This window comes from Cryptomeria japonica, chromosome 3 (assembly GCF_030272615.1).
Source record: "Cryptomeria japonica chromosome 3, Sugi_1.0, whole genome shotgun sequence".
NCBI classification, from domain to species: domain Eukaryota; kingdom Viridiplantae; phylum Streptophyta; class Pinopsida; order Cupressales; family Cupressaceae; genus Cryptomeria; species Cryptomeria japonica.
Window position 1 is genome coordinate 54,748,158 of NC_081407.1, and position 288,358 is coordinate 55,036,515.

Consider the following 288,358-nt stretch of genomic DNA (forward strand, 5'->3'; position numbering starts at 1 on the left):
CAATCCATGATGTTTGCTTCTTTTCTCCATTTCTCTGGATGTGACAATGTTTGATTAAACTTGACCAACTTGTTTGAGTTGAGGTTGAGTTTGATTGATCCTTTGATTGTGCTTTGGACGTTTGGGGTATGACTTTCTAGGATGATTATGCAAATGATGATGAACTAAGACAGACATATATGAGGTCTAGACAAGGATGTATATGATAATGTAGGACTATGTAACTAATATAGATGATAATGAGGACGTAAATGAAGACCTATGCAAGGACTTAGGATGATAATGAGGACGTAAGTGGGGACTATGCAAGGACTTAGGATGATAATGAGGACGTAGGTGGAGACCATGCAAGGAATTAGGATGATAATGAGGACATAGGTGGGAACATATGCAAGGACTTATGATGATGATGAAGACGTAAGTGGGACTATGCAAAGATTTAGGACTTCCTAGGGTCACAAGTATGTTAAACTTTTGAGTTTTTGGTTTCAAAATGGACTTTGTTTACTGTAACTTCGTGTGTGGGACAAGTTTTGTAGTTTTCCAAATTTGAGAACAATTGCTTTGGAGGTAGGTATAGCTGACTGACTCAATTTTCATACAATCTCAGAAAAATCGGAGATACGTGGGATAGGGCCTGAAATAGCCCACGGGACTGACTCAATACTAGTCTAGCACAATGATACATAAAAAAGCATGGAATACAATCTTAGGCTGGATAGTGGAAACCATTCAAATGAGGCCCTTACAATTAAATACCGAAACAAAATGAACAAATAGAGAGTCTGGTAGCGCTGGCTCCACTCCACGGCACACACTTCTCGGGCATGCCAGTCTCTCTTACCCTAAAGATCTGAAGATCTTATTCGAGGTATTTCTATATCATAGTGTAAGGTACATGAAGGGTATCTATGGGGTACGATCCACACTCCCGGAATCACTGAATGTAGAATTTTTGGCAACTAAATTGGCTCGTAGTATTAGGTTTTGAGGGGTCCTGATCCAATGACAGATTCTCAGAGAAAGCCACTTAAGAATTTAGTTGAGCTTATCGGTGCAGGGAAGGCCCCCACATACGTCGAACTCACTCAACACTCTAGCCGCCTGACCAGAATATTTATATAGCGGCTCAAAAAAACTCGCTCAAGAGTACGCTAGGAGAGATGACATCCCCAACGCATCCCAATTCGAAGCACCTCTATGGGGTGATGAAATCCCTATTCAAAGATACCCCTCACTACATAGAATAAAATAAAAATTTGGATGTCATTGTCACCTTCCTCCTTTCTCCCAAGACCTCGAAGGCAGGTGCAAAGTTAGTTAGTGCAATAGTAGGTCCACCCTAGACACAATAAAAATTCTTTACCTTAAAAAAAAAAGAAAAATGATTTAATCTAATGCAGCCTGATTCACGTTCGTTTTATAACCCAAATTTAGGTGTTACATACGCATGTGCATGTCCATTTTAAACACCAAATCAAAAAATGAAGGCATACATGTCAATTTTAACCATTTGTTAATTTTAAGCACCAAAAGACCAAGTGTGAGATACATGCATGTCATTTTTATCCCATGTTCATTTTAAGCACCAACAATGAAGTGTGAGATTATCCATGCATGTCCATTTTAACTGTTATTGATTTTATGCACCAAAAAATGAATTGTGAGGTGATGCTTACAAAAATACTAATCTAATCCTCTCTGCAAATCCGCCATAGGCTGTAAACAGAAGATTAGTAGTAAAGTCCAACCAACAGAAAATAGAAACTCAAAATTTGACAGAAACGAATGCGTAATTCTACCTGTGCGATTGTGTGATACTTACAGATCAAATGCATGAACCTGACAGAGTGAATGCGTAATTCTGATAGAGCGAATGTGTGATGATGACTGATCGATTGCATAGAATTAACAAGTCAATTGCGTGACAGACATGCAGACAACAACAAAAGTTAAAAAATAAAAAATAAAAGAAAACTAAACCCGATCAGGAACCTGCAAAAGCAATTGTGAAGCCCTATCCAAATCTCTCATCATCCATTCAATATTGATTAGATCATATTTAACTTGATAAGAAAGAACTAAGATATTATATCTATCAAAGGCCAATTGCTCTTCCGAGTCTTGTATCAATTTTTCTACCTAGAGAACCTTTTGATAGTGTTTGGCTTCTCTTCTTTGTTGTTTCGTCCTTCTTGCACCTGAAATCCTAAATTGTACTTTTCTTGCAATAAACTGTTATAATCAAATCATGAAATAGAAGCAATTTGATCCTAGATTAACCCAATTTGAGATAGAATTAGACAGACGGAATAAAAAAATTAGACAAAATTTTTCCTTGCGAATGCGTAATTTGGAAAGGGCGATTGCGTGATCTGAACAGGGCGATTGCGTGTTCTATTTTTCCTTTCTACAACTCCATTTTTCTATGGTGTCCGAGGTGCTAATAACTGTCTTCTAATTCCATTCACTTCATAGAATGTATTAAATTCCTTAGATGTGAATTCACCTCCTTGATCTGATCTCAGACATTTGATTTTCTTACCGATTTCATTTTCTACCATTACCTTGAATAGTTTGAACTTCCCAAGTGCTTCTGATTTTTCTCTGAGAAAAGTAATCCAACACATTCTAGAATAGTCATCAATGATTAGCATGAAATATCTATCACCTTGTAAGCTTTTAGTTCTAGTTGGACCACATAAATCAGTGTGAATTAAGTCAAGAGAATTATTGGATTTTTCTAGAATACTTTTAAAAGATGCTCTAACTTGTTTTCCAAATTGACATTCCTTAAATACCGAATTGTGAGGTTTAACAATCTTAGGTAAGTCTCTAACTGCATTAGTAGCACTGATTTTTACCATGCAATCAAAATTTACATGATAGAGTCTCTTATGCCATAGCCAACTTTCATCAATATGTGCAATCAAGCATGTCTTTTCATTGTTATTCAAATGAAAGATATTACCTCTAGTTTGATTACCGATTGCAATTTCCAAACTAGAGTTGTTCATAATTTTGCATTTTCCATTCTTGAATTGTAACTGAAATCCTTTCTCAACTTATTGACCAACACTCAAAAAATTATGCTTTAAACCTTCTACATAGTAAACATTGTCTGTATTATGCTTACCATCAAGAGATATAGTACCTTTTCCTTTGATCAAACAAGCTTTATCATCTCCAAATCATATGAGACATCCATTATACTCCTGAAAGTTCAAGAATTTACCTTTATCACCAGTCATATGATGTGAACATCCTGAATCAATGATCCATTCATCCTTAACTTCAACTTTAACTGCCAGGGCCTGCTCTACTGGTTGAACAGTAGGTGTCGGTTGATCTTCTGTTATAGCAACAAAAACCCATCCATTATCTGTTGGATCCTCATCAAAATCATCAGTGACTCCTTCATCAACAAGATAACAAGATTTATCTTTATTCTTCTTAAATCTGTATCTCTGATATTCAAGGTTAGGCTTTTATGTTCTTCTAGCTTCTTCTCTTAGTCTAGCATGTCTATTAGGGCATCTTAAATCCATATGACCAATCTTATTACAGTTAAAATATTTAAAAGGTGCTTTACCTTCATACTTACTTCCAACTGGACCTTTAGGCATTTTCCTTGCAAATAGTGCTTCAAGTTCTTCAAGTTCTTCATTTTCTCTCCTGCTTTCTTCAAGTTCTCTTGCATAAAAGGCTTTCCAATCAGATTTGTCAAATGATGGTGCAGATGATGTTGATGCCTTAAAAGCTAAATCTATCTTTATAGTAGCAACATGACCAAATTCCTCAATTTCAAAAGCTGAAAGTTTTCCAATCAGTGTGTCCCTAGTTACTGATGTATTAGGCATTATTCTTTACTCATTTATAGTAGTAACTTTCATTTTATATGCCGGTGACAATCCTCTTAAAACTTTTGAAACAATTTCATCTTCACTTAAGGTTCCTCCACAACATTTAATACCCAAAACAATTTCATTAACTCTTTCCATAAAAGCAGAAATCCTTTCATCCTCTTCCATTTTCAGATTTTCATACCTGACCTGGAAGCTTTCAAGTTTTGCAATTTTGACTGTGGAATCTCCTTCATTCATTGTTTCCAAATGATGCCAAATAGCTTTAGCAGTAGACCTATCTGATAATCCCATGATTTGCTGATCTGATTGTTGCTTTGCAATCATTTTCCCCATCTTTTCCTAAGGTAGGTGGATTAGGCTGACTTTGAGTAGGAGCGATATAGTCATTCTTTGTAACATCCTAGATGTCCTTTCCAATGCAATTTAGATGTGTCTCCATTTTGATCTTCCATATGCCATAGCTGGTTCCATCAAGTTTAGGACTGTCCTTCCTGAAATAGTTAGTAGACATTGGATCTTCTCAAGCTGTTAAACTTCTGCAAGAAGAGGACTAAGCTCTGATACCAATTGTTAGGTCCCGGAGACAACTGAGAGGGAGGGTGAATCAATTGTCAAATAAATTCAAACCAAAACAACTTAACCAACCTTAATGCTTAATACCGGTAAACCAAACATTATGTCGGTAGACAGTTTATCAGTTAATTATAGTACTAGTAAAGATTAATGTATGAAACAGAAAGACAATAACATCCACAACACATAACACCAATATTTGTATGTGGAAACCCTATAAGGGGAAAAACCACGGTGGGAAACCTTACCCACAATCAGATGATACTACTACAGATAGTATGTGTATACAAATGGGGTCTACACATACAAAAATGCCAAGTGCCTAGAGCTCACTTCTCAAACACGAATAGGAGTCACATTGACTACAATTGGATGGTTAAATCCAATAATGATGTACTGCTCAAAATAGCATCTTCATATGTTGGATTCAGTACCAGTGTAGTTCTGATATGCATTCACAAAAACCTTGCTTCACCTTCAAATGATGTATGTGTGTATAGCTCTGCTTATTCTCGCATACACCTTCTTACAATTCCTTTTCCCAATTGCATATCGATCTTACAAATAAGATCTAATATATATACCATATCCTAAGACCAATTTTAGTAGGTCAGCTCTAAAAGATATTACAATAAAATCAATTACAAGTAAATCAATAACCGATGTAATATCTGATTCAACATGTTGGCTTAATCCATTTATAATAACAACAAAATCATCTCCAAAGTGTGTCGTGCTGATCTAGAATAGATAAGCTTGTCGGTGCTTATTCTGGACATATTTGTCGGTAATAGAAAATATGCAAATACGAATATATCAATGAACAAATCTCGAAGACAAAGTGTCGAAACGATGCCTTCAACATAACAAAGTGTTTTCTATGTCATTCCAAGTGTCAGTGAACCAGATACCGGTGATTGTGCATATAGTCACTTGCTTGCCGGTGAACATTGTCAATCCTCCAAAGTGCCAGAGTTGATAAGTGTTAATAGGTGTTGACATCAATGACAAAACCATATCAACATAACCAAAATACCAACATTAATTGAGTCAACTGATTGAGAAAAAGCTAACTAAAAGAAGAAAAAAGAATGATTGGAGGAAATTAAGAAGATGACAAAGAAAGCTTAATTTAGAAAAAGCTAACTGAAAGATGGAAATAGAGATTGGAGAGATAAATGATTTAATTAATTAATTTAGCATGTGCTTGCATTTAGATTTAGATTTTTAATTTAATCTTTGCATGAAATTTATTCAAATAATTGAATTTATTTAATTCAATTTAGTATTTGAATATATTTAGAACTTGATTTTGATTTTCAATTTGGTGTTTGAAATCATGCACATGTAAGTGAATTTGGAAGAAATTAGAAGAATATGAAATTAGAATTTGGGGATTTAGAAATGGAAGAATTAGTTAGCTAATTAAATAATTTAAAGAAACTATTTAATTATGCAGAAATATAATTTAATTAAATAAAAAAGATTATTTAATTTAAAAGATTAAATCATAATTAATTAAATAATAAACATTTAATTAATATTTAGAAGAGGGTTGAATGATTAAATGATTAGAGATAGAAATTGAGAATTAATTTATTTAAATAATGAAGATTATTTAAATTGGGGAATTAATCATAATTAATTAAATAATAAATATTTAATTAACATTCAGAAAATGCTTAAAATGATTAAATGATGATAGAATAAGAAATAGAATAATTAGTAAGATTATGAGGAAATATGAAATAGAAGAATAAGATTAATTAACTTAATTAAATAATTAAAGAATTATTTAATCAATTAGAGGAATAATTAGTACATGATCAATGAGACATTTTTAGGTGTCTACAGTAACCATATGAGTACTTGCCGGTTTAGAGTCTCCCATACCAAAAAATTTCAAAAATTCTCTAGCATACTTAGTTTTATAGATGAAAATACCTTTATCAATTTGAGTAATCTGCAAACCATTGATCCTAGAACACAAACTTTGCACCATTGATCCTAAACCGACAAATCTTTATTTTAAACCCTTACACCCTAGACCAAGTTTTAGGTTTCAATGTCTGAATTCTGAAATTTGGGATTGTTAGCCCCATTTTTTTAATTTGCCAAATTTTAAAGTTTTGCACTAAAACACATGTTTTAAGCATCTCCTAAACAAAAAGGTCCTCAATCATCTTCAAAATTAAAAAATTGTTGTCATTTTAGAATAAATGATTCATTGTATCAATTAAAATCTTGGGAATAGCTATTCAGCTCATCAAGATTTTCAAAAAATATTAAATCTTAAAATCCCCAATAGATGGTATATAATCTTTTTATGGGAATGTTTCTAGTGCTAGTTTACCAAATTTGGCAAATTTTTAACGTCAAAATATAATTTCTGCACTGGGAGATTTTAAAATTTCAATTCTTTATCAAGAGATTTATGAAAATAATCAATGTGACAGTTTTATTAAATTTGGAGTTGAATTGTTTGACAAGGATATTTATACAACCATCATATACAATCTGGTAAGGTTTGACAAATACACATGCATCTAGATGAAAGTTATTTGATAATCTTCACTTTCTCAAGTGACAAATTTATTTGGTAAATTTTATAAGATTTTAGTTTTATTTGTCAAACCTTACAAGATTGTATATGATGGTTGTATAAATATCCTTGTCAAACAATTCAACTCCAAATTTAATAAAACTGTCACATTGATTATTTTCATAAATCTCTTGATAAAGAATTGAAATTTTAAAATCTCCCAGTGCAGAAATTATATTTTGACGTTAAAAATTTGCCAAATTTGGTAAACTAGCACTAGAAACATTCCCATAAAAAGATTATATACCATCTATTGGGGATTTTAAGATTTAATATTTTTTGAAAATCTTGATGAGCTGGATAGCTATTCCCAATATTTTAATTGATACAATGAATTATTTATTCTAAAATGACAACACTTTTTTAATTTTGAAGATGATTGAGGACCTTTTTGTTTAGGAGATGCTCAAAACATGTGTTTTAGTGCAAAACTTTAAAATTTGGCAACTTAAAAAAATGGGGCTAACAATCCCAAATTTCAGAATTCAGACATTGAAACCTAAAATTTGGTCTAGGGTGTAAGGGTTTAAGATAAAGATTTGTCGGTTTAGGATCAATGGTGCAAAGTTCGTGTTCTAGGGATCTGATCATTGCTAAGTTGAAATCAAAGTTTGTGCTGGTGAATTATTAACTGGATCTGTTCCAAAAGTTGCACAATTTGAGACAAAAGGAATCTAGTGTGAAGGAGTGCACTGAAGCATTTTACAAGTTGAATATCATATCTAAACATGTTGATGATGAAGTTGAACAACTTGCAAGATATTTGAATGGATTACGGATGTCTAAAAAAGATGAACTCAGTTTGATCAAGTCTTCAAGTAGAATCCAACTCCACAAGATCTAGTGAGTCGAAACCGAGACACACAAAAAAGAAAACTGAAACTGCAAACAGAAAAGAAAATCCTTTTGGTTGATGCAAGATTTCTATGAACCGAGGATGCTCCTCCATCAGACATATGGGGTTATTCAAAAAGTGAGCCTCTCACTTTGTTGGGGTCAGAGGGAAACCAAGGCGGTCTACCTCTTCCTAAAAAATCTAAGATGAATCTTCCACTGGTCTGTCCTTCTACTTCAAAAGATATTTCTTATACTAGTTGCTCTGGGTACTAAGCCCAATCCTACTATCCAAAATCTCTTCAATCTTATCCGATTCCTTCGGGGGCAACTGTTTCTCCAAGTATGCAACATTGTCCTTACTGAATTTTGGTTCATGATACTCATGAAGATCTGCAATGTTAAACACAGGTGAAATACTTAGACTATCCGGTAACTCCACTTCATATGCATTCCAGAACTGAACTTCCTCAAAATTCTCCAAGGTCCAAACTTCTTCATCTGCAACTTGTTATAAGTTCCGACCGAGAATCTCTTTTTTCTCAAATATACCATCACTTCATCACCAACTTTAAATTCCTTATGTCTCCTCTTCTCATCTTCCTTCTCCTTATATTTTTTGTTCATGTCTTCCAAATGCTGCTTAACCTGAATATGCAATGCTGCCATGTGATCTGCAAAGTCTTCTGCTTCTGAACTTCTCCAATCTTTACTGCTAATGTCTCTTAATTCTGATATACCTCTATGATGCACTCTGGTAACAATCTCAAAAGGTGTTTTTCTAGTACTTCTATAAACTGAATTGTTGTAGGAAAGCTTTGCTTGTCCAAGGATTAAATCCCAGCTTTCGGTTAACAACTTTTGCCTATCCATCAATCTGTGGATGAAAAGTAGAACTGAACTTCAAATTTGTCTTCATCTTCTTCCAAAGTGTTGATGTTGTTAGAATAACCGGTGGACAAATAAGAGGGGGGGTGAATCAGTAGTCAACATATTGTTGGTATTTTGGTATGGTTTTGTCATTGATGTCAACACCTACTCTGAAGATCTAGCAGCATTCACCGGTAAGCAAGTAAACTGTGCAATAGTTATTGGTATATGGTTCACCGGCAGGATATATTGTTCACCGATACCTGGAGTGATATGGAAGACACTTGGTAATGTTGAAGACATCATGTGGACACTTTGTTTTGAAGAATTAATCATTCGTATATTCATATTTGCATATTTGCTTTTACCGGCAAATAGGTCCAGGTTATCTAGGGTTACACCGGCAGGTTTATCTTTTCCAGATCAGCATGGCACGCTATGGAGATGATTTATTATTGTTGTAAATGCATTAAGCCAACATGTTCAATCAGTTATTGCATCATATATTATATTGTTTGTAAAATGTTTTTATTGTAATATCTTATAGAGCCGACCTACTAAAATTGGTCTTAGAGTATGGTATAAATGTAAGATCAAGTGTGGAATGTGAAAAAGAATTAAGTGAAGGTATATGCGAGTTCAAGCAGGGATATACAAGAAGACAACATTTTAAGGTGAAGTTAGGTTTTCGTAAAAGCATATCAACATTACACCAGTACTGAATCCAGCATATGAAGATGCTATTTTGTGCAGTACATTCTTATTGGATTTAACCATCCAACTGTAGTCAGTGTGACTCCCATTTTGTGATTGAGCAGTGAGCTCTAGGCTGTTGGCCTTTCTGCATGTACAGACCCCATTTATGTACACTTACTATCTGGAGTAGTATCATTTGATTGTGGGTAAGGTTTCTCACCATGGTTTTTCCCCTTACAGGGTTTCCATGTACAAATATTGGTGTCATGTGTTGTGGATGACTTTGTGTCTATGTTTCATGCATTAATCCTTACTGGTATAGCAATTTACTGTTAACACTGTCTACCCGCATACTTAACTAGGTTTATCGGTATTAAGCATTAAGTTGGTTAATTAGTTTTTGGTTTGAATTTATTAGACAACTGATTCACCCCCTGCTCTCAATTGTCTCTGGGACGTAACAATTGGTTTCAGAGCTTAGTCCTCTTTTGCAGAAGTTTAACAGCTTGAGGAGATCCAATGTCTACTAATTATTTTAGGAAGGACGGTCCTAAACTTGATGGAACCAACTATGGGATATGGAAGATCAGAATGGAGACACATCTGAATTGCATTGGTAAAGACATCTAGGAAGTTACTAAGAATGGTTATACTGCTATTGTAGCTGGTCAGACTGCTCCAACTACTTTAGCTAAAGATGAAGAGAATGATTACAAAGCAAGAGAAGCACTTTTGAGCGCATTATCAGATCAACAAATCATGGGATTATCAGATAGGTCTACTACTAAAGCTATTTGGGATCACTTGGAAACACTGAATGAAGGAGATTCCACAGTCAAAATTGCAAAACTTGAAAGCTTCCGAGTCAGGTATGAACATCTAAAAATGGAAGAAGATGAAAGGATTTCTCCTTTTATGGAAAGAGTAAATCAAATTGTTTTGGTTATTAAATGTTGTGGAGGAACTCTGAGTGAGGATGAAATTGTTTCAAAAATATTAAGAGGTTTGCCACCGGCATATAAAATGAAGGTTACTGCTATAAATGAGTTGAGAACAATGCCTAATACATTAGTAACTAGGGATACATTGATTGGAAAACTTTCAGCCTTTGAAATTGAGGAATTTGGTCATGTTGCTACTATAAAGACTGATTTGGCCTTTAAAGCACCAACATCATCTGCTCCATCATTTGACAAATCAGATTGGAGAGCCTTTTATGCAAGAGAACTTGAAGAATCCAGAAAGGAGAATGAAGAGCTTGAAGAACTTGAAGCACTATTTGCAAGGAAAATGCCAAAAGGTCCAATTGGAAGTAAGTATGAAGGTAAAGCACCCTTTAAATGTTTTAACTGCAATAAGATTGGTCATATGGCTTCAAGATGCCCTGATAGACATGCTAGACTAAGAGAAGAAGCTAGAAGAACATACAAGCCTAATCCTGAATATCAGAGATACATATTTAAGAAGAACAAAGATAAATCTTGTTACATTGTTGATGAAGGTGTGACTGATGATTCTGATGAGGATCCAGCAGACAATGGATGGGTTTTTGTTGCTATAACGGAAGATCAACCGGCACCTACTGCTCAACCAGTAGAACAAGCCCTAGCAACTAAAGTTGAAGCAAATGATGAATGGATCATTGACTCGGGATGCTCACATCATATGACTGGAGACAAAGGTAAATTCTTGAACTTTCAAGAATACAATGGAGGTTTAGTAAGATTTGGAGATGACAAAGCCTGTTCAATCAAAGGTAAGGGTTCAATATCTCTTGATGGTAAACATAACACTGACAATGTCTACTATGTTGAAGGATTAAAGCATAATCTTTTAAGTGTTGGTCAATTAGTTGAGAAGGGATTTCAGTTACAATTTAAAAATGGAAAATGTAAAATCATGAATAGAATTGGTTTAGAAATTGCAACTGGTAATCAGACTAGAGGCAATATCTTTCATTTGAATAATAGTGAAGAGGCATGCTTAATTGCACATATAGATGAAAGTTGGTTATGGCATAAGAGACTATGTCATGTAAACTTTGATTGCATGGTAAAAATTAGTACTTCTAAGGCAGTTAGAGATCTACCTAAAATTGTGAAACCTCAGAATACAATTTGTAAGGAATGTCAATTTGGAAAACAAGTTAGAGCTAGTTTCAAAAGTATTCCAGAAAAATCAAATAATGCTCTTGATTTAATTCACACTGATTTATGTGGTCCAGCTAGTACTAGAAGCTTACAAGGTGATAGATATTTCATGCTAATTATTGATGATTATTCCAGAATGTGTTGGGTTACTTTTCTTAGAGAGAAATCAGAAGCACTTGGAAAGTTCAAACTATTCAAAGCAATGGTTGAAAATGAACCGGTAAGAAAATCAAATGTTTAAGATCAGATCAAGGAGGAGAATTCACATCTAAGGACTTTAATACATTCTTTGAAGTGAATGGAATCAAAATACAGTTATCAACACCTCTGACACCACAGTAGAATGGAGTTGTTGAAAGGAAAAATAGAACTATCTTGGATGTGGCAAGAAGTATGTTATCAGAAGCAAATATACCACATGTGTATTGGAGAGAGGTAGTTAGCACTGTTGTCTATACATTCAACAAAGTTCACATCAAAGGTGAAACCGGTAAGACCCCTCATGAACTATGGTTTGGTAATACTACTACTCTTAAGTATTTCATAATTTTTAGAAGTAAATGTTATATTAGAAGAGATGAGTATATTGGCAAATTTGATCCTAGAAGTGATGAAGGAATATTTCTTGGTTATTCATCTAAGAGCAAGGCATATAGATGTTTTAATAAAAGATTGCAGAAAATTGTTGAGAGTACAAATGTAAAGATTGATGAACAACTCAGAGGAACTTCAAGATATATAGACTCTGAACCGGCAACAGAAATTGTGACAAATGAACCTATGTTGAATCCACCAGTACAGAATGAAGATCCAGTTACCCCGGTATCATCAGAAGATTCCACAATAATTGAAGAATAACAGCAAACTAAGAAACCCCGGTATGTAAGATTGAATCATTCTGAAGATCAGATAATTGGAAACAAATTTAATGGAGTTATGACAAGAGGAAGATTGGAAAATAAAGAGGTATGTCTTATTTCTCAAATTGAACCATTATCTATCAATGAGGCATGTGAAGATAAATTTTGGATTAAAGCTATGGAAGAAGAATTAGGACAAATTGAGAAAAATAATACTTGGACATTAGTTCCCCAGTCTAAAGATAAAAATGTAATTGGAACTAAATGGGTATTTAGAAACAAATTGAATGAAGATGGTAAGGTTGTCAAAAATAAAGCAAGACTAGTGTGTAAGGGATATTCTCAGAAAGAAGGAGTTGATTACAATGAAACCTTTGCACCGGTAGCCAGAATTGAGGCAGTTAAATTATTCTTGGCTTTTGCAGCTCACAAGGACTACAAAGTTTATCAAATGGATATTAAATGTGCATTTTTGAATGGAGACCTTGAAGAAGAAGTATATATTGAATAACTTGATGGATTTTCTTTAACAGATGACAATGATATGGTTTGCAGGTTAAGAAAAGCTTTGTATGGATTGAAACAAGCCCCAAGAGCTTGGTATGCAAGGTTGGATAAGTATCTTTTGAAGATTGATTTTACTAAAGGAAATGCAGATAGCAATTTATATTACAAAATAACTAACGATGACATCTTGATTATTTAAGTATTTATTGATGATATAATCTTTGGAGGAGAAGATGGATTATGTAAGGAAAATTCTCTTGAAATGCAGCAAGAATTTGAAATGTCTATGATTGGAGAAATAAAATTCTTTTTAGGTTTGCAGATTTCTCAGACTGATAAAGGTATATTTTTGAGTCAATCCAAGCACTTGAAAGAATTATTAAAGAATTTTTTGATGGAGAACTCTAAACCGGTAAGCACACCTATGACTAGAAATGACAAATTATCTCAAAGGGATGAATCTACACTTGTTAATCCAACTAGATACAAATCTATGATACGAGGTTTACTGTATTTGACACAAACCAAGCCTGATATTATGAATGCAGTATGTATTGTTTCTAGATTTCAGAGTATATTGAATTGGTTGGTATTTTGTATGAACTTGACTTTTTTGTGACTTTGGCATTTGATGTCAAAGGGGGAGAGATATCTGTGGAAAAACACATTATCTTTTTGGGGAGAGATTTTTAAAAACACATTTAAGGAGAAATTGGCATGAGAGATTGGTATTAAATCTTAGGATAAACACATGTTACTCCCAGGGGGAGAAATGGAGATTGTTGGTTTTTGTATTTGGCATTTTTGTTTTGGCACTTTGATGGTTTTTCCATCTTGTGTTTTCATCTATGCCAAAGGGGGAGATTGTTGGTATTTTGGTATGGTATTGTCATTGATGTCAACACCTATTTTGGAGATCCAGCAACATTCATCGGCAAGCAAGTAAACTATGCAACAGTTACTGGTATATGGTTCACCGGCAGGATATATTGTTCACCGGTACCTGGAATGATATGGAAGACACTTGGTAATTTCGAAGACATCATGTGGACACTTTGTTTTGAATAATTAATCATTGGTATATTCATATTTGCATATTTGTCTTTACTGGCAAATAGGTCCAGGTTATCTAGGGTTACACCGGTAGGTTTATCTTTTCCAGATCAGCATGGCACGCTATGGAGATGATTTATTATTTTTGTAAATGCATTAAGTCGACATGTTCAATCGGTTATTGCATTGGATATTATATTGTTTGTAAAATATTTTTATTGTAATATCTTGTAGAGACGACCTACTAAAATTGGTCTTAGGGTATGGTATAAATGTAAGATCTTATTCGTAATATCAAGTGTGGAATGCGAAAAAGAATTGAGTGAGAGTATATGTGAGATCAAGTAGGGATATACATGAAGACATCATTTGAAGGGGAAGTTAGGTTTTTGTAGAAGCATATCAGCATTACACCGATACTGAATCCAGCATATGAAGATGCTATTTTGTGCAATACATTCTTATTGGATTTAACCCTCCAACTATAGTCAGTGTGACTCCCATTTTGTGATTGAGCAATGAGCTCTAGGCTGTTGGCCTTTTTGCATGTGCAGACCCCATTTATGTACACTTACTATCTGCAGTAGTATCATCTGATTGTGGGTAAGGTTTCCCACCGTGGTTTTTCGCCTTACAGGGTTTCCACGTACAAATATTGGTGTCATGTGTTGTGGATGACTTTATGTTTATGTTTCATGCATTAATCCTTACCGGTATAGCAATTTATTGTTAACACTGTCTACCAACATACTTAACTGGTTTACCGGTATTAAGCATTAAGTTGGTTAATTAGTTATTGGTTTGAATTTATTAGGCAACTGATTCACCCCCCCTCTCAGTTGTCTCTGGGACCTAACAGATATTACCTCTAGTCTGAGTACCGGTTGCAATCTCCAAACTAGTTCTGTTAATGATTTTGCATTTTCTATCTTTGAACTGAAGTTGGAATCCCTTAGCCACCAATTGGCCAACACTTAAAAAGATTATTCTTTAAACCTTCTATATAATAGACATTATCAGTATTATGTTTTCCATCCAGAGAAATAATACCTTTACCTTTGATCACACATGCTTAGTCATCACCAAATCTGACTTGACCACCATTGTATTCTTGCATGGACATAAATTTTATTTTATCTCCAGTCATATGATGTGAGAATCCGCTATCAATTACCCATTCATCCTTGTCTTTAACATTTTTTGTCAAGGCCTTTTCTTCATTCTTGATAGCTGGTTCTGGTTCATCTTCCTTTAAAGCATAGAACACTCATTCCTTTTCATTTTCCGATCCACTAGCAGAGTCTCCTGTTGGTTCATCCTCTGAGTCATCACTTCCTCCTTCCTCATCCGCTATTAGCATAGTTTTTTTTTCTTGAATCTATATTTGTTTTGATTAGGCTTGAATGATTTCTTAACTCTTTCTTCAAATCTTGTATTCCTTTCAAGACATCTAGATGCAAAATGACCAATCTTATTAGATGCAAAACATTTAAAAGGTGTTTTTCCTTCATACTTACTTCCTGTCAGTCCTTTAGGTACTCTTCTAGCAAATAAGACTTCAAGTTGCTCAAATTTTTCATCCTCTTTCCTCATATCTTCCAACTCTTTTGCATATAGGGCTTTCCAATCACATTTTTCGATAGATGATGATGCATGAAAAGTAGGTTCAGACTTTGCAGCTCCAGAGGGTCCAAATTCTCCAAGCTCAAAAGCAGATAATTTCCCAATCAGAATGTCTCTGTTAACTGAAGTGTTTGCCATTGTTCTCAATTCATTAATTGCAGTAGCCTTCATCTTGTAAGCCAATGGTAGGGCTCTCAAGACTTTTGAAACTATTTCATCTTCACTCAAAGGTCCTCCACAATACTAAATTCCCATGACAATCTCATTTACTCTTTCCATAAATGTAGCAATTATTTCATTATCTTCCATCTTCAAGTTCTCATATCTTACCTGGTAACCATCAAGTTTAGCAATTTTGACAGTAGGGTCACCTTCATTTAGGGTTTGCAATTTATCCCACATAACCTTTTTAGATGATTTATCAATCAATCCCATGATTTGTTGATCAGTGAGTGCACATAGGAGGGCTTATCTTGCTCTACAATCATTTTCAATATTTTTGTCCAAGTCTACAGGAGCAAGATTACCAGATTCTGAATCATAAGGTGTATATCATTTCTCAGTGGTCTCCCAAATAGCCTTGTCAAGACATCTAAGATGAGTCTCCATTTGGATTTTCCATATCCCATACTTTGTTCCATCAAGCTTAGGGATTTCTCTTCTGAAAATAGTTGCCAGTGGATTTGAAGTATTAGTTGACATAGGATCTACCTCAAGTGGTTAAGCTTCTGCAAAAGAGGACCAAACCTCTGATACCAACTGTTAGAATAACCAATAGAAAATTGAGAGGGAGGGGGGGGTGAATTAGTTGTCAACAAATTATATTAATCAAACCACTTTATAACCTTTAACCGACGCACATAAACATTGAATACCAGAATAGCAAAAACAAATATCCGTAAGCAATGAAACTTAAGAATGAAACAGAAAATTAACACAATGCAACCACACCACATCAAACCAGGATTTGTACGTGGAAAACTAGGTAAAGGGAAAAACCACAGTGGGAAGCCTACCCACAGTCAGATGATACTTCCATAGAAAGTATGTGATACAATAAGAGGCATGCACATGCAAGAAGGCACACTGCCTAGAGTGTACTGCTCATTACAAAGGAGTCTCACTAAATATAGAGAGGTTATAACCACCTCAATATAATTGGACAACAATCCAAAAGAATGAACTGCCAGTGATAGCATCTACCATGCCTGATTAGAGTCTCGATTAAGCTCAATACCGAAGGCTTTTGACCTCTTACATAAACCCAATTTGATCACCTATGATCGACCGAATCTCCTTCGCATATGATATTTCATTCCACAACCATGACTATGATCTACAATGAGATCTTACATAAATTTATACAAACCCTAAGGCCTAAACCAATTAGGTCGGCCACCTAAAAGATATTTCAATAAGATGATTACATACATCCATATTACAATGATATGTCATGTCGGCTTTAGACCAAAACAACATTAACCAATCCATAAATCATCCTGGTAATGTGTAGAGAACACGTAACATGATACTGATCCATAACCTAGATAGGTAGTGGACCTAATTTTGGTCCACCACGCTAAAGCGATGTCTCCAATCAGTCAAGGCATGATCAAGGATCACCTTCTACATCTTGAATTCCATCTAGAAGCTGCACCAACACCACTTATGCATCCTATCAAAGATTCTTAGTAAAAGCTTTGTCGGTAAAACCTTAAACCCTTATTGGTATAGGCTTACTAGAGTGTATAATAGCATCTGATCATCAAGTCAATACCAACTAACCAAAACATACTCCAGAAACATCAAACCAAACATATTTCATTGATCCAAACATGTCGGTACTATCCAACTGATAGTCCCTTCTGTCAGTAACACTAGTTCTTCTACCGGTAACCAAAATCTATCTGTCGATAACCAACCATAACAAATAGTGTTGGCATCAATGACAAAACATCAATGCAACACATAATCAATTCCTTCATATTACCAAGAGATGCAGGAGCATCCTCGGTTCACAACAATCTTGCATCAACCAAAAATATTCTCTTTTCTATTTTGTTTTTTGTTTGCTTCTTTAGTTTTCCTTTCTATGTGTCCCGGTTATGGCTCACCGGATCCTATGGAGTTGCATTCTACTTGAAGACTTTGTCATCTTTCTTGCTTTCAAACCGTATCTCTCTTGGATCACTTTTCGGCAAGATAACACTACCAGTTTCCTTGACAGTTTCTTGTTACTAGTTGTTCCTTTGTGACTGGTTGCCTGAGACCTATTCTGGTGATCTACCAAAACCTATTCCGAAGCTTGCGGAGCCTTGAACATTGATCTCGATGTTCTTGGCATGTGGCCAACCTTCTACATTTCATCCTTTGGATTTTTCAGAGGAATCTCTTGGCGGAGGCCGACCTTGTTCATTTTGCACGTTAGGTCTTGTTGTTCGGGTTTTGATCCCTTTTGGGTCAACTGGATCCTTTGGATCGATATATATATTTGTAATCATTCTTTAGAATTTAATCAATTAGAGAATCGAGAAGTATTAGATAGATAGACTGTGCCTAGAAGATAGATCTTTCAATTCAAGGTCCTAGTGTGACCTATTCTACCAGGCATGTGTGTCGGTATGTTGTAACTCAGTTGTTAGCGGTTCAATGTAATCAAATTTCATGCAATAAAATTACCTGTTCCACATTGCCTCCATCATATCTGTGTGTTTTCATTGTGTTTACTCTTATTGACCAGTTTGGACTTATCTCCTTGAGGTCTCTCCTCACTAGTGACTACTTCAAGTGGTATCAGAGCGAAGTTTTGTTCCAAAGGTTGCGTGTCCTGAAATTTTGTTGTAGGGTGGCGGATTTCGGATCCAACCTGCAATTGTAGAGGACTAGTGTGAATCAATGGTGCAAAGAGGAACTAAGAATGGTGGAGCGCGTGGGAATGCAGACCCTATTGTAATGGAGATGTTGTGAGGAATAGCATCCCAGTTAGAAGCCATGGAGACAACCCAAAGAAGAGGCCGACATATTGAATATGTGAGTGAAGATGAAGGAGAAGAAGCCCCGATGGAACAAGTGAACCTACTAGCAGTTGATCCAGAGGAGGAAAGGTTTTTAAGAGTTTTGAGTAGGGAAAACAGTAAACCTCATTTTACCCCACTGGAATATGATGGGAAGTTAGATTCAGATGAATTGATGGATTGGATCTTGAAGATGGAGAAGTATTTTGATTTTGAAAACACTAGAGAAGAGAGGAAGGTGAAATATGCTTGTACCTGGTTGAAAGGTCATGCATCTCTTTGGTGGGAGCATTTGCAAGCTAATAGGCAAAGAAGAGGTAAGGAAAACATTAAGACATGGGATAGGATGATTGTTAAGTTAAAATCAAAGTTTGTCTCAGGGAATTGTAAAGTAGACTTGTTCCCGAAGTTGCAGAATCTGAGACAAAGAATCTAGTGTGAAGGAGTACACCGAAGCATTTTACAAGTTGAACATCAGATCCAAATATGTTGATGATGAAGTTGAATATATTACAAGATATTTGAACAGATTGCAGATGCCTATACAAGATGAACTCGGTATGATCAAATTGGAGAGTGTTGAAGAGGCTTATCATTTTGCAATAAAGGCTGAAGAGAAATTGAACAAAAAGACATGAGCAGAGATAGAGAGGTGGAGGTGGAAGGTTTACCGAAGGAAGATTTCAAGGAGGAAGAGGAACTAGTATAGATCGAAACAAGGACAAGGAAGTGAGAAAAGAAGGTAATTCATACCAGAAGGATGATAGACGGAGGAGATAACCAGATGGTTACTAGAATGAGAACTTTGGAAGACAAGACAAGAGGACATTTAGAGGAACCTACTTTAAGGGTTGAGGAGAAGGACATCATGCATTTGAATGTAAGAAGATATAGACTACCGAAAGAGCAGTAGTGGTGGAAGAAAACCCCACTAGATTAGACAATAAATCAGAAGATGGATAATTGTTGATGATGAGGAGATATTTGTGTTATACCAGAGGAGATGAAGAACCCTTGCAGAGGAAGAACCTATTCAAGGCCAGATGTAAGGTATCCGGTAAGTGTTGTAAAGTTGTTATTGATAGTGGTAGTTCAGATAACCTTGTTTCAGAAAAGATGGTGAATAAGTTTAAATTGGAGAGATTGAGACACCCTAAGCCTTAACATATAGCATGGATTCAGGATGAACATAATTTGTTAGTAAGTGAACAGTGTTTGGTAAAATTGAAAATTGGGAATTATCATGATGAAGTTTTGTGTGATATTATGCCTATGGATATTTGTCATCTTTTGTTGGGAAGACCTTGGCAGTTTGATAGGCTGACAATACATAATGAGAGGAATAATACATACAATATTGTGGACAATGGAATGAAGCAAACCTTGTTACCCTTGGAGGAACCTGTGAAGAATGAAGTTTGTTCGAATGCCAGAATCTATTAAGTAGATGGAAGGAAATTCATGGATGGACATAGACATGAGAATGTGTGTTTTGCCTTAATTCCTAAGAAGATTGAGAGACCAGAACCAGAAGGAGAAGACCTGACAGAGATAAGAGATTTTTTGATAGAATATGAGGACATCATTTCAGATAATGTACCTAATGGATTGCCACCTGTTAGAAATATTAGTCATTGCATGGACTTGATTCCTGGAGCTAGTTTTCCTAACAAATGTGTACACCTATTGACACCAACAGAGAATGAAGAATTAAATAGACAAGTGCAGGAGCTATTGAAGAAAGGTTTGATCAGGGAAAGTCTGAGACCTTGTGCAGTACCAATTGTATTAGCACCTAAGAAGAATGGAGAATGGAGGATGTGTACCGACTCAAGAGCAATAAACAAGATCACAATGAAATATCGGTTTCCTTTTCGTTAGGATGGATGACATAATGGACTGTTTGAATGGAGCAAAATACTTTATAAAGATAGATTTGAAGAGTGGATATCATTATATTAGGATCAAAGAAGGTGATGAGTGGAAGACAATATTTAAGACAAATGAAGGACTATATGAATGGTAATGATGCCTTTTGGATTGAATAATGTACTGAGCACTTTCATGAGACTGATGAATGAGGTATTGAAGAAATTCTTGGGTAAGTTTGTTATTGTGTATTTGGATGACATTCTGATTTTTAGTTAGACAAAAGAGGAGCATTTGTTGCAGTTAAGACAAGTTTTGCAGAGGTTGAGAGAAGAAAAGTTGTTGATCAATATTAAGAAGTGTGCTTTCATGAAGAATGAGTTAGTCTATTTGGGCTTTATGATATCTGAGGATGGCTTGAAGATGGAGCCTGAGAAAGTGAAAGCCATTGTCGAGTGGCCTACATTGGAAAGCATTGGAGAGGTAAGATCATTTCATGGATTGGCTAGCTTTTACTGGAAGTTTATCAGAAATTTCAATTCAGTTTGTAACGCTATGACTAAGATCATGAGAGGAGATTAGAAGGAATTCAAGTGGACCATGGGAGCAAACAAAAGTTTTGAATTGTTGAAGCAGAAAGTGACTGAGCAACCTAGGTTGGCTTTACTGGATTTCAATAAGGTATTTCAAGTGGATTTTGATGCAAGTGGAACAACAATAGGAGCAATTTTGAGTCAAGAAGGGAGAGCAATAGCCCATTTCAGTGAGAAATTGAATGATGCCCGAAAGAGATATTCAGTGTATGATCAAGAATTTTATGTCATAGTTCAAGCCTTGAAGATATGGAGACATTACTTGTTGCCTAACGAGTTTGTGTTGTATACAGATCATCAAGGTTTGCATTATTTAAATAGTCGGAGTAAGCTGAATCAAAGACATATGAGATGGGTAGAATTCTTGCAGAGTTACACCTTTTTGTTGAAGCATAAAAGTGGTAAATCTAACAAAGTTGTTGATGCATTGAGTAGGAGAAGGAATTTGCTGACAGAGATGAGAATGATAGCATTAGGTTTTGAGGATTTGAAGACCTTGTATGATGAATACCCAGATTTTGCAGAACCTTGGAAAGCATGTAGACAACCGATTATGGTTGATAGAAGCAAATGGTTAGATTATTTCATTCAGGATCGGATGTTTCATAGTGGAGGTTCAGTTGGACATTTTGGCATTGATAAAGCAATTGCATTGGTGAGTAAGCAATACTTTTGGCCCCAAATTCATAAGCAAGTTAAGAGATATGTGCAGAGTTGTAGAGTTTTTCAAGTTGCAAAAGGTAGTAGTCAGAATGTGGGATTGTATAAACCTTTGACAGTACCGATAAGACCTTGGGAAGATATACGCATGGATTTTGTACTTGGATTGCCTAAGACACCAAGAGGGAATGATTCTATATTTTTGGTAGTGGATAGATTTTCAATGATGGATCATTTAATACCTTGTAAGAAGACATCAAATGAATTGTATGTAGTAGACCTACTTTTCAAGGAAGTGGTGACATTGCATTGACTCTCTAAGAGCATAGTTTCAAGCAGAGACACTAAGTTTGTTGGCTATTTTTTTAGAACACTTTGGAAGAAGATGAAGAAAGATTTGAACTTCAATTCTACTTTTCATCAACAGATTAATGGAGAGACAGAAGTAGTTAACCAGAGTTTGGGAAACTTGTTGAGATGTTTAGTGGGAGATAAAACTGGAAGTTGGGATTTGATCCTTGCACAAGTAGAGTTTGCCTACAACAATTCAGTAAATAGAAATACCGGAAAACCACCTTTTGAGATTATTACCGGAGTGCATCTTAGAGAAATAGTAGAATTGAGAGACCTTAGCAATGAAGACCGGAAGAGTTTAGAAGTAGAAGATTTTACAAATCACATGGCAGCATTGCATATTCAGGTTAAACAACATTTGGAAGACATGAATAGAAAATGCAAGGAGAAGGCAGATGAAAAGAAGATACATAAGGAATTTTAAGTTGGCGGTGAAGTGATGGTATACTTAAGAAAAGAGAGATTCCTAGTTGGAACTTATAATAAATTGTAGATGAAGAAGTTTGGACCCTGTAAGATTTTGAGGAAGTTCAGTTCTAGAAATGCATATGAAGTAGAGCTACCAAATAGTATAAGTATTTCACCTATATTCAACATTACAGATCTTCATGAGTACTATGAACTAGAATTCAGTGAGGACAGTGTTGCAGACTTGGAGAAACAATTGCCCCAGAAGGAACTGGATCAGATTGAAGAGATTTTTGATAGTAGGATTGGGCATAGTACCCAGAACAATCACTACAAAGAATATCTTGTGAAGTGGACTTGAGCAGACCGGTTGAAGATTCATCTTGGATTTATCAGGAAGAGGTAGATTGCCTTGGTTTCCCTCTGACCCCAGCAAAGTGATTGGCTCACTTTTTCATTAACCTCGTATGTCTGATGCAGGAGCATCCTCATTTCACATCAATCTTGCATCAACCAAAAACATTCTCTTTTATGTTTTGTTTTCTGTTTGCAGTTTCAGTTTTCCTTTCTGTGTGTCTCAGTTTTGGCTCACCAAATCCTGTGGACTTGGATTCTACTTGAAGACTTGATCATCTTTATTGCTTCCAGACTGTATCACATTTGGATCATTTTCTGACAATATATTGTTACTGATTTCGATGAGAGTTTCCTATTACCGAATGACAGTTCTTGTTACCGGTTCCCTAGACCTATTTTGGTAATCTACCGAAACCCCTTCCAAAGCTTGCAGAGCCTTGGGCATTGATTATTATATTCCTTGGCATGTGGCCGACCTTTTCCTGTGATCTACATTTCATCCTTTGGATTTTCTGGAGGAATGTCTTGGCGGAGAACGACCTTGTTTATTTTAATTTGCAAGTTAGGTCTTATTCTTTGGGTTTTGATCCCTTTTAGGCTGACTGGATCCTTTGGATCTATATTTATAATTGTAACTACACATTATAATGTAATCAATCTAAGAATCAAGAAGCTAGATTGTGCATAGAAGATAGATATCAAGATTCAAGGTCCCGGTTGTGACCTATTTTGAATATTCTACCAGGCTTGCCTCGATCATATCTTTGTGTTTTCATTGTGTTTACTCTTGCTGATCGGTCCAGATTGATCTCTTTGAGGTCCCTCCTCATTGGTGACTAGTTCAAACTGAGATAGCAAAACCATATCCAACCGGGATACAGTGTTGACATCAATGACAACACTTAACAAAATCCAGCATATTGCCAACATTTTTTTATGTGCATGGGCATATTCATGTCTCCCTTTAGGTCAAGGGGTGCAAACACTAAGGCAAAGACTCAAATGCAGTCAAAAATTGCAAGGGGTGCAATTTTAAAATGTTACATTCAACACCCACTTTAGTGGGAGTACGAGCTTACACAAATACTGCTGGTAAAGTACAAGTAATTCAGATTGAAAGACTTTCACCACATCAATGATGGGGAGGTATACTCAAAGAGAGTTAATTCCTTGTCTAAGGGCAGTCAAGTGTTGTCCTAGTGGGATCCCTTCATTCTTCATCTAATCTACTAGTCAATTTAGACATCTCAACTCTCTAGGAGTGCTCCCAATCAAGATGTGCTCACTGGTTGCTAAGGCATGGTTGGGATTCACAAGGGTAAATCGAACATCACACTCTCAATCCCCTAACAAATGCTTGCAGATGTTGTAGTAGGTATTTATAATGTTTTCCAAGGGTAATCAACTAGTTTCGAGTATGGGTTTGATTCATTTCCCCATCGCTCCTTCCTTTCCCTATTTTCTAGGCCTAGTAGCCCTAGAGCCCCAATTAGTCCTACCTAACCAGTTTTTATGGATTTGCTCACAATTTCGCCAAAGACCCACACAAATCTTTGATGATCAAGATACCCTTTTTGGAGTAATTTCCAATTTATGACATGAGAAATCTTAGTATTACTGTACAGGTATGAAACACGAGAAATGCTTGTTTTAGGTGGTTTTTGGCTTGTTTTGGTCTCTTTCTAATGGTTTGGTGTCTTCCTTGATCTTGCACACCTCCAAACTCACACATATGCTCTACCACACCTCACTTGCTCATGCCAAACACTTTGCACTTCCAACCCTGCTCATCCCTGCAAGCACTTGCATAATTTGATTCATTTCCTAACCAAGCTATGACTGAGCTCTCCTAGGAAATGATGCTCATTGCACTTTCAATGAACTCCAAAGGAAAATAAAGAATATGTACATTATACAAAGGTTCCATGGCTCGAGTCCTAAGGGTTATGTTGGCATTTTTTATGATTATGTTGTGATTATCATTGATGGACACACACTTGCTTTGAGATCATTTTTGTATGTATGAGTTATGCTCAACCGACAATTGTTCCAACCGGTATGATGCATTATAGTCCTTACACCATTAGTGTTTTGCAGAAAGTAATTACCGATTTGAAGCTATATGTTGACCCCAAGCGGTTCGAGGATCTCAAGCGGCATGAAGGATCAAAGTGACAGAACACATATTTCCCAGTCTTCATTTTGTCAAAACGGCAACCAGCATTTTGCTTGAACCAGTATTTTGTATGAATCGGTAATACTCTGTGATGAGTTACCGACCAGCATTTTGTGATGAGTTACCATTCACCGATTGTTTGATGGTGCCGACACTTTAACGGTGCTTTTTGTGTCATGTTACCAGATATGTCTAGATGCATTGAACCTAGGAAATTGTATTGTAATCCTATTGGACCAACATGAAATCAAATTCCTTTATAAGGACATCATGTCTAGGGTTTTAGGTTGTTGTTGAAGTTGATGTTGTTGCTAGGGTTTAAGGTGGTTGAGGAATCAGAGAGTGTATGAATGTATAGAAGACTGAAGTAATGCTGAAATGCATTAGGAACGAGCTATCAAGGATCTAACCAAGCAATCTATGCTATTTGCTAGATCACTCACTTGTTGATTACTCACATCTTCGACAAGTATGCAGCCCTTAACTGGGTAGGCCCAAAAGCATTTTGTAAATCCTCTAACAAGGTGGTTCACATTTGTGGATCTAAAATCCTCTAGCAAGGTAGTCTTTAATTAGACTTATCTCCTAACAGAGATTGAGATTCCTAACAGGATCTATTATGGTAAAGAACATTGTAAGACCTTAACCGGTCTGGTTCCTATTCTGCAGATAGTTACTTTTGAGCTCCATCTCACCATGGTTTTTCCCATTTGGGTTTCCACATCAAATATCTTGTGTTATGGTGGTATTGCTTCTGTGGGTGAATGTCTTAATTGCATTTTGGTTTGCATGTGTGTTAACTGGTTTGTCTATTAAACTATTTTACTGGTTTATCACTAGACTATTTAAGTGTTTGAATATAGTGTTTTCGGCATACTAATTCACCCCCCCTCTTAGTATTCATCAATTGGTATCAGAGCCTACCTTTCTTTAAGTTTAACTACTTGGAAATAGATATGAGGGAATACACATTGAGGGAACTTACTCATTGGCTCACTTAGTCTGAGCAAGCCTATGATGATCTTATGGTCAAATACAAGGCATCTCAAGCAAAGAGGAGAGAACATGCTGAAAAGTTGATGGAGCTATCTGAAAATAGTTCCTCTGATGAAGCGAACATGGAAGACCTGATTCAAGAAGTAGAAAAGCTAAATGAATCCAATTCCAACCTAAGAAAAGAATTGGAAGGACTGACTATCCAAATGTGCCAAGAACTTGAGAACCAGAGGAAAGTTGAAGATCTGGTCAACGACAAAGATCATGAAAACTCCAAGTTGAAGCAAGAGATCAGTGCCCTAACTGCTCAACTCCATGTGAGCAAAGTGGAAAAGGAAGAAATGCAAGGAGAACTAAACACTGCCATCTCTGAGAATGAAAACCTGATGGAAACGAATGCTGCTATTTCCAAAGAACTCTCTGAGTCAAAGGAAATACTTGCTAAGTTCAACAAGAGTACTGTCAAGCTAGAGCAAAAGCTTGAATCTGCCAAACCTGTCAAGAATACCAATGGACCTGGTTATTCCGATCGTGAGGAAGGTGAAACCTCTGGTACAAATGTTGAAGCATCAAAGAAACAACTGGCATCAAAGGATAAAAGTAAGCAAAATTTTTAACCTGTTTGCTTTAACTGTCTGAAAGAAGGACATACTGCAAATGTGTGTAGAAGTAAGGCTTACAATAATTTTCCTTATTTCCTAAATGATAAGCCTAGATCCTATAAATTCAATGGTAATTGTTATGCATGCAACAAGTTTGGGCATAAAGCATCTGAATGCAGGTCTATTATGAATAACAGTGGAAGATATCCTCAAAGGACCCAAGGAGTTGGTCCTGAACCTTTTGTGAATCAGAATCACAACCAGTTTAATGCCTTCAATCATCAACCAAGAAGCGGTGGCTATCAAGCGGCAACGGGATGGAGAGCAAACTGTTGGATTTGTCATGGTCATGGTCACACTGCTGCAACATGCAGAAGGAAGAATGGAAACATGAACAATGGACCTTGGAGAGCACCTGGATTGGTCTACTATCACTGCAACAAACCGGGTCACATTGCCAGATTCTGCAGATCAAGAAAGAACATATTGGATGACATACCGGTCACTCCGGAAGAAAAAATTGATGTTGACACTATTCAAGTAGATATGAACAAGACCTGGAAGAAGAAACCAGCAATGTTACAAGAGGAACCGGTTTTTGTACCTAGTGTGGAAATCACAGAACCGAAAAAATAAGCTTCAAAAAACCTTAGGGGGAGCAAACGGCGAAATGTTTCGAACCCTCGGTTTACACTGGTAAAAGACCTTAACCGGTATGCAATACCTATCATTTGGTAGAAGACCAAAAATAGTAAAAGACAAATTAGGGTTTTAGCCCTAATGGTGGAGCACTAATTGTGGTAGGTGAGGAATATGTTTAAGAGGATTTTTCAAATCATTTCTCACTATCAATTTTTGAGCGAAGAAGGTTTTCAAGTGCAGAGCGAAGAAAAGCGATTTGTGCTACGATTCTGAGAAATTAAGGAACCTTGAAGGAGATTCTAATTCAAATTGCAAATGGTCAAGTGAACAACGCAAAGCGGTGATTTTGCAACCAACAGAGTGTGAGGTGGAGAAGAATCTGAAAGCCCTAAATTCATGATTTTCGAAAGGTATTTTTTGAGTTTTCAGTTTCTATCATGGCTTCTGCATCCCATACTAGCTCTAGTACATCTGTAGATTCAGCAAGCTTTATCTAATGCAAGTCTAGATATAATGCCCTATCACAAGTTCCAGCTGGTGTGATAGTAGAAGAGGGAATCTTAGATTACATAGATTGTAAAATCAAAGACCTAGGGCCTCTAGCAATTCACTCGCAGCTAGGTTTATTTTGTGGACAAGATAAAAAGATCAAACCAGAGTATAGTATTTTGGAGAAGAAGAAGCTCCACAATGTTGTTTATTTCCTGGAGGATTTCATATATGATCACATTAGGATCATTCTGAGTAGAGTTCATGGTGACAAAACGTACCTAGAAAGAACGCATGATATAACACCACAAGAAATTCTTGTCGTCACTAGTTTCTGCAATACAGGGGAAGTGCCAACCCTAAGGACTGTAAGCAAGACGGAAATGTCCAAGCTCAACGGTTCAGTGAGTGACTCATGAGGAATGACTGTTAATTCCATCAAGGATGACCTCATCAAATATGCATGTATGGTGATTGGATACCGAATGTTCTTAGCCAGCAAAATTAACTCTATATCTGCTGCAGCGGTAAATGCTGCTTACCGGATGATCAAGGAAGATGCATTATTCGACCTATGCACCGGTATGCAAAGGCAACTCCTATTGAATCTTAAATCGATCAAACAGGATAATGCATTGAGGTTCAAGTTTGGACAACTACTGGTTGGATTATTCTTTGACTTCCAAGGCTACTTTCCAGGAGTAGGTGATGTTCAGTGGTCTGCTGACCAACCGGTAACCAAGCAAATCAAGGAAAGCCTTCAAGCAGTTGGAACCAGCTACCCTGAAGTTATGAATAAGTACTTTGATGAGTTTAGATGCAAAATGAGTCAGAGGATGAGAATATCAGGTGATATTGTCAAGAAATATGAAGATGATATCTATTTCACCATTAAAGTGGATCAATGCATAATGGAGGTTGTTGAGCCCAGACAAGAGGAAGTGGAGCCTATGGGCTATGAGGTAATGAATGATATGCTGGAAGGATATGCCTCTACCCTTATTGCCTCACCGCTTGATCCAAAGGCAAAGAGAACCGGCACCTACCTAGAAAGGTCAACACCGGTTGAGGAACCCTCAGAAAAGAAAGGAAAATAACCTTCAATGAAGAAGGCAAAAGCAGTGTCGTCAGCATCGGCACCGGCTACTATAGCCAGTCCTACAGTGACCAAGCGATCACAGGCTAAAAATAAACCTGAAGCAGCACCTGCTAAAGTGTTCAAGAGAAAGAGGAAGACAAGGAATGCCTCACCAGACTCAGAAGAAACTGCGTTTGAGGAAAAACCTAAGAAGACACGTCAAGCAAAGAAAAAGACAAAGAATGAACTGGCATCATCGGCACTGGTAAATATTGACATCTCCTCCTACAAAAATTTGACACATTGTCAAAGAACTATCAAAAACATTAGGAGAAAAGTGTTGAATGATTTGATTGATTGTTTTGATGACTTTAATGATGATGAAAAGGGAGCAGTTGAAAAAGAAATAATTCAGTATTTATGTGTTAATGACCGGTCACCTTTAGAAATTAAATCTGAGACACTGGATTCTTTGTATAAGTCCTTAGACAATAAGTGGCGCATTGCCATAAAGCAAGAACAGGAAATGAGAGAGAAAAAATTTGTTGAACACTTTCCTAATGTATCAAATTCAAAACTACTTGAAGTAATGAATAAATACAAAGGCCTCTTCTTCATGAGAAGAAGAAGACTCCTGTTACTAGAAGGGAAGGGTAAAGAAGTGCTCAAGAATACACACACCCTTTCTCTAGAAGCCTTGAAGATGCATAGAGTGGCTAAAGCCAATAGGAAGGCTAAACAAGGACCGGCAATAACTAAACTGGATGAAGTGTTTGATGATGAAGGAAATCCAGTTGTTGAACCTATCGACACTATTGATGTCGATACTCTAGATGGAGAAGATATTGCTAAGGGTACACCATCAGAAGCTACAGGATAGGTGAAGCAGGAAGAACAAGAAATAAAGCAAAAGGAAACTGAGGATAAAAAGGAGGAAGCAAAGAAGCAAGCGGAGAAGAAAAAAGCAGAAGACGAGAAGAAGAAGAAGGATGAAGAGGAGCAGAAGAAGAAGAAGGATGAAGAGTAGAAGAAGAAGAAGGATGAAGAGGAGCAAAAGAAAAAGGAAGAGGACAAGAAGAAGAAGGAAGAAGATGAGGAGAATTAGAAATAGAAAGAGAAGAGAAAAGAGGATGAGAACAAAAGAAGAGAAGAAGATGAAGAGAAAAAGAAATAAGAAGATGCAAAGAAGAAGAAGATAAGGAAGAGGACAAGTGGAAGGAAATAGAGAAAAGGAAGAAGGAAGAGGAAGAGAAGGAAGAGGAAAAGAGAAGAGAAGTGGCAAAGAAGAAAACAGAGGACAAGACAGGAGAAACGACAAAGAGCACGCAGATGGAGACACCTAAGGCAACCGGTAGTCAATCCAAACCGGCTGACCTCACCAGTCCCATTGACCTCTAGTCTGCAAGTGAAATGGAGCTATTGCAAAGCATCAAGGTTGCTCAAGAACACCTTGAGGTGTTAAGGAGGAAGAAGGAGGAAGATGTGATCCAAGCTGCGGTGGACACTCTTACCGGTTTGTTACCCAATACAAACCTCCCTAGTACCGACTCATCATTGGCCCAACTGAAGCTCCTATGCATAGTAGTAGATGATCAAGTGCAGAGCTTAGAGGAGGTAGCAGAGGCAAATTCCAAGAAAGAGCATCAAAAGGCTCACAACATTGCCCTGGTGAAGAAGCTTAATGAGCTCCGGTCTGAACTGCAAAAAGCACAGAAGGATGTAAGGAATGCTCTAGATGAGGGGAATCTTCTACTCAGCAAGATTTTCCAACCCCATCTATTTTGTGATGATGTGATTGCACAGAAGAAAAAGCTTCAATATGATTTGTACTTGTATATGAGTAGCTTCAAGCTGCCATATGACTCCTTTACAACTTATTGACAAACCGTTCACCGATTTCACATCCAGTCTGCCAAATTAGAGTTGGAAATAAACAATCGGACTCGAGATTTGCAAGAGCTACAACTGGTTCTACTCCCACATCTGCAAATACTTCAGAAGTGCTATCATAATCTAGATGCCTTAACAGCGATACGGGAGATGAGCACATTAGACACCATGGAAGAACAGGCCTCCCAGATGCAGACAGAGAAAGAAGTGGCAACCTCCCTACTTGAGTCCTGGTCCTTATCTATGAAACAATTTTTGCAGGACTTCAAATCTGTTTTTGACAAGTTTTATTCCTTATTGTCATGAACTCTTATTCTTTTAATGACACAGGTGTTAATCTGTAATATTTTGTTGTCATTGTTGGCAAAGGGGGAGAAGTATAAATTTTGAATGTTTTGATGTATACTTTCATGTTATTTTTGTTAAGAAGTAGTATACATTGTATTTTCTGCAAAAGGGATAGTGTATATGTTTCGGGGGAGTAATTTTGATTATGGCATATTTTGGTTGTAAAACACTTAGATGTCAAAATTTCCTAAGTGTTGCCATCAATGCCAAAGGGGGAGATTGTTGGCATTTTTTATGATTATGTTGTGATTGTCATTGATGGACACACACTTGCTTTGAGATCATTTTTGTATGTATGAGTTATGCTCAACCGGTAATTGTTCCAACCAGTATGATGCATTATAGTCCTTACAGTATTAGTGTTTTGCAGAAAGTAATTACCGATCTGAAGCGGTATGTTGACCCCAAGTGGTTTGAGGATCTCAAGCAGCATGAAGGATCAAAGCGATAGAACACATATTTCCCAGTCTTCATTTTGTCAAACCGGCAACTGGCATTTTGCTTGAACCAGTATTTTGTATGAACTGGTAATACTCTGTGATGAGTTACCAACCGACATTTTGTGATGAGTTACCATCCACTGATTGTTTGATGGTGCTGACACTTTAACGGTGCTTTTTGTGTCGTGTTGCCAGATATGTCTAGATGCATTGAACCTAGGAAATTGTATTGTAATCCTATTGGACCAACATGAAATCAGATTCTTTTATAAGGACATCATGTCTAGGGATTTAGGTTGTTGTTGAAGTTGATGTTGTTGCTAGGGTTTAAGGTGGTTGAGGAGTTAGAGAGAGTATGAATGTATAGAAGACTGAAGTAATGCTAGAATGCATTAGGAACGAGCTATCAAGGATCTAACCAAGCAATCTATGCTATTTGCTAGATCACTCACTTGTTGATTACTCACATCTTCGACAAGTTTGTAGCCCTTAACCGGGTAGGCCCAAAAGCCTTCTATAAATCCTCTAAAAAGGTGTTTCACATCTGTGGATCTAAATCCTCTAGCAAGGTGGTCTTTAATCGGACTTATCTCCTAACAGAGATTGAGATTCCTAATAGGATTTTTTCTGGTAAAGAACATTGTAAGACCTTAACCGGTCTGGTTCCTATTCTGCAGATAGTTACTTGTGAGTTCCATCTCACCATGGTTTTTCCCATTTGGGTTTCCACGTCAAATATCTTGTGTTATGGTGGTATTGCTTCTATGGGTGAATGTCTTAATTGCATTTTGGTTTGCATGTGTGTTAACTGGTTTGTCTGTTAAACTGTTTTACCAGTTTATCACTAGACTGTTTGAGTGTTTGAATATAATTTTTTTAAGCATACTAATTCACCCCCCTCTTAGTATTCATCAGGTTATTGAGAAGAACTCAAAGGACTTCAAGCTGGAACCATGTTTGGGCCTCTCAAACCCTTACTCAGGCCGAGAGCTTGCAAAATTGAAAACTCAATTTAAACTTGCAATAAAACTAACCAAAATGCTTCTTGAGAACTAAAAGAACATGTAAAAAACAACAAGAAAAGAACAACAATGCAATCAATCCATTAAGTACATATTGTTGCTCTAATTCTTGAAAAATGCAACATAAAACTCAAATATAGTCTCCAATTTGTATTCCAATCTACTCCAAGCGTTCAAAAACCTCATTAAATTTATTCTCAAGGAATTTATATGAAATTTTTGTCCTAACTAAGTCTCCATCAGTTTCCTAACCAACCCTTTTCTCATAAATGCAAAAAGTTGTCAAACAACTTTGACAACTTTTGCCAAAAAGTGCATTTTTGCCTTACATGATTTGTTTTCTCCTCCAAACCATCTAGGATGAATAAATACCATTACAATAAAATTTCCCAATTCCAAACAAGGCTATTCAAGTCATTTTTCATCAAAATGCAAGATTGTGCCATTTTAGGCTTACAAGGGCTTACAAGCCAAAATTGAACAAATGCATTGTCCTAAGGACATTCAACCTACCAAAACTTTTTAAAAACATATGAGGACCTAAGAGGAGACTCTTATTCACCATCTCAAACTAGAATATGAACAAACACACCCAAATGAATAAGTTGAACTCAAAACGACAACTCAAAACTAGGTGCTCCTGCACCATACTCCCCCAAAGAAAAGAAGTCAAGTGACTCCTTGAGTAAGAAAAGAAAGTGGAACTCCATTCTTAGAGAAGTTTTCCTCAAGTATCCAAGTAGCCTCTGATGTTGTAAGGTCATTCCACTTGACCAAGTGCTCTATGTAGGCGGTATGCCTTATTTTCTTCAAAATTCTAGAATCTAACACCTTCTCAGCTTGGGGAATAGGTGCAGCTGGTAAAGGCGGGTCTAAAAGTTCTTGAGAGACCTCTAAAACTCTTCTATCTTCTACTAGAAAAGTGCCCTTATACTACACCAAATCCACCACATTGAAAATGGGTGACAAAGCCATATCACCAGGTAAGTCTACCTTGTATGCATTATTGCAATACTTGGCCAAAACTTTGCAAGGACCTATCCTCCTCATCCGAAGCTTGCTAGGGACACCTTTTTGAAGTCTTGCCTTGTTCAAATGTACCATCACCATGTCACCAATAGAAAATTGGATGTCTTTTCTTTTCTCATCCACTTTGTCCTTGATCTTTTGAGTAGTGTCCAATAGGGTTGTGCTAACCTGCTCATGAACCTCTTGCATTGATTGGGACATGTCCAAGGCATATCCACTCTTCTGCCCCATATTTCCCACATCTTTGAGCTCCAAAAATCCTCTAGGATGAATGCCATACACCACCTCAAAAGGACTTTTACCCATTGACCTATTCACACTATCATTGTAGGCAAACTCAGCTTGATGGATGATCTGATACCAAGCTTGACCATACTCTTTTGTTAGGCATCTAAGTAGATTCCCAAGTGTTCTATTGACCACCTTAGTTTCGCCATTCGTTTAGGGATGATAGGCTGAATTGAAAGACAAATTAGTACCTAATCTTTGCCACAAAGTTTTCCAAAAATGACCAATAAACTTTGATCCCTATTTGACACAATGCTGATAGGTAAACCATGAATCCTAATAACCTCTTTGAAAAACAAGTGAGCAATGTGGCTAGCATCATGAGTGACCTTGCATGGAATAAAATGAGCCATCTTACTAAACCTATCTACCACAACATAGATTTTATCAAAATCTAATTTTGTTTTAGGCAAACCAACCACAAAGTCTATACTTACACACTCCCATGGCCGGTTGGGGATAGGTAAAGGTTGATAAAGACCAGCATTGGAATATGTACCCTTATCTCTTTGGAAAACCACACGTTTCTCCACATATCTTCTAATATCTCTTTGCAATTTAGGCCAAAAGTAGAACCTTTGGACAAGTTCCCAAGTCTTGTTCAAACCAAAATGTCCACTCAAGCATCCATTATGCTTCTCTTGCATCACGTTTTCTCCCATAGACCCTTTAGGCACACATAGTTGTCCTCCTTTGAACAAAAGGCCATCTTGCAAGGTGTAATCTGCATATTCACTATGAAAATGGTTTCCAAACCCTTGGTAAACCTTGTAGGCAGCAGCAAAGTCTTCAACTTCTTCATACAATTCCTTGAAACGATCCACTCAAATGCTTTTAAGCTGCACTTCTTGTACTGTTTGTAACCTCCTACTCAATGCATAAACTACCTTATTACATTGTCTTTTCTTGTGTTTAATGGTAAAGGTATATGACTGCAAATACTCTACCCATTTAATATGCCTATGGTTTAACTTTTCTTGAGAATTAAGAAAGCTAAGAGCTTGATTATCAGTGTAAACCACAAATTCCTTAAGTAGCAAATAATGCCTCCATTTCCTAAGAGATTGGACAAGTGCATACAATTCCAAATCATAGGAGGAATACATTTTCTTTGCATCATTGATTTTCTCACTGAAAAAGGCAACTAGTATATTGTCTTGACTCAAAAATGCTCCAACTGCTATGTTGCTTGCATCACATTCAATTGTGAAGAGCTTGTCAAAGCTTGGTAGGATAAGTACCCGTTGAGTAGCCACCTTTGTCTTCGAGATCTCAAAACCTCTTTGTGATTCCTTTGTCCATACAAACTTGGTTCTCATACCTCCCTTGATTGTCTCAAGCATGGGTGTACATATTTCACTAAACCCTCTCATGAACTTCCTATAAAACTGAGCCAAGCCATGGAAACTTCTCACTTCACTTTTTGTCCTAGGTGTGGGCCAACTAATTATGGCTTCCACCATAGAGGTATCCATCTTCAAATAACCTCTTGAGACTACAAACCCAAGATACACCAACTCCTGTTTCATAAACTCACATTTCTTCAAATTGATGGTTAGTTGTTCATCACATAGTTTAGTCAAGACAATTTCTATATGATTAAGATGCTCATCTTTAAACTTGCTAAAAATTAAGATGTCATCTAAGTTGACAACAACAAATTTACCAATGTAGTCCTTGATTACTTCATTCATGAGTCTCATGAATGTGCTAGGGGCATTTGTGAGTCCAAATGGCATAACAAGCCATTCATAGAGTCCTTTTATAGTCTCGAAGGTTGTCTTCCATTCCTCACCCTCCTTTATTCTGATTTGGTGGTAAGTACTCTTGAGATCTATCTTGGTGAAGTATTTAGCACCTCCCAAACAATCCATCAAGTCTTCAATTCTTGGGGTGGGAAATATATATCTGTAGACACCTAAAAATGGTCAACGCTTGTGGAGTCATACTTTAACATTTGCGCATTGCCTCATTTTAGGTTTTTGCGTAGCATTAACATTTCTCCTATGTCACGCACTTGGTCTTTATCATTTGCGAGCATCAAGTCTTTCTTCTGCATTCTTCATTTGTCTCGCTTTCAAATTTGGTCTTGTCGATAACAATCTTTAATCATGATTTTGGTTGATCTTGTCAATCTCTTATCAACTTGTCAATCTCGTCGTTTTACGATTGATTTGTCATCGATCCTTGTTCTCTTCAATCATGTCAATTTGGATCAATTAGTCATTGTTCCTCGTCAATTGGTGCATTTATCAATCAAATCATTTATCACATTGGTCCTTTGTCAATTCAAAATCATTTAATCAGAATCATGATCAAATCGATATCAACTATCCTTCATCAAGACCTAATTGTCGTCCTTGCATTTCTAATTTATCTTCTAGGGTTTCATGATTTAATCATTTAACCTTGTGTGTTATTTCTTCCTCTAGGATTAAATAATTTATTTATTTATCCTAAGTCTTCTTGTCACAATTAAATGTTCATTTAACTGGCTAATTATTCCTCTTTTGTGAATTAATTAATAAATGACAAATTATTAATTAATTTACCTAATTTCTAATTTTCATCAATTTCTTAATTCCTAATTTCTTATTTCCTCTTTTTCCAATTTTTCTAATTTCTTAATTCTTAATTTCAATTTCTTCCTATTTCTCTCCTAAATTCATGGGAATGACATAGAAATTTGTCATAATTTGTCATAATTGACAATCAATCAATTCTTGACATAGAAATTTGTCATAATTTGTCATAAATTATCAATCAACAAATTTTCCATAGAAGGTGCATAATTTGTCATAAGTTTGTCATATTGATTTGCAATTTCCATTTGAATTGAATCATGCTAATCTTGTCTTTTCTCCAATTCTTCTATAAATTGGATGAATTTCTTCAATCCAATCCCTAATAATCCCCTAATCAGACTATCAAATTTACGCTTCTAGTACTCTTGATCAAAATCCCGTCTACTTGCTTTCAATTGTGTGTGCACTTGTAGGTGAGATCCACAACCAAACCATTTGGAGAGGAAAGAAGAACAATGGAGCCGCATGAAGGAGCATTCAAATCGTGTCTATGGTTTGCATAATTTCTTTGCTTTTGAATGTTTTTGTTTCATGTCTCTATTGAGTGTGTCTTAGGATAGACTCATTGCAATGAATGCATTTGTAATTGAGCTATTACATTTATCTTGTTTTGTGATGATAGTAATTTGGTTTATGGCTCTAGAGTAAGTGCAAAGTCTCCAAGTACCTCCTTTCTTTGGAGCCAAAATAGTGGGTACTACACATGGGTTGATGTTCTTCCTGATTAGTTCATTGTCTAGGAGTTCTTGTATTTGTTTGGCTATCTCCTTGTTCTGATCCGGAGTCATTTTATAAGTTGCCTTATTGGGAAAAGAATCTCTGGGTATAAAGTCAATTTGATGACTTATGGCACATTGAGGAGGCAATGTAGCTAGTGTTCCATCACTAATGATGTCCTCAAACTGATTTAGGACTTGTTGCACTTCTTTAGGAATGCTCACCTTCTTCTCCTTGATGTCCTCTTTTGGCTTCACAACAATGGAAAACCCCACTCCTTCTCCCTCCTTGAGGGTGTTAATGAACTCTTTCTCACCAATCAACAACACATTAGGACCTTTGGATCTACCCTCTACTTGGTCTCCTATGGACTGGATTTTGTAGGTGGTTCCATCCTTTTGGAAGGTATAAGCTTTCTTCTCCCCATGGTGTATTGCCTTTCTATCAAACTGCCATGGCCTACCTAGGAGTAGGTGGCAAGCATCCATGGGCAAGATATCACACAATTTTTTGTCTTTGTAGCCTCCTATAGTGAACTCCACCCAATTTTATTCATTTACAAGAACATTTTGCCCTTTGTTGAGCCATGTAACTCTATAAGGATCACTATGTGGTATTCTTAGCAAATTGAGCGTACTCATCGTTGTTAGGCCCAATATGGAAAGCTAATGTACTGAGAGGGGAGGGGTGAATCAGTACTCCAAAACTTTTCTTCAATAATAACCTTACTATTACGCATAAACAAAATAGTGCAGTAACATAAAATAAAGTTAAAGCAAATAGATAACAATCATACATGATTCACTCCATAACACATATATTTTGGTTACTCAAAAACTCTTGGTTAGAGAGAAAAACTGCAGTGGGGATGGCACCCACAACTTCACTACTGCAATAATAAAGAATGCTTGGTTAGAGCTACATTTAGCTATTTCTGATAGCTTACCCTGTTAGGAGTAACAAGATGTGTTAGATCTACCTTGCTAAAGGATTTTACAACATTTATTCTAAATGTTGCACCTGGTTAGAGGCTTTACAATTGATAGACTTGGTTAGAGTCTTTTACCCTGTTAAAGGTTTCTCTTTCAATCTTCACAATATTACAACTAAAATCATTACAAATATCTACAACTTTACATCTGAAATATTATAGCAGATTCTATGTGCTCAGAATAAGATTACCTTGCTTATAGCATACCTCGGTAACCCATATAGTAACTCGGTAAACCCTTCTATTTACTCTGTTCTTCGACTATTCTCTGAAAACCTTCTCAGTGACCTCTGTGTCTCTGTAACAGTCTTCCTTCATGCATACATGCACTTAACTCATGCTGTATAAATAGATCTCTTAAAATAGTGATCCAATTCATTGCTTCGATCTTACAAACAAGATTCCTCGAATGAATAACTAAACAAAATATTTCATTGGTTAGATTGTTCTTGTAATCATACACAATCTTCTAGTGCAATTTCCAATATAATAACGGTTAGATGTGCCTCGATCTTGTAACACATTTTCATATGCATGTCCAGGTTCAATGTATCTGGTAACACATTTCACTCGGTGAATATCAACTCGGTGTGTCATCTTTACTACTCAGTAGTCTCAAAAAGATACTTGGTAGACAGCTCGGTGTATACTGCATTCTTGTGACTGCTTTCTTCTGTAACCGACTAGACTGTGCATATCGACTTCTCTGTGTATACCGACTGCATGATTCGGTAGTGCTAACTGACTAGAATATATAGTATGACTTTGAATATAAAAACTAATGGCAATTTGATAAGTAGTAACAATCTCCCCTTTTGACATTAGTTGAGATGTTTGACAAAAACTACTTTCAAAGTCATAACTCAAAAATCTATATACTTTGCAAAATGACTATACTTGACAATATATACAATAGTCAATGAAATAGTATATTCAGATATACTCCCCTTATCATTATACTGTACACAACTCTAATTTTGTGTTCGGTTCTGTGCTTGAGTGCATTGCTTTCTCTGCATACTCTGTATACTCTGCTCGGTATACTCCCCTGTATACAATACTCAAAACTATTTTCTCAAAACTATATCACTCCCTAAATATAGTATATTACTCCCCTTATTTAGTATTACTCCCCTTTTTTTGACAAACATCAAAAACTTAATTTCCATCCGAGGGCAGTAACTGATCAAAAATGGATTTATACTTCTTCCGGGCGTCGGTGAGTGCGACAGAGAGTGCATCCTTTACACTTTCCATTAAAAAAAATTGTGCTTGAATATCAACCAATAGTGATATTAAGCCATCAAGAGTGCTTCCCTCTTGTGTAGTAGATAGGCGTGTAGCTCTATTAATCTGTTCTTGAACTAATGAGAGATGAGGAAGGAATAATGTCTAGAGGGTCATTATATCCATCTTGATCTTATGTTCTTCATTTCTGAGTTCTAATTGTTGAGCCATGAGCTATTGAAGCTTGGTATAAAAATTCTGAACAGAATTGGGCTATGTGGTCAACTTATTTGAGAGATCGGTGATCTCTTTCTCAATTGAATCAGTTTTATTCTTGATATCTTTAATGAATAAGGAAAATGTACAAAGTTTCTAAAATAAATAAAGAACATGCTTGAGTTGAGGGGACAACTCAGCAATGAATTTGACAAGCTTGACTTTTCCTATAGCTAGAGCTTTTTGTACCTCTTCTATCATTTTTGTAGTAAGCTCTTTATCTTTTAGCTTGCTCAAGTACTCAGATGCATCAACTCTAGATGTTTCTATTTGAGTAAGGAGTTCATCTAGTTGAATGTGGATGGCGGCATCGGTTGACATTGTAGCTAATAATAGCATTTATGTTAGCAGTGTCTTTACCTTCCGTAGTACTTTATTCTTCTTTTGAATGGCCAATTGTTTTTCTTGTTCGGCCTTTGCTTTGCATAGTTCATCGAAATCAATAAGTGCTTGCCCCTTTAATTTTGAAATATCCACATTGGGCAACACTATCGGTTTAGTTAAATCAACTTTAAAACTATGCTTTTTCACTTTCTTCTCTTTACCTTTGGTTGGTTGTACCAAGACAATAGCTTGTGAGGCTTGCTGACCCTCGGGAGGTTGCTCGGTAGATGCAACACTTTGGTCTATTCCTGTAGCCGTTGTGGTGTCCTTGGGTGTCTCGATACTGGGGGTCTCAACTGCTACATTTTCAGTGCTTGGCGGTGCTTGAGAGGTCTTTTCTTGAGTTGTACCTTTTGCTGCTTCAGATTGGTGACCTTTGGTTCCTTGTGTTGTATCCTTAGGTGCTTTGGTAGAGACAGGTGGCTTGACTGGCGGATAAGGCTGAACTTGTACTATCATAGATTCACTAGATACAAGTTTTGCATAGGTAGTGCCTTCTATCATTTCCTGCTCCAGTGCTTCTGCATCCATGACATCTTCATCAATTTGAATAGTGTCAGCCGAGTCTTGCTCGGTAGCATCAGGACCTTGCTCGATGACATCAGGATCTTGCTCGGTGACATCAACAATTTCAACTTGAGATTGTTCGCCAACATCTTTAGTTTGAAGATTTCCTGCCACTTGGATTTTGTCTCATTTTCTACATCAATATATAGCCCATTCATCAATTTTAAGGCTCTCTGTTTGATAAGAAATTTAGAATTGTAGGTTGTCAAATGCTCCTTTATTTCTGCTACAGACATATCAGGAAATAGATGGACTAGAATTCTTTCTCTAATTTGCTTCTCTGAGTCCATTGCATATTTCCACTTGTTATCAATATGTAAGTACAATTCACTCGGAAGTGACTTTACTAGTTCTAATGGAGCTAGCCAAAACTTTAGAAGTGTGCAAATGACAGCTTCTTCAATTTGTCGCTTCTCATCATTATTCCTAGTCTCATACTTGACATATGTAAATCCTGCAAATCCACCATATTCTTTAAGATTGGCACAAAAGTTTTCAACACTGTGAATATTTACCTTTTTGCTCTTTACAATCTGGAATTTGTTGGCATCTTCAGATTCTATATCACTAGACTCTTTTGCCAAAATGAGTCTCCGAGTAGATTTCTTGTAGGTCTTGGTTACCTTGGGAGCAGTAACACTCTTTTGTTTCTTACTCGGTGATGCAGTTGATGCTCTTGTATTAGGTCTCTTTGTTGGTGGAGTCGGTAGGGCCTTTGAAGTGTCCAGTTTCTTTCTTTTTAACACTTTACCCTTAGGCAATTCGGTACTTAATGTTATTGCTGCCACTTGAGCTTCTAATTCCTCTTTGGTAATGGCAAGAGTGCCTTTGACAGGTGTGGAGGAAGATTCTTCTCCGAATTTCTCAGATAAAACCTTTATCATCTTTGTAGCCTTACTTGTAGCTTTAGGTACTACAATGCTCATTTTAACTTTTTCTTTCACTTCTTCATAAGTTCCATATCTTAGCTCGGTAGCATGCCTTGGCAATGATAGATAGGCATCAATTTGTTGTTGTGTGATATCATAGTCAATCTCGTAACCCATTGGTGGCAAAGATTGAATCCTTAGTTCTACAGCATTCACATAACAGTAATTGGTGTCTACCTCAAAACATATATCATCCTTGTATTTCTCTACCAGCTTGGTGGAATCCTGTACATGTTGTGCATCTTCTCTTGAAATTTGCTGAAGTAGTCATCCATGATATCATTAAAATTATCTCCCAACTTCTTGATAAAATCATTAATTTGATGGGTGATAGGTCGGTGTAGCTCCCAAACTACTTTACCGACTGAGGGAAAGAACTTCTCAAAGTAGAAAAACATGCATACAAGAAGTGAACCAAACTTCAGTGTATTTGCCAAGTTGTTCTTTTTTGGCTTCCTTATTGTGTTCAGGTTCTCAAACAAGTTCTTTAGTAGCACTTCACATAAATGAACTTTCATTCCCTTTTTCACTATTTTATAGGCTAAGTCAACTGCGGCATAGGGTACACTGTTTTCCCTTGCTGATTGGAAGAAACAGTAACCAATTGCTCTAATTGCAAATTTAAGTTCTGCATCTGTGACATTGTTTAGTTTTAGTCCTCGGTAATCAGATTCTACTCCAGTTAAACTAATTAACTCCTTCTATGATATCATCTTCTGTGCTCGTGCATGATCATAGATAGGATACCCGATGATCACATGAATGATTTCCTTGGTGATTTTGAATGGTTTCTCTTCTAGCCACATAAAATCATCATGAAGTCTGCTTAAAACAAACTTAACCCACTGGGGTTTGAACACACGGGGATAGGCTAGGGCTTCAGTTAATCCCTTGATTCTGATATGCTCGTACTTGCTATCCATTTTGCCATTGGTACATAGCTCATCATATGTGTCACTAATCTCAACATGACCGAGTTCTTCAACATGACATTTGGTGAAGAATCTAACATCTTCGACTAACAAGACTCAATCCGGGATGAGTGAAAAGGTAGTTTTGTCATCCGGTTTAGAGGCGACTTTAGGAGTCAAAGTGTATTTTAGTGAGGGCTTCTCCACTTTCTTGACAACTACGAGATCTTGGATCTTGGGCGCCATTGTAGATTTCAGGTAAAAACTAGCAAACTATCCTTAGGGTTTGATGGTTTACAAACAACAGACGCTTCACACTCGGTAGATAAATAGCAATTTGACAAGATCAGAAAACCAACTTAACAGTGTGATGAGATTTGATGTAAATACCTTGGATTCACTTTGAATGAAGTTTGATCGCATTGATTTGCTCTGCTCTACTCTTTTGAAAACTTGGTGAATGTAAATGACTGCGAAAATACCTTTAAGTACACAAAATACCTTATTGGGCTCCGTGCGGGTTAGGTCAAAACATTAAATGCACTCGGTTTACCTTTAACCGATTTACTCTCTTTTCTTCTGTTTTAACCAAGTAACCAAATTTCCTTTGTTTACCGACTTGACAGGCTTCCTGTATTCACCGACTTGACAGGTTTCCTGTAAAGTACTTTTGATAGAATTTCAAACTTACTAATGCATCTTAACTATGCAAATTTTGGATTTTGTACATAATAGAATAGGAACTGTTATGATTTAATCCTTTAGAGAATGCAGTCCCTTCATACCTTTGCTAATTAATTTGGAATAGGTGCACCTAACTCGGTAGGTAAGGTGCTTTCTTCATCTGACATGATTTCCTTCTTTTTCCAAATCATCTTGAATTTTTCTTTTAGCTCTTCAGTGTCTCTTCTAGGTTGATCTCTGCAATCTCCAGCTAAATGTCCAACTTTGTGACAATGAAAACATGCCATACCAGGATTTGTCCATGATCTTCAGTTGTTCATTCCAAACCTTATAAAATAGTTGGCACTTATATGTCCATATCTTCCACAACATTCGCACCATATCCTTGTATTGTAATCCCATGGTACTGCTGCATATTGTCGATAAGGATCTGTGTGAGTTTAGTAACCTCAAGTGTTTACTCGGTGTGCAGACCACATGTGGCTCTTTTGCTTAAGCTAACACTTCTCGGTACTATGTCCATATCTATTGTAGTTTCTACAAAACACTTTGAATTTTGCCTTCTGATAATTGTTAACAGACTTTGTCCTACATTGATTAGATGTATGACCATATTTATTGCAATTGTAACAATAACCATTTGACTTAGTGATATTCGGTTGCTTACCTTTTCTGATTTGGCATATGTTGGCAGTATGACCTTGAGTTCCACAGTAGTAGCAAATAGGCTACTTTCTTTTGATGTTATTCCTGTTTCCAGCTTGCTTTGATGATTCTCCTCTCTCGGTAGTATGAATTCCTTTCTTAGTAGAGTCTTTTCCTTTGTAACCGAGTCCTGCATCTTTGTTGGGTCTTCTTGTATTCAGTTGCTCATCCAACATCTTTTATGCTTCATAACTCTTCTTCAATGTTTCTTTGGATTTCTTCTATGTTTCAAGTTCATCAATCAACCTTGATAATTCAAGTTTCAATGCTTGATTTTCATCATTCTTCATAATTGCTTCATGATGTGCATACCCTAGTTGATCTGTCATATTTTGTTGAATCCTAGTTAACCTTGTGATTTCATCATTTTTATCAGATACTAAGACTTCAAGTTGTTGTTTCTCTCTCTTTTGATCTCTTGCTTTATCCTCAGCTATCCTCAATGCATCTAGATTACTAAGACTTCAAGTTGTTGTTTCTCTCTCTTTAGATCTCTTGCTTTATCCTCAGCTGTCTTCAATGCATCTAGATTTTCAGTCATTTGTGTACTGAAATGTTCATGTTCTCTTTTCATTGCTTTTAGTTGATTAGCTAATGCTTTGTTCTTTTCTTTCAACACTCCAATCATTTCTTCAGTTTCTTCAAATATACTATTCTCTAGATGATGTTTCAATTTGTTCCACTAACTCTTGAGAATCCTGCAAGTCATTAGATAATCTTCTTCTTACTTTCAAAGATTTTTGCATTTGCCTTTGCATGTCTGCAATCACTTGATTAGCACGATCCAGCTCTTCTTGCAGATACACAATCCTCCAAGATTGTTTATAGCCTTCCATTGATAAGATCTTTCTCTTTATGCAGTTAAACCCTTTTCCAAGATTCAAGCTCTGATACCAATTGTTAGGCCCAATATGGAAAGCTAATGTACTGAGAGGGGAGGGGTGAATCAGTACTCCAAAACTTTTCTTCAATAATAACCTTACTGTTATGCATAATTAGAATAGTGCAGTAACATAAAATAAAGTTAAAGCAAATAGATAACAATCATACATGATTCACTCGATAACACATATATTTTGGTTACGCAAAAACTCTTGGTTAGAGAGAAAAATTGTGGTAGAGATGGCACCCACAAATTCACTACTGCAATAATAAAGAATGCTCGGTTAGAGCTACATTTAGCTATTTATGATAGCTTACCCTGGTAGGAGTAACAAGATCTGTTAGATCTACCTTGCTAAAGGATTTTACAACATTTATTCTGAATAATGCACCTGGTTAGAGGCTTTACAATTTATAGACTTGGTTAGAGTCTTTTACCCTATTAAAGGTTTCTCTTTCAATCTTCACAATATTACAATTAAAATCATTACAAATATCTGCAACTTTACATCTATAATATTATAGCAGATTCTATGTGCTTAGAATAAGATTACTCTGCTTATAGCATACCTTGGTAACCCATATAGTAACTCGGTAAACCCTTCTGTTTACTTTGTTCTTCGACTATTCTCTGAAAACCTTCTCGGTGACCTCTGTGTCTCTGTAACAGTCTTCCTTCATGCATACATGCACTTAACTCATGCTATATAAATAGATCTCTTAAAACGGTGATCCAATTCATTGCTTCGATCTTACAAACAAGATTCCTCAAGTGAATAACTAAACAAAATATTTCATTAGTTAGATTGTCCTTGTAATCATACACAATCTTCTAGTGCAATTTCCAATGTAATAATGGTTAGATGTGCCTCGATCTTGTAACACATTTTCATATGCATGTCCAGGTTCAATGTATCTGGTAACACATTTCACTTGGTGAATATCAACTTGGTGTGTCATCTTTACTACTCGGTAGTCTCAAAAAGATACTCGATAGACAGCTCGGTGTATACTGCGTTCTTATGACTGCTTTCTTCTGTAACTGACTAGACTGTGCATACCAACTTCTCTATGTATACCGACTGCATGATTTGGTAGTGCTAACCAACTAGAATATATATTATGACTTTGAATATAAAAACTAATGGCAATTTGATAAGTAGTAACAACCGCTTCCTCTGACACTATGTTGTCTGTGGATCCTAAATCCACTACCACTCTACATACCTTTCCCATGATCTTGCATTTTATTCTGAACAAGTATCTCCTTTGGTTAGATTCCTCCTTAACCGGTTCTTTGATCAAGACTCTTCTTATCATGAGGTTCTCTCCAGCCTCTGAATCCAAACTTACTTCTGATGCTTTCATTTTTGTTGCATTCTCTTGAGCATAATTTACTCTCCTCTCACCTCCTTGGGATGAAGAAGACTTCTCAAGGTATCTATAGGCTGGGTGTCCAAGTTGATGGCAATTGTAGCACTTCATGGTGGCAAAATAGGACCCTCTTCCTTATCCACTAGACCTTCCTCTATTAGAGTTGCTAGATCCCTTTCCTCTATAGATGCTCTTGCTATTGGAATCCCCACTTTGCTCAACCAACTTGGATTCCCCTTGGGATGTTTGGTCTAAACTTCTTCCACCAAAATTACCTCTCTGACCTCTGCCATCTCTTCCCTTACCTCTTCCTCTATAGCTTTGTTCTGGTTTCTTCTTTCTCTTTTCCTCCACTTTTAGTGCCAACTGATAGCACTTGTGCATGGTGTTGGGGCATAACAAGCTTAATTCCTCTTGAATATTCCATCTTAAGCCATTTAAGTATCTTTCTACCTTGATGCTCTCATCCTGTACCACCTTAGATCTCAGACAAAACTTCTAAAATTCCTCAGTGTAGCTACTCACATCCAAGTCTCTTTGTCTCAAATTTTGTCTCCTCTTATGCAACTGGATCTCATAATCTTGAGGGATGTATGCCTCTTTCACCTTGGCTAACATGCCCTTCCAAGTAGCTATGGGGTTCTTGCCCTCTTTTTGCCTCTCTTCTTGAATAAATTTCCACTAAGTCAATGTTGTCCCTCTCAATCTGGACTTGGCCACCTCCACATTTTGTGCCTCATTGATTCTATCACATTCAAAGTGATCCTCCAATCCCTCTATCCATTCTAGGACTACCTTAGGCTTCATTTTTCCACAAAAAAGTAGCACTCCTTTTAGGGATTTTCCTCCCAAGGATTTTATTTCTTTAAGGAAAGGTTCTTCAGGTAGAATAGGGTCTATTTCAGGAGTCCTATCCTCTTCTACAACTTCTTTACCCTTCCCCTCATTGACCTTGGTTGTCACTTTCTCAGTTTTATCTTCAACTACATCTAGTTTGCTCTCCAGTTGTAGTAATCTTTCTTTGAGGAGCCTATTTTCTTCCTCTTGGTCTTCTACCTTCTTGGCTAGTTTTGCATTGGTCACTATTCTTAGAATATTCTCTCCTACTGATTCAGTGTCTGGCATGTATTGGCTTCTTCCCAAATCTTGGTTTCTTTGATACCACTATGATGGGGAGGTATACTCAAAGAGAGTTAATTCCTTGTCTAAGGGAAGTCAAGTGTTGTCCTAGTGGGATCCCTTCATTTTTCATCTGATCTACTAGTCAATTTAGATATCTCAACTCTCTACGAGTGCTCCCAATCAAGATGTGCTCAATGGTTGCTCAAGCATGGTTGGGATTCACAAGGGTAAATCCAACATCACACTCTCAATCTCCTAACAAATGCTTGCAGAGGTTATAGTAGGTGTTTATGATGTTTTCCAAAGGTAATCAGCTAGTTTTGAGTATGGGTTTGATTCATTTCCCCATCGCTCCTTCCTTTCCCTATTTTCTACGCATAGTAGCTCTAGAGCCCCAATTAGCCCTACCTAACTAGTTTTTATGGATTTTCTCACAATTTCCCCAAAGACCCACACAAAATACTTGATGATCAGGATACCCTTTTTGGAGTACTTTCCAATTTATGACATGAGAAATCTCATTATGACCGTACATGTACTGAACCCGAGAAATGCTTGTTTTAGGTGGTTTTTGGCTTGTTTTGGTCTTTTTCTAAGGGTTTGGTGTCTTCATTGATCTGCCACACCTCCAAACTCACACATATGCTCTAACACACCTCACTTGTTCATGCCAAACACTCTGCACTTCCAACCCTGCTCATCCCTACAAGCACTTGCATAATTTCATTTATTTCCTAACCGGACTATGACTGAGCTCGCCTAGGAAACAATGCTCATTGGCCTTTCAATGACCTCCAAAGGAAAATAAAGAATATGTACACTGTACAAAGGTTCCATGGATTGAGTCCCAAGGTTTATTGAGAAGAACTCAAAGGACTTCAAGATGGAACCATGTTTGGGCCTCTCAAACCCTTACTCAGGCCGAGAGCTTGCAAAATTAAAAACTCAATTCAAACCTGCAATATAACTAACCAAAATGATTCCTGAGCACTACAAGAACATGTAAAAAACAACAATATAATAGCAACAATGCAATCAATCCATTAAGTACAGATTGCTGCTCTAATTCTTGAAAAATGCAAGGTAAAACTCAAAAATGGTCTCCAATTTGTATTTCAATCTACTCTAGGCGTTCAAAAACCTCATTACATTCATTTTCAAGGAATTTATATGCCATTTTTGTCTTAAATAGCTCTCCATCGGCTTCCTAACCAACCCTTTGCTCAAAAATGCAAAAAGTTGCTCAACGTTGCAAAAAGTTGTCAAGCAACTTTGACAACTTTTGCCAAAAAGTGCATTTTTTCCTTACATGCTTTTTTTTCTCTTCCAAACTATCTAGGATGACTAAAGACCATTAAATTAACATGTCCCCATTCCAAAAAAGGCTATTCAAAGCATTTTTCATCAAAATGCAAGATTATGCCATTTTAGGCTTACAAGGGCTTACAGGCCAAAATTGAACAAATGCATTGTCTTAAGGACATTCAACCTACCAAAACTTTTCAAAAACATATGATGACCTAAGATAATACTCTTATTCACCATTTCAAACCAAACTATGAGCAAACACACCAAAATGAAGCAGTTGAACTCAAAACTAGGTGCTCCTACACCAATCAAGTAGGCAAGATCCACCAAGCTCCCTAGTGGATTTTAGAATCTTATGAATTCAATGATAAGTTAAAAGGGACAATCATGAGAGAAAGAGATAACCATGGATACAACTAGTAAGGTTCTCTTACTATGAGTCATGAAAAGAAGCACCAAAAATTACAAAGCAAAGACAAAGTTCACTAAGTAACTTATAGTATCAAAAGAGAGAATCATGAGTGAAGTGTATGCCCACACTTTAAATCAATGGTGTATGCTTTATCGGGAGCAATTTATCTAAGGTAGGATACACCCAAAGAAGAAAAGCACATTATCGCAATAATTTAGCCCCCAATAGAGGATAAATCAAAGGATAATTAACACAAAACACAAAGCACAAGGTGGTTTCACCTAACTTTGGAGTTAGTATGCTTTTTATGATAACTCATGTATATCATGTATATATATGCATAAAATCATCCTCATCCCCCAAAGAGAGGAGACCACCATGGAAGAAGGGAACATGTGTATCTTTTGAGTCAACATGGGAGAGACCAAAAGAGATCTCAATGCTTTGCATCATCTTCAAGTAAACAACACTAGGGACAACAAATAGAAGAAAAGAGAGAATAAATAGAAGAATATCACAAAAAAGAAAGAGAGGATAGAGAGAGAGTATATAGTGCTAATGAAGATAATAAAGCACATCATCCTCCCTCGATCTTGCTGATCATTATTTTGGAAAGGTGGATAACACACAAGAGGAAGGTGGGCTACTTATCTATAGGTTTGGGTGCTTGACGAAGGTTAGGTTGACAAGGTGGCAAAGAAGTAGTATTTCGATCTACATTTTTCTTTTTCCTTCTTGTATTATAAGTATGTGCAAAAAATTTGTAAGAAGCATTCTGAGATTGAGTAAATCTAGAGATGTTGCTTCAAAGATTTTATTATATCATATAGACTTACTCTTCTTCGATGAGGGAGAAGTAGTTGTCACAACCGGTCTCTTAGGCTTCTGAGCAGTAGAGACTACGATAACTTTCACAGACTTATCATTTTCCAAGGAAGCATAATTTAAATATGGGTTGACCTTACAAGGCTTTCAATCAAAAGGGGATACCTCTAGGAAATCATTCATGGCATCATCCAACATATCAAAATCATCTTTCGAAAACACCTTGTGAAATGTGGCAAACTCAAAGAGAAAGAGATCTGACATGAGGAATTCACATTGGGTATACCAAAATGTGGAGGAGGGGATTTTCTACCCTCAAAGTGATGAACCTCAAAAAACAAATCTTCCTTCGCTACCTCACTAAACTGGCGCTTTGGTGAGCCAGGACAATATAAAGGGAATAAAATAAGACTACACTAATATGAAAATAATAGAGGCATATTAAAAATACAAGAAATAAATTTAGCTATACAAGAGTAAGTACTTAACAAAGAATAAGTTTTATTAGCAGTTGGCCTAGGTTTCAGACTTAGGACGTCATCGCGTGGCAAAGATGTAGATGTGAACCGCACTGTCGTATGCATGGACAAAGAAAGAGAAAATTGCCACAATCACTTTAGACCTACTCCATGCTTCTTGGATTTGTTCAACACCTACAAATACTTAAACATGGGAAAAATGTTGGGGTTGTATAGGACTTTGCCTTAGTCAAACCCCTTCTTTGGTGTGTCCATCTCCATAGCTAGCTAGATAGATTCAGATAAAAGATAACTGATAACGTAATAGAAATAAAGCCCGCTAAATGGCAGAAAACCCCTATTACAAAAGATGAAAGATATTTTGTAAGGTGTGCACCCTTGGTCTCCTTTTATTGTGCAATACAACACTCAGGTTTGTGACATGGCTTAATCGCCTCTTGTGGATTCCATAAGTCTAGTGGTTGTATCGGGCATTAATAGGTCAATCTTTTGGTGCAACGCCAACCGCACTTGTAACAAGTGGTAGTAGAGCTTGGTCATAGGTTCAAAACCATCGCTTGCGTTGGGGGGATTGTTGCAAGGTGTGCGCTCTTGGTCTCCTTGTGCTATGCAACACAGTGCTTGGGTTTGTGACATGGCTTAACTGCCTCCTATGGATTCTATAAGTCTAGTGGTTGTATCGGGTATTAATAGGTCGATCTTTTGGTACAATGACAACCACACTTGTAACAAGATACAAGAGAAACAAACCTCTCTTAATCGAGGAAAATTCCTATGATGAAATGATATGATAGAAACAAACCCAACTAATGGAGGAAAACCCCTATCATGAAGATAAATGATATTGATACAAATGCACTTAGATAATATATACATTGAAAGCTTAGAAAGTATGATCATATAATGATATAATGGATAAGAAAGAGGAAGAAGTGTTACATAGCCAAGACCCCTCTCTTGAGATGATAGTGTGGTTGTATTATGAGAGAAGACTGATTTGTTGCAGTATTGAGTGTGTATTTTGATAGATTCACTTAGAGTATTAGAGCAAGGGAGCCAAGAGTGAGTTCTTTTTCAAAATGAGGAAGAATGAATGGTTTTGTTGTTCTTGCAAGAGTGACCATTTTGGACATGCACAAGACAAGGGACACGTGTGGGCAAGGGCCTAATGTAGAATATGCCAATTTGAATTTGGGACATTCTTTGGATGTTAGTGTGTCACACAGACGTTTATGCTTCACACTGTTGTCTAACCAAGATAACCTTTAATTGAGCTTAGGGGTGGATAGTGTTCTTCCATTTTTAGAATCCGATGTCAGAATGGTTAAATATTGATCACAAATTGCCATCATAAATACATCGAACACAATGCAAAAGTGTAATAAATGTACTAGGTGCAATTTGTGACACAACAGTTCTTTACTTCAATGGAGTTTGAATTTTTATAATAATAATTTTTTATGTAAAATTTATAGGTAATATCCCCATGTCCCCATGCAACTTTTCTCTTAAATTTAAGTAGTTAGAGTGTTCCCAAGCATTAATTGTGAAAAAAGGACAATTTTGACTCTTTTGCTATTTAAATGGATATTGAAAAATAACTATGCAAAAAAGAGGGACTCAAAATAAGTAACAATTTCATATTGTAAGAAATGTTATGTGAATAAACAAATTTCCTATCCTCTTTTTTAACATTTGTTTTAATTTTTTTATTTGAAAATTTTAACTACACTATCAGTTGCACCAAAAAGAGGTTCAATGGTTATATTCATAGTGTAGACGTATAAATATAACCACTTTTCTAAATGAATATTTAATATTTATTTTAACCCCATTCCCCCAATTAATTAAATTTTATTTAATTAATTTCTTCATTTTCATCCATTTGATTAAATGAATTACTCAATTTATTTAATTAAATTCACCTAAACCTTTTCTAACCTTTGATTAAATAAATCACTTTATTTAATTAAATCCCCTTTCTCTCTTTTTAATTAAAATTACATTTAATTAAATTAGCCCTTGCAAATAAATAAATCTAATTTATTTATTAAATCCCCCACTTGTATTTATGCAAGTTGCATCTATTTTGTTGAAATAAAGTAATTTTATTTTAATTAAAATCCTCCTCCATCCACTTGCATTTTCCTACATCTCCCACTTGTCTCCTAAACCCCTTCTAAATTCTTCTAATCACTTCCAATTTAGCTTAATTCATCTCCTAATTATTGTCACATTCCTAAGCAAAGAGAAGTCACTTCTCAAAGCCTCCAAAGTCTTTGAAATGCAGTAAAGGCTTTACGTCTTCAACAAGTTAACCCTCAAAGTCTTCCTAACCATTAATGGTTAACTCAACCTTCTTGCATGATTAGAGATTGTCTCTCTAACTTAACCCTCATCTAACCCATGGGTCTCATCAAGAATTCATGGCTTAACCTTGGTTATCCCTTTAACCCTTGCACAAGAGTTTACCCCTTGGGTAAAAGCTTTATCCATTGGATAACCCTAACCTAACCTTAATCCTTACCTCCTAAGGTAACCTTCATGTCTTCTCAAACATTTAATGCTTCTTACATCTCCTCGAAAGCAACCTCTTGTTGACAATTTTCACCATTTCATTGGTAAGAATTGTAAACATGGATTGATTAACTTTCAATCCTGGCCCTTGTTAAGATTATGCAATCTTGACCATCCATTTCCCTATGTTCCCTATAAATAGAGCTCTCATTCATCATTTTCATAATCTCCAAGTTTTTATGTATCTACATTATAGCCTAAATTACTAAACATTTAATCTCTCTTTGTTAAATCATCATAATAGCATTTAGAAGCATTTTTATATATCATAAAATATTCATGTTAGGATAATATATCATTTGCTAGGATAATTTGCTAATCTTTTATCATATTATCATCTTTATGATAGCTTGATCATCATAGTTTCAATATCATATATCTTAGAATGCATTCATGCATATAAATCAAACATCACTTGTTCTTGGAGTTGTCATTCCTAAGTCACTTTGCTCAGTGATCTGAGAGCAAAACATTGAATTTAGGGATCCTGTGAGATAGAGAACAATGGGACACACCTTGGGAAGTTGAATTGATTGAATCAGTTCATATACTTGCACCACGAGTCTCATTGGTATGTGGGTATTCTGGATTTGAGTTATTCATTTTCGTCACCACATTTCCCCGCATACACATAGTAAAATATATTTTAATGGTATATTGGAGGGTGAAATAGATGCATTTATTTTTTGTTTGGTATTCATCAGTGTCCATTTCATTATTTAACATCACTTTTTCTTCGCTAGTTTCAATAGTGTGAAGTATGTTCAAATTTTTTTCTTGTTTTATTTGTTCAAAATAATTACATAAGTAGGTCATATTTGCTAAGACTCTTTTATAGGCCAGTGAGAACTTACAATAACATCCAAACATACCTTTAAATATTGTAAGTCAATTAAAAAAAACTATCATTAAAATATTATAAACTATTATAATATTGATATTGAATTTATAAGAACCAAAAAGAATGGTCATTAAAAAAACGAAAAAGAAAAAAAACCCACAAAGAACATGTCAAACATAACAATTAAAATATATAACAATATAATTTAAAAAATATGATCATATAAGCATTATTAATCTTTGTAAAAGGTATTTAATTTTTTTAGTGATAATACTAAAAAATAAAATAATTTTCAAATGATTTAATTTTTCAATGGCTGCCTATTCATCAAGAAAAATATTTTAAAAAATAAATATTTTTTAATTGCATAATATTAATAAATATAACATATAAATATAGAATTTTGTAAAATGACAACAACCGAAACAATAAAATAAAAAATAAAAGACAAAATAGAATTAAATCAAAATTGCAAATCAAATTTGGTAACAATAGAAATACACAATAATAAAAAATTATTTTTTAAATAAATGTTGTCAAGTTTATTTAGAAGACACTAATCCAAATTAATATTTATTTAAAACAATTCAGATATTGTAAAAATGGAAAAAAAAAAAAAGGGAATATGGGAAGCCTAAGGGAGATTTGGTAAGGACGAGGCTTCGCAACAGCTCGAATTTTAGGGTTTTGTGGTGCGTGGAGGGGTTCTCGACCTTCTGACATGAAGGAGCGCATTCGACCTCCTCCACATAGGTAAGCACTCTATTTCTTTCTTTTTGCCTTCACATTTATTGTATTGCTTTTACTTCAGTCATCATTTGTTTCTCCTGCGTGTGGTGGGCGTCTATGTGGGCATCTGAATATCAGCTTATTGATTGCAAGTGATCTGAATGGAGGTCCTCCAACCGAGGGCACAAATATCTCCAAGTCTTTTAAATCCGCTCTCCTCGACCTTGACTCCTCACTGATCTTAGACATTGCCAAATTCAAAACTACGGATTTGAAGGCACTCATGGGTATTGATGGGGTTGAAGAAGGAGAAGGTAAGAACCCTACCCCCTCTGCTTTTACCCCTTACTATGGCTCCTAATTCTAAAATGCATAATGCCATTAACACTGAAAAAGCTAGACTTAAAGATATTGTGCTTTTCTTGGTGGCCACAGACATAACCAACTATTCGCCCCCCAAGTTTATGGATGAATGGTTAAAAAATATCTGGATTAAAAAATTGGGTTTTCATTTTTCGTTTTGCCGCATGATTCAAAAGGGTTTGTTTATAATTTTTTTTAAAGATGTTAAATCGCATGAGCAAGACATTAATAAACAATTCTGGTCTGTTGGCAAATGCACATTTAGGGCTATTAAATGGTCCCTCGACATGGTTAATGATGAAATCTTTACTCTTTCCTGCTCTAGATGGGTAGTTATCAAGAATCTCCCCCCTTTATTTTGGAAGTTTGTTCCGCAATTACTTGAACCTATGGACAGGGTCATTAGAGTTGATAATTCCCACTCACTGGTCCCCCATCTCGACACTCGGGTTCTTATAACCCTAGAACCAAGGAAAGATATCCTTAATTCTATCGAAATAATGGTGGACGATGATCCTGTGTACTGCCTTATTAAATTTTTAGGTAGCTTAAATGCCTGTTTTCTTTGTAGGTGTGAAGCGAATGGTCAAAAGAATTGCCCTATCCATGGTAAATGCAAACCAAACTCTGCATCTAAAGATACTTTAGACGATGGTACCAATAAAGCCACTCCTTCTAATCCTAGGGCTTCACATACCCCTATCATTGAGAAGTTAAATGTTCTCAAGAATATCGTCTCATAGGCTATGCACAAGCCCTCCGACATTCTCCCTCCCTTTGATGAGGTTGTGACTTTTGGGAGTTTTAATGCAGATCCTCCCTCACACTCTTCTATTAAAATCTATCCTTCTCAAATGAGGGATAGGAGGAGTAACCCTACTCCTCCTCCCAAGGTTGGTAAGGTCAAGAAGAAACATGCTCAACAACTTGCTCTTGATAAATTAAGGAATTCGTCTAGCCCCATGGTTGTTGATAACATGACAGATGAATTACCCATGGTTATTGCTTCTAATAATAAAAATTCCCTTGTTGAATCTATGATAAAGGATATTGATAATAGAACCATTTCTAATTATATAATTGATGAGGATTATGGTAATAATAATCTTAATAGAGAAACTAATTTTGTTTGTGTTGATGACTGAGTTGATGGTCAGAATTATTCTACTAATAAGGATAGCCATGGTGATGGAAATATGCCCCCTTTATCTGATCCTCATCCCATTGTTTGTGATATTGATGTTGCCAGTATTGAGGTTATCAAAGCGGATCCCAATGTTAGCAATCGGGCCTTTAGTATTTCCTAGGCTCAAGCCACTTCCAATTATGACCTTATTAGGACCAATCCTCTATTTGAGGACACTGATGGGGATAAAAAATCCTTGACCGGTGACTTGGTCATCACTAAGGAGCATCCGGATTAACAACATCTTCCTAAGTCCATGGATAGTGAAGTTGGAGATTTCTTAAACACTGATGGAGAGGGCCCTTTCACCAAAGTGAAAAGGAAGAGGATAAGGTCGTTGGGCAGGAAGAATGTCTCTCCCCTTCCAAAAACCCCTATGTATAAGGTGTGATGTGGATTTGAAACTTATCTCTTGGAACATAAGGGGATTAGAATCCCTTGACATAAAACATATTATACGAAGGTTCCTCAACCAACATAAGAATCTAAACATTCTTCTCCTCCAAGAAGTGAAAGCCTCAAAATTTTTGCTAGAGGTCAGTCTCAGGTTCAAATGGAAGGATCCTTTACATTTTTCCACTAAACATGATAAGGGCAAAGGAGGTGTTGTTGTTATGGTGAGTAGGAGATGGTCATCTAAAATTATTGATAGCGGGTTTTCCCCTTGTAATAGAGTTGCATGGGTTATCTTAGATTTGGAAGGATCTAAAGCTGGCATTTGCTCTATTTATGCCCCAAATGATTACAGAGATAGGATTGATCTTTGGAAGTGGATGACTTGCTTCCTTGACATCCCATGGATACTAGGTGGGGATTTTTATATGATTGAGAATTCAGAGGACAAAAGTGGTGGTCTAAATATGGAACAAAAAAGTGGAGAAAAGATCTATTGGGATAGGAAGAAGTCCAAGATACTTATCTTAGATCCATTGGGAGTGAGGAATAAAGATTATAATAACATTTGGTTCACATGGTGTAATGCTTAGTAAGGTAAAAAGAGGATTTACTCTAGATTAGATTGCTTCTTTACCAATGCTTCTTCTTGTTCCTTCAATTAGGATATCATGGGGAGCATTGTCAGGGTAATCTCATCTACCCTTTAAGATCATTATCCCATGATGGCTCATATTTCTGTGAACTCTATGTCAGTCTCTCATAGTAGGAAACAAAATAAATTTATGCTCGACATTAATATGTTGCAAAACCAAGACATCAAGCATGTGTTGTATATTATCAGAAAGATTAATAAGTGGAACCTATACAAGTCTTCAACCATTAGCAACTAGAACAAGAATGTGGGAAGCTGGAACACTCTTTGTCAAACTCTAGGCACCAAACTAGCCAAGGATGGAAGAAGAGAGGAAAGAGAGCTCACATAAAAATTACTCACTTAGGAAGCTCTTTCTCAGGAAGATCCCTATAATATTGATCTGTTGTTGGTCGTCTCCCATACTTGAGACAAGCTCGGGAACATTCAACATAAGAAAGACCAAGGAGCCAAAGTCAAGGCTAGAGTTAGCTAGATGTAATTAAGGGATAAGGGCTCTAAATTCTTCTTTAATATTATTAGGCAAAAAGAGTTCAAAGAGAGAGGATAGGATTTAGGATGATGGTATTGAATTGACAAACATTGAATATATTAAGAAGGCCTTTCTCCTTTATTTTTAAAAAACTATTCACATCAGAATGTGATGTTGGCAATATTGCATTATAACAGACAATGAAAGATTGTTGGCATTTCTTAAGGATATTGAGAAGGTTGTTGATGATTATGGATATAGTTGATTAAAGATGTTTTACTGTCTTTATATTATTATTTTGTCATTGATGTCAAGAAATTGATTTTCTAATTCAGTATGATGTTGCCATATCTTGAGAAGTATGATATGAAGATTATAAAGATGTTAGTAAAAGACATAGGAAAGAATATGATGAATAAGGGGATGAATAAGGTATTCAATGGGCAACTACTACTAAGTCAGACAATGATGAGATCATGATGTTTTAGATTGTTTTAACATCATACATATGTTGTAAATTGTAAAGGTTAATACTATACTATGTTATCAAGCAAAGATCCTAGTCGGTAAACCCTAAGGAACATAGTCAGTAAACCCTAAGGTTATCGCTATCAGTTAATGAAGGCGAAATGTCTACCGAGTGGAGTTTAGTATTCACCGAGTTGTTACCAAGTTGTAAACGAGCTATAATAGAATGCATTAAATGTTTATATGCGGTATTTAATGAAGGAAGCTAATGAGCTGGAGCGGATTAAATGATTGGTGAGGCCGTGGAAGAAGTTTGTTAACGAATCTAAGGCAATGGAAAGTCAGCATGAAGATCTACAGCTCAGATTGAACCGTAATACCCTGGCACAAGTTCCAAGACTATTATGCAAGTTCCAAGGCGGGGTAAAACATTTTCAGATCGAAAGATGCATTGAACCTGGACAAGATTAAAGATCTGATGGCTATGATTGATCATGGGAAATGTGATCAAGGAGATTAAGCAGTTACCTAATTGTTTATATATAGGAAACTATTGATAAACAATGCATGCGGGAAAGTGTATGCATAGGGATGTTGCATAGTGATTACCAAGCACAGAAGCTTGAAGACCTGTTAGAATAACAGAGTATAGAAGCCCAACAGATAGACAAGATTAGTTCTATGTCTAGATTGTATTGAACAAATAGAAATCTGCTTTAGCATTTTAGATGTGAAGTTGCAGATAGATTTTTATTACTGTTATTTTGTGAAAGTGACAGAAAATCTCTTAACCGAGTGGACTTAACAGTCTTATATGTAAAACCCTCTAGTAAGGTGACATTTTGATTGAGTGTTTGAAATCCTTTAACAAGGTCACTTCTAACAAAGTGAAGATCCTAACAAATCTGAGGGAAATCCCTTAACCAGGTCACATCTAGCAATGTGTTTGTAATCTTTAACAGGATTTGCTTTTAACCGAGCATACTCTAGAAGAGTATATTTCTTAGTGGGTCCAAAATCCCACAGTGGTTTTTCCCTATTTGGGTTTCCATGTTAAATCTGGTGTTATGAGGTTTATATTGTTCATATGCTTTTGAGTTTGCATGTTTAACAATTTTGCTTATATTACTGATATATATGTTACCGAGGTTGAGTTTGATGTTTTTATGGATGATTAAGTTTGTATGATTCACCCCCCCCCCTCCTCTCATCTTGTTGGCTATTGGATCTGTACTTATATTAAGTATCAAAACTATCAATTAGTATCAGAGCTTTAGACTCTAGAAGGAAAGTTTAAAGGCACTTGGGTTAAAGATCCAAAGATGTATAAGAGGGATGCACCGAAGCTAAACAAGTCAAGTTTCTCTACATGGTAGAAAAGGATGAAGCTACATCTATCAGGAGTTGGAGAATATGTTGTATACTATCTAGAGAATGATTTTGTTACACCGAGCACCTATCCATTGACTATGGAAGAGATAAAGGCAAAGCAAGAACATATTCAAGCAATCATTGAAATAACATCTGCATTGACCGATTCAGAGTTTAATGATCTAGAAGGTTGCAATGATGCAAAGGCAATATGGGATAAGCTCATATCAGTATATGGAGGGGATGAACATGTTCAAAGAGCAAAAGTAGACAGTCTGAGAGGACAACTTGAATCCATGAGGATGAATAAAGGTGAGAACATAACTCAGTACAATACAAGACTAAAGGAGATTGTCAATCAAATCAAAGGAGCAGGTGGAACTATTGAAGAAAAGAATATAACAAGTAAGTTGTTGAGAACCCTTCTACCAGCTTATGCAATCTGAGTCTCTACAATCAATGAATTGAGGTCTGTACCTAATATGCCAGTTTCTTTAGATGCTACTATTGGTAAGCTACATGCATTTGAGTTAAGTAATTTTGATAACAATGGATCTTCGGTAAATAAAGTTGAATTTGCATTTAGTTCTTTTCATCTTGATGAATCTAATGATTACAATGAAAGAAAGTATAAGTACTCTGAAGGAGATCACAATGGAGCAAGTGAAAGATTTCGGAAGAACATGGAAGAAGTACACAAACTGTATGAGGAAATCAGAAAGCAAGAAGAGTTTGAAGCACTATTAGCCAAAAGGTTACCAAGAGGAAAAGGTAAGTATAAAGGAAAACTACCTTTGAAATGTTTCAATTGTGATAAGATAGGACATATGGCTTCTAACTATCCTAACAAAGATTTTACTGAAAAAAGAGATTACCGAGATGACAGACAGAAAGATAATCATTACAGAGGACACCGAGACTTCAGAAGAAGAGATAGAAAGACATGCTTAATAGCTGATGAGGAATCTAACAATGATAAATCAGATGAAACTGATATAGAGGAAGTAGTTTATGTGGCTATCAAGGATGGATCGGCTAAAGAAAGGTATGAAGAAAAAGCCCTAATATCTCACATAAACACTAATGATTCTTGGATTATAGATAGTGGATGATCACATCATATGACAGGAGATAAACACAAGTTTGTTATGTTAGAAGATTATGATGGAGGCTATGTTAGATTTGGCAATGATGCACCATGTCTAGTAAGAGGTAAAGGATCTATAACACTTCTTGATAATGCAAGATGCAATGATGTTTATTGGGTTGAAGGTTTGAAATACAATTTGTTGAGTGTAGCACAGCTAAACAACACAGGTTACCGAATAGAATTTCAGAAAGGAATTGTCAAAGTTCATGACAAGAATGGAAAGTTAGTTGCTACCAGGACACAAACAAAAGGTAATACATTTCACCTTGACTCAATGCGGAATAAGTGTTTGCATGCAAAGATTGATGATACCTGGTTATGGCATAAAGGTTTTGTCATGTAAATTTTGATAATCTGATCAAAATAAGTAAGAAGCACAGAGTAAGAGGTCTACCAAGTCTTGAAAAACCTGAGAATGCTATGTGCCGAGGATGCCAGATGGGTAAGATGAAAAGATCAAGCTTTACAAGTAAGTCTTACACTTCTAAGGGAATTTTAGATCTAGTGCACATTGATCTTTGTGGTCCTATGAAAGTTCAAAGTTATTATGATGATAAGTATTTCATATTATTTGTGGATGACTATTCAAGGATGATGTCAGAAATGTTTTTAAAGGAAAAATCAGAAGCTTTTCAAATGTTTAAATGGTACAAGGCAAGAGTTGAAAATGAAACAGGAAGACAGCTGAAATGTCTTAGATCAGATAGAGGAGGAGAGTTCACATTTGATGAATTCAACTTATTCTGCAATGATCATGGTACTAAAAGAAAAGTCTCTGCACTGAGAACTCCACAACAGAATGGAATAGCTGAGAGAAGAAACAAATCTATTGTGGATTGTGCTAGAACACTGATGATTGAAAAGAAGGTGCCATAAACATTTTGGAGAGAAGCAATAAGCACAGCTGTTTACACCTTGAATCAAGTTCAATTGAAGAAAGGTACTTTGAAGACACCATATGAAATTTGGTATGATAAGAAACCTAATGTTAGTTATTTTAAAATCTTTGGAAGTAGATGCCATGTTCATAAAGATGATAGAAATGGCAAGTTTGATCAGAAAAGTGAAGAAGGAAGATTTCTAGGTTATTCTTCCAGAAGCAAAGCATTTAAATGTTTGATCAAATCATCTAACAAAATAGTAGAAAGTGCAAATGTGAAAATTGATGAATTTGCAGAAAGAAATGATGAAGGAAATTCCAAGGAACCAGAAGACTATGATGAATTTGTCTATGTTCAACCGAGAAGTCCTACCGAGAAGACTGTTGAAGAAAATGAAGAAAATATCCAGTTACCGAGTGATGAAGAAGATCATACAGAGCCTACCGAGCTTGTATTAGCCAAGTATGTCAGAAGACATCATGCACCAAGTCAGATTATAGGAGATAAGGATGATCCAGTGATGACAAGGAACAAACTAAGACAAAACACATATTTGATATCTGAATTTGAACCGAGAATAGTGAAAGAGGCATTTAACAGTGAAGATTGGGTAAATGCTATGACAGAAGAGATTGATCAAATCAAGAAAAATGACACATGGACACTAATCCCAAGATCGAAGGACAAAAATGTAATCAGTACAAAGTGGATTTTAAAAAACAAGCTAAATGAAAAAGGAGAAGTCATTCGAAACAAAGCAAGACTAGTTTGCAAAGGTTATGCTCAAGAAGAAGGAATTGATTATGGTAAAACTTTTGCAGCTATTGCTAGACTTGAAGGAGTAAGAACATTGTTGGCCTATGCTGCTTTCAAGAACTTCAAGGTATATCAAATGGATGTCAAATCTACATTTCTGAATGGAATATTAGAAGAAGAAGTTTTCATTGAACAACCTGAAGGATTTGATGAAGACAATAATAAAGATCAGGTATGTAAACTGAACAAAGCTTTATATGGTTTGAAACAAGCACCAAGAGCATGGTATGAAAGATTGCACTCTTATTTGATTAAGATTGGTTTTATAAGGATAAGTGAGAACATCAACATGTACATGAAGAATGATGAAAATGGAATATTGATCTCAGCCATATTTGTTGATGATATTATATTTTGTGGAAACGACTCTTTATGCAAGAACTTTGGAAATGAAATGAGCAAAGAATTTGAGATGTCATTAATCAGTGAGATAAAGTATTTTATAGGTTTACAAATACTGCAAATGAAAAATGAGATTTTCATTACTCAATCCAAGTACATAAAGGAAATCTTGAAGAAATTTGGAATGGACGATTCAAAACCAGTAATTACTCCTATGACTACCAACTGTAAATTATCAAAGAATGATGAATCTGCATCTATTGATGAGACACTCTACCGATCCATGATTGGAAAACTACAATATGTTGTTCATAGCAGACCAGACATAGCACATGCAGTAGGTATAGTTGCAAGATTCTCTACAGATCCTAAGGAAACACACATGATAACAATCAAAAGAATTTTTAGATACTTGAAAGGCACATAGGATTATGGCTTAGTATATCAGAAAGGAAATGATTTTGATTTAAAAGTTTATACTAATGCTGATTGGGCAGGCAACATTGATGACAGAAAAAGCACAAGTGGAGGAGCTTTCTTTTTAGGAGAAAGACTAGTGAGTTGGCTTAGCAAGAAACAAGGATGTGTTTCACAGTCAATAGCAGAAGCTGAATACGTTGCTGTAGCATTGAATTGTACCAAAATTTTGCATGGATCAAACAACTGTTGGAAGGTATAAATGAGAAAGTTACCGAGCTAGTAACTATATTATTTGACAATACTAGTGCCATTAATATTTCAAATAATCCTGTTATGCACTCTAAGACAAAGCACATATCTATCAAATATCATTATCTTAGAGAAGAAGCTCAAGAGAAGAAAGTGGTGTTGGAATATGTTAGCACAAAGGAGCAAATAGCATATATCTTCACCAAGCCACTACCAAGGGACACTTTTGAATATCTCAGAAGTAAGTTAGGGGTCCTACCCCTATCTTCTACTCACTGACTGAGTTCGGTGAAAGCATCAATCAAATGACTCTATTGAATATCTTTTGGGAGTTGATGCTAAGTTATATGCTTTAGGATGTTTTCTAAAATTGTACAGGAATTAATACAGGAATTATACAGGGAACGGGAATTGAAGACAAATGCTCTGACCAAGTCTCAGTTGATACACAATAGCAGGAAATCACTTCTTACAGAAAGAAATTATGTTTTAGTTCTTTATTTTTTTTGGCATTGTTGTCAAAGGGGGAGAAGACCTACAAAGGGGGAGAAGACTACTATAAAGGAGAGAATACTGAGAGAAGACCTATCGGGGGAGAAGACTAAGAGAAAACTAAGCAGACTACAGATTGGGAAGAAGACTAAAGAAATGAGGAGAAGTCTAATGTATGGGGGAGAGCATTTCAGCATTTCAGAATCACAACAATCCGAATCTTTTAAAGTCAAATCAATTGGTTTTACTATCAATGCCAAAGGGGGAGATTGTTGGCAATATTGCATTATAACAGACAATGAAAGATTGTTGTAATTTCTTAAGGATATTGAGAAGGTTGTTGATGATTATGGATATAGCTAATTAAAGATGTTTTACTGTCTTTATATTATTATTTTGTCATTGATGTCAAGAAATTGATTTTCTAATTCAGTATGATGTTGCCATATCTTGAGAAGTATGATATGAAAATTATAAAGATGTTGGTAATAGACACAGGAAAGAATATGATGAATAAGGGGATGAATAAGGTATTCAATGGGAAACTACTACCGAGTCAAACAATGATGAGATCATGATGTTTTAGATTATTTTAACATCATACATATGTTGTAAATTGTAAAGGTTAATACTATACTATGTTATGAAGCAAAGAACCTAGTTAGTAAACCCTAAGGAACCTAGTCGGTAAACCCTAAGGTTATCGCTATCGGTTAATGCAGGCGGAATGTCTAACAAGTGGAGTTTGGTATTCACCGAGTTGTTACTGAGTTGTAACCGAGCTATAACGGAATGCATTAAATGTTTACATGCAGTATTTAATGAAGGATGCTGATGAGCTGGAGCGGACTAAATGATTGGTGAGCCGTGGAAGAAGTTTGTTAACGAATCTAAGGCAATGGAAAGTCAGCATGAAGATCTACAGCTCAGATTGAACCGCAATACCCTGACACAAGTTCCAAGACTATTATGCAAGTTCCAAGGCGGGGTAAAACATTTTCAGATCGAAAGATGCATTGAACCTGGACAAGATTAAAGATCTGATGGCTATGATTGATCATGGGAAATGTGATCAAGGAGATTAAGTGGTTACCTAATTGTTTATAAATAGGAAACTATTGATAAACAATGCATGCGGGCAAGTGTATGCACAGGGATGCTACATAGTGATTACCAAGCACAGAAGCTTGAAGACCTGTTAGAATAACAAAGTATAGAAGCTCAGTAGATAGACAAGATTAGTTCTATGTCTAGATTGTATTGAACAAATAGGAATCTGCTTTAGCATTTTAGATGTGAAGTTGTAGATAGATTTTTATTACTGTTATTTTGTGAAAGTGACAAAAAATCTCTTAACCGAGTGGACTTAACAGTCTTATATGTAAAACCCTCTAGCAAGGTGACATTCTGATTGAGTGTTTGAAATCCTTTAACAAGGTCACTTCTAACAAAGTGAAGATCCTAATAGATCTGAGGGAAATCCCTTAACCGGGTCACATCTAGCAATGTGTTTGTAATCTTTAACAGGATTTGCTTTTAACCGAGCATACTCTAGAAGAGTATATTTCTTAGTGGGTCCAAAATCCCACAGTGGTTTTTCCCTATTTGGGTTTCCACGTTAAATCTGGTGTTATGAGGTTTATATTGTTCATATGCTTTTGAGTTTGCATGTTTAATAGTTTTGGTTATATTACTAATATATATGTTACCGAGGTTGAGTCTGATATTTTTATGGATGATTAAGTTTGTATGATTCACCCCCCCCCCCCTCTCATTTTGTTGGCTATTGGATTTGTACTTATATTAAGTATCAGAACTATCGTGTGACTCCTCTCTTAATAAGTTTTCTCTTGATCAATGTAGAGAACTTATTCCACAGAAGATTACTAATATAGACACAGACATGATCAGTAAACCTTTCACTCTTGAGGAGATCAAGAAAGCCATTAATAGTCTTAGCAATGACAAAGCTCCTAGGCCAGATGGGCTCCCTGTTCAATTCTACAAAGTTAATATTAATTGGATTGCTGAAGACTTGCTTCAAGTTTATCTTGAAGTTATGGAAGCTAGGACTTTAGGTGCTAAGATTGATAGTAGAGTCATTACATTGATTCCAAAGGATGGAGATAAATCCCTCATCAAGAATTGGAGGTCCATCACACTCCTTAATGTATCATATAATATCTTAGCCAAAATGTTGGCTCTTAGATTAGAAGCAATCCTTCCATATTTAGTTAGCAATACTCAGACAAGTTTTATCAAAGGGAGATATATTATTGAAAATCTGACTACTAGTTAGGAAGCCATGAATTGGGTCAGGGACACAAAGCAGAATGTTGCCATGTTTCTTATTGACTTTGAGAAGGCCTACAATCGGGTGGAATGGGGTTTTTCTCTTATGATGTTGGAGTCATGTGGCTTTCCTAAAGAATTTTGTCATATGATGTTTGTGTTGCTGAAAGATGCCTTAGGTCAGGTAGAGATAAATGGATCTCATTATCAAGCTATATCCCTTAGCACATCCATTAGGAAAGGTTACCCCCTGGCATCGACCCTATTTGTGATTGTTGTTGATGCTATCTTTATTATTTTTAAAGACTCATCCCTTTTTGCAAGGGTGAAGGGTATTAACCTACCCAACAATATGGATTTGGTGAATGTCCAATTTGCTGATGATACAGTCTTCTACCTTTAGTTAGAGGAGGTTAACTTTGCCTCTTTGTTATGTAAATTAAAAACCTTTTCTGATGCCTCTAGGGCCAAGAATTCTGCCCCCAGATGGGATGATTCCCCCTAGTTATCTAAGTTTTATTTTCAATGGGGTGGATCCTCAAAGCAGGTCAGATATTTGGGAATGCCATTGGTTGTTAACCCTTGTCTGAGAGAGATGTGACTATAGATTAAAGGCAAATTAGATGGCAAACTTAATAAATGGAATAATCTTTACCTCTCCTTAGCATTCAAGTTTGCTAAAAGGTTCTCTCTTCTTACAGTTTATATTATGCTTTTGTTTGGATGTTCAACAATTATCAAATTAATGAGATTCAAAAGGTCATGAGGAACTTTCTTTGGTTTGATGGTAGAGGGAAAAGAAAATGGCACTCTGTCAGGTGGAATTGGTGGTGTCTGGAGAAGGGTATGGGTGATCTTGGGCTAAAGGATATGAAGCTTCAAGGTATTGCTCTAGCTTCTAAGTGGATATTTCATGCCTTATAAGGTGAAGAATTGTTGAACGTCTTTGTTAGGAACAATATTAAGCTTGCAGTTCCTAAGCAAGCCAAAAATTCGAAGATGCTCCCCTTTGATAACTCGGTCGTCAGAAAGTTTCCTATCTCCCCAACTAGGTCCTTTGTGTTTAAGTATATTTGAAAATCCTAGGAATTTATTCGACACCCGATTGCTAACAATGGGATTGTTGGAAAGGACAGTACTATCTATGGGGAGAAATCTATTTGGTGGAACCTTATGCATAAAGATAAGCCCTTAGCTCTTGTCCAAGGTTGCTCTACAATAAATTGGGCTCATAAAGGCATTAGAGCATTTAATGATATTATTAGCAATGGTACCCCGATCCCCTGGTGCGACCTTAAGCAAGGATTCTAGATACCCTACTCCAAGTGGAGGACCTATGCCATGCTTAAGGATGCTTGTGTCAATATGGACCTATCTAGGCCATGTGTACTAAGGGTGGAAAGATTCACCTCATACACATGGGTGAATGGGTCGCCCCTGAATAAGATTAATGCAAAGATGATATACAATTCTCTTTTATCTAATGATGATCTTATTCTTAATTTAAATTTTATATGAAATTTACATTATACTAATGTTGATTGGCAGAAATTATTTTCCTTTCACTGGCATTCCATTATTGCTCCTAAATACAAGTTCTTCAAATGGTTGTTTATTATTCATAGATTACCCATTAAAGATCACTAAAAAGATTTTACTATTTGTGATCTCTGCAGAGTTCCTAAAAATACCATGCATATTTTTTTTAATTGCCTCTTTGCTAAAGAGGTATGGAGTATGTTTGGCATTAGCTTTAATAATGGTTTATCTCACTATGATGTTCTTAATGGATTTATCAAAGGTATGAAAAAAGATGTTAATTACTTCTGGTCTATTTTATCTTGTCAAATATTGTGGAACATTTGGAAGTTACATAATGAGGCTAAATTTCAGAATAGGGATAGATTGCTTACCGAGTCTCTTAGGAGACTCATATTTTACAATGTTGGTGTAACATCCTAAATTTGCACCCTTTGCAATTTTTGACTGCATTTGGGTCTTCGCCTTAGTGTTTGTGCCCTTGGCCTGATTGGAGACCTAATTATGCTCACACATATCAAAAAATTCATCTAACTCAATGATGCACCCTGCTTGCACCTTGATCTTGCCCCAAATTAGGATAGGAATAGGGCATGGAACCTTGCTCCCCCTTAATGGGGACCTATCTTAGATCCCTCTCCCTCTCCTACCTTAATTTTGAAGCGGGAAAATCCCCTCTATGTCGGCTCATGTTAGAAAATTAGTCAATTAATACTATGAGGAAGTATATAAGAGGGATTTCCCCTCTCCTTAAACACACAATCATTATTAAGCATCTAAGAATTAAAGAGATCAAGCATTCAAGAGCAATTGATAATTTTCAATCTTCCTTCAAGCATTGAAGAGGAGATCATTTTAATTCATGAAATCATAATTCCATGTAGAGGCAAGCAAAACTTCACAAGGACGTATATAAGCATTTTATTTTCAAGCAATTCAACATCCCCTCAAAGAGGAGGATTTCTACTTTCAATCATTTCAATTACATTATTTCAACCACTTGGTTAATTCCAAAACTGGGGTTTGACCTAAAGGCAAAACCTTATTCCCAACACATTTCCCTTTCCTTATGTGTGCATAAAGTAGGTTTGCAACTATTCCTATAGAGTTAAGCTTTATTTGCAGAGACAAAAAAACCCTTTTCGACGTACGGAAATTTTGGAGGACCGATAGGTGGGCAACTTGGTCCAGACACACGGTCCCTACAAATTTTGGTAGATTTCACAGAGCAGCTCCGAATCATCTCAAACTTCCCAGATACAGGTGCATGACTAAATCTTAGATTTGTAGCTCAATGTTTTCTCATGCTTTGTATTCAATTCCAACACTTAGTCTTAATTCAATTAGTCAACTTACAAAAGAGGGTCAATCACATTCTAAACATAACCAATCTGCTTAGTATTCAGTCCTTGCATCATTTAGGATTGGATCTAGTGGATTCATCCCCCTCTTTTGAATGTAAAGTCTCCCCAATTGAAAAATTGAGCTTAGTGAATCTGCCTTTCCTCGTGGTGAATTTGCTAAGCTCCCAATTTTTTGCTTTACAGTTGGCAAGAAGGTTACATTTGTGATCAAGCTTGCAGTTGAGAAATTTGAAAGACTCATTGAAGAAGGATCGGTGCAAGTCTACCTTTCAGAGTTGTCTCATAGATACACCTGGACTAACTTCAACAATGAACGATCCCCCTTTGTGAGTGCACTTGAAGCATGCGTGAAGGAAAGTAATGAAGGCAAACATATGGTGTAGCAACAAGAACTGATCATAATCCAAGAAACAAGAACTGCAATAAGGATGGAGGGTCCGATGGGATGGAGCTAGTGGCTTGACACTTAAGGATGCCTTTGCACTTGATAACTCTTTGTTTTGATCCTCTCTGTTTTGTACACTTCCCTATGCATCATTCATATAAACAACAAATTTGGCAACTTACTTTTGCTATATGTACATTACTCCATACTTTGTTTACAAATTCAATATGTAGTTTCTGTTTATAGTTTCAGATATAGTATGCAGTGTCAATATGTAATTTGGCTATTGCTGTCTTTTTTGACAATCTGAACTCCTTTGGATATGTTGTACAATGTTTTGTTACCTTATATTTAATATAAAAAAATAGAAAAAAAATTGTATTGTAAGAAAAAGAATATATATATGTATATAATTTATATATAATTTAAAGTAATTGTACATTACTTATTATTTATTTTTAACAACAAAATATTAAGACATTTGTATAATAACTTTAAACTGAATAAATATATTTTTATTATTACAAATTACTATATAAAAAACAAACTAATTATTATTCATTACTCATTTATAAAGAACAATAAGTTTTACCAATTATATTAATTACTTAATGCATGTATAACATATTTCTCACATATATTATATTGCCTTTAAAAAATACATGTTTCATGTCCCAAAAATATGCATAATTGAAGGAATTTGGAAAAATTAATGCGCTAGCATCCCCAAGTATTTTGTACAATTCACATAATAACATTTGTGAAGTATTAATAAAAAGATTTACTTAAAATATATATAATTTTATAGGTATGGTGAATCATTCTCAAAATAAATGAAAACATCTACATACACGGTTTAAGATCCAAGATGTAGAAGGAAAAGGAAAAGGAGGTTTAGTTGACAAATTTTTGGTCTTCTCATACTTTTCTTTGTTGGCTACCTGTGGGTCTCATAGGCTATTTGACCTCATGGGCGTTATTAAAATCATTCATTCATTCATTCAAATGCCAACGCCTGCTTGAGAAACCAATATGATTATATGATGGAAACCGTACATGTTTTGGTATAGGTAAAAAAAAATCGGTGTTTGGATTCGAGTGGGAAGTTCCCCACCATATATAAAACTATGGCTAACGACTTATTATTAGTATTGTTAATCTGAATTTAATATAATTGCTTGATATTAAGAAAAAAAACAATAAAATTAAGTGTAAAACAAGTGCCACATAGTGGCGAGTACTTGTCGTCATAGTATTGTAATAAAAATATTTGTTCTAATTTTTAATTATAATTAAAATATTTGTTTAAATTTTAAATCATTATAATTTTGAATCATTGTTAATTTAAAATTATATTAGAATAATTATATCTATGTAATATTAACTACAACTCTTATTTTAATAAAATAATATAAACTACCAATTGCACTTTGGTGTGCAATGGGTATGCTTAAGAGGTGTGGAAGGTCAATTGGGGAAAATTTGATCTATTTTTTGGATATATTTGTGTATAACTTCACGAGGTCAATTTGTGGCCATGATTTTGTTTGTGTAACAAATGACTTAATTGAGAGGTGATAGCTTAAAATTAACCATGCATCCACTTACAAGGACTCAATCATAATTGAAATGAAACCTTTGAATTGAGAAGATAATCAAGTTTTTTTAGAAACATTCTCATGTTATGTTTGCAATAGGGTGAGCGTGCGAGAGAGGTTGAGCTAGGGCTAGAAAGAGGTATATATAGAGGGGTAAGAGTGAGAGAGGGATGGGTAAAGAGATAGATATATAGATAGAGAAGAAGATGAAGATATAGATGGAGTTAAAGATAGAGATTGAGAATGGGGAGAGGAAAATGGAGAGGAGAGAGATATGAAAGAGACAGAGAGAGAGGGGAGAGGAATATATAGATATGGAAGATAAAAATAAATAGTTGGAGAGAGATGAAGATATAGAAAGATAAATAGATAGAGGGAGAGACATAGTGGTAGAGGGAGATAGAGATAGAGGGATAGATGAAAGAAGTGACAAAGAGGAAACAAGATAAGGATATAAAAGACCAAAAAGAGGGAGAATGAGAGATTTCTAAATGAATTGAACCACCTACTTATTGAAATCAATGGTTCAAAATTGAGGAGAATAATGCAATACTATCTTGTCAATTTTGAGCCATTGATTTCAATAATTAGGTGGTTCACTTCATATAGGGAATGACTTTGGCATAATGATTACAATATAATAAACATTTTATAATGAAAAAATATATTTTTCTTAAAAGTATAATCCTAATTTAATTTAAAAAATTCATATAATTATGATTGTAATTTAATAAAATTAATCTCAAATCTATTTATTAATTTGTAGTGTAATATTATATTTTATATTTATATAATATTAATTATAATTAATTTTAATAAAATAACTATTAATAATTATAAAAGTGAAAATAAACATTTTTTGAATAACTTAATGAAAAATATTTAAATTTATGATTAAAAGTTATTAAATTATTAAAAAATAGAATGATTTCAAAAAAAATATAAAATATAGCTAAAAGAATACATAAAAATTTTATGTTTATTATTTTAATAGAAATATTTGTATTTAACTGAATTTAAACTAAATCAAGTCCTTAGAATTGAAATTTTTTCTCTGGGATCCAATGGGGGGCGAACTCTGCGAATTTGGAATAAAGCGTAGGCTGCTTTAAGGTGGCGATCTCTGGCAGGTTTGAACGGAGCGACGGGAGACAACTGGAGGTCCCCGATCACAATGTCAGTCCAGGTGTAGTCCTCTCCAACCCTTCCATTAATATGGTTGATTTACTTGGTTCTCAATCTCCCTCGCTCTACTGTTCGGCAGAGCCTGTACCCCTAACTCCTCTCCCACTGTGCCGAAGGACGCCGACATTAATGGCATCTTTGTTAATACCCCTAACCCTACCTGTAAACCAAAAACATTTTCTGAAGTAGTGGCCAATACAACTGGTGTTGTTGATGAGAAAGCCAAGTTTAACCTTGCAGGTGCCAGTGCTCGCGATGCCGCCGTTCCCAGTAAGTGCTCTACGGCTCCTTTGGCCCCTTTCTCCATCGCTTCTAATCCTGAAATGCTTGCTGAGATTATTAAGGAAAAGAATAGGTTAAAGAATATTGCAATTTTCTTTTCTGCTGTTGAACTTGATAAGTGTCCTCCTCAGAAATTTCTTGATGACTGGTTTCATAATTTTTGGAATCTTAAAATGGGCTTTCACATTTCTTTTTGCCGGCAGATCCAGAAGGGTTTATTTGTGATTTTCTTTGTTAATCATGAATCTCAAGTTGAAGTCCTTAAAAAGCAATATTGGACCGTTGGATCCACTTCTTTCCATGCTTTGGCTTGGACTCCTGAGGCTGTGCATGAAGAAGTTCTTGCCCTTTCGGCCCCTAGATGGATAATGGTTAAAAATGTCCCCCCCTTTTTATGGTGATTCTTGCCTCAATTGCTTGAACCGTTGGGCAAAACCATTTGAATGGATGATACTGTTAGGCTGGTACCGCATATGGACGCCAGAGTCCTTATTTCTTTGCAACCAAGGAAGGAAATCTGTGCTGACATCTCTGTTAACATCATGGAAGAAAATTTTGTGTGGCCTATTGAAATATTGGGAGGTCTAAATGCTTGTTTCTTATGTCGGAAAGAGGGCCACCTTAGAAAGGATTGCCCCATTATTAAAAAGAATCAGAACCCTGCTAAATTCCCTCAACCCGCCAACCCTAATCTGCCTCCTTCGGTTAACAAAAACACTCAAGAGGAAACTACCTCCAAACCTCCTCCTACTCTTGACTCAGCCTCTCCTGTTTCCCACACCACTCAAATCTCTTTCCCTTTTTCGGACATGGCTATTGATGAGGCAAACACTGACGATGGCTTCCAAACTGTCAACAAAAAAATAAGGCGCAAGGGTAATAATATTAATCATCTTAAAACTTCGAATCCTGCCTCCTCGAGAAATCTCCTTCCCCAAACTCCTCTTGTTATCCCTCCTGTGGTTGAATCTAGCAGCGACAACCCTCCTTGCTCCCCTGCTATTTGTTCCAACAATTCCGACCTGAATATCTCTCTAGGAGCATCTCGGAAGTTCCCGCAAAAAGTTTTTAAGGAACTAAGTGATGATTGTTCTATTGAAATCATTCCTGCTATTAACAATCTCCCCGGTATGCCTTCGATGGAAGTGGATTCCCAATCCGAAAATGAAGATGATCCTAAATCTGATACCCTTGCTTCGAAACATAGGGGAAGACCTCCAGGATCTAAGAATAAAACCTCTGGTAAGAAAACGGGGGATAGTTCTACTAAGTCTTTACCCTCAGCTGATGAAGTTGGTGTTGTGTGCCCTACTCCCTCTAATGTTTCCTCATGAATTGTTTATCTTGGAATGTGAGGGGTCTTGAATCCCCAGATAGGAAATTTGTTATTACGTGTTTTCTTAGTTCTTTTAATTCTATGGATTTTCTTATGTTGCAAGTTAAAGCCATCGGTTTCATGCTTGAAACCAACCTTAACTTTATATGGAATAATGCAATCAAGTTTTGCACTAATCACAATAGAGGCAGAGGTGGAATTGCTCTCCTCACCAGCCCCAAATGGGGGAACTATATTACTGCCAATGGCACCTCTCCCTGCCAGAGAGCTGTCTGGATTATCATTAATCATAATAAGAATATCTTTGGCATTTGCTTTGTCTATGCCCCCAATGACTCTAAGGAGAGGGCTAATCTTTGGAAATGGATGACTACCCTCCCTGATATTCCCTGGCTGGTTGGCGGAGATTTTAATATGGTTGAGTCCCAGCAAGATAAATTTGGAGGTAATCCCTTCGTTTGGAAAGATAATGAAAAGATTCATTGGAACAAGTTAATTAATTCTAAGACTTTGTTTGACCCTTTAGCTGGTAATAAGGCCTCTAACCCTGGGATTTGGCACACTTGGTGCAACTTCCAATAGGGCCACTCTTGAATCTATTCCAGACTTGACCATTTCTATGGCAACAAGAATGTTTTCTCCTTCCTTCCTAACAAGCAGAATAACATTGTCCTTGTTACGACCACCACTCTCTCTGATCATCATCCCATTTTTACCTGTGTCAGCCTCAATTTTGCCACTGTTCACCCTAGGACGACTAATCCCAAGTTCATTTTGAATACCAGTCTCCTTCTTGATGAAGATATCCTTGCTGCTATCCAGATTATTCACAATATAAATAAGGTCAATTTCCCTAACTTCTCCATGACTGACAGATGGAAGGTCAATCTCCCAGCTTGGCAACGTCTCCTCAAAACCATTGGTCAAAAGAATGCTAAGGATTATAGATTCGTTGAAAAATGTCTTTCCCCTGATCTCCAAGAGGTTGAGAGCAATGTCCAGAATGATTCCTCCAATCTTGACCTTGTCTCCCAGGTGATATCTGCTAAGGATACCTTGAGGAAGCATCAACAATTTAGAATTTGTGGTGCTAAAATCAGATCTCGCGCTCATTGGATCCAGAACGGAGACTGTGTTTCCAAATTATTTTTCAACCTTTTAAAACAAAAACAAACCAAGGAGTCTATTGACAGACTCCTTATTGACAACCAGGATATCTCGGATCCTGTTATCATTAACCAAGCCCTTGTCGATTACTACAGGAATCTCTTCACCTCTGAAGACTCTATGGAGGCTCTTGATCTTAGGAATAAGTGTAAACCCCTTATCCCCAATATGCTGGATAATGATGATATTACTATCTTATCTAAGGACATCTCTTTGGATGAGGTTGAAAAAGCTATCAACTCTCTCAATAATGATAAGGCCCCCGACCCTGATGGGCTCCCTGTTGAATTTTATAAGGCCAATATCAGTTGGATCTGTAAGGATTTACATGACATTTATGTGGAGGCCATAGCTAATGGTTCCCTTGGCCCTGAGATTAATAGTGGCATCATTAAACTTCTTCCCAAAGATGGGGACAAATCTCTTATAAAAAATTGGAGGCCTATCACCCTCCTCAATGTCTCCTATAAAATTTTGGCCAAGATCCTGGCCCTCAGACTTAGTCATATCCTTCCTAAGTTTGTTTGTGCTACCTAGACTGGTTTTATCAAAGGTAGATATATTTTGGAAGACTTAATTACTAGCTGGGAAGCCATGGATTGGGCAATGTGTTCTCATCAGAACTCTGCGATGTTACTCCTGGATTTTGAAAAAGCCTATGATAGGGTTGAATGGAACTTTATCGTTATGATGCTTGAAGCATTTGGTTTCCTGACCTTCTTCTGTAACTCGGTTCGGGTTCTGCTTAATGATGCCTCTGCCTAGGTGGAGGTCAATGGTTCCCTCTCCAATCCCTTTCCCCTTGGTAGGTCTATCAGACAAGGATGTCCCCTTGCCCCTGCTCTGTTTGTCATAGCTTCAAAAGCCCTTTACTATATCCTCAGGGACAATACGCTTTCCCCTGATGTTAGAGGTCTTTATCTCCCTAACAATGATGAGCTTATAAACTGTCAGTTTGCTGATGATACTGCCTTATTTTTTGAGCTTTCCAACAATAACTTTGCAGCCTTGCAAACCAAACTTACTTTGTTCTGCTCTATCTCTGGTGCTTGTATTTCCCAATCCAAATCCATCTGCCTGGGGTGGGAAGAGCAACCTCCTATTTGGTTCAATCAGTATAACTTCCAATGGGGCGGACCTCATAAGATTGTTAAGTATTTAGGTATCCCCTTCTCTGTTGAGCCTTCCCTCAAAGACATGTGGTCTTGGATTAAGGAAAAAATTGATAAGAAGCTGAATAAGTGGCATAACAGATCTTTTATCTCTTGTTGGTAGAATTCAGGTTTGTCAAAAAATGTTGTCTTCATATAGCATATACTACTCCTCTGCTCGGATGTTCAGTAACTATCAAATTTTGGAAATTCAAAAGGCCATTAGGAGCTTCCTCGGGTCTGATGGTAAAGGCAATAGAAAAAGACATGCGGTCAAATGGGACTGGTGTCATACTGACAAACTCCTTGGGGGGCTAGGGCTTAAAGACCTTAAAACTCAAGGTATTGCTTTATCCGCCAAATGGATCTTTCATTCTATGGATGGGAACGATCCATGGAAGGTGCTAGTTAGGCATAATATTGTAAGAGGCTTTCCTAATAAAGCTAGATCTTGGAGGAATCTCCCATTTTGTGACTTAATTGTTGGCAACTTCCCGGTCAATGTCCAAGGCTTTGCTGTTTTCAGATCCATCTGGAGAGCCTGGGACCATGTCAGGAATTTTATCACCAATAAGGATTTCCATGATGCTCAGCATCTATATGGTGAAAGATCCATTTGGTGGAACTTGCACCGGGCTGGTAAACCCCTGGCCCTTTCCCAAGGATGCTCTGCTAGGTTGTGGGCTAAATTGGGGATCTCCCAGCTTGCTGATCTTTTTGAAAATGATAAACTCATCAATTGAGATGAGCTCAAGAACAGATTCAATATTCTGGACTCCCAAAAGAAGACTTATAATATGATTGTCAAGGCTACTAAGGACCTACCCTCTGACTGTCATGTGGACTCTCATAGATACTTAAAGTGCAAATGGCTGGATGGGGTCATCATGGTTAATCTCAAAGCTAAGAATATGTATAGAATCACTGATCATAATGAAAATATTATTAATCATATCAATACTGTTTGGTACTCTTCTCTTGATGCTGTGTCTTGGAAAAAGTATTTTGATATTCTCTGGAAAGGCCCCGTTGAGCCTAAAATCAGATGTTTTAGGTGGCTGATTTTGCTTGACAGACTCCCGATTAGACAAGATGGTCACACTACTGACATTTGCAGTCTCTGTAGGCTTCCTGAAACGGGTAGACATATTCTCTTTGATTGCATCTTTGCTAAAGAAATATGGAATATGTTTGGTATTTTTTATCCTTTAAATGTGAACATTCTGGAAATTGTTACTGGTCATATTGATGGGCTTAAAAAGGATGCTAATTTATTTTGGAATATGCTGTCTTCTAACATCCTCTGGCAGATTTGGAAGTGCGGGAACGAGGAAAGGTATCAAAGCAACCCTAGAGTTCTTACTGAGTTTTTTCAAAAACTCACTTTAAAAAAAATCTTTCTGCAGGTCCACACAACAATGATGATGGAGAAAGACAAGCTGAGGAGACTCTTGAAAGATGGGCACGCCACTGTTTTCGTCTATGAGCTGAAGCATGGTCGCAAGCGGAGGAGGAACTTCGATGACCTTCAAATGTTTGAACGAACTTGCAAAAGGCTGAACCAAGTCATCAGGAAGAATATTAATTCAAGGAAAAATGAGATATTCATGCTTACGCAAATCCAAGAGTGTAAGATCATAGTTTGGATGGAGGGTCCTCTTGGTTGGACTGCTTGGGTTGATACCCATTGTGATGTCTTACACTAGATGTCCTTTAGCTTCTTCTTTCTCCTGTTTAGTCTGTTTACATGATACTCTGAATTTGTGGTGAGGCTGGGCCTCTTTTTTGATACTATCATTGGATGTTTTTGTATTTAATCTACCTATTTTTAATATAAAAAAAATCAAGTCCTTATAATTGATTTTATTATCTATATTTTCAAATAAAAAAATAATTACTAAATTTTTTTAATATCTTAAATTTAAAAATATAAATCTAACTTTACAAAATCCAATTTTTTTTGAAAAGTAAAAATAATAATCAATTTTTATTGGTGGAAACTACAATAAACTAAACTTAAGACCTACCACATATGAATTAATGTTTTAACATAGGACTGCCAAACTCATTTTTAAACTTGCAGCCATCGTTGATGGATTCGTTGAAGGCCAGAGATGACCGTCAAATTTAACTTGAATGCTGTTCGCGAGTTCTGCACGGTTATAGCGATTTTTACGATGTCGAAAAAACCTGTAGCTTTTCCCGATCCTAGTTTCCTCTTTTTATCTAAAATTAGTACAAGAGTCCAAGATTTACGTCAGAAACAGCAGTTACTGAGGTGACATTTCCTGCGTCAAAATGTGCAGGCTTTAAATTTGAGTGATGGAGGGTTAAAAAAGTACGATGTTCACTTTAATAATACAAACGTGTGTAAAACTCTTCATTTGGTGATTGAGTGGTGGAGAGCTTTTATTTGTGTGAAGACTCTTTCTTGCAGCATAGACTGTGAGTATCGGCTATTTAATTAGGTTTTAGAAACTAGGAAATCCACATAGGTACCTATATGCATTTACGAATTGAATAGAATGGTGAGGGGAAAGGTGCATCTGAAAAAGATTCAAAACCCTGTAAATCGTCGGGTTACATTCTCCAAACGCAAGGGCGGACTGTTGAAGAAGGCGAAGGAGCTTTCTGTTCTCTGCGATGCTGAAATTGGCCTTATCATTTTTTCGCCGACGGGGAAGCTGTACGAGTCTGCAAAGCCCAGGTAAGGAATACCCTTTGCCCTCTGGTTTGTAGTCTCCAAACGATGACAAATTACTTTTTATTTTATTTCCGAAGGTAGGAAAATTTTGAGATTTAATTACAGTGATTGACAGCTCATTGGAGATTTCAGATAATAAGAAATATATTTTACATGTTTGCGTTTACATTTTTAAATACCTCAACGTTTAGCCTTAGTCTATCTTGATATGTGTATGCTAAAGTGGGATTGTTAAACATATGTTCACTTTAGGTATTTTAATTTATTTTTATTTTTTTATATTTTTCTATATTTTATGTCTTATATTTATATATTCATATATATTTGGAAGGGGCTAAACTTTACAAAAAAATGGTATTTTGTACAGTTTCTAAATCTGCAAAATCTAACAGTTTTTCATAAAATTTTCAGTAATTAAATTTTCATGAACTGTATCCTAATTATTTTTAAACCACAAAAAATCAAACAAAAAACATTATATTTTACAGATTTGAAAGTTTGTTTACAACTAGATTTTTTTTAAAAATATTTATGTTGAACAAACATCGCTTACTCCTCGTTAGTATTATTTAGTACAATGAAGAAACGAAGAAAATCTGGGTGTTTCTGTGCGTGAAAGCATGCTTTTCTAATCTCTGTGCAATCTGGAAGGCATAGTATTGATGCAGTGCATGTACGTTTAGATCGACTGATTACATTATTCAAGTTTGTACCGCGATTCATAAAGCTTCCCATTCTTTACCTCATTCATAGTTAAAATCTGCATTGCCATCATTTCGCAAATCCAGAGAGTATTCTGTGTATCTCGTACGCGCTCAGAATGAATAGATTCTAATGGAGGCGGGAAAAGTGCCTCACTTTGCTTATTTTAGTTTATCTATTTTAATATTTTTTTTAACCAGTAGTGGTTTATTTTTGTGTGTGCGCGTGACATTTATTAAATAAAGTTTTGAGAGCTTTGCGAATTAAGTGAGTTCACATTTTTAGATAATTTTTGCAACAGAATTTGGGGTTTTTAAAGATTATTTGTAAATAATAGTATGCGTTATTCAGTTTTACTCTCTGACACATGGTTTGTTGGAATACATTATGAGTGGGTACGATCTCTTATAAAATTGAAGATGGATCAAATACATGGTTTGTTGGAATACATTATGAGTGGGTACGATCTCTTATAAAATTGAAGATGGATCAAATACAGCCATATCATTATGATTTGCGATTTTTAAATTGTACCATCTGCATCACTCTAATTACATAGATTGGCGGTTCATTGGAGACTTCACATTATAGGGGGGATTCTTGCCATGTTTATCCATCCTAGTGTTAGTCCTTAGTCTATCTTGATTTTTGAATCTTAAAAGTGGGTTGTTAGACATTTGATCACTTTACTCATTTTAATTTATTACGTATTCTTTTATAGTTCCTTTATATGTTATGTCTCATATCAACATGCTTGGATTTATCCTTCTTCTTTTCCCATTATTTTTATATGTCTATCTTGTACCTGGGCATCTTGACAAGCCTGTGTCGTGAGAACAAATCATGATATCATATTTTTTTTTGTGTGGGCGAGTAAATTGTTTTGTGTGGATGTCAGTAGATTGTTAGTGAAGATATAGGTGAAGGAATCCAATTGCGTCATGCAATTTTTTATAATTTCTATCGGTTATGGCTTAATATTTATTAATTGCTGCATTTAATATCTGCAGACTGTTGCACTACATACCACAATTTTTGTTCCTTAAATTGCCAAACAGAAGTTCTTTCACGTGTTGTCCAAGTTACATAGAACAACCAGAGGGTTTTGAAGTGTATGGGAGGGATTCTCATGTGTGCAGGTTGAAGAGAGCATTGTATGGGCTCAGGCATGCTCCAAGGGCGTGGTATGCACGTATTGATGGTTACTTGCAAAGTGTGGGCTTCACCAAGAGTGATGCTGATCCAAACCTGTACCATGTTCAGTGAAAGGCGAGCTTCTCATATTGGTGTTATATGTTGAACTTGTTTCTTGCAGGATCAGAAGAACTCATAGCACATTGCAAGTGGGATCTTGCAGGAGAGTTTGAGGTGAAGGACTTGGGTTTGATGCACTACTTTTTGGGATTGGAGTTGTGACAGAAAGAGGGAGAAATCTTCCTTGGACATGGGAAGTATACAATTGATATCTTGAAGCGATTTAGGATGGAAAACTGTAAGCCCATGTCCATGCCACTTGTGACCAACTGGAAGAAGATTGATGCTTCCAAATTAGAGGCGGTGAACCCAAATTAGAGGCGGTGAACCCAACTTTATACAGACAGTTGATAGGCTCTCTCATGTATCTGGTCAACACTAGGCCAAACATTTGTTTTGTAGTGAATTCACTCAATTAATTTATAGTGGAACCTAATTTTTATGTGTGCGTTGGTTAGCTGCGAAGCATGTTTTGAGGTATCTTCGAGGCACAATTGATTATGGGATAAGGTATATTCAGCACGATGGAGTGAAGCTCGATGCATATTGGGTAGGTAGTATATATTGGGTAGGTAGTATAGTTGACAGGAAGGGCACTTCAAGGTGTTGTTTCAGCTTGGTTCCGATTGTGCAATATTTGACTGTTTCATTGGAGTTTTGTTTGAAAAAAAGGCAAGTATGAAGAAATCAAATTAAAGAGGTGCATGTTATTGTTTGGATGTGTTGGATCTCTATGGAGTTACTATTTCAATAATGTGGAGAGTATGCACACTATCCAATATAAAAATATTTCTTTAGGTTGTTCAATGGTAGTTAACAGTTCAAATTATTGAAAATTATGATATGTGGATTATATTTAAACATTTATATTGTGATTCAGGGGCATTGGAGAATAGCCACATTTATATTGAAGATGGACTAGTCACAAAGAGAGTTGGTATTTCAATGAGGGATGGACAATGAAGGTTACAATGCATTCAGAGGGACATTCCCTTATAGATATATCACCAACATACAACTTTAGAGTAATAGTAATAGAATAATGATACTTCCAAATCAACTATGTACACTCCATACCAAGCACTCAATTTATAGGTAAATATCAAACCACAAACAAGGAATGGTTTTCAAAACTAGACACCAAATTCATGGCCATAAAATGGCACAAATTCTAATGCTCAAGTTTGCCCTAATCTTTTAGGCTATTTTTAGAAGATGGTCTTATACCTTTCATAACATGTCATATGTAACTCCTCAATTTGGGTACTTATTTCTATTTATTCAAACCTCTTCAAATGGGTCTCATGATCAAAAATAGGTCAAGATTTTGGATGCTATTGAGATGGTCAAACTAGAAAATATTGAAAAACTAATTTTGTAATATTTTAAAGTTTTTTTTGTCTTCGTAGAGTTTCAAAATAAATTTTTGTTTCAAAGCAAGGGTCAAGCCATCAAATAGAGACACCTTTACATTAGGTTTTGTAGAATTGTAACCGTCTACCTAAGATTTCCAAACAGTAAATTTTTAATATATTTTATTTTATTTTCTATTTTTAAGTGAACATATGTTTTTACTATTCCTAAATTTATTTTTTTAATGCCCTTAAAAAATGGAACTAAAATTATAATAAGATATACATCCCCTAGATATGTGTACCAATGGTCTATGTTTATGAAATTACCTATTTCTAGGAAAATATGAATTTGGCAATAAACTATTTCTAAAAGAAGTATGCATGTTGGAATAAATATTTCTTAAACAAAGTATGTGTTAAGGAATACATGCTTTAATGTATTAAAAAAAATCTATTCAAAAATGTTTAAAAACTGAGACAATGTTTTTTAATATCGAAATTTTTTTCTAAAATCTTAATTGTTCACTTTGTCAAGTCTTAATGGTCTATTTCTTATAATTGAGAGGAAGTTAAAATTTGATTTAAAATGTTGACTTCAATATTTCACTTATGGAAAAATATGGGACACAATATTGTAGGATAATCCACCTACTAGTTTTATTTTTAATTTTCTCATTGCTTTAAATTGATTTTTAATCATATTATTGTTTTTTAATGGACTATTTTTTTATTAATTTAGACTAAGGTTGAGATATATGAGTGTCCATGGAATCAATAACTCGTAATATGCAAACACTCAACCTAATAGATGAAAATTGGGCATTATTAGATGCAATTTAAGTGAGGCATATTGTCCATCTATCACCATATTATGATATGTGCATGGATATTGCTTGGTTGAGAGTTATAATTGGACACATAGAGTATCCTTTACATAAATCTAGTTTAATTAACATTTAATGAGAGAGGAAAAGGTAAGTTATGCACTTTTCTTCTCTTTTGGATTTGATGTCCTAGGGATACTTGGGTCAAGGTAGAAAGAATAAAAGTAACGACAGTTAAAAGTAGTCTACAAATTTTTTATATGTCTACGCTTACTATTGATAAAGAGTATGACAAGTTGAATTATTCTTAGAAAGTCATTAAATTTATCAAACAATAAAATAAAACATAATATATAATTTAGAATAGAAATATCGTAAATAAGAAATAATCTCTATTTCCTCTCCTTTATAGTAAACAAAAACTATCTTGAAGAAGTAGCTATTGAAGAAAATCCTTTGAAAGGTATGCATATTACTAATGGTAAGTGAGTTAAATAGTTTTCTTTGCTCCTTCCATGTCATTGGCATACAAATGTTTAAATTGATTGATAACTTTCTTTGTGTAAAGAATTTGAAATCTATGTATAACTTGTCAACTTAATTAAAAAAAAAAGTCAAGAACTCATTATGTAGAGTGTTGTCTTTTTCTAAATATTAAGTGAATACTTTTAGATTCCCAAAATTGTCCCATAGGTCTAGAAAGAAATAAAAGTAGTTAATTATATTGATGTAGCGGCCAATAAATAAATTATGATGAAAATAGAGTTGGAAATGTCAAAGAATTTTTTAGGTGTTGGGTGAGGTTTACATCTCCGATTTCATTGGAGACTTGACCTCAAGCTCAACAAAAACTCTTCCTAATACTATCATATGACATGTTTGGAATACCAATGTGGTTTACTTGTTGTAGATGTAAATAAAAAGACAACATGATTGGTATAGTTCCTCTTTAAAATGGGGTTATGTGTTCCTCTTTAAAATGGGGAAATCATCCACGAAGGATTGGGAAATGTGTTAAGGAATACTTAGTTTCCTTCAAAGGTTAGTGAGTTTTGTTGCACTCAAGGGGTTATGTGGGAACTTCTAGAAAATATAATATAGATTCATTGTTGCAAGCAATTATATATATATATAAGGGAAAAGAGAGTTTAGAGTAAGTTTATGTTATCTTACAGACAATATTTAATATATTTGAAACAAATAAATCAATAGGGTTGTCACAAAATCATGAGCCTAAGATGATTCAATTTATAGGACAAACTATCAAATAATGCAAGCACATATAATCACCATATTTTATGTGGAGGTTTGATATACAAAAGATCACAAGTGACTTACCTCACTTTAGATGATTTTAAAGATATGATCTTAGAATATCATGATCTAGTTTGGAAAAACCATAAACAATATAACACAATATGCTATTTTACTAACAAAGTAGAATTTGTTATAAGTAGCTCTAACACCTTTAATTTTTCCAACCCCTATGAATGAAGAGGAATATACCATATAGAACAGCCTTGAATAACTTAAATTTAATCTTCTACAAATCCATGGAAAACAAATTTTATTGACTGTACACAACCTCATAAAATTACAACATCTTATGAAGTTAATTGTTTAATAGCTTGGGATTTCCAAATTAAATATAATCTAAATTCTTCCTTTTTTGAAATTACGAACATGTTGTGACTCGCCAAGATCAACAACAAAACACCAAACATCCACAAACCATGACCATACAAAAGCCAAATGAATAATATCAAAAATTTGGTTTGAATATGCAAAATAAGCTTGCATATATAGGCAAGAAAGTGTAGGTAGGCAAGATGAACACAACTGATTTTCCTTCCAAATATGCAACATTTGTTAACTCACTTGACAAGTGCTCTAGTGAGTGAAAAGTGTGTATGAATAGGTGTCTCACATAGTGTTAACAAGTATCTAAAATACCTAAATAAAATTTAGCTTATTTTGAATAGGCCAATCTATAAAGCATTAACAATTTAATAGTTACGTAATGACATTATTTACATGAAAAACCTCCTTAAGTGCAACTTAGGGAGTAATATATGCATGATGATGAGTCTTGACTAGTAGGCCATGTTAGGTAATCATGTGCAAATTTATCATAAAGAAGAGAAGGAGAAAACCCAATGTGAATGAAAATCATCTCCATAAGAGAAATGTACAAGTGAAGAAGATAAGTGATACAATGATTGACGAGGAGCCGCCAGGGACTACTTCTAATCACAATGTGCAATGAATGTTCTCCCCCTAGGAGAGAAATGAGAGACTATATAGTGCCCTCATAATGTGATTCTTGTAATGTTGGTAGATGCTTGACATTGGATACTAAATATGATCCACACTTGCTAAACAAGACCACAAATGTGTGCAAGATGACTTCCCATTTTAGATATGTAGGAAGTAATATAAATGTCTTTAAATTTTTCATATGATCCAAAGACTAAATGTTGTCATACTAGTTTCAAACTTGCAGTGCTTAAAACTAGTATGCATAGCTTGTTGTAAGGAATCATTGATGCTTTTTGTGAAGCATTTATGGATTCACATGTAGTAATAGGTGATGAGATCAAAATGCATTTCATATATAATATATTGTCCATCGCCATATGTAGTGATGATGAGACTGCAATGCATGCCATAAGAAACATTTTCATCTCCATATAGTGATCAGTAAGGTGTGGAAGTTCTTAAAGGTGTGAATTCATGAAAGTGTTCAAAGACATGACTCAAGACAAACTTTCAAGAGGAATAATAGTATGGGAAATATGAAACTATTCATGGCACAACTCACAAAACTGCTCAAAGGCACGAATCAAGACACTCCCTTTATTCAAATTAGGTGACCCCCTAATTTTTGGCACTTTATAACTTAGTGCTTTTTTTAATGCATCAAGGTCTATTATGTAAGGAATGTCAAAACATTAACTTTTTCAAAAAATAGTGTTCTTTTTTTTAGCAAAATCCAAGATGATGATATTATGAAAGAGTTATGTATAAATATACATAGAGGCTTGCATACATAGGCAAGCAAGTGGAGGTTGGCAAGTTGGACACGACTTACTATCCCTTCAAGGATGAGACACTTGTCAACTCACTTGAAAAGTGTTCGAGTGAGTGGAAAGTATGTTTTAAGGTGTCTCACAAAGTGAGCACACATGAGGTGAGACAAATCATAAAATACCTAAGTGTACTTAATATTATGTGTGAATAGGTCAATCTAGAAAGTGTTAGCAATTAACTAGCTAGGTAATGACATTACCTACACTAACATAACACTATAGGACATGTTTCATTAAATTTGTTGTACAACAATATACTTAAAAAAAGGGTTATGGTTCTTGGCACAACATAATGTTTCCTTGGACTAAATTTCTATACAAAATAGGGGAAGATCATCCTTCAAAACTTTCACTGTTAGCATGGGCACCAATAAATTTTCATTTAATTCATCAACTACTTCCTCCACAACCATGAATATGACACCCAAGAATTAATTTCCTTGACTTGTATCTATCATGTTTACATAATGTTCTTCAAAAAATTCTTGAAGATCCTTGACCTAAATGGTAGTTAATATTTCAATCAAATCATATCAAGGTCACTAACTTTAAGCATAAAACATGGATTTGAGACTCAATATGTCATTTGTTATCGTGAGGTTCAGATTCAAGCCAAGAGGAGAAGATGTGAAATGTAGATGGATTGGAATTCAACATAAAATTCTTAGAAACAAGAAATCATCATTAAATTTTGAAGTAGATGAAATGTCTTTGATTCTATTTTTATAGCTCCCACAAAATATATTAAGGGTGCTTAACATGAATGTGTAGCATCATAAATTGTAACCCTGTACAATCTACACCACCTTTTGTGCCCTTGCCTTAGTGTGACCCATTTTTGTTCTCATCCAAGTCTATTTCCAACCTTTTACGTCAAAACTGATGTCATCTATTCACATGGTGGTCTAAACCTTTGTGTTGGGCTATGTGCACCATATCTCTGGCTTGTTCATTGTGTTTTGGGTAGACAATGGCACCTGCAACGCCCTTGTCCTAGGAAAGTAGTGCCCGGGGTGCACTTGTCCTCCCGAACCAAGCCCAAATTTGAATATCCCAATGCACATTTTTACCGCTCGTTGGTTTTAGATCACAATATCTTAATTTGACCGTTGCAGGGCGGCCTAATTAGGGAAATACCTTGAGGACCCTATACAAGATCATTCTTCTTGTTCATTTTTACATCTACATCTTTTCATCACAAGTATCCATCATCAAGCGTTCATTGAGCATCCAGGTGACATTTCATCCCGATGCAGGAGCATCCCCGATCTCTGAGCAATCTTGCATTAACCAAAAATATTTCCTTTCAGTTTGGTTTTGGTTTAGTTCAATATGCAGTTTTATGTGTTCTTACTGGTTGGTATCGGTAGTTGCTTTCTTTTCTTTGCAGATCCTATTTTCAGTTTCTAGGCTGGTTCATGTGCTTAATTCCAGATTTACAGTCCATTTGGATTCTTTTCCAGTCAGTTATCGCTCCTGGTTGACTGTTTCTGGGTTCCGAGACCATTCTTGTGCTTACCGGTTAACTTTCCTTCATTACCGGAGCTGTTCTTGGCATGTGGATCTATATTGGGTCTTGTGCAATGTTCTTTGGCGTGTGGCCGACCTTCTTGCTGAACCGCACTTCTTGGTTGTTATTTTCCTGAAGGATTTCTTTAATTCTTAGGGCTGACCTAGTTACACGTTTCATTTTCCAGCATTGGTAAATGTAATCTTATGAGGCCGACCCAGATATGTTCCGGAGGGTATTTATATAGCATTATGTAATCATTTGTAGGGGCAGAGGAATTAGAATTGAGTATAAGGATTGCGATTCACATTTAGTCATTTGGTTGATTCTTAGAGTCTCGGTTGGATTGTATCTGTCTTGAAGCCTGCATGTAACCGGCTAACTAACAGATGTTTTGAGATGATTATATGATGATAACTGTTTGGTTACCGGAAATTCTAAGGTAATAATATGATCTTCTTCTATAATCTTGCTATGTTTTCTTGTTGCTTTCGTTGTGTTACTCTTGCTGCATAAGTCGGTCAATTCTCTTTTGAGGGTTTCATCGGTTATGGCTGCATTAAGTGGTATTAGAGCTGGTTATGAACCGGTTAGTGGAAGAGTTGTTTGCGAACCTTGAGGTGTTCCTTTGGGTGGACAGATCGCCGATTGGAGGCAGGTTGCATGTGTGTTCAATAGATCGCCGATTGGAGACAGGTTGCGCATGTGTTCAATAGATCACCGAGGAGAGGCAACTGAAATCGGTAGTCAGATTGCCGAGTTGAGGCAGTTCACCAGAGCGGAAGAGGAGATGCCGCCTAGAAGGACAAACCCTTGGAGGGTAAAGCAGATGATGGAGGAGTTCAAGAATGAAGTGAGGAACGAAATACGAAACGCATTGGCTAGTTTGTGGAGGAACCCTGAATCTAAGGATGAGTATGAAGAAGTCAGTGAAGAGCTTGAAGCAGAAGAAGCTGAAGAACCGGAAGATGGAAGAGAGGAAAGATTCTTGAGAGCAGTGGTGCAAGCGAGCAAAGTTCATAAAGTGGAAGTTTCAAACTTTTCTAGAACGCTGAACCCGGAGGATCTGATCGATTGGATCGGAGAGTTGGATGACTACTTTGAGTTCGAGGATGTCAAGGACCTGCAGAGAGTCTTGTTGGCACATACTAAGTTGAAAGGGCATGCTGCCTTATTGTGGAAAGAATTGCAGAAAGATAGAGTGGAGAATGGTGAAATGAAAATCACCCGGTGGAGACAGATGGCTGCAAGATTGAAGGCCAAGTTCATACCAGGAGACTATAAGATGGAATTGTTCAAGAAGTTGCAGAACCTGAAACAGAGAAACATGACTGTGAAAGAGTACACTGAGGTATTCTACAAGGTGATGATTAGATCTGGACATAGAGAGATGGATAGAGAAAAGGTGGCGAGGTACATAAATGAACTTGCATTTAACATTCAGGATGAGATGAGTATGTTGAAGGTTTCCACAGTGTAAGAAGCCTATCTATATGCTTTGGAGGATGAGGAGAAGATGAGAAGAAGACAACCGAATAGAGGAAAGGAGAGATTCAAGGGACAAATGAGTACAGAGAAGCAAAATGTTGAGGAGGAATCAAAACCTAAGTGAAGTAAAGAAAAGAAACAAAAAACATAAAGGAAAGGTATTGGCAATGCCGATAGAGAATTTCCTGGCAAATGTTTCAAGTGTGGAGAAACCGGACATAGATTTTAAGAATGTAAGCAGGGAATGGAAAGAAGTTGTGTGGCAAATGAGGAATCGGAAAGTGAAGCTACCAGACCTGACTATATACTAGAGCAAGGAGAATCCCTTATAAGAAGAGTCATGATGGAGGAGAGCAGTGAGGATACCGAACCTACTCTGAGAAAGAGTCTTTTTCGGACTGTGTGCAAATCGAGTGGTAAGTTTTGCAAGGTTATTATGGATAGTGGAAGTACTGACAATTTGGTATCTGAAGAGATGGTAGTGAAACTTGGATTGAAAAGGCTTGAGCATTCTTTTCCTTACAAGGTAAGTTGATGACAAGATGTTCAAAAGATAGAAATAAAGGAACAGTGTTTGGTGAATTTCAATATTGGGCCTTTTAGAGATGAAGTTTTTTGTGATGTTGTATCTATGAGTGCTTGTCATGACTTGTTGGGAAGACCTTGGCAATTTGATAGAGGAGCTATTTATGACTGTAGAAGAAACCTAGTCACTATTGAGAAGGATGGTGAGAAGTTCACATTGACTTATTTGAAGGAGAAAGAGAAGGAGGTGAATAATACGAGTCTTGAAAAAGGTTGCAGTACTGAGAAACTGGTTGCAAAGGTAATACTAGAAGGTGACATGAGTTTGCAGAAAGATTTGATAAATAAACCTGATGGATAGATAGAACTGGATGATAGAGAACTTATGGTGAGAAACCGGATGAAGTCTTCTGGCAGAAACAAATTAGAGTTGCAGAAGAAAGAGAGCAATAAACAAATACAATGTGTAGATTTGAAGCAAAGGAAGAAAGACAAAGAGAGTCAGAGGTTAGAGAAGCAGGTTGAGGCACCAGAGGAGCTAAAGAAGAGGTTGGTAGATAAGGAAGATGTTTGGATCGAAAATGAGCATGGGGTATTGGAGCAATCACCGGTTAGGAGGGACCTCAAAGAGATCAATCCGGACTGGTCAGCAAGAATAACACAACGGAAACACAAAGATATGATAGAGGCAATGCAGAACAAATTGTTTTATTTCATGAAAATTGATTACAACAAACCGGTAACAAATGGGTTACACCATAACCGACTCACAAGCTTGGTGGGACATACAGAATAGGTCACAACCGGGACCTTGAATCTTAAGATCTATCTTCTACGCTCAGGCAAGCTACTTGATTCTTCGATCGATTCCATTCCAATGCGCAATTATAATTATATATACGATCTTAAGATCTATCTTCTACGCTCAGCCTAGCTACTTGATTCTTTGATTGATTCCATTCCAATGCGCAATTATAATTATATATACAATCCAAAGGAGCCAGTCGACCCAAAAAGGGATCAAAACCGGAAGAACAAGACCTAACGTGTAAAGTCAACAAGGTCGGCCTCCGCCAAGAGATTCCTCCTGAAAATCCAAAGAATGAAGTGTAGAATGCGAGAAAAGGTCGGCCACATGCCAAGGAACATCAGAATCAATGTCGAAGGTTCCGCAAGATTCAGAAGGGGTTCCAGTAGATCACCAAAAATAGGTCCAGGCAACTGGTAACAAGAAGTTGTCAACCAGTAACAGGAAACTGTCAAGGAAACCGATAGCGATATCTTGCCGTAAAATGATGCAAATGCGATACGGTCTAGAAATAAGAAAGATGATCAAGTCTTGAAGTAGAATCCAACTTGATAGGATCCGGTGAGCCAAAACCAGTGCACACACAAAGAAAAGCTGAAACTGCAAACAAAAAGAAAAATAGAAAGAAAATATTTTTGGTTGATGCAAGATTTCTATGAACCGGGGATACTCCTGCATCAGACATCCGGGGTTATTGAAAAAGTGAGCCTCTCACTTTGTTGGGGTTAGAGGAAAACCAAGGCGGTTTACCTCTGCTTGATAAATCGAAGATGAATCTTCAACTGGTTTGTCTTTCCACTTCATAGGATACTCCTTATACTGATTGCTTTGGGTACTACACCCAATCCTACTTTCCAAAATTTCTTCAATCTGATCCGGTTCCTTCTGGGGAAACTGTTTCTCCAAGTCTGCAATACTGTCCTCACTGAATTCTAGTTCATGATACTCATGAATATTTGCAATGTTAAACACAGGTGAAATACTCAAATTATCTGGCAACTCCACTTCATATGCATTTCCAGAACTGAACTTCCTCAAAATCTTGCAAGGTCCAAATTTTTTCATCTGCAATTTGTTATAAGTTCCAACTGGGAATCTCTCTTTTCTCAGATATACCATCACTTTGTCGCCAACTTCAAATTCCTTATGCCCCCTCTTCTCATCTGCCTTTTGCTTATATTTGTTGTTCATGTCTTCCAAATGCTTCTTAACCTGAATATGCAAGGCTGCCATGTAATCTGCAAAGTCTTCTGCTTCTGAAATTCTTCGGTCTTCACTGCTAACATCTCAATTTTGATATACCTCTAGGATGCACTCCGGTAACAATCTCAAAAGGTGTTCTTCCGGTACTCCTATTTAGTGAATTATTGTAGGCAGACTTTGCTTTTGGAAGGATCAAATCCCAACTTCCGGTTAACTACTTCTATCTGTCCATCAGTCTGTGGGTGAAAAGTAGAACTGAACTTCAAATTTGTCTTCATCTTCTTTCAAAGTGTTCTCCCAAAATAGCCAATAAACTTAGTGTCTCTGTTTGAAACTATGCTCTTAGTTAATCCATGCAATCTCACTACTTCCTTGAAAAATAAGTTTGCGACATGCAATGCATTTGATGTATTCTTACAAGGTATGAAATGAGCCATCTTCGAGAATCTATCCACTACCACAAATATAGAATCATTCCCTCTTGGTGTTTTAGGCAATCCAAGTGCAACATCCACGCTTATATCCTCCCAAGGTCTTACATGTACTGTCAAAGGTATATACAATACCACATTCTGACTACTACCCTTTGCAACTTGACAAAATCTACAACTTTGCACATATCTCTTAACATCCTTACGAATTTGGGGCCAAAAGTACTTGTCACTCACCAATGCTACTGTTTGGTCAATGCCAAAATGTCCAGCTAATCCTGCACTATGTTTCTCCTTTATTAGATTCTCCCTCGCATAATTCTTCGGTATGCACAACTGAACTCCTATGAATAAAATCTCATCCTAAATGAAGTAATCCAACCACTTGCTTCTATCTACCATAACTGGTTCTCTACATGCTTTCCAAGGTTCTGCAAAATCCGGGTCATCATCATACAACATCTTCAATTCTTCAAATCCTAATACTGTCACTCTCATCTCTGTCAGCAAATTCCTTCTCCTACTCAATGCATCAGCAACTTTGTTAGATTTTCCACTTATATGCTTCAACAAAAAGGTGTAACTCTGCAAGACTTTTACCCATCTAATATGTCTCTGATTCAACTTACTCTCACTGTTCAAATACTGCAAAGCTTGATGATCTGTATACAACACAAACTCCTTAGGCAACATGTAATGTCTCCACTTCTTCAAGGCTTGAACTATGGCATAAAATTCCTGATCATACATTGAACATCTCCTCCGCGCATCATTCAATTTCTCACTGAAATAGGCTACTGCTCTCCCTTCCTGACTCAAGACTGCTCCTATTGCTGTTCCACTTGCATTACAATCCACTTGAAATACTTTATTATAATCCAGTAAAGCTAGGACAGGCTGCTCAGTCACTTTTTGCTTCAACTTGTCCATCCATTCTCCCATTGCTCTACTTTGTGATATTGCTTGCTCAACCCTTTTCATAACTTGTTCATCTAGTGATTAAGTAACTGGTTTAATGGCTTCTGAAGACTTGGTCACCTTGATTAGCACAATGGTAAGCTGCTCAACCTGTGCTTTGAACTTATCCTTTTTAACCTTGTCTTCATCATACCTAGCAACAAGAGCATCTAAAGCTGATTGAACGTCCCCTGAAGTTGAATCATGAGTCTGTTTGCCCAATTCAATCCTGTTAATGATGTAATCTGATTTTTGAATCCGATCAATATCTTTATCAAGGGGTAGAATGGCAATTTTTGTTAGGAACCGGGAAGGACAACTGAGAGGGGGTGGGTGAATCAGTTGTCAATAAATTATAACCCAAAACTAATTATTCCAACTTAAAACTCAGTGTTGGAAAAATAGATTAACAGTTATATTAATACCGGTATAACTTAATGCATGAAACAAAAAGCAAAACACATCAGCAGCACTTGACAAAAAGATTTTGACGTGGAAACCCTGTAAGGGGAAAAACCACGGAGGGAAAACTTACCCACAATCAGATGATACTACTGCAAATAGTAAGTGAATACAATAAGGGGTCTGCAGATGCAGAAAGGCCAACTGCCTAGAGCTCACTGCTCAATCACAAAATAGGAGTCACATTGACTACAATTGGATGGTTAAATCCAATAACAATGTACTGCTTCAGTATAGCATCTGCAATGCTGGATTCAGTACCGGTTTAAGCTCTGACCATGAGTGTCGAACACTTTCATAACCTTTCCTTCAACCTTCAGATAATATTTGCGTGATTCGCACAAGGATCTGCTTATTTTTTGCTCTTCATAATGATCTTCAATATTCACACACACTCATACATCTTACAATTATTTATACAAAACCTAAGACCTCATGATTAGGTCGGCTCCCTAAAGATATTACATTTATAAAATAAGTCTTGATGTAATACAATATGTCGGTCTTAATACATTTACACATTATCCAATCAATAAACCATTTCCAAAACGTGTCGTGCTGATTTGGAACATGATATTTTGTACCGGTCCATAACCTAGACCTATTTGCTGGTTAAGGCAGATATGTGAACCCGATTAGTCCAATAAGAAAAACACCAAATGTAAACATCCAATCCATGTCTTTGACATAACCAAATTATCTCCAGATGATAACAAGTCATCATCAACTTCTTGAGCTGCCGATGACTATGCATAAGCCAATATCCATACCGGGACCACAATGTGCTGGTTCAACATCAAATCAATATAACCAAAGTGTCAATTCAACAATGTAGACCTCTAGAAAGATAAGTGTTGACATCAATGACAAAACTAATGCAACACATGACGAAGTCATCCATAATACCAAGAATTTCAGCATACTTATTGTTATTATGAGGATTCGGTTACTTCTGAGAGGGGGGGGGGTGTGAATCTGTAGTAAAATAATTCTGCAATACTTCAAAAAACTGTACTGGTAGCTACTCAAACATTCTGGTTACCAGATTTACCAAACCATTCACTTAAGTGTTCATCAACATGCAAACATAGTAAAAATGCTCAAACCAATAATGCAACTACCATATGAACACAAAGATTTTTCACGTAGAAACCCAAATGGGAAAAACCACGGTGGGAATTAACACCCACAAAATATTTGCACTCTTTCGGAATACACCCGGTTAAAAGCCTAGCTCGGTTAGGAGCTTTACAATATGCCCGGTTAAGAGCAGACCCTATTAGGAGTCACTCGGTTAAGGGATTTGCCTCAGCCCTGTTAGGAATAACCTTGTTAGAGGATTTTAAACTCAAGCTAATGAGCCACCCGGTGAAGGGATTTATAACATAAGACCTGTTAGGATCCACCCAATTAAGGGATTTCAAACTGCTGTAACTGTTAGGGAAAAATAGGGCAAATGATTTTATCATAGCACTTCCTTGCTTGCTAGTACAGATCCTTTTCAGCTCAACCTCTTCTACACACATACAGACACTTCAATCTGGTTCAGCAACACCACCTCAAATCATTGACACACAGTCTCTTCTCTAACTAACCCTAAATATATTTTTTAGTTAGGTCGGCTACATAACCCTAACTACATTCAAAATACAATGAATTTACATTACATATTATTACTGATCATTGCAGATCATTACAACAAATTTCTAGAGAGTTTCCACCGTTGAATGATCACAACACATTGATTTGATAAGCAATCAAACCCTTGTCACATTCTACTAAGCACTTTATTGTTTCCCAAGAAATTTGATCCTTGTACACGCTCAAACACCATCTTATCACTACATATGGAATCTGACATGTAATCACTAAGTTATGAACATGATAAGATCCACAGCCAAACCAAAAATCATTACCGGTTAAAGATCTGTTACCGGTATACATTCTCCTTCACAAAGTTTATGATAGTCAATCATAACTTACTCAATATACTGAATTTGCTGATGTGGTTGCAATCACAGACTCATGCCAATGTCATAAACATATATTCCAAACCGCAACGTCTAACTCTTCACAGATCATCTGTACCGGTGTCTTGATCATCGCACTGTTCATGTTTACCTTGTTTACAACAACTGAGCAGTTTTGTTGTCTAACAGATTCCTCTACCGGTTAGGCTATACCGATAGGTCGAGATGTCTTAGATGACTCAACAAACATGGTTGCCATCAATGACAATACAAATAAAGTAATCAAACAACTTACAACTATATCATCATCATCTAGCCAACAATCTCCATCAACTTTACAAGTTATGCCAACAATAACTTTACCGGTCATCTTCTCATCTCATCATCATCTCCATATGCCAATAATCTCTCCATCATTATCTTCATCAGTTATGCCAACACTTATTTCTTGGTGATCTTGGGCTTAGGACAGACAAGCTGATTGAAATCAAAATCATTAGGAGAAACAACTTGTTTCTTCCTCTTTGAAGCATTAGAGAATAACCATGGCAGCAAGGAGAAATCATCATCATCACCTGTAGGTAAAGCTTGAGAGGGAATCATAAATTCTTGAGTGGTAGTAGTCACAATGGGTGACGTTGTAGTAACAACACTGGAAGGATTTTCAAGGGATGACTCATTGGGTCTAGGACCCATCTTTTTCATATTTTTTTAAAAATCATCTAACATAGTGGCAAAAACTTCGGACAAACTTGAAAAAGTGGACAAAACATTTTCAATATTATCCTGTGGTGTATCCAAAGCATACTCACTAGCACTAGTGGAAGAAATGTGAACAACTGTGCTAGGAGAGGCACATGTGACAACACAAGGTTCTGACTTAGAAGTAGAAACAAAAGTATGGACCATAAAAGAAGAAAGGGATACCTAGGGTAAGGATTCTTGGGACTTATTTGCTTGTGGTAATCTTTCTTCATCATATTCATCATGCTTTTCATCGCCGTCTTGATCACCTTCAAATTGATCACCATAAATAGACTCTGAATCAGGATGCTCATCATCCAAATGTTCATCTTGTATCTCAGACTCTATTGTCTCATGAATATTTGAGGTAGATGGCTCTCCTTGAGCCTTTCCTTTATGAGCCTTGACTGTGAGCTTCAACTTAGGATCCTTTGAGGGAGTAGAGGGATCCTGTTTATTTTTGTTCTAATCTTTGACCTCCTCATAGAAGGGCTAGTCGTATCATCATCGGAGCCAGAGGAGAAGGGATTCAACTGAATTCCCTTAATTGAAAACCACACATTAGTATTCATAAGAATACTTTGAAATCTGTCTTTGATGGAAGTTGACTCCTTCTATGACCATTAAATAAGGGGCAAAGGAGTACATGAAACTTTCTTATCAACATAGATAAGTTCTAGGATGTTAACATCTTCTAGGTCATCTGGGAAATCGACAAGATCAAACTCTTGAATTTGATTAACCATGAATCGACAATAATCAAGCTTCTTGATATCATGTTCAGTTCTGCAATCAACCCAAACATCTTCTATACGATGAATGTGAACATCTGCCTTTTTCAACTTGTTCCTCATTCCCATGTAGTCGAAGTCTCTTCATGCCTTGAAGAACCTCATTGTTATTCGTCTCATCTCTTCTTCCATTGCCCTAGCTTTGAAGATTGATCTGATGGAATACCTACCAATGGCCAATATGAATTTCAAACCCGTCCTGTGGGAACGAGATTATGCCTCATGAACTGCCACCATCCAACGAGCTAATTCCATCAAAACTATTTTGTTCGATGGGTATCTTAGTATCATGAAGTGTTCTCGTTTGAAACACCCTACTTTAAGATATGTGAAAGTGGAAAAATGCAAGACCATGCATCTGTACTCATTTACAACCTCCCAAGGATAATCTGATATTCTTCTATTGTACAAATCCTTGTTTATCATGTACATGTGGTATCCAAAGAAAGCATCATTTACTCTCAGTAAATGATTGAAATTGTTCTTCAAGACCAATTGAGAGAAGTACTCGTATACAACAACTTGTCTCTTATCTCCTGATATAGATAGTCTTTGGAAATACCTCATTAAAGCTATAGTGTACACTAAGTAGGAAGTCATGTAGAACTTAAGAGTAGTGGGTACTTTAGTAAGTTGTTCACATACTGCATCACTGATTTGCTTGGACCAAAATATCTTCTCTTTGTTCTATCTGATGACATGGATGTATTGATACATCTATTCATAATAGGTGTTAGATGTAGGAAGCCCTTTTACCCCACTCAAGAGAGCTACCAAATCATTCACCTCTTCAATGAGATCACTTTGGGAAATGTCTTATGTTGGAATCCAATAACATTGAGAGTGGGGAGGTGAATCAGTGTTATACAAGATAAATTAATTTTAACCTTATTAAAATATGCATACACTAACCGGTATACTAGTACATACAGAATTGAAAGAAGTAAAGCAACCAATAAGCCAATCACATAAATGAGAGTCATAACACACATAATTATACGTGGAAAACCTCAAAGAGGAAAAACCATGGTGGGATTTGTGACCTACAATATCAATCCACTAGCCATGTGAAGAGAAATTACAAAATATAAGGGGCCTGCACTTGCACGAAGGCTTACAACCTAGAGCACATTGCTCAATCATAAATAGAGCCTCACTGACTACATATAAATCCAGACTACAATCCAAAGAAGTGTTGAACAATCCAGATAACATCTTTCTATGCCAAAATACAGTTCTAGTTTAAGCTCTGTCTGTTCCGGTCTGAAACCCTAAACCCTTTACTGGAATAACCCTTAAATATCCTCACATACATAATCTCTCTGATATATTTCACATTATATCACATTCCCTTATCCATCACCATTTCTATTACCATGTCGATATCAAAATGATCTAATCCAACTGACCTATATGCCCTATACAATTTATCATGCCTTATGTCGGCTTACAAGGATTATTACAATATCAAATTACATGTTGGCTAGATAACATAAATGCATGAATATCAAAAACAATTGCCAATGTAGACCTCCAATACCGATAACCTTTTTCTAAACCATGTCGGCCTGCATTGCCAGTAACCAAAGAAATCCTTCTATCCTGTCGGTGCCGGTGTAGTGTCTGTGAAGTTCCTGTCGGTACACAACTGAACCAAAACATGAAGTCGAAACAAAATACCATGTTGGCATCAATGACAACATAGTGAAACCAACCAATTGAGTGCCAATTGCCAACAATCTCCCCCTTTGGCAATGATGGCAACACTCATGTGAAAAATGTTGAAGGTTTCATCTGTCGGTTTCATCTTGCTTGCTCCCCCTGAGCTGAATATTCATTAATGCAAAATACTCCATACTCCCATAACTCCATATCTCCATATCTCCATATCTCCCCCTTATGTATACAACTCCTATTCTTTTTCACATCTATATCACTCCCCCTTTGACATTAATGCCATCAAAAATTCTAAAAGGAATGTCAAAGATCCAAAAGAAACTGTACAATGAATATCCCAAAATAATCTTACTGAAGTTTAACAATTTTAAAATTTCTAGATAAGCCTTCTCCAATAGCTCAAGATAAGTATCCCAACCAGCTTTGAAAGTGCCGAAAATAGATACAAGTCCACTTAATATATGTGCAAATGACTCTTTCTCACTTTCCTCTGCTGGTGTGGGCTTTCCAACTATATCCATACATTCTTTCTTATGTACACTGAGTGAATCCAACCGGGGACTCACCAAGCCTCTCAGACTTCTGGCTCTTCTTATGATTTTGTCTCTTTCCTTCTCAAGAACAAAAATTTGGGCTTCCAAAATCAAAATTTGACCATCAATGAATGTAGTCAATAAAGTCAATCCATCAAAAGAACTAGCTGTATTTGCAATTTTCTCCTAAAATTATTTTATCTTCTTATCCACATTAACTGTAAGTATATCTGTGTTACAACATACCCTATAAATATTTGTACATTTCTTCAAAGAATTATCTATCAGTTTCAAGATTTGATCAATCTTCTTCTTCTCAGATTCAATCACTTGATCAAATACAACTCTTTTAGCTTGAGTGAACCTCTCTAGTGCTTACCGGTTTGAAATCTGTTGTAAGGATTGAAAATCCTTTGAAATGTGCTCAGTAATTGTCTTAAGCTTGCAGAATGGGCTTGCTTCATTATCAATCTTGCACTCTGGGACTAGTTTGTGTAAAACAGTGATTGATTGATCAATAATCTCTTTATCTGTAGATCCCTCCTTTATTAATTTTTGCGTTGCCATCATCATGAGTTCAGTAGGACTCATCTCTGTTATGTTTTTCTTTACAACTTGCAAGGTGTTAATTGCCAACAATGATGGACCTACTACCGGTTCCCTGTCGGATTCCCCTTTCTTCTCCTCTGATGATTTGTTCTTTATAGCTTCCTCACTTGCACCAGTGGCTTCGCCACTTGGTGCAGTCTTTGTAACTGTCAGTTCCCCTATAGGAACTGTAACCTTAACCTATACATTTATATTTGGAGGACTGTTATCCTCAATATTAGTATCATGAACATCAACAACCTTTTCAGTCTTTGTATTAGCCGGCATCTCAACATCTGTTTGTACATTTGTATCTACCGGGGGCTTGATTTCCACTATCTTAACGTTTTTCAAAATTGAGGGTGAAGTACCCATAATCCCCTTTACTTTTCCTTTAACTGGGTTGTCTGCAGTGTTTGTCTTTGATTTCGATGAAGTTAAGAAACCTCTGTTCTCTCCAAAGAACTTAACCCATGCCTTTTGAGTCTCCTTTATTATCTCATTTACCCTTCCTAGCATCAGACTGGATATTTTATGTTTGCTATTAAAGAATTTTCTATCTGCTACCTCAAGTGGCCTTTCCATTTCCTCTGGAGCAATAGTAACACAAATAGATAACAACTCTTGAATTTTAATATGATTTTCTTCTTACATTGCTGACTGTCTTCTATCATCTAACATATTATATAACTCTACTGGTATTTGGTTTTCAATTTCTATCAAGGCTTTCTTATAAATATCCAAGTATAATAATACTGCTTCCTCTACCTCTCTTTGTTCATCATCCTCTAAACAATCATAGTAAAAATGTTCATTCTTTAACATGCCATCCTTAGTTATTTCATCTAATAATTCTGCACAAGTTTTAGGTGGAACATTACCAGATTGAATAGTTGTACCCGTATCATTCTTCTTCTTCCTCTTTGCAGTACCGGATGCAGCTGAAGTGGTTACTTTTGGTGCTTGCTTCTGTGTCGGTATTTTGAATGTAACCTTCCTAACCTGTTGCTTTTTAGCTTCTACCTTTGTTTCCTCTGTTTTCTTTCTTATAACCCTCTTGAATGCCAAGGGTCTATCATCCTCAGATTTAGACTCTGCTGTAACAGGCCTTCATCCAGTCTGATCAACTTCTTACCAGTGGTGTCCTTCACACTTTTGCTAACAGGGTCAAAGTGGCTCGAAGCTGCCATAACAAATTCTGGATCTTGAGAAGACATGGGGAAAGTTACAACTGAATGGATACCACTATTGATGATGGACTCCATTTTGCAGTATGAAGGAGGCTTCTCAACTCTCCTAAGAAACTCAACTAGGTTTAGCATGACCTATCTTAGTGTCTCTTATTTGGTCTATTTTTGATTAAACTGACGAAGGCGAGAAAAATAGATGTGGGTCTTGCTTCTTGAACTTCATCACCTTCTTACTTGGGGATGCCTCTGTCATTTCTATAGTAACAACACTGTAACATGGAAAACACCAATCACTTTGCTTATTTGGAACTAAACAACTCTTGAACAAGATGCATTTGATGCCATTAGGGTTTCAAAAGTCCTACTTAAATTATGGTATTTCAAAAATAAATTTGGTCTATGAACCCTATTTATGTGTGTGCAATTGGCATAATTTGGGTCAATAGGCCCAATTACTCTATTTGGCAAAGTGTGGTTCACAGGTGTAGTTCGGGTTAATAGTTCCAAACTGCACCTTAGATAAAAGAAAGAATAGGTGTAGGTTTGACCTATAGGTCCGAACCACAGTAATTGAGTGCATATCAAAACAAGGTGTAAGCCGGACCTATAGTTCCGCCATACACCTATTGGCAGTGGGTCAGCATCCTTCGTAGGGATTCGCGACATGGTTTAATAGCCTATTGTGGGTTCTATAAGTCTAGTGGTTGTATCGGGCATTGACAGGTCGGTCTTTTGGTGCAACGACAACCCTAGCTTGTAGCAAGTGGTATTAGAGCTTGGTCATAGGTTTGAATCACGTAGGCTGCAGCGAGTGACATTGGGAGGGGGATTGTTGGTAGTGGGCCAACATCCCTCGCGGGGATTCGCGACATGATTTAACAGCATCCTGTGGATTCTATGTCTAGTGGTTGTATTGGGCATTGAGAGGTTGATCTTTTGGTGCAACGACAACCCTAGCTTGGAACAACACCAAAATGGGTGGATTAAAGTGTAAGGTGGATATAAATCCACCATACACTTGAAAAGGAAGAACTCAAAACTTGGTGTAAGGTGGGTTTATAAACCCACCATACACCATGGCAAGATTGTTGGTGTAAGGCGGGTTGACAAACTTGCTATATATTATTGCATACATTCTTGGAAAGGATACAAGGTGCGGGTCAGGTTCGTAGACCCGCCATGCACCACTCAAAGGCTTATGGTGCATGGTGGGCCTACGGCCCCGCCACACATCGCTCAATATAACAATGACAAAGGGAGGTGGAGCGCGGGTTTGTGAAGAACTCCACCAAGTGCAAGAGTAATACAAAAAAGAAAATATTAAGATTGTGATGCTTGGGTTTATAGACCCGAGCAACACCACATTTGTGGTGCTGCTCGGACCTCCGAACCCGAACATCACCATTGATGATGCTAAACACTTTGGAAATGTAGTGCGAAAGGAGTGAATGTTTGGGTTGAAAATCCCGAACACCACTAATTTGAAAGCCATCAAGGAATAGGGTTTGGAAAACCCTAGCTAAACAAAGGGAAAATCATAGAAGAAAAACCAGGAAAAATACGAAGACTTACCCGGTATGAGTAAAGAAATCCATGAACTCCATAGATGAATCAAACTCCCACAAACTTAGCTTAGCTCAAAATGCAAATTAGAAACAAAAATGTAGAGGAACTAATCAAACTTTAATTTATAACTCCAGTGCCGTAAATAGATGCAAATCGGGTTTGTAGACCTTATTTGCACTTGTCAAGGAGCATTTCGGGTTTACAAACTCGATTTGCACCTTAGCGCAAAAAGGACACAGAGGTGCACCTCGGGCCTAGAAACCCGATTTGCACCTAGAGTTCAAAATTGGTGTAAATCAGGTTTATAGGCCCGATTGACATCTTGAACTTAGGTGGATAAGCAAAGGGATAAAAACTAAGAATGATCACACACGAGATGACGAAGTCATCTTGAAAAGCATGCATAGAGCTAGAAAACCACAAATAGGCCAAAAATTCGTAGGGTATCCCCAATTTCACTATGAAATCAAAATTGGGTATATATATATATATCCAAAAATGAATTTATAGTTGAGCTAGCCAGCTACTAAGTTTTGTCCAATGAGGATAGATAATCGTCTTTGAGAAAAGCTTGTTTGAAGTTATGAAAATATAAGATTACATATCCATGTAGAATTATTTATAGGAAAGCTCATCTTGGCTTTAATCACTTTAGTAATCTTCTTTAACATCATTGGTTCAATATAATAATGAACTAGTCATTATATTTTTGCAACAGGACATGAAAAAGTTTGGTTTAAATGATGTGCTTTATGACATCACACTAATAGAAATTCAGATCATCATATAGCTAAGACCATATTTCTGTAAACTCTTGTGAAAGAGATATAGATGTTTGGAAAGCCATTATAGATGTTCTTACCTATAACGAGTTTGTATAGTTCAAAAAGCTTAGATTTGGTAGCCATGATTTTTTTAATTTGATCACGTCTTTAAATTATATTCTTGTTGGAAGTGTGCAAGAAACCTTAGTGTTGTAAAAATTTGATACTTTTTTATATTTCAATTGAGAACTTGACTTCATTCTAAATGAAAAGTGTGACATCGTTATCATTTCCAAAGAGCTATAATTGAACATCATCATTAGGAATAGAGGGTCACATAACCTTTTATTTTCTTGGATTTTTTTATGTTATGCTATAAATATGTTTGAAGACAAAAGGAAGATTTTTATAAACATAATGTAAAATCTACCACTTAAAGTTTGAGCCATATATATCAGAGGGAACAATTTAAGGGTTGAAGAAATAGAACTCAATGGACTCATAGGAATTTCAAATCAATTTTCTAGAAGGGATTTCAGGAGTTTGTTCTTGTTAGCAAAGATAATTCAAAGGGAATTTGTTAGGAGAAGATATAGTAAAATTATTGTAATGTCTAATTTTATTGGAGTTTATATTGAATACCTCTTTATATTCAACTATTGGCCTAGTGATCATTTATACAAGTATATACATCATTTAATATTGATAAAATATTTTAGTCAAAGTTTTACATAATGTTTAATTTTACTTGAGCTTAGGTTTAATGTGTTTATATTGTAACTAATTATTAGCCTAATGATCATTTAGACATATAGATGCATCATTCAAGCTTGATACAATGTAACATTATTCTTTAGTTTTCTAGACAAGATAAGGTTGTTAAAAGATTAAATAATGTCTCCAAACCCTATTATTAATTTTAGGGAAGCGCAATATATCAAGATAATTTCAAACTTTTAATATAGTGTTAGGAGATATATGGAATACCCCATGACATTGACACAATCCATTGCAGTCACTTTAAATCCTAGCAATAATGCAAGGTTTGATATACCTATATATAATTGACCACTCATGTAACACATAGTATCTTATTTTTTAATTTTATTTTATGAAATAAAATACATTTATAATTAAATGTCATTCTATTTATCTTAGAATTATATAAATGGTATCTTGTTTAAAGTATCATACTGAAATTAGATCATGGTTTGAGAAATTTTGTGGTATGAAAAATGTGTGAATTTATTCAATTATTATTGATTTTATGGAAACTTAAGTGACTGGATTTTTTTTGATAAAGCATGAACAGAATAATTGGGAAGTATCAAAAAGGTTATGCTTCTACAGAAGACAAACCAAAAATACCAGATAATATAGAGGTATGGTTTGTACATTATTTATTATATTCATTGAGTTAATTTTATTGGTCATCAAGTGTTACATGATCTAGCTTATGAGGCTCATCACATATGCATCATATTGTTTATTTTTTTTATCGATATATCTATCTAACATTAATATAATTTGATGTAGAAGTATCTACTCTAGTGTAAGAGCAATCTTGAATCACTCAAAAAATTGCACTTTACTTTTATTTTACTGTTTTATTTAATTGTGTTGGAGCTTATGATGAAACTTCTAAGATGTACGATTATTAAAAATTTGAAAGGACCAAAAATTATCACTTACTATTTTTTGTTAGTCCGCCTGTATAGAGATGTATGGACTTTAAAACATTTCCAAAGGAAAAAATTTTAAAATTGAAAAAAATGTTGAAAAAATAGTTTGAAAGATATTAAAGTTGCATTTTCTCGGATAAAGTTTTAGAGTCAAATTTGAAGCACCTTGCTGTCTCGTAGAAGCTCAAAAAGTGGACAATGTCAATTTTGTGTTGTATATTTCTGCACGAGTTTTTCAACTATACATTGTAATACTAAATTATCAGATGCGTAAGTCAAAAGTTTTGACTCTAAGAAGATGTTCTACAAAATTTAAATTTAAAAAAAACAAATCTTACTTACTGCTGGAACTGTGGACTCCTATTAAGGGGAGTTGCACTCTTCGAAACATTTCAAGAAAGTTATTCGTTTCAATAAATAGATGAATAGATATTACAGAAGATAACTCCATTAGTGCAGATTACTGCTCTGAGTTGTAGAGTTTTCCTTGGCAGTTGATTGTCCTTGTAAGGAATCAAACCCTTATGGATGTAGAATTGTAATTTCTAAGTTTGCATTTTTATTTTATTAGTGAAAGAAAAAATGGGTTACATTCTTTCAAATATTTTCTTTGTTAATTCCTATTTTCACGTCGTGTGCGAGTGTTGTGTATTGTAGTCCTTTATCATCTTCTTTTGTACATGGTTGAGACATCGGATACAATTAAAGCTATATTTATATGTAATATTTTTTTATTTGTGATGGTGATAAGAATATGCCTCTAAAGCTACTATGATATATGAGTTTTCTGTTATTTCTCATTTTCTATTCGATTTAGAGTTTTGCATGCTACCTAAAGCTAGGTAGCATACCCCCAAAGATGTTGGACTATACTTTTTGAGCCTTTTCTATTAATTTTTTTTTGACCATTTTTCTTCATGCTAGATACTAGATTGGCTACATGTGTGAATTTCCTAAAATAAAAGATAACTTTAAATGAGAGTAATTTCTTAGATTATCTCCTTCTTAAATAAGCTTTCTCAATCAACATTTATTTAGAATTTGTAGGTCTCCGATATCACAAATGATTATTTTTTTTGTTATTTCAAGATTTTGGGATGGAGGACGGGGAACGGGTTTTCAGGACATTTTTTTCAGAATAGAGGACGGTTATATATGTGTTTGTGGAAATCTGAAATTTTATATATATTTATGAATTATATATTTATATAACATTGTAACACATAAACTTTCATCATAGTAACATAAGAACATTTATAAATCAGAATCTAGATTCTAATTCTAAAATCATTAAATCAATGATCAATCATCTAATCATCATAGAACTAAGAACATAACATCAAACGAATCAAATAGAAGCATCATAGACATGGGATAGCATCATGATCAAATGAATCGAATGAGAGTTCAAATTTCAATTTCATACATTCATATATCGATATCATATTTCTTATGAATAATAATATCGCTTCTATTGATTAAAATAAAAAATTTAATAATAAATATTGATATTAAAATTTAATATAATAATTTAATTATTATTTTTTCAATAAAAGTGGATTATTCCACTAAACTTTTTTATTAATATTTTTTATTTTTTACACAGGATTCAAAGAGCATATCGGAGGAAAGAACCCTGGAAGAAAACCTCCGGTCACAGCTCATAAAACAAACCTATAGTATCTAACGGATTAGTTTATACACTAAGAGATTAAACTAGGTGCCATGAACAAATCTAGAGCTAGGAAATACATTAAAGGAATGATGTTTAAACTTGATCTATGATTTATTAGAGAATTTTTTTTGATCTTGTATTTTTACAAATTTCTTTATTAAATTTTGGAAGAAATATTTCCAAAAAATCTTTGATTATATCTAATTTTTTAATGAAAATTTCCCACGAGTGTTTTATTCTCAAAAAAATGTCCCATCTTTTAAAACACTATTGAGTGTGATTTTCAACAAATTTCATGTTTAAACTAAATAAAAAATGCATTTAAAACATGTATAAAATCTAGATCAATCTCTTTGCAATCTTTGAAGCCTCCAAAACTTGGGAAATGACAAAAGTGTTATGAATACGGTACTTATGGAATACTTTAAGCTCACAACTACAAACAAGATATTGTTGGAACATGGATACAAGGTGCAATAAGTTACAAACTTGCAAGGTGATGTGAGGCTGTACATTTAAGTCAAAGGTATGGAATGTTTTGTTACAACACTTTTGCAAATACATTTTATCACTTCATGTCATATAAATAGTATTTACACAAAATTGAACCAACACATACAAATAGATAAATAATTTATCAAATAAAATTTTCAATGTGCATGTAAGAAGGATTTTAATTTAAGTTAGTAAGGTAAAATTAAATCTATTTTATTTTGATGGGATTCCATCCAATTAGATATTATTTTACAATTATGATAGATGAATGGTCTATATTCTAATGTCATGTTGTAGGTCATTGTTCATACGTCATAGTTTGTGTCTACTTTATCAGGGTTTAATTTTATCTATATTTAGATTTAGAATTTTTTTCAATACCTTGATTGATAGTATTAATAAAAAACCGTAAAAATCCTCATCGTTGTGATTTTGTATTGCTTATTTCGATATTATGCGTCTTTGTCCTAAAATGTGAATTGTGTCTATCTTCTACTTCTACTTTATGGGTCAATACTCTGATTGAATTTGAAGGTTTGGTTTAATATAGAAAATAGATGTGATGCAACTGATTTTGTATTTTGTGTATTTAATAATACATAATTCATGCCCATTTGACTCTAGCTATTATGAGAAATGATTTTTTTTTAATAAATTGATCTTTTTTTGGATGATGTATTTTTTAGGGATGCAAACATGTTTATTACAGTTTTTTTGAGGTCTTACTATGTTTTCTAATGTATTAGAGTTATTGATGATAGTGCAATCTCAATGATTAAATTTTTTTAGTATTAATAATTGTTAATTTTGTGGATCAAAATTAAAATTTATCTTCTTCTATGTATTATCTATCACTGAATTGTTGTATAAATCTGATTGTCTTCTTTTATGTTGCAGGAGAGGAGGAGCATTTTTTAATTTCAATGTCCACTCTCACACATTTCATTTGGTATATGTAGTGGGTTGGGTACGGTCAAGCGATGCCTTGACCGGCCATGTCTTTTGGACATGGCCGATCAAGACATCACTTGATCTTGCCCCCTCACGATAATAAATGTTTGAATGAGAGACTTCATTTATCTCTCATTCAATCATTTATCTTACCGAGGCTATCATGCATTAACGCTCCCTCTTAGCTAGGTAAGATAAATGTAAAAGGTATTGGGAGCAATATTCATAAATCGTATGATGCTTATCTTGGGACCATAGTTTCAAGATGTGAATTGCCTCTGTCGGCGATTCTATTCACAAACTCTTGAGTGGATTGGCTCTGTCAGCGATTCTATCCATAAGCTCTTGTATGGATTGCCTCAGTCGGCGATTCTATCCACAGGCTCTTGTGTGGATTACCTTAGTCGACGATTCTATCCATGAGCTCTCATGTGGATTGCCCTCAGTCGGCGATTCTATCCATGAGCTCTTACGTGGATTGCCTCAGTTGGCGATTCTATCCATGAGCTCTTACGTGGATTACCTCAGTCGGTGATTCTATCCACAAGCTCTTACGTGGATTGCCTCAGTCGGCGATTCTATCCATGAGCTCGTGTGTATTGCCTCTGTCGGTGATTCTATCCACAAGCTTTTACGTGGATTGCCTCAATCGGTGATTCTATCCACAATCTTGAGTTATTGTAAGATCGTCACCTTCCAATAACCTCAAAAATACAAGTGGAAATCATTTGGAAGTCATCACTTCCTTATGATTTATACAGGGCCCATATAAAATAATTATTAGTATTAATGATAATAATCAATATTTACAATTTTTACCTCAGAAGTGCTCAATCTTGATTAGTAAGCTCCCTCTCAATCACAAGGTATCTTGAGTTTCTTCTAGAGAACATATTTTTTTGAACATACGTTTGAATTTCTGACTTCAGCAAGAGACGCTTTTAGTTTAAGTTTGAGAGGACAAGTTCTTGCAATGTGGCCATATTCGAGACTTTCAAGGAGATATCATTTTGATCTTAATCGGATCTTCCTTCAGGCAGTTAGGCTTTATAGAAGGAAACCTGGCTTTGATACCATGTTAATTGTGGATCAGAATTAAAATTTATCTTCTTCTATGTATTATCTATCACTGAATTGTTGTATAAATCTGATTGTCTTCTTTTATATTCCAGGAGAGGAGGAGCATTTTTTTATTTCAATGTCCATTCTCACACATTTTATTTGGTATATGTAGTGGGCTGGGTACGGTCAAGCAATGCTTTGACCGGCCATGTCTTTTGGACATGGCCGATCAAGACATCACTTCATCATGCCTCCTCACGAAAATAAATGTTTGAATGAGAGACTTCATTTATCTCTCATTCAATCATTTATCTTACCGAGGCAATCATGCATTAACAATAATAATTGTGTTGGAATCAATGAATACTGAGAGGGGGTGAATCAGTGTTTTATATTTTACAAACTTATTAAGCTGATTCTTAAACCACTAGATGCATAAGAATGAAAGTAAAGTGCATAAACATAAAGCAATCAACCACACAACCATAACACCAAGATTTTTACGTGGAAACCTAGAAAGGGAAAAACCACAATGGGATTTGAACCCACAATATTATTAACCATGGCCAGGAGTATGATAGTATTACATAAGGGGATTGCACTTGCATTTAGGCACAATCCGTAGAGCTCATTGCTCAAATACAAAAGGGCTACAACCCGGAGGAAGGCTCACTGCCTTACTGGGGATTACAACTGATTATAATAATGAGTGAACTAAAGAGAAACATCTACATATGTCAAAAAGCAGTTCCGGTTAGACTCAAATTGACTTCTGCAACTGTTCTATCTCTTTGCTCTGTTTTCTTGCTCTGTCTTACACTGGAGCACCTTAACCTTCAATAACATTCACCAACGTTTGTAAATTTTCTCATACAGACTTATCACACTCTTCTAATCTATCAAAATGCTCAAATGAATTGGTCTTATATATCCCCATCAACAAAATGAATCATTTACCATGTCAACTTCCAAAAACCGTATTACACACAATATGTAACCTGTAACCTTAAGTCGGCTCAATCCATCCACAAATCCATATGTGGACCTAATCAGAATGATAACAAGCTTCATACAAGTCGGCCCAATCTCCTTGAAGACGAAACCAATCACCAATATCAACCCAACAATTCCACATCATACGTTACACAAGAATATCTCTGTTCTAATTGAATTACCAAATACTAGACCTTTAATCTTGCTCATGAATCAACACTGGATATCAGGATTATGAAATAATTTGCCTCGAACCTCGAATCATCTAGCTTTATCACCGCAACCAAAATTACACCACCAAAATCAAGATGTGCACAATGATCTCATGCTCTACCTGCTACTGTATTCCACCTTCCAGACTCATGTCCCATGAATGATATGACTTCGGGCAAATCAAATCTATGTACACCAGATATGATTTTTGAAATGGGTTGCCATCAATGACAACTCCTAAGCATCAATCTTCATCGAAACAGTGTCTCTTGCCAACAATCTCCCCCTTTGGCATTGATGGCAACACTATGACAAATGAACTGTACACTCAAGACTGCTAAACTTCAAAATTTCAAACTCTCCAAGAATTTACAAACTCCCCTTGAGAATGTGCACCATTTTTCACTGTTCTTTCTCCCCCTTTGACAACAAGGCCAAAGATAGGATTCCTGATGGCATCAACAATGAGAAAACTGAGAGGGGGGGTGAATCAGTTTTTACCGGATCTATAAACTTAATCACAAAAATAGATCTGATAAACTGCAGCAATAACAAAGATAAGCAAATTGATAACATGATATACAACACCAAGATTTTGATGTGGAAAACCATGTTGAGGGAAAAACCACGGTGAGAACCTACCCACAATAAGATGATACTCTGTATTAGTATGTGAAAATATTACAATGGGGAATGCACATGCATTCAGGCACACTACCTAGAGCTCACGGCTCAAAAGATAATGACATGGAAGGCTACAATCCTCAGGGAAGTCTCACTGACCTACGACAAGATTCAAACTACAATTCAGTAGGAATGAACTGCAATAATAGCATGTCCAAATTCTTGATGATAGTTCCCGTTAAGCACAATTGCCTGCTCTACAACACCAATATCTCCTCAATGCACTAAACCAAAAGATGAATCTTTGTTCGCACATACACCACTCTTTGATAATGCAAACACAAACTTCATACCCAAATTACATGGTAATATCACCTATTTATACAATTCATGAACCTTGACAACAAGGTCGGCTAAACCCTCAACTCACAATTATAAAATTATATCAGATGATACAAAGATCGACCAGCGGACCAATATAATGATTTGCATGATATAACATGGACCTAATTCAAGTCTCTAAACATGCAACACCATTGGAAATCATGCCAAGATCAACTGCAATAGGCTACACCACCAGAAAAATAGCATAAAATGAAGAACATCACCGATTCAACAAAATCACAAAAACTTTGCACAACGATCAATGCAGATCATCAAGACAAATAGGACACAATTTGAAAATACCAGGAAACACATTAGAATCATTAGTAACAGCTGCACCAACACCACTTATCAAATCTTCATCTGTCAACGTCTAAAACTCAAGAACACTCAAACAGTAGCAACTGTCACGAAGAAAGATAACTTGTGGAGCACCAAATTATGAACCATCTGAAATGAAGATACACAAGACCATCCCAAACAATATCCAAAAATATCAGATTAAGATTTGATCACATCAGAATATACCGGAGGAAATACTGAACTTTGCAAAGCACTGATCAGATAAACAAACTGCAAAACCGAATCACATGATATGATCAATTAAGCTTCCCGGATCACGAACACCAGTACAAAAGAATATAATGATACTATAGATACTCTATACACGAAACCATAATCACAAAGAACCAATCTGCAATCATCGGAGCAAGAATATGTTGACATCAATGACAACAACATATCCTAACAGGAGGAATGTCCGACAATCTCCCCAATGTCCAACAATTCCACCGAAACTTAAATACAAGGATATGTACAGTTGCTCACAAAAAATTGAAAATATCAGCAAAATTTTTCCTAAGGGACAGCAAGTGGTTATCCCATGCCTTCTTCAGACTCTCCAAAATGCTGATCATCCTACAAAAAAGATATGCGAGCATCTCTGCTCCCTGTCTATCTATCGGAACACTCTTATCCAGAGCATCCTTTGCATCTTGCATACTGCTCATCAGAGAATCTATCCGGGGAGTGATAAGACTCCTTACGTCTTCTACTCTAACCAAAATTATGTCCTCCTCTTGGTTTAAGCTCTAAATCTTATCCAATATACTCAAAACTTGTGGTTCAAAATTGCTAGCCGGGACTAACTGAGGTGCATATGACTGGGATATGCTAGCTAGCTGGCCTTCATATTCTTTTATTTTCTTGTTAATGTCTATAGTAAACTTAGGCAAAATTAGACATGACTTGTATATTTGACCACGCTCATCTAGTGCATCTTGAATACCCTTCATAGCAGTTATTAAACTGACTATATCATTCTTAATCATCTTCAAAAATGTTTTCAGTCTCATAGCATTAAATTGATTCAAAACTCTAGTATTTGCCGCCTTCTCCAAGGATTCAAAATGAGAATCTATAACATTCAACATGTTGGCAATTTGGAGGAATTGGTTATGTGTTGCATTGATGTTTTGTCATTGATGGCAACACCGGCTGTTTTGGTTGTTTACCGGTTTCTAGTTGGTTCCGATAGGTGGTTGGATTACGATATGGATCTGGTATGCTTTGGTTGGTGGAATTGGTTTGGATTGGTTATTCATGTGTTCTGATGCGTATCACATTTAGTTGGTATTCACTTGATGATTAGATGCTATCTTATGTTCTAGTAAGCCTGTTTTGTAGGTCTAGTAAGGGTTTCATTGGTAGAGCTTTATTGAAGATCTTTGATGTAATGCATAAGTGGTATTGGTGCAGCTTTAAGAAGGGATTCAGGATGCTGATGGTGATTGTGTTTGTGCCTCGATTGATTGGTGTCATTGCTTTGGCATGTGTGGATCTAACTTAGGTCCGGTGCTATCTAGGTTATGGACCGGTTTCATGAAACGTATTGGTGGATCCTTTTGATGCGCTTTCGAGATGTTTTATTGATTCGATGACGTTTATTTGGCCTTAGGTTGACATGTGTTATGATTTTATTTCAGGATTATGTAATGGATCTATTGAATAATCATTCGGGTGGCTGACCTAATTGGTTAGGTCTCGGGTTGGTATAAAAGTGATGTAAGATCTCATTGTAGATCATGTATGAACAGGCAAGGAGCAAATAATGTAATAATCATTTGTGTGGAGGATTTGGTTGATCATAGGTGATCGAGTTGGGTTTATGTAAGAGGTTTTAGACCTCCGGTATTGAGCTTAATCAGAACTGTAATCTGACATGTTTGGTGCTATTATAGGCAGTTCTTTTTTTTGGATTGTTGTCTGAATATTTTGAGGTGGTTAACCTCTTTTGTAGTCAGTGAGATTCCATTGTAATGAACAGTGCGCTCTAGGCAATGTGCCTTCCTGCATGTGCGGGCCCCTTATTGCAATATTTATTCATCTGATTAGTGGATAGATATTGTCGGTCTCTAATCCCATCGTGGTTTTTCCTCTTTGAGGTTTTCCACATATAAATCTATGGTGTTATGATGTTTAGCTTTGTGGTTGTACTGTTGCTTATTGTTATATGCTTTTATGTTTATCGGTTGTTGAGTTTTTGTATTAATAAGGTTAAATTTTTCCATTCCAATAGAACACTGATTCACCCCCCTTCTCAGTGTTCTTGGATTCCAGCACAACACTCTTAAATATGTCCGCATTCAACATACTCTTATATATCTGTATCAACAAAGTGAATCATTTACTATGTCAGCTTCCAAAAACTACATAAGACGCAACATGAAACGTGTAACCATAAGTCGGCTCAATCCATCCACAAATCCATATGTGGACCTAATCAAAATGATAACAAGCTTCATACAAGTCGGCTCAATCTTCTTGAAGACAAAACCAATCATCGAAATCAACCCAACAATTCTGCATCATACGTTACACAAGAATATCTTTGTTCTAATTGAATTACCGAATACTGGATTTTTAATCTTGCTCATGAATCAACACCGGATATCAAGATTACAGAATAATCTGCCTCGAACCTCTAATCATTTGCCTTTATCACCACAACCAAAATCACACCACCAAAATCAAGATGTGCACAATGATCTCATGCTCTACCGGTTACTATATTCCACCTTCCTAACTTATGTCTCATGAATGATATGACTTCTGATAAATCAAATCTATGTACACGGGATATGATTTCTAAACTGGATTGCCATCAGTGACAACTCCTAAGCATCAATTATGCATCAATCTTCATCGGAACATTCTCTTGCCAACATTTTGAATTTAGTGTTGTTCAGAGCATTAAGTACTAGAAAGCTTACATGTTGCATCACATTCGACTCTTTTAGACAAACTTGTCATTTAAACAATTCATGGTCTAAACTCTATTTTATTTTCCCTTTAGATATCTATATTGTGAATGTTAGAAATGGTTGGACATTGGTTGATATGTGGTCATTGATGTGAACATATGGGAAGATTGACATATGGGGAGAACTGTTGGATAGAGGAATATGATGAATATTATTCAGTTGGTTTAGCGTGTGTATTGCAGATGAGCTATTGTGGATTAATGGGTTTTGAGATATTTATCTCTAGTTGATTCAGCAGAAGTTTCAGTAGTCTGCATGTTGATTTGATCAGGTTATGAGGTCCGGTATTGAGTATGTTATTTAGTTGTTCGTGTTGGTGTATATTTATTCTTATAGGATATAAATACACTTTACTTAAGTTAACTTAGGGTAATGTATCTCATCGTAGTTTGGATATGAGACACTTAGGCAAGTGTGCACATAGGGATGTAGCTTGTAGGAGAAATTCCACCTTTGGTGGTTTTATCTTGCTGTTACACTCCACATTCGGTGGGTCATCCACTTCTTGTGGAATATTATATTATTTCTCCTACCTACCTCTACTTTTTCTTACCTACCCTTGTTTCTCATTGACCTAAATGTCATGATTGTGTGCTCACATATCCATTTGGCCTTGCCTATATATGCAGGCCTATATTTATTGTATTGGTTAATCCAGTTGATCATTTGTATTATGATGAGAATACAGTTTATTCTTGTCATACTGTTGTCTCTTTTTTGTGATTTTTATTGTTCCCTTGATCTTGGCAAAATCTCACATGGTATCAGAGCCATTGGGACTTCATTGATTGGTTTTGGGAGACATCTTGGAAGGCTTCTAATTTTGGATCTGAGGTACTGCGTATTTTGGAGACATCCAAGAGCGTTTTTGACCTTGCCATTGTGTACAAAAGGTTATTTCCATAAAAATCGAGTATAAACTCAACCTATTATGGAGGAAGTTGATTTTCGGGCTTGGAGGAAAAATTCTGCCCAATTTGGGCAGTACGATTTGCAGGGCGTATTGTACTTGCTACCGGCCATCGTCGACCGTACCCTGCCATGCTTCCTACCGGCCCCTGCTGTGCTGTCGACCTGTCAACGATATCCTCCTTGCCGTCCTACCGACATTGCCACCGGCTCCACCGTAGCAACCTGTAGTCGCCACCGACCCCGACCTTCGTTTGCATCGACCTCGACTCCACTTGCCGGCTCCGGCTTAGGCAACTAGCCTACTGGCACTGCCATCAACCCTGATAGCCCGTCGGCACTGCCGACCTCGACAGCTTGCCATCTCTGGCACCCCGCCTCCCGCCGGCCAGTCACTGGGCTTCGCCTTCGGACGCTGGCCAATCACCGGTTCTGGCCACCAGTAGCCGCCGACAACCTCCCACCATTTTACCACACCTCCCTTTGATGAACCCCTGTCTGCCACGTGGCAGGAGGCCACTGGCCTGTGGGAAAAACATTTTGACACTTAACTTGCCCAGTTGGCTGACACGTCAATATATCCGTACAGCCAGAGAGAAGGGTGCGACGGCCATTTTGATGGTCATATGTTCGTCATATTTAACAGAGTGAATTGCTCACGTTAGCCTGTGTCAACACCTTTTTTGAAAATTTTAGACCCCTCTCCATTGAGCAGTTTGGTTTTTTGAGTCAACTTTGGAGGCTCATAACTTGCTCAATTTTGCTTCTTTTTGGGTACAATTTTTTTTTATTTGGGCTAATTTTTTCGTGCTCCGTTGTGGTGTGGTTATTTTTTGATTTTGGTGCACCGGTTTTTCATAATTTTCAGATTCTCTTAGCTGTACCTATCCAATCCTCAATTTTGCAACTTCAAAGGCTTCGTTTGGGCTCATACGACCTCCTTTTCAAGTGTCGTTTTTTTTAAAGTGCATATTTTTTCGTCTAATTTTATAATATGTCATCAGTTTGTAGAAATTTTGAGTGGATATTGTACTTTCAAATATTGGTCTTTTTTGGTCTACTTGGTACTTGTAATTTGCTTGGATCGTATTTTAGATCTCTTGAATTATTAGTTTGAGTCTCCTTTGGCCTCTTTGAGGTAGTTGTAAAGTTGAAATCAAAAGTCCACTTTGCCATAGAAAAAGGTGAAAAGGGTGTGAGTGCAAAATTTGAAAAGGAAAAGGCTGATGAGCCAACAGAGAAACCTTCGGTAACCATGATTGCGGCCAATGTCACTGACAAAGGTAATGAGATTGATGTAGATGATGATTTTTCTCATGGTCTGGTAGATTTGAGCACCTTATCCCCTCTTCAAGCATTGAAACTTGATACTCAAGCTTAGATCAAGGCAAGTGAAGACTTGTTGAAATCTCACTCTGAAGATAAAGAGGTCATTTCTCTTGCAACAAAGGTTTTGGAAAAGCTTTTGCCTAGTTTTGGTTAGGACCTCGGTGGTTCTCCCTCCAGAAAGCTTAAGAACATGTTAAATGCTGTGAACACTCATTTTGTATCATTAGAAAAGGCTGCAATGTAATTTGTATACGACTACTATGAAGATTGTAGAAGAGGCATTGAATGAAGACGGGAAAATTTTCAAATAATGTTTGTTCTTACTCAAATTTACTGCACACATTGATTGGCAAATAAGAGATCTCGAGGGTAAATTAGTCAGTATCGGTCATTCTTTTGCACCCCAATCAGTTTTTCCAAGTTCACTAGAAACACAAATTTTGGATTATACCGACAAAATAAAAGGTTTGAATAAAGACAAGGAGAAAATTTTGAGTAGAGTGGGAGAATTGAGAAGTTTGACAACTCCCCGGATGGACACCTTACTTGGAGCACTACAAGATGCAATCAATGCCTTAGGTAAACCGGTGCCATCTGATCTCCGGTGCCATCTGATCTTTAGAGTGTTAAGATTCATGCATTCATGTACATTGCGCTAATAAGTGTTTTTGAGTGTTTCCTGAGAGGATGGAACCAATATTTGGAATCTTTGAAAGTGACTTACTCTGACATCGTTAATTTCATGTAATCGATTGTATTCATTCATTCTTTTGTACATAAGTTTTGGCGGATTCCCACCCTTTTCCATTCATATCAAAGGGGGAGAGAGAGCAGTGAAAAATGGAGCAAGCCGTGTAGATTGATGCACATCTTTAAGGGGAGTCATCTAGTCAGTGAGTGTACATATTTTTTAGATTGCGGGATTGATTGCAGTGATTGGAGCACTTATTATTTTTCACTTGTGTTGCCATCAATGCCAAAGGGGGAGATTCTTGGCTTTCAATGTTTTGGTGATGCTTCGATGAAGATTGCTGTTTCCGGATCCTTACAGATTTTTAGGAGTTATCATTGATGGCAACTCAACCTATTGATCTAATCCGGTATGAAGTTTTGACTAACTGGATGCCTTGGATAAAGTATTCTTGGATTAAGGTTGTCAGTGCAGTTCGGTATATAGTTTTGTGATCATTCTCATTTCCGGTGAAGCATGTTTTGGTTTCGGTGATTAGTGATTAGTTGGTTGGGTATTTATCACAACAATCCACCCTTCGATGTTAATTCCTATTACTGATTAAAGGTCCAGTATCCGGTAGAGCAGCAATACAGAGTATGCACCATGTTTGGTGGTATAACGTGTGACCAAATTCTTAGAGTTAATTCCAGTGATTGGTGATATGTTCGAGATGGTTGATAAGACCTATAGGAAGCGTGTGATCTTGTATTTTTGTTTCGGAGTATGGTTCGGTAATAGATCTAAGCCGACTTGCAGCTACATGTTTCATTTTTTATATTTGGTGAAGCCGACTTGTGGAAGATCATTTTTATTGGTGCAGATATATAAGATCGATTGGGTTAATGCATTTTGGTGTGGTAATGTGTATGCAACACTTCTAGGAGCGATTGAGAATAATTTCATGTGCGCTTCTTGATTTTTAATGACCCGGTGAGCGGTTGCAAAGCAGAATAGAGCAAATCATTACATTAGTCATTGCGAATCACTTTGAGCCTAAACAAAGCTAATTTGTGGCATATCTAGAGGGTATTTTCCAGTTCATCACTAAGTGTAATTCTTTTGTAATCATCTGTAAGGCAGTGAGCCTTCCTCTAGGGTTGTAGCCCTGTTTTTTGTAATTGAGCAGTGAGCTCTAGGCAGTGTGCTTGAATGCATGTGCATTCCCCTTCTGTAATATTGTTTTGCTACTAGCCATAGTGGAATAATATTATGGCTTCAAATACCACTGTGGTTTTTCCCTTTTGGGTTTCCAAGTAAAAATATTGGTGTTATGGTTGCATGGTTATTTGTTTTGTGTTGTCGCACTTTACTTTCTTTCTTATGCATCTGGTGGTAAAAGAATCAGAATAACAAGTTTAAAATTTGTAGAACACTGATTCACTCCCCCTCTCAGTATTCATTGATTCCAACAAAATCTTGGTGTTATGTATGTTATTGATGTGGTGTTGTTTCATGCTTTAAACTGTTAATTATCAGATCTGATTTATGGTTTAAGTTGCAACAAGTTTTTGTGCAAGCTGATTCACTTCCCCCTCTCAGTTTGTTGCATTGTTGCCAACAGTGAAAATGCTTTTAAATATTAAAGGTAACTATTTTTAAATCTTTTTAAAAAATTTTGACATTTTTAAATCCTTTTTTTTCATTGAAATCCCAATTTTTCCGAATTTCTTTTACTTTTAGTTAGATAATTTGTTTTTCTCAAAATATTCTTTTATGCTATATGTAATGGTTGTAAAATTAGGGTTTCACCAATTAAGATCATAAAACCACTAATCTTCCCTAATAGACCATTACATTAAAAAGGGGTGAATCAAATAGATCTAGCCACAATTCAATTAGGAAAAGGGCTGAAATACTAATTTGATTCACTTTATTATTTGTCTCACCATTTTTAGTTGAAATTGGATATAAATTGTGAAGTTTAGGGTAAAAAAGGGATAATTGAAGTGAAATAGTAATGAAAGACTGCTACACATATTAGACAGCCACACATAAGATCTGAGAAGAAGAATCAGAGCAATCCCTGTTCTTGTAAGTGTTGGTTGAAAATTTTGTACACTTGGAGAAATATACAAAATTGTGGTTTCAACCACAGCACATGAGTAAAAACTCTCCTAATTAAGGGAAGGCTCCCCCTATCTAACTACAACTTGGAAAGTAAAATGGGATGGGACAGCAATCTTTCCTCTTTTTTCAAGAAAGACAATATCCTTTTCTCTTCACAGAAAAGGATAGCGATTGAATAACAATAGTAACCACTTTAAAGTGAAATAAGAGAAAGGAAATGAAGTTTCCTGAAAGCGCAAAGACTTCCGTCACTTCCTTCGGGACAGGACAGCAATATCAAGCTCAAAGACTTGACTATTGGAAGTCCTATCTACCCTTTTCTATACTAAATTTTACAATGAATAAACAACAACAGCTCAAAGACTGGAATAACTTATTCTTTTAACACAAAGACAAGAACTAATGCAAGCTCAAAGACTTGCTGATATTTCTTATCAAACAGTAACTTTTCCTCAAGAATAGACGCAAGCTCAAAGACTTGCTGCTCCTTCTAGAGATTTTCCTATTTTAATTAATCTTCTCTACTTGTAGCTCAAAGACTTCAAATCAGATTGGACTAAGCTCCTTTAGAAACACTTGGCATAGAAGAAATAAAAGATTCAAACTCAAACATGTAGCTCAAAGACTCAAAACTTGAGTAATCCTTCTTTCTTATTCTTCAAAACCTTCAATTCACATACATAAGTTCAAAGACTTCTTGCTGTAAATTTGGCAGAGTTTTTGCTTGCTTTTCCAAAAGATAAAAATTACAAAGGACCCTCTCTTCTATTTATAGGAGAGGAGCCTTGAGAAAAAGATGGGAGGATCCTAACTAACTTGAGAAATTCCCTCAACCACCAAGACCTATTCAACAGCTAATTATGATTTCATTAACTAACTAAGACTTATTCCAACTACAGTCCTAATTGGACACAACTTGTAGTTGCCTTACAAGTAATTACAAAAATGCAAGTGATGACAACTTGCCGAAAGGGAAACTACAATTCTGAAATTACAATTATTTAAAAATTTACAAGTGTTAAAAACACTTAAGTTGCAACTCTTGAAGATACGAATAAATCGAACTTCTGAATAACTTTCTGCAATTCATCAGGATCTGGTTCATGAGTGTTCATAGCCACCACCCTAGTTTTTACGATGACATCATGGCATTGGCATAGCGTGGAATTCCCTTTTTCCAATGCTGACTGGATTTCCTGCAACTTAGTTTGATACTTGATCAATATTTGAATGGAAGCGACTGAGAATTGATCACTTCTCCATTCATCATGAATCTTGAGTTGCAGGTCTGCAAGAACTTCTTCCTCGGGCAGCAGCTCATCATTCTGATTGAAAATGTCGCAGGATGCCTTTTTGCAATGGGAGGTTACATCTTGAAAGACTGCTTCACGCAACTTTAAGGTTTCATCAATTTCTTCAATGAGTGATTTGAGAACAAGAGATTTGTTCTCCAGGAGTTCCTCATATTCAATGTACATGACTCTGGAAGGAATCACATCATGCACTTGAAGAACGCTCAACTGATATTGAGGCATCTTTCGCGAAGAAACTAAATTTCCCTCAACCTTCTCCAAATTTAGCTTGAAAGCAGTCAAGATTTGATTCAACTTATCTTCAATGATCTCCAATTTAACCATCATTCCAAATACCTGTCTTATGACTTGTGAGCATAAGTCATGCAGTTGATCAACCCAGGTGTCTAAGGCTTGAACCTTTTGGGTGGCTCTCTCGATACCTTGGATTGGTTCACTGACCCTGGAAGAAATAGGTACTTGGCCTTCTCCACTTGAAGGTTGAGTAATACTTTGGATAGCTGCCATGAGTCTTTGATTCTCTACTTCTAGCTGATCTTTCTTGGTCAACACCTCATCATATCGTTGCACCAATGTAGCCACTGTCTGTTGAGCATCGTGCTTGACAACCTCATGAGTCTGTTTACCCAGTTGAACTTTGGTGATCCGATAATCAGTTGCTTGCATTTCTTCAACTGGTTTATTTGATATTGGTTCAGCAATCTGTGCCACTCTCATCCGGTTCTCATCAACGATCACCCTTGAAACTATTTTTGCCTTCTTCACAGCTTTAGGTTTTGATTGTTTCAAATGTTGATAGTCGAAGGGATCAGGTGAGATCACTTGCTTCTTCCTCTTTGCAGTGAAGGAACTGAGCCATGGAGGTAAAGCCATTAACTCTGATTGTGGGATGGAGGGAGAAGCAGTTTCTGTTTGAATAACAGTGGTGACCTTGGGAGAAGTGTCCGTTTGGATAGCCACCATAGTTTGCTGAGTGACGACAGGATATGATGAAAATGTTATGAACTCATCAAAACAGGTCATAGAAGTATCAATATCAGACACAGGTACATATGAAGGATCTTCCGAAAAGATATTCAATAAACTTTCCTGAGGATGGCCTTGAGATGGTTCTGCTGCTAAAAGCGGGAGGACTTTCTGTGGAGATTCTGAAACTGAAGGGGCAGATTGAGAGCTCACATCTATCACAGGAGGAAACATGGGTACCTCAATAGGAAATGAAGAAAGAGAATTATGTGGAGACTCTGTAGAAAGTGACTGAGGAGCATTATCAGATTGAGTTTCCTCTTCTGAAGCTTCAGGATCAATCACATGAATTTTCAACTGTGGCTTCTCCTTGCCTTGAACTGTTATTTCCTGAGGAGGAAGCACCATCGCACGGCTGACCCGCAATTTAATCCTCGTACTAGAAGAGGATGCACCTTCTTTGTTGTCTAGTTGAATTTCAGACTTCCGCCCAAGAGGCCCTGTAGAATCATCTTCTTTCCCCACCTTAATCTTAATGAGCTTGACACCATTATTCTTAAACCAGATATTGGTATTGGCAAGAACTGACTGAAATCTATCCAAGATAGAAGTGCTTTCCTTGTGGGACCAGTGGATAGAAGGAAGCGGGGCCTCATCAACATTCTGATTGACAAACTCAGGATCAAGAACGTTACCATCATCAATCATACCTTGTGGCATGTTTGCGAGGTTTAGATCCACAATCTGTTCTGTAGTGAGTCAGCAGTGATCCATCTTGCGAATCTCCTTTTCGGTACGAAGATCAGCCCAAATATCTTCTATCCGGTGTACATGGATGAAGGTCTTCTTGATCTTCTCTTTCATGCCTCGGTAATCGAAATCAGCTCTAGGTTTGAATCTTTTGAGTCTGATTTCCTGCAACTCAGTTTCCATAGCCCTGGCCTTGATTGAAGTCATTAGAGAATATTGCCCAATCTTCAATGGGTTGTTGGAAGAAATACCCATGCCAACTTTGTGCTTAACTGACTGGTGTGTATGTACAGCCATGATCTGCCTTCCCAATTCCATGAGGATAATCTTATCTGTTGGGTACCGTGGGAGCATGTAAGGCTGCCCGCCATAACATCGAACTCTCATGTAGGTAAAAGTTGGAAATTGGAGAAACAAACAACCATATGCTTTCACCTTTTCCCATGCTTCATCTGAGACTCTTTTATCCTTCAGGTTCTTGTCAAATTGACACAAATAATGACCAAAGAAAGCGTCCTGAACCCTTCTGAAATGAGACCTACTTGATCTTAGAGGCAACTGATCATAGTATTCCCAAACTGGTACAAGCATGCGGTCACCCTTGGTGGAAAGACCTGGGAAATGTCTAAGTGACGCAGCAATATACACGAGATATGAATTCATGTAGAAGGTGAAGGTAGTAGGGACGACTGCAAGTTGCTCACACAAAGCATCACTGATGATTTCACCCCAACAGATGTGCTAAGACTGCCTTACTAACATAATAAATTGGTACATCCAAGGTTCAAAAACATTGGAATGTTCCAATCCCATCATACGGCTAAGAAGAATAATAGTATCACCGATCTCATTCTTGAAATCAGATCGATATAACTTTGCCCATCTGGTAAGCGCAGTGCGAGGTTCATGAATCCATTTGTTGATATGACGCTTACAGTCTTTCTCCTTTTTGGCAAAGTATTCAGCTGCACTTTGCTTGGAGATCTCTATATAAATGGTTTCGGAAGGTATTTTAAAAACCCTCTCTATAGCTTCTGCATCCAGGTGAATGATCACTTCCCCATCATCATTTCTAATGACTCGTGACTCTTTGTCAAAATGATGAGCACATGCTAGAATAAATTCTGGTTCTAGGGCAGCAACTGGAAAGGATGCGGCATGATGGATATGGCTGTCCAGCAACCGTTGCATATCCCCCTCCTTCGGATCTTCAATCCTTTGTATGAATTCGGACATGTCAACATGCCCTATCTCAGTATCCTTGATATGATCAAGGGAGGAGGAGATCTGTGACTGCGGAACTTCATTCTGGTATTTATCATACCTGTATTTCATCTTTTTTGGAGTGGGAGATGATGATACATCTGTCATCTGGGCACAACCGGGAATGCTGCAATGTAAATCCATGAGTATCAAGGCAACATCAAATTCAATATCTTTAGACATTTTCACTCCTCCAAATGAGAAAGTTCAACTTTCGTATTTTGGCTTTGTGAGAGGAGATATAAGGGGTGGAAAAATAAGCTTTTGACTTATTTCGGGTTTTGAAAAATGTTTCGCAAGTACACAAGAGGGAAGTACAAACGTGCAATCGGATTTTAAATTCCGAATGCAATTATACTTGCGAAACACGAAGCATGATTAAATGGAAGGAGAATGAATTTTCAGTTTGAAAATTGGGAAGAACGCATTTGCAATGGGTTTTTAAATCCAAATGCAAACTTATTTTCAAACTGAAAATCGAAGGAATGGACGGAAAAAGGTATTTAGGCATGCGAGAAATGACGAAGATGATAAGTACGGATGAGGGAATTGGAAGCGGATAAGTAAAAATGAATTTCGGGAAGATCACTTGGAACTTTGTCATGCCAAAATGGGAAGGACTTTCGACTTGCAATCCGGATTTCAAAACCCGAAATTGGGAAGAACTTGATTTTTCCGTCATTGAAACTTGATTTTTGGACTAAGAAGGTTAAGTCTTTGTCCAAAGAGGGAAGAACACATCTTGAGGTAGAACTTTTCACACTTGCAAATTTCTTTGCAAATTGGGAAGAACATATTTGGAAGAACACATCTTTCTTGTTTTGAAACTTGATTTTTGGACTAAAGAAGGTTAAGTCTTTGTCCAAAGAGGGAAGAAAACATATTTTCCTTTTACTTGCAATCGGGTTTTAAATTCCGAATGCAAGTAAAGAAGGAGAATTTTCAATGGGGAAGAACAACTTTTTCTTTACAAATTCCTTTGTAAAATGGGGAATTTCCTCTCATAAACCCAATACGAACATGAACAAAAACCAAAACTTAAACAAGGAAATTGCAAGGAAAGAAACAAAAGAGAAATATAAAAATAAAAATTACCTTGCAAAGATGAGGAGAGATCCAAGCTTGTGGAGTCAACCAAACATAGAAGATGAAACCCTTTAAATAGAAATTAAACAAAGGAAGAAACTTAGCCACGCATGGTGACCAAAGAAAAACCGATTCGCTATAAAAACAACATGAAAAATGCCAAGGAAGTAATTCAAAAATGATTCGATTCATCATTACATACAAGAGAAAGCAAAAAAGATTTAGAATTGAAAGCATACCTTGAACGAAAAAGGTGCGAAACTTGCAAAAAACGTGACTGGTTTTTAGGGCGTTTTTGCAAATCGATTCCCCAAAATGCGCATAAAACGGTTTGAATGCAGCTTGAAATCCAACGCATTAATGATTAAATCAAAAACGCCTTAGGTAAGAGCAGATTCGAACCTCCAAACCATGGCAAATGGCACAAATGCATGATTCAGAAAAAAAAAAAAAAAAAAAAAAGTTGAAGAAGACAAATGGCGAAAATCAGTTTGATAGATGCGTAGAACAAGGGTTTGAATTCTTCAAAGTTGCAGCAAATCCGCCTTTGGAAGGAATCCCTATCTTTCTTCCAAAAAATTCGAACCCAAATCAATTTGCAAAGGCATGGGAGAAATTTCGGGTTTTAGAAATGGAAATACAAGTTTTAAAAATGTTCATATTTTTGCCTCTAAGGCAAATTTCGGGTTTTAGAAAAGGAAATACAAGTAAAATTACTTGTAATAGGGAAATAGAATTCCCTTTACAAGTGATTTTACTTAAAACATGTAAAGGGAATTTAAAATCCCATTTACTAGTTTCCAAAAACTTGCAATTGGAGAAAAATTCCCCTACAAGACCAAAAGCTTCAAGGGGGTTTTGAAAAACAAATTACCAGTTACTGGTAATTATCGAAAAATTCCCCTACATTGAAGCAAAAACATAGCAAACGGACTCGAAACGCGACAAAATTCGAAACATAGCTTGGAGATGGATCAACAATCGATCCAGTCCAAGGATGGGACGAATTTCTACCTCGGGAAGCGTGCCACAGAGTAAATTTTTTCATTTTTTAATAAAAATTTCCTTGTGATAGTCCAATTTTTGAAATCAAAAATTGAGGACAACAACTGGCTCTGACTGGGGAATTCTTTCATTTATCCTTAAAGATAGTGAAAGAGTAGAAACCAGATCTCTAAGTGCCTTCCGTTCCGTTGGGCTACAGAGTCAAATCAAAACGACAAAGAAAAGACCAAAAAGATAACAAGACACAAAAAAGATGCGGACATTATTTACAAGAGGATACCTTGAATCTTTATTCAAAGTAATGCTTCAAATGCTGACCATTATAAGGCAGCGCAAATGGTGTACCATCATGATAAGCCAAGATAAAACTATCTTCTCCAGCAACTTGGTGAATAGTGAAAGGTCCTCGCCAAAGAGAATCAAATTTCCCATGTAAACCTTTTGGTTCCCTTCGCTTATCCCAAAGCAAAACACGATCACCAACTTGGAATCCTCTTTGCTTTGCTTTCTTATCAAAAAGGACTTTGACTTGTTGCTGATGCTGAGCAATCCGATCGACCACTTGTGTTCTTTGTTCTTCCAGCTGAGAAAGATACATGATCCTTTTGTCTAAAGCATATTCATAAGTTTGATCTTCAATCGCTTTAGCCAACTTGAGAGTGGGAAGTTCCAAAGTGATGGGTATCTCTGCATTGATCCCATAAAGAAGCTGAAATGGTGACATACCAATAGCCCTTTTGGGTGTAATTCTGTCTGCCCATAAGGCATCAAAAAGAGCCTTATGCCAGGACCTTTGATTTTCCTCCACAAGCTTGCGAATAATAGTAATCAAATTCTTATTACTAGATTCCGCCTGACCATTACCTTGGGGATAGTAATCAGATGAATGAGTTAACAAGATACTATATTCAAAGCAAAATTGTGAAATTTCAGAGGAAGAAAAAGTGGCTGCATTGTCAGTCACGATCTTGAATGGAACACCAAACCTGGAAATAATATTCTCCTTGAGGAATCTGCATACTATTTCAGAAGTAGCGTTCTTTACTGGTATTGCTTCCACCCACTTGGTGAAATAATCAGTAGCTGTAAGGACATACGAATGACCTGCACTTGAAGAGGGATTAATCACACCAATGAAATCAATGCCCCATTGCCGGAAAGGTTCTTCAACAATAACCGGCTTTAATGGTAACACTGCAAGCTTTGGTTTGCCTACAAACTGCTGACAATGTACGCATTTACGCACCCACCGGAAAGCATCTTGAAAGAGCGTAGGCCAATAATACTTTGCTCTCAAAATTTTGTGAGCAGTCACTGGTGCGGAAAAATGTCCTCCACAAGCCTTGTCATGGAAAGATTCCAACAATTTAGTTTGTTGTGCTTTGTCAACACAACGAAGGAAAGTACCATCAATTGCCCTCTTATACAAACCAGTATCCCATAATACGAAGTTTGCAGCTTTCAACTTGATGCTTCTTTTTTCTTTAAATGACAAATGTTGTGGACATTCGCCATAAGTCAAGAAAAATGCTATATTAGAGTACCATTCATCGGTAGTGCTGACAAACAATACCTTGGGAAGATTTTCACAATCATTCAATTCTTGCTCTTCTGGAATACCTTTTGCCATCAACTGACAGAGTCCTCTTCCTCGAACAAGCTTTGTAGGCTTAATCTCCAAGTCATACTCTTGGATTTTAGCAATCCAATTTCCTCTTTTTGTACCAAACTCCTGTTGTGTTAAGATAGATTTGACTGATGTATCAGGAACTAACACAACGGTATGAGAATTCAAGATGTAGAAACGAAAGTTCTTGACTGCTTTAACAACCGCATAGGCATTCTTCTCAATAGAGGAATATTTGAGTTCATGAGACTTCAAAGGACAACTCATGAAAGCAATAGGAGATTCAATCCCTTCTAAATTTTTCTGCATCAGAATAGCCGACAAAGTATGCTCGGAAGCATAACTATACATGATGAACTCTTTGGTGTAGTTGGGACAAACCAACACAGGTGCATGAGCAATTGCGTCTTTAATTTCATTGAATGCTGCCCTTCCTTCAGAATCCCAATGGAAGGAAGACTTTCCTTTCATCATGTCCACAATATGACGAGTCTTCTCCGCAAAGTCAGGAATGAATCTTCGTAGAAAATTAACCTTACCAAAAAAGGAATGGACAGCAGTCTTGTTGGATGGCAAAGGGAGATTCTGAATAGATTTAACCCTCTCAGGATCAACTTTTATCCCCTCCTTGGAAACAATGTGACCAAGAAGTTTTCCCTCCGTCACCCCAAAAATTGACTTCTTGGGATTAAGAGAAATGCCGTGGATACGACATCTTTCAAGTACATCTTGTAGATGAAAAAGATGATTCTCACGATCTTTAGAAAAAACAGTAAGATCATCAAGATATACTACAATATATCTTCCAACAATACCACGGAAAGCCAAGTCCATAGCTCGCTGGAAAGTAGCTCCTGCATTGATCAATCCAAAAGGCATTCTGCGGTATGCAAATGTACCCCATGGAGTGGTGAATGCAGTCTTGTGTTGATCAAGTTCACTAACCTCAATCTGATTGTATCCCGAAAATCCATCTAGCATAGATAGCATCTCGGAACCTGTCACCGTTTGCAAAACTTGATCCATGATTGGCAATGGATAATTGTCCTTGAGTGATAGCTGATTAAGATTCCTAAAATCAACACAAATACGTATTTCTCCATTCTTCTTATGCACCGGCACTATGTTTGCCAACCATGTTGAATGATGGATGGGAAAAATATTCCGAGCATCAAGCATCTTTTGAACTTCAGAAAGAATGGTACCTGAAATCTTCGGATTGTACTGGCATTGCTTCTGTCTAAAAGGTTCTGCACCAAGCTTAAGAGGAATGTCATGCTGCACTTCCTTGGGTTGAAAAGATTTCAGATCATCATATGAGTACGCCAAGACATCATGGTATTGGCGCAAAAGCTGAATAAACTGATCTCTCTCATCTGAAGTGCAGTTATTGCCAATATTGACAAACTTTGGATCTCCATCAGATCCAATATTATATTTCTCATATCCCATAGGAGAATTAGTACTTTCTTGTTGTCGTCTCTTGATATAACGATCATGTTGATCGAAGAGTTTTTCAAGAGAAACCAACCCCTTGGGAATTTTATTTCCTTTCAGCTGAAGGATATTTTCATCTGATTCAGATGATGTATTAGACACTGAATCTGATGACGAAGAAGAAGGAGAATTACTTCCTTCAAAATACAGGTTATTAAAACCATCCTCAGCTTGTAAGAAATTATTGATCTGCTTATCATCATTGAAGATTTGCCAATGATCCCAATTATCAGGCACACTAGGTCTGCAGATTATCTCAATGATATATTTGTCTTGACCAAAGTCAAGATGGGGAATTAATGAAGTAGCTGAAACAGCAAGAGAATCAGCTCTATCATTGTATTCACGAGGAACAACTGAGATATTGAAAGAATCGAAATCTTCAATATTCTCCCATACCAAATTGCGGTAATGCTTGAGCCTGTCATTCTTAGTGTGATATATGTTTCTCACTTGACAAACAATTAATTCTGCATCACCTTGAGCATGAAGGTTTCTGATTCCTCTTTTCAATGCAACGCTCATCCCTAACAAAAGCGACTCATATTCAGCCGTATTGTTGGTATTAGCAAATTGCAACTTGAAAGAGTAAGGGAAGATCTCTCCCTTGGGAGATATAAGAACTACACCGGCTCCGGATCCATTCGTAGCGCAGCTGCCATCAAATTCAAGAGTCCATACATCATTTGAACTGTTGTTTTCATTGGAATGATTAGAGCTGACTTCATCCGAGATGAGCGCATTGTGAAAAGAAAAGTTGTCATCTTCTTCCATAGGAAAAGATGAACTTTCCTCTTGAATAGACGAAGAATGAAGCTCTTCTTGTCGAGGAGGTGATGGAATACTTTCATTAGCAAGTGAAGATGTGACTTCTTCAACCATAACATATGAACTGGATGACCCATCTTCTGATGTTTGGTCCTGATCATTATCAACAAACTCTTCATTCGCTGAAAGTAGTGACATGTTGGAGCTGCTAGAAGGATAATCTTCAGCAAATTCTGAAATTTCATCTATATGGAGATAATAATTTCCAAAACCCGTAGATTCAAAAAGAATCTGAGCATGAGGGTCATTGGACTTGAGAGTACCTAATGTCAAAATAATAGATGAGTTATTGGTAGGTAAGTCTTTGGGACCTCCTATGATTTCTATCTCTAAGGATCCTTTGGCATGTATGGATGTATAAGTAGCTCTTCTCACTCCAAATTTATGAGTGAAACACATCTTGGACCAAGAATCCTTTTTTCTTTGAGAGTACCTAACGTGTATGTTGTGGTTCCAACTCTGCCATCCTATAAAGGACAATGAGGCAAAAGCTTAGCAACATATAACACTTATCCCATCTCTCAACCTTTAGAGGTTCCTTTCATTCCTCCTCTTGCTCTTAGAGAAAATAAAGAAAATAATTGATGTTGAGTGATACCCAACGTCCCTCTACAGAAGCTTCGAATTGTTATTAATGAAATCATAGTGCAAGAGAAAATCGATGAAGATATCATGCTAACTCTTGTGAGCTTGCTACATGAAGTTAGTTTTCCCCTAAGTAAGAGGGAAATATATTCACTTTAGAAATTGCATTTAATTTCATTAGATGCCTTGCAAACTCTACCTCTAAAGTTGCCAATAATATTAGTCAACAAGGCCAACCATTCCACTCAGCATGACGCCCAAAATAAAAACAGATCCATAATTCATTGTTGGTGTCCATTTGAATAGATATTTAGCAACAAAATTATGAAATGGTCACAAATTTTAACTCTGAAAATATTACATTAAAAAAGGGAATATTCTAGGTTTGAAGTAGAATATGCCAAATTCCAATTTGAATTACCTAGTCAAACTTGCCTTCAAAACTATGGTTACAAATATATACTAGTTATACGCCTTTTATTACAAATTTATTCATCCTACAAAATTATTCAGCAAAAACCTTAGAAGAATTAAATTAAAATATTTTTGGTGATGTGGGATGATCTTTACAACATCGATGCTCTTGCATCAAATTTCATAGGATCAATGACAAGAAGAGCTAAAACACAAGTCAATACAAGCGACTACTTTTAAAACAGATCAATCTCCAAATACCCTAAAAGTCTCAAGAACTGCTAAAATGGAGTATGAATTCCAAGGTGTCCAATTTGAATCAAAACTTAACTCTACCTTAAGATTTATTAGTGATACAAATATTGGCCATGGGGATTTATATGAGTTTAGATAAAGAATGTATGTGAAGAAAGTCACTGATTGGCTACAAATATGGCTAGAGGGATTGTTCAATTTGTAGGATTTTCGCCATAGAGGCAATGTCTAGAACTCATCTTGGAATGTGCTAAGTGCTATGATCCAGGCAACGGGAAGATTTTCGATCTAGATGGAAGATTTATTGTTGGTTTGGCTCCTTAAACAATATCCTAAGTATTTGTGATTCCTTTATATCCCACTATAACCTACAACACCAACAATTATTCAAAAGAGGTATACTATCAGGGGTCTAATGCGTGTCACTGGATTATGGTACATGATAGGCTAAACAACACTAAAACTTCAAAGAAAACTAAAATCTATTATAAAAATAATTATATACATGAAGTTAGTGATCATGATCGATAATACGTCCTTGTACGAGAAATGGATGTTTTACTACATTGAATAGATTTTTCTTGATCAGAAAAAGATTCATTAGGCTAAACTTTTGAGTGATAACCACCAAGAACATTTTCACAGAATGAAAGATAAGACTTATTACTTTTGTATGACCTCTTATGTTGTCTCGATGTTGGCAAAGATTTATGAATACAAGGGATTGAGTTTTCAAGGTAGAATAGGTCATAGCCCAAATGAGTTCAAAGTATATGATTGTTATTCCCAATTGCAACTTCAAAATTCCTCTCATTTTGGGAGAGTAAATGATGCCTTCACCATGTATCTCACCAGAACATTATAAGGTGACTTGCATAAATGATTGTCTAATGAATATATGGCATTGATCAAGAAGTATGGTTATTGGTTTATCCAGTTACCAAAGTTCACCTATATCCGAGTTGAAGGGTATTCTACAACAGCATATAGATTACTTGGGTATCTAATTCATAGGTTGGTAATCTTAGAATAACAAGGCAACTAAGCACTACAGATAAGCTTTTGACTAACATGCATCGGGATGGAGTTACCTATATAATTCATTTGGGAGATGAAATGGTTGGCTGTCCTTTTTGAAAGGAAGCCAAAGTGCAGGGTAATGCTTCCAGATGCTAAATCTAATAGGAGATACGATGCAAAAATTTCTTACAAACTCTTATAATATTATAGATTAGATAAACAAATATAAAATCAGATTCAAACAAATAAAATGACAACACTAGATATACGTGGGAGAACCCTTTCATGAAAAAATCCACACTCCAAAAGCTAGACTCAATTATATTATCAACAACACCGATAGTTACAATACAATGCCTAGAGCCAATGCTCTCTAGGAATAAATACAACAGTAGAGAATTCTAGATGATATTCGGCACATCAAAGCTTCTTAGGGGATATCCAACTTATCATACAAAATATAGTAAGAAGCCACATATTTATGGAGTTGAACACAAGCAGAAAGGGACCATGGTTTTCAAAACCAATTGAAACGCCAAAGGGGTATGTGGTGTCATAAACAACAAATTGCTAAACCCATGACACGTTACACATAACAACTTCCAACACAAAAATGCATAACTCTTTCATGATGGTCACCTTAATATATGCAACACCTACCTCACACCACTTGTCAAAAGTGAAATACACCATAAACAATTGCGAAATAATAACTCTCCATGACACTTCCATTGAACTAGTAACCATCATAGTAAATTAAAGAAATTGTCATAGTTCCAACATAGCAGCCTATGGCAGTAGAGCCCTAATTTTAGGACTTCCAAAGTGGGTGAAAACAAAGTAAATAATCAAATAAACATGTTTGGACTCTTAAGGTTGAGACACGTTAATCTGAACATTCTCCCACTTTTCACAGACTTGTCAAGAGTCAAAACACCTTATAATTTGCTCAAGGCCCCAAGGCCCATAGAATCAACACACCATCTAAACTCATCAGTGCTCACTAGTTTTGTTAGTATATTTAGCAACATTTGCCAAAGTATCAACTTTTTTAAACTTCACTTTTCCATCTTCCACCATTTCATGAACAAAATGAAATTGTACATCAATATCCTTTGTTCTAGCATGGAAAGTTGGATTCTTTGCTAAATAAATATCACACTGGCTGTCACAACAGATAGTAATTTGTCGTGCATCAAAACCAATATTTGAACATAATCTTTTAAGCCAAATGGCTACTTTACAAGAATGAGTAGAAGCCATGTACTCTACTTCTATAGTGGACAAAGCGATTACAACCTCTCACTTACTCATCCAACTCCTTGCAACACCAAACATCATGAAAGCATATCCACTGGTGGATCTTTTGCTATTAATGTCACCTGCTGAATCTAAATCCACATATCCACGAATGCAAACTAAGGGTCGAGGTCTAGAAGGATAACCATGAAAAAACAAAGAATACTCAAAAGTACCCCTCAAATACCTAAACACTCTCTTGATTGCATCCGAGTGCATCCTATTACGATTAGTTATATACCAACTAAGGACTCCCACTGCTTGGGTAATGTCTAGCCTCATATAGACTATAGTATACATCAAGCTACCGACCTAACTTGCATAAGGTACTCTAGACATGTCCTCGATATTAATAGGATGTTTTTTACAATCCTCCATATAAAGCTTCATCCCTTGTAACACTGGAACAACTAACTCTTTGCAAGTTGTCATGCTGAATCTCTCCAACACATAGTTAACATGTTGGAATCAATGACCACTGAGAGGGGGGGTGAATTAGTGTTCTACAATTCACAAGTTTATTAAACTGATTCTTAAACCACCAGATGCATAAGAATGAAAGTAAAGTGCAGAAACATAAACCAATCAACCACAAAACCATAACACTAGAATTTTTGCGTGGAAACCCGGAAAGGGAAAAACCACGTTGGGATTTGAACCCACAATATTATTATACTTTGATCAGGAGTATGATAATATTACAAAAAGGGGAATGCACCTGCATTCAGGCACACTACCTAGAGCTTATTGTTCAACTACAAAAGAGGGCTACAACCCGCAGGACACACAATCCTACAAATCATTATAATAATTTCAATAAAGTTTGAACTGAAGAATAACATCTACTAATGCCAAATGGCAGTTTTAGTTAAGCACAATATGACTAACTTCCTCTGCTTTGCTTATCTACTTTGTTCTGCTATACAGTCATATACCAGAGCACCAAATCTACATTTTGATGCTCATTCGCTCATCACACATCAATATTCGTACATCTACCACACATGTACAATATCAAAATGATCATACAAGTCGGTCTTATATATCCGCATCAATAAAACAAATCAATTCCCTTGTTGGCTTCCAAAAGCCGCATAACACGCAACATGAAACGTGTACCAACAAGTCGGCACAATCCGTCCACAAATCCATATGCGGACCTAAACAATTTGATAACAAGCTTCACACATGTCGGCTCAAACTGCTGAAATTTGAAACCAATCATCAAAGTCATCCCAAAGATTCCGAACCACACGTTACACCAAAATAGCTCTGTTACTACTGGATTACTGCTTACCGGACCTTCAATCTCGCTCATGAATCAACACGGGATATTGGGATTATAGAATAAGCTGCCTCAAACCTCGAATCATCTACCTCTAATATTGCAACCAAAGTTATGCAACCAAAATCAAGATCTACACACTGTACTCACACTCTGTTGGATATTCTATTCCACCTTCCAGACTTATGCCTAATGATAATACAACTTCCGGTAAATCAATTCTACGCATATCGGATATGATTTCTGAACTGAGTTGTCATCAATGACAACTCCTAAGCATTTCTTATTCACCAATCTTCACTGGATCAACGTCTCTTGCCAACAATCTCCTTGTTTGGCATTGACGACAACACTGTGAAAAATGACACTATCAAAATTGTCTGCAAAACTTCAAATTTTCCAAACTCAAAATCTCGAAGACTCAACAAGCTCTCCCTAAGAATATACACCTTTTTTCACTTCACTCTCTCCCCCTTTGACAACAATGTCAAAGATAGGAATCCTCCAAAATTTATGTACAGGGGTATATACAGTGACTTACAAAAATTTGAAAATATCTACGAAAATTGTCTTTAGTCTCAACAAATGCTCATCCCAACCCTTTTATTAAACTATCCAAAATATTGATCAGACCATTGAAAAGATAGGCGTGCATTTAAGCTCCTCTATGTTATGTCAAAACACTCTTACTCAGAGCACTCATTGCATATTGCTTATTGCTGATTGGTGAATCTATCCGAGGAGTGATAAGGCTTCTTACTTCTCCTACTCTATCGGGGGCACAACAATATAAGTACCTTCTATCTTGCCGAACTTCAGAGCTTCATCAAGTTCAGACTTAGGTTTCCTACTTGATTTGGCTCTGCTCCACTTCTTGGTTTCTTGGTCGGCTGGTCTTCACCAGATTGAGGCTTCTTCACTATCCTAGCTTAGGTAGTTGTCTTCTTCACCTCTTGCACTGCTTGATCAGACTTGTTTCTACATCTTCAGTAGTAGCTGCAACATATTCCCTTTTGGACTTCTCCTTCTTCCTTTTTTTTGCTCTACTGGTTGACTTGCTTTGTGGCTTGGGTGGAGAGATAGGCTTCTATGCACCGGAGCTAGGTGCAGACTTGGTTTGCCTTGGCTTGGATTGCTTGGGAGGAGTGGAGATCGGTTTTGTCTTCTTAGGCTTTACCATGACCTCCTTCAAAATGTTTTGTTCCCTAGCCCTTTGAACGACTTCCTTTGTTATTCCTATTTGTTGTGCAAGCTCTTCAACTTCTCTTCTAACCTTCCTCTTCCTTGCAGGCTCAGTGAATTTCTTGTGCAGGTCTAGATCCTTCTCCTTGTAGGTACCAAACCTTTCTTCTTTCTCATCTACCGGTTTACTCAACAGGTGTTGAGCATATGCATCAAGTGTGTTTCCATGTACTTCATACCCCATGGGTATGATCCATACGGTTCTTGGTTCTGTTGCCTCCATATGGCATTGATCTTTGTCTTCCATGAAGCAGATGATATCTTCATATTTTTCAACAATGTCCTTTGGAATCCTTTCTCTGCTTTGCATCATAGCTTGAAATGATTTGAAGTAACCCCACAAAACAGATTTTTGTGCTACCACATCACCCAATCCTTGCAAACCTTCTTTAATTTGGATTGCCACCGGTTTATCAGAAGCCCACTGTACTTTTCCTATACCAGGGATTTCATTCAAAAATTAAAGTTTGAAACAAATAATCAAAGAACCAAACTTGAAAACATGTTTCTTATCTTGCTTAATCTTTTTTAGATTTCTCATTAATTCACTATGAAGCACTCCACATAGATCATATCTCTTGTCATCCTTGAGTATCTGTTAAGCTACATATATTGCAGTACTGGATAGTGAATTTTGTCTGCTGGATTGGGACACCTTATATCTTGTCACCATTGATGCAAATCTCACATCATATTCGATGATATCACTTATTATCATTGATTGGTTGTCATGCTGGGATCCTGTAACCTCTATCACAGTGGTGTTCTTGACATGTCTGAGATCGGGGATCTCACCGGTTGCATTTAAATAGGTTACCGCTTGAATGGATTGCTTTGTGACCTTATGAGGTCTATCTAGCCATATAAATTCATCATTGATTCGGCTCAAGATATACCTGGCCCATTGGGGTTCACCGAAAATTGAAAAGTGAACAAATTGGGTAAAATCCTTGTCTTGTAGGGATTTGAATTCGGGCTTCAGATTCCCCATCTCATCTATCATATGCTTGGTGTATAATGATAGCATGTCTGCATTCCCGAGCTCTTCGATATTGCAGTGAATGTATGCCCTAATATCGTCATCATGCAATACTCCATACGACACAAAGTAAAATGTACCATTCGGATCATTTTTGACAGATTTGAACGGATGTTTCTTGAATACTGGCCTTGCCTTTTTAGTGATTTATAATACCAACGGAGTTGCTACACCAGATGATGATGCGATTTTAAAATTAGGGTATGAAAAACGGCTCGAACACGGATAAATACCTTTTCAATATCAACTAGATGCTAGGAATCACTTTCGGATCGCTTCAAGCTTTGTTTTTGCTGCTTAATTTTGGCTATTCGCTTTTCTCTCTTGCTCTTTCTCTTTGTTCGTAATGTGAAGAGTGAATGATAGAATACCTTTTTATCCTCTGAAAACCTAACTTGAAGTTGTAATAAATGCACAACCCTAAAGGATTTCCGGATACCCTGTTTCTTCAAGAATCCATCATTGGATACTTAGATAGGCATGTAATCTTTTGGATATCAAGTGCACAACTAATCTCGATCATCTGCAACCTTCCATTGCTGGTTACAAATCTCCAAAAGGGGCTTTTTAAGATCTGCATGAAAAGCTTCCCCCTAATGTCAAATGCTTTAGTTACCTGATGAGGTTCCAACACCAGAATCAGGAGTAGAGCCATTTTATGTATTTGAATATTCCTTCTTAACCCACATCTTCTTATGCTTCTCTTTGACTTCTTCAACCTTCGCTTTGCACTTTCCATCTGATCTATTCTTGTCTACCGGAGCATTCTTGCTCACATTCTTTCATCTGCAATATTTTGCAATGTGACCGGATTTGTTGCATCCATAGAAAACAACATTTCCTTGCATAGGCCTGAAGTTCATCTAATTTGGTCTCATCCTGCATTGGTTAGAAATGTGTCCAAACATCCCGCAATCATAGCATCTCTTATTTTGGAAATTATTCATCAATGCTCTACACATTTTTGACTTATGACCTAAATTGTTACATTTGAAACATTGACTAGTAAAGGTAGGACCATTATTTTGTTGGCAATTGTCACTCAATCGGTTAGTTTCACTATGTTGTCATTGATGGCATCATGGTATCCTATTTTGGCTACATGTTTTGGTTTAGTTGTGTACCGGCAGGCACTTCACAAACACTACATCGGCATTGATAGGACAAAAGGATTTCTTTGGTTACCATCAATGCAGGCCGACATGGTGTAGAATATGGTTATCGGTATTGGAGGCCGACATCTCTTGGATCCGGCATCGGCAATTATTTTTGATATTCATGCATTTATGTTATCTAGCTGACATATAATTTGATATTGTAATTATCTTTGTAAGCCGACATAAGGCATGATAAATTGTATAGGGTATAAAGGTCAGTTGGATTAGATCATTTTGATATAGACAGAGAGATGGTGATTAATAATGTGATATAATGCGAAATATATCAGAGAGATTATGTATGTGAGGATATTTATGTAAGGGCTATTTCGGTAAAGGGTTTAGGGTTTTAGACTAGAACAGACAGAGCTTAAACCGGAACTGTATTCTACCATAGAAGATGCTATCTTAGTAGTTCAACACTTCTCCGGATTGTAGTCTTGATTTATATGTAGTCAGTGAGGCTCTTTTTGTGATTGAGCAGTGTGCTCTAGGCTGTAAGCCTTCCTGCAAGTGCAGGCCCCTTAAATTTTGTACTATCTCTTCATATGGCTAGTGGATTGATATTGTGGGTCACAAATCCCACCGTGATTTTTCCTCTTTGAGGTTTTCCACGTATAATTTTGTGTGTTATGATTCTCATTTATGTGATAGGCTTATTGGTTGCTTTACTTGTTTCAATTGTGTATGTACCGGTATACCGGTTGGTGTATGCATGTTTTAATAAGTCTAAAATTGATCATTCCGATATAACATTGATTCACCCCCCCCTTTAGTGTTATTGGATTCCAACATATTCATCATCCTATTTTTGCATTGACTTGCCATCTGACCGAATTTATTACAAAACAAAATCTTTTCCATTGAATTTATAAGCATCGGGATGTCTTACACGAGGTCTCTCTTTCTTTTGATGATTGCTTTGTCCAGAACTAGATGATTCTCCTTTCTCATAGCCAAGTCCTCGCATGTCTTTTCCACTTGTCTGACTTTCGATCATCTCGTCTAGCCTGGCTGAGATAGCTTTGAATTTTTCTTTGTACTCATTCCAAGTGGACAGTTCATCTCTTAGAATTATGATTTGCCTTTCAAGTTCTAGCCCATGATTCGTGGATTGCACCAATTCAAGTCTCAAGTGATCATTGTTATAGTTCAATCTGCAACATTCTTTAGATCTATCCTTCAATGACTGAGTCAGATTTTCCTCATTCTTCTTCATGTCTTCAATTTCCCTTGTCAGCTTCATTACAATGGATTGCATGTCATTCTTCAAGATTGTATTATCTCTAGCAAGCTTCTCACATTCATCTGTTTTGTCTTGTAGGGTTTGATTGTCAATGCATTGTTCTTATTTCTCCTTGAGTTTATCCATCAATTACTTTCTCTTCTCTTTGGATGTGTTCACTTGTTCTTTCAGAGATTCAATAAAATTCTCAGCAGAATCTAGACTTCTCGTCAGGCTACTCTTTTCTTTCATCACTGCATCGAGATCTTCAAGTGCCACAGTAAGTTGTTTTTCAAACCGGAGTCCATTGATTTAATCTTCCGAATCTTCCTCAAGCTGCTAGGCTCCTTTCGAGGAACTAGGCTCTGATACCAATTGTTGGAATCAATGAAAATTGAGAGGGGGGTGAATTAGTGTTCTATAATTCACAAGTTTATTAAAATAATTTTTAAACCACCAAATGCATATGAATGAAAGTAAAGTGTAGAAACATAAACCAATCAACCACAAAGCCATAACACTAGAATTTTTATGTAAAACCCGGAAAGGGAAAAACTACGGTGGGATTTGAACCCATAATATTATTATAGTTTGATCAGGATTATGATAACATTACAAAAATGAGAATGCACTTGCAATCAGGCATATTGCCTAGAGCTCATATTGCCTAGAGCTCACTGCTCAAATACAAAAGAGGGCTACAACCCGGAGGACTCAAAGTCCTACAAATAATTATAAATGATTACAATAGTGTCTAAACCTAAGAATAGCATCTACTAATGCCAAATGGCAGTTCCGGTTAAGCACAATCTGATTGTCTTCCTCAACTCTTCTTATCTACTCTGTTCTGCTGTACAGTCATATACCGGAGCACCAAAGCTGCATATTGATGCTCATTCGCTCATCACACATCAATATTCGCACATTTACCACACATCTACGATATCAAAATGATCATACAAGTCGATCTTATATATTTGCATCAACAAAACAAACCAATTCCCATGTCGGCTTCCAAAAACCGCATAACATGCAACATGAAATGTATACCAACAAGTCGGCTCAATCTATCCAAAAATCCATATGCGGACCTAAAAAAACTGATAACAAGCTTCACACGTCAGCTCAAACTGCTCAAACTTGAAACCAATCACCAAAATCATCCCAAAGATTTTGGACCACACGTGACAACAAAATAGCTCTGTTCTTCTTGGATTACCCGTTACCGGACCTTCAATCTTTCTCATGAAGCAATAATAGATATTTGGATTACAAAATAAGCTTCCTCGAACCTCAAATCATCTGCCTCTAATACAACAACCAAAATCAAGATCTACACACTGTACTCATACTTTGCCATAGACTGTATTCCACCTTCTAGACTTATGCCTAATGATAATACAACTTTCGGTAAATCAAAATTACGCATACCGGATATGATTTCTTAACTGAGTTGCCATCAATGGCAACTCCTAAGCATTTCTCATGCACCAATCTTCACCGGAACAGTGTCTCTTTCAAACATAACATGCTTACTTTGGCTCGTCTAAAGCTTTTTGCTAGCTCTATCTCTAATGATCTCAATCCCAACAATATATCTCGCTGCACTTAGATCTTTCATCTCAAATTGTGTTTCTAACAAAGACTTCAAATCTAAATTCATTGTTTTACCTTTCCCAATAAACAACATATCATCGACATATAGGACTATAATATGAATGTGACCTTTTTTAGATTAATAATACACACAATGGTCAGATTTATATCTTAGAAATACCAAAGACAACACATAGGTGTCAAACTTTTAAATAAAAGCTGCTATGGGTGGGAGCAGCCAATATGATAAAATAAATCAAGGGAGTTATAAACTTTACTCATTTTAACTTTATGTATATTAATAACCGTATCGTCACAATGATTTAGCTGCAAATTGAAAAAACTGTGAAACATATACTTCAGCATTTGAAATAAACATTGTCAAGTATATGCAAACAATATGATGCATTAAAAGTCGTGCATTTATCATCACAAAGTTACATCAATAACACTAAATGGAATTCAAGCCATATATATATAGGTTAACCACATTCTACGGTATTGTTTCAAACTTTACATGGATTTCTTCAACTTGCAAATAAGGTAATGAAATGCTTTGGCTGTAACATCTAAATTTTCTCTTCCAAATCATTGTGAAGGAATGCTATTTTCACATCCATCTGCTTGACTTCCAAGACATAATATGCTGCAAGTGATAACAAGAATCAAATGTATGTTAGCTTAGCTATAGGAGAGAATATTTCACCATAGTCAATTCCCTCCACCTGAGAATATGTCTTCGCGACCATATGTGCCTTGTACTTCTCAACATTGCCATCTATACCCAGTTTTGTTTTTGAACACCCATTTACATGCAATAGATTTTCGTCCTTCAGGCAAAGCAACTAGATCCCATGTAGCATTATTCTTCAATGTAGCTATTTCTTCATTCATGGCTTCCATCAGGCAATCTGCATCATGCATACCCAAAGTCTCTCTAATAGTCCTAGGCTTATCATTGTTAGCAATCAAAGCAAATATGCAACTAGAATCCAACATAGAATATCCAAACCTTTTTGGTGAATAACCATATCAATCAAGTCGTTGCCTATCATGGGAAGATCTCCTCAAATGTTGATATTGAGTTTCTTACTCTTCTTCAAAACTTTTAGAGCTTCTTGAGCTCTCCTCGTCATCAAGTCCACTAGCAGCTCGTAGTTCTTATTTCTTAGGGGTACAAGGAATCTAAACTACCTCCTTTTCTTTCTCTTCGTTCTCTGGCTACAAATTAATAGTGGCTGGTTTCAACTCAGAAAAGTTCACACTTCTATTATAGAGAACCTTGTCTGCAACTGGATCCCAAACCTTTTAGGATTTTACACCGAGACCATACCTGATGAAGATAGACTTAACTGCCTTGTTCTCCAATTTTGATCTTTTCTCACTCGACATATGTGCATATGCATCACAACCAAAGACTTTGAGATTTCTCAACAAGGGATTCTTACTAGACCACGCGTCCATGGGTGTCTTTATAACTAGGACCAAAGTAGGAGATCTGCTAATCAGATAACATGCAGTGGCTACAACTGCTGCCCATAACTTTTGTTCAAGCCCAACACTACTCATCATACTCCTAGCCTTGTTCATCAGTGTTTTGTTCATCCTCTCCAGAAATCCATTTTTCTATGGGAGCATGTGTAGTCGTATTGTGTTTTTGAATCCCATGGCCTTTATAAAACCTTTCAATTTCTGCCGATCAAAACTCACCACGATTTTCAATTCTCAAACACTTAATTTTTCTACCAGTTTGGTTTTCAACCAAGGATTCGGATTTCTCAAATTGACTAAAAACTTCATATTTACTTTTGAGGAAATACACAAATGTCCTTCTATTGTAGTGATCTATAAAAGAGACAAAATACATAGATCTAGATATTGAAGGAAAATTAATAGGATCTGTTGATGTGTCTTTTAGGCACATGCAAACACAGAATAAAATACCATAGGTATCTTATCCTCTCTTGAACAAAATCTCTGAAATGCTGAAGATTAGCTTAAGGATCACTTGAGAAGACTCGAAGGTTCATGAATGTAGGGTCTCTACGTGTGGATAAGCTTAGTTGGTTTGATGTGATTATGTTGGAATCACAAGGGGACTTACATTCGAATGCCTGAATGCTTGATTTGCTGGAATTTGATTATCTGATATTTCAATTGGGTGATGCTCTTTGTCCTAGACAAACGTGAGTTGGAAAAAAAAGGCAAAAGACAAATGGTTGAGAGAATCTATTCTAATCCTAAGAATGTAGGAAGATGAGTGAATGATTAGATGGAATCCTACTGAGCAAGGTCTCACCATCAAAATGAACAATTTGGCACAAGCTCAGTGGAATCTTCTAAGGACGTTTCTAAGATGTTCGAATTAATACCATCAAACATTGATCACCATTCAAGTTAATGCATAAGCGACGAGTGTAGAATGATTCGAAGTTAAGCTCATAACATTCCAGTTGACCACACAAGGCACTCTTACAAGCAGCAAGAGGCTAGTGGTATGGATTAGGCGGAATACACATAAATATATTCAACAAATTCTTGCATTCAATCTAATCAACATGAAAGAAAATTGAGAAGCAAAGACCATGCGAGTTGTTGAAGTAGCAAATTAAATTCACCATAACTTCAATGAAATCAATTATTCTTTACAACCATGTTTGGCAGCAATCTTTGCCTTCTCCTACTCTAACTTCTATTCTAATTGATATTCTATTCTTTCCTAACTATTAGCTATTCTCCAATTATTAACTATTAACTATTAGCTAACAACTATTAACCTTTACAAATTAAGAGCTTGAGCCTTTTATAGTGCTCTTAATATAGTTCAACAACTCAAATCAATTTGAGATCATTGATTGAGATTTTACAATGAAAACGCTAATTAGTGTTTGTTACAATAAACTAAATTCGGCCAATGAGAAAATTACATTCCATGAGTGTGGACCAATAGATATCAAGGGTAGGTGCCTTGGAGTTTGTGCCATCACTCATGAGCTTGATTCATCGAATTTGGATGCGTTTATGTGGGCTTCATTGACTGGAGGAATGGTGATTTGAATGCCATCTGGAATGCAACTTCACTCTTGCACTTTGCATACTTGACTTGATTCACCATGAAGGAATATCTCTTGATAGTCAATATTATCTAGCTTCAGCGATGATGAAGATGATCTTTTAACTTTGATTAACTCTTCTGAAACTATTTGCTGGAATGGCTTCTCTTGTGACTTCTTTCATGTTGTTGATGTTGTAGATCATGTCTTCGCGCAAGTGAATGCTTCTTGTTTGATCTCCTTATTTTGTCCTTCATTTCCGGCAAAACAAACAAGGAAGTATCAAATACACTTAATATGTAAACTTAATAAGAGCATACAAAGAGAATTCGCCCTTAAAGCCCCCTACGTGAAGTTCGCTTATCTCAAACATGAAGTTAAAATTCACTCATGAAGCTTAATTCATGAAGTTGATATTCGCTTATTTGAGCATGAAGATGCAATTCGCTCTCCTTCTTGAACTCATAATGTTTATTATTTTTGTGTGAAATCCACTCCATTTCCTCTAGAGATGAAGTTCGCTCTTAATCCTTTAAACATGAAGTTGCAAACTTCGCTTCAAAGAGGTAATTCATGAGGTTGAAACTTCGCTTCTGTCTCTCAATGCATGAAGTATAACTTAGCTCTAAATTGGTGAAACATGAAGTTGATTGGATTGTCTCTCCTATTTATATCCAACTTCATTCACAAATCGCTCTACTGAACAAGATCATGAACTTTGCTCCTCTTCCTAAACACATGAAGCAGCAATTTCACTCCAAACTTTGAACTCTTGAAGTTACTATGTCACTCTTGGTTGCTTGAACTCGAATTTCACTCCTTTCTTCCTGAAGTTGAAAATGTAAGATCGTTCTATTTCGGTACTCTCAATGGAATCATGAAGTTCATTTGATATTATATCTTCATTAGGCGATTATCTTTTCTCATTCAATGTTGCTCATGCTTATGGAATTCGCTCTCCTTGGTGAAAACATGAAGTTCGCTCATCTTTCCTCCAACATGAAGTTAAAACTTCGCTTACTTCTTTCAACTCATGAACTTTGTACTTCGCTCTTCTCTCCTTGTGCATGAAGTTGATCATACCGCTCTTCTTCCTCAATGCATGAAGTAAGTATTTCACTCACATCTTCTAATGCATGAAGTTAGCATTTCGCTCATATCCTTTCATAGACGAAGTTGGTGAAATCCCTCACCTTCTCTTGAACATGAATTTGGAAATTTCGCTCCAAAATGTAAACTTGTGAAGAGGGTAACTTCGCTTCACATAGGTGAAACATGAAATTCACTCCTAAAGGCTCAAAGGTGAAGTTCGCTCCAAAGTGCTGAAATGTGAAGTTCGCTCCAAAGTGCTGAAAGGTGAAGTTGGCTCCTAAGTCTTAAAGGTGAAGTTTGCTCCAAAGTGCTCAAAGGTGAAGTTCGCTCCTAAGTCCTCAAAGGTGAAGTTTGCTCCAAAGTCCTTCAACATGAAGTTAACTCCAAAGTTCTCAAAGGTGAAGTTCGCTCCTAAGTCTTCCAACATGAAGTTCGCTCCAAAGTCCTTCAACATGAAGTTCGCTCCAAAGTGCTCAAAGGCGAAGTTCACTCCAAAGTGCTTGAACATGAAGTAAAAAAGTTCGCTCCTCTCACTTAACTCCCGAAGTAAGAACTTCGCTCCTCTTTTGCAACTCCTGAAGTTGGAAATTTTTGCTCCAAAACCCGAACTCATGAAGTAAAAAACTTTGCTCCGAAACCTCAACTCATGAAGTTCGCTCTTCTCCTCTTGAAGTCGAAGTTCGCTCCTCTCCTCTCCAACATGAAGTTGTTTGACAAGTTAGTCTCTCTGTCAGGATTCATATATGGAATATAACATTTAAGTATAAGTGACATTTACTTTAAGTTATATTCCATATATATTGTCAGGATGTTTGAGAGTGGTTTCGGACCTCCAGGAGTTATAATGCAAAATCTAGTTTTTGGAGGGTTCTTCAATTTTCTAGACTTAGTGAAATTTCAGGACACTTCAAGATCAGGATTAGGATAACATTCCAGACTTCTTAAGGCGAGTTTTCCTTGACCTTGATGTAAGGGACGAGACTTAGCAGGACACTACGCATTCAACCAAGGTTTGATTTAGCAACTTGAAGTGTGACCGAGTAGTACACAAAAACCCTAGGAATGATCGAAATAACTCCTAATCACTCGACTAACATGACCTCCTTCACTCCACCTTGAGGAGATCCACCTGACTTGATGACCTTTGAGAAACTCAATCCCTTCAATGCAAAGGCTAAGACACCAAAACGACCAACAAGAAAACTAAAAATGCTAACCCTAGAAAGAAAAAAGTGGGGGTCCCCATTTGCAATGGGGCGATGTGTGAATACCTCACAACAGGGCCAAACATATCTTAATGAATATAATCCAAAACCACAAAGGACTTATGACAAATGGAATAAAAAGAATTTTTTTGTTTTTTACCATTAACACAATGTTCGTAGAAGTCAAACTCGAGATTATAGTCATCAAGGCCTTCCCTTCTCACCAATTTGATCGAGTCTCTAGTGGCATAGCATTGTTTTCTCAATTGGGAACATCATCTCCAAAGCATTTGCACCCTTAGGTATTTAGAAAGCATGACCAATTGTCATGAAGTATTGCGCCCTGAATACTAAGCTAGGAGCTCAACAATCCTATAAAACATGGGATGATTTTCAAGCCTGTGGGTTGGCTATAATAAAAATCAACCTCTAGATGAAGGGCTAGTTCTCTTTGAAAAAACCTCCTAAAACTACTAACTTGGCAGGGAAAAGGGATAGAAAGCTTTTTGAAACTGAAAATCTACTCTAACAGGAGGTGATTGGAGCAAAATGGGTTTATAGCAAAGAAACGGGACTCGGACTCGGCTTGGACTCGACAAGGCCGACTCGGACTCGGGACTCGGGACTCGGAGTTAGACTCGGCTTCAAACTTGACTGGACTCGAGAAAGTGAAAAACTCAAGAAATTTAGAGATTTTTAAAGATTTAAAACTTGTTTCATGAACCCTTTATTGAATACACCTTAAAGACACAATAACATCATCAAAATCGGCTCATTTGATTACATACACAAGTATACATCAATCACATAAGCATAAATGCAAACTGTAGTTGAAGGAAATAACAAACATAGATATATAAATATTGTCAAATGTATACAATATTACAAAACTCATGGAATAGAAAATCCATGTCATCATATGATCATCATCAAATGTTCCATACAAATACCAAAGGTACATACAACTACAAGCCTATGGCTCAGAGGAGCCTGCACCCTCTGGCCCCGATCCCCTGCGAAGCCGTCTAAGGTAGGTCCTAGATGATTCCACAGCCATAGGCGCTCCCCGTGACACCATTCCATACTCACCAACATCAGGAACATCTGTGTCACTATCTGCTTCTGAATCTCCTATCTCTGCTCGTGCTCTCCGCTCCTCCTTTGCCAGGGCTACAGTCTCAGCCTCTATATCTACTTGGTCGATCCAATTAGTGTCAGACTCGGAGGTTAACTTTTCCCTACTTCTATCGATGTAGTTTCCCCCCATATTTTTCGATGGGGGTTTGGGGGCAGCGCCCCGCGAGGTCAAAAAGACTTATTATTTAATAAAGGCGTCGGGTGTTATTTATCTATTGGCTGACATGTTGTAATCCTAATTTTTCTCATTCTCAGGCGGAGGTTGTAGTGAATAAAGACGAGATCATTCATTTTAAAAAAAGTTTTTAAAAAGTTTTTTTTTGTCATTTAATTTAACCCAGCCGGCGGCCGAGTTTCAAGCACTGGACTCGTCGAGTTTGGCGATTTTAGGCCAAACTCACCAACTCGGCGAGTCTGGCGATTTTGCCTCCTGGACTCGGCCGAGTCCGAGTCTGAGCTCTGCAGACTTGGGAGGCATGACTCTGACCCGGACTCACCGAGTTTGGGCAAGTCTGGGCGATTCTTGTTCTATGGTTTACAGTAACCTATCTAAACCACAACCAGCTTCAAAATACCTAAAAATGTTTCACAACTTAATTTAGACCATTTAGTGCATCAATATTTCATATCAAGGTTCTGATTTTCAATGTTTGTTTGAAGGAAAACAAGGTTTTCACAACTGCAAACTGATTGGATAATGTTGAACACACTCATACAACCTGTACTATCATGGACTTTCTTGTTCTTCAAAGCATAAATGAGACACAAATAAAAGATCTATGATTAAACCGCAATATTTGATCAATCACACACATGACAAAGAAAAGATAAGATCAATTTTGAACGAAACCTGCTGTATTTTATTGAATACGGGAAGAGTTTTCTGTTACAATGCTTGAATGCTTGAAAATAAATGAGCTACAATCTTTTTGCTGCTGTGTGTATGCAGAAAAGAATCAACTCCTAGAAATGAGAGAGAAGAAAAGACTTAGAAAGGAGACTGAGCTGCTGTGCCTTGTAGAACTGAAGATGAGCTAGTTGCTTCCATCTTGTTTCTATCTCTAAATTGCATGTGACTAGCCTTTGGGGTCGAAATTGATGAAGAATCATGCAAAAACACTGTCAAAACTGACCCAAACTTACTGTAGGCGAGCTTAAAGTCCCTCTCAACTGATGTGCGAGCCATGTGGGGTCAAAACTGATGATGAACTGCTTGAAAAACCTACTTTTCAGGCCTGTCAAACTGATCTTTGAGCTGCTTGTATGGTGCCAACTGACTGCTCAAACTAGGCCTCAAAGTGTTGCATGAATTAAAATCATCCTTTACATAGGATGACTTGCATTAACTGCTTGATCTTTCCAGGCGTATGATGGAAGAGCCTTGAATTGGAAGTTGGAACTCGATGCCTATTTGTGCTTATGAGTAGGTTTTTCAGGCCTGTCAAACTGATCTTTGAACTGCTTGTATGGTGCCAACTGACTGCTCAAACTAGGCCTCAAAGTGTTGCATGAATTAAAATCATCCTTTGCATAGGATGACTTGCATTAACTGCTTGATCTTTCCACGCGTATGATGGAAAAGCCTTGAATTGGAAGTTGGAACTCGATGCCTATTTGTGCTTATGAGGCGCTGAATATCTTAAGGAATCATGCCATGCCTTTGTTCTAGTATCTTTTATACTTTTGTCTTCATGTCTCGGGCTTATGTCATGCTTGATGTCCTCATCGATATCATTACTTTTTTTTTTTTTTTGTTCTCCATAATGACTTTCATTATATCTTTGGCTAGTTCATTTCCCTGACAATGGACGGTGATGACCTGTGATGATCTATATCATGGAATTTCCAGACAATAATAGGATTGTCCTGATTTTCTATCGATGATCCCTCCTTGACAGTCCTTTCTATTGAATGTCTTATGATTATGACAAGGACTGTAATTGTTGTTTGCTGGGACTCCGTCTTCACTGTCCTTTTAATCTTCAGCACTGTTTTTGACAGTGAGGACTCTCTTGGACCTCTAATTCATAACATGGTCATGGAATTCCTCTGTAATATCAGATTTGGGCTGTCAAAGATTTAACTTCAATATCATAAATCTGCACTATTATTTACTGCCTTTTGACAGGGGCTATTGTTCATTTGATTCGTTTTGTGTACTCATTCTTCTATCTCTATGCTGACAAAACCTTTATGTATCAAGCTTACACCACTGTTTTCTTTCTTTTGATCCTTTGGACCTGCACTCTATTCTTTAAGTACACTATTACTGTCTACATCTTGAGCCTCCAATCTTTCAATCTCTGTCATTTATTGTCGCAGACCTGTCCTCGTTTGTATGGTCTAGCATAGATGCTTACTGTCTTTGCATTCATGAAATCTCTGATCACTTGGTGGAAGGAAGGATTGTAGTTGAGACAATGATGTTGACTGTGTTCGAGCCTCTGCACCTAAACATTTTATTGTTTGGGCTGCTCATGATTTGTGATTGCAATCTTATTGCCATGATTGCACAACTTGCTTTACCTCTCTATCTTTTCTCTGAGGGCTGCTACTTGATTCATGGTAAAGGCTGATCTCCTCTTTCGCAGTGACTGTGATACTCCTTAGATGGAGATGGAGGGTGATGAAAAGGGTTAAAATGTAGTATGCACCCCTTACAAGAGGAGAATAAGAGAAAATGGAAAAGGAAAAGCTGAAGGAAAATATAAAGAAAACCTACATATAAAGTATTAGTTTTCGAAAGGAAAATTGAACCTTCCAAGGATCAAACAAATTAGGTTTGAAAGAAAACCAAGGGCAAAGATGTAAGAAAAGCAAAGATTCCCCTTCTAGTGTTCCTTCAACAACGGGACCTCCTATCGAATCAACTTCCGTAAGTATTTTTCCACTAATTACTCCTAATACCCCAATAGTTATTGAAGAAGTTCCCATTATTTCAACGCCCGCTTAAGATATAATAGTCATTAAACTGACCTCTTCAACATTACTCTCTTCAAATCCTACTACTATGCCTTCATATACCTTAACTACAGAGATCATTCCAATGCCTGTTGCATCTGCAAAATAATCTACCTTTCCTATTGTTGATGTGGTTTTCGACACCTCTAACACAAAATAAAATATCAAGATATTCTATCTTCTCTTTATCAAAATCTTCTTCGATGCTGAATTATATGATTAACCAAGATGACTAAAGTGTTTCTATAGTTAGGTCGTGACGTATGGATAGCTCAATAGTTGATGTGATTGCTGGTAATCCAAGGGGGACTTACATTGAATGCTTGAATGTTGAACGTTTGTAGGTTGCTGGAATGTGGAAATTTGCTTTACTTAAAAGGACAAAAGGATAGGGTTAAAGAAGACTACGCTATTCCTAAGAATGCAAGAGACAATGAACGATTGGGTGAGGTTCAACTAAGCTCTACTTTGCCACCAACAACTCGACAAAGCTAGTGTGATCTTCTAAGGTAAGCACATGATGTTCTAATCACTATCAACATTAAGGATACTATCAATGTGATGCATAACAAGGTATGAATAGCGATTGAAGTTAAGCTCATTTAAGGATTCTTGTTAACCACACAAGGCAACCTTACAATCAACAAATCACTACTGGTATGGGCAAACAAATTTTACCATTAATCATTCACAATTCTTTTCATTCATCTAATCTTCATGAAAGCAAAGGAGAAGTAGAGACCATGCAACTTGTTGAAATAACACGTCAAATCCACCATAGCTTCAATGAAATTAATATCCTTCTTACAACTAGATCCTGGCAACAATCTTTGCTTTCTCCTAATCTACTCTACTCCTAATGATCTAATTGCTAACTATCTTCTCTCATTGTACTGTTAACCTTTACAAATGGGAAAATTGAGCATTATATATATAGCTCTTTACAATGGGTGGCTCAGATTGATACACAATCAATGGGTGAGATTACAAGATGGAAACCCTAATTAAGGTTTCTTAGAACAAAATTCCATTCTAGCCAATGAAATAATTACAAGATTTGGACAAGTGTCCATGTTTGAATGTGAACCGATGAAATATGAGGTTAGGTATCTCAAAATTTGTGTCATCATAAGATGAGTCAGAAACATCGAACTTGGATGAGTTGATGTGGAACCCTATGATTGGTTGAATGATGACAGAGATGTCACCTTGGTCTGGTCTTTGTAGATCATTGCGAGTGTATGTGGTTGAGCAATATCTCTTGATACTCAACATCTCCAAACTCGGTGTGATGATGATTGAGGCATATTCCGAAATTGCATCATTTTAGTGATCAAGTTAACTTTTCTTAACTCTTGTGAAACTATCTTTTCTTGATTGTGTTTGGGTTTTCACCTCCATGCTTGGGAATCTTTGTGCGTGACTAGGAAGTATCTTGATTGTTGTATTAGCCTTGATTCTTTAGAAATTCAAGATATTTGTAACATATCCTCATCTCATCATCATGTCTTGAGGTCTTTGAATTTGTAGAGCAATCTTCATATAGTGATCAAAATCCTTGTACTTTTGTTGCTTGAATCCTTTGAGGAGTGAATGTCTTGAACCCTTGAGGTTGTGTTAATCCCCCTAAGCACTTGAACACCTAATGATGTCCCTATATATATTGCAATGTTGACCCCCTCCTTACATGCATAAGTGTGATTTCTCTCTTTCATGCCTTGAGGTCTTTAATTCCTCATGTCTCCATGATGCAATGAAAACTTGGAAGGTATTATGCTCCTCTTGTTGGCATGCTAGCCTTGCATTGCATCCCATCTTTATGTTGTAGGGTTCCTTGTGATGTTGATTCACTTGCTTCATTAGTGATTGCTCTTGCTAAATTCTGGATGTTGGTGGATTCTCAGGTTGCACTTGATGTATGTCAATCTGTCTTGATGTATATATCTTGAAGTTGACCCCCTCCTTACATGCACAAGTGTGATTTCTCTCTTTCATGCCTTGAGGTCTTGAATTCCTCACGTCTCCATGATGCAATGAAAACTTTGAAGGTATTATCCTCCTCTTGTTGGCATGCTAGCCTTGCATTGCATCCCATCTTTATGTTGTAGGGTTCTTTGTGATGTTGATTCACTCGCTTCATTAGTGATTGCTCTTGCTAAACTCTGGATGTTGCTAGATTCTCAGGCTGCACTTGATGTATATATCTTGAAGTTGTATTTTCTATTGCTTAGTAGACGTTATGCTATGATGCTCTTGAATTCCTTGGTAGACTTCATGTTATGTCCAGCAAAAATATTTTAAAGCTAGTGGTCCCATGAATTTTATAGTGCAGTTCAGCTTAAAAGTGAAAGCTCCTAAATTTAAGGCTGCTAGCAGTCTGATGAATTTTGTAGTGCAATCAACTTAAGTTAAAACTCCTGAATTTAAAAAGCTGGTGGAAAGAAAAAATAGTTTTCTCTCTGAAATTGTGATGATTGACAAGTGGCATCAAATATTGCTAAGATGGTGGGGCAAAATCTAGCCCCACCCCATTTTCACTTGCTTAAATTTACAAGCCTAAAATTAGGGGCTCTATTTTTTTGGAAAAGACTAAATAATTTTGTAACAATTTTTTTCTTTTTTTCCATGGAACCACCTCTTCCTTGGAAATAGAGTTTAAGGCCCCCATGGGACCCCTGCCTAAGTAGCACCTCAAAATTTGTATGCAAAATCATGTCGACATTTGGGGTTACTAAGTTGGAATTTTGCTCCTTCCATGCACTAATAAGTCGGAAATCTTGGTCCCTTATGCACAAGTGAGCTCGGCATGTTAGCGTGTACATGCACTAAGTCATTGCCTAAGTCAGCAATTTTGATGATGTATGCACAATCAGATTAAGTTGGTTGGATTTTTCTACATGTTGTTTGCACAAGAGGATTGGCATTTTGAAGCTTGTATGCACAACTTTGCTCTTGGTGTGGCGGCATTTTATGGTTGGTTTGCACTACCTTGGGCGGCTTGTTCCCTTTCATTTGCACAAACATTTCGTCTCTTCACCCTTCATTTGCACAAAGATGGTGGCATTTGATGGTTCATTTGCAAAAAATAATCTTGGCAAGCAAGCCACTACCGAGAGCATGACTTGAGCAAGATTTTGCCTTAGTCAATTTTTTATCTTCACTGAATCTATTTTTGCCACCTTAAAACCCTAGGGTCTACCTCATGTATGCAGGTGAGACCTTGATTACTTGATCACCGAGAACAACTTAATCATGCAAGTCTCATCGAACTTTGACTCTAACACTTGAGCAAATCAACCCAAACGATCAAGGATCTTAGGAAATGTCCTGCAATTTGACAACATTTGACGACTGACAACATTAGCAACATTTGCAATTTTGACATCTCCAAATAACCTGAAATCGATTTCCAATCTGACAGAACTAAAACCCTAAACCTAAAGAGAAAAAGTAAGAGTCACCGTTTGCAATAGGGTGATATGTGAAAATGCCGCAACACTTGCTTCCAATATTTTTACTAAATCAATCACTTTCCCTAAATATTCCATCTAGAAGGTGCATCAAGCTATAGTAGCTATTCAAATTGTCATTAACGAAATGCTAACTAAATAGGACACTGAAAATGAAACCAAAAGATGATTTAGATACTTCAGTCAGCGAAATACAAAGAGTCTCAAGAGAATTGGAAGAGACAGGTCAGCAATACAAATACTACCACTTCTAAGCCTCAAGAAATATCTTCTGAAGGCGAAGAGGAAGAGAGTGGATATGAAACTGAAGAGGAAGATCGAGAGCAAGAAGAGGAATATATAAAGCAAGAGGAAGAAGAGGACGAAGATGTGGCACATGAAGAAGAAATAAATGAAGAAATTAAAGTAAGTGACAACAATCAAGGATTGAAGAACAACAAAGAGTTGAGGAAGAGAGAGCAACAAATAAATAAAGAAACGAAAGATAACAAGAACCCCATGAACAAGATGCTCAAAAGGAAGATAGAGTTCCTCTTACCAAAGATGAGCCGATTAAAATCATTACACAAAGAAATTGGTGGAACTCAACATCAGGTTGATAAAGAAATTAATTAGGGACAACAGGTTCAACCTGCTTCATCATCAAAACTATTTGAAGAGGAATCAATTATCTCTGATTGGTTGAAAGAACAATTACAATATAATTAACCAATTGTGAAAACACCTACTATTGACTTGCGAAAGCTATTCGGAATACTAGAAACGCCAAATGAAAAGAAAAGATCCAAGGTGTGGACATGCGTGACTAAAGATGGTTTACACTCAAGGACTCTTCATGTGGTAGCACCTATGGTGGATAAGATATAAAAGAGATTTGACCTCACAATATTATTGTTAAATTACTTCTATTGATTTGGGACCCATTTCTAGGAGGCAAGTAGTTGATGAATTCCTAGAATCAGTTTGGAAGTAGTTGATGAATTCCTAGAATCAGTTTGGAATATAATGAAAATGATAGATAAGGATGAAACCACCAAAGCATAGCTTAAGGCTCGGTTAAAAGAAACTGTAAGAATATATTAAGTATTTGGTAAAACTGGTACAACAAGATGAAGGCAATTTTGCTCCACTAATTATTTTACCACATTGTGCACTAAAATGAAATCTTTGGCTGTAAACAGTAAAATGTGGATTGTTGAAGTCTTCCAACAAGGCAACTAGATGATTAATGAATTGATCCAATTTCATAAACATTTCCTGAAATTAAAAGGGAATATTAAAGAGTTGACTAAGCAATGTGAGGATGAGTCATGTGATCCTTACCTTCAGAAGATTGAACCCTTGTTAAATTTGCTTTCATGTATTATAGAACAAGTAGGTCTTTTTGCCGCAGATAAGACAAAGCAACCTCACCTCTGGAAAAACTTAATTTCTTTTTGGAAAGAAATAATAGACAAAGTTAACGAGCATATTTTTGCCTTATCTTTTTGGGTGGATGATAATTGGAAAGCTAGTTGACGGAAAAAGTAAATAATATTATGCCTTTCTCAAATAACAAAGAAAAATATTCATTTGTTACAGGTACTCAGGAGATGTGATCACAAAAGAAGACCGAAGTGAAGTTCTGCCTTTTTGGTACTAATCAAAGGATTTTATCACAGAAAAGGAAGTTGGAAAGTTGTAAATATGCAGCACTATCGAGCCCTTACCACCCTGCAGAATAATGGCAGTGTGCATTCATATAAAGGAGTTTGATGACCGCAATTTCAGAGTGAAGATTACTTATGAGAGAATGATTCCCACATAATTATCTTTGCTTACTGAGTATGCCCCTGTGGAGAAGGGAAGGGGAAATGTTGTATTGAGTTATGAATTGATAGCAATCTGATGAAGATGACTGGGATTGCAATGGAATGCAAAGTTGAAGGACAAAATTGACCACATCAACGTTTCTTTGGCAAAAGCTTTGCCGATTTTCCTTTGCACTTTGAGCTGCGTAACTGAAATTTATTAAGGGCCAAGTTGCTCCACCCTTGATCATGGCCAAGGTTTGCTGACCTCGCCTATAAAAGACAACATGTTCCTTGTTTAAAAGTTGGATTGAGATATATATATATTTTTTTCAATAAAAGTGGATTATTCCACTAAACTTTTTTATTAATATTTTGTATTTTTACATAGGATTCAAAGAGCATATCAGAGGAAAGAACCCTAGGAAGAAAATCTCCGGTCAGAGCTCATAAAATAAACCTATAGTATCTAACAGATCAGTTTATACACCCTGCCCAAAACCACATACAAAATGCGGTCACAACACATATAATATCAGTTTTGCATAGAGCCCATATGACAATTTGCCAAAAAAACCCATCTAATAATTTTCAAATGTAGACTCCACAGCTGCTATCAATGGAAGAAGACAAAATTTTCCGAAGCCCTGTGCCAAATCCCATGAGCCAAAAACCTTCTTGCCAAAAAAGAAAGTATCAAAAAATCTTTGGAAAATCACTATTGTATCAAATACCATGAGCTCGAACTCTCCTCCAGACAACGAACAACGAACATGAATACTTGAAATGAAAGGGGAAAGCGGGAATAATTATCATCATAAAATTTTACATCAACATTACTCAAGAAAATCATATAACTATTGTTGCAAACTTTCCCATACCCTAGAAGGAATTTCCTCAAAACCCACCTCTCGCTGATTAGCATTGCTATCAATGACTAAATTTGCCAAATAATCCGCAATCTTATTAACTTCTTTGTAACAATGAGATACCAAGAAAGATTCAAACAATTCTAATTTTTGTAAAATGGGATCAAGTATATACTGCAAATTCCAACAGTTCGATTTCTTTTTCATAACACTGAATAATCACCATAGAATCACCTTCAATTATTAAGTCCTTAATTCTCAAAGAGATTGCCATATCCAATCCAAAAGACAAAGCATGAAATTCCGCATAATTGTTAGTTTTAAAACCAATAGCATGACACTTAGCTCGAATAAAATTTGCATTGTGATCATAAATTACCATGCCTACCCCAGCCGGCCCAGGGTTACCACGAGATGCCCCATCAAAATTCAGTTTAAAGTGCCCTTGTGGAGGAGGTTTCCATCTAGCAGAGCATCTCTTACCTATTGCATCATTCTTTTTTAAAATTGAACCATGAGAGGGTAAAACTGACAACATCTTCCAAACTCTAGTAACTCTACTATCCCAGTGCGAAAAAGAAGTAAGATTTTCCAAATTCTTATAAATAAATGACAAAGCAACCTTAGAGATTGAAGAGTCAATTTTTAATAGAACCTCAGAAACAGGAGACCTTGTTTTTTTAAATATCCTGTTGTTTCTCTCTAGCCAAACATTCCAAATCACAATAGATCGAGATATGATCCAAAGGCATGCATAAAAAGATGAGGCAAACATAGAGGGCCAAGATCTAAAATGGGAAATGAGATCTTTACCAATAACAAAGGATATATTTAACTTCTCAAACAACCACTGCCAACATTCATAAGCATAATCACAATGTAGGAACAGGTGTGAAGAAGATTCCAAATTTTTGTTACAAAGGACACAAGGGAAAACAACAGTAATACCAAGCCTGTCTAGTCTCATACCTGTGAGGACTCTGTCCTGAACTGCCAACCAAGCAAAGGCTCCAGCTTTAGGAATACAAGTCAAATGCCAAAACAACTTATAAGGCCAAGATGATAAATCTTTAGCAACCATAAGAGAGTTGTAACCATCTTTAACAGTGTACTTACCCGAAATATTCTTTGTCCAAGTAAGTTCATCCTCAGAATCAGAAAGAAATACAATTCTATCCCCCAAAATCTTCTCAAAATCTAATTTCATGCTTTGATCAACATCTAAGAAATCAATCGACTTCCATCTAGCTAGCTTAAGGGGTCCACTAGTCACAATATCAAAATAATTTGCTACAAAAACACCCCAAAGGGAGGAAAGAACAATGATCAGAGAAGACCAATCCCTAATATTCACCAAAGGTGTGTGTCCATTCCGTACTTCATCCCAGAATCTGACATTTCTACCATTATGAACAATCCATGAGAGATGAGGCAAAATAACTGATCTACATTTACAAAGGAAATTCCAAATAGCAGAATCCGAAGGCAAATTTGATACTTTAAAATGGTAGTCTCTCGCTCCATTATTTAAATATTTGGCAAACATAATCTGTGCCCATAAGGAGCTAGGCTTGTCATATGATTTCCAAACCAACTTAGCACCCAAGGCTAAATTCTGATTTTCCAGACCCCGAATTCCTGTTCCCCCAAGTTCCTTAGGAAAACATACCTTATCCCATGCAACTAATGGGAGTTTCTTCTTGCCATCTTTACTCTTGTTCCAAAGAAAATCTCTAAGAGTATCTTGTAAACTAACAATAGCTACTTTTGGAGACTTCAAAACAGACATGAGATATATGGGAACGACATTTAAAACAGACTTGATGAGAACAATTTTACCCGCCATAATTAACCATCTTTGATTCCATGAGAGAATTCTTTTAGAAATGACCGAAATAATCTTATCCTGTTTAACCAAGAAAGGAATACCAAGGTAAGTACATGGAAGATTTCCAGTCTCAAATCCCCAAAAGGATTGCAACCTATGCTGAACCAGTTGTGATGTATTAAGGAAAAAAATCTTTGATTTATCACCATTCACTTTCTGACCAGAAAATGATGCATAATTTTGTATTATTCCTTTAATCACTTTTGCCTCAACTAACGAAGCATGTCCAAATAACAGAGTATCATCTGCAAAGAGACAATGAGAAATACTTTGGGGAATATTCTGAAACCTTATACCTTTCCAAAGCCCCCCCACTTTAGTAGCCCTAATAGCCCAACTAAAGGTTTCAACTAGGAGAATAAACAAAAAAGGAGAAAGGGGATCTCCCCGTCTCAAACCCCTAGAGGAAGTGAAAAAACCACAAGGAGAACCATTAATTAAAATCGAGAATCTTGCAAAAGAAGTACATGCACGAATCCATTTGATTCAGGCCTTGGAGAAACCTAAATTCTCAAGAACAACACATAAAGCCCCCCACTCTACTCTATCATAAGCCTTCATCATGTCTAGTTTAAGTATCATGGCCGGGGTTCTTTGGGTGGAAATAGAATGCAGCACCTCATGTGCTACAATTGCACCCTCTGTCGTCTCCCTTCTGGGAACAAAACCACCTTGCTCCAATGAAATGATCCTAGGTAGAATTTTTGCCAACCTAAGGGAAATTGCCTTCGTAAATATCTTATACAAAGTGTTACATAAAGCAATGGGGCGGAAGTCAGCAAAAGTCTTAGTATCCTCTTTTTTAGGAATAATTGCAATCATTGTAGTATTAAGTTCTTTTAAAATAGACCTATTTCTCCTAGCTTCCTCGAGAGCCAATAAAACTTCATTTCCCACAAAATCCCAACATTTCTGAAAAAATAAAGGAGTGAAGCCATCTGGTCTCGGAGCTTTATCCGGATTCATGGCAAAGACAACACTCTTAACTTCTTCTAAGGAAAAGGGAGACATCAACATCTTATTATCTTCCAAAGATACTAAAGGAGGAATATTAGATATAATATCTTATTGTCTGCCTCTGAAGCAATGTCCTCTGGCTCTGTCAATAAATTCCCGTTCTGACACTGAATACAAGATATCCTATTTTTACATCTTTTAATCTTAGTTGAAGAATGAAAAAAATTTGTGTTTCTGTCACCATCTGAAAGCCTTAACTCTCTAGATTTCTGTCTCCAATAGATTTCCTCTCTAGCTAACACCTCCTCAAGTTGTAATTTTAGTGACTTCAATTCATCAAAAACTTGTGGCACCATACCATGTTGAAGCACGAGTATTAAGACACTCAATCATATCTTGAATCCTTCGTTTCTCCTGAAAAATGTTCTTAAAATGCGAGATATTCCATTCCCTAATATTCAATTTCAAATAACTTAACTTCTTAGCAATTTGAAACATATGGGACCCAGAACAAAAAGGAGCAGAATTCCACCATTTCATAAGTAGAGGCAAAAAGGAAGAATCCCTAAACCACATGGGCTCAAATTTAAATGGAGACTTAAAAGAAGCCATATCCTCAATAACTGAAAGGGAAATTGGAAAATGATTGGAACCTGAGACCAGTAGAATAGAGGAAAACAATTCAAAATCTGAAGCAATCCAATTCTCAGATAACAAAAACCGATCTAATCTCTCAGCAATCGGAGAAAAATCCCTTCTCATGTTTGTCCATGTGAAAACCCCATTCTGAGACTTACAATAAAAAAGGCTCATATCAGAAATAAAATCCCCAAAGTCATCCATAATCCTTTTATTAGGGAAAATACCTCATCTTTTCTCATCTAAATCAGTGATAGCATTAAAATCACCCCCAAAGATAACAAAGGAACCATGTTTTAAGGGAGAAAAAATCCTCTTTAATTCACCCCATAACTTACTCTTCCCTTGAATTCTTGACGGAGCATAAATGTTAAAAATCCAGAATTTAACCTTTGAAATTTTGCTTATAACTAATAAAGCCAACATCCAATTTGTAGCAGATGCAACTAACTGTACCTCAATAATATAATTATTCCAAAGCAGTGCCACACCTCCTGAAGCACCACAAGCCGGAGAAAAAAGAAAATTCCACCTTCTCCAAGATGAAAAAACCAAATCATTAGACTCCTTTGACAACTTTGTTTCTTGCAACATAAAAATATCATACTTAATTAAGTCCATCTGGGACTTAATTAAGCGGCTCTTGTTAGGGGCTTCTAACATTCCAAGAAATAATTCTCATTGTCCTCGAGGGGAGGCCAAAGCTCCCCTCTTCCCATTAATTGGAGAATTTTTGCTTTCCCCAAAGCAACCTTGCAAATTACGTTTCACAGCCCCTGATCTTGTCACAGGAGGACTAGTCACAAATCTTTTACTCCTCTTCCTTTTTACACTTACAGGAGTTAGACATGTTTTCTTAGGCCTACCAAGGGAGACCAAATGCCTCCCTTGCCCACCAGCAGGAGAAAGGGACAAAGTCTTTTGAATTCCAGCATCAATTTCCATTTGAGTTGTAATATTATTTGGAGGCCTACCTCTCCTAGGAGAAACCACCGATGGTGAAAAAACCGGAGTTGTTTGGACAATTGGTAAACTCTTGCATGACTTTGGAGAAGCCAGGATAAATGGATTATCTTCAAAACCCAACTTTGTTGTAGCCAAGACCGCAAAATTATTAGCAGATGTAGAAATTGGAAGGGTCGAGTTTATACCCCCCAAATCATTCTCAATTGAACAAACAACTCTATCAGTAATACCCTCATCCATTTGATGTGCACGATTGTTAAAAATATCATTTACTTGCTGAACTAGATTCTCATCTGGCATAATAATAGGGACAACCTTTGACGGATTACTATTCCCTAAGGAAGATTCATTAGTCATAATAATTTCAACATTCTGAGGGGAATTATTAGACACCAAATTCTTAATTTCCTTAACTAAAGAAGCATCATTAGGAAAACCTATGGCAGGTACCTGTTTAATAGTTTCCATATCAACCACTGCATTTTTATCTAAATTCACATTCTTTGAAGAATCCAAAACCTCCTTTTGAGTGCATGAAGACAAATTATTATCCTTACCCCTTGTGTGATTATTTGGCATCTTAGGGCAATCTATCATCAATGGATGATCTACTCCATTCATCGGGGGATTACCATCCACTATACCCCCGTTATTAGAAAATGTCTTCACTAAAGATGAAAATGAGACCGAACCCGTAGTGTGATCATTTGGTTTCCCAAAACTACGACACAATGGATTGAGATATTATTGTAACTAGATAAGTCGAATTAATGCAAATTGAACTTATATTAAGTTTTACTCTGTAATTCAAGTTGTTTTTCATGGTTTTCTTTTTGATACAGAAAATAATTTTAGATGCAATTATATTCAGATGCTATGATATTAGGGTTTGTTTATGCATTCTTTACTGATTGTAAATTTGTGTGAATGCAAATTCTCTCTCAAGTTTGTAGTTCGACCAAAGTATTTACGTGGGACGAATTCATAACAGTAGGTTTGATTTGAAAATCTTTCTCTCTTAAATAACCATAGAAGATTACATCCCTTTCTATTAAATTGTGAGCATTTATAGTGATAGATGAAGTGGGTTTTCGATAAATTTGTCTACCAGAGCGTCTGGATATTAGTGTTTAAATTCATTTTAAGCATAAGTCTTAGATTTTCTAAATCCCCATCTTTTGAATTTTATTTTACAATATCTTTGATGCAAGAGGGAGTTGCAATGTTGCAAAATCTAATTTGGCATAATTAAGAGAATTCTATGTGCTTTAATTAAAATACTTTTGGATTTCTCTTTTTTAAAGTCTCTAGTCTACTGCCTACTGCCCATTATCCCTTGTGCGTTACCAACAAACACATCATATCACGTAGTAATGTAAGGATGGCCATGACTTGACCTTCAGGAACATTGGATAAACATATTCTTGTTCAAAAGGGTTTTTCCCCTTTCAAGAGAGGTAGAATACCAGTGCATTGTATCTATGTTGTTTAGTGCAGAAATATCCATCAACACAAATCAAGATTAGAAAATTTACTAAACAGTTATTGTTTCCATTCTTTAGTAGTCATTGCACAAAAATTGGGTGTGCATTAATGGTTTCCCAACACTCCTTAAAAGTGCTTTTTTTTTTTCCCCCAAAAATTATATTTAAAAAAAAAATTATAGTCTTATTATGAGGTGTGGAATTTTTATTTTTTTTAAGATTTGGATTGCTATTTTTGAGCATCAACTAGCTCATTTTGCTTGGTGCTTTTTTTATTAAGGTCTTCCTATGGGGATTCATCTTAATCATATGAGAATTACCACTCCATATTATCCTTTCTCTAAATAATTGAAGTATCTCAAGCAGCTCTATTGGTTTTATCTCCATGCTTAAGAATCCTAGAATTGGATTTATGAATTTTTCAAGCCTTTTAGGCCCACCTCATTTTTCTGATATATCGTTCTTCTTAGGGATCGACCTTGCTTTTCTCAGAAGTTTTCTAGAAATGACACACTTTTAGGATGGAAATTATTTTCAATATTTGGAAGGATAGAAATGCTACTTTTATAAATCACAACATTATTGACAAATATTTTATTTTGTACTCTAAAGATATGATGTATTGTAATATTCTTATGAAAATCCAATAACAAGCTAGAAAATTTGTACCTAAGGTCGCACATCTCCAAGAGTTGCTTGACCACTAGGACAATGGCCCATGAACTGTTTCTCGTTTTTTCCCAATTTTACATATCCTTGATGTGTTGGCATGGATGTAGCAACTTTTGTTGGCAAGACAATCATGGAGATGATGTGTGCCACTCTGATGATCTTGCATTTTAAAATAAAAGAGTTTATTAATGACGAAAGATGGGTGAGCAACATTTTTGTTAGGTCTCCCCTTCGTAAACTTGTGGTTGAATCTAAACTAGCAAGTATTCTTGTTTTCACATACCGTCTCTCCAATTTGTGCTCAACCTCTTGAGGAGATTGTAGAAGATATTGCTCTTACTCACTGGGGAGCCAATTGATGACTCTATCCCTTGTGATGTTTGGGGATTGTGATGATGATTATGTGGATTTGGCAGGTATAGCCATAATCGTTTAATTTATGTTTTTTTGTTTGAAGGCTTGACACATATGCTAGGCTCATGGATGTTTCTTTTTACTGCCCTCTTTTTTTTTGTCAATATTATATAATTTTCATAATACTTATAAAAAGGTAAATATGACATTTATAAAAAAATCATGACCAACCTTATATAATAGAATACTTGAATAACATATGCCTATGTGCTCCAAACATTAGGGAATGGTGAAAATCAATTCATGTCTTTTCCTTGCATGATGAAGTAATGTTGTCTTTTTTTTGCATGGGGAAGAAATGAAGATGGAAAATAAAAACAAATGTTTATCTTTATAAATATTTGAACATATTATATTTAAATGTAAAAGGTTATGTGAAAAACAGCTAGAAAATATCCTACTATGTCATTCTAGTTACTATTTTTCCTTCATAAATATGTTTAACCAGGTTTCAATCCTTTCTCAATTAAAATTATATATCTATAATATTCCTCACAAATAATTAGTACTCTTGATAAAATCGCATGCTTTATTTTCTTATATTTCTATGTAGTTTTTCTTAAATCATTGTTTATCCATAATCATCTAAAGTATAAAAGGTTTGGAACGTAAGCCTAAATATTATACCAATTAGACATGGTCTCATTATATTTCTTAGTAACTGGTATGTTTTCATCGTTAATCCAATTCAAATTGTTAGGTTTACAATGTTGTAAAATTATTAAGGTCTAAATTGTCTAGTGTAAAGTTTGTGCAATTAAGTTAGTTTGTGAAGAAGTATCAAACAATGTATCTACTACATCACCATTTACTATAAACTTGTTATTGATAGGCTTTGAATAAGACATCTTTGTACTAATCACAATTCCACTTACATCAAGGATAATGGAGAATGTCGAGAATGTGTACTAGTTCCTTCAAATCATAAATATATTTCTCCTTTATGATAATTTGGGCTAAATGATTTCCTAAATAACTTCTTAATAATTATTTCAAATAGAAATTTACTTTTACGTAGTGATATAAATTAGTAGTCTCTCATTTTAATGAATCTTTCATAAAATGATTATTAGCATAGAAAATTTTCGTTCTAAATAAAAATAATTTACTTCTAGTTGTAGACATCTAAAATTGTTCTAGCATAACTAAATAAATATTTTATTTATTTAATTAATTATTTTATCTTAAGTCTTTTATTAATTAAATAAATTCTTATTTGTTTAATTAATTTACTTATCTTCTTCTAGCCTTTTCCCTATTTAAATAATTATTCGTTCCTTAAAATAAATATTTTAAATATTTTATTTATTTAATTGGTCCCACTTCTTCTATTAATTGAATAAATCTTTATTTATTTAATTAATTCATTAGCTTTTTCCGTCTATGACACATGTCATTTATCTCTTAATTTTCCTCTACCTACCCCTTTCATTATTTTATTAATTTTCCTAATTACCCTCTTATCATTTTCTCTACCTACCTTTTAATCCTAGCCGACCATTTATATTTTCACCTCTTAATCTTATCCGTCGATTTTCTAAATAAGTGTTTTCTATATAAGAGGATTCCTTTTTTCCTTTCACAATCATAATCTAATCCAACACTCTTTATGCAATCAAGCGACTTTACAAGCACAATCTGTTCTTTATTGAGCTCTTGTGCACAATACATAATTTGAGAGCACATATATCAAACAAGATCAATGGAGATAGGAGACAACGGAGATCAAACCCTACTTGACATGTGAATGGTATTATTGTTTCAATTTGTGATGCAGGAGTATTCTCGGTCTATGAGCAATCTTGCATCAACCAAAAATATTTTCTTTTACTTTTATTCTTGTTGCGGTTTCTGGGTTACTTTTAGTTTTTTCCGGTAGTTGTTTCTTTTTTGTTGTGGATCACATTTTTGGCTTCCAGGCTTGTTCTTGTTCATCATTCCAGATTACCAGTTCATTTGGATTCTTTCACAACAATTTATTCCTTCCAGAGTGTCTGATTCTTTGTTTTCAGAGCAATTTTGGGCTTACCGTCTATGTTGGAAATTTCTTCATGTGTGGAGCGATTCCTTGGATTGCGGAACAATTTGGCACCACACGCGATGTTCTTAGTCCCTTGGCCGAGCCTCCTTTGTGGTTCACACTTAATGTTTGTTCTTGACAGATGAGATCTTAATGTTTTGGGGTCGACCTATTTTACACGTTTCATTTTCCTTCCTTGGTAAAAAAAATCTTTTGTGGCTGACCTGGATATGTTTCAAATGATATAAATATTATTTTATGTGATCCTTTGAGGGATAGCGAAGTAGTATGATGATATAGATTCATAAATTGTAAGTCAAACACTTCTTGGAGGTGCAGATGAATTATATTCTGGGATGTAGTCTGAACCGAGCATGTTAGCCTGTATGTAACCTGGATATTACTGGATGTTCTATGATGAATACATGATGACGTAGATATCTGATTTTCCATTTTCTATGTTTTTTGTTGTCGCTTCCATTATGTTACTCTTTTTGCATGATCTGGACTGTTCTCTTTGAGGATCCTCCGGGTCATGGCTGCGTCAATTTGTTAATTTGCACGTTCTTAGGTTTCTTCATTGGTATATGGTGAATGTGTTATTGTAGAACTAGGATTGTTTGTGGTTGTATCTTTGTGGTTTTGCAATAGTTTGTCATCATCATTTTTCACCTCACACACTAGCTACTCAAATATTTGATCAAAATTTTATATTTCTTCTTTGAATTGTATAATTTCATCTCTTTGTTTCTTTGTTTCCTTTCACTTGATGTATTCTTTGGGGACTCTATTTTGGTTGCATACACTTTTATATCAAATGAGTTTCTCTCTTTCTCTCTCATAATCTTACTAACTTCTCGATAAGGAATTTTATTCAACATTCTCCATTAAATTTGATAAATGAGCAAGAATAGCTTATAAATTGAGGAGTCTCATATTTTTTTAGGAATTGACACTTACTATTTATGCTTCTAGTTTACTTCTCTAAATTTTACAAAAAAGTTTATAGGGTAATGAAATTGTTCATTTTTTTCTTTTTGTGTACCTAAAAAATCACAACATACTTCACAATGAAAGAATTTAATGTTAACTATGAAAAAATAGAAAACATAAGTAACATATAGATAAATCATATAGACAATACCATTTACGTTATTTCACCTTCCTAATAAAATAGACTGCACCGAAACTGCACTTGATTTAACCTTGTAAAATGATTGATTGCTTATAAATATAGAGTGATCATAAATAAAAATAGCATAATTTTGTTACTATGAGGGATTTGTGATAGAAAAATGGTAGCATGAACTTGATTGTGAAAGAATTGATGATAATGAAGCTTGATAGATTTTATTTGTATATTCATAAAGTGAGGAATAGATGCACAAGATGTTGCCAAAAGATCAATAAGATCAATGGCTTAAATTAGAAGAGGTTTTTCAAGAAAGTGGAAGTTGATAAGTGTCATTAGAGGTTTCAGTGAGAAGAATGACTTAATGATAGAAATTGGGCTAGAAAATGAGAATTGTTGTAGGATTCACAAAAGATGCAAGTTTAACCTTTTTCCTACTCCATGAGAGTTTAGAATTTAAAAATAGAATTTATTATGAGAAGGGAGGTGCACGCATGCATAGTAAAACTTAAAAAGTGACATTTTTCCATAGTGGATTTATGAATGGTGAGGTTGATAATTTTTGTACGAATGTGTAAGCTTGCACATGTGAAGAGGAAGGATACATGGCAAATGATTGCAAGTTTGGGAGTTGGAGGAATATTTAATTGAAGAACTGTAAGTTAATGTAGAATGAAGATGGGATAACTTTAGGATTAGAATAATTAATAGATAAATATTATGGTTAAATTAAATAAATTAATCAGTCATAGAAGAAAAACTATGATAATCAATTAAATAACATTTAATTAATTTTGCGGATATTAAATTTTTAAATAATTGATTAATTAAATTATCTGACTAATAATGAGAATATGATGTGGATCTGGTAAAATTATCAATTAACTATTTATGCAATTAATTATAAAATGACTAGCCAATTTTGGGGTGTCTGTAGAAGTAAGATCTTTTATCACCCAATTCATAAACCACCAAGGGTATTCCATAGGTTAGTAACCATCTTATATAATGAAATAGAGTTAGAGTTTTGGAGAAGGGAATAAAAACCAAATGAATAAACACCGTAGAAAAGAAGATGTGAGAATTAATGTGGAGAAATCCTTTGTAGGTAGCATCTGTACCGCTATGATAAGTACACATGTTGTAGTCAAAATTATTTTTATAATTGATGCTTAGTTTGTATAATTATTTATATCTTGAAAATAATTTTTAAAGATCAATTACAAGTCGAGTATAAATTCTTAGTCATGAATATGAGAATGAAACTTTCATAATTGAGACCAAATCCCGCACACAAACATACACACGTGCACACACAAAGAAAAAATAAAGATTTTTATTGAAGAAATTCGCATGCACACAAACACACTCATTTTGTAAAGATTTTTGTTGAAGAAAATTCAATACGATTTTCAATATTGAAAAAATATGATATGGGTTTGTGTTCAACGACAGTAAAGGGCGTCCACGGTGGCAATCTCTCATGATTGAACCTACAAAAATAAATATTCTTTTGACTTACGACATTTGGCATCACGTGTTCAAGAAAAAAAATAGAAAATAATGATGTGAATCATTTATATCAAGTTTTTTGAATATGTACGCTGAATCAAATACATCTTTCTTATCTATTTAGCAAAATGCACTTATAGCATTAATCGTTGATGAGTTAACACTCTTTGTGCCAATAGATGCTACGTTTGGAAGTGGAGAACATGCGGAAAAGGATTACTTATCTAGAAAAAACCTACAAGTAAGAATTTAGAATTAATTTTATGCTGAAATTTTTATATTTATGTTATAGATTTCAAGTTATAACAAATCTTTATACATAGTTTTGTAATAAGAATAGAAAGATTTTAGTAATAAGAAATATTATTCTATTGAAACAGAAATATGATTGGTGAAGATTTGAAATCGCTAAATTTTAAGGAGCTCCAATGTCTTGAGAAGCAAATGAGCTTGGGTGCCAAAAGGATAGGGACAAAAAAGGCAATTATATTAACTTTAGATTTATTTGAATATTTCATAAATTTACTCATTAATAATTTAAGTTTTATATTTACTTTTATCTAACTTACATAATTCTGGATTAGTTTTATGCACACTTTTTTGAATATATTCTTATTTGTAGAGAAAAGTATTCAAAAATATGAAATCAGTTATAGTATGATTTTCATAGATTGATTCCAATCAATATTACGTATCTTAATGGGAGCATGCTATTCAAAATTGCAGGAAAAAAGGTCACTAGAGCATATCCGGTCTCTAAAAATGAAGGTAGAATATTATAATTTGTTATTTTATTTTAATGAATTTTATCTTTTTTGATGAATTAAATAAACATACATTCTATATGTTTTGTCTTAAAAGTACTACATAAGTCATTGGATTTTGCGCCTTTGTCTAAATAAACATACGTTGAGAGATATCCTTCTCTTGACATATTTTATTTATATTTATTTAGTATATGTAAGCTAGTAGCAATAGCAGCGCAACATGAAAGCCATTAAATAAATTAATTTCTGAAGTGTAATTATATTTTATGCAAAGTAAAGTTTAGTATTATTTTTTATTTATTAAAGTATAAATTGTATAAATTATATATTTATATTAAAAGATACAATAACCCGAACAATATTTAATATATCTTATATTTAAATATATATTCTATTGGATCAATCCCCCTCTAAATATATAATATTAATTTTATACTTATATATACTTATTATATATTATACTTATTTTTAGGGTTAGGGTTTAGCGTTTTCAAAAATGATGGACCATTAAATAAAAATTTTGTCAAAAAATGAAAATTTAACTCTATGGCACGCTTCCTAAGACAAAAGTTTGCTTTGCCCTTGGACTGGCTTAATCCTCAGTCCATCCTCGAACCACATTTCAAATTTCATCGCATTCTGGGTTCGTTTGCTCTGTTTTTCCTTCAATTTCGGGTTTTTTCTTCCTTTCAAATTTCATCGCATTCTGGGTTCGTTTGCTATGTTTTTCCTTCAATTTCGGGTCTTTTCTTCCTGACTGCAGGTGGGAATTTTTCCTTAAGTTGCAAGTTTTAATGTTTTCCTATGTTTTAGTCTTTGTAGGGAAATTTTTAGCTAGTTACAAGTGCACTTTATGAAAAAACAACTTGTAACTTACTTTTAATTTCCCCCTTGATGCTTTTTGGCTTTTTAAGTCATAATAGGGATTTTTTTGGATAAGTTACAAGTTAATTTTAAATTGCAAATTTAAAAAGTCACTTGTAATTCTTTTATAAAGTTCCTATTTTAGTGTTTTTACTTGTAATGGGGATTTTATTCCTCTATTACATGTGTCAAGTTATTATAACTTGTATTTCTCTCTCAAAACCCGATTTTGTCTAGAATGGAGATAAATTGATATTTTAAACTTGCAATTGAGTTTTAAAAACCCGATTTGCTCCATGAATAAAAATAAAGGTATTTTAAACTTGGTAAAGGGTTTTGAAAACCCGTTTTGCCTTGTGCAAGATATAGGGACATTTTAAACATGTAATATGAAGTCAAAAACCCGATTTTCATTGTTGCATGCAAAATTAAAACTTGTTCTTCATTTCCAAGAACCCAACCAGCCAAGAAGGTGGATTTGTTGAAGATTTCAAGAAAATTTTGTGGAGGACTTTTAGGACGTAAGAGGTGTTTTGGGTTGTTTCCTATTTTTATGCATTCATGAACACATCCCACGCCATTTGGAGGTTCAAATCGTTAGGTTTTAATGATATATGAACAACAAAAAGTGTGTTTATTAATGCCATGATTTTCTTTGAAATTTGTCACAATTTCAACACTCTCCTAAATTGTTTTGCTTCCTTCACCTAGGCGTGGGGTTTGGATAGAGATTTGACCCATTTTCTTGCATCTTGAAACACGTTTTTGCTGTTATTCTCCAAATCCGAGTTTGGAAAAACGTGGCAAGGGTTTTGGAATCTTTTTCTATTTAAAGGATTGCCTTCTTCATTCAAAGATTGTTTCATCTTTTGAAGAGGCATTTTGAATTGAAGCAAGGTATGTTTTCTTTTCTTCTTGTTCCATTTTCTCGTCTTCTTGTTTTTCCATTCTAGTTGTAAATTTGTATATATGTTGGTTTTGCCCTAGAATCGATTTTGTGAGAGATTTTCCCCTTTGCAAAGCAATTTGTGAATTGTATTGTTCTTCCTTATTTTCCCTCTTTACTTGTATTCAGGATTTTAAATCTCAATTACAAGCTGGATGAAAATAATTGACCTTCCCTTATGGTTATAAGACTTGAACCATCTTTTGTTGAAATTCCAAGTTGCAAAGATGAAAAAAACCCATTCTTCCAAAATCGGGTTTTTAGAACCAGATTACATGTTGAAAGTTCTTACCATATTTTTGAAAATGACATTCCCAAAATCTTCCCATTTTTATCCATACTCATTGCCTATATCCGTACATTCCATTCATGTCATTTCCCATAGTCCAAATCTCATTTTTCACTCATTTCTCCATTTTTCATTTTACTAGTATACTTGCATTCGGGTTTTAAAAATCCGATTGCATGTTAGTTCTTCACCTCTTGTATACTTGTAAAAATTTCTCCGAGATCCGAAATTGGTCAAAGTCAAGTTTCCAACATTTCAAATTATATCCCATCTTTCTCTCACAAAGTTGTGAAGTGCAAGGGCTGGAGTTCTTCCCATTTGAAGGAGGAAAAATGTTAGTTGCGACTAATTATGATGTTGATTTAACACTTTTAAGTCTTCATCGCAGCATACTAGGTTGTTCTTCAATGTCAGAATTACCATCATCTGCGATTCCGAAGAAGATAAAGTGTAAATATGACAGGTACCAGAATGAAGTTTCACCTTCACAAGTTTCCTCTCCTTTGGGTCATATCAAGGATAAAGAGATAGGGCATGTGGACATGTCAAAATTCATTAAGAGGGTGGAGGATCCACAGGATAGTAATATGTAGTGGTTGTTGGACAGCCACATTTATCATGCATCTTCTTTTCTAGTGGCTTCCCTAGAACCTGAATTTGTTCTCGCTTGCGCTCACTAGTTTGACAAGGAGATGAGAACCATTAGAAATGATGATGGTGAGGCAATAATCCGCCTTGATGCGGATACTATTGAGAAAGTCTTCAGAATACCACGGGCACCTGTTTATATGGAAATTTCAAAGGATAGTGGAGCTAAGTACTATGTCAAGAGGGAAAAGGACTGCAAACGCCACATTAACAGGTAGATTCATGAGCCATGAGCCGCCTTCATGAGGTGGGCTAAGTTGTACCATTGTGACTTCAAGTGGGAAATTGGAGACATCATTACTCTCCTTAGCAGGATGATGGGTCTTGAACACTCCAATGTTTTTGAGCCCTAGATGTATCAGTTTACCATGTTCATAAGGCAGTCCCATCATATATCATGGGGAGAGATTATCGGTGATGCTTTGTGCGAACAACTTGTAGTAGTCCCTACTACCATGACTTTCTACATGAATTCATACTTAGTGTATTTGGTAGCATCACTCGAACATTTCCCTGGTCTTTCTACCAAGGGTGATCGCTCGGTTATACCTGTGTGGGAATATTATGATCATCTGGCCTTGAGACCCAACAAATTACATTTTAGAAGGGTTCAAGATGCATTCTTTGGTTGCTTCATGTGCCAGTTTGACAAGACTCTAAGGAACAGAAGGGTGTCAGATGAAGCATGGGAAAGAGTGAATGAGTATGGGTGCTTGTTTTTTAATTCCCGACTCACTTATTTAAGAGTCGGATGCTATAGTGGGCAACCATACATGCTTCCTAGATAGTTGATCGATAAGATCATTCTTATGGAGTTGGGAAGACAGATCATGGTTGTGCACGCTCATCAATCTGTCAAACATAAGGTTAGAATGAGGATTTCTACAACTAACCCATTGAAGATTGGCCGATATTCTCTTGTCACATCTGTCAAAGTCAAAGCTATGGAGACTGAGATGTAGGAGATTAAACTCAAAAGGTTTAAGTCGAAGGCAGATTTTGACTACTTGGGTATGAAGGAAAAGATCAAAAAGTCCTTCGTACATGTGCATCGTATTGAGGATATTTGGGTAGATCTCCGTACAAAAATGGAGGTTCTCAAGATGGACTACTACAGGCTTACTATTGAGAAGGTTATTAATTTGAACCTGGTGGACATTTTGCAAGGAATGATTCATGATGGTAATGTGCTTGATCCAGAGTTTGTCTCACAAAGGGTTGAGGAAGCCCCACTTCCTTTAATCCAATGGTCACATAAAGAATGCACTTCCATTCTTGAAAGATTTCAGCCTATCTTAGCTAACACCAACACTTTGCTCAAAGGTAATGGTGTTAAGACTCATCAAGATCAAGGTTGGAAAATAAGATGAATCTACAAGGCTTGTTGGAGATAATTTTGAGATTCAGATTGACAACAAGGAAGATACGTCATCTTCAGGCACTAGGATCAAATTGCAGGTTAGTTGGGCAATAGTACTTACTCTTGAGGAGGCGACAATTCCCGGAAAAGAAAAATCCCATATTCACATTCATGTGATTGATCTTGATAATTCAGAGAAAGGACAACAATCCGATGGTGCTCCTAAGTCACTGGCTTCGGAGTCATCTAATGAGATTTCCTCAGTTTCTATGGAGCTGCCTCTATCTCCTCCTGACATAATAGTGGAGGAGTCTCCTTAGAATGTCGTTCCTATTTCAGCAGTTGAGCCACCTCTTGATCATCAACAAGAGAGTTTGCTTGAAATCCCTGAGGATACTCCTACATGTATACATTTATCAGAGATTGATACCTCTACTTCTGACTTTGAAGAATTTATGAGGCAATTTTCATTCCCTTTGGTTACCGAGCAAGCCATGGTTGCCATCCAAACAGATACTCCCCCCAGGGTGACCACGACTGTTCAAACAGAAATTGCTTCTCCTTCATCTTCGGTAGCTACTAGAGGAGAATTAGTCGTTTTACCTCCATGGCTTAGTTCTTTTACCCCAAAGAGGAAGAAGCAGTAAATCTCTCCTGACGTCTTTAATTATCAGCAACTCAAGCAATCTAGGCCCAAGGTTGCTAGAAAAGCCAAGACAATCTCAAGAGTAACTGTTGACAACAACAAGATGAAAGTAGCAGAAATTGTTGAGCCCCTTGCGGATAAGCCACGTGAGGAAATGCAAGCTGCTGATTACAGGGTTACAAGGATAGAATTGGGTAAACAAACGCATGAAGTGGTCAAGCATGATGCCCAACAATCCATAGCTTCACTAGGATAACGGTATGATGAACTTCTAGCAAAGAAAGACAAGCTAGAAGAGGAGAATAGGCAACTTGTGGCAGCTGTTCATAAAATTACAAAACCTGCTGGTGAAGTGAGTAATCCTATAAGTTCTTTCGGTTCACAAGAATCAATTCGGGGAGTTGAAAGAGATACTCAGAAAGTACAAGAGTTGGATTCTTGGGTAGATCAACTTCATGATATGTGTGCACAAGTGTGGAAAGACATTTTCCAAATGATGTCTAAGTTGGAAACTGTAGCGTCCTAAAATTGCGACACTTGCAATTTCGACTGCATTTGGGTCTTCACGATGGCGGCGCAACGTTGAACCTGAATGGAGACCCCGAAACCTGTTTACGACATCAAATACTGCATCTTTTTGCACCTTGGCCTAATCTTCCTTGCACCCTGCTGTTCCGGGAGGTGGGACCATGGCGCCTAGCGCCCTGGTCCCTCAGGACCATGGCGCCCAGCGCCCTGGTCCCTGGCCCTATTTTGGGCCCGGTCTCTTGTTGGGCATCGGGTCTTTAAGTTTGCAATTTGGAAAATAATGTTCCTAGGTCGGCCTAAGGTCGGAAAAATCAGTCTCCTAACCCTAATTGACAAGTATATAAACTACATTTCCCCTTTCAAAAAAAGGAGGAAAAACATACATGTGCAAGAGGCGGAAGCGATAGGCAAACATTCAAACATTCAAGCATTCAAGCATTCCTTCAAGCAATTGAGCATTCTAAGTCTCCATTCAAGGCTAGGTGTTGCATTCAAGACAAGGATTCAACCATTGAAGAGGAGATCACCTACAACATACAACATACAACATCATTACACCTTCGTATGTAAGAATACAAACATTCTTACAACAAGGTATCAGTACTTGATTACATTACAAACATTTACATTTACAGCATTTTCATTTCTTGGTTAATTCCAAAACCGGGGTTTGACCTGAAGGCAAACCCCTAATCCCTAACCCCCCAATCGTCCTCTCTTTTCTGTGTGTAGGTTGTAGGTACGCGACTGTAATTGAAGATCTGGAATCCTTGTGCAGAGACGAACAGATCCTCCTTCGTTTCGCGGATTTTTCAGAGGACCGTGTGCACTCCGGGCGCCATCGTCCCGTCAACTTTCGCTCAAACTTCCAGGACAGCGTCGTCTCGACATTTTATTGCTTATTTCAGGTCCGTAGCTTCATCCCGTGTCCCTATCTCCATTTATAAGCGAATCTTTCTTACTTTACATGCATTCCTAGTTCAATCCTTCTATCTACATTCTTTACAAAAGAGGGTATCCTTGCTGCCACAACCCTTGAAACTCATTTAGAATTCAATCTTGCATTGTGTGGGATTGGATCTTGTGGGTTTCAACTCCTCTTTTGAATGTAAAGTCTCCCCTAAGTGAAAACCGTCAATCCTAGTGACCTCCTTTCTCTCTCCATGGAGTGGGGGAACACCTAGGGTTAGATTTTCCGCTTTACAGAAACCATTGAAGAAAAATTGAATCATACCTCCGAGACTTTCAAACATAATTTGAAAAGGGTTGAAGGTAGTTTGACAATTTGGCACACAATGCCACGACAAAAATTGAGTATTCTTTAGGAGCATGACATTAGCCCTTCCAGGGTCATGTATTTGGAATCTGAAGAACTTCTAGAGAACAAAGCCCTTATTCTCAAATCCCTCATTGAGGAGATTGATGATGCAATAAGATTGCGAGTTGAAGTGTTCCAAGGTGTTCTTTCCCACTGTGAGAAGGCCTCTTGCAATATCATGAGTCAAAATGGAGAGCTGATACCAGAAGAGGAAGTGCTCGCAGATTTACAGATGAAGATTCATAATGAGTGGAGGATCGCACAATTTTCAGCTTCCTCAATTCAGGTTTTGATGTAACATCAAATCTTTTTGCATGAAATCCAGTTCTTTGGAGAAGAATGACTCTGTGCTTCTTCAATGCCATGCCACCATCGTGAAGACCATGGTTGTTGCCAAGAACACCCACGAATCGAATCTTGTTGAGCTACAAACGATGTTCTAGAAGTTCGAAGGACTCATGTCTTCACATGCTGCAACTTAAGTGTTTTTCAACACTTAGTTGCGTTTTTTCTAGAATTGTAATCTCTTAGTTGTAGTTTTTCTTTTGACAAGTTACCTGTAAAAACATTTTGTAAATTGCAAGTCAAGTCTTTACTTGCACTTTTGTAATGACATGTAAAACAACTACAAGTTGTGTTCAGTTAGGACTGTAGTTGGAATAAGTCATAGTTAGTTATTGAACAAGTCTTGGTGGTTGAGAATCTCTCAAGTTAGTTAGGATCCTCCCACCTTTTTCTCAAGACTCCTCTTCTATAAATACTTGAGGGGTCTGTTGTAATCTTTATCTTTTAAAAAAACAAGCAAAAACTTTGCCAAATTTACAGCAAAGAAGTCTTTGATCTTTCATGTGTGAATTCGAGAATTGAAAGAAATAGAAGAAAATTGCTCAAGCTTTGAGTCTTTGTGCTACATTCTTGAGTTTGTGCTCTATATTATCTTTCTTGCAAGTGTTTCTTTAAGAGATTAATCAAATTTGATTTGCAGTCTTTGTGTTGCAAGTATTGGAGGTTAATATAAAATAAAGTAAATATTCTTTTGAGAGGGGCTGTAAGACTTTGTGCTTGCACTTGTTCTTAAGAGAGTTTAGAAGCAGATTTTGTAAGAAATAGCTGCGAGTCTTTGAGCTTGTACTACTTCTTACTGTTTTACATAGAAGAGAATAAAGTATTTCAGTCTTTGTGCTGATATAATTTGTTCTGAATATCATTAATATAGAAAAAGGATAGATAGGACTTCACATAATCAAGACTTTGAGCTTGACATTGTTGTCCCGTCCCGAAGGAAGTGATGGAAGTCTTTGAGCTTTCAGGAAACTTCATTTCCTTTCTCTCATTTCATTTCAGAAGTTGTTACTGTTGTTTTATATTAAATTGCTATCACTTTTCTGTGAAGAGAAAAGGATATTGGCTTTCTTGAAAGAAGAATAAAGACTGTTGTTCCATCCTATATTAGTTTTAAGTTGTAGATAGATAGGGTGAGCCTTCCCTTAATTAGGAGAGTTTTACTCACACATTGTGGTTGAAACCACAATTTTGTATATTTCTCTCAAGTGCACAAAATTTTCAACGTACAGTTTTTGGTGACTCTGCTGGGGACACAAACGCATTCAAAAGCCTCACACTTTCGTTTGAAATCTAGTGTCTTGCTGATTTTTTAGAATTTTATCACTTTGGTTTTCCAGATTTCTCTAAGTTGGAAGGTATGCATATTTATATTCATCGTAGGAAGGGTGAAAGTTCTCAAGCTAGATTCCATTTCCTTACTAGTACATCCTCCCTTTCACGAACCACAGTTATCCCCCGTCAAAGAAAAAGAAGTCTATCCCAAGTGAAAATTCTCCTCCTTTTTCAAACCATTGATATCTTCATCATCTAGTATGGATAATCCTCCCCCACTTCCTCCTCCTGGTCCGTGGGGAGTAGCTTTTGGTCCTTTAGCCTTAACTCCACCTCTTCATCCACTTCCACAAGGTTCCTAGAGAAATCTTCCCAAGTTCTATGGAGATGGAAAACAACATCCCGATGAGCATGTCAAATCTTTCTATATGGCACGTGGTGTTCTTGGAGTGGAACATCAAGATGTTGTTGTTTGTTTGTTCATAGAAACTCTTCAAGGTATTGCAGCCGATTGGTTTTTCAATCTTGCTGCTGGTTCGATCGTTTCTTGGAACTCGTTGAGAGACAAGTTTGAGGAATGTTTCAAGCCCGCAGAAGATGGACATGCCTTGCTGGTCCAATTGACCTAAATGAAGAAGGATACCCACGAAGGCATGCGAGAATTCATTGCTAAATTCAATAAATTAGCAAATAGAATTCTTATAAATTCTCAACACACTCCTGAGAATCTTAAGTGCTTTTTCATCAATACTCAGTTGCCGGAGGTCAGTTTCATCCTAAGATGAGCATCTCCCACTGATTTAGCTGCTGCTCAATCAATTGCTACTGAAATTGAGGAGGATTTGATCGTAGTTGGTAAAATCAAAAGGGATTCTAATCGGTCCAAAGGAGGTTCACATATAGAGAGTTCATCTTCAGGTTCTACCGACCCAATGGTGTAGAAATTAGCAAATGAACTCCTTTCTTTAAAGAAGCAAGTATCTTAGAATTACTATCTTACACCATATAAGGATATCCCAAGACGAACGTATCCTAATGCTTGCTTCTAGTTATGTTGCTAAGAATCCATCCAAGCCACCTCCTCCTCCCGAAAGGCTTGCAATTGAACCACCTCCTTCAAAGGCAACGGTTGGTTATTATGAGATTGATCAAAATGAGTCTTCTTATTTTGATTATTAGTCTGATGATGTTGCTCTTCCTTAACAAGAAGAAGAAGATGCAACTGGTGACTCTACTATACAGTATATGCACTATGATGACTTTGTTGCTGCTCAAAGGACTCATAGTTAAGCATTTGCCGTGATGATAAGATCCCAGACTCGGTTGGCTCAACAAGATGAAGCCGCAAAAGTTGCAAGTGATTCTCAATTACTTGTTAGTATCGCTAAAAGAGGGACACCGCGACCCTATATTCCAAAGGATGTAGCGAAAAGTCATGTAAGTAACAATAATCCTCCTTTTGCTTCTTCTATTGATCCCAAGCCCAGTATACCTAACCCCAAATCACAATCGGACAATGTTCATCCCTCCTTAGCTGGTTCGTTCCAAGATTTTGACATTATTGATCATGCTAGGAAGACCAAGATTCAAATGTCCGAAGTTGAGTATTTACAAGCTAATCTTGATCAATTTGATAGGCTAGCTAATTTTGTTAAAAGTAAGGAAACTCGTCTTATACTTGAAAATACTACCCCGCAAGAATCCAAGAATTTGCCCAATAATTTGGTGACCATTCCATCAGCTACTCTAGGAAAGATAGAACCCTTTTATATTTCCCTATTGATCAATGGTTTTCAATTGAGCAATTGTGTCTTGGATTCTAGTGCTTCTGATAATGTCATGCCCGCTAAGGTTGCTCAAGCTTTGGGGCTGACCTTGACCAAAAATTTTGGTCATTATTTTTCCATGGAAAACAAACAAGTGCCTCTTATTGGGCAAATCAAGGATGCTCAATTTGCATTTGCAGCTTTTGCAGATAATAAAATAAAGATGATTGTTTTGGTAGCTGACGTTCCTACATCATATGGAATGTTACTTGGCCGTAATTTTTGCAAGGATGTTGGAGGAGAACTCAAAATGGATATGACCGAAGCAAGGATACCTATCAAAGGTATTGTGCAAAAGTTAGTTCATATGGAATGTTACTTGGCCATAATTTTTGCAAGGATGTTGGAGGAGAACTCAAAATGGATATGACCGAAGCAAGGATACCTATCAAAGGTATTGTGCAAAAGTTAGTTCCTGAAAGAGAGACCAAGTACACGGTTGTCAAGTCTAATGATCCCCATGCTCAGATTCTTTTTGAATCTTCGGGTTTTGGGTATTATTATCTTCATATAGATGAAATCTCGGAGTTCGCTGAAGATTGCGCTTCTAGTAGCTCCGACATTTCACTACTTTCAGAAAATGGAAAATTTGCTGATATTGAGCAAGACCAAGCATCGGAAGATGGATCTTCAAGTTCATATATCATGGTTGGAGAAGCTTCATCTCTTGTTGCTGATGAAAATGCTCAATTGTCTACTCAACAAGAAGAGTTTCACTCTTCTCCTACACAAGAAGAAATTTCATCTTCTCCTATGGAAGAAGATGACAACTTTTCTTTTCATGATGTATCCATTTTGGATGAGGGTAGCACTAGTTGTTCTAATGAAAATGACAGTTCAAATGATGTGTAGACTCTTGAGTTTGATGGTAGCTGTGCTACAAATGGATCCGGAGCTGGCGTAGTTCTCATATCTCCTAAGGGAAAGATCTTCCCTTATTCCTTCAAATTGCAATTTGTTAATACTAACAATACGGCTGAATATGAGTTGCTTTTGTTAGGAATGAGCGTTGCATTGAAAAAGGAATCATAAATCTTCATGCCCAGGGTGATGTAAAATTAGTAGTTTGTCAAGTAAGGAGTATATATCAAACAAGAAATGATAGACTCAAGCATTACCGTAATTTGGTATAGGAAAATATTGACGATTTTGATGCTTTTAGCATCTCAGTTGTACCTCATGAGTAAAATGACAGGCCTGATTCCCTTGCTGTTTCAGCTACTTTGTTGGTTCCCCATCTTGACTTTGGTCAAGATAAATATATTATTGAATTGATGTGCAGATCCAGTGTGCCTGACAATTGGGATCATTGGTAGATTTTCAATGATGATAAGCAGATTAATAATTTCTTGCAAATAGAAGATGGTTTCAACAATTTGTACTTTGAAGGGAGTAATTCTCCTTTCTCTTCGTCGTCAGATTCAATGTCAGAAACATCATTCGAATCGGATGAAAATATTCTTCAGCTAAAAGGAAATAAAATCCCCAAGGGGTTGGTTTCTCTTGAAAAACTTTTCGATCAACATGATCGTTATATCAAGAGATGGTAACAAGAAAGTGTTGATTCTCCTATGGGATATGAGAAAGATAAAATTGGCTCAAATGAAGACTTGTAAATATTGGCAACAACTGCACTTCGGATGAAAGAGATCAGTTCATTCAACTTTTGCGCCAATACAGTTTTCATGATATAATTCATTCAGTATTGCATTGCCTCCATCATATCCTTGTGTCTCCTTTGTGTTTTTATCTTGCTGATAGGCCCAGATTGATTTCTTTGAGGTCTCTCCTAACCGGTGACTGCACTAAGTGGTACCAGAGCGAGCTTTCATTCTGGAGATTGCGTTGTCCTGAGAAATTTTGTTGTAGGGTGGCGCATTGTGGATCTAACCTGCAGCTGCAGAGGACTGGCATGAAGATGGTGTGGAAGAGGAAATAGGAATGGAGTGTGTGGGAATGCAGACCCTGCTGTGATGGAAATGTTGCGAGGAATTGCAGCTCGGTTAGAAGCCATTGAGACATCCCAGAGAAGAGGCCGACATGTTGAAGATGTGAGTAAATATGAAGGAGAAGAAGCCCTGACGGAACAAGCAAACCCACCGGCGATTGATCTCGATGAAGAAAGGTTTTTGAGGATTTTGAGTAGGGCGAATACCAAACCTCATTTTACCCCACCGGAATATGATGGAAAGTTAGATTTGGACGAATTGATGGATTGGATCTCGGAGATGGAGAAATATTTTGATTTTGAAAACACCGCGGAAGAAAGAAAGTTGAAATATGCCTGTACCTGGTTGAAGGGGCATGCATCTCTTTGGTTGGAGCATTTGCAGGTTGATAGACAAAGAAGAGGTAAAAAGAAGATCAAAACATGGGATTGGATGGTTTCTAAGTTGAAATCAAAATTTATGCTAGCTGATTATCAAGTGAATCTGTTCTGGAAGTTGCAAAATTTGAGACAGAAGGAATCTAGTGTGAAGGAGTACACCGAAGCATTTTACAAGTTGAATATTAGATCCAATCATGTTGATGATGAAGTTGAACAAGTTGCAAGATATTTGAATGGATTGCGGGTGTCTATATAAGATGAACTCAATTTGATCAAATTGCAGAGTGTTGAAGAAGCTTACCAGTATGCCTTTAAAGCAAAAGAGAAGTTGAACAAAAGACATGAGCAGAGGAAGAGAGGCAGAGGTGGAAGGTTTTCCGGAGGAAGATTTCAAGGAGGAAGAGGGTATATCGGAGGTAGACGAACCTGTATGAATCAAAACAAGGACAAGAAAGTGAGCAAATAAGATAATTCATACCAAAAATATGATAGAAATTTCTACCGGAGGAGAGATTTAGATGACTACTCGAATGAGAATTTAGGAAAAAATGACAGAAGACAAGGCAAGAGAGTGTTTAATGGAACTTGCTATAAGTGTGGAGGAGAAGGACATCGTGCTTTCAAGTGTAAGAAGACAAAGAATACCGAAAGAATAGAATTGGTGGAAGAAAAACCCACCGGATCAGCTAATAAACTGGAAGATGGAGAACTGTTGAAGATGAAGAGAGCTTTGTGTCACATCGGGAGAGATGAAGAGCCCTTGCAGAGGAAGAATTTGTTCAACACTAGATGTAAGGTATCCGGTAAGTGTTGTAAAGTTGTCATTGATAGTGGTAGTTCAGATAATCTTGTTTCAGAAGAGATGGTGAATAAGTTGAATTCAAATGGAAAGATTGAAACACCCTAAGCCTTATTAGATAGCATGGATTCAAGATGATCGTAAGTTGTTAGTAAATGAGCAATGTTTGGTGAAATTAAAAATTGGGAATTATCATGATGAAGTGTTGTGTGATATTATGCCTATGGATATTTATCACCTTTTGTTGGGTAGACCTTGGCAGTTTGATAGAAAGGCAATGCATGATGGGAGGAAGAATACATACACTATTGTGGCCAATGAGATGATGCAAACCTTGTTTCCCTTGAAGGAGCCTTTGAAGAGTGAAGTCTGTATGAATGCTAGAATTTGTTTGGTGGATGGAAAAAAATTCTTGGATGGAATGAGACATAAGAATGTGTGTTTTGCCTTAGTTCCTAAGAAGATTGAGAACTCAGAGCATGAAGAAGAACAACTGGAAGAGATAAAAGATTTGTTGACAGAGAATGAAGACATCATTTCAGATGTGCCTGATGGATTACTACTTGTGAGAAGTACTAGTCATTCCATGGACTTGATTCCTGGAGCTAGTTTGCCTAACAAAGCTGCACATAGGATGACACTGACAGAGAATGAAGAGTTGAATAGACAAGTACAAGAGCTGTTGAAGAGAGGTTTGATCAAAGAAAGTTTGAGTCCTTGTGCAGTACCAACAATATTAGCACTTAAAAAGAATGGAGAATGGAGAATGTGTACCAATTCCAGAGCAATAAACAAGATCACAGTGAAATACCAGTTTCCTTTGCCTAGGATGGATGACATAATGGACTATTTGAGTAGACCCAAATACTTTACAAAGATAGACTTGAAGAGTGGATATCATCAGATTAGGATCAGAGAAGGAGATGAGCGGAAGACAACATTCAAGACAAATGAAGGACTGCATGAATGGTTGGTGATGCCTTTTGGGTTAACTAATGCACCGAGTACTTTCATGAGGCTGATGAATGAGGTATTGAAGAAATTCATGGGTAGGTTTGTTATTGTATATTTGGATGACATTCTAATTTTCAGTAAGATGAAACATGAGCATTTGTTGCATTTGAGACAAGGTTTGCAGAGGTTTAGAGAAGAAAAGTTATTGATATATTTTAAGAATTGTACTTTCATGAAGGATGAGTTAGTCTATTTGGGATTTGTGATATCTGAGGATGGTTCGAAGATGGACCCTGAGAAAGTAAAAGCAATTGTTCAATGGCTTACATGGAAAGCACTGGAGAGGTAAGATCATTTCATGGATTGGCTAGTTTTTACAGGAAGCTCATTAGAAATTTCAGTTTAGTTTGTAACCCTATGACTGAGACAATGAGGGGAGACAGGAAGGAGTTCAAGTGGACCAACGGAGCAAACAAAAGTTTTGAACTGTTGAAGCGAAAAGTGATTGAGCAGCCTATGTTAGCTTTACCGGATTTCAATAAAGTATTTCAAGTGGATTGTGATGCAAGTAGAACAACAATAGGAACAGTCTTGCGTCAGGAAGGGAGAGCAGTAGCTTATTTCAGTGAGAAATTGAATGATTTCCTGAGGAGATATTCAGTGTATGATCAAGAATTTTATGTCATAGTTCAAGCCTTGAAGAAGTGGAGACATTACCTATTGCCTAAGGAGTTTGTGTTGTATATGGATCATCAAGCTTTGCAGTATTTGAATAGTCAGATTAAGTTGAATTAGAGACAAATGAGATGGGTAGGATTTTTGCAAAGTTACACCTTTGTGTTTAAGCATAGAAGTAGGAAATCTAACAAAGTTGCTGATGCTTTAAGTAGAAGGAGGAATTTGCTGACAGAGATGAGAGTGGCAGCATTAGGATTTCAGGAGTTGAAAACCTTGTATGATGATGACCCGGATTTTGCAGAACATTGGAGAGCATGTAGAGAACCGATTACGGTAGACAGAAGCAAGTGGCTGGATTACTTCATTCAGGATAGGATGTTATTCAGAGGAGTTCAGTTGTTCATACTTGAGAGTTCTATGAGGGAGAATCTGATAAAGAAGAAACATACTGGAGGATTAGCCGAACAGTTTGGTGTTGATAAAACAGTAGCAGTGGTGAGTGAGCATTACTTTTGGCCCCATATTCATAAGGATGTTAGGAAATATGTGCAAAGTTGTAGAGTTTGTCAAGTTGCAAAGGGTAGTAGTCAGAATGTGGGATTGTATAAACCTTTGACAGTACCGAAGAGACTTTGGGAGGATATAAGAATGGATTTCATACTAGGATTGCCTAAAACATAGAGGGAATGATTCTATATTTGTGCTAGTGGATAGATTCTTGAAGATGGCTCATTTCATACCTTGTAAGAAAACATCAGATGTAGTACATATAGTAGACCTATTTTTCAAGGATGTGGTGAGATTGCATGGATTACCTAAGATCATAGTTTCAAACAGAGACACTAAGTTTGTTGGTTATTTTTGGATTACACTTTGGAAGAAGATGAAGACAGATTTGAAGTTCAGTTGTACTTTTCACCCACAGATTGATGGACAGACAAATGTAGTTAACCGGAGCTTGGGAAATTTATTAAGATGCTTAGTTGGAGACAAAACCGGAAGTTGGGATTTGATTCTTGCACAAGTAGAGTTTGCCTACAATAATTCAGTAAATAGGAGAATCAGAAGGACACCTTGTGAGATTGTTACCGGAGCACACCCTAGAGGTATATTAGAATTAAGAGATAATAGTAGTGAAGACCGGAGAAGTGCAGAAGTAGAATAATTTGCAGATCACATGAAGGACCTACATATTAAAGTTAAAAAACATTTGGAGGACATGGACAACAAGTATAAGGAAAAAATAGATGAGAAGAGGAGACATAAGGAATTTGAAGTTGGCGATGGTGTATCTGAGAAAAGAAAGATTCCCGGTTGGATCTTATAACAAGTTGCAAATGAGGAAGTTTGGACCTTTCAAGATTTTGATAAAGTTCAGTTCTGGAAATGCATATGAAGTGGAGTTATTGGGTAGTCTGAGTATTTCACTTGTATTTAACATTGTAGATCTTCATCAGTATCATGAAACAAAATTCAGTGAGGACAATAGTGCACAATAGGAGAAACAGTTGCCCCGGAAGGAATCGGATCAGATTGAAGACATTTCAGATAGTAGGATTGGGCATAGTACCTGGAGCAGTCAATATAAGGAGTATCTTGTGAAGTGGAAGGACAGACCAGTTGAAGATTCATCTTGGATTTCTCAGATAGGGGTAGACCGCCTTGGTTTTCCTCTGACCCCAACAAAGTGAGAGACTCACTTTTTCAATAACCCCGGATGTTTGATTGAGGAGCATCCTCGGGTCATGGCAATCTTCCATCAACGAAAAATATTTCTTTTCTGTTTTGTATTTCATTTTGCATTTTCTAACATTGTCTCAATGGATCTGAAGGAGTTGGATTTTGCTTGAGGACTTGATCATCTACCTTATTCCCAAACCGTGGAGCATTTCGATCATTTTCCGACAAGTTATCGCTACCAATTTTTGAGAGTTTTCTGGTACCGGTTGCCTGGTTGTAATCTACTGTGATCTACCGAATCCCTTCCGTAGCTTGCGGAGCCCTGAGCGTTGATTACAATGTTCCTTGGTGTGTGGTCGACCTTCCCTTTGATCTACACTTCATCCTTTGGATTTTTCGGAGGAATTTCTTTGGCGGAGGCCGACCTTGTTTTTTTTACACGTAAGGTCTTGTTCTTCAGCATTTGATCCCTTTTAGGTTGACTGGATCCCCTTTGATTGTATAAATCATTGTAACTCAGCACTATAATGTAGATAAGTTAAGATATAGAATGTAGAAAATAGATCTGAAGATTTGGGGTCCCGGTTGTGACTTGTTATGTGATTAAGCATGTTTTATCAGGCCTGTGAGCCGGTTTCTGTAACCCGCTTGCTACCGGTTGATTGTAAACAGTGTTCATGATAGAATTTATTCAATTCTGCATTGCCTCCATCGTATCCTTGTGTTTTTGTTGTGTTTACTCTTGTTGACCGGCCCGTATCGATTGAAGAAGACCTGGTTATGTATCGGTTGGTTGGAAAGGAAGTCGAGGCAGCTTGTAGAGTTGTTCAGATTGTCGAACGTGAGGCAGTGCAAGGCTTGCAAGTAGACTGCTGAACCTAGAGCTTGAGCTTGAGGTAGTTAGTGTGTGGAGACTCAAACCGATCGCCAAACCGAGGCAGGCTGTAGGGTGGACCGGTAGATTTTTCGAGGAGAGGAAACTGGAACCTGTAGTCAGACTGCTGAACCCTTGAGGCAGTTGCAAGTACCCATTGACAGATCGTTGAACTAGATCAAGTGATGGGACTGACTTTTCAATTAACCTTGAGAGTCTGATGTAGGAGCATCAACGTAGTTCAAACTGGCATTTGGATTTGATTTCGGTGAGATATTAATCTCGGTATTGGTCTGGTATTGGTATGTTCTTATTGGTTGGGCTTGCATTTTATGGTGCGAAGATGAATTGGGTTGCGGGTGGTTTTTGTAACTTGCAGATCGTTCAACGATACTGTTCTGGACCTTGTCCGATGTTTCCGCAGGACCGCGTGAAGTTTTATGCATTTTAGGATGTTCTTGGTGATTTGGGCCAACATGTTATCATTTACACATTTCATCATCAACCGGTTGGTCTTTGACTGACTTGATCGATTTGTTATTGTTTGTGGTTGGTATAAATAGAAATTTTTGAGAATTATTTTAGTGGACAGAGGTAGGAGAAAGAAGAGATTGGGCAAAGATGTAATTTCCAGAGAGATTCTGGTACGAAGGGATTGAAGTTCGGAAGGACTGAGGTCCAGATCAATGCAGACTGTTATCAGAGGCCTATTTGTCGAGCAGAAGATCTGCAGATCTTAATTTGTGTTGTATGGATTGTTTTGTAATCTTGGGCTGCGGTCCAGCATGTGTAGTCACTGAAGGCATATGCGATTCATTAAATGGTTATTATGATTGATTTACCAAGTTATAGGTTATATTGTGTGTTACCTGTATTGATTAGGGGTGCTCTTTATCTGTTTACCAGTTAGATTTTATGTTGTGTTATTGGTGTTGGCATTTTTGATGTTTATGTTGTGATTGTCATTGATGGACACACACTTGCATTGAGATCCCCTTTATATGTATGAGTTAGAGAACAACCGGTATTTGTTCCAACCGGTATGTTGTATTATAGTCTTTAGACTATTGGTATTTTGAAGAATGTGTTTCCCGGTCTGAAGCGGCATGTGGATCCCAAGCGGTTCATGGATCCCAAGCGGTACGAGGGATTAAAGCGACGTAACACATTTTTACGAGTCTTCATTTTTGTCAAACGGGCAACTGGTATTTTGTATGAACTGGTAATACTCTTTGATGAGTTACCAACCAACATTTTGTGATGAGTTACCACCCACCAATTGTTTGACGGTGCCGACACTCTGGCGGTGCTTTTTGTGTCGTGTTACCGAGTATGTCCAGGTTCATTGAACCTAGGAAATTATAATGTAATCCTATTGGATTGACATGAAATCAGATTCCTTTATAAGGACATCATGTCTAGGGTTTTAAGTTGTTAATCTCGTTGTAGCGAAAGTTTATGTTGTTGCTAGGGTTTAAGGTGGTTGAGGAGTTGGAGAGAATATGAATGTGTAGAAGATTGAAGTAATGCTGGAATGCATTAGGAACGAGCTATCAAGGATCTAATGGAGCAGTCTGTGCTATTAGCTAGATCAAACACTTGTTGATTACTCACATCTTTGACAAGTTTGTAGCCCTTAATCGGGTAGGCCCAAAAGCCTTTTGTAAATCCTCTAACAAGGTGGTTCACATTTGTGGATCTAGAATCCTCTAGCAAGGTAGTCTTTAATCGGACTTATCTCCTAACAAAGATTGAGATTCCTAATAGGATCTATTCTGGTAAAGAACTTTGTAAGACCTTAATCGGTCTGACCTTAACCGGTCAAATTCTGCAGATAGTTACTTGTGAGTTCCATCTCACCGTGGTTTTTTTCCCATTTGGGTTTCCACATCAAAATCTCATGTGTTATGGTGTTTGTGCTTTTGTGGGTGAATGCATTATTTGCTATTTGGTTTGCATGTGTGCTAACCGGTTTGTCTGCTAAATTGTTTTACCGGTTTACTGTCAGTCTTGTAAAGTGTTTAAGTGCAAAGATTTTTGGCATACTAATTCACCCCCCCTCTTAGTATTCATCAATCTGTTGCTGGTACCTTGCACGACGTTTTGTGTTATAGGCTGCCAGGCGGGGATGTCTTTCATTGGATGTCCTTCATTGGCTGCGTCAACATTATAATTCTCAAGGCAGGCAAATCATTGCTCCAAATGGGAGAATATTGGCTCATCTCGTAGAGTTAGCCATTCAGGAAGCATTTGGAATTCCAAGTTATAACCGAACCTCATATAAAACTAAGGAAGAAACCAAAAAACTCTATGAGGACCAAATTGAGATTTGCGCTACAAATGTCAATAAGTTGTGGTTGAAGAAGCTGAGGCCCACCCTCAAGAAAGTGCAAAAAAATTTGCTTCGCACTGACTTCAAGGAGAAATATGGTGATATCATTTTACTGCTAAATAGAGTAATGGACAGCCCTCAAGGTGCACCATTTGAAACATGGATGTACTATTTTATTGAAGAGATCACCTCAAGTGTCAAAATGTTAAATTGGTCCCGAATAATCAGCAACAACCTTAATGAATAGCTAAAAAATTTGGAAATGATGAAGTCCATGGATATGGTGTTAGGGTTGGAAGTGGTGAACGATGTGTCAATGGATGTAAAGGCTTGTTGCAGGTGCAAAGAGGTGGACATCAAAATTATAGGAAACCAATGTGGTTGTGAATGTGGAGATTTTGTTGCAAGAAGAGTCTGTCAAGTTGTCAACTATAGAGGGTTAACACCCTAGAGATTGGATAGATTGTTGCAAGAAAGAGATGTGTGAATCTCTAAAATAAATTATAAAAGGATGCAACAATGAGCAAGATCTGTTTGAAGAATACAATGAATATTATTTTGAAGAAGACAGTTATATGGATTTCTATGAAGTAGTATCATAAAAATAAAATCTTTGAAATGATGGTGCATATTCATTTGAGATTGGACAAGTTTGAAAAATTGAATAATATGGAGCAACAAAAATGAGAAAAATAATAGAGGTATTATTAGTTGTGGCCCAACTAACTGCAAAAGAGGATAAAGAGGATGTTATAGAGATTGTACCTAAGATATCTACAAAAGGAAAGATCAAAGAGGAAGTAAAGGAGTGTGTTAATGTTGAAGAGTTCGTTTTATCTAATATTTTTTTGTTTCTAGGAAACAAGGAAGAAGTGGAAGATGGAGCCCATAAAATAGACTTTGAGAGTCCTATATTTGACAAAATTAGTGAAGATGAGGAAATTCGTTCGTTGAAAGAGGAGATAAAGAAGATTGAAAGATTATTTGAAGGTATATAGATGGAGGATGAATTTTCTGCAATAGAGGAGGAGGAGGTAAAATTTGATTTTCTTGATTTTGTGCAAGTATAGGAAAAGAAAGAATAAAAAGATAGTGATAGAAAGAATATGTAGACAAAAGTGATGTAACACTATACGGTGAGAAAGAGGAAAGCATTGTAGCAGTATTGGAGAAATAAATCATGGAGGTAATATTTTATTTTTCTGATTTTGGTAATCATAAAGATTATTATGAGATGTATGCAGATGAGGTGGTAAAAATTGGTGAAGAGATAAATTTAGGGAAGCCGATGGAAATATTTCGTTTTAATGATATTTTCAGTATAGATTTATCTATAGGTATGGAAAATAGTGTATATGTTGTTGAAGAATTTTGGTGGAGGAGGCCGGATTGTGGTGGGTTAAATCCTATGAAAGGAAACATGAGTGGAGAACCATGGCAAATGTTTCAGATAGATGGTAGAAGAAAATAAAGAAGAAAACTAATCCTTTGATACATATTCATAGCATTTGAGTATACTGCAAAGTTGTCTTTAAATTGAAATGGTAGTCCATCTACTGAACTCCATTTGTAATTTATGCTAACAAACTTCTTACCTGGCGTGGCTTATGTAAGATCATTTGGGCTCACAAGCTATCTTGCATTGCCAAAAAAGTAAATTTCTTTTCATGTTAATTTTTGATATTTTTAGTGTAGGTTGGAGATTTAAGAGCATATTTTGGAGTGTTGAAGGATATAATATTTATTTTATGACTCGTCTTCCATTTAAAGAATTAGAGGCAAACAGGGCATTTAATGTGATTTTAAAAGTATTATATCTTATAATTTCAAAGTTTCAAGGGTTGAAGGGATTCCTTGGCATATTATAAATTGAAAATTATTTAATTTACTCAATTTTGATGCCTAGATAAGTTTGCATAAGACAAATCATCTTTTGCATTCCATTCTTGTCATATTAGTTCAATTTTGGTGCCTAAATTGAGGGAAAAACTAGTGATTTTTGAGAAAACAATTAAAAAATATTCAATTTCTAAATGAGAATGACTTGGATTATCATTTTATTAATTAAATTCAAAAGATATATACAACAGAAAGGCATTGGATATGGTGAAACAACATTGACAACACATTTTGGAAGCAAAACTGTGTTTTTATTGCATTCTTTTTGAGAGAATATCAAGGGTCAAGTTATGAGAAACAAAAGAGTACATTTGGGTACCTCTTTTTGTTGCCTCAAAAAGATTCCAAATTCTATAAAATATAGCGTTTATTGGTGTTAAGAGGTAGCAATCAATAGCAGTGAGTTTGAAGAAAGGATTTGTAGGTAGCTGTAAAGGATTGGCCGAGAAAATTGTAGGAAATCAGCTTGTGAAGATAATAGGAATAGAGAAAAGAGAGGAATGAATTTTCAGGTATGTTGGTGATGTTCAAGGCATCCATGAGAGTTGTAGAACGAAGTTAAAATAAGATTTTTAAAAAGGAGTGAAGATGTGAGCATGTGAAGACATGAAGGTTTGAAGATTTGAAGGCATGAAGTGCCTAGAAATACTAATTTTTTTTGTTGTTGATATCCTCCATGTATATAATTGTTCATGAGGTATTCTATTGCATAAATGTATAGATGAAAGCTGTAATAAATATATGTTTTATATTTTATTTTCATATAATAGATTAGATGACATGTTAAGGTTACAAGATTGGGTAGTTTGACAAGACCTCCCAATCTTATCTACATCAATTACGAATAGCTTCATCATCTTCAATAATGTCTCCTCCTTACGCAACAAGTTCCTTATTGTGTTTCTCCTATGCCTTTTTATAGATTGATGGAAGAAATGAATATTCATGTCTCCTTTTGTGAGACACTGTACTTTGGATTTCTATTTGCAATATGTTTCGTCTTGTTTCATCAACTTTCGTTATTCCTCCGTAAGATAGTTCCCCTTCGAGCAAGTTTCCATATCATTAGACCCAACAACCATGGAATCTGGGATCTCTTTTATCTCCATCAGCTTCATAATCATTTAAAGAAGATAATCCCAAGGGAGTATGTATTCCATCCTCTGACCTTGTTTTTTACCAACATAAGATTTTGATGTAGGAAAAATATACCTGGGTGCCCTGTATAGGAGAATTACAGCAATCACAGATGGTTCCTTTCAAGTTTGGGTGGGAGGAATACACGATTTCATATCTAAGAGGAAACAGTCCTTTCCTAGTGGGAGATTCCCATTTCAGGAGAAGAGCATTGTGATCAAAGCACACTGCTGGGAGACGAATAAGATACAAGTCAAGAATATAAGAAGCATATTGCAACGTGTTGTCCGTATTTTTGTATTCGCAAAAACAGACAACTGCTTTAAAATTTTTATTGAACAAAAGAAAATTCACTCTAAAGCACACTTCTTGAGGCAAAATTTTAGCTTCTGGTTAAACTGGACTGATCTTCGGTCCATCCTCGTTTCAAATTTCATCACGTTTCGAGTTATTTTCTATGTCCTTTCTTCAATTTCGTGTTTTTCTTTCCTAACTGCAGGTGGGAAATTTTCCCTTTATTGGAGGTTAGGTGTTTTCTTCTATTTTTGTGTTGTAGGAAAATTTTAAAACATTACAAGTGCACTTTATTGTAAACTTGTAACTTGTGACTTACTTTTTATTTTCCCCTTTGCTTTTTATGTCTTTTAAGTCATTGTAGGAACTTTTTGGACAAATTACAAGTGAATTTAAAATTATAAGTTTAGAAAGAACTTATAATTTCTTATAAAAGTTCCTACTTAAGTGATTTTAAGTTGTAATAGAGATTTTATATCCCTATTACAAGTTTTATTGTCTCTTAAGTTGTTTTATTTTCAACTTGCAATAGGGATTTTATTTCCCTATTACAAGTTGTAATGGCATTTCTTTTTGATTTTTCCTCTCACAAACCCGAATTTTCCTTGGGAGTTGAAAAAGTGAAGTTATTAAAACTTGTAAAGGGGATTTGAAAACCCAATTACATCTCTTGAAGGGCATTTTTGAGTTGCATTTGCAAACCAAGAACCCAACCTGCATTCTTGCTCCCAAGAATCTGTTTTTCATGGCTTTGAATCCGATTGTCATGGAGAAATGTGTTGAATGAAGGATGCATGTCGTTCTTGTTCCTTTTTCGCTGGTTTATGGACCATATTGTTTCCTATTTGGGAGGCGTTTTTACTGTTTTGGAGCCACATTTATTTCCCCTTCATGACCGTTTTTGCAGCACGTGTTTGGGCAATTTGATCCCCATTGCAAGGTGTTTTGTCTTCTTCTTTCCAAGCGTGGGTTTGCAAAATCATTCCAAGGTGTTTTTGTTTCTCCTTTCATGTCATTTTTTGTGCATGAAGTTTCAATTCGAGTTTGCTTTGTTCACACAAAGGTTCCAATGTATTGATTTTGCCTTCTATTTCAGGAGCTGATTGTTTCTTTCAAAGTTATTTCATATCTTTGAAGGGCATCTTGATCAAGCAAGGTATGTTTTATTTTTATTTTTCTTTTGTTTTCATTTTTGTTGTTTTAAATTCCTTGATTGATCATGATAGGTATATGTTTTGCTCTTGTTTCAATTTGGGTTTGAGAGAGTTTTTCCCATTTTACCCAAATCTTAAATGCAATTTTGAGATTGCATTGTTTTTTCCATTTGTATTATTTCCATCTACTTGCATTCGGGTTTTAAAAATCTGATTGCAAGTAAGATGGAAATGTTAATTTTTTCGTTTGGCTGAAAAGACTTAATCCTCTTTTGCCAAAATTTCAAAGTTCAAAGTTGTTATGAAGCCTATCCACTCAATTTCGGGTTTTAAAAACATGATTACAAGTGAAAGTTTTTCCCATTTTTCGTGTGGTCAAAATGAAAAAAGTTCTTCAAAATCCATTCATAACATCTACACTTGTTGTCTTTGTCATAAGCTTCATTTACCTTATGTCAAAATCCCATTTTTATCACTTGTCATACATTCATTCTCTTTACCCATTATAAGTTTACTTGCAATCAGGATTTAAAAACCCGACTGCAAGTATGTCTTTTCCCATTTGCATACTTGTAATATGTTTCCCAAGATCCAAAATTAGTCAAAAGCTTAGTCTTCAAAGGCTATTGTCTATCCATCCTTCCATTTTTAAAAGCCTTAGGGTTAGACTTGAATTTTTCCCCTTCCAAGAAGATCATATGGCTCTTTCAACGGATCGTGATGTTGCATTAACACTTCTGGATTTTCATCGCAGTGTTCCAAGTTTGTGTTCAATGACTGATTTGCCAGCATCTTCTTTTGGAAAGAAGATGAAGTATAAATACACCATGTATCAGAATGAGATCTCTCCTTCCCAAGTCTCTTCTCCATTGGATAAGATTAAAGATACAGAGATTGAGCATGTGGATATGTTAGACTTTCTCAAAAGGGTTAAAAATTTTGTGGACCATAGCATGCCGCCTTTGCTAGATAGTCATCTTCATATTGCATCCTCCTTTCCAGTAGCTGCCCTAAGCCAGAATTCGTTCTTGCTTGTGCTGCCCACTTTGATCAAGAAACTAGAACTATTAGAGATGATGAGGGTGAGGAAGTCATTTTTCTTGATGTTGAAAGTATTGAAAAGATTTTCAAAATACCCATAGCTCCTGTTTATGTAGAGATTTCAAAGGAAAGTGCAACAAAATACTAAATGAAGAGGGAGAAGGAATGGAAGTGTCATATCAACAAGTGAATTCAAGAACCTAGGACATGTTTACTCGGTGGGCTAAGTTGTTTCGTTGTGATTTCAAAGAGGAAATTGGTGATACAATTACTCTTTTGAGTAGAATCATGGGTTCAAAGCATTCAAATACCTTTGCACCATGGATGTATCAATTTATTGTAATCATCAGATAGTCTCAGCACATCTTCTGGGGTGAAATCATTAGCGACACTTTGTGTGAACAACTTGCCTGAGTTCCCACTACTTTGACGTTCTACATGAACAAGCATATTTGGTGTATATAGCAACATCACTCAGACACTTTCCCGGTCTTTCTACTAAGGGTGATCGCTCGTTTGTGCCTGTGTGGGATTACTATGATCAGTTACCTCTGAGACCTAGCGGATTCCATTACAGGAGAGTCTGAGATGCTTTCTATGGCCAATACATGTGCTTATTTGATAGAACATTGAAGAACAAAAAAGTGTCAGATTCTGCATGGGAGAAAGTAAATGAGTATGGGTGTTTTTTCCTTCAATTCCCAACATTTACTTATCTGAGAGTTGGATGCTACAGTGGGCAACCATACATGCTTCCAAGATATCCAACTGACAAAACCATGCTTACGGAATTGGGAAGACAACTCATGGTAGTTCATGCACATCAATTAGTTCGACAAAAGGTTGGGATGGGAATATCTTCTAACAACCCATTGGAGATTGGTCGATACTCTCTCATGACATTTACGAAGGCTAGAGCAATGGAGACTGAGATGCAGGAGATCAAACTCAAAAGGTTCAAACCGAGAGCAGATTTTGATTACAATGGGATGAAGGAAAGGATTAAAAGATCCTTCATCCATGTGCATCACATAGAGGACATCTGGATTGATCTTTGCATTGAAGAGGAGATCCGTAGGATGGACTATTGCAGGCTCACACTTGAGAAGATTATTGATTTGGATCTTGCTAGTATTCCTGAAGGAATGGTTGATGATGGGAATGTACTCGATTCCGAGTATGTTGAGAAAAGAGTTGGTGAAGCCACACTTCCATCGATTCAATGGTTACAGAAGGAATGCACTTCCATTCTTGATAGATTTCAGCCTGTCCTAGCTAACACCAATGCTTGGCTCAAAAGAAATGGTGTTAGACTCATCAAGATCAAGATTGGAAAAGAAGATTCTACAGGACCTGTCGGACGCAAGTCTGAAGTTAGAGTTGATAACAAGGAAGGTGCTTCCTCTTCTACTACAAGGATCAAGTTGAGAGTCAGCAGAGCAATGGTGATTCCTCTTGAAGAGGTAACAGTGAAAGGGAAGGAAAAACCACAGCTTCATATTCATGTCATTCATCTTGAAGATCCAGAAGAAGAGTAGTAAGAAGATGATGCTCCTATGTCCACAACTTCAGAGTCTCCTCATGAAGTTCCTCCTCAACTTCCTTTGGATTTGCCTATGTCTCCTTTCAACATAGAGGTGGATTCTTTTTCCACCATTCATATCAATCCTGTTCCATTAAGTATGAATGCAGAGATGGTTATTCCAGTTTTAGGAACAAAACCATCTTGTTGTTCTCCATTTTGAAAACTTCTGTTTCTTCTCTTTAAAAGTTTTAACTACTGCCTCTGTGCTGCAATGGAAGAGAACAATAAAAGTTTGAAATAAAGACAACAATATGAGGTTCCAGAATTAGGAAACCTCCAACACTTTAAGCTTATAAAAGGTTGGGCAGGTGAACCCTTTTAAGACTATTTTCTCACAAAAATATTGAATGGTTTGCAGAAAACCAGTGTAAATTCTTGTAAATTTTCCTTACTAACCGGTACAACTAAACCTAAATGGAAAGTTGATTTGACTTTTGCAAAGGATTACAAAACCGCACCCAAAAGACCAACAGGTAAACTAGTGCCTTATCTTGGGCAATAGAGTCATCTACAATAGACTGCAACCTGACAAAAGAAGCTAGTACACAAATCACAAGTTCCTGGTCTATCAACTCTGAATATGCTTGATATATACAAAGTCCTAATCTGCATCAGACTTCATCATCCAATCCACACCAAAGATACTGATATCAATGACTTTGTTCAAAGTATATTTATATTTTCCTCCTTAAGAAAAAGACTCAAAATAACTTCATTAGATGCCTAGCAAATCATTCAAATAAGCAATCTTTGATTACTTAAATGGAACAAACACCAGTACGGTGACATAGAAACAATACAAATCTGAGTTTAAATTCTTTGGACTGTATACTTCATTCCTCTGTTAGAAGGTTACAAGTACTTCTTTTTTTGACTCAAAAATTGCTAAGACAAAGGCCTGTATTAATTTTGCTAGAGTTTAGCTACACAAATTTGTGTCCCCTTTTCTAGGTAGCCTTGGTATCCTTAAATAGAAAATCAGGATGCAACAAGCTTCGGACTACCTAGAAGAAAAAATCTTACCCTAATAGTCATTTACTCCAAAAGTTACATTTCTGTGCCATTGCAGTTGAGGGAGAAACCTAACATTCTTAACATTCTTTTTGGGATGCGTGCTTCATTAATTCATTGGGCATTCATTTGGAAAATGACCGAAAGGGTAAGTTCCTATTACCAAAAAGCGGTTACAACCACCGTCAGCTTCATAATGCCGGTGGATCATCTCGTGTCAGAGCATTAATGAGCTCTCCCTAAGAAAACACACAGCCACGCACCATTATGTTCTCTGCAGATCTCCTTGGATACCCCTCACCAAACCTTCACTTCGAAACAATATTTGATGAGATTTGCACATCTCTGCCATTGATTCTTTTGAATATTTTAAAATTTGGCGTCAACGGACCAGGGAAGCCTTCTTTTTGAGCACCTTTCCTTTAGTCGCCATGTCGCGGTGTTTAAAATTTAGACATATTTCCATTGCGGTATAGCGACAACCCTCCGATCGTGGGAAACTAGCATGCCCTTTAACTTTCTTGAGTAATCCACTTAGAAACGATCCCCACCACTTGGTCTCTAGATGTTAAAAACTTAACTGCTACCACTAGTTGTCCAGCGTAATCGCTCACCTTAACTATTGGCATTAACCGCTTTCGCACTTGGCCTGCAGAAAATCATCACCTTCTGGCTGAGAAAAAACTTCTGAGATCCCGAGGTCATTGCCCCAAAAATACTTGCCGTGGGTTACACTTGATTGCAAAATCAGATTCCTTGGATCGACAGCTTTCTAATAATACACGACAAATCCATATTTGGGCAAAAATTAACCCCCAGGCGAATAAATCCCTTTGTATGTCAGTTATTAATTTCTCCTTTCTCACTATAGTCTGAAACTATATTTTAACCTGACTTTCCCGCGCAGATCTCGGCCACATGTCACCTCCTGGTTCGCTTGTGAGTCCCTCTTGACTCCACCTGTTCGCCACTTGGATCGCCACCGGACTTGGGCCTGACTTGGTTCTTCTTCTACTCCCTGCCACGTGGTACATCATGATACGTTCCGAGCCCATTTGGACGGCCACCTCAACTGCCACCTCGTTAGTCGCCATGTCGCAGGGGATAACCATCAGGCATCTTCATCTCGCGGTATAGCGACGACAGTAGATCTTCCCTCAACCTGCTCAATCCTTAACTTGAACCGCTTCACCTTTTTCACACGTGCTTTGTCACCAAGTCGCGGGGATATTTGGCGATCATCTTTTCATTGCGACATAGCAACAGCCATCAGATCTTTCTTGATCACTGTTGATCGTCCTTGATCTGCCCACCCATTAACTTCTCTGGGTAGCTTTTTCTTATGCCACGGTGTCACCACGTGTCATCTAGTGATTCGTTCTGAGATCTACCTGGGCACCACTTGTTTGCCAGGTCTGCCATGTGTCAACCTCTAGTTCTGTCGGATATCATTCTTTAGGCCAGACTTCCTATTCGGCAAGCCGTTCATATGTCTCATCGAACCCGCAGTTTCATCGATACCCTTATTTTATCGGCGGGACCAGTTGATATTTCTTTGATGTGCCTTTGTCAATGGAACTGAGCCTTCGGTGAAACCATTTAGAGATTCATTGCGGCCAAGGTTTGCTCGACATTCATTTAGATGACGTGCCACCTGTTCTGCCTCGTGTCACCATTGGACTTTCCACCTCAGCAGCCGCATGTCACCACGTGGCACCTCATGATTTGCTCAGAGTCTACCTCGACTTATCTGGCCTGCCACCCCCACCAATCGTCAAGTCGCGGCTATTAACAGTCGAGCATTTTCACATGGCGGTATAGCAATGGCTGTTCGATCGGCTCAAACCTGCTTGATCCTTAACCTGAACCGTTCACCCTTTTCGGCATGTGCTTTGCCGCCAAGTCGCGATGATATCTGGTGAGCATCTTTATGTCGCGACATAGCGACAGTCGTTGGATCTTCTTCAATCACCATTGTTCTGTCAGACTTGCTCACTGGTTATTTTGCCCTTCTGTTGCAGATGCATGCGTAGGGGGGCCCCCGGATCGCTCAGCGACACCTTGTCAAAAGCCCGTAAGCTTTGACACTAAGGATGTGTGTGACTTTTCATTTGAATACAAAAATGCTCCTCCCCGCGGTCAATGTGGGATAAATGGTTTACACGCCTGGCGACTGAAATTGCTTCCTCAGACTATGCAGAGAGGATGGTTCTGGTCTGGGCCTGGACTATACACCTGCCATTGCATTGTTCATAAAACTTCGATGCCTCCCCAAACGCCTGTGAATCTTTATTTGCCTAAACTGCTTGCATTAGCTGTCGGCCATGGTTCACCGCTGGTGGTTTGTCACCATTGCACGCTAATAACCATCGAGCACTTTTATGTTGCGATATAGCGACAGTTGCGAGATCTAAAGAAACTTGCTCGATCTTTAGGATACCCGACATATACATAGGAGAAGACATAGGACTTAGGAAAAATTAAAATTTATCAGAACCCACCCAGGCCTAGACTTAAAAGGGGCCCCCTTGACGACGCATAGATCCTTCCACTTAAGTGGAAAAGGTAACGAGCAAAGACCTCTAACAAAAGAAAGGGAAATTTTGAATCTTGAACCTTGAACCGATTTGGTTCAAGGGTTCAAGTTCAAAACGAATTACAATAATGTGCTACAAAGGTTTAATTTTCTAAATGTTTTCATTTAAAAGTAAAAACCCTATACCCTCAGAACCACAAACTCCGAGGAAAAGGTCAAATTCTGAATTTCGACAGACTCCAACAACAAAAGGCAAGATTTTCAACATATTTGAAACAGTGATAACATATCTCTTGATCACACACAAGAGGATCTACTGGATATCTTTGAGGATAATCCTACCCATGTCTCTATGCCTGGCTTGACATCATTGGAGATTGATACTTCTACTTCCGGTTTTGATAAATTCATGTTGCAAGCATCACATCCTCCAGTGACTGAACGGGCTATGATTGTTGTCCAGACAAAAACCTCTCCTAGAGTGACTACTTTAGTTCAAACAGAAACTGCTTCTTCCCTAGTTGCTTCTGAGGCAAATTATATGTGTTTACCTCCATGGCTAAGCTCTTTCACTTCTAAAAGAAAGAAGTAGGAGATTTCTCCTGACATCTTATATTTTTCAGAAGCTCAAGCAAACTAAACCCAAGGTTGCTAAAAGAGCTAAGACAATTTATAGAGTGACAATTGACAACAACAGGATGAAAGTTGTAGAGATTGTTGAAGCAATGGTAGATAAACCACATGAAGAGATACAAGCTTCTAACTACAAAATCACTAGGGTGGAACTTGGTAAACAAACACATGCAGTTGTCATGCATGACTCTCAGCATTAAGTGTCTTCATTGGTGCAACGATATGAGGAACTTTTGGAAAAGAAAGATAAGCTGCAGGAGGAAAATTTGCAGCTTGTCGTAGTTATTCAGAGAATTACCAAGTCTTCTGAAGGGGAGAATAATCCTTCAACTTCTTTCAAAGCAAAAGAATCAGTCCAAGAAGTTGAAAGAGTTGTTCAGAAAGTACAAGCGTTGGGTTCTTGGGTAGATCAGATTTTTGATCTATGTGCTCAAGTGTTGAAGGAGGTGTTTCAAGTAATGGTCAAGTTCGAGACCATTAAAAAAAAATTGAACCAAACTACTGAATCCTTCAAACATAATCTGGAATGCATCGAGAGCAACTTGAAAGTTTGGCACGGGATGCCACAAGAAAAGTTGACTGTTCTTCATGAGAATGGCATGATTTCTTCTAGAATCATGTATCTAGAATTTGGAGAACTTCTAGATAATAAAGCCCTTGTTCTAAAGGCACTCATTGAAGAAATTGATGAGGCCTTAGGATTGCGCGCCGAAGTATTGCAAGATGTTGTTTCTCATTGTGAGAAAGGTTCTTGTAATATTATGAATTAGAATGGAGAGTTGCTGCCAGAAGAGGAGGTCCTCACAGATTTGAAGAGGAAGATTCATCAAGAATGGAGCAATGAACAATTTTCAGCTCCATCGATTCAAGCTTTGGTGAAATACCAAATCTTCTTGTATGAAATCCAGTCCACTCTTGAGAAGTACAACTCTACAATTCTTGGTTGTAGTGATGTTATTGTCAAAACAATGATTGTTGCTAAGAATACCCATGAGCCGAATCCTGATGAGCTACAAGGAATTATCCAGAAGTTCGAAGAATACATGGCCAAACATGCTACCGTATAAGTGCTTTCAACACTTGGTTTATATTTCAGCATTGTAATTTCAAAATTGTAGTTTTTCTTTTGACAAGTTTATTTGTAGAAACGCTTTTGTAATTGCAAGTTGATCACTTGCACTTTTGTAAATACAAGTAAGCTGATTACAAGTCAATTTAGAATAGGGCTTGTAATCTTGAATAAGTCTTTGTTAGTAGTTAGAATAAGACATAGTGGATGAGAGAATTTCTCAAGTTAGTTGGGATCCTCCCACCTTTTTCTGAAGACCTCTCTCCTATAAATACTTGAGGGGGTCTATTGTATCTTTTTATCTTTTGAAAAGCAAGAAAACTCTGCAAGATTTTCTACTCATAAAGACTTTGAGCTTTATAATTGTAAATTTGTTATCTCTGAGTAATACAAGAGAAGTGAGGAATTTCAGACTTTGTGTCGAAGTCTTGTTTTGTCGCTTTGTGTTCTTATGTTATCTTGGGATATATCTTTGTGTTTATTTTGAAGATTGTGGAAGGCTGTTAGAAAGAGTTTCACTTCATTTAATTGCAGACTCTGTGTTGTAGCTATTGGAAGTGGAATTAGTTTAGATATTACAATTAGAGTTGAGAAGGATCTCAAGACTGTGTGTTTATGATAGATTCTCAAATAGATTAGCTTTAGAAGTGCATTCTATTTGCAGACTTTGTGCTGCTATATATTGCATTTGGTTCTGAAAATTATCATTACAAGGGTTGATAGGATCGCAAATATTCAAGACTTTGAGCTTGATATTGTTTTCCCGTCCCAGAAGAAGTGACAGAAATCTTTGGGTTTTCCGAAAACTTCATTTCCTCTTTCTTATTTCGTGGTACAAGTTGTTACTGATATTTGCTTTTAATTGCTATTCTTTCTTGTGAAGAGGAAAGAATATAGTTTTTCTTGAAACACGAAGGAAAACTGTAATCCCATCTGTTTTTATTAGTTTTATTAATTTAGATAGGGGGAGCCTTCCCTTAGAATTAAGAGACTATTTACTTACACGTGACTGAAATCCACAATTTTATACAGCTGTTGAGGTGTACAAAATTTTCAACCACCACAACTGCCAAAGATCAAGAATCTATCCAGCTTGACTTGATTAAAGTATTTCCCATATCCCTGTTGGACCAGGTGAACTGGGTATCTTTCAACTCCACAACTTGTAACACTGTTCTATTTAGAAAATCTACAAAGTTGAGCATACCTTCAGAGTAATCATCTTGACTTCCAAGCTTTTTTAATGGGTACAAAGGCGTGTTGAAGTCCCCATCCAACATCTAATATCTATTTGGGAATCGAACAGCAAGGAGAGTTTGTCCGAGAGGTATTTTCTAAGCAGAAGTATTAATGAGCTTCCAGTTAACTTTTGTCAAAATATTAGTCTGTTAGTCTATTCTTGTAACGGCTCACTTTAAACCCCATAAACGAAGAAGGGCTCCACATTGTAGCCATTCCTCCTTAAGCACCTGCAGACAATAATACAAAAAGTACCAATCGGCCAGATTTTAGCAGCTACAAAAGAAAAATTTGATTCTACTTTGTTTAATTCTTGAAGAAGGAGAACATCTATCTCGTTATCTAAAATGCAGCATTTTAGCAGATATTGTTTCTGCGGGCTATTTTTTCCTCTTATATTTATGAAAGAATCTTCTTTCCTTATATTTTCTCAACCCTGAAAGATTCTCAGAAATCTTTTTTTCTCAATTGAAACTTCTTTCGTGGTCTCCCTTGATCAGGTCTCCCTATGAGACAATCTCGTGGTCTCTCCTCGCCCACACATGATTCTTTTTCCAAGTTGTTTTCCATTTATTCTTACTACCAACCAGAGTCCAAATCTAATTCTCCTTACACGAATCAATTAAGGAAGGAATATACTGGTGAAGCGAATCTTCTACCTCATGTTGTGAGTCCTGGTGATCCGTTAATACTTGATCTAAAGCGACGTTCTCGTCTTTAAGGTCTTTTACTTCCGGACTCTTGTCCAAACTATTCTTTAACAGTGCAATATTGATTTCAGAACTTTTTTGTTGATTGCTCTTGGCCTCCTCAATAAAAGTATCAACAGAATAAAATTTAAAAGAATGGAAGGAGGAGGATAAGAGGAATCAGAGGAATCATAGATTCTGTGAACTGAGAGGACGTCCAATCGCTTTCTATATTGTGTTTGGCTCATGACAAGGCTCAAGTTTTTGATAAAGGCACTGTAGGAGTACTTGTTTCAAAAGTTCACAATGATGGGATGCCTCGGACAAGAATGAAATAAATAAACAAGTAATTAGTGAGTCCACTGGATTCTAAATTCATTGGAACTTCTAATAAGTTCTTAAAGTGCTTAGTTATCAAGTTGTTTATGCCAATGTTTAAAATTCGGTGAACAACTTGATAACAAACTATTTGACATATTATATAGTTGTAGTTGAAATAGTTAGTTATCAAGTTGTTTGTAAAGAGGAGGTCTAAAATATAAGAATCTATGTTTTGAGAGGTGGCAATCTGTAAGCTTTTTTTCATAGGTTTTCCAAGTTTTTAATTTCTTTTTTTTGATAAACAACTTTTCTTTATGAACTCTTTTCAATAGAGATTATGGAGAAAGTTATTTATGTCATTAACTTCAGAATGTTTATGGTGTTCATCTTATCGTGTTGCATATCATAAAGTTATACTCAAAATTATTGTGATGCTTATGGATTCAAGTATTTTCTTTGAGCTACAGAGAAGTTAATAAGAGTCATTGTAACACATGCTGAGAACTACGAGTTAATATTTGTTTGTTTATTAAATCATTCATTCTATAATTTTTTTTCTCTATTAGTATTTTAATTAATTTGAAAATCAAGGTCTACAATACCAGGGAGACGCCCCTCTTAAAACCAAAGGTAGGTTGAATGAGATAGGAACCTTACAAATTGATGGTGCAAATTATACTATTTCTTGAATATAAGAGAAACAAGTTTTTAGAGCATTTTTAATAGTACAAATCTATTTACCAACAAGTACCTAAGGCATTTTATTCCATAGAGGGGATCTAATATGGATCCTCACAAGGTCAAGGCCATAATAGAATGACAAATAGCTAGAACCTTATTCATTAGTATCACTAATTTGTAAAAACTTATGACAACATAGCAGTAACAATCATAGGTTTATTGAGTGAATCCCTTTAGTGAAATGAGCTAGTCCCCAAGATATTTTAAAAAACATAGGAAAGCAATATACACAACTCTAGTTTTAGTTATTATAAATTTTATAAAGCCTTCATTTTGTAGTGTGATTATCTTGTTATGGCATAGGTATGGTAGGAGGGTAGTAATTATGCGAGAGGAAAGACCCGTAACATTTGGGAGTCACCAATTACAAGGTAAGGATTTGGTGAACAAAATAATAGCTATCATACATGTTGTCAAATAATAGAGAATATATCTAATGGGGAAGATAATTTAAGGTAAACATAAATCATGATAGTTTCAAATAATTCATAGGATGGAGTTTACCATTTGAGGAACAAAAAAATAGATCACAAAGATATTTTAAAATGGCTTTGAGATGACATGCAAAAAATAGTAGGAGAATGCTATGGCTAACTATTCTGTCTAGGAAGAATAAGCTTACAATTTAACTATTTATTCCATTTGTATAATACAAGTAGATTAAGTGGATGAGGTACAAGAAGAACGGAAAGTTAATATGAATGCACCACATTTCAATAAAAATCTCTAACAAAATTAAATTATGTAAGATAAATTTTCATTGAAAGAACACGCTCTATGGTACAAGGCCGTGGTGTAGCCTATTTAGGAATTGAACCCTCAAATTCAATGTTTTGGTGGAGCTCTATGTAATGTCCCCTACTAAATTTAGCCCTATTTTAGCCATAATTAATCCATCTCAACATACTTATGACAAACTAAATTGATTAGGAGACAAAATTATCTTAACATGAATCCAATCAGTGATAATCCACAGTTCAAACAGTAAATGTTCATTCAAATTACTATGTCTATACATATATCTATATATTTATATATATTTTTTTATTTTCAGATAGTATTATCATATATATTTTACTACAGAGCAGTTCTTATAAAATATTATAATAATTATAATCATTATATTATTTTCTATAAATATATTATTATTATGTTCTGCATCTTCATATTAAGCACATCACTGTACATACCACCAAGAACAGGGATGTTTTACTGCTTAGCCTTCTAATTGTTCTCCCTTGGAAACAACTCAATCCTATCTTCTTAAATATTTGAGTAATAGCGAGAATGAATAATATATTCTTATTATCTTAAATGTTTATTTAAGAGTTCTTTCTGATTTTACAATCTAATATTATTATTTTCTGATCAAGACATTATATATATATATATAATTTTTCAGACACTATTATAAATATATAACTGCATAATAATATAAATGCAGAACAGTTCTCAGAAAGAAGCATCGCTACTAAAACAATTCGTAAATAAAACATACCAATGGCAGCAATATACAACAACCTGATTATATCCATCGATCACCACTTTCTTTCCTTACTGTTCGATGCCTTTTCCTGACCACCTATTCCTTCTCCTTAAAATTTACTTTTCTTCCGTATTCTCCATGTCTTACTTTCCCTTCTCTTTATGAATGAATGTTTTTATAATAGGAATCTGCCAGTCAAATAGTATTATGCTCCTACAAGGATGATCGTTGATATTATAAACTGAACTTATTTCCGTTTCTTTTTTCCATGATGCCCCCCTTCAAAATGGGATTCAATTCATATTATATATCTTGTAATCCAAATGGTTACACCCCTTGAATGTGTAAGAGACATGTCTTTCCCTAACAATGTCTCTCCACAACAGATCGCTGCCTTTTATTAATTTATTTGAATTCGGTGATTGATATATAAATATATATAAATTATATATTTATTATTTTAAATATGTAGGTTGTCTTTTACAATTAAGAATATGTAAATTATGTTTCTAATATTAATTTATTTATTTTTGAATATTTCATGAATATTATTTGGAACAAATATTAATTAATATTATATAATAAATAAATAAATTTCAAATAATCATTCGTTGGTAATTAATTATTATATTAATTAATAATAATAATTACTTCATTTAGAATATATATAACAATCAAGGAGGGGACATGACAGTCCGCCCTTCCCGAAATTGCTTGTCCTCAAGCAATTGACAATTTCCTCAAACTGAGTTATCTCCAAATAAAAAAACAAGGTATACATATGTATATGTGAAGACACGAAGTATACATGAAATGTATACACAATACACGTAAGTAAGTGAAGCATGAAGCTTGAATGCATGTAATACACATGAATACGTGCAAGGAATAATGTATGAGGCATAAGAGTATGTAAGACATGAGGCATCTACGTAGGGTATGAAGTGATTCACACGAAGTCATGTAATTACATGCAAGGCTTGAAGTAAACATGGAAGTCTGGAAGCATAAACATAAGTAATGCATGTAACAATATTCAGCATATAAGGCAAGAAGCATACAAATGAACATATGCAGCATAAAGTATATGTATGAGGCATGAAGTAATGCACATAAATGCCATAAAACATGATGGGCACACATAAGGCTTGAAACCATGTAAGGCAAGAAGCAGCATGCATGAATACACGTAAGGAATGAAGTAATGCACATAAGTAAAGCATGAATCATACATATGAATACATGCAAGACATGAATCACAAGAAGCATGATTTATACACATGAATACACTCAAGGTGTGTATCATATGTATCATATAAGTGAATACAATTAAGGCATGCAACATACACATGAAATACATATAGTACATAAGGTATGGAGTATACAATTGAATCTTCTTAAGTTAAGTAGCAGGAATTCACTAAGTCATAGATCATACAAAGCATGAAAATCACGCATATAGAAAAATATGTGAATCATCTGCAAGAATACACTAAGGCATGAATCATTCATCAGGCATGTAGACATATAAATGCATGTATTGCATGAAGTATACATGTTAGGGATAATGCAATAAATACACGACAGGTACACAAAGCATGAAGCAATACTCTTAAGTACATATCAGACATGTAGTGCAAATAAAAAACATGAAGTACACACATGAAGTATGAAGTAGTACACATGTAGACATTAAGTAATATACAATAAAGCATGAAGTATGCACATAAGACATGTAAGGCCTGAAGCAATACACAAATACACATAAGACACATAGCATATATAAGAAAGGCACTCATGGAGTGGACATGCTGTAGACATACCAGTCGTGAAGCAACACATAAAGATACAAGGTATTCTTGCTGAAAAAACATATTAGACATGAAACCATCACATGAATACACATAATATATATACAAAGAATACATACATTAGGACGGTACATATGTAATTATCCTGAAAACATGACAACATTAAGCAATCCCATAAACATTCATACAAAACATATATAATGGAGCAATCAAGTTGAAGACACATCAGGCATATAGTAAACACATAATCATAGATCATTTACATAGGCAACAATTATTGCTTACAAGATCATAAAGGTAATTCATTCTATTATAAGAATTTGAAACCAGAATAAAATCAGGTTTGCCCAACCGTCCCATATTGAGCCCAAAAGCAGTCGCATGCCCTTCTGGCCCCCTATGGTGTGGGTCTTGTCCCCTAGATCATACCTTGTTCCTTAGTACCAGGTTTGCCCAACCATCCCATATTGAACCAAAAGCAGTCACATGCCCTTCTGGCCCCCTATGGCATGGGTCTTATCCCCTAGATCATACCTTGTTCCATAGTACTAGATCATACCTGTCATGTCCCCTCCTTAATCATTACATATAGCATAATGAAATCAGAAATAACTAAAAATAATAATAAACATAAAAATAAATCCAAGAATATAAATATGATAACAATACATATATTGATCACTTATTGTTTATAGAAATAAACAATAATAGAGTTTGCTTGCTACTGACTTATTATTATTACAAATATTGATCAACTGAGTGATACCGTGGATGAAGCAACCTATTTATATAGCAGTAAGGAAATAAGATATTACGGAAATCCTTTGTAAGATACAGCTACCACAATTTAATTACGGGTTTCCTCGCTACGTGGTCGGTGAAGACGAGCTCCCATGGCACTCGTTAAGTTTCGAATGGAAAGCACTGAAGTTATAGTAATCGGGATAAACCATTAAGGGTAATAGTATCGGGCAATTTTCAAACAAAATCCTACGTAATTGATTCTCAATAATATGGACAGCGATATCATATACGGCATCAACTCAGTATAAGCGACTAGATACCCACTGAATGGCTTTAATTAATATCTAAGAAAGAAAGATTATAATCACTGTACAGGAAAGTATCGAATCAAGACAATTCTATCATTGTGATCCAAAGGAAGCATGCACGAAAGTAAAGATTCACAATTACTAAAGAGGTGTGATTTGACCAACCTGTATAATTTTTGGAGAGATATGATTAAATAAGTAAATACAAACAAAAACATCAAATAGAACATTTAACCAATAATGGTGGAAAAGTGCGATTAGAAGCATTAATCATTGTTTATGAAGATAGGCGATTAAAGGGATGTCTTTTCAACCCCAAAGCATGTCAGCTTCCAAGTTGGCAAGATATATAATAGATATCCAATCCATTCTATTGAAAAAACAAGAAGGGACGAAGGAAATCATAAGGAGAAATCGGAGGTCGGAACTGTTATTAAGTTACAGGCAGTGACAACCTTGTCCTGAGTGGTATGCATAGGGGATGTGTTTTAAAGATTGCTTAATATATATAGCCCGATAATGTTTGTATGAAGAATTTAATAATAATAATATTAGCATAAACTACAATATGTATAATAGTAATACTAATATAAAGGGATTCAAGCTTAATTTCACATACTGTGGCATGTCAGATCTGTCTGCCACTACAGCTACTAGGTGGAATAATGATTGGTGTTTAGTAAATGGGCAGTGTAGTAATTTATATTATTGGGAATATAATTCTGTTTTATATATTTATATATATATATATATACATAAGGGTTGTTCAGTCAAATAATATTTTACAAAGAACTACTTTGCAGTAAAACTTAGTGTAATACTATCTGAACTTAGATAAATAAATATATATAGAAATCATAATTTGAATGAACAAGTAAATGTGAGATTATAAATCTGATTGAATTATCAATTCAATATCAGGAAGAAGATTATGTTGTCACTGATTGAATTCCGGTTAAGACGGTTTTGTCTCCTAATCAACGTAGTTTAAGTCATAAGTATGTTGAGATGGATTAATTATGGTTAAAACAGGACTAAACCTAGTAGGGGACATTACACTCTACTACTCTCAAGTAGGTGGACAATAAGGATTCTTGAAAACATGTCACAAATGAAGAAAAATGTTTTTTATTAGGCTAGAAGGTGATGTCAAGAAATTTATTTTAGAATGCATAGTATAGTAACAAAATAAATAAAATGTAATTAAAACTTTGGGCATTCTACAATCTTTATCTATTTTAAGCCATATGTAGGAATAGGTATCAATAGATTTTATCATGTTTTTTAATGGATTATATCGCTGAATGTGCATATTTTTGTGTTTATATCATACCTATTTATAGAAAGCATTATAGAAAGAGCCCTCGAATATCATTCAAAGGTTTCCTGGCACAAAAAATTATAGAATAATAATGATCCTATTTTTATATATAATTTTCGCTTTTTCTTATGTGCTCAGCTTTATCATAGACTATTAAGTCATTCCCAATTAGATTGAAAAGAAAAGGTGTTCACTAGGATCTTTTAAAGATATCTTCCATTTGTTTATTGAGATAAAAATATGAGATGTGGATATTGCCTGCCACTCGGCAAATGACAATACAATGTTTTTTCACACTTTTCTCCTTTTCCCATTGTATGGGACCATCCACTATCCATCACTTATTCATTTTGGGTAATCTAAAATTTAAGGAGACAGAAAAATGAAATATCAGAGAATGATGTGAATAACAAGTTCTTTGAGGGCTATCTTTTACATTTCACTTCATATAAATAAGAGAGATAGGTGCAATGGCTTCTATTAGTAGAATTTTAGTATGGTACTTATTTTCATTCTAAATCTAGAACCAATTGTAATGCCTTGTGGTTGCTATCTACCATCTCTTTCTTGTAAGTGCACTCAAGGTTGAGAATAGTTGAAGAACACATTCAACACGAGCAAGAGGTACTCTATAGTTGGAGGGAGAACATATCAATAATAAAGAGTAGAATGAAGTAGCAAGTAGATAGACACTGCAAGGAAAGAAATTTTTATTGTTGGAGATTGACACTTGTGTGATTATATTCATATTAGTATATAATGAGTAAAACAATAGAAGAATGACAATCTTTGCACCCACCAATTATAGCCCTTACATAGTTTTGCAGAAGATTGGCAATTTAGCAAACAAGTTGGAGCTGTCAGGGTCAGCAAAAATATAGTCTCTTACATTTATTTATTATATGAAGGTGGTTATTAAAGGAAGTTTTTCATATTAGACATAATTATTAGAGCTTGATGATGAGGGAAAAATAATTCTAAATAAGGGAATATTTTAAATAGGCACTAAGAGGTTCTAATCAAGGGTGCTTATAGAGTATATGATCAAGTGGAAGAATTATCCTTTCAAAGATTCTATATAAAGAATAAAAAATTCATGCATACACTTCCCAAAAAGGTGGGCATGCTATTACCTTAGCCCATTGAGATATATCTGACCAACTTTTGCTAGCATCTTAGATATGTGATCAACTATTTAGCTCTATGGATGGGCCTTGTAATCCAGTCTTTTACCAATATCAAAAATTGTTTGTTAAAATAAATTTTAATTAAGTTATGTGATTATCTATATAATCTTATATAGATAGTTAGGGCAATCTTAACTGCCTTCATGATATAATTATGATATATATAGGAAATTTGATTAGTTTATACTTAATAATATTGCGAATTATATATTTTTAGACTTTTGAAAGATTGCTTCTTAAATTGACTTGTTATGATTGCAATAATTTCACTATATCATATTTTTCCCGACCCTCTTTAACCATGTAAGTTATGCAATAAAGAATGCTGATATAACTATAAATTTATTACAAGATTGTATATTTATTATTCTTTATATTGAAAGTAATATATAAGATTCGATTTTGATTCTTTATTTAAAAAATATGATGTCACTTTATTCCTTTGGAATTACACTGCTTTAAAGATTGGAGTGTCACCTCATTCGTTGTTAAAAAAAGAAGTTATTGCTCCCATCTCTTCAGAATTTCTATAAACATAACTCTCTTACATTTGTCTTATATATTCTATAAATAAAATAGTAAAATTTTATTTGTTGCTGATGAAATTTGTACGCTTTTTCAATAAATTAATTATTACTCGTTTAACGTCCAAACCATTTATCTTGGAATCTTACACCACTTTAGGGCTTAAATCTGAATATTTTTTCTTAGACAGACTGTTCTTTAATCTGAACTCTTTTCGTTGAAGATGGTCCACATCTACCGATCAGTCTGACCTAGAATGAACATGGTTAATATTTCCCTTTATTTTTAGTTTGGCTTTCTCAACATGTTTTGCATTTTAAATCTGAATTGCTATACACTGGATAAATAAAACTGCTGTAAATTCCTCACTGATCACAACTATACTCAAGCTGTTTTGATAATGGCTGATGATTTGAATTGTCACGCAGGCAAAATCACTTATAGTGGAAAACGCTTATATATTTAAAAAGGTAACAGACTGTCTATCGATATTCTTATTGCCATCATAATGTTTGTTTTGCTTTTGGCATGGATAAAACTGTAAACTTGCTACAGATTGGTAGAAGTCGCACGGCATGGCACCTTAATAATGACACCGCGGAAGAAGTCAACTATAATTTGGAAACAGATGCTGCAACTCAACAAGATCTACCTCAAACTAATCTCAATCTCGCGTAATTATTATGATCATAATTTTTAATAAACAATTCTTCTTTATTGCATAAGATAAAATTTAATGAAGAAATTGTGTGTGCAGCCTCTCATGAATTCAAGGGGACTCTATGGTCAAAGTGATTTTTCTGCAACTTATTTCAGGCACAGTGAAGTTCCAACAGTACAGTTTTCAAACAGATTATATATTAAGCAATCAAGTATTCCATTAATGTTCTTAGATTCGCACCTCTCACTTTCTTTGTTGTCTATGCTATGATTTGAGCTGGGCGCTCAATCTTTTCACATTAATTTTAGCAAATTGAAAATAACTTCTAGATTGAAATAGTATACAAGGGTAAATTTCAGAGCGTATTATGGTTCTCTTTAATGTAAAGGCCAGAATCTGTAACTTGCAACAAACCATAACCCATCAAAATTTCCTTAAATTGTTTTTCATGGTTACAAATTTTTAGCAGGTTGCATCTCCCAAACAAAATATTTTAGAAGAACACTTGAATCAATATTAGCTATGCAAGGTATGTATTATAGTGCCATATTCTGTACGCGCTGTTTTTCAAATGCTTTGTTTATACTGTTCTTAAAAACTATTGTATTCATATCTTATTAGTTCAAAATTATGCATATAAGCGAAATCGCTTAGACACATATACACAGAAAATTATACTAGTTGTTACTGTTATTTTAGCGCTGCACTATATATAGGAAATAGAGCAGCAATATAAATTATAAAGGATATGGCTTACAAGTCATATACTTCCATATACATTATTAGGGGAGAGAATTATACAAGTAATTTGAATTAGAACAATTGCCATGAGAGTTTGAGAAATATGTTTAACAATTGTTTTTAGAAATGGTAGTTTGAATAACAAAAATTTGGACAAATTTAATGGTAAGTTATGATTCAATAATATCTATGTATACTATTAATTTTATTTATTTTTATTGATAATATATATGAACATATTATTTGTTTATTTGTCATAAATTTATAATATAGTTTTGATAAGGAAATCAAATTTAAATTTATAATATAGTATTGATAAGGAAATCAAATTTCAACAGTGCTAAAGTTATCATTTTGTTGTATAATTGATCTAAATGCTTGAAATGCAGGTTTTGTTTCAGTTTTTTTGAGATAGACATGATGGACATGATGATGGTTTACTTTTAATCATTTTTATTATATTTTTTTTTCATGTTAATGATACATTATATATGATGTTAATCAAATTGTCCCACTTTTTAAGTTAAATTGTCACTGTAATATTGTGTAATATTGAATGAACAATGTTGTTGTGAGACATTTGACAAATAATCAAACCGCAAACCAATGATAGAGAAAGCATAAAATGATCTTTTAATAATTTGCTTTACTATCTGCATAAGAAGCCAAGTTATTTATTTCATTCCTCCCCAAAAAAGTTGCATGATAAATCTTGAAAAGGTGAAAATTCACGAGTGAGCAAAACAACATAAGAGAGTAAAATTCAAGAGCATAAAATAGGGGTGCCATGCTTTCTTTCTTTTTTTATGAAGTTGGTTAATCCTTGTTGTCCAAATTGTACCATTACTTTTTAATGAGGGGTTTGTCTGTTTGCTGGAAACAAAAATTGTTGAATATTATCATTTTTTTTTCATCTTATTTTCTTAAGATTAATTTTACTCCAACTTTTTCCTTTTTATTCCTTTCAGATATATAATATCATATTTGATCAATAAAATATGTATAGGACATTCAAATAATTTTATTAAATCCTTTTCATTTGACATGTCTAATATAATAAGACGTAATAAAATATGTATAGGAAAGTTGAATAATTTTATTAAATCTTTTTCATTTGGCATATTTGATTGTAAATATATTGAGTATAATAATATATGTTATCAATGATATTGCCAACTTTAAAAGTATTAATACTAATTTATAATTGTATTCCTTTTTTTTTTTTTTTTTGTATTGTAGAAGAAGAAGATTTGAAATCAACATCATATAAGTGTCTACAACATGAATTTTTTTGTTTCATAGAACTTTTTTAACTCTTTTTATCTATATTGTAGAAGATTTGAACTCCACATCATCTAGGTGTCTATAACATGAACTTTTTTTTTTTAACTCTTAAATAAAGATTGGACAACAACATTTTAAGTTTAAACGATTTATAGCTATTTAAGTTTAAAGAGGAATTGAAAAAAAAGTCAATGTGACATAATCACATTGAGAACCAAGCTGGTAGATATCATGCACATATGTTCTCAGGCCAAAATATGACAGCTAAGTATAGTGATAAGTGTCCTGGCCAAAACTTTGTGATGACCAACTCAGTGTTACAAGGAGAGAAATTTTATGTAACAGATATCGTATTGTAGAATGCCATGTAGATTTAACTCATTTATCCTAAATTTTTTTCTCGCTTACATTCATCAATCCACTCGCTATACCTAAAAATGTATGTAGAGAAACAACATATTAGGCCTTGCTATTCAACGACTCACTTAAGGTGTGCAATTTCAAACTAATTTATTTTGTTGCTATAAATAAATTTTATAAATATACGTAAGTAATTTTAGAGGAGTTGTTTGTATCAAAGATTACACATCAATAGGCTCACTCTATGTTGTCATGTCCAATAATCAAAAGGCAGAGAAACAATATTAGTTTGGACTCGAAAGTGGAAAATATAATGTATAAAAATATTCTAGGAATTTAATTTCAACAAGTGAATAAACTCTTTTTTATCCGTACATTTCGAACAAATTTGTAAGGAGTGACAATTATAATTAACATGAATTCTATAATGAACCAAAACAATCGTTAAAAACTTGCAAAAAAATAAAAAAATAATCTATTAAAGTGCCCAAGAGTAGTTCATTATGAAAAATCTATATATTTTTTTACTGAATAGGCATTTCCATCAAAAGATTTAAAGGTACACAATTCACAAAAAAAGGTAGGAGGATATAAGATCACTCCTCAAGAATCATTCGGGGTAGTGCACGAAAATAAAAACACAAAAAACAATCGCTAAGTGGCTAAGGCAGTTGTCGATGGTGGTGGTGTAGGATCTCTGTCATCTTTATGAGCCCATACATCAACAAGGTTACGAGTGTCATGTAAAAAGGACCACTCCCCGACATCAACATCTTCATATTTCTCAATCTCCATCTTGGGTAGAGAAATGGCCAGAGATAGTCATGGAAGCCATTTGGATGAGCTCGGCCATCTACAATCACCATCGATGATCGACCAATTGGTGCCATTACTAGGAAAGGGGACCACACCTCCCAAGCTCCATCTAGAAGAAGAATAACCATGTGGTGGACCACTTGTGGTGAAAGTCTCTTTCGTCGTTAGATTAGCGGCGAGGGGCTTGGGAGCGCAAAGTGTGCGAGTGGTGCACAAAGGAACTATGACCATGTCACTTGTCGTGGGGTAGAGATCGGGTATAGAAAATAAAAGGGTCTGACGATATTGACAACTATACAAGGCGTGTTTCTCGAATGTCGCAAAATCTCCTACAAGTGGGCCACCTCAAGTGCAACATCATTGACTTGCCTTTGAATCTGAAGCATGACATTGTTACAAATACAAGCTTTAGTGAATAGAGAAACAAGAATATCAAGAGGTGAGAAAAAATAATAGTATTCCTATCTTTTAATAAAGTTAATAGGATCCCAATCCTAAAAGCATGCCATATTTGTGCGAACTTAAAGGGAAATTAGGGGGAATCGCCCAACAAGATCATATGCCAAGAAAAAGGCTTAGGCTAAAAATGCTAAAAAAAATCATAAATTGATCTGTCCAGAATTGTTGGGCTCTTTTGCAATACCAAAAGAGGTGAATGGAAGTCTTAGGTTATCCACAAAATGGGCAACAGGAATCTGACACACCAAGATGTCGTAGGCGAAAGCCCAATGACAAGTCTTGGAAAAGAATACAACAAGAAAAATGAGCCATCTTAGGCTTAACAATAGTCGATCAAATAGTGTGAAATGACGATGCCACACAGACTGAGAGGATTGCAAATGCCACCAGAGATTCAAGGCTAGAGCCATAGACAAATGAAGAACAAGCCAACGATATCCCAACATGGGCTTGTAGTTATAGGAGGTGTTGGAAAACCACCAGCAATCCTTCCACCACAACTTGACCGAGTGGATGCCTAACTTGTGAAGCATATTCAGAGGAAGAGATGACTCGTTAAGATCAAACATTTTTCACTCAGGCCAACTGAGGAAAAATTGGGCTTGCAAATCTTCCCAAGAATTTAAATTCATAGTAGCTCTAGAAAAAGGATCCCGATGAGTGCAAATGCAACGTTTGTGAAAGCGTAGGGCACCAACTCTAGGAACGCAGGCTAGAGGGAGCCCTTGAACCTGAATGAGGGGCAACCACAAAATATTGTGCTGATTGAAAGTAAGGTCATCTCTGAAGCCAACCCCATCCCAATGAAACTAAGGCTTAACAACTTCCCAACCTTGTCAAATGCTCTTAGCAACAAAAGTACCCTAAATATGCATGACTTATTTCATTATAAGGAGGGTTTAAAAACCAATCCTCTTCTAGGCCAACCTATGAGCTGGATAACTTGAATAAATACAATGCATGATAATAATTTTTCAAGCCTTATTGCTAGAGATGGGACAAATAACCCGTTTGGCACACAAGACAAGACCTTTTTTCTTGGTGGAGAGAAAACCAAGACCTTTAGACTTCGGGAGACAACAATAATCCCAGACAACCTTGTGAAAACCATAGTGGTCAGCTCGTGAAGCCCACAAAAAATCTTGTAGGAGCTTTTCCAATTTGTGCAGGTCTGGGCCAACAGAGGGCCATAAGTCCTTATAGATAATTTGCAAGGGGAGCCATCACAACCAAGTGCTTTATCATCTGCCATGAAAAACATGGCCTCTTTGATATCTTCAAGGGTAAGTGTTTGATCACAAAACACCTTTTGAGATTCAAAAAGCCATGAAGGAACAAGAAAGAGACAATCCTACAAAGCTTGCTCTCTTTCAGGGGAATTTTTCTGCACTATGAACACCTTCTCATAATTTCTGACAAAAGCTTGAAGAATATCTGGTAGCTCAGAGCACTGTTTGAGCATCCTTGATACATTTTTTTATTAGGTGATGAGTGACGTGCTCTAAGAGCCCCAAAAAACTCTTTAAACACATAATCCCTCACTTTAAGCTAGTACAATCTAGCTTTGATTTGAGGTCCATGCACAACATAACTGTCAACAATTTTCTTCTGGTGATGAAGTTGAGCGACCCAGACCTACAACTCGAAGTAGAAAGGGCTGGTGGCTAGAGCCTTTGTGGCATTGCCCAAATCCATGGTGGTCACCTCATAGGATCGTTGATGGTACATGGCCAACCGCTTGCCATAAATACGAAGAAAACAATCCATGTGTTGGATGGCATCATTCCACCATGTAAGCCAGCTCGTACGCTAAGTGGGGTGGCTCTTAAGATTCAAAACCCTCTGAATGTGGGTCATCGTGGGTGGATGACTCAACAATGAAGTGTTAAAAAAATTAAGTTTTTGATGGTTGTAAGTGACCCACTTGCCATTCAATGCAAAGCTTAATGGATAGTGATTTGATAAGGTTACCTCAGGGAGGTAAAATTTGTAGAACTTGATTTTCCCCAAAATAGAAAAAATATTGAGTTGAGATAATGGGATGATCAAGTCGTTTGAAAATTATATTAGAACTAGCCCTATAGTTACTCCAAGTGTGCTCGACACTTTGAGTGCGAGAACAGTTGATATTGGAGTCAAAAAGACCCAATTTATTGCACATATAAAACCATGCCTCTCTTTCACCAACTGTCCACTGAAAAGGTAAGAACTCATCCTTATCAAAGGCCCCCTAAACCATATTAAAATCCCCACATAGAACCCAAGTGGCTAGTGGTAGAGAATTAGGTATCCATTGCCAAAGATGAGATCTTTCAACAACATCATTGGGAGCATAAATATTAATGATCCCGAAGGAATGATTATCAACTAACATGAGGACCCACATGAGTTGGTGAGTGGGATCTAACCCATTAGCCACAATAGGGGAATGTCAGAATGGGGAGATGAGGGTGACAACACCTCTTCGACCAGCTTCGCATTCTGAAGCAAAAATCAGGCCATCTCGCCATATTAGATGACATGCAACAACTAACATGAAAGTTGTAATTTTTATCTCCTGGAGGCAAAAGATATCTATATCGGGAAATTTTGGTTGAGTATCTCGCACAAAATTCCTCCTAGTGAGGTCAGTTAGACCTCAGACATTCCATGACATGAAATTCATGATTCAAAATTTTGCATGTAATCCCTATCCTCGAGAGAGGAGAATCTATTCTACAAGAAATTGGAAGTTGGTCGAAAGCTAGGGTAGGAATCCCCAAAGATCACCTTGTATTTTTCGGGAACCTCATTGCCATCCGCTTCTCGACCGGAAAGGCTCTGAGAGAGACGTCATGAATATGAATGAGATGATAAATCTGAAGTGGCCTAGGTTGTGCAAACCCACACAATGTGGGAAACACCCTCAACAACTAAACTTTTCTCCTGAGAATCATGGTTTGAAGTAACTTGCAACTGTGATTGAGTTGTGAACTACGGTAGCAACTTAGTTGTCTCCTGCGATTGTGGCTGCATAGAAGTATAATTAGATTCCTTCTGAAAAGCAACCGAATAACTCTTTTCTTTGTAAACCACTGTAGTCCATCCATCCTCATTCTTAGCAACCTTGAAGGACCATGGAGGGGAAGACTCCTTGGGTGGAGTTTTAACCCTCAGTATGGCCAAAGGACAATCCCTAATTTTATGCTCAGGATTGGTACCAATAGCATGTATTAGGAATGTTCAGATAGAGCACTCATTGAGAGTAGCATTGAACTCCTATTTGAATTTATCAAGTCTCTTTGAGGTCTCGAGATAAATGTAACTCCGCACAAACCCTTTTTTGGGGACAAGCATGAAAAAATATATCAAGTTCCATGCAAACCACCTTGCCAATAGATTGAGCAATGTAGTGCAAGACCGACCAACAAGGCAAAGGGAGACTAGGGAACTCTTGCAAACCATAGCATACATCAAGCTATGAACAACACTGACATAAGGTACTCTAGACATGTCCTCCATTTCAATAGGAGATCTTGGACAATCCTCCACAAAAAGTTTTTCCCCCTATAACATTGGAACAAATAACTTCTTATAAGTTATCATGCTAAATCTCTCCAACACAGAGTTAACATACCTTACTCTAGCTCATCCAAATATTTCTTCTAGCTCTATCTCTAATGATCTCAATCTTAATAATATATGTCGCTACAACTAGATCTTTCATTTCAAATTATGCTGCTAATTGAGACTTCACATATCAAATCATTCTTTTACTATTCCCAATAAAAAAACATATCATCCACATATAGGACTATGATAATAATGTGACCATTTAAAAATTTATAATACACAAAAGGGTTTGATTTAAATCTCAAAAATTTCAAAGACAACACATAGATGTCAAACTTTTGAGGCCACATTCTAGGATATTAAAATGTTTTTCTTGTAATAAGATAGGATATTTTGCCTCTAGATTCCCAGAGAGAATGGCTAAGTATGACATGCATTATAAGTTTAGGAACCAAAAGAATTGTTATTATGTTGCAGATGAAGGTGTTATAGATGATGAATCAAAAGGAGATGGAGATGTGTTTATTGTCATTAAACAAGATAGACCTATTAAACACAAGATGCCACTGAGAAGGGGGGGTGAATCGGTGATTTCTAAATCCTTTTACCTCCGAGAGAGATTACTGGTTACCAACCTAAGGACCAAGAAAACCTACCTGTAAGATAAAGCTAGACAACACAAATCAACCATACAGAGGGCACATCACATAACACCAGTATATACGAGGAAAACCCAAGATGGGAAAAACCTCGGTGAGAAGTGTTGATGGAGTCTACTACTCCAATCCAGCCTCACAGTGAAAACCTTCAGTTACAACATTTAGGGCACCAACTCAAGGAGTACCACTCCTACTTTAGGGAACCAACCCAAGGAGCACCAACCCTTGATTTAGGGCACCAACCCCTGCATCGAGATCCAACTCAGTGATTACAATATCATATTTCAAATACAAAAGTTAATACCCGGTTACAAATGTGTTCTGTAACCTCTGCAATCTTTCTTCCAGTTCTACTCTTCTCAATCGGTTTTCCTCTGCTCTACTCTTTATCGGTTCTCTTCTCGCTTAGATCCTCCTCTCCTTCACTCTCTGCTACAACCTTACTGGTTCAACCTCCACCTCTTCTTTGCCGGTACTCTATTTTGTCAGATGCAATGTTGCTTGCTACCACTGGTACTCTTCACTATGATCACTGTCGATTTTCTTCTTACTGGTCAAGCTCTGCTCAGATCATGCCTTGCTGGATCGTCACTAATACTCTCACTGCACTGCAACACTTTCTTTGCTTTTCTCCAGATTTTAGCACCACCGGTTCACACCACTATAACTATCTTTATAGTTTACCGATCAGTCTGACCTTGCTAGTTAAGCCTCTTCTAAACCCTCTCACCAGTTGCACCTCTAACACTGAGTCTCTATGATCTTTGATGAAGGACCTATGACTGGTTGGCTCTCTAATGCTTTTTTACATTGCAGTCTTCAACATCCGACACCTAATCTTTTGGCAGCATCTATCATCTTTGATCTTTAGTCGGCATATATATTCCCGTGTTTTCTCGCCACGACCAATATTCAATTCTTTGGCACGCCAGGGTTTCTTCACCAATCACGAGGTATGTATCAGATCTGATATGATCTTGTTCTGCATGAAGATAAGCAACCTGCAAGAAACCATGCATCATCTACCCTATCTTCTTCCGTCCAAGGCATGTTTGCTAAACTTAGCAAACACGGACAGTCAGTCAGTGAGGGACAAGATTAATCACCATAAATGGTTCTGCAGATTGTATCACGGAGCTCATTCTGCATCTGGTCACTCTGCATCGATCACCTTTGTTCCACCTTCCTTGGGCAACAACACCTCTGCAACACCTCTCACGATTTACGGGGTCTATAATTAATGTTGACTAACTTTGTAACAACCTCATTGGTGCACACTCCATGTACCGTTGCGTGCATGTCGGCCACCTTAACTCCACATGGCACCTTTGTCGACATTCACCTTAGCTCACCAAGTTGGTCTGACTTGGTCACTGACAAATTACACACAATCGGTGTGTGCATCATACCACTGGTCCCTCTTTGCCTACTGGTTAACCTTCTTGCCTTCTTCCTTGTGTCAGTGGATCTTGTCAGCTCGGTCATCAACCATGTCGGTCTTCAACAACAATCTTGGATGACACATCATGTGCATCTTCATCAGACTGAGAGAACTTCACTTTTGTCTTTTTGTCCACTTGGTTGTATGCCGGTATTCTCCTTATTTACCAATTTGCATGTTTCTTCCTTCATAGCGGTAGTGTGCATGATATCTTCATGCCAACTATCTCCAGTTGTTATGCATATGTGGCAACACCACTTTCCATCTGGATACCAGTAACTCCATGTGTGCAACTGCAAAGCCTTATCTTTATTTGACTGGTTCTCTTCTCAACAGGTTTGCCAAGGAGGAAAAATTGTCATTTTAACACTTCCTTCTCTACCTTGGTAGCACGACATGTCTTCTGATACTGAACCGGTGCACATCTCTAAACATATCCTATGGAGGCTTCCTCATCTTCTACATTAGTCATTCGGTCTATGCATCCAATCACCTGCCTTTTCTTACTCTGACTGTCTTATCCCGAAGAGTCATGATGTATGCCAAGTAAACTAGGATAAGCAAGGTATTACCACTTACCGGTGGGAAAGGATTTATGTCACCTGCTGGTATTAATGTGACATCCCTGAGGAGTAGATGCATCTTCAACTTGACATATGACCTGGTAGCTTTCCCATGTGCCATCCTTTCTTTCTGAAGCAACACAATCTCTATCAATCTTCTCTTCATCCGGTGGGAGTCCTGCCGTATAACATCCAACTCCTACCGATCGGCTACACATGCTTCACCTCCAATGTTGATGTGATTCTCGCAACATTTCACCTCTTCATCTCAATCAACATCCCAACATGTTGCTCTCTTATTGGGCACATGCTTACTGGTCGACAACCACTCAAAGCCAACACATTACTTATCGGTCATCATACCATACCGGTCTTCAGTGCATATCTTCAACACATGCCAACACTCACTTGTGTACCGGTGACCTGCAATACTAGATGACATCAATATCACAAGTACACTTCAATTTCCCACACCGGTCATGCTATACCGTTTGACATCAATGACAACACAATACCAACAAGACCTGTGCCTATTGATTCCACTAGCTATTTTGTTAAGGAGAAAACTTTGGCTGCAAAGGTAGAATAAAAGGGTAAATGGGTGATTGGCAATGGTTGTTCACATCATATGACCGGTGATAAAAGCAAATTTGTAAGCATGGAAAGGTATGATGGTGGAATAGTTAGATTTGGAAACGACAAAGCCCGTGTAATCCATGGGAGATCTATTTCTTTTGATGGTAAGCATAACATTGATGATGTTTTGTATGTTGAACGTTTGAAGCATAATCTTTTGAGTGTTGGAAAGATGGTTGATAAGGGTTATGATCTACAATTCAAAGATGGTAAATGCAAGATCTTGAATGATTCCGGTATAGAGATTGCACCTGTAACTAAGATAGAAGGTAATATTTTTCATTTGAATCCTGGTGAGAAAAGTTGTTTGATTGCTAAGATAGATGAGAGTTGGTTGTGGCATAGAAGAATGTGTCATGTAAACTTTGATTAATTGATTAAGATTAGTTCTACACAAGTTGTTAGAGACCTGCCTAAGATTTTTAAACCTATTAATCCGATATGTAAGGAATGTCAGTTGGGTAAGCAAACAAGGATTTCTTTCAAGAGTAAACAATATACATCAGATGGATTGTTAGATCTTGTGCATACTGACCTGTGTGGACCTCAAAATGTTAGAAGTGTGCAGGATGATAGATACATTATGCTACTAATTGATGATTATTCCAGAATGATGTGGGTTGTCTTTTTGAAGGAAAATCAGAAGCATTTTAGAAATTCAAAATATTCCAAGCTAAAGTTAAAACTGAGTTTGGATTAAAGCTGAAGTGTCTGAGATCTAATAGAGGTGGAGAATTATGTTCCATTGATTTCAATTCTTTCTGTGAGATGCATGGAATCAAAAGACAACTATCTACTCCTAGGACCCCACATCAGAATGGAATTGTTGAAAGGAACAACCGTACTATTTTAGATGTTGCAAGAACCATGTTGATTGAAGGAAATGTTCTGAAGGTCTACTGGAGAGAAGCTATTAGTATCGTAGTCTATACATTGCATAAAATTCATATCAAAGTTGATACTAGTAAGATCCCTTATGAGCTTTGATTTGGTCATGTTCCTATTGTGAAATATTTCAAAGTTTTTGGTAGCAAATGTTATATCAAGAGAGATGAGCATATTGGAAAGTTTGATGCTAGAAGTGATGAAGGTATCTTTTTGGGATATTATACAAGTAGAAAAGCCTATTGGTGCTATAATAAGAGACTGAGAAAGATAGTTGAGAGTGCAAATGTGTAGGTGGATGAAAACCTTGAGAACGAGATCAGAGCTTATGATGAAGGTCAACATGACGTTTTAGCTCATATTTAGCCTGAAGAGCCTAAACAAAATGATCTAGTAGAAATTGTAAATCCGGATGTTGTTGCTGCTGTTGATGATGTACAAGAACTTGAGGATCAGAACAATCAGAAGACTTTGAGGTATGTCAGACTAAATCATTTAGAGAATCAGATTATTGGTGATAAGAATAAAGGTGTAATGACTAGAAGAAGGTTAGCTGCAGAAGAAGTATGTTTGATTTCTAAAGTTGAACCTAAAGATGTTGTTGAAGCCTGTAAAGATGATAACTGGATTAAAGCCATGGAAGAAGAGTTAGATCATATTAAAAAGAACAACACTTGGGAACTTGTGCCTAAACCTAAGGATAAAAATGTTATTGGTACTAAATGGGTTTTCAGAAACAAATTGAATGAAGCCGGTGAAGTACTCAAAAATAAAGTTAGACTTGTCTGCAAAGGACATTCACAACAAGAAGGAATTGATTATTAAGAAACTTTTGCTCCAGTTGCCAAAATTGAAGTTAGTAGATTGTTTCTTGCGTATGCTGCTTACAAAGATTTCAAGGTATATCAGATGGATGTCAAATTTGCATTTTTAAATGGTGATCTAGAAGTTTACATTGAACAACCTAATGGATTTTAATTGTCAGACGATGAAGACATGGCATGTAAGTTGAAGAAAACACTTTATGGATTGAACCAAGCTCCTAGAGCCTGGTATGCTAGGTTAGACAAATATTTGCTAAAATTGGGATTTATCAAAGGTGTTGTTGATATAAATCTGTACTTCAAGATTGAAAATGATAACATTTTGATTGTTGAAGTCTTTGTTGATTACATTATCTTTGGTGGTGATGATGATATGAGTATGAAGTTTGCCGATGATATGCGAAAAGAATTTAAGATGTCTATGATTGGCGAGATGAAATTCTTCTTAGGTTTGCAGATTGCACAGATAGGAAAATGTATCTTTATATCTCAAACTAAGTATGTGAAGGAATTGCAGAAGAAGTTTGGATTAGATGATTCCAAATTGGTTTGAACTCCTATGGTGACTAGTTGTAAATTGTCTAAAAATGATTAATCTCCTAAAGCTAATCAAAGTTTGTATAAATGGGTAAGTGCACCAAGATGGTGAACTGGAAAAGTGGCCACATGAAAAAAAAAGTTCCTCAAAACCGGTATGGGTTTTGAGGAACATTCTATTTTATGATGAAAAATCAAAAGTTCTTCAAAACCCTATATTTTTTAGAAACCCGCGGGTAATGCAGAACTAGAAAGTGGGGAGAGAGAGAGAGAGAGAGGGTGAGAATAGGATTAAGAGAGGGAGAGGAAGAGAGAGAGAGAGTAGGGGGTAGGAAGAGAGGGATGAAATAAGATAAGGAGAGGTAGAGGTAGAGAGAGTTAGAGACAAAGAGAGAAGGGGATATGAAAAGAGAGAGAGAGAGAGAGGGGAGGGGTGGTAAGAGAGATAATAGGATAAGGAGAGAGAGAGAGAGAGAGAGAGAGAGAGAGAGAGAGAGAGAGAGAGAGAGAGAGAGAGAGAGAGAGTAGGATAAGGAGAGGGGGAGGAGAGAGAGAGAGAGAGAGAGAGAGAGAGAGAGAGAGAGAGGCAGAGAGAATAGGATAGGATAAGGAGAGGGGGGAGAGAGAGATAGAGGGGAATAGAAAGAGAGATAAGGGGGAGAGGGTGAGAATAGGATAGGATAACGAGAGAGGGAGAGAGATAGAGAGAAGGGGGAGGAGAGGGTGAGAGACATAAGGTAGAGAGTGAATGAGAAGGAGAAAAGGGTGAGAGACTTGGCAGAGAGAGAAGTGTGAGGGGGAGCGAGATGAGATAGAACTCAAGGAGGATAATTAGGGCTCATAATAGATAGAGATGACAATGGGGGAAGGAAGACGAGAGAGAGATGAAAAGAAGAGACATGCATGTATACAAACATATATACATATATCTTTATAAATATATGTATATATAACTATAGATATGCATATATACATACATAAATACATATTATATATGTATATCTATACATATGTGTAGTAAATACTAAGTTTACAAGCATACATTATTATGTCTTCATAACCCGTACGGGTTTTGTGAAATACAAAATAATGGTTTTAGTTCTACATAACGCGTACAGATTATGTAGAACTGCGAATAGTACTATTTTCTTTTCAAAACTCGTGCGGGTTATGGAGAACTGTGAATATTACTTTTTGTTTTTCAAAACTCGTGTGGGTTTTGGCTTGGTAAGAGTGCTGGAAAATGACCCTAAGGCTTGAAAGCCCATTTTACCCCCTTTTTTTGTTCCTTTACATGTTTTTCATCTTCCAACATGATTTATTGACTTCGTCATCATCAGGTTTACAAATGATCAAGTGGGTATCTCTAAAATTACTACCATAATCTCACACGTCTTCTCAGTTTTCTGACCATATAAGTTATTCTATTTTTGGATAACATTAGCATAGTAAACTTTAAATTGGTTTACCAGTGCCTTGACAATCCTCACAGATATATGTCTACCACTTTTTTAATAAATTTTGATATACTTGACCAAATTCAAAATAAATTACATATTATTGTTCTACGCTAGATTCTATACACTTCTAAAAAATTAAGTTTGCATTTTCGATTATTATGATGCAAGTTATGCCCAGCGCATGAATACGTACCAAATTTTCAGGATGCGGTCACTTCAAAAAATCATTAAAAAAATACTTAACGGAAAATTACAAAAAAATAGACAACTTCTAGATCTCACTCTTATCTATCATCATACCAAAGGGTTTTTCAAAATATTAAATCTAACTATACATTTTGTGTAGCACACAAAAACAACTATTTTATGTTTTTTTGAAAAAATCACGAACATTTTTCATGTGCGAGAGGTTTGACCCTCTTAATTTTATCCAATTTTAAAAAACTTTAGTATTTTAGAAACTAGATTCAGAGCACTACAATTCTTATTATTTTCTCAACTCCTATTTTTTAGTGCATGACCTTCAAATATGTCTTTGAAGTTCAGATTTAACTATTTTTTCAGAAAAAAAAAAAGAAAAGTGGCCACTTATACCCCCTTTTTGGTTCACCATCTTGGCGCACTTACCTAGATCTATGGTTGGTCAATTGCTATATCTTACTCACACTAGATCTGGAATTATGCATGCTGTGTGTACGACTGCTAGATATCAAGCCGATTCAAAAGAGAGTTATGTCACCGCTGTTAAAAGAATATTTAGATATCTAAAGGGAATTGAGGATTATGGTGTATGGTATCCAAAGAATGATGATTTCATGTTGTGTGCTTACACTGATGTGGATCGGGCTGATGATGTTGATGATCGGAAGAGTACTACTAGTGGAGCATTCTTTTTAGGTAAGAAGTTGGTTTCATGGGCTAGAAAGAAATAAGATTTGGTATATTTATCTACTGTTAAAGTTGGATGCATTGTTGCTTCTAGTAATTGCACTCAGATAGTTTGGATGAAGCAAATGCTGAAATATATTAGAGTTATTTATGATGAGCCTATTGTTATATATTGTGATAATTCTAGTGCTATAAACATGTCTAAGAATCTGATGCAACATTCAAAGACTAAGCATATATCAATCAAATATAATTACTTGAGAGAGCAAGTCAGTGAACAAAAGGTGAAGCTGGAATATGTATCTCCTAAGGAACAAATTGTTGATATTTTCACCAGGCCTTTGCCTGAAGATACATTTATCTATTTGAGAGACAAGTTAGGGGTATCAACCCCTCCTAATGAGAATTAAACGCATTAAATTGCATCGATCTGGTGGAATTCAGAGCCTTATTCATTTATCCGGATTGATGAGTTGGTGCTACTCCTCTACTGGAGTAGTCTATTAATTTAATTGTGTCCCAAGGGAAAATAGATTCATGATTATGTTTTGGGAGAGAGTTTGATTTTTTGTTTTGGAGATCTTTGACATTGCTGCCAAAGGGGGAGAGAGATCACGTGAACAAATGCTTTATCTATCTTGATCTTAAGGGGAGTTTGTTGGTGATATCTTCTTTCTTTGCATTGACTATTTTTCACATTCATATGTTTCCATCAATGTCAAAGGGGGAGATTGTTGGATTATTGAGGAGATTGTTGGATTTGGTTGTTCATTGTTGCTTCTAAGATATGTTGTTGTCATTGATGTCAACATATTCTTGTGAGTTATTCCGGTGAGTTTGGGAAGAGTTTTTGATCCGGTTTTATAGTTTGGTTTTGCTGATCACTGTTTTGTGGAATCTAGTATTTTCTTCGGTATATTCCGGTGTGATCATATCTTGTGCTGAGACTTTGGATTATTGTTTGGGATGATCTTGTGTATCTTTTTTTGTGGTAGTTGTTGATTGGTTATGTTCTTGAGCTTTGAGATGTTGACCCATGAAGATTTGAAAATAGGTGTTGGTGCAACTATTTTGAATGATTCTAAAGTGCTTGTTGGTTTTTCCTAGTCATGTCCTATTTGTTTTGGCGATCCGCATTGATTGTTGTGCGAGTTTTTGGTGATTTCTATGAATCGGTGATGATTTTTTGCATTATGTAGTATTTATGGTGGTGTAGCATGTTGCGGTTGATCTTGGTGGGATTTTTGGTGGATGCAATTATTTAGGAATTTGAATTAGGTCCATGTTATGTAATGTAAATCATAATATTGGTCCGGTGGTCGGTCTTTGTATCATGCAATGTAATTTTTGTAATTGTTAGTTGATGTTTTAATCGACCTTGTTATCAAGGTTGATGATTTCTATATATAGGTGAGATGCTCTGTAATTTAGGTGTTGGTATTGTGTTTGCATTATTAGAGAGAGGTGAATGTGTGAACAAGGATATATCATTCAACAAAGTGTTGAGGTGAGATTGATACTGTAGAGAAGATAACTGTGCTTAACCATAATTGTCATCAGGCATTTGTAGATGCTATTATTGCAGTTCATCTCTTCCGGATTGTAGTCCAAATCATTTTGTAAGTCAGTGAGACTTCCCTAAGGGTTATATCCTTTCAGGAAAATGTCTTTTGAGTAGTGAGATATAGGTAGTGTGCCTAAATGCATGTGTATTCCCCATTGTAATATTTTTACATACTATTGCAGAGTATCATCTTACTGTGGGTAGGTTCCCACCATGGTTTTTACCTTGACCGGGTTTTCCATATCAAAATATTGGTGTTGTGTGTTGTGTTGTTAATTTGCTTATCTATTTGTTGCTGCAATTTATCAGTTTATGTTCTGAAGCTTAATTTGCTGTGTTTAGGTGAAGACTGATTCACCCCCCCGCTCACAGTCTTCCTTCTTGATTGCTTCTAACAAAGAAGAGGTGTGAAGAAGTGTAAAAGAGAAGAGTATGTGATATGTGCTTAACCAGAACTATAACCAGGCATGAGGAGATGCTATTCTATCAGGTCATGATCTTCTGGATGTAATCCAAATTTTTTTTAAGACAGTGAGTCTTCCCAAGGGTTGTAGCCCTCCTTGTTAGGTGTTTTGAGCAATGAGCTCTAGGTAGTGTGCCTGAATGGATGTGCATTCCCCATTGTAATATTTTATATACTTCTGACAGGGTATCATCATATTGTGGGTAGGTTCCCTTTGTGGTTTTTCCCTTAACTAGGTTTTACATGTCAAAAATATTGGTGTTATGTGTGTTAGTGATGTGTTGATTTGTGTTTGCACTGCTAAATATTAGATCTGAAATTGTCAAATGATGCAAAAATTCAATATGAAGTCAAAATTGTATTGTATGAGCAAAATCAAGTCCTCATCAGGCCTAGGGCTACAAACACTAAGGTGGGGACCCAAACGCAGTCAAAATTGTAAGGGAGTAGAATTTAGGACATTACATTTAGCCCCCAGTTTACGGGGAGTATGAGACTAAGAATACTCTTATTAAAGTGCAAAGGTTCACATTGAAAAACTTTCATCAAGATGCTAAGGAGGTAAGACACAACAAGCCCCCAGTGGAATTTAGGTATCTTACAACTTCAAGATCAAGATAAAAGGGGCATCACAAGAGAAAGAGAATCATGACTACAAGCCCATTAAGGTTCACTTACCATGAGTCATGAGAAAAGAGAAATACCAAAATTACAATGCAAAAGACTAAGTTCGCTAAGTAACTTGAGTATCGAGATTTGCAAGGAGAGAAACATTGAGCGGAGTGTATGCCCCCATGTTAAAATGATTATGTATGCTATGATGAGAGAAATTTCTTTAAGGTAGTATACATTCATCCAAAAGAGAAGAACATTATCACAATGATATGCCCCCAAGAAGGACAAATCAAAGCATAATGATCACAAAAATTAAAACACATAAAGGCTCTACTTAGCTCTAGGGTCAGTATGCTCTTATGATATATATATATATATATATATATATATATATATATATATATATATATATATATATATATATATATATATATATATATATAATTGTCCTCATCCCCCAAAGAAAGTAGAACCACTATGGAAGAAGGGAACATGTGTCTTTTGAGTCAATGGGAGGGACCAAAAGAAATCTCAATTCTTTGCATTGTCCTCAAGTAGACAACACTAGGTACAACAAATAGAAGAACTGGAAAACAAATGATCTATGGCACGAATGAAGTTAATAGAACAATTCATCCACCTCCCCATCTCACTGAACATTGTCTTGGGAAGGTGGACAATATGCAAGAGGAGCCACACCGTGCATAGTAGATGGAGCTATCACAAGTTCCAAACAAGGACCATGCTCTAATGATGGATCACTTTGTCTATTTCTAGAAGATAGGATTAATACTTGTTAAAATTATTTAGATAAATCATTGTCAACATCAACATATTCATCACTTGAATCAACATTGTTAGCATGAACATCATTTTCATTTATCTCTTCATAGAGATTAATAAAAATAGAATCTTTAGTTATAATAGAACATGAATCATCATTTTTCTCAAGAATTTTGTGTCTTGGAGATTTAAGTTGAACTTCCTCCCTAGGGTTAGGTGAAGGATGGACAAATGGGATCATGTCGACATTTGGAGTCTTTAGAGAGGAAACAGGTTGAGAAGCAAGTTCATGAGCTCTAACACAACGTCTTTGTCGATGTTCTCTCGCATAATAGTTTCTTTTAGTTTTAGTTGAAAGTTGTGAAGGTTTGGGATGAGCAAGTATATTCTTCTTATCTTCTTTTGAAGAAGGGTGTCAAGGAGAAATTTTATTAGGTTGAAAGACAGGGAATGGTGGATGATTTCCTTTGTAAAAGGTAGGAGGTGGAACCGTGACATATAAAGGAGTAGAAGGTATAGGAAGAAGGCTGGGTCCATCATGAGGAGAAATAGGTTGATTATGAAGAAGAGGAATGGGATTAGGATCTCTAGGCTTTCTCAAGGACAGGATCATATCATTCTTCCATCTTTTATAAGATTGAAAAAGAGAATCACTTCAAGGTTTAAGAGGTTCAAATTGTTTAGACCAAAAGTAATCAAGATTAACATCCCCTTGCCTTATCGTGGGTTGGTACATGCTATGATTAATTTTTACAATGTTGTCATTAAGAGGGAATTTCAAGAACTTATGAATAGTAGAAGGGATAACTTTCATGGAAGAGAGCCAAGGATGTCCCAACTTCACATGAAATTGTTCCGATGTAGGAATAATGACAAAATTAATGTCTAAAGATTTAGTACCAAACTCAACCAGAAGGGTAATCAATCCAATAGCAGGACAAGAGAAGTCATCAAAGATTTTATATATCACATTAGATCTCATATAATTACACTTTACTTAAGTTGACTTAGGGTAATACATTTCATAGTAAATTGTATATGAGAAATTTAAGGAATTGCATATCTAGAGAAAATGGTTGTAGGAGAAATTCCACCTTTAATGGGTGATCCACTTTTAGTGAAATTATATAATTTTTCTCCTATCTACCCCTACCTACCCTTGTATCTCATTAGGTTACATGTTATGATTGTGTCCTCTGATACCCTTTCTTTTATAAGTAGGTTCATCTTCATTGTATAGTTGATGGATTTTTGCATCTTGATAAGAATACAATTTGTTCTTGCCTATTTTTTCTCTCTTGTTTTTAGGCTATTCAATGGCATCCAGATCTTGGATTTCTATAGGAAAATTATCACATGGTATCAAATCTATAGAAAATTCTTACATAGTATTACAACCATTATAGTGCCATTGGTTTACCATTTGAGAGAATTTTGATACAATATGGGGTTTTGTATTTTGGATAATTCTATTGTGTAGGTTAATATTGGAGCTTATTGGGTCAAATCTAAGGTCACCATTGGATTGAGGAGGTTAGAGAAAGTCAGAATCACCTTTCATTTTGTCAAAATATGACATTAGAGGCCAAATCTACAGCCGTTTGAAGGTGGAGGGTGGTTACCTAACCTGAGAGCGATCTACAATTTTGGAGCACTTTGGACCAAATCCCACATCGCTATTGTGCTCAAAAGACCCAAAAACCCTAAGATCACATGTCCATTCATCCAAATCAGAGCAAGGCACCTGAAGTTGAAAAATAAAATCTCCTTCCTGGTCGATGGTATGGACACGTAGCAGGCACAATTTTAGTATTTTTAGAAAAAGAAATATTTTTTTTTTCATTTTAAAATTTTTTTTCTATTAAATTTAATTTAAAAATTGAAAAATAAAAAAGAAAGGTGGTCACCGTAGTTTTTTTTATGTTTTAAAAGTTAAAAAAAAATTGTTTTACTTGCAATTTCATATGTACTGACGGTACCTGTGGGCACCACAGGCTATCGGACCTATGAGTACCATAGGCTAACAAACTTGTGTCCCATAGGCTGTCAATATTGCAGGAACCTCAGGGGCGGCTGGTCTTCCTGTCACAACTACAATTGTGGTAAGTCAACTCGACCTGTCTTTTTTTTATTTAAACAAAAATTTTAATTTTTTTTTTAAATTAATTTTTTTTAATAAACTTTTTTATAAATAAAACTTTTAATAAGTATTTCTTTAATAATTTTTAATTAATTTTTTATATTAAAAAAAATTATGAAAAAAGTTTTTTAATAAGATTTTTAAAATTATATATATATATATATGTATGTATGAATGTATTCTAATAAAGTTTTTTTTTCAAAAATAAATTTTTAATGAAGTTTTTTTCATGAATTTTAATAATGGTTTTTATTAAGATTTTTAAAATCTTTTAAAAACAAATTTTTCATTAAATAAACAAAATTGAGAACATTTTTTTCTTGTCCACCTACAAACCTGTCTTGCAGCACCTTCCAATTGGTATCCAAGGGGGGTAAGTTTGCTCCTACATTTTTCTTGGCGAAATACCAATCAGATACATCTTCATTTGTAGTCTTCTGTAGGACATATTTTTGGTGGCATCATCTTCATGTTTCTAGATTTGCATCATCATGTTGTGTTCTCTTGCATGAGTTGTGTTGTACACACACTAATATAAAGTGTCATTCTTCTTTGTACCTTGTCATTGATAATATTTTTGATGTAATCCTCTTGTACTTCATAGATTAGGAAATATCTTGTGAGACTTGGTGCATGGCTCCAATTGAGATTTAGATTATACAAATTTGTGCATGGCTCCAATAAGACATAGATTGTACCAATTTGTCATTGATGGATATCTAGTTGATACTCAAACATGTGTCCATGCTTGATCTTTATCATGTTGTAGTGAGTGATTCATCCTCAGTTCTTCATTGACAAAGGTATCTGGTTTAGTCACACTTTAACATTCTTGGTGCAAAATTGGCTTTGTTTCTTCCTAATGGGGAGGAATACTAGTTGTCATCATTGGACCATCTTTGCAAGAGATTCTACATTGAGCGAGGGCTTCATGGTCTTTCCTCTTCTCTCTTGTGGGGGGACTTTTTCCTCTCTTGAGGTTTTGCCCTTCTTCTTTAAGAGTTCTTTTGTATTTTCATCTCTTTTGCAAGGGGAGCTTTTCCCCATTAGGTTTTTCTCTCTTTCTCCCGTTTGTGAGAGATTGCATTGCATTTTTTATATAGGAAACTAATATGGCCTAGTAGTTGGGACCCATATTGCATTGTTAGCTTGAGTCTACATTCCTCTAAGTTGCACTTTGTTGGATATTGTTGCTGCTAGGATATGTTGTTGTCATTGATGTCAACATATTCTTATTATTTATTGCTCCGATGGTTGTAGATTTTTTTTTTGGGATCATGGTTCGGTATATGGAGTATTTATAGTATCATTACATCTTTATATATTTGTTTTAGTGATCTGGGAGCTTAATTGATCATATCATATGATCCGGTTTATAGTTTGGTTTTTCTGATCAGTGCTTTGCAGAGTTCGGTATTTCCTCTGGTATATTCCAGTGTGATCAGATCTTGAGTTGCAGTTTTGGGAGATTGTTTGGGATGTTTTTATGTATCTTCATTTCAAACGGTTCATGATTTGGTGCTCCGGAAGTTATCTTTCCTCATGGCAGTTGTTGCTGTTTGATTATTCTAGAGTTTCAAAAGTTGATCGGTGAAGATTTGATAAGTGGTGTTGTTACAACTATTACAGATGATTCTAATGTTCTTGCTGGTGTTTCCTAATTATGCCCTATTTGTTTTTATGATCTACATTGATCGTTGTGCATGGTTTTGGTGTTTTGTTTATCTGGTGGTTTTGTTCTTGCTATATGAGACCTATTTGGTGGTGTAACGTGTTGCATTTGATCTTGGCAAAATTTCTGGTGGTGTTGCATGTTTGAGCATTTGGTTTAGGTCCATCTTATGTCATGTATATTATAATATTATCTTGGTGGTTGATCTTTGGATTGTGTGATGAGATTTTGTAATTAGGTCTTTTTGGCTTGAGCAGACCTTGTTGTCAAGGTTGATGATATATATATATATATATATATATATATATATATATATATATGAGTTATTCATGTAATTTGATAGATGATGAAGTGCCTACATTATCAGAGAATGGTAAAGGTGCAAATAAGCAAATACATCCTTCGATATTGTGATTGATCAAAGATTGAAGTGTTGTAGAGCAGAAAAATGTGCTTAACAGAAACTATCATCAGGCATTTGCAAATGCTATTCTTTTAGTTCATTTTCTTTTAGATTGTTGTTCGAATATTTTATAGGTCGGTGAGACTTCCTTGTAAGATAGTGAACCTTCCCTGAGGGTTGTAGCCTTTTGGGTTATTATATTTTGAGCAGTTAGCTCTAGGAAGTGAGCCTAAATGCATGTACATTCCCCATTGTAACTATTTTCACGTACTACTGCAAGAGTATCATCTTATTGTGGGTAGGTTCCTAGTGTGGTTTCTCCTTTAACTAGGTTTTCCACATCAAAATCTTGGTGTTGTGTGTTGTGCTATCAATTTGCTTATCTTTTTTATTGTTGCAGTTAATTAGATTTGTATTTGAGGTTAAGTTTGCTAATCTAACGAAAACTGATTCACCCCCCCTCTCAGTTTTCCTTCATTGTTGTTGCCAATAATTGGTATCAGAGATGGATCCTCCAAAAGAAGCTTGAACGCTTGAGGTGATTCGGGATGGCAACTGGAGCTGTTATTTTTAAGGAGGGTCTGAGATTTGATGGAAGTAACTATGCTATATGGAAGAACCGAATGGAGGTGCACTTGAGATGTCTTAGAGAGGATTACTGGAAGATTTCAAAGGATGCCTATTCTGTTCCTCAGAATGGATCGATTACTGCGACTTAGATCAAGGATGATGAAAATAACATTAGAACTAAGGAAGCATTGTTGAGTGCCCTGACTAATTTCGAGATGACAAATGTGATCGAACTTCAGACTGCTCACGAGATCTTGGAGAAGCTTGAGAACTTGTATGAAGGAGATAAACAAGTCAAAGTTTCTAAGTTGCAGAGTTTGAAGGGAAGTATGAGATGCTGAAAATGGGAGAAGATGAGAACATAAAATCCTTCATGGATAAGGTGAATGAACTTGTCCTAGGTATTAGATGTGCTGGTGGAACCCTTAAAGAAGATGAAATTGTTGCTAAGGTGTTGAGATCATTACCTCTTTCTTACAAATATAAGGTAGCTACTATTAATGAGATCTGGAGTGTGACTATCATGACAAGAGATATGTTGGTTGGAAAGATTGTTGCATTTGAATTGAATGAATTTGGTGAATCACATGGAAAGTCTGAGACAACATTTAGAGCATCTAAATCTGAAAAGCAGAAGTATGATCCTGAAGAATGCAAAATATCTAGATATGAAAGAGATAGAAGAGAAATGAAAGAGAAAGAAAGAGAATTGGATGAGCTTGAAGAATTGATTGCACGAATATTTCTTAAAGGAGCTGGTAAGTATGATGGAAAATTGCCTCTAAAATGTTTCTCTTGCAATAAGATAGGACATTTTTCTTCTAGGTGCTAAGAGAGAATGTCTAAATATAATAGGCATGATAAATTTGATAAGCATGATAGATATGAGAAGCATGAGAAGTATGATAAGCCTCACAAGTCTAACTGGAAGTATAAACATCAGAAGAACTATTATTATGTTGCTGATGAAGGTGTTATAGATGAAGAATCAAAAGGAGATGAAATTGTGTTTATTTCTATTAAAGAAGATGGACTGGTACTTGTTGATTCCACAAGTTGCACTATTGAGGAGAAAGATTTAGCTGCTAAAGTTGAAGAGAAAGATGAATGGGCGATTGATAGTGGTTGTTCACATCATATGACCGGTGATAAAAGAAAATTTGTGAATATAGAGAAGTATGATAGTGGAATATTAAGATTTGGAGATGACAAAGCCTATGTGATATGTGGTACATGTTTTATTTCCTTTGATGGTAAGCATAACACTGATGATGTCTTGTATGTTGAAGGTTTGAAGCATAATATTTTAAGTATTGGATAAATGGTTGACAAAGGTTATGGTTTCCAATTCAAGAATAGGAATTACAAGATCCTAAATACCTCTGGTATAGAAATTGCATCAGGAACTAAGATTGAAGGTAATATCTTTCATTTGAATGCCCGTGGGAAACGTTGCTTGATTGCTCAGATTGATAAAAGTTGGTTATGGCATAGGAGAATGTGTCATGTTTGTTTTGATTCAATAATTAAGATCAATTCTACTCAAGCTGTTAGAGATTTGCCTAAAATTGTTAAGCTTGCTAATCCGGTATTTAAGGAAGTTCAAATGGGAAAGCAAACGAGAATTTCTTTCAAGAGTAAGCAGTATACATCTAATGGATTGCTAGATCTTGTGCATACTAACCTATGTGGACCTACAAGTATAAGAAGTGTGCAAGGTGATAGATATTTCATATTACTGATTGATGATTATTTGAGGATGATGTGGGTTGCCTTTTTGAGGGAAAAATCAGAAGCATTGGATAAATTCAAGATATTCAAAGAAAAGGTTGAGACCGCGATAGGATTGAAGCTGAAATGTCTGAGATTTGATAGAGGAGGAGAATTTTGTTCTGGTGAGTTTGACTCATTCTATGAGAAGCATGGAATTAGAAGACAATTATCTGCTCCTAGAACCCCACAAAAAAATAGAGTTGTTGAAAGGAAGAACATAACTATCTTGGATGCTGCAAGGACTATGCTGATTGAAGGGAATATTTCTAAGATCTATTGGAGAGAAGTTGTTAGCACTTCTATTTACACATTCAACTAAGTACATATAAAAGGTGATCTCAATAATACTCCTTATGAGATATGGTTTGGTCATGTTCCTATTGTGAGATATTTGAATTTTTTTGGAAGCAAAAGTTATATCAAGAGAGATGAGGATATAGGGAAGTTTGATGCAAGAAGTGATGAAGGAATTTTCTTGAGATATTAAACAAAGAGCAAAGCCTACCAATGCTACAATAAGAGACTGAGAAAGATAGTGGGAAGTGCAAATGTGAAGGTTGATGAGAACTATGGAAAAGAAATGAGAGGATGCAATATGATGATGATCAGAATGTTGTCTTAATGCAAATTCAGAAAAAATAATTGAAGTAGAATGATCTGGTAGAGACTATTCATTTGGATATTGTTGCTGCCGGTGAAGAGGTGTAGGAACCTGAAAAATCAGAAGACTCTGAGGTATGTAACATTGAATCATTTTGAAAATCAGATCATGGGTGATAAAAATGAAGGTGGGATGACTATAAGAAGGCTAGGTATTGAAGAGGTATGTTTGATTTCTAAAACTGAACCTAAAGATGTTGTTGAATCTTGCAAAGATGAAAACTAGATAAAAGACTATGGAAGAATAATTGAATCAAATTGAAAAGAATAACACATTGGAGCTTTTTCCTAGACCTAAAGACATGAATGCGATTGGTACTAAATGGGTATTTAAAAACAAATTGAATGAAGTCGGTGAAGTAAAAAATAAAGCAAGATTAGTATGCAAAAGATATTCACAAAAAGAAGGAATTGATTATGAGGAGACTTTTGCTCCGGTAGCTAGAATTGAAGTTGGTAAAGTATTGCTTGCATATGGTGCTTATAAGGATTTCCAGGTATATCAGATGGATGTCAAGTCAACATTTTTGAATGATGATCTTGAGAAAGAAGTCTACATTGAGCAACCTGATGGATTTTTATTATCCAATGATGGAGACATGGTATGCAAACTGGAGAAAGCTCTTTATGGACCGAAAAAAGCCCCTAGAGCTTGGTATGCTAGATCAGACAAGTATTTGTTGAAATTGGGATTTAATAAAGGTACTACTGATAGTAATTTATATTTTAAGATTGAGAATAATAACATTTTGATGGTTGAAGTTTTTGTTGATGAAATTATCTTTGGAGGGGATGATGACTTCAGCATGAAGTTTGCTAGTGATATATAGAAAAAATTTGAGATGTCTATGATAGGCGAAAGGAAATTTTTCTTAGGCTTGTAGATTTTATAGACTGAAAAATGTATTTTTATATCTCAAGCTAAATATGTGAAGGAATTACTGAATATGTTTGGGTTAGATGATTCCAAACCAGTTGGAACTCCTATGGTGTCTAGCTGCAAATTTGTTAGGATTCCCAAAGATATTGAGAGGGGGGGTGAATTAGTATCTAACCAGTTAATGGATTTTCTAAACTTATTAAATAAATTGCATTTCAAAATAGTGTATCGGTAAACAAGAATTAATGCAGTAAATAAGAACAGTAAACACAACATAGAAAGCACACCATAACACAATATTTTTAACGAGGAAACCCGATGTGGGAAAAACCTAAATGATATTTGTGACCCACAATATTCACTCACTAGCCAATAAGTGAATATTATTGATACAATAGGGGCCTACACATGTAGGAAGGCCAACTGCCTAAAGCTCACTACTCAAATACAAAAGGGGAAGTCTGGTTGACTTACAAAAGTGGATTATGTAAATCCAATGACATGTACTACTTCAGTTCAACATCTGCTATGCCAAGTTCAGTACCAGTTTAAGCTCATACAACATCTTCCTATTACATTCCTTCCATGCATTTCACTACAAATGATTTACAAGATCTCATACTTATATGAGTCCTTTTACAATTCACCTTGTCATCTTTACAAAAAAGATTTTACAATTAAATATAAAATAAAATCCTATTGGTTGGGGTGCCGGTAAACATCTTTGCTAGTGCCGGTGTCGGTGCCAGTGTTTACCCATGCCATAGGATTGTAAGGTTGGCATCAATGACAATACTTTAAATCACCTACAATTTCTCATTGGAGTGTGCATTTGCCAACAATCTCCCCTTTTGGCATTGATGGAAACACTCATGAGAAAAAGCCAAGATTGTATCCAAAAAGTGTTTGTCCAAAAATCTTACCAAAACTGTGTGCTCCCCTTGAGAAGATGATCTCTTCTATCAATCATTTTTCTCATCCTCTACTACTCCCCCTTTGGCATCAATGACAAAGGCTATCATTCAGTATCACTTGAGTGTAGTTCCTGTCTGGATCCTTATAACCGGTTGGTTACAATCTGATACAAATCTGCTAATGCAAAATTTAGACTGTTATAGAACCTCTCACTATCTTTTAGTGTTGCTTGTGTCCTTTGGATTGTACTAGTGAGTATGTGCATTTTCTCTTTGGGTGTCTTAAGTCCCAAAACAAGAGCTTTTGAAATCTCTTTTCTCAAAGAGATGAGGATATCTAGTTTAGGACCTAGTCTGCATTTCAGTTCTTTTGCTTTAAACTTTAATCTCTCCTTATCATTTTCAAGTTTTTCAATTTTATCTTCATAGCCAGTAATTTCTTGTTCTACTACCAATATGGAGTCTGATGAACCTATTAAATTGTCAGCAATATTATTGATTTCCCTCTATGCTTTGTTGATATCTGTATCTATATCCTCTATCAAAATGTTTGTCTTACATGTATCTCTGTACAATTTATTGAATTCCAAAATTGTCTTTCCTCTTGCCAGTAATAATGTATCAATATGTTCCTTACTCTTCTTTGTTGTTTCCTCAAATAATTTTTCCTTCTCTTTATTTATTTTCTTTTTGAAAGTCTCCTCATTGATCTGATCAATTGTTAGAAGATTGTTGGTTATGTATTTAGACAATGTGTCTAATTTGCCTAAGGAATCTTTATTCTCTATGTTACACTTGGGTGCAATCATCTTCAAAATTGGTATGGTGTCATCAATTGCCTTATATGCAAGTGCATTGTAATTAGTTATTTTCTTAATTGAATCAAGCAATACCTTTGTTACATTGGTTGGCCGGAATTGTGTCAGTGAAGAATGAGATGATTGACCAACTGTCTTAACAATCTGTAATCCGTCGGTGTGAGGAACCTCTTTGCTTATGGTGACCTCTGGTAGGTCAGTTTGAGTTTGCATTTCTACTAGCAAGGGTTTAGGTTTCTCAGCTATTGCCGGTGGTACAGTCTCTGCATTAACCTTTACCTCATCCTTCTTCTCATCGAATTTCTTAGTGTGTACCTCAGTCTGTTTCTCATAAATTTTCATTGTCGGTTTCTCTGTGTTTACCTCTGAACTGTCTACAACTGGGATCTCAATAGATTTGTCAGTACTATCGGTTGTCGGTTGCTCAATAGATACATCAGTATGTACACCAGTGGTATCTGCCTTTCCTGTATCCAGCGGGTTAGTTGACTGTTTAGTTTGTTCTTCAATCCCAATTTCAATATTGCCAACTGTATCCTCAATATTTGTCTCAACTGTAATGTCTTCTGCCGGTGGTTCAGTTGCCACATCTCTCTTCTCAATTGTTTCCTTATCCACCATAATGTTAACTTCCTATGTGTCAATATTCATTGTAAACAGCACCTCTGAATCATGGTTTGTGTCCTCATGTGTTGTCTCCATACTGTCAACATTATCTGTTGCTGGTGGTGTATCAACAATTTGTGCCGGTGGAGTATTAGAAGGAGGTGGGGGCAAGTCATTTGTTATCTTTATGCTCAGAGGCCCACCTACCCTATCTTTACCTTTATCCTTTTCTTTTTGATAGACTTTAAAAGTCTTTGGTTGTTAAAGCTCTTTTGTGATCTCATTAACTCTACCAACCATTAATGCTACATGCCGGTGACCAGTTGAAAATATTGTTGGGTTCTCCTCACTTATTAATTTATCAATCTCTTGTGTTGAATTCACTGGGTGAACTGCAAGTAGATTTTCTATTTTTATCTTCTTATCCAATTCAATAATTGTTAACCTTTTAGCATATAACCTTCTATACAAGTCACTTGGTAAATCATCTACAACCTCAATAAAAAATTTCTTGTAGATATCCAAGTGCAGGATAACACTATTTTCTATGCTTTCTTTTTCTTCATTTGAAAATGTGTTATACAACTTGCTAATTTTCGATAAGTTGCCATCTTCAGTTATTTCATGTAGAATATTGTCAAGTGGAGGAACAACTTGTTTTATTTTCTTCTTTCTTCGAGTCATCTTCTTTTCCGAAGGACTAACTGCTTGTTGTTTTTGTCTTGTTCTCTTAGGTGTAGGAGCGGGTACCGATGAAGGTTTTCTTTTTCTTACTACCCTTTTAAACTCTGCTGGTATTTCACTGTCAGAGGAGGTACCAACCAGTGAAAGATGTGTTTCCAGTTGTAATCCTTCTAAGTCGCTCTCCTTAATACCAGTTTTGTTCAATATGTCTTCCTTGATTGCTTTTGCCTGCCTTGTTCCTTTTCTAACTGTTTGTTCGATTTTCTTTATTATTTTCTGTGATTAAACTTTGCTTTCAATTGTTTTTGCATTTCCAAATACTTCTTCTGTTGGTTCTTTAGGGGCTTCTAGAAGTGCTTTTGCATAAGTTTCTATTATGTTCTCTTCAACTTCATATCCCATTTCTGTAACCCAAACTGTCCTCGGAACCACTACCTCCATCTAGATTTCATCTTTCTTTATCACAAAGCATATATCCTTTTGATATTTATCAACTATAGCTTGAGATAGCCTTATCCTGGTTTTCATCCTAGCCTTCAGTGCCTGAAAATGTTCATTTATGTTCTTCTCCCTATCATCTCCCATGTTGTTTAGAATATCCAGAAGTTGTTTTCCTACCGGTATGTCAAATCCAAAATCCTTCTACCAATACTGGGAACTTCCTTAGTGATATATAGTAGTAAGCATACAAGTAGGTTGCCAGATCTGAATGTCCCTTTCTTGTCCCCTTTGATCTTCTTCAGATTGTCTATTAGCTCATCTTTTAACCATTCACATATGTCAATCTTTGTATTATTGTTTACCATGTCATAAACACTTTTGATACATAAGCTAGAAACAAAATTTAATCTGTTGGCATGTGTAACTTTGTATCCAAGAATCATTCTAATCAATTTTACATTGATATCCTTTACATCATTCACTCTCAAGGATCTCTTATCAAAGGTTGCGCCAGTTAGGGTCATTATAGTGTCATTTGGAACCTTTTTAGTTTTGTCAGGCCTGCTACCGGTGGAAGGTAAGCCTGTCACTACCCTAACTGCTTCTTTTGTTATCTTGTGAATGGAATCCAACCAAAAGAACTCCCCATGTACTCTGCTTAATACAATCCTTATAACATCCTTTGGAAAATCAGGGATACTAAGAATCTCCACAAAACCTAGGGTTTCAACTATCTTATTTTCCTGTTTCATATTTCCATTAACATCACAAATTACTGCTGTATACATGTTCATTATCTCTTCAACTCCTAGTTCTTCAATATGACAATGTATGTAAATTCTAGGATCCTTAGCTTAAGCAACTCCTTTGGGTATTTTTGAAAATGCTCCTAGGGTATCATCTTTGTTCGCAATTTCATGAATAATTTTAAATATAGGCCTAGGGCGTTTAATCACTTCAATTACAGTAGGGTTTGCAATTAATTTAGGTGCAGAGGAGGAAGCCATTGTATAAATACCTTAATCTGCCTTTAGGTTTGAATGCTTGAAATATTTACTTCACTTCTCGCTATGGATGCCTTCGCCCGGGATTTTTGTGCTCTAAAAGAAATTTGAATGCTCGGTGAATGAAAAAGAGCCAAAACACTTCCTTTATAATGTTATTTCCTTCAACTACCATATTAAATGCCGGTCGGTTAAGTGAAACTTAACACATCTGCCGGTAAAAAAGTATTTCAACTTCTCACCATCAACTGAGGGTAAACTAGCATGTTTTTCAATTCGTTTCCATACCCCCAAAAGGTTTCTTTTTAGTTAGATGAAGAATCTCCTGCCGATGGAGTGATACTTGTTGGTATTTTGGTATGGTTTTGTCATTGATGTCAACACCTATTGAAAACTAGCACTTTGGAGATCCAGCAACATTCACCGGCAAGCAAGTAAACTGTGCAACAGTTACTGGTATATGGTTCACCGGCAGGATATAATGTTCACCGGTATCTGGAATGATATGGAAGACACTTGGTAATGTCGAAGACATCATGTGGACACTTTGTTTTGAAGAATTAATCATTGGTATATTCATATTTGCATATTTTCTTTTACCGGCAAATAGGTCCAGGTTATCTAGGGTTACACTGACAGGTTTATCTTTTCCAGTTCAGCATGGCACGCTATGGAGATGATTTATTATTGTTGTAAATGCATTAAGCCGACATGTTCAATCGGTTATTGCATCGGATATGATATTATTTGTAAAATGATTTTGTTGTAATATCTTGTAGAGCCGACCTACTAAAATTGGTCTTAGGGTATGATGTATATGTAAGATCTTATTTGTAAGATCAAGTGTGGAAAGAAAAAAAGAATTGAGTGAAGGTATATGCGAGATCAAGTAGAGGTATACACGAAGACATCATTTGAAGGTGAAGTTAGGTTTTTGTAGAAGCATATCAGCATTACACCGGTACTGAATCCAGCATATGAAGATGCTATTTTGTGTAGTACATTCTTGTTGGATTTAACCATCCAACTGTAGTCAGTGTGAATCCCATTTTGTGATTGAGCAGTGAGCTCTAGGTTGTTGGCCTTTTTGCATGTGCAGACATCATTATGTACACTTACTATTTGCAGTAGTATCATCTGATTGTGGGTAAGGTTTCCCACCATGGTTTTTCCCCTTACAGGGTTTCCACGTACAAATATTGGGCAGGACATGTGGATGATAGAAAAAGCACCACTGGAAGAGAATTCTTTCTTTGAAAGAGATTAATTTCTTGGTTGAGTAAGAAAAAGAGTTGTACATCTTTATCAACAACATAATCTGAATATGTTGCAACAACAACTAACTGTACACAGGTACTCTGGCTTAAGAAAATGTTGAAAGACATCAAGGTAAAATGCAAGGAACCTATTACTATCTACTGTGATAACACTGGAGCAATTGATATATCTAAAAATCCAGTATTACATTCTGAAACTAAACATGTTTCTATCAAACTAAATTTTCTAAGGGAAAAAGTTGAAGAAAAGGAGATAAAACTAGTTTATGTGAATACTAAAGAACAACTTGCAGATATTTTCACAAAACCTTTGCCTAAGGAGACTTTTGAATATCTCAGAGATCAGCTTGGAGTCTTACCACCACTGGTAGAGACTTAGACAGTTGATGATTGTCATCAACCGATAGAATTAAAAGACAAATATTTTATTCCGGTATTTGATGAGGAAGCTACTTCTCAGGGGGAGTAGTTGGTATTTTGTATGAACTTGAATTTTGTAGCTTTGGCACTTGATGTCAAAGGGGGATAGATATCTATGGAAAAACACTTTATCTTTTTAGGATTGATTGGTATTAATCTTCACATAAACACATGTTGCTCCCAGGGGAAGAAATTTTTGTCTAAGGGAGATTGTTGGTTTTTGGTATTTGGCATTTCTGTTTTGGCTCTTTGATGGTTTTTCCATCTTGTGTTGCCATCAATGCCAAAGGGGGAGATTGTTGGTATTTTGGTATGGTTTTGTCATTGATGTCAACACCTACTGAAAACTAGAATTTTGGAGATCGAGCAACATTCACCGGCAAGCAAGTAAACTGTGCAATAGTTACTGGTATATGGTTCATCGGCAGGATATAATGTTCACCGGTATCTGGAATGATATGGAAGACACTTGGTAATGTCGAAGACATCGTGTGGACACTTTGTTTTGAAGAATTAATCATTGGTATATTCATATTTGCATATTTGCTTTTACCGACAAATAGGTCCAGGTTATCTAGGGTTACACCGACAGGTTTATCTTTTCCAGATCAGCATGGCACGCTATGGAGATGATTTATTATTGTTGTAAATGCATTAAGCCGACATGTTCAATCGGTTATTGCATCGAATATGATATTATTTGTAAAATGATTTTATTGTAATATCTTGTAGAGCTGACCTACTAAAATTGGTCTTAGGGTACATGATATATATGTAAGATCTTATTTGTAAGATCAAGTGTGGAATGCGAAAAAGAATTGAGTGAAGGTATATGCGAGATCAAGCAGAGGTATACATGAAGACATCATTTGAAGGTGAAGTTAGGTTTTTGTAGAAGCATATCAACATTACACCGGTACTGAATCCAACATATGAAGATGCTATTTTGTGTAGTACATTCTTATTGGATTTAACCATCCAACTGTAGTCAGTGTGACTCCCATTTTGTGATTGAGTAGTGAGCTCTAGGCTGTTGGCCTTTCTGCATGTGCAGACCCCATTATGTACACTTACTATCTGTAGTAGTATCATTTGATTGTGGGTAAGGTTTCCCACCATGGTTTTTCCCCTTACAGGGTTTCCACGTACAAATATTGGGTAGGAGATGTGGATGATAGGAAAAGCACCACAGAAGGAGAATTCTTTCTTGGAAAGAGATTAGTTTCTTGGTTGAGTAAGAAACAAAGTTGTACATCTTTATCAACAATAGAATCAGAATATGTTGTAGCAGCAACTAACTATACACAGGTACTATGGCTTAAGCAAATGTTGAAAGACATCAAGGTAAAATGCAAGGAACCTATAAGTATCTACTATGATAACACTGGAGCAATTGATGTATCTAAAAATCCGGTATTACATTCTAAAACTAAACATGTTTCTATCAAACTAAATTTTCTAAGGGAAAAAGTTGAAGAAAAGGAGATAAAACTGGTTTATGTGAATACTAAAGAACAACTTGCAGATATTTTCACAAAACCTTTGCCTAAGGAGACTTTTAAATATCTCAGAGATCAGCTTGGAGTCATACCACCACTGGTAGAGACTTAGACAGTTGGTGATTGTCTTCAACCGGCATAATTAAAAGACAAATATTTTATTCCGGTATTTGATGAGGAAGCTACTTCTCAGGGGGAGTAGTTGGTATTTTGTATGAACTTGAATTTTGTAGCTTTGGCATTTGATGTCAAAGGGGGACATATATGTATGGAAAAACACATTATATTTTGAGGAGAGATTGGTATTAATCTTTGCATAAACACATGTTGCTCCCAGGGGAAGAAATTTTTGTCTAAGGGAGATTGTTGGTTTTTGGTATTTGGCATTTCTGTTTTGGCACTTTGATGGTTTTTCCATCTTTTGTTGCCATCAATGCCAAAGGGGGAGATTGTTGGTATTTTGGTATGGTTTTGTCATTGATGTCAACACCTACTGAAAACTAGCACTTTGGAGATCCAACAACATTCACCGACAAGCAAGTAAACTGTGCAACAATTATTGGTATATGGTTCACCGACAAGATATAATGTTCACCGATATTTGGAATGATATGGAAGACACTTGGTAATGTCGAAGACATCATGTGGACACTTTTTTTTGAAGAATTAATCATTGGTATATTCATATTTGCATATTTTCTTTTACTGACAAATAGGTCCAGGTTATCTAGGGTTACACCGACAGGTTTATCTTTTCCAGATCAGCATGACACGCTATGGAGATGATTTATTATTGTTGTAAATGCATTAAGCCGACATGTTCAATCGGTTATTGCATCGAATATGATATTATTTGTAAAATGATTTTATTGTAATATCTTGTAGAGCTGACCTACTAAAATTGGTCTTAGGGTACATAATATATATGTAAGATCTTATTTGTAAGATCAAGTGTGGAATGCGAAAAAGAATTGAGTGAAGGTATATGCGAGATCAAGCAGAGGTATACATGAAGACATCATTTGAAGGTGAAGTTAGGTTTTTGTAGAAGCATATCAACATTACACCGGTACTGAATCCAGCATATGAAGATGCTATTTTGTGTAGTACATTCTTATTGGATTTAACCATCCAACTGTAGTCAGTGTGACTCCCATTTTGTGATTGAGTAGTGAGCTCTAGGCTGTTGGCCTTTCTGCATGTGCAGACCCCATTATGTACACTTACTATCTGTAGTAGTATCATTTGATTGTGGGTAAGGTTTCCCACCATGGTTTTTCCCCTTACAGGGTGTCCATGTACAAATATTGGTGTTATGTGTTGTGGATGACTTTATGTTTATGTTTCATGCATTACTCCTTACCGGTATAGCAATTTACTGTTAACATTGTCTACCAACATACTTAACTGGTTTACCGGTATTAAGCATTAAGTTGGTTAATTAGTTTTTGGTTTGAATTTATGAGACAACTGATTCACACCCTCCCCCCCCTCTTAGTTGTCTCCAGGACCCAACAATACTCTATTCTACCGGTGAAGGAATAGCTTCATTAACATCCATATCTAACTTCCTGATCCATTTTTTTGAAATTTCTTGCTTTACTTCTTCAACCTTCTCTTTACCTTTCAAACTAGGTCCTTTGTTATTTGCCGGTGATGCCTTACTTCTACAATTTTTTTCAATATGTCAAATCTTGTTACAAGCATAATGAGTCACATTGTTTATCTGAATAGATTTTCTATATCCTATGCTGGTATGTGTTCTGCATTGATTAGATAAGTTTTCAAATCTTTCACAAACATAACATCTAACATTCATTCTGCAATTTTTTGAATTATGACCAACCTTGTTGCATTTAGAACATTGACCAGTGGGTGCATTGGTGTTTTGATAATTTCTAGATCTACACTGATTTTCTCTATGACCATACTTGTTATAGTTAAAGCATTTTCCATTGAATTTGTAGGCATTAGGTTGTCTTACCGTTTTACTGTGATCATGATTGTTTGTAGTACCGAAGCTTTCACCAACTTCAAAGTCCAGACCATTAGTATCTCCATTAGGTTTCTAATTTTTCAACATGTCATCAAGTTCCTCTGAACTTTTCTTGAATTTCTTCTTGTGTTGATTTGCAGTAGCCAACTCATTTTCTATGAAATATTTCTTTCTCATGAGTTCAGTTTTATCATGCTCCAAGTGAATTATATCTGTCTTCAACATATCATTTTCATGATTGAATCTTAGATTTTATTTTCTAGCATCATTGATTCTCCTAGTCAAGTCATCTTCATTCTTCTTTCAGTCTTCAATGTCTTTACTAGATATTTTCATTCTTCTTTACAAAATCTCATGTTTGAGAATCAATGATGCTGGAAATGAGATTTTGTAAAGACATTGAAGACTATGAGATTTCCTGTGCAGCCTTCAAATCATCTTCAAGTTTCATATTCTTCAACTTTTCTGCATCATAATCTGCAAGAGTTGTTTCCAATTGCTTTCTCAAGTTTTCCATCTGTATCGGTGTCAGAATCTTCCTCAAGATGTTAGGCTTTTGAAAATAGAGGACCAAGCTCTGATACTAATTGTTAGGATTCCCAAAGATACTGAGAGGGGGGTGAATCAGTATCTAACTGGTTAATGGATTTTCTAAATTTATTAAATAAATTGCATTCCAAAATAGTGTACCGGTAAACAAGAATTAATGCAGTAAATAAGAATAGCAAACACAACATATAAAACACACCACAACACAATATTTTTAATGAGGAAACCTGGTGTGGGAAAAACCTTGGTGGGATTTGTGACCCACAATATTCACTCACTGGCCAATAAGTGAATATTACTGATACAATAGGGGCCTGCATATGCAGGAAGGCCAACTGCCTAAAGCTCACTACTCAAATAAAAAAGAAGTCTCACTGACTTACAAAAGTGGATTATGTAAATCCAATGACATGTACTACTTCAGTTCAGCATTTGTTATGCTAGGTTTAGTACCGGTTTAAGCTCATACAACTTCCAAAACCGTATTCCAAAGTCTACCTTAATATTCACATCTACCTATTACATTCCTTCCATGCATTTTGCTTACAAATGATTTACAAGATCTCATACTTATATGAGTCATTTTACAATTCGCCTTGTAGGATTTACAAAAAAGATTTTATAATTAAATACAAAATAAAATCTTATTGGTTGGGGTGCCAGTAAACATCTTTGCCGCTACCGGTGCCGATACCAGTGCCTGTGCTGGTGCCTGCCGGTGTAGTATGATTGTAAGGTAGCCATCAATGACAATACCTTCAATCACCTACAATTTCTCATTGGATTGTGCATTTTCCAACAAAATTGTCTAAGAATAATGAATCTTTGAAAGCTAATCAAATCTTGTACAGATCTATGGTTGGTGGACTGCTCTACCTGATTCAGACTAAACCTGACATTATGCATGTTGTGTGCATGGTTGCTAGTTATCAAGCTTATCCGAAAGAGAGTCATGTCACTATAGTAAAGAGGATATTCCGGTACTTGAAAGGTGTTGCCAATATTCTAAAATTGTTTACGTGAAGGCATTGATGTCAACGTTGTGCTCTAGTTGGATATGGTTCTATCCCGATTGGTTACTGCTATCCTGGTTGGTTATTATTCTGGTTGGACTTGGTTATTAGTGTTTCTGATCTGGTATGATCAGATTGTTGGTTTTGGTTTTTGATGGTTATTCAAGATGGTTATATGCTTGTCACATTTAGTTGGTTCATGATTTGGTGCTCCGGAAGCTATTGCTTGTATTCTGGATTACCAATTGATATTTCTTGGTACCAGTTGGCTTTATTGGTTGGTGATATTCGATGATTTGGTTAAGTGATTTTGGTCCAACTTATAGGAATGGTTCCTAATGTACTGAAGCCATTCTTGATCATGTCCTAATTATTTTTTGGCTTTGCATTGGCTGGCATGATGATTTGATGGTCCTATTTGGACCCAGTTGGTTATTATGTGTTATTTGCACTAAGAGTTTCTACTGGTTGGTGAAACGTGTTGGAATTGGTCTTAGCGGAATTTTAGATGGATACAATTGTTTGGGAATTTGAATTAGGTCCATTCTATGTAATGTAAATTATAATATTGGTCTATTGGTATTGTGTGATGAAATTTTTTGTAATTATTGTTTATTTGTTTAGGGTTTAGCCGACCTTGTTATCAAGGTTGATGATATGTATTTATAGGCGATATATTCATGTAATTTGGAAAGGATGATAGAGGATGGTATGGTATGGTATGGTTATGTCTGCATTATTAGAGAGAGGTAATTGTGTGAATAAAGATATATCATTCAACGAAGGGTTGTGAAGGTTTAAGAGTTGCAAGGTAGACATCTGTTCTTAACCGTAACTATATCAAGAATTAGGAGATGTTATTTTCACAGTTCATTTTCTCTGGATTGTAGTCCAATGTTTATGTAAGTCAATGAAACTTACCTTTTTGATAAGTAGTGAGCTCTAGGTGGTTGGCCTGATTGCAAGTGCAATCCCCATTGTAATTATTTTACGTACTGCTACACAAGTATTATCTGACTATGGGTAGGGTTTCCCACCTTGGTTTTTCCCTTTACCGGGTTTTCCACATCAAAATATTGGTGTTGTGTGTTCTGTGCTTTCATGCTTTATCTTTCACTGTGTTATCTATATTGAGCTCTGGTAAATAGTTTATAATCTGCATTAATTGTTTAACTTGTGGAAAACATATTCACCCCCCCTCTCAGTTTTCCTCCGGTATTAGCAATTCTAACAAAAGGAACTATGGATTATGGCATGGATATCTAAGGAATGATGATTTCATGTTATGTGCTTACATTGATGCTGATTGGGTTGGTGATGTTGATGATTTAAAGAGTACCTCTGGTGGTGATGGCAATTTGGAGGAATTGATTATGTGTTGCATTGATGTTTTGTCATTGATGGCAACACCGACTGTTTTGGTTGTTTACTGGTTTCTGGTTGTTTCTGGTAGAGTGGTTAGATTATGATATTGATCTGGCATGCTTTGGTTTATGGATTTTTTTGGATAAGTCATTCATGTTATTCAAATATGTATCACGATCAATTGGTTTGGGATTTGATGACTCAGACACTATCATTTGTTCTAGTAAGCCTTCTGGTTACTGGTAAGGGTTTTACCATCAAAGCTTTGTTGAAGATATTTTGATGAACATGATAAGTGGTGTTGGTGCAGCTTCTAGATGGTTCTCAAGATGCTAATGGTTATCTTGTTCATTTTCATGTTGATTAGTGGTGTTGGATTTGGTTTATGGCGACCTATTTTGGGTCCGGTGTTGTCTAGGTTATGGACTAGCTTATGTAATGTGTTGGAGGGTGTTCCTGATTCGTTACAGACAGGATTTAATGATTGATTTACATTATTTTTGGCCTAAGATGACTTGGTTGATCATTGGATTATGGTTTTATGTTATGAATTTATTGTATTATCTTTTAGGTGGCCGACCTAATTGTTTAGGTCCTAGGTTGATATAAATTTGATGTAAGATCTCTTTGTAGATCATAGGTCAAGGTTATGAGATTATCTGTGTGCGAATAATGTTATAATCATATGCAAAAGGTTTTTTCAATAATAGGCAATCGAATTGGGTTGGTAAGAAAGGTTTAAGGCCTCTGATACTTAGCTTAATCGAAACTATACTTAGGCATAGGAGATGCTATCTTTGCAGTTCACTCTTCTTTTCGGATTGTAGTTTGGATTTATTTTGTATCCATTGAGGCTCCTTTTTATGATGATAAGTGCGCTCTAGGTTATTGGCCTTCCTGCATGTGAAGGCCCCTCATATTATAATCACATACTTACTACAAAAGTATTATCTAGCTGTGGGTAGGCTTCCCACCGTGGTTTTTCCCTTTATCGGGTTTTCCACGTACAAATCTTGGTGTCATGTGTTATGGATGAATGGTAATTATTCTGTGATTTATGTTTATGTTTAACTGGTATATTAGTTATTCTGGTATTTGGTTTATGAATTCTGGTATTGAGTTTATGTGTTTTGGTAATAATGATTTGAATGCTTAAAGTTTTGTAATCCGGTGACAACCAGTTCACCCCCCCCTCTCAGTTGTCCTCCAATTATTTGAGCTGTCTAACAATTGGTATCAAAGCTTGGTCCTCTCTGCAGAAGCTTAATCACTTGAGGAATATCCTATGGCATCTAACACTTCAAGTTAATCATGTTCATCTGTTGTTGTTTTCTAGAGAGAAATTCCTAGGCTTTAGGGAACAAATTACAGCATGGAAGATTCAGATGGAGACTCATCCGAAATGTCTTGGGAAGGAGATTTGGGAGATCACTAAGTATGGATATACACCTCATAATCTAGCATCTGGAAATCTTCCTTCGACAGGCTTGGATAAGGATGTTGAAAATGATTGTAGAGCTAGAGAAGCCCTTTTGTTTGCACTCTTTGATCAACATATAATCAGACTAATTGACAAATCAACTGCAAAGGCTATATGGGATGAATTGGAGACTTTGAATGAAGGTGACCCTACTATTAAAATTGCTAAACTTGATGGTTATGGGGTGAGGTATGAGAATGTGAAGATGGAAGAAGATGAAAGGAATACTACTTTTATGGAGAGAGTTAATGAGATTGTTTTGGGATTTCAATATTGTGGTGGATCTATAAGTGAAGATGAAATAGTTTCTAAAGTACTGCGAGCTTTTCCACTGGCTTATAAGATGAAGGTTACTACAATTAATGAGTTGAGAACTATGGCGAACACCTCTGTTAATAGGGATACTTTGGTTGGGAAGTTATTTGCTTTTGAGCTTGAGGTATTTGGACCTTCTGGAGCTATAAAATTTGAACCTGCTTTTCATGCATCTACATCATCTACTGGCAAGTGTGATTGGAAATCTTTATATGTGAAGGAACTAGAGGATATGAAGAAAGAAGAGGAAGAGTTTGAGCAACTTGAAGCCTTATTTACTAGAAGAGTACCTAAAGGATCGGAAGGAAGTAAGTATGAAGGAAAATCACCTTTTAAATGCTTTGCATGTAATAAGATAGGTCATTTTGCATCTAGATGTCCTAAAATGAATTCAAGATTTGAAGAAAGAGCTAGAAGATATTTTAGGCTTAACCATGATTATCGAAACAAGCATAAGTACAAGAGAAACAAAAACAAATCAGGCTACTATGTGGATGAGGAAGCTGTGACTGATTCTGATGATGAACTGGCACAAGATTCAGCTAGTGGATCTAACAATGGAAAGGAATAGGTATTTTTGCCTATCAAGGAAGATGATACGGTACTTAGAGAGAAGGCCCTTGCTGCTAAAATTGAAGACAAGGATGAATGGGTAATTGACAATAGATGTTCACATCATATGACTGGAGATAAAAGGAAGTTCTTATCTATGCAAGAATTTGATGGTGGTCTGGTTAGATTTAAAGATGAAAAAGCATGCATGATCAAGGGAAGAGGAACAATAGTGCAGGAGCACCCCATAAAACCCTTCAAGATGATAAGTCAGACTCTAAGGAGGGAGACTAAGGCATTAAATATGTCTTTAGAATGTTTTGCATAGGTTTTCAATCATACATTATGTGTTTGTAATAATCAACCCCATCTTGTGAGCCAAACTTCTATTTTGGCATTTCTATGAGCCAATTAAGGCTTTTGGACAATATGAGATCAAATGTGTTGGTTTTAGTGTTTTAAGATTTTTTAGGAGGGGTTAAACTTGACCCAAGGCATTAGGAGGTGAAAGATGACATTTTGACAACTTTTGCAAAAGTTGTCAAAAGTTGTCATGAGCAACTTTTATGCACTTTTTGCATTTTGTTAATTTGAAACCCCTCCAACAGCTCTAACCTTTTGATTTTTGGTTGAGATTAATTTTGGATCCATTTATACACCTTGTGGATCCAATTCCCAAGGAGTGACTATACGGAGAAGAGTTTTGATGCCAACAAACTAATAGAATTCTGAGTTTTCCCTGCAATTTTAGAGTTTTGGTCCGTGGTACGGTACTGTACAGATTTGTATCCATTCCAAATAATGTGAATTGGTTGGAGAGGAGAGTTAAATTTGTTTTGGATTTTATTTTAAGTTCTAGTTGTGTGTTTTTCTCATGATATTCAACTTTTACTGTAGGTGCTAGGAAAACCAGGGTTTACCTTGGGTTTTTCCTCCTCCATGGCCATATCTTGCACTTTATCAATATGAGACCCGTGGGATTTTATGAAAGGCAAGTATGGTTAATTTATTATAAGATTAAAATATTGTTTTGGAGGAGGATCAAGGGAGAGGTGTGTTTGGAGCGACGCTAGGTAGACATCTCTATGTGGCTACCTAGACCTTGAACAACAAAGTTACCCTTGTGTGTAAATGGCGATGATTCCAAATGTGTAACCCTGGAATCCATTATGGTTTATAGCTCCCTACATTCCCATGGGATTTTAATTTACCACTTCATTCATCTGAATATAGGTGCTTCACAAAAGAGGCCTAATTAGCCCTTTAGGATAGTCAACATCCTACCGGCTCAGACCTTTGTTTATCAGACCCTGAACCTTCCTTTTGGGGATTTATGTAACTTCTAAAAGGGTACTTGAATCCATAATTTTTTTTTAGGGTGTTTGGGAATATTTTAACTTAAGGTCTCTTTAGCTGCTAAAAAGGGTTACAACCCACTAGGCCTAATTGAGTAGGTTTCTTAGGGAATGAGTATGAATCCTTACAACCACTGCTTGGTCTGACCTTGGGGAGTCTTGTATGACCCAAAACTGGTATGAAAATGATTTTTAACCCTTGGAGGTATCATGAAGTGTGTTGTAGCAAGATATCCCTGATTGAGTAGGCATGAGTCTTGAAGATGGTGAGAATATTGAGCTAATGTTGTAGAGCCTTGTCTTGATAGGATCCCATTCTTGTTTTGAGGGGTCAGGGTCATATATTTTGAGGTGTTTGGTAGGTGGAAAGGAGAGATCTATATCAATTGGTATTAGAGATAGTAACGACTGTGGTAAGGAGATAGAGAATTGAGAGATGTCAGAGGGACAAGAAGAAGAGGTCCCTAAAGGACCAATCACCAACATAGAATTGGCAAAGATTGTGAGAGAGCAGGGCACTGCTTGCAAGGAAATGTAGAGGGAGCTAGAGAGGTCGAGGGGCAGAGTAGATGTGAAAGAAGATGGAGCCACTGGTAGTGGTGATGAAAGGGATGAGGATGAAATCCCTATGCCGAAGGAAGAGACGATTCCTCCTGACCAGAGACACTTCCTTAATGCCCTCAAATACATGGAGAGGAGAACCATGGAGTAGAAGATTGATTTGCCAACTTTCACTGGGAAGATGGAACCAAATGTTGTGATGGATTGGATAGACTCCCTATCTAGTTTTGTTGAATGTGAAGACATTCCAGGACACTAGAAGGTGAAGATTGCTAAGTCCAATTTGAAGGGAGCAGCCCTAACTTGGTGGAACTTTGTCCAAGAGGAAAGAGAGAAGGACAACAAGCTCAAGATTGTTTCTTGGAAGAGGATGTTTTCCTTAATCAAAGAGGCCTATGTACCCAAAGAATATGAAATACAACTCCATAAAAGGAGACAAAATGTCAAGAAGAAGGAGATGGATGTGAACTCATACACTAAGGAGTTCCAAAGGCTATGAATGAAGTCTTAAAAAAAAGCAAAAAAGAGTTTAAAAGTTTCCCAGTACCTTAATGGATTAAGGTACAACATTCAAGAAGAATTGAACCTTCTTAGCCCAGACACAATTGGTAAATGTCATGAACTTGCTATCAAGGTGGAAGAGAAGATCAAAAGGAGACAAGAGCAAAATAATAAAGGAAGAGGAAGACAACAAAGGGGTGGAAGAAATTTTTTCAGAAGTAAGGGAAATGGTTCTAGAAATTAAAGTGAAACCAGTCAAGAAGGCACTATAGGAGATAGTAGTTCCAATAACAATGGAGGATACAATAAAAGGGGTAACTTTAGAGGAAGAAGACCACCATTTAGAGGGAGATCTCAAGGTAGAGGTCCAATCAGATGTTATAACTACAATCAAGAAGGACACATGGCCAATAGATGCCCGGATAAACCTACTAGTTCCATGGGAGAAAGGAGAAGTAACTTGATTTTAGAGGCTAACTCCCAAAGTGTGGCAAGTGAAAACACATACCAAAGTGTCAATACCCCTGATAGCTATGGATATCCTGAAAGAGGTGAAGCTTTGATGATCAGAAGAGCAATAACTACTATGAAGATGTTTGATAGAGAACCCCCACAAAAGAAGTCTCTATTCAAGACCACTTGTAAGGCGGGTGGAAAAGTATGCAAGGTCCTAATAGATTTCGGTTCAACTAAGAATTTTGTGTCTCTAGAGATGGTGAAGAAATCAAATTTGAGAAGACTATCTCACCCTTGCCCCTACAAGGTCTCATGGCTCACACAAGGACAACAAGTTACTATGGAAGAGCAGGCTTGGGTAGAATTCTAGATTGGAACCTATAGAGATAGATTGATGTTTGACATTGCAAAGATGGATGCTTGCCATCTCCTAATTGGGAGACCATGGAAGTTTGATTTGAAGGAACAACATGATGGTGCTAGGAATACGTATTCCATCACCAAAGATGGTAAGGTGATTGAGTTTCTACCTTTAATGGAGGATGATGAGGAGACCAAACAAAAGGAGGCCAAGGTGTTGGTATTAGGAGGGAAACAGTTCATGAAGAACATGGAAAATGAAGGCATGGTCTATTATGCCCTTATCCTTATTCTAACAGTAAAAAAGGTGGAGAGGTCTGAAGACAAGAAAGAGGAATATTGACCCTACAGTGCAACAACTATTAGACAAATACAAGGGTGTCATCTCTGATGGCATGCCAAGGTCACTACCTCCCATGAGGGACATAAACCATTGTATAGACCTTATACCTGGATCCACCTTGCCTAATAAAGAAACATACAAGCTCACAGTAGATCAAAATGTTGAGATGGCAAAACAGGTTGAAGAATTGTTGGAGTTCAGATTGATTGACAAAAGTTTGAGTCCATGAGCAGTCCCTGCAGTCTTGGCACCAAAAAAGGAAGGCACTTGGAGGCTTTGCATCAACTCAAGAGCTATCAACAAGATTACTATTAGGTATAGGTTTCCCATGCCTAGGATTAAAGATTTGTTAGATTGTTTGGGAGGTGCTATATATTTTACAAAGGTTGATTTAAAGGGTGGCTATCATTAGATTAGGGTTAGGTCGGGAGATGCGTGGAATAATGCCTTTAAAACAAATGAGGGGTTGTATGAGTGGAAAGTCATGCCCTTTGGCTTATCCAATGCACCTAGTACCTTTATGAGATTAATGAATGAAGTCTTGAGGGATTTCATAGGGAAATTTGTTATAGTCTACCTAGATGACATTCTAGTTTTGAGTCAAACCAAAGGAGAACATCTATAACATGTAGATTTGGTCCTAAGAAGATTGCATGAAGAAAAAATAATGATCAACTTGGAAAGTGTTTCTTTATGCAGGAAGAGATCATTTACTTGGGGTTTGTAATCTCATATAGTGAATTAAAAATGGATCAAGAAAAGGTGAGTGCCATATTGTCTTGGCCTACACCTAGAACAATGAATGATGTTAGAAGTTTCCATGGCTTAGCTACCTTCTATAGGAAGTTTATAAGACGCTTTAGCCATATTTTTGCCCCTATGTTTGATACCATAAAGGGAGGACAAAAGTGCAAGTTTAGTTGGATAGAAGAAGCAGATAACTCTTTTGAAACATTGAAGAGAAAATTTGCTGAGCAACCGATCCTTGCCCTACCCGATTTCAACAAGATCTTCCAAGTGGAGTGTAATGCTAGTCACATGGCTATTGGAGCAATTCTCAGTCAAGAGGGAAGACCTATTGCTTTCTTCAGTGAGAAGTTGAATGAAGAAAAGAGGAAATATTCATCCTATGACCTAGAGATGTACGCTCTAGTCCAATCCTTGAAAAAATGGAGACACTACTTGCTACCAAAGGAATTCATAGTTTTCACAGACAATCAGGCCCTTAGCTTTATAAATAGTTAAGAAAAGTTGAATCAATGGCACATGAAGTGGGTAGAGACCCTACAAGATTTCACTTTCATTTTTAAGCACAAGAAAGGAGTCAAGAATAAGGTGGCAGATGCTTTGAGTAGAAGAGTCCTAACTGTAAATCAGATTTAGTTGGAGAGTGTTGGAATAGACTCCTTGAAAGCCATGTATGAGGGTGATGAAGATTTTGGAGAGGCCTATAAGCTATGTGCTTCATGTTGAGTATTTTGAATTTTTTATTCAAAATGGATTGTTGTTTAAGGGTGCACAACTATGCATACCCAAATACTCTATGAGATTGAATATAATTAAGGAGAAACATTGTGGAGCAATGGCAGGCCATTTTGGTCTTGAAAAGATACTAGATTTGATGAAGAGACACTATTTTTGGCCCAGACTACAGGCAGATGTTAGGAGATTTGTGGAGACATGTGTTATCTGCCAAAAGGCAAAAGGAAAGTCCACCAATGCAGGCCTATACCAGCCTTTACCCATACCTTCAAGACCATGGGAAAGCATAAGTATGGATTTTGTTTTAGGATTTCCTAGGACAAGGAAAGGATATGATAGTGTTTTTGTAGTGGTGGATAGGTTCAGCAAGATGGCACATTTCTTGCCATGGAAAACCACTTCTGATGCTTCTTGCGTAGCAGACTTATTCTTTAAGGAGATTGTGCGGATACATGGTTTGCCTTTGACTATAGTTTCTGATAGGGATGTAAAATTTATTGGTCACCTCTGGAGGACCTTTTGGAAGAAGCTTGGTACAAATTTATCCTTCTCCTCAGCCTACCATCCCCAAACGGATGGCCGAACTGAAGTTGTAAACAAGTCAATAGGGAATCTGCTAAGGTGTTTGACTAGACAACATGGAAAAAGGTGGGATAGTATAGTATCTTAGGTAGAATTATCCTACAATGATATAGTGAATAGGAGTACCGGTAAGTCATCTTTCTAGATTGTATATGGCATCCACCCAAGGGGTGTGATGGAGTTGAGAGAGCTACCTCAAGGAGAAGCCATTAGTGCAGATGGAGAAACCTTTGCTACTGACATAAAAAAAATCCATGACCACGTTAAGACTCATTTTCAACAATCTATAGAGAGATATAAAACTCATGCTGAGAAAAAGAAGAGATATGTTTAGTTTGATGTGGGAGACTTGGTGTGGGTTCACTTGAAGAAGGAAAGACTTCCAAAAGGAAGATACACAAAGTTGATGCAAAGAAAGATTGGACCCTACCAAATCTTGAATAAATGTGGTCCAAATGCCTCTGAACTTCAACTACCATCTGATCTTGGTTTGTCACCTATTTTTAATGTTTGTGACTTAGCTCTTTATAAATGTAGAGTTGGTGCAGGAGAAGACACAATTAAGGTTATTGCTGATGATGACATTCCCAAACATGCACCACCAAAGTTACAGAAGGTTCTAGACACTAAGGTTGCAAAGCGAACCAGGAGAAAAGTTTACATAGAGTACTTGGTGGCTTGAAAAGGACAACTTGATTCTGAAGCAGTTTGGATGATAGAGTGTTGGTAAACAAATTTGTCCTTCTTAAATACCTTTCAAAAATGACTCTCGAATGCCCAAATTGAAAGACAAAAACTAGAACCAACAGTTGAGTCACTTGCAATAGTGAGTGCAAGTGCTCTCTAAATTTTGATATGAAGGTACAACTCCCTTCGTTGGATAAAAAATATATATTTTCTGAATATGCTTTTAACCGGAAAGCAATAAAGGCAACTAACATCTTCTCGTAGCCATGACACATATGTGAATAGTAGATTTATAATGAAGTGAATGAAGATAAGTAAAACGTAGTTTATTTATCCAAACCCAGGAAAATACCCTTTCTAATAAATAAAAATGCTCTAGACTCTGATCGAGTCTCTCTCATGCCTCAAAGGACAAGGGGGATCAGAATACCCAGACAAAGAATTAACAGCAGACTTGTTTCCAAATACAAATTATTTCTGAAATCAAAGTTTCAAAATCAAATGCATATACATAGTTTGATGTAACAGAAAAGGCAATGAAAGGAAATTACAAAAGAGACAAAGCTCATTGTAATAAAAAGAAAATATTGACAAATCCACAAATCAACAAAATCTTCTTCATTCTATGAATGCCCAAAAATGTGAGTTCATAGACTCAACAATTCTAAAAAATAAAACTGTGCAGTCCAGAAAACAATGTTGCCCCTTCTTTTTTTACAGTAGAAAGAGAAAGAAAAGAAAAGAATAACCCTTTCTCCTTTCTTTCATTACATATATATAGCTAAGAATTTCAGTTATCAATAACTGATTCTTGAAAAGACTATTAATTAATCTTTTCCTTTATCTTCTATCTTCTTCCAACAACTCTTTTTAATTTTGCTTCAAATCTTTTATCCTCCATTCCTTTCTGAAAAATATTTGAAGAGAATGTAAATTAAACACATCTAATTATGTGTTGACAGGTGGTCATTTATTTTATATCTCCATTTCAAACGTGAGCTTCTCATAATAATATTTTTCTCGGAAATTTGTATAGACCCGTACTCAGAGATCAATAAAGTTTGAATGCGATAATATTTGTCCAATCTCTCTGGCAAGGATTTAGAAAACTAGGTTTTCTAAAACGTGTCAAAACTTTATGCTGATCTAATGGTGCAATTAAACGTTATGCCCCCCGCACTGAGACTGATTTTTCTGTCTCAGATGTGGTTACAGGTTGCATTGAAAACTACAAACAATATACATGTCAAAACCTACACATGGATCATGACTTTGAGCTGCCATTTGAAGGAATGAGCTCTATTTTATGACAAATCTCTCTTTATAATAGAGGAGGATTGTAACTCTTTAGATTTTTTGTAATACCGTGAGCTGCTAAAATAATTCTTTGAAAATATTATCAGGTGCTATCCTTTGTTATCAACATATGAATTAATAATTAAATTCATCTTTCAAAAAGCCCAATATTACTTTGTAACATGAAGGTTGGACTTTGTATGTGTTAGTATGGCTATCTCAAAAGTCATCCAAACACTTTTACTCTTAGCTTGATGATCATTTTTAAAAACATCCACACTCTGAACCTACGAACTTTGAACCTGCGAACTTTGAACCTTGAACCTTGAACTTGTGAACTTTGAACCTTGAACCTTGAACCTGCGAGGTTCAATAATTCAAGTTCAATGACAAAAAATTACAAAGCTCAAAATTTGAAATTTGAACCTTTTGAACCTGTGGGCTTGAACCTACAAGCTTGAACCAAAAATGTTCAATAGTTCAAGTTCAAAAAAAAATTTAAAAGCCTGCTCTAGTTGAATTCAAACTTTGAATTTGAACCCAAACTTTGAACTATCAAAAGATTCAAGGTTCAAGTTCAATGACAATTGTTCTTTTCAACTTCCATATAAAAACCTGCATAACTTTTTACTGGGAGCTCTGTTTCTTATGAAATTTTAACTGTAGAATAAATAAGTTGAGTAGAGCGAATTGATTGCTGAAGCATGTGGATTAATGTTTCTATTCGATTCTCAGTTTTCGTACTAAGCTTCACATCACCTGAAACTTTGGTGTCATTTTGAAGAGTCTTGTAGAGGAACCTATGCACAAAGAAAATTTCTTAAGGCAACAAGTAAGTTTCTACATATTGCTTGATAGTTAAAGTTTGAATTTGTATCACTGGGTGCTTGAATTCTCAGAAGTCTTTCTAAGTTTTCATTGAAATAACTGTAATTCAAAGATGGCACCACAAAGAGATTTCATAGGGAAGGTGAATTATCAGGAGAGAGCTACTTGTGACAATTTTTTAGAGCTATTAACTATGTCTACTAATGCCGCAGCTAAGATGAAAGAATTGGTGCCCAAAGCTCCCCGCCTGAGAATTGGCGACGGTTTGTATGAAAAACGGAATTGGTTAAGGGATTCTCAGATAGGAATATCAGGTTTGGGGACTTTTCAAAGTGGGATTTGGCTAGAGAAATTCCTCTACTCCAATGAATAGTATATGGGAGTTAGATGTTGGAAAGCTCATAGTCCCTAGGGTTTTCATGGATGTGGATCTATTAACCCAGATTGCAAATAACTATGACCTTGTTGCCAGATGTGTGAGAAATATAAATGGGGGGTCATTAATTGAAATAAATGATGATGAGTTTAGGAGAGTTTTTAGGCTTAGTGAAGTATCAAATTACTTAGTGTTCATCAATTTTGAAACATTAGCAAAGGTGTATGAGGCTCAGAGAGATCACCTCAAAAGTGGCCCTCAGAAAGAATTTTTGTAAAAATAGGAGGACTCACTATTGTAGGCCCTAGCACCATGGAACCCTTCTCTCTAAATATATTTAATTTTATGGCTAATGGGATGTATTGGTCCTTATGTCAGATTCTTGAGGAAGATGCTGAAACAACTATGCCAACCCACTATATGCTCATGATAGCACAGATTTTGAATCCATCTTTGGCAGTAACTTTTGATTTTTCACCTTATGTCATTGATGCCATTCATGAGGGATTGATGGGGATAAAAAATAATAAGGTGGTTAGAACTTTTGGATGGTATTCTCTTCTTATGCACATGTTTTTATTCAAAGGTGCTGACTACTTTGCTAATGAAATAGACCTGATTAAGGAAAAGGATGGTGAGGAGATGCCCATTCAATTGTTGAGCACAATTTTGTCTTGGGATAGAGAAGATGCGAGTTACTTGAAGTTTGATAGATGTAGCCGAGAAGGAAGCCAAAGAAAAAGTTGATCTCTAGGTAAAACTGGAAATGATTCTAAAGGATTATAATGAGGCCAAAGGGGAAATAGCCCACAAGGATACTACCATTGCCAAATTGAAGAATCAATTAGTAGGGAAATACCAGAGAGGTGAATCTTCCACTTTAATGATTGCCTCTTCTCCAGTGAAACCTCCATCCACCAGTCCAATAATTGCTTTTCCCCCTTCTCGTATGCCTTCTGATTTTCAATCAACTAAGACCATACAAGATGAAATGGAAAAATTGAAGCAGGCTCAGGCCCTGTTTGCAAGTAAGTATGAGGAAAAGGTTAGAGGCACAATTTTGAAGTTTGCTGGCACAATAGGGGCCTTTATTGTGTACATATATATGAAAAGAGTTTTAAGCATGCTGAATGATCTTAAGGAAGACAAGGCTACTCTGGGGCCAATTTTGAATAAGTGGATGGCAAGGGAAGTAGATTTGGAACTTATGTGTTCATCTTATGAAGAGGCAGAGGATGATGCCAATATTAAATCCACATGTGAGTCGGTTAAAGGTATATCTAGGTTAGCAGAAGGAAGAGCTAGTTTAGAGAGAAAGACCAACTTGTGCAGAAAAGAATATGCTAACCAGAAATTTGAAATATTTCCTGGAGGTTTTGTCAGTACAAGTGAGTTAAAAGATGAAAAAGTATGGTTAGATGAGCTAGGACATAAATTATCTCAATGGATAAATGAAGTCATCAATTCAGATGACACATCTTTATTTATTCAGACAATTGAAGAAATTGAGAAGATGAAGTCAGATTATGGTTTTTTGGAGATAGAGGTTAAGCAATTAAGAAACACATGGAAAAGATTGAATAAGTTGAAGAAGAAAATTGTTAACTTCTCCTGGCTTGGTGATGATGTGTTCCAAGAGTGGAAAAAAAGTATGCGGTGCAAGAAGCAGAGGTTCAAGAATAGTTAGTTGATGCTGCAACAGTATAACAAACCTCAAGAAGTTAGGAAAGAAATAGATTGTAACCTCTTTTAAGAGGGAATCACGATTGTAACAAACTCCTAGGAAAGTCTGAAGCTTGTTTGCATCCATATAATTATAAATGGATACCGGGACTTTAAAAAAGGATATCACAAGAAATTGTAAAGAAACTCTACTAAAATATATCTAAGGTTTTCTGGTTCTTTTAGAAATCACCTTGAGCTATGTAAGATTTTCAAAATGAATATTAATATATAGATCAAAGCTTTTTGAGCCTAAATCTTCATTGTCTTGTGTGCATTCATTGATTTACTGGTTCCTTTTAAATAATCCAAGGTTATTTGATTGAGTAGGGTTTGCAAGGCAATCTTACATACACGTTTTAGGTTTTTCTCTCAAGGAGGGAAATTAAATATACATGAGACCTTTCTGTTAGTAAATCAATTGTTTTCTGCTTGAATTTGATGACTGGGTTTAGAATAGAGAAAAGACCTATATATATGTCAGGCATATACTAGGTTGATAAAGCCAAAGCAATGAAATGTATGTGAATGCTCAGATTTGGAATTTTTGTTTAGTTTGGGTGACTCTGTAGCCCGGAATAGGCATTGATATCATTTATGGAGTTCTTCTATTTTCCTTGGGGTCAAGACTGAAAATGAATACATGTTTTCTCTTTAGTTTTTGGTATTATTGAGGTGATGAGGTTCACAAGTTTCTAACACTAGTTTACTATGGATCTTATATTGAAATTGTGAAAGTATTCACAAGAGGTATACCCACCTAAGCTTAGGATCAACTTAAAGTGTAGAAGGTTTTGTAGAAACCTTGTTATATGTTATTTTGGAGTTCTATTTTCTTGTTCTTCTCTCCATATGCAACAAAGGCTTTGAATTTTCTTACAGAAGGGATTTGGGAAATCAAAATTTGAGAACAACAAAAGTGGCAACTCTGCTGGGGAGAGTTATAGTGTGAATCTATGCTACAGATTGGTGCTTATATTAGCTGAAAATCATTTTGATATTATGTGTATTTGATCATTGTAACTGGCTGTCTTACTTTTGATCTTCACTATTTTACCTCTAAAGACTTTCTTGTTCTACTATTTTCTATGATTGATTTGCCAAGCTTATTTCCTTATTTTCCCATAGTTTTGGGTGGCAACTCTGAGAATAAATAACCAGTGCTCTTAAATAAGCATAAGTCATCTTAAGGAAAATGAATATAATGCAAAGAGGAAAGAACACTAGATCATTCATGAGGAGAAATCCTCAAGAGACGTTGCAAGGGGGATTGCCTGAGAAGGCCCAAAAAGGCCAGAAAATATTAGTTGTACATGAACCATCTAATGTTGCCTAGCAATAGAAAAACAGTCACACGGGTAAATCATCTAAAAGACCCATATATGCAAATTCAAATTCTTCTTCCCGTGAATCTGAGCAAGACATTGTGGGTTTTCATTCTGGTTTATTTGGTAATAATGAAGATGTCCAAGTCTTGAATCAGAAGATTTCTCATGTTAGCTTGTTTGGGAAGGATACAAATAGTTTTAATGTTAAGATGGATTATGTACCAAGAACTGTAGATGGGAATATTAGTCTAATTGATATTGATCAAGTCAATATATCAGATTCTGAAGAGGTTTTCCCTAATGAAGATGAAGTATCCCAAGAAATTGAGGCTATCAATAGAAGAGTTCATCAATTGATTTCTCTAAGAACACAAAAAGAAACAAATAAGGAGAAGGAAGTTAAGGCAAAATTGATTGAGAGAGACAGGCTTTTAAGGCAGATTGCTGATCTTGAATTGTTCATTCAAGGGAAAACCAAGAGTGAGGAAGAGGGTCCAGTTATCAGAGAAAATTTGATTTTCAAGACTAACCTCACACACAAGTTTGTTGTGCAAGCTAGTAGGGAGGTTCTTAGTGATCCACAACCTGTTAGAACTAATATTGACAAAGGAAAACAAAAGTGCATGGAAACTGGGTTTGGATCTAAGACTACAAATGAAATTTCTCATCGGTTGTCTACAAATGAGGTAGAGATAGAAAGGATGAGGAAAGAAAAGGAAGATCTACAAAGGGAATTGGAGAGAGCTGAGTTAGAAGTAGCCAATCAAGAGGTTAAAAGAAAAATTAATTATCTAAAGGCTCCTCCCATAATCTTTCCTTCTACTAACCCAAATAAGCTTCCACCTCAACATACCTCACACCCTACAATCAAAATTTAGTCAATTCCACCTTTGAGTGTCAGTCTAGTTAGTCAAGCCCCTATTACTAATCAAAGTAACCAAGTCCCTCCAACTCATGGTCTTAATGTGAGAATGAACATGGGTAATAACCCTATGGGTAACCAGTTCCAGAGAAGACCCATTAATTTGGAGTTATACATACAACTTTTCTTTGAGGGAATCCCAGGGTACCCTAATCATGTTCCTACTGAATTGAGGGATAGGCTCCATAAATTTGTTGGCAATAATGCTATAAGTGCAGAAGAGCACTTAAAATATTTTGGTGACCTGGTAAATGATTATGAGACTGTAGATGAAGATGTCATCATGAAATTATTTGTACAATCCTTGGTGGATGATGCAAGGGATTGGCACGGAGGTCTGCTTGTGAATAGCATTTATTCTTGGGAGGAGTTTAAGAATTTCTTTCAAGAGTAATATGGTGATAAAATGAATGTGAACTTTATGCTCAATGAGTTTAATAATATCAAGAAGTCTGATAATGAAATTGTCATAGACTTCAACGCTAGGTTCCAGAAAGAAATGCATAGGCTCTACCAAGTGATGAGATTAGATGATAATGTGTGTTTGAACACTTACTATAATGCTTTTGAGTCTAAAATGGCCTACATTCTGAGGGATAAAAACCCACATAGTCTGAGAGATGCTTTTAGAATTGCCATAAATGTAGAAAGCAATAGGAAAGCATCTATAAAAGTGGGAAGGAGGACTGATCGTAGGCTGTGGCAAGAATCAAAACAACAGCCTAATAAAGTTGCCAAGGAATAAGACAAAATAGAAAAATTAATGACTGTTGTGAAAGATCTTACTGCTAAGGTAAGTAAGAATGACAAACCTCATTATAATTGGCAAGATAGGCCTCCCAGATTACATGATATGCCATATAATACCACTTAGAAGGATGGAAAACCCCAGCATGATAAGTCAAAGAACACACAGAACCAAGACACCCCAGATCCTTTAAAAGGAAGAAATGTACACAATATGGAAAATATTCCTTGGTGCATGGCATGTGATGGGACACATTCTCCCCATTAGTGTGTTGTGGCTCAAGCTCTAGATGAATCCATGAGAAATGAGAGTGAGCCTCATATTAACATGTTTGACACCATTATTGAAAGTGATAATGAGTCTTCATAAAGTGAATCTAGTGAGTATGATGCACTAAGTTATAATGAATGTTATCAAGGGCAGCTAAAAATTGATTGGCATCCCACTTTAAATGTGGTAACTATTGAAGATGAAGAAGTTCATCTCAGAAGACCTAGTGATGAAGAGGTAAAAAATCTTACCAAGGCCGCCATAGCCAAAGCCAAGCATAATTACAATATGAGAAGTAGTAAAAGGGATAGGGATCAGGGTGAACCTGGCTCCTTGTTTATGAAAGAAGTATCTTAGAAAAGGACAACAAGCAATAATGCTCTGCCTCAAGATGGTCATACAAAACATGAAAAATCCAAAGATGTAGCCAAAAGTGTAGATAATAATACTACTGGTGATTTACAAGGGACCACTATAGCTAAAAAGGCAGGTCAACCTAAAGCAAAAAAGACCAAAATTAATACTGAGCCAATTAACAGTTCCACTTTTGATATGACTTAGGCTCTGACCCAAATGAAGGTTACAGTCCCATTGGTAGAACTGCTAAAAATAAAGGAACACAGAGAAGGTGCTCTCTCTTTATTTTCTAATACATTAGATAATAGTGCAACTTTGTCTACAAATACCATGAAGGATGAAAAGGATCATGAGTTGCAAACTCCAGAGATATATGTGGGAACTACTATCACACATGAACCTTCACAGGTTGATCCTTTTTATGTAACTTTGTTAGTGAACAACAGGTTAATTAAAAATTGTATGATAGACTTTGGTGCAGCTGCAAATGTGATGCCATATGGTGTCATGAAGGAGTTGGGATTATCAGTAAATACTGTTTATGGGAAGTTCTATGCTATGGATAATAGATAAGTACCTGTGGTAGGTACAATGAAAGATGTGGAGGTAAAGATAGTAGCATTTCCTGAAGCAACATATAAGATGGATGTCATAGTAACTAATATAAAACCTCATTATGACATGCTATTATCCAAATAATGGGCTGCAACAGTGGGGGGAAATGTTCAGATAGATCTTTCATATGCTACAATCCCAATAAATGGAAGCCAAGTTAAGTTGTATAGAGAACCACGTGCTCCTAGGGTAATTCAGAAGATAGACCTTAATATGTTGAATTGTATGATTGATATAGATCTTGATAACTTCAGAGTACAACCAATTCTACCTCAGTTGAAAAATACTGATCCTATTGTTAATGAATTGGAATCTCAGCAACAAGGTTTATGACATATGCTCTTTGATGGAGCTTTCTCTAAGGAAGGATCTGGAGCAGGAGTTCTTTTTGTGTCCCCACTAGGTATGACTTTCAAATACTCTTTTCTGTTAGCTTTCCAGTGTACAAATAACATAGTTGAATATGAAGCTTTGTTATTGGGGCTTGAAGTTGCTAAGAAGCATGGAATTCAATTGTTAAGAGTATTTGGGGATTCAGAGTTGGTGGTTTCTCAGATAAGTTCTAATATGCATCCAAAAATGATCGTTGGAAAAGATATAAACATGCTGTTTGGGATGTGATTGAGCAATTTTGTGTATTTTCTATTCACTGCATAGAAAGATCAAATAACATCATGGCTAATTTCTTAGATAATGTTGCATTAAAGAATGATGATGTAACATTAACTGGTGTGTCTACAGTTGAGGTAAAAGCTAGGCCTGCTATTCCTGATAATGTATATAACTGGCAAGTGTTTGTGAATGATGAAGATATTCTTAGATTCATATAGTGCATTGATGATTATGATGGATGGAAAATCGATTGCAATGCATTAGTAGAAGTAGTGGAAGATAGAGAAACAATGTTTGGTAATGACATGGTCCCGTTGGAAACTAATAAAATCCCCAGAGAATTGGTAGAATTGGAAGGTATGTCCAGTCACATAAATCTATCCATTTTAATTAAATGAATATTTGTTATTTATTTGATTAAAAATCCACTAGCCATCAGTTAATTAATTCATCTTCAAAATATTCTCCTATTAATTAAATAAATTATTCAATTTATTTTAATTCATTCATTAAACCAAAATCACAATCAATTAAATGAATACATTATATTTATTTCATTTAATCTACTTTCCTCTTTTAAATAAATTAAATAAAACATTTATATAAATCATTAAATCCCCCCCCCACTTGCATTCTCCTAAAAAATGCAACTTGCACCTATTTGTTGAAATAAATGAGTTTTATTTTAATAAAAATCCTATTTTCTCTCACCCACCAAACCCACTTGCAATCCTAATCCCATTCTAGATTCTTCTAACCCCTTCCTAATTAGCCTAGTCCATCCCCTAATTATTGTCACATTCCTAAGCAACTTGAAGTCACTTCTCAAAGACTCCAAAGTCTTTGAAAAGCATTTAATGCTTTGTGTGTTCAACAATTTAACCTCTAAAGTCTTCCAAACCACTTATGGCTCTTACATAACCATTTATAGTTAAATCCACTTGCACCCATGGTTAGGGACTTTGACCCCTAAACTCAACCCTCATGTAACCCATGTGTCTCTTCAAGCATTTATTGCTTTGACCATGGTTATCCTTTTAACCTTTGCACAAGAGTTTATCCATTGGATAAAAGCATTATTCTTTGGATAATGAATTTATTCACTCAACCCAACCTTAACCTTAACTCCCAAGTTAACTCTCAAGTCATGTCAAGCATCTAATTCTTATTCCCTCTCCTCTCAACTCATCTCATGTTGACACTTGTCATCTTGGGATTGGGTTGAAAGTCCTCCCATGGATTGAATATCATTCAATCCTGACCCTTGTTGAGATTACTCAATCTCAACCATCCATTGCTCCATTTTACCTATAAATAGAGCTCACATTCCTCATTTTCAAATCCTCAAGCATTCTGAAGCATTCTCAAGCATTCTCAAGCATTTAGCACTCATAAGTCATAATCCTAAAAAACTTGTATGTATTTACATTATAGTCATTTTTAGAGAGAGCATTTAGTATAAATCAATCATATTCACTCTTTTGATTTAAAATCAACACTAGCTAATTAGATAATCTCTCATTTTTAGCTTTTGTTCACACTTGCATAGCATTAGATTAATCATTATTCAATCTCGAATCTCCATAAGGCATCCATAGTGCAAAAAGCTGCCGAGAGCTACACTTTGCAACTTGGAGAGGAGAGAAACAAGGGAGAAGGAGCTACAAGCATGGTGGAAGGCATTTGGAGATGCCTTGTTGTGTTTTCTTTCATAGTTAAATACTTCATTATGTTTTTAGTGTCTCTCTTGGTATGCCTGCTTAGACTAGTTTTTGGTTGATTAACACTAACTCTTCTTTGTTTCTTGTGTTTCTTATGTGTTATATGACCACAGGTTCTTGTCTAAACATTAACCCCTTTTTGCAGAGCATCAAAATGTGATTGAGCATTTATGTGCATTTTCTATTAACTAGATAGAAAGATCAAAGAATATCATGGCTGATTTCTTAGCTAATGTTGCATTAAAGAATGATGATGTAACATTAACCGGTGTGTCTACAGTTGAGATAAAAGATAGGCCTGCTATTCTTGATAATGTATATAACTAGCAAGTGTTTGTGGATGATGAATATATTCGTAGATTCATACAATGCATTGATGATTATGATGGACATAAAATCGATTGCAATGCATTAGTAGAAGTAGTGGAAGATAGAGAAACAATGTTTGGTAATGACATGGTCCAGTTGGAAACTAATGAAATCCCCAGAGGATTGGTAGAATTGGAAGGTATGTTCAGTCATAGTGATAGCCATTTGCATCAATAGTCAACCACCAAATTAGAAGAATTCGAGGAAGTGAATTTAGGGACAAAATCATCCCCTAAGTTGGTGTATATTGGGAAGAACTTGGCTCCTCACATTAAGGCCAACCTCATTAAATTATTGAGAATGTATAAACATGTTTTTGCTTGGTCTTATGGGGACTTGAAGGTGTATAGACAGGATCTATTTCAACATGAAGTCCCTTTGCATCCAGATGGTAAGCCTTTTCGACAAAAGAAAAGACCTATCAACCCCCTTTTGGAAACCAAAATGAAACAAGACTTAACCAAGTTGAGGGAAGGGAGGATTATTACGCCTATAAGACATTCATCATGGGTGTCTAATTTAGTCCCAGTTAGAAAGAAGAATGGGGACATAAGGCTTTGTGTTGATTTCAGGAATATGAATGTTGCTTCTTTAAAAGACAACTATTCTTCCCCCAATATGGAGGCAATGTTGCAAAGAGTAATTGGGTGCGATCTGTTGTCCATGATGGATGGGTTCTAAGGATATAATCAGGTATTAGTGAAAGAGTCCGAACAGTTCAAGACTGCTTTTACTACCCCTTGGGGGACATATGTATATGTAAGGATGTCATTTGGTTTAAAAAATGCTGGAGCTACTTTTCAGAGAGAAATGGATGTAGCTTTCAAGGAATTTATCAACATCATCATGGTTGTGTACCAGGATGATTTAACATTTTTCTCTAAAAGCGCAGATGACCACTGCAGGTACTTGGAAAAAGTTTTCAACAAAGCTCTAGAGTTTAGTGTTTCCTTAAATACAAAAAAGTTTCATTTTGCAGTTACTGAAGGGAAGTTGCTCGGGCATATTGTCTCCAAGGAAGGGGTTAGGATAGAACCTGAAAGGATTGAAGCCATAAATAATGTACTTGAGCCAAAGAATGTCAAAGGTATTCAATCTTTCTTGGGCAAGGTAAATTTTGTTAGACGGTTCATTGCTAATTTAGGTGAAATAATCAAACCTATTATTAAGTTGCTTAAGAAAGATGCAAAGTTTTATTGGGATGAAAAAGCTACAGAGGCTTTTGGTAAAATTAAAAAGGCTATTCAGGAGGCACCAGTGTTGAAGTCCCCTGATTATAGTAAGCCCTTTTCATTGTTCTCTTTTGCTTCTTATCACATAATGGTTGTAGTCCTTCTTCAAAAGGATACTGAGGGATATGAACAACCTATTGCTTTTTATAGCAAATCTCTGCAAGCTGTAGAGTTGAAATATGAAATCATGGAGAAGCAAGCATATGCTTTGGTTAAAGTTGTAACAAAATTTAGGCCATATCTTGTGAATACACAAATACTTGCTTACGTCCCACATGCGGCTTTCAAGGACATCTTATCTCAGTCTAAGGTCACTAGCAAGAGGTGCAGGTGGATAACTCAGATTCAAGAGTTTGATCTCGAAATCCAGATTACTAAATTGGTAAGAGGGTTAGGTCTTGCTAAGTTGATGGCTGAATCAAATCTCCTTGATGTTGAAGTTAACAATGTTGAAATTGAGAATATCATGGTCACAAGTATTGAAACACAACCCTCGTATTCAGAAATAGTACATTTTTTGAGGGATGCAACATACTCGGAGGGAATGAATCCTAACCCGAGAAGGACATTGAAGCCAAAGTCTCAAAAGTATGTCCTTATTTAGGGTGATCTATATTGGCGAAATAGAGATGGGGCATTGTTGATGTGCTTAGATAAATCCCAAGCTAGAAGGATGCTAACTAAAATGCATAATGGAGTATGTGGAGGCCACTACTTTGCCAAGACCACAGCTGGCAAGATAGTCTGGGTTGGATACTATTGGCCTACATTGTTCAAAGATGCCCATGAGCATGTTCGGAGGTGTGACCAATGCCAAAAATTTTCTTCCAAGTTAAAGTACGAAGGAGCTTTGCCCCTTTACCCAGTTATAGTGGAAGCCCCTTTTGTCTAGTGGGGCATTGATTTTATTGGGGAAATAGTTGAGAAGTCAGGAAGAGGTCACAAATGGATCATAGTGGGGAAATAGTTGAGAAGTCAGGAAGAGATCACAAATGAAAGATGATAGCAAGAAAGGGCAGGTTCAAACTTCAAAAATAGAAGATGACAACTTGGAAGGAGCCCAAGGATAGCAAATGACTTGTGTTTCAGAGAACACGGTGGAAGGTAAAGATCATCCAGAAAAGGTTCTTTTGTCAACGGACCATAAGGGGGGACCCAATGGATAGACACGTAAGTGGTCCTCATTGTTTGGGGTTAAGCCTAAAGGTAAGTCCTCATTGCCTCCTATTAAAAACTCCTCGAATGTGTCTTAGGGCAAGTTTGCTATCATTGTTCCAGACCAAATCATTGATCAAAACATTGCAAGAATGGAAAATACTTTGATTGGTTATTTCTTTGGATCTAGACCTAATATAGAAATAGTTCATGGATTTGTCAAAAGAAAGTGGAATTTGAAAGGTCAGGTTAATGTGGTAGCAATGAACAAAGGCTGTCTATCCTTCTCTTTTTCTTGTGATGAGGATAGAAGAAACATTCTATATAGTGGGTCTTGGGAAATAGGCAAATACATCATGTACATCCAGAAGTGGTACCCTAATTTAGCAAAAGGAAAGAATTTTTTGGTCCAAGTCCTAGTGTGGGTCTAGCTCCCTGGGCTCCCAATGGAATTCTAGGAGGAAGATGTTTTTGCAGGAATTTCCAATACCTTTGGGGAGCTTATCGCTATTGACTAGATCACAGCTTCTAAAAGAAGGCTGATCTATGCTAGGATCTGTGTTGGAATTGGACTTGATACAAACATGCTAGAGGAAATAGAGATAGAATCAAAACTGAGGAAGTGGAAGCAGAATATTGTTTATGAAACAATCCCCTTCACCTGTTTTCATTCTAAAAAAGGCGGACACTGGGCTAAAAAATGTCCAACTATAGAGGATAAACCCCATATTCATACTAAGGTTTGGAAAAAAGTGGACAAGCCACTAAAAGCTCCGTAATCCAATGATCCTAATTAGGAGAAGTAGTCTCATATAGGATGGGTGGAGGAAGAAATCACTAGTGAAGTGGGTAATGAACTAAAGATTCAGATGTTGGAACATAGTGTTAAGGACTCAGAACACAAAGAAAAAGACAACACTCAGCAAGAGGATCAGAAAGAGGACAAGACGGAGTTAGAGAAAGCAGATGAAAAGCCCACAGATAATAAAGAGGAAGGAGATAACTTTAACCTTGTTTCAAAATTTCAAGATCAAGATAAAGAAATAGATTGGTTCCAAGAGGCCCAACCTGATACCATTTTGGGCCAAGGGCTATCGGAAATCTCACTAACCACCCCAGCAAAGGGAAAGTTGGCCTTTTTGGAGGAATAAGATCCAAAATGGGGAGATGAAGAGGACATAAAAAGGGCATTGGGGAAGAATGAAACAAAGAAGGAGGATGAAGAAGTAGCAGAGGATACAAGAAGGAACAAGCAAAAAAAAAAGAATAACAATAACCCAGTAAGTAGTACGCTGACTAGAAACACTAGAAGCAGGCTTGGTGATGTGGGAGCACAACACACTTCTCTAGGAAGACACTCAAATGCCAAAAAAAGATCATTGGAAACAAGAAGGAATTTAGCAGATGGTACCCAAAGAACCATCTTTGAGGTGGGTATTTCTAAAAATCCATGAAAATCATCTCCTGGAATATTAGGGGACTTAATAGTCCTCACAAGCATAATTTAGTTAAAAATATGATTAGAGATAAAAACCCTAACATTTTTTTGATTCAAGAAACTAAGATGGTTAAAGATAAAGTTGAAAGTTTGAATATTTTCAAAAAGGGAGGAGTCAGTGGAGGTAGTTCAGAAGGTGCTTCGGGAGGAATTGTTACATTCTGGAACAAAAACAATGTAGAAGGAGAGGTGTTAATTTAGGACAACAATCTAGCTTGTATATGATTTAAGCACATTAAGAATTGCACTACTTGGGTCCTAACTAATTTTTATGCTCCTAACACTAAGACTGGTAGAACTGAGATGTGGAGATATCTTACTGGGTTGAGAAGAAGGTTTGCTGAGGATAGCTGGATAATTATGGGAGATTTCAACACTCCCTTGAAGGAAAATGAGAAAAAGGGAGGGAGTCATGCTAATCTAGATAGCGGATTGGACCTAATGGACTCTATAAACAATAATGCCATTCATGATCGTGAGATGCAGGGAGTCAAATACACTTGGACTAATAGAAGAAGTGGTGAGCATTTGATTCAGGTTAGACTTGATAGAGCTCTTCTTTCCTTAGATTGGTTTAATCTTCATGAATGTTCTTTATCTTCTCACATAAGGGTAGGATCAAATCATTATCCTATAACCTTCATGGTCGAAGTAAAGAATAGAAGGAGACATTTCCCCTATAGATTTGAAAAAATGTGGGCTAGACACTTGGATTTGGAAAGTAAGATTAAGGACTAGTGGCAGGTCAGTATTGAAGGTAATGCCATGTATAAAGTGGTAAAAAAGATGAAGAATGTTAAAGATAATGTTAAGAAGTGGAATAAGGATTGCTTTGGGAACATCTTTACCTCAAAAGATACAACCCTCTTAGAGCTCAAGGAAATCTAGGATGAGATATAGAACAATGGTTACACATATATGTCTAGAGACACTGAAGATGCTATTCTTATGAGATATCATGATATAATAGCTAAAGAGGAAACCTACTGGAAACAAAGATCGAGAAATGTCTGGTTAAAGGAGGGGGATAGGAACACTAAATACTTCCATATGTCCACCCTAAGACATAAGGCCATAAATAGAATTGTACAAATTAAAGTGAATGGAAGATGTGTTGAAGATGATGATTCCATGAGCAAGGTTGCTATGGTTTTTTTCTCTAATTTACTTGCTAAGGATCAGAATTTGAATATACAAGCCCAAAGGGAACTTCTGGACAATATACCTACAATTTTGGGGGATGATTAGAATGATCATTTGACGGTCATCCCTTCCCATGAGGAAATTCTGATAGCTGTTAATTCCTTTGAAGGCAACAAGGCCCCAGGTCTGGACGACTTTCCCATATTCTTCTTCCAAATGTATTGGCATATTATTGGAGATGATGTTACCAGAGCTGTGAAAGAGTTTTTTGGTGCTAGAAAACTTTTGAAAGAAGTTAATGGGACTTTTATTGCTCTTATACCCAAAAAGATGGGGGAAGATTCAATGGATCTTTTTAGACCTATAAGTTTATGCAACTCTCTCTATAAGATAATCTCTAAGGTCCTTACCTCTAGAATCCTAAAGTTGCTTCCCTCCATTATCTCGCCTCAGCAAAGTAGTTTTGTCCTGGGAAGGGAAATTTTGGATTCTATCATCTCTATTCATGAAAATATCCACTCTCTGGCTTTTTCTAAAAAAGAAGGTTTTTTTTTTGAAGCTTGACCTCTCTAAAGCCTACGATAGAGTGGATTGGGATTTTATGATGGGTGTTCTTTCTGCTCTTGGTTTTAATCCCATAAGTGTTAGCTTTATCAGGAAACTTGTCTCTTCGACCTCTTTCTCTATGTTAATGAATGGTTCCCCCTCTCCTTTCTTTAAAGCTTCAAGAGGTCTCAGACAGGGGGACCCTCTATCGCCAGTGATCTTTATCATCATGGCAGAATGTTTGGGGAGATGTATTGGAAAGTTGGTTGAGAAAAGGGAGTTTTGTGGTTTGAATCCTTCTTCGACAGATGAAATATGTTCTCATCAGTAGTTTGTTGATGATTCTATAATAATGGGAAAAGCCACTATGAAGGACGCTAGAAGACTAAAAAAGGCCTTGGATAAATATGGAGAGGCTACTGGTCAACTTATAAACTGGTCTAAAAGCTTTGTTTATCTTATCAATACCCCAGAGAGAGGGAGGATTAAAATTAGTAACATTCTGGGTGGCCAAATTGGTAGCTTTCCTACTTCCTATTTGGGTCTCCCCTTAGGCCAAGATCCTCCAGATACCTTTTGGGGAGCCTTGGTGGATAAATTCCACAAAAAGCTATCTGGATGGAAGAGAGCTCTTCTTAGTCAAGCAGGTAAGGCACTCTTCAAAGTATCCCTCTCTATGCCATCAGTCTGTTTAGGATTCCTACTAAGTACGCTGAGGCCATTGAAAAAATTCAGAGATCCTTTTTATGGACAGGGGTTGAGGAGAAGAAGAGAATGAACTTAATTGCTTGGGAGAAGGTCTGGGCCTTAGAAGAATAAGAGACATAAATGATTACCTTATGGCCAAGCAGATTTGGAGAGGATATAGAAATCAAGGAGAGTGGAAAAAAATATGGGACAACAAATATAAAAGCTAATGTCCGAATCTTCAAAGTTTCCTCAAAGCGGAGATTATCCCAATTGGATCAAATATTTGGAAAAATGTCTGTAGGACTAGAGACTTAATTATCAAAGGCACAAAATGGAAGTTGGGGAAAGGGAATCTAATTCAGTTTTGGGAGGACCCTTGGCTTCTGGAGTCCCCTTTAAATAAAAACCCTTAGTGGAACAGATATCAGAACCAATGCAAGGAAAGATTTGGAACCAAGGTGGAGGATTATTGGAAAGATGGACATTGGAAAGACTTATCTCAAGTGGATCAATCTTTGGGTAGTTTGAACAAAGTCATGAACTCTATGGTGAGGATTGAAGAAGAAGACCAGTTAATTTGGAAACTCACAACTAGTGGTACTTTTACTATGGCCTCTCTATGTCATCAACAATACAACAACATGGAAATTCCTTGCTGGGCTAAAGCTTGGGTGAAAGGTCTTACCCCCAAGATCAACATTTTCTTTTGGATAACCCTTCAAGAAAAAATTCTTACTACTGAGAATATCAAAAAAAGAGGTATCAACATGCCAAGTTTCTGTATTCTTTGTAAGTAGAATGAGGAGACTATAAATCATATGCTCTTTCATTGCCCCTTCTCTATTGATGTTTGGGGAAGTTGTCTGGATCAATTCAATATCAATTGGAGCTTCCCCAACTCGATTCAAGAGATTTTCAAGTCATGGCATCATCCTTCAAAAAATAAAACCACTACCTTATTATGGAGAATTGCTTTACCTCACATGTGTTGGGGTTTATGGAAAGAAAGAAATGATAGAATTTTTAGAGAAAAGACTACTAAGGCTAACATTGTGTTGGAAAAAATAAGAAGAAATATAGTAGAAAATATGAATATTATAGGTGGTATTGATAATCCTAACACTAAGGAGGATCAATTTATCTATAAAAAGTGGAGATTAAAAGCTCAAGAGAGCATCCAGAGTAATCCTAGAGAGGGAGTGATATGGATCAGCCTGCCTAGGGGTGAATGAAAATCAATTTTGATGGGGCCTCTAAGGGAAACCCGGGGGTTGTAGGATGCGGAGTGATCCTAAGGGATGAATGGGGAATATGTAAAACCATAAAATGTATTCCTATAGGAAATCAAACCAATCATGTTGCTGAAGCCATGGCGGCTTATCATGGGATTATCCTTGCCAAGGAAGCCAGTTGCACTAAAGTTTGGTGTGAAGGATATTCCTTAAACATTATCAATTGTTGAAATATGAAATTCCCGCCATCTTGGTCAATTAGTAATGCTATTAAAGCTACTAGGAAAATCAGTGAAGAGTTTGAAATGTGTGTTTTTACACATGTTTACAAGGAGACCAACTCTTGCGCTGATTGGGTAGCCAACTTGGCTTGCCAATCGGGAGACATCATTACTAGTTATGGTGAAATGGAGACTGCAAGTGAAATGAATTCCTTGCTCAATCGGGACCAAAGATATACAAGGCAACGTGGTACTTTTAATCATTATTTCTAATGACCTTTCTACCTTTTTTGATGCAGGGCTTGCTTGAAGATAATGAGCTATTAAATAGGTGTCTTATCATTATTATTTGGCACGGATTATGGGCGCTCTTACAGAATAACCACAAAAACCAGAGGAAAAGTTATCAAAATGAGAGAAGGCATTGCAAGGAAGGGGCTGTAAAATTAGGAGGCAACAAGAAAATATTTGAACCTGCTTCCTGCTCTAAATGGAGAAAGAACGAAGAAGTCTGGGATATCCTTCAGCAGGGGGGTCTCAATGTTTTCATGGAACGACTAAATGGGAAAGACCCCACAATCACCAGCTATTTCACCAAGAACTAGAAAAATGGAAAAATTATGATTGGATCACATATGATGAATGTCGATGAAGAGGTTATCATTGAGGACACGTGGATGACTATTGAGGGTATGAAATTTTACAGGGACAGAGGGATATCAAATAAAGCAGCAGACAAGTTTCCTATTATGGATGGAGAGAGGAGAAAGATGATCAAAATTGACAACTCCTACCACTCCCCGAAGAGAATTTGTAGGCCATGGAGGTTTGTATTATTTTCTTTTATTCAATACATTACCTTAGATGGTAGGTCTACTAGGGCCTATGGGCATCACTTCGTCCTACTCAACCATTTCTGTAATGGAGAAAGGGTTAGCCTTCCCTATTACCTTGCCTGTTCTATGGATCATACTATAAAGGAGATCCAGAAGGACCCTAAAGGTGATCATGCCCTCCACCAGGGGCTTATGGTCCTGGTTTATAAAATGCTAAAGGGGAAGTGCATTGAAAAGCCTATTAAAGGCAAAAATGCTAGAGATGAGACTATGAAAAGTAAGGATAGTGGTTTCAACTTTGATTCAGAGACTGAGGTGAGTCGGAAGAATCTAGAAAAAAAGGGAGGAATAGGGCCAAGAAGAGGAGGATTATTGTGGAATCTGAAATGTCGGATTTTGAAACTGAATCCCTTGAGGAAAAACCTATTAAAAAGAGGAAAGGGAAAGCCACTAAAAAGAAGGCTCAGAAAAAGAACACAAAAAAGGGTAGAAATTCTGATTTCAATTATGCTCTGGTTGAATCTAAGGAGGAGGCTGAAGAAAATAAGAGGATCGATAGTCAGGACAAAGAAGGGGAGGGTAACCCGGTTAAGGACAATTTGGAGACCATGAATACCACTAGTCTGCATAAGGAGGAAAAAGGGGTTCAAAGTGACAATGGTGACAAAGATACTATTAAGGCCTTCTGTGAGACCATTTCTACTATGGTGAAGGATATTAACAGTCTAAAAACTAATGCATAGCCATTGCAAGAATTATAGTTGGTGACAAGCCCTTGGCGGAGCATGTTAAAGAGTTAGTGGCCGTTCTACATAATGCGGAAGCTATTGAATGTATGGTTGGAAAAATCTTGGCAATAGAAAAAAAAGGTCAATGAGATGGGAGATAAAAAGGAAATGGAAAACAAAATGAAAGATTTTGGTAGCAGAATTGACAGGCTGGAGCACAACGTCAAGAAGATTGTTGATCAAAATTTCCAAATCCTCAAATCTTCGGTGGACAAAATGAACATCTTTATCAATAGGTTCAAGAACAATGCAAAGAAGGATGGTGATAAAGAGAAGGTGAACAAGAAGGGTCATGAAAGGAGGACCAAAGCTAACACAAAGAATAAGGACGACATCAAAGGTTATGAGTTGGAGGATATGAAGACCTCAACGAACAATATGAAACAAATGGTTGTTCACACTAAGGAAGTTATGAATAGTATTTAGTTTCAGTTGTTGTCCTTGGTTTTGTCTCTTTTCTATCTTTGTGCTTTCCTTTGCTTTCTGATTTTTTAATGTAATGGTGTGTTAAGCTGTTCCCTTCCGGTGGGTTCATTTTGTCTTTTTGAAGTGATCAGGCACTAATTTTAGCAATTCTGTTTTCGTGGCTTGTATAAGGTTTGGGTACCTTTCAAATACCTACTTTTACTTAATCAAAACAAGATTTGGTGTTCCTATGAAACTGATAATGGACAATACCATGAGCTTTAGATCAAATGAATTCACTAAATTTTGTACCAGCCATGGAATAATAATGTCTTATTCTTCACCATACCATCCACAAGGTAATGGACAAGCAGAATCTAGCAATAAAATCCTTTTGAATATTATTAAGAAAATCCTTGAGGAGAACAAAAGGCCTCGGGATCAGAAATTAAAATTGTCCATATGGGTAGACAGGATTACTGTTAAGAAAGCAATTTGTGTATCACCATTTGAATTAGTTTATGGCACAAAAACTTGGGTGCTAGTCAATAACCTTCTCCCTGTATACAAGTTCTTACAAGCTGAGGAGCTAGAGTTGTCAGAACCCATGGAAGACAGAATGGTTCAGAGGGTGGAAGTGGAAGAAATCAGGACTCTAACTCATAAAAGAAATTTGAAGATTCAGTTCCAGTCTAAGTATCTTTTTGACAAAAAAACCACATTGAGGAAGTTTCAAATCGATGACTTGGTTCTTCAATAGAATGCAAGAGGACAAGATAAGGGCAAGCACAAAAAAATTGAGTCATTATGGATGGGCCCTTCTATTGTTTGTGATCTTAATGGAAAAGACTCATACTTTTTGCAGACAATGAATGGTGAGGTACATGAATTCCTAGTGCATGGTCAATTTCTGAAGCATTACTTCTCTTAAGTTTCAAAGTCCATGCACATTAGGTTAGTTTGTACATAATTAGGTTTTCTTCTATTGGTTTCTTTTGGGCTTGTTTTTTGGTCTGTTCTCTAGAGTTTTCTATGTTCCTGTGTTGATTTTGCAGTCAACCATCCCTAGTCAGAGCCGTTGTTATCACTATTTTGATTATTGGGTGATTTTGTTCCTTTGATCCACTAAAATTTGCAAAATTGTGCTTTGTTTCTTCATTATGCCTTTGAGGGTTATCAGTCTAAGGGTTTGGGGTTTTTGCAATTCACCTTTTCCATCTTGAAATCCCTGCATTCTATTTTCATGTTACTTTTTCCACTTAAGTGGAAGGGTTGGTCCATTGTGAGAAGAGGTCCCCCCTTTAAGTTTTTCCTTAGGCGGGTCGTTAATAATGTTTTCAGTTTTTCGCCTTCTCCTAAGTTTTCATTTCTTTGTCGAGCTTTGTAAAGATCGTGCGGGTTCTAGTTGATCCAATGATGCATGAGATCTCGCAAAGGGAAGTAACCCAATGTTTACCTTTCATGAAGCAACGAAAGATTGGTGGGCCCGACAGGTAAGCTAAAGAATGAGTTAAGGATCATGCATCTTGTTCCTGATCCAACGGTGCGTGTTGTTTTGCAGCCCAAAGTAACACAAAATTTACTCTTCACGAAGGACTGAAAAGGAGTTGGCGGTTACGTGGTAGATGAGGTGGCAATATAGCTAGATGTGTGGCTGAGGCAAAAGGTAATTTGTTAGTAGGACACATGGCTCCAAATGGATCGTGAGTGGCTAGTTTGATTAAGTGGCAATATTGATGAATTTGATGGCTAAAAAGACACGTGGCGGTTCAAATGTGGAGTCTGACAGAGTTCTTGAGCAAATGAATGGTCAAAACATGGGGGATATTTGCTAGAAATTTTTAGGATAAGTGGTTTCTGCTTAGAGGGCCCACTTTGAAGGTTAAAGGAGTTAAAAGCCGTGCATCTCAACTTGATCCAATGACATGTGCTTTTTCATAGCCCAAAGTAATAGGGTGATTAACCTATGTGAGACAACAAAGAACCACTAGCGGTGGTAGTCATGGTTAGTTGAATAGACAAGTGGTCACCGTGAAGATTAACGGTTGAGCGAATAGTGGATGATCCAACCGTTATCGCTATTTTGCATGGAAAAGATGCATGAAGTTTATGCTTCGCGAAGCAGTGAAAGGAAGGCGGGGCCCATTTCTAAGCACGATGACTTCGGCAAGGTAAAGAATGTGCACATCTTTCAGGATCCAACGGATGGCACTGTTTTGCAATGAAAAGATGAGAGGTTTTTATCTTTCATAAAGCAACGAAAAGGCAAGACACTTAGAAAATTCTTTGTGGTCCGTTGGAGCCATATTTCAAATTCAATTGTGAATTGATTGCCAAAGCATGTGGCTTAATGTTTCTATTCAATGCTCAGTTGCCAAAATAAGCTTCACATCAGCTCAAACTTTGGCATCATTTCAAAGAGTCTTGTAGAGGAACCAGTGCACAGAGCAAATTTCTTCAGGAAACAAGTAAGTTTCTACACATTGCTTGATAGTTACAAATTGAATTGGTATCACTTGGGGCTTGAATTCTTAGAAGTCTGTCTAAGTTTTAATTGAAATAAATGTAATTCAAAGATGGCACCATGAAGAGATTTCACAGGGAAGGTGAAATATCAGGAGAGAGCCATTTGTGACAATTTTTTAGAACAATTAACTATGTCTACTAATACCGCAGCTAAGATGAAAGAATTGGTGCCCAAAGCTCCCCGCCTGAGAATTGGTGACGGTTTGTATGACCAAGGGAATTATTTAAGGGATTCTCAGATAGGAATATGAGGTTTGGGACTTTTCAAAGTAGGATTTGGCTAGAGAAATTCCTTTGCTCCAATGAATAGTATATGGGAGTTAGATGTTGGAAAGCTCATAGTCCTTGGGGTTTTCATGGATATGGACCTATTAACCCAAATTGCAAATAACTATGACCTTGTTGCCAGATGTGTGAGAAATGTAAATGGGGGGTCACTAATAGAAATAAATGATGATGAGTTTAGGAGAGTTTTTGGGCTTAGTGAAGTATCAAATTACTTAGAGATTATCAATTTTGAAACATTAGCAAAGGTGTATGAGGCTCAGAGAGATCACCTCAGAAGTGGCCCTTTGAAAGAATTTTTTGTCAAAATAGGAGGACTGACTGTTGTAGGCCCTAGCACCATGAAACCCTTCTCTCTAAATCTATTTACTTTGAGGGCTAAAGGGATGTATTGGTCCTTATCTCAGATTCTTGGGGAAGATGGGGATGATGCTGAAACTTTTGATTTTGCACCTTATCTCACTGATACCATTCATGAGGGATTGATGGGGATAAAAAATGATAAGGTGGATAGACCTTTTGGATGGTATTCTCTTCTTATGCACATGTTTTTATTCAAAGGTGCTGACTACTTTGCTAATGAAATGGACTTGATTAAGGAAAAGGATGGTGAGGAGATGCCCATTCAATTGTGGATCACAATTTTGTCTTGGGATAGAGAAGATGTGAGTTACTTGAAGTTTGATAGATGTTTTGCATCTAGGCTTCAAATCCTCGTATGCCCACAAAACCCTAGGATCCCTAAAGTTCTCTTAGAGTTCCTTAGGCCTAAGGAATTTTCTCAAGATATTAAGATTGTGCATAATTGGGGTGCCATATTTGTACCCTATCCCTACTATGTTCAGAGTTTATGGTTTCAGAGTAACTCCATATTTTCTCCCCTATCAAGTTCCATTGAAGATAGGAATTGCAGAGGTCTTAAGGAAAATTGGAGGTTTACAAGAAGCAGAATTGACAAATAGGGGTAAGGGAACAATTTTCCCAACTATTAGCATTACACATCAATTTGTAATCACCAAGGGTGGTTGGACACATTTTGATGATTTCTTTCAACCATATAGGTTGTCTACTGTAGTAGCCGAGAAGGAAGCCAAAGAAAAAGTTGATCTTCAGGTAAAACTGGAAATGATTCTAAAGGCTCTTTAATGAGGCCAAAGGGGAAATAGCCCATAAGGATACTACCATTGCCAAATTGAAGAATCAATTAGCACGGCATTACTAGAGAGGTGAGTCTTTTACTTTAATGATTGCCTCTTCTCCAGCGAAACCTCCATCCACCAGTCCAATCATTGAATTTCCCCCTTCTCCTATGACTTTTGGTTTTCAATCAACTGAGACCATACAAGATGAAATGGAAAGATTGAAGCAGGCTCAGGCCTTGTTTGCAAATAAGTATGAGAAAAAGGTCAGAGACACAATTTTGAAGTTTGCTGATACAATAGGGGCTTCTATTGTGTACATATATATGAAAAGAGTTTTAAGCATGCTGAATGATCTAACTGAAGACAAGGCTACTCTGGAGTCAATTTTGAATAAGTGGATGGCAAGGGAAGCAGATTTGGAACTTATGTGTTCATCTTATGAAGAGGCAGAGGCTGATGCCAATATTAAATCCACATGTGAGCTGGTTAAAAATATGTCTAGGTTAGAAGAAGGAAGAGCTGGTTTAGAGAGAAACGCCAACTTGTGCAGAAAAGAATATGCTAACCAGAAATTTGAAATATTTCCTAGAGGTTTTGTCAGCACAAGTGAGTTAAAAGATGAAAAATAATTCTTAGATGAGCTAGGACATAAATTGTCTCAACAGATAAATGAAGTCATCATTTTAGAGGACACATCTTTACTTATTTAGACAATTGAAGAAATTGAGAAGATGAAGTCACATTATGGTTTTTTGGAGACAGAGGTTAAGCAATTAAGAAACACATGGAAAAGATTGAATAAGTTGAAGAAGAAAATTGTTAACTTCTCCTGGCCTGGTGTTGACGTGTTCCAAGAGTGGAAAAACAAGTATGTGGTGTAAGAAGTGGAGGTTCAAGAATAGTTAGGTGATGCTGTAGCGGTATAACAAACCTCAAGAAGTTAGGAATGAAAATGATTGTAACCTCTTTTAAGAGGGAATCACGTTGTAACAAACTATTCCTAGGAAAGTCCGAAGCTTGTTTGCATCCATATCATTATAAATGGATACCAGGACTTTAAAAAAGGATATCACAAGAAATTGTAAAGAAACTTTGCTGAAATATATCTAAGGTTTTCTGGTTCTTTCAGAAATCACCTTGAGTTATGTAAGATTTTCAAAATGAATATTAATATACAAATCAAATCTTTCTGAGCCTAAATCTTCATTGTCTTCTTGTGTGCATTTATTGATTTTCTGGTTCCTTTAAAATAATCCAAAGTTATTTGATTGAATAGGGTTTGCAAGACAATCTTACATACATGTTTTAGGTTTTTCTCTCAAGGAGGGGAATTAAATATACATGAGACCTTTTTGTTAGTATATCAATTGTTTTCTGCTTGAATTTGATGGCTGGGTTTAGAATAGAGAAAAGACCTATATATATGTTAGGCATATATTAGGTTGATAAAGCCGAAGCAATGAAATGTATGTGAATTCTCAGATTTGGAATTCTTGTTTAGTTTGGGTGACTCTGTAGCCCGCAATAGGCATTGATATCATTTATAGAGTTCTTCTATCGTCCTTGGGGTCAAGACTGAAAATGAATACATGTTTTCTCTTTAGTTTTCACTATTATTGAGGTGATGAGGTTCACAAGTTTCTAACACTAGTTTACTATGGATCTTATAGTGAAATTGTGAAAGTATTCACAAGAGGTATACCCACCTAAGCTTAGGATCAACTTAAAGTGTAGAAGGTTTTGTAGAAACCTTGTTATATGTTATTTTTGAGTTCTATTTTCTTGTTCTTCTCTCCATATGCAACAGAGGCTTTGAATTTTCTTACAAAGGGGATTTGGGAGATCAAAATTTGAGAATAATAGACATTACTATCATTGATGTCAACCAATATTGTGATGTCATTGGAGTCACCAAAACACAAGTTAGTGTTTGACTTGTGTAGAAGATAGGGACAAGAGAGCAATATGATATAACAATTGGTAAATGATGACATCTATGAGTAGGCAAGATGTTTTGCTATTGATTGTGATGAAGAGGTAGAGTTTTATCTAAATCACATTAACACACGAGGAGAAGGATGTATAGGTCACCGGTACACTGTGTGGATGCTGAACAACAGGACTCCCACTGGATAGAGATGCACTCATCATATGAAGAGAAGAATGACAGTGAATGTGCCCCAACTGGATCACATGTTCCTTTTTGAAGATATGCTACACAAACATGGAAGCCACATGAGTGCATTGCAGGATGTAGATGATAAGGATCCACTCCCACTAGTAAGTGGAGATTATCTCCTATTACACAAAGTATGCATCTTAGTTCTGTGAGAAAGTAGAAGGTAGGTAATTGAAGGCTTATACCAGATCTACTAGTGAAACATAAGGATTCCTTAGGTGCATGTAATCAAAGATGTGCACCAAATCATAAAGGGTTGGCATATTGTGCCAAAGGGATAGAAAAAGAAGAGTAACACAGTCATGGGTTTGTCACCTTGACAAACTGGATGAGATGATGACTGATTAGATGATGAAGAAGGCAAAGTGGAGCAGCTACAGATAGAGAGTGTAACCAACATGTAGATTCCTTAGATGGAATCAACTGAAGGTTGATGACATGGTGTCATCAAGGTGCCTACCGATAAGGTATGGGAATCAGTAAGAGAGCAAAGAGGCTAAGTGATGTGCTCCTACCTGATGAGAATGTGCATGCTATGGATAGGCATGTCTTGCAACCAGTTTAGGTGTTCCACTGACATATCAACAAAGTGTAGACATGATGGTTAACCGGTAAAGTGTGAGATACTGGTAGGGTTACAGAATCGAAAGAAAAGAAGGACTGATTGTGTGTTGATTATCGGTGACTGAGTCTTGCTGACACAAAGATCTTTGCTGAGGTGGATATCGACAAGGATGCCATGTGGAGTTGAATTGGAAAGCTTGTAGAGGTCAGTGAAGTGCCATGTCGGGGAGGTAGCTAGCGACTGGTCGACATTAAATGTTAACTGTGACAATCATAGAGGAGTTGCAGAGGGTTTGTGACTCGATGCAAACTGAAACTCTGGGTGATGCCATGATTGATGAAAGACATTCAACTGTACATTGGATTTGGTAAAGGCAACTACGAGATCACTAAATGTTATTGATAGAAGTAGGTTGAGGAACAGGGTTGTGTTTGCTAAACAGAGCAAATGTGTATTGGAAGCTGTGAGATTGACAATGTTTGATTAATCCATTGCAAGTGGTCGATCTTTGGAAGGAGATATGATTGGATTTGATGTTCCTCATGATCAGTGGAAGAAATCCTAAGGTGGCAAGTTTGAATGTTGCTTTTGGTAGTAAATTTTGATTATAAGTATGCAGGCCAAAGATAGAATTTTATGATGCCTCAAAGAGAGATGTTGCCACATAATGCCAAAGGCCAAATAGAGAAGTAAATGAAGAGTTATATCTATAGAGGATCATAGAGATTGAGTAGAAGGAAGACAACCAGTAATAGGT

At 36.2% G+C, this 288,358-nt stretch overlaps 1 protein-coding gene across 3 annotated transcripts; it reads left to right on the forward strand.

The window, feature by feature from the left end:
• Positions 1 to 78,154: 78,154 nt before the first annotated feature.
• LOC131032844 (truncated transcription factor CAULIFLOWER D) lies at positions 78,155 to 212,662 on the forward strand. 3 transcript variants are annotated; one of them, XM_057963939.2, is made up of 8 exons: positions 78,194 to 78,678; positions 104,410 to 104,488; positions 168,439 to 168,500; positions 168,640 to 168,739; positions 168,986 to 169,027; positions 211,874 to 211,915; positions 212,001 to 212,119; positions 212,203 to 212,662. In XM_057963939.2, the coding sequence occupies exons 1-8, from the start codon at positions 78,497 to 78,499 to the stop codon at positions 212,210 to 212,212; spliced, it is 636 nt and encodes a 211-aa protein (XP_057819922.1). In that variant the 5' UTR covers positions 78,194 to 78,496; the 3' UTR covers positions 212,213 to 212,662. The 3 variants fall into 3 exon arrangements, with proteins under 3 accessions (XP_057819914.1, XP_057819907.1, XP_057819922.1); XM_057963931.2 differs by lacking the exon at positions 212,001 to 212,119 and having other exon boundaries at positions 78,155 to 78,678; positions 104,419 to 104,488; XM_057963924.2 differs by lacking the exon at positions 212,001 to 212,119 and having other exon boundaries at positions 78,177 to 78,678.
• The last annotated feature ends 75,696 nt before the right edge of the window (positions 212,663 to 288,358 follow it).

What these genes read in the sequence shown, in the direction of transcription:
- LOC131032844 (XM_057963924.2), top strand. Translation starts at nt 78,497, where the DNA reads ATGGTGAGGGGAAAGGTGCATCTGAAAAAGATTCAAAACCCTGTAAAT. An exon ending in TACGAGTCTGCAAAGCCCAG is followed by an intron (nt 78,679 to 104,409) that starts GTAAGGAATACC and finishes TTTTTGATAAAG; the next exon opens with CATGAACAGAATAATTGGGA. An exon ending in TATCTAGAAAAAACCTACAA is followed by an intron (nt 168,501 to 168,639) that starts GTAAGAATTTAG and finishes CTATTGAAACAG; the next exon opens with AAATATGATTGGTGAAGATT.